This window comes from Homo sapiens, chromosome 2, assembly GCF_000001405.40.
Source record: "Homo sapiens chromosome 2, GRCh38.p14 Primary Assembly".
Lineage (NCBI taxonomy): Eukaryota > Metazoa > Chordata > Mammalia > Primates > Hominidae > Homo > Homo sapiens.
In genome coordinates this window covers 101,678,459-101,966,816 of record NC_000002.12, presented here as the reverse complement: position 1 = coordinate 101,966,816, position 288,358 = coordinate 101,678,459, and the positions used below count along the sequence as shown (strand labels likewise).

At 41.4% G+C, this 288,358-nt stretch overlaps 1 protein-coding gene across 55 annotated transcripts, besides 13 other annotated features; it reads right to left on the bottom strand.

Moving 5' to 3' along the window:
• Window positions 30,564–31,080: an enhancer, noted in NCBI's record as "NANOG-H3K27ac-H3K4me1 hESC enhancer chr2:102552199-102552715 (GRCh37/hg19 assembly coordinates)". NCBI's record gives its function as "activates a minimal SCP1, AML or CMV promoter by ChIP-STARR-seq in naive H9 embryonic stem cells {active_cell/tissue: H9 hESC(naive)}" and the evidence as "EXISTENCE:reporter gene assay evidence [ECO:0000049][PMID:30033119]".
• Window positions 66,143–66,232: an enhancer, noted in NCBI's record as "active region_16305". NCBI's record gives its function as "activates an Ori minimal core promoter by ATAC-STARR-seq in GM12878 lymphoblastoid cells {active_cell/tissue: GM12878}" and the evidence as "EXISTENCE:reporter gene assay evidence [ECO:0000049][PMID:35858748]".
• MAP4K4 (mitogen-activated protein kinase kinase kinase kinase 4) lies at window positions 72,127–269,110 on the bottom strand. Of its 55 annotated transcripts, none has more exons than NM_001395002.1 (33): window positions 268,680–269,110; window positions 268,279–268,344; window positions 176,041–176,097; window positions 142,764–142,889; window positions 141,388–141,498; window positions 137,223–137,313; window positions 134,966–135,096; window positions 132,354–132,408; window positions 130,839–130,917; window positions 126,823–126,998; window positions 124,136–124,208; window positions 122,506–122,716; window positions 110,679–110,840; window positions 107,735–107,821; window positions 106,953–107,174; window positions 105,831–105,992; window positions 102,766–102,996; window positions 101,781–101,887; window positions 100,238–100,389; window positions 99,508–99,605; window positions 98,780–98,788; window positions 97,020–97,195; window positions 96,402–96,522; window positions 95,132–95,323; window positions 93,053–93,170; window positions 92,565–92,735; window positions 89,671–89,814; window positions 84,132–84,266; window positions 81,530–81,630; window positions 79,580–79,729; window positions 78,880–79,039; window positions 77,882–78,021; window positions 72,127–75,651 (listed from the first exon to the last, which is right to left on the bottom strand). In NM_001395002.1, exons 1-33 carry the CDS (start codon window positions 268,734–268,736, stop codon window positions 75,568–75,570), a joined length of 4,155 nt encoding a protein of 1,384 aa, NP_001381931.1. In that variant the 5' UTR covers window positions 268,737–269,110; the 3' UTR covers window positions 72,127–75,567. The 55 variants fall into 55 exon arrangements, 51 of the variants coding, with proteins under 51 accessions (NP_001381931.1, NP_001371421.1, NP_001371435.1 ...); NM_001384492.1 differs by having other exon boundaries at window positions 100,238–100,386; window positions 106,953–107,081; NM_001384506.1 differs by lacking the exon at window positions 95,132–95,323.
• Window positions 72,593–73,363: an enhancer, noted in NCBI's record as "OCT4-NANOG hESC enhancer chr2:102509916-102510686 (GRCh37/hg19 assembly coordinates)". NCBI's record gives its function as "activates a minimal SCP1, AML or CMV promoter by ChIP-STARR-seq in naive and primed H9 embryonic stem cells {active_cell/tissue: H9 hESC(naive and primed)}" and the evidence as "EXISTENCE:reporter gene assay evidence [ECO:0000049][PMID:30033119]".
• Window positions 96,896–97,190: a silencer, noted in NCBI's record as "tiled region #3767; K562 Repressive non-DNase unmatched - State 17:Gen3'". NCBI's record gives its function as "represses a minimal TATA promoter and a strong SV40 promoter by Sharpr-MPRA in K562 cells {active_cell/tissue: K562}" and the evidence as "EXISTENCE:reporter gene assay evidence [ECO:0000049][PMID:27701403]".
• Window positions 158,158–158,766: an enhancer, noted in NCBI's record as "OCT4-NANOG-H3K27ac-H3K4me1 hESC enhancer chr2:102424513-102425121 (GRCh37/hg19 assembly coordinates)". NCBI's record gives its function as "activates a minimal SCP1, AML or CMV promoter by ChIP-STARR-seq in primed H9 embryonic stem cells {active_cell/tissue: H9 hESC(primed)}" and the evidence as "EXISTENCE:reporter gene assay evidence [ECO:0000049][PMID:30033119]".
• Window positions 159,411–160,346: an enhancer, noted in NCBI's record as "H3K27ac-H3K4me1 hESC enhancer chr2:102422933-102423868 (GRCh37/hg19 assembly coordinates)". NCBI's record gives its function as "activates a minimal SCP1, AML or CMV promoter by ChIP-STARR-seq in naive H9 embryonic stem cells {active_cell/tissue: H9 hESC(naive)}" and the evidence as "EXISTENCE:reporter gene assay evidence [ECO:0000049][PMID:30033119]".
• Window positions 199,516–199,810: a silencer, noted in NCBI's record as "tiled region #8953; HepG2 Repressive DNase unmatched - State 1:Tss". NCBI's record gives its function as "represses a minimal TATA promoter and a strong SV40 promoter by Sharpr-MPRA in HepG2 cells {active_cell/tissue: HepG2}" and the evidence as "EXISTENCE:reporter gene assay evidence [ECO:0000049][PMID:27701403]".
• Window positions 224,065–224,794: an enhancer, noted in NCBI's record as "NANOG-H3K27ac hESC enhancer chr2:102358485-102359214 (GRCh37/hg19 assembly coordinates)". NCBI's record gives its function as "activates a minimal SCP1, AML or CMV promoter by ChIP-STARR-seq in naive and primed H9 embryonic stem cells {active_cell/tissue: H9 hESC(naive and primed)}" and the evidence as "EXISTENCE:reporter gene assay evidence [ECO:0000049][PMID:30033119]".
• Window positions 262,636–262,705: an enhancer, noted in NCBI's record as "active region_16304". NCBI's record gives its function as "activates an Ori minimal core promoter by ATAC-STARR-seq in GM12878 lymphoblastoid cells {active_cell/tissue: GM12878}" and the evidence as "EXISTENCE:reporter gene assay evidence [ECO:0000049][PMID:35858748]".
• Window positions 263,016–263,075: an enhancer, noted in NCBI's record as "active region_16303". NCBI's record gives its function as "activates an Ori minimal core promoter by ATAC-STARR-seq in GM12878 lymphoblastoid cells {active_cell/tissue: GM12878}" and the evidence as "EXISTENCE:reporter gene assay evidence [ECO:0000049][PMID:35858748]".
• Window positions 268,927–269,076: a silencer, noted in NCBI's record as "silent region_11828". NCBI's record gives its function as "represses an Ori minimal core promoter by ATAC-STARR-seq in GM12878 lymphoblastoid cells {active_cell/tissue: GM12878}" and the evidence as "EXISTENCE:reporter gene assay evidence [ECO:0000049][PMID:35858748]".
• Window positions 269,477–269,636: a silencer, noted in NCBI's record as "silent region_11827". NCBI's record gives its function as "represses an Ori minimal core promoter by ATAC-STARR-seq in GM12878 lymphoblastoid cells {active_cell/tissue: GM12878}" and the evidence as "EXISTENCE:reporter gene assay evidence [ECO:0000049][PMID:35858748]".
• Window positions 278,228–278,430: a silencer, noted in NCBI's record as "fragment chr2:102304849-102305051 (GRCh37/hg19 assembly coordinates)". NCBI's record gives its function as "represses an EF-1alpha promoter that drives an FKBP-Casp9 reporter gene in an ReSE screen in K562 erythroleukemia cells {active_cell/tissue: K562}" and the evidence as "EXISTENCE:reporter gene assay evidence [ECO:0000049][PMID:32094911]".

Genomic DNA, 288,358 nt, shown 5'->3' with positions numbered 1-288,358 from the left:
AAGGAGTCAGTGGAAGGGATTTACTTGGATTGACCCAGAGCCACTATCTGCAGGTATATGATTTGGGTCACTTGAATTAGCTGCTATGAGCCACAGTTTCCTCATCGACAGATTAAGAGGTGATAGTTCCTAAATTATAAATCGTTGAGAGGATTAAAGGAGACAATTCATAGATAACACACTTAAGTTCAGTGTCTGACTATAGTACTCATAGTAAGTTCTTAATGATTTATGATAATGATTGAAAACCCATTTATTATATCCCCACAAGGCCAGATCTGAGAAGACCAGGGACCAAAATCTTTTCAATTCAACCAGAATTAATTGTGTCAATTCAGCACTGTGCCAAGCATTCTATAGACATAAAATAATCAATCCAGCCCACTGTCCTTCACACGTCTAGAATCCCACAGGAAAGACCAGCACATCCACGAAGACAGGATCCATGAGCTCTGGATATGTATTTTACTTCTATGTGTAGTGTAAGTTGGTCATTTGGACATTAAATGAGACCCCAGAGGAAACTGGGCACAGGAGGAGCCCAGGCACAGACACTCCTAAGACCACGATGGCACCTCTAGTGGATGCACGGCCACAAGGTCCCTCAGGCCCAGACAAAGGGTAGAGGATGTCACCAGGCAGCACAAGACTAGGGGACCTTATGCATTTCCTGGAGCAGGCAGATTTGGCTGTGGAATTCCCTTTGGTGTCTCCTCTAAACATATTTATTTATTTGTTTATTTATTTATTTATTTTGAGACTGAGTCTCCCTCTGTCATTCAGGCTGGAGTGCAGTGATGTGATCTCGGCTCACTGCAACCTCTGCCTCCTGGATTGAAGTGATTCCCCTGCTTCAGCCTCCTGAGTAGCTGGGATTACAGCCACGCACCACCATGCCCCGCTAATTTTTGTACTTTTAGTAGAGATGGGGTTTCACCATGTTGGCCAGGCTGATCTCGAGCTCCTGACCTCAGGTGATCGGCCCACCTCGCCCTCCCAAAGTGCTGGGATGACAGGCATGAGCCACCACACCCAGCCTTAAACATCAGTAAAAGGAAGACTTGGCAGTGGAATCAGACAAGGGAACAAGAGAGTTAGATGATTTGGAGGACTTGATATTTTCCGAACATAGTACGTTTAAAGGCTCAGAAGATTCCCAAAGAGTAAGAGTACCATGCTACTTGTATTGTTGGACCATTGCAGTTTAAGACCTTTTATACGTACATTTCCTCTTGTAATCCTCTCCAAACTGCTGTGACGAGTTCTCTCCCTTTGACACAGGGAGATCACCCATGTAAAAAGTGCAACCCCATTTTTCTAACTTGGAGGACAGTGACCTTTCCCTACACAGATCGTCTCTGGAGGAACCCCTTTCTCAAGCTCCCGCCAGTGTAGGAAGCATGGAGAGGCTAATTACAAATGCAGATTCCTGACCCACCCACCTCCAGAGTTTCCAGTTCTGGAAGTGCACAGGGCCCAAGAATCTGCATTTTAACAACCTACCCTGGTGAGGCAGATATAGTTCCTCAGATCCCACATGAGAAAAAATATGAGACTAATAAGACTATGTCCTGGATCCCAAGGAAAAACACTGAATGGGTCTCTCTCTCTCTCTCTCTCTCTCTCTCTCTCTCTCTCACTCTCTTTAAAGAAGAAGAAGTAGGAACAAAGAAAACCACATGAAATGGAATGGGAGCTGGAAAAGCAATGTTAATGAAAGGTGTGTCTTTTCTAGGAACCACAAAGAAGTGCTGCCTTGAGGTCATAGGAAGAGAAGGCAAGAAAGAAGGCTTTGAAACTGAAGGCAGGCTTCCCTCCTCTGCGGCTCCCAGGGTCCAGCGAGGCCCATGGTGCCTCTTCTGAATTCAGAGCCTGCATTCAGAAGTAGGAGGAAACCAAATGGTTGGAGAGGAGAGCATGAGGCCCTGACCGGGGGCAGAGACAGGCCCAGTGCATGGTGGTGTCCTTCCATGAAATACCTTGGCTGGTGGGGTCCAGGTTCCCCGGCCTCCTGTTGGGCTGTGGCCACTGTCTTCCCAGATGGATCACCGAGCGCCTAAGTGGAACTTCAGCTTTATCCAAACTCCTCCTGCTGATGGTTTCAATAAGCGGCATGACTGTGGGTTTAAAATGGAAAGCAGGGGTTGTCTGAGCTCCACCAAGTCTGTTCTCTGACTGTAGCAATGTGAACACTAGATTTACAGAAACCGGATTTGGCTATCCAGTTTACTGTAGCGTAGCCTACTTCTCCCAAGCCTTAATCACTTCATTAGCCCAAAGATCCCCACGAAAGAACTGAGTCCGCTCCCAGCACCCACCTGCACTGTCCTACCTGAAGTCTAAATCACACCCAGTGTGCAAAAGAAAAGACCAGTTAGCTGCACCCTGGTGCCCTCACTCCTTTCGAACTTGCTGAGGTCTCTCTGTTACCGCTACTCATTTCCCTGCTTAGAGGCTGGAAGGACAAATACAAAGTAAAAATAAGAGGTTGAATTCTCCTTGCTGAAAATAAGAGAAAAGACTTCTCTCCTCTTTTTTTTCTTACAGCATTTACTTTCGAAAACTTGTAAGTTCTTTTCTCTGTCTCTTCGAAATGGATGTAAATCTTTTTAGAACCTAAATAAGCCTCTTGCCAGCTTTATGACTGGGGCATGCCTTTCTCCAGGAGCTGGCAGTCAGCTCTTTGAAATGTGAGCATTAAGGGAGATGCACCCCTATCTCCGAGCTTAACTTGAGAGGGTACCTGGCTCCAAGTTGCAAAACTCCCTGTTGTCATAAAGATAGGACTTTATCTTCCCTTTAAAATCAGTTAACTAACACAGATGGTGGCCCCACTTACCAGGTAAATTTAGGATGAACTATGTGTAAGAAACAGTGCTGTCAAGCCCTCTTTCTTGAGGACTGATTATCGTATATCTTGAGAACATATATGTAATGGGTTCTATCTGATGGCTGTATAACAAGGGTAAGATTTGTTTCTGTCTTTGCGTCTCCTTGCAAATTGCCTGTAATGCATATCACATTGTGGTTTAATGCTTATTTAATGATAAAATTGTTTCCTTTCTGTTCTACCTTTGTGGAGAGCTTTTCTGAGTTGAGGGAAGATTTTATGTTTAATGATATCCTCCCCTCTACATAGGGCGAACAACTTCATGTCTCTCTTCTCCCAGAGGCATGAGGTACACTCAAACTCTGAGCCCATGCTGTGAGTCTAGCCAGTGCTCCCTCACAGCTTCATGCCTCTGGAAAGTTCTCAAAGTTGACAGCTGTAGGCCTATGGAAGCCCTTGCACCCCTCTAAGCTTGATTTGCAGCTACCCTGCCCTAGGTCTTGTTGTCCTGCTCACCGCTGTGGCCCAGTGCAGCATGCAGGTGGCTGAACAAGTGTTGAATTCCTGGTCTCCAACTAACGTGTAAAGTAACCCAAGGCCAACCAGAGTGGGAGGAGAGGCCCCCGGGAGCCAGGACTGGGGAGATGGATGAGAAGCCCTTGTAGGGTCAGTGCAGCATGGCCTCTGAGGCTGTCGGCTGTCTCCCTTCTGAAACTTTTCCTCCCCAGTATGGTTCACCCAGTCTTCTTTTTGCCATATTGATATCTCTTAGCTTCTAAGTGGGTTATAGGGGGCAGGACCCACAGCCCCCAGCTGCTCAGAGTCCCACAAAGGGGACTCCCAGCTCCCAGTTCACTCTAACAGATTTTGGGAATGTGGTTTCTCCCGGGTTGGCCTCCCACATCTAGAGACAGTCAAGGGTGAGGCAGGGACAGGGAGGAGGGTGACAGGAAGCCACAAGCTGAACATGCTCTCTCTTCCCAGGGTGCGAAATGTACTCAAATGATCAATTACAGTATGATTTGTAAAGAAAATAAATAGGGATTATATTATGCAGTTGGACTCGAGATGTCACACTAATTTCTAAGTGAATGCAGGAAAGGACAGATACAGTCATGTTCCACCCTTAGGGCTGTGTTTTCTACCCCTAGGCTCCCCACCCCATCCCTGGCAGAGACGCCTTAACTGGCAGGTTTGCAAAGCTCCACTCATGTGCAGACAGGACCACCCTGTGAGGAATGCAGGGCAAGGGGTGTCTTTTATTTTTTATAGGTGAGGCTCAGTGCAGCTTGGCAATGAGCTTGGTGCTTTCCATCACACACACACACACACACACACACACACACGTGCATGCATACACATATGCACGTCCATGTGCGCACACATACACACACACTCACATACTGCCCTGCTCCGGGCAAGCAGGCTGACCCCTCACTCTGCACCCCTCCATTCAGCTTTCAGGAGGCCCCTGCAGAAGACCGGGAGGTGAGAGGAGGCAAGGAGAGTGTTTCTGCACACGTAATGCTATCACCGCAGCCCTCTTCATTGCTCTGTTCTCGCAAGGCTGGGAAGCGCCCTGTGCCCTCCTCGCCCTCCGCAGGGGTGGAAGAGCTCCTGCAGTTGCTGTCTGTGGCTGCCCCAGCAGCCCTGTCATCCCCTAACCCACCCCCACCTTGGGAAAGAGGCCCTCCTTAGAAACTCCTGGGGTGACCCTGCTTTCTGCCACATCCCTGGTGGATATGAGGGCTCTGGCCAAGCCACACAACCAGAAGCAATGCTGCCTCTGACTCCCAGACCCAGCTTTTGGCAGCTCACCCCAAGGCCTCTCAACTGCCCAAGCAGACCCTGCCTTCTGGAATTGCTCCCAGCCGGGTGGCGAAGAGTGGTGTGGATGATTCTTCTCCTCCTCCTGTAGATTAATCTCAACTGCCTCACAAGGGACTTTGGTTTGTGTGATGCAATCCCCACCCCCATCCCAGTCCCTGACTCCCGTCTCCTCCCTCCCCAACCCCGCAGAGACCTTGGCTAATTCTGCTTGGCTATTGCTAAACTGCCAATGAGTTACTGTCCTCAACCCCACAGGGGGTCCCATGGGGTAGGAACCTGGGGACCCACTAGGGTGGGGAATTGGAAAGGAAGCAGGCACTGAGATAGGTGCTTCTCCGACATTATTTCATTCCATTTTCTAACATTCATCATGTCATATGCTTTGAGTCCCGTGTTAAAGGTTTGGAAACTGAGGCCCAGAGGGTGTGAGTGGATTTGACCAAGGCCCAGCACCAGCAAATGGCACAGCCCGTGTTTTCTCCACGCTGACTCCTTTCAGCCTTCAACACCAGGAGGGGCAGCACTGTCTGTGTGTGAAGGGCTGAGTCCAGGACAAAAGCCAGAACCCCAGGTTTGTTCTAGAAGCTGCTCCGTGTTTCAACACAGGGGTTGCCTAAGAGTCATTTGCTTGCAGAGAAGCAATGCCAGAACTTCTCTGCCTGGTTGAGAAACAGCATGCTGTTTACGCTATGCAAAACAGAAACACGTTATGAAACCCACTAACCAGAGTCCAGCTGGCTGCGCTCAATTCCCAGCTCCCAGGGAGAGGTTGTGGCAGGGGACCCTGGGAAATGTTGCTTTAGGCCAAGCCACTGCATGACTGTTGGCCCAGAGGCCCCTAAATTCCTTAGATTCTGAGGTAAGCTCACAGGTCCCACCAGGACATGGAGAGAAGGGTCCAGAGCCCGAGACTTCCAAAGAAAACACCGGCTGTCTTTCAGAAGACTCTAAGTGCAGAGGCTGAGCCAATAGGCACATGGCAGGAGAGGAGGCAGAAGTTCAGGGACTGTGAACTGCCCAGACCTGCTACTTCTGCTACTATGTGTCCTGGGGCACTCATTTAGCTTCTCCAGGTCCCCACCTACCGCAGCACAGCCAGCAATTCCTGCCCTCCCAGATATGAAGGTGCCAGGACCCTTGGGAGCACCCAGGTGGATATGCATAACCTCCAGATATACAAGGCCAGTGGTCATGTCACGGCGTCTGCTTTTACAAACTGACGTGTTTGTTTTTGTTTGTTTTGAGACAAAGTCTCACTCTGTCAGGCTGGAGGGCAGTGGCACAATCTCGGCTCACTTCAACCTCCACCTCCTGGGTTCAAACAATTCTCCTGCCTCAGCCTCAGGAGGAGAGTAGCTGGTATTACAGGTGTCCGCCACCATGCCCGGCTGATTTTTGTATTTTTAGTAGAGACAGGGGTTCACCATGTTTGCCAGGCTGGTCTCGAACTCCTGACCTCAGGTGATCCACCTGCCTCGGCCTCCCAAAGTGCTGGGATTATAGGCATGAGCCACCACGCCCAGCCTACAAACTGACTTTTTTAAAAGTCCCTCTCCCTTCCAACTTCATCAGCCAGAAGCAGGATGCTTTCAGTCCTTGCAATGACAGGGAGGGGAATATGATAAGTCAGAAGCCTTGGAGGACTTTAGACATAAGTCACAGTTACTATGCCTCAGTTTCTCTCTCTGTCAAGTGAGGGGCATGGGTGAGATCACCTTGGAGATTACCTCAGTGGGGGCTCTGGGAAGCCACAGCCATCCTGCTAATCTGCCTGCCTCTCTTGAGCTCTGCGCCTACCTCTGGCTCAGCTTAGATGGATGGTGGAAGGCTCAGGCTGAACGCCCCAGTTATCCATCAACTGGAGATCATCTCAGAACAGAATGTCCTCTCCATGGAAACCCACCTTGGCCCCTGAGAATATCATACTCTAGCCCTTCAAGGTAGGCAAGGAGGAAAAATCACCACGAAGCAAGCGGTGACTGGATCAAGCAAACCCCAGTCTGCTAGGTTTGCCAAGGCTCACACTCCCAGTGGATGCTTGGCCTTTCTTGGGAAGTTGAGCTTGAAAGAGTGAGGAGTCAGGGCAAAGGGGAGGAGCCGCTGTGCTAGGTAGAAAGAACAGGATGGCCTGCTGGAAGAAGCCCTGGCAAATGGTTGGTTCATTCTCCTGAACAAATGCCCCAAGGCTGGACCGGGTGCGTTACCAGCAGGTACTGCCCAACCCCCATGCCCAAAGTTGGCACCCAATGCAGTGGCCACAAATCCTAGAGGCACCATCTCCCTGCAAAACAAAACTTCCAGACAGGACTTTTTACCCTCTATAAACAAGACAATAATCAGTTGTTCCAAACCCTGTAATCCCAAAGGCAATTGAAGAGGCGGGATGGAAAGCCTTGGCACTCTGCTTAAAGATCAGCCCAGATCAATGAACTATCACTGTCTAGGTTATCATAATGAATATGCTGAAGTGGGTTTTGCAAGAAAAGCTGTTAATGGAATCCCTGAGGCCCAGTACCAATCGTGCTATTTTTAAGATATGTGGGTGATATGGTAGGATGGCACTTGGTGCCCAATTCAGCCTTCCTGTACGGCAGATCCAAAACCCTGGCTGCTAGGCTTTTAGATGCAAACGAGGTCTCATCAAGCAGATGCATTTCCTCATGGTTTGGGCCACCATTTTCCATAGCTTCTGCCGTTGCCACTGGCAAGCATGGCTATTGGGATTCTGAGGGCCACTCTTTGCCAGCTTTGTGGGTGTTCAGGGCTCACTGCAGTGGGGCAGTGGCAGCTTCCCAATGTCCAGATCAAGCTATGTGATGAGCCCATCACCTCAGCCATTCTAGGATTGGTCTCCTGATTTTTCTCATGACTGTTGGTGGTAGAGACAGCAGCTCCCCTGGTGGGCCAGTTCTGCATCATTGTTCTAGGAGTCATTCCAGAAGGCCTTTCCTAGAGCCTGCTCCATTCCTTCTAATATAACCATCCACCACATGCCAAGGCCTGATCTGTACACCATGGCCACAAAAATAGAGGCGTATAATTCAGGTGGGAAAACACACGGAAAAATGACTGATAGGCCTCTCTCCACTCATTTCCCTGCCCCATGCCCATCTCTGCCTAGTGAAACCCTGCTCGTCCTTCAAGATTCAGCCCTGCAGGAAGCCCTTGTTACTACCTCCATAGACATACACCTGGTATTGTAGCTATTTATATGTGAATTATTCTTTCTATTAAGATGGTAACCCCTTTGCAGAGCAGAGACCCTGTCTTCTCTTATTTTTTTGTCTTTCCCAATACTTGCCCTAATGTTTGATGCTTGGAAGCATCCCAATCCCAGTGAACACCATATTTGTTGGTTTAATGACTGAATGATTCTCAGTGAAGACAAAAGACATGGGCAAAAACCAACAGGGAGCAGCACATGGCAGTATATGTAAAAGCTGAGTTAGGTGCTACCAACAAAGAATGGCAGCCTCCTCCTCTACTTCAGCACCCCAGCAACTCCTGTCCCCATCCCAACCCAAGCCACAATGGTCAGAGGTAAAATCTCTGAGCAAATCAAACTATAGAGGTGCTGGGCTTCTGGTTACTAAAAGCAGTGAAAATCTAAGGCCAAAGACAGGGAGCAAAATGAATTTTTATCTGATTGAGACAAAGTTCTGTTTCCAGAATTCCCTTAGCTAGGTCTATGTCAAAGTTCTGTTTCCAGAATTCCCTTAGCTAGGTCTATGTCACCTTTACCAAAAGAATTCAGGATGTGGGAAAAATTTGGCATGTCTGCAATCCACAGGGAAAAAATTGCGTCCAGTTTTAGAGATCTCTCAATGGAAAAGCCCAGTCAACAAGCCCTGAGCTTCTAACTTGCCATCTCATGCCTCATTCTTAAACATGAATGGACGGTGATGAATCATCAGGCATTTCAAGAAAGTACCCAATGTGAAAGACAGGAACCAAAAGAGACAAACAATTACACAGAAAATTAAAGAGAGGAACCAAAAGAGACAAATACACAAAAAATTGAAGAGAGAAGAAATAGGGAACAAGAATGATAAAAACATTTAGAATGTTCTTCAAGAAATAAAAGAAGGTACTGCCCCTGTCTTACATGTATACATTATAAAAATAATGAAAGCAATAATCAGAGAATATGAAAGATTTATTCAGAAATTACAAGAATTTAGCCAATGGCCAAGTTAGCAGACACAGTTCACAAAAGACCCCTCTCTCACTTCTGAGATCAATTGCAAGATCATGAGGTTCCCACAACCACCCTCAGGTTTGATAATTTGTTAGAAGGATTCACAGAACTCACTGAAAGTTGTCATATACACAGATACAGTTTATTACAGGCAAAGGCTGTAGCCTTTGATGTGATGTAGATTCACATCAGCTAGGAGAAAAGCTCATAAGGCAGGGTCCAGGAAAAGTACAAAACACTGAGTTTCTGGTTTTTGTAAATGCACCGTGGAGTCAGGAGGCATTACTTTCCCAGCATCAATAGATCACAATATGTATGGAGCTAACCAAGGAAGCTCACTTGAGCCTCAGGGTCCAGAGTTTTTACTGGGGCACTGCTGTGTAGACATAATCAGTCCATGTGGCTGATCTCGGTCTCCAGTCCCTAACCCCTCCAGGCATGACCTGAAGCCTACCCTAAATTACATTGTTGGTCTTTCTGGTGTGGCCCATCCCCATGTTAAATACGAAAAGACTCAGACCATTTGCTTCCCATGTACCCTTTTGAAGAAAGTACAGGAATTTGTACTTTTGTAGAACTAGGAAATAAACCAAAGAAAAAACACATGTTTTAACATGCTGAAAAAAAAAAGACCACAAATTCTTTACAGCTCTTTCTATCTTTATCCCCACCCTTGAATCTGGGTGGGGAATTGCAAGTTTAACCTCATGAACTTGCAATTGATCTCAGAAGTGAGGGAGGAGTCTTTTGTGGACTGTGTCTGCTAACTTGGCCGTTGGCTAAATTCTTGTAATTTCTCGAGAAATCTTCCTTATTGTCTGATTATTGTTTTCACACAGTACATTATTCTTATAATGTATACATGTAGAACAGGTGCAATATCTTCTCTTACTTCTTAAAGACTTGCATCATGACTTACTGTCTCTCTAGGCCTTGATGTTTCTGAAGAATGCAGGCCAGCTATTCTACAGAATGGGCTGCAATTTGGATTTGTCTGACTTTTCCTCATGATTAGATCTAGTCATGAATCTTTGGCAGGAATATCACAAAAAGAATGTGAGCTTTTCTCAGTGTCATAGTATATCCTTTAAAGAAAAAGTCAGTGGTTTTCAGTATACTTAAAAAATTGTGCAACCATCACCACCATCTAATTTTGACCAATAGAATGTGGCAGAAGTGACAAGCAATCCAAACCTAGGTCTCAAGAGACCTTCGCAGCCTCTGCTCTCCTGCTGGGAATTTTCCTATCACCATGTGAACAAGCCCAAGCTGGCCTGCTGCAGGCTGAGAGGCCATGTAGAGAAAGTCCCCAGCCACCATGGCCATTGCAGCTCAACAGAAGCTCCAGACACGGGAGCCTCAGCTGAGCCAGCCCAGACCAGAAGAACCACTCAGCTGACCCATAAAACCATAAGAAAAAATCAAAATCTTTGTTGTTTGAGACACTTAGTTTTGAGGTGGTTTGTTACCCAGCAAAAGCTAGTGGATAAACATGTGATCCAGCAAATAGGGGGCTTATCTCAAGAAAGTTGCAAAGAAAGAACTCCCACAATGACAGCTGGGCCTACCCTTAACATTGCAGGGCCCAGGGCAAGATTACAAATGAAGACCTACATACTTTATATCTAAGTATTTATAAGACACAAATCAAGTAACACACAGTTCAATGAATATGCACACTCCTACTTGAGCAAATACACCAGGGTAACAACCTGAAAGCAGGAGGCATCTTGGACTCCCACTTGGAGTTCTAGGTGAGATTGTGGAGACTTGGGGAGAGCCAGCCCCTAGCCCATTGTGGTGGTTGCTTCTATCTGTCAACCTGATTGGGCTATGAGATGCCCAGAGAGCTGGTTAAACATTATTTCTGGATGTGTCTATGAGGGTGTTTCTGGAAGAGATTCACATTTGAATTGGTGGGCTGAGTAAAGCAGATGGCACCCATCATCCTGTCTGTTGAGGGCCCAAGTTGAACCAAAAGGTGGAGGAAATGTTGAATTAACTCTGCCTGACTGATGAGCTGAGACACTGATCTTCTCCTACCCTCCATGCTCCTGGTTCTCAGGCCTTCAGACTTGCTCTGGAATCTACCCCATCAGCCCTCTGGCTCTCAGGCCTTCTCACTACACCACCTGGGTTTCCTGGGTCTCCAGCTTGCAGATGGCAGATCATGGATTTCTCAGCCTCCATAATCACATGCGTCAACTCCTTATAATCAATCTCTTTATACATAGAAAGATAGATGATAGATAGATAGATAGATAGATAGATAGATAGATAGATAGATAGATATAGAGACAGAGACAGAGACAGACATAGAGGCAGAGACAGAGATAGAGATAGAGATAGAGATAGAGATAGAGATAGAGATAGAGATAGAGCTAGAGCTAGAGATAGAGATGGAGACAGATGTAGTATTGGTTCTGTTTCTCTGAAGAACCCTGACTAGTACCCCCATCCCCTTCTTCTTTCACCCTGGGCTCTGTCCAACACCACAGGGGAACTCACATGCAGGGGTAAACACCCTAGCTTACTAGTCAAAAACCTCTATCTACTCTCTAGCCTAGCCCAAATAGATGCCCCTGGCCATCCCTCAGGCTGGGGTGGCAGGTCTCTTACATGTACATGCATGCATGCATGAGCATGCACACACATACACACACACAGAGAGAGAGAGAGCAAGGTCCACATTCAGAGAAACAAACCCAGAGAAGAAACCCCACAGGCAGAAGCAGACTCAGACAATAGCACCCAGGAATTTCAGGATCCAAGGCACCCAGGTTGCAGTCTGGAAGGGGAAACCCAGACTCTGGTTGGCGTGACCACTTCACCTCACAGATTTCTCAGCCTATGAGGAAAGAAATGCCCAGAGGAGGGCTGTGAAAAGCACAGGACTTGGGGCAAGGGCCCCTCTTGCCTTGGTCGGATGCCCAGGCAGGAGACCTAGAAAGCAACTAGCTCAGAATCCTAGGAGGGAGGGCCTCTGAAAAGATAGATAGATTCGGAAAGTTATTTTGTATGTTTTACCATCTGGAATACAGATAGCCCTAAAATGTATTTTGTAACAAAAGAAAGAAATACTAGTGGTAAGCCCATAAAAATCTAAGCAAATGAAAATATGAGATAATAATTCACTTCAGGAAATCAAACATTATGCATGAAATAAACCAGAATATCATACTATTTGGTTTAGCCATTGTTTCAATGACATATTGCTGTGTGCTTGGAGAGACAAACTGGGTGAGGCCCTTTGCAGAGAGTACAACCATGCTGAAAAAGAGAGAAAGCAAATTGGAAGGAAGGGAGGCCTTGCAGAAGAAGAGGAAAATGAACATTTCCATCACCCCTATAAGAAATGCCATATTCTTTAACATCCAACACCAAATTATACCCCCGTCCCCAGTGTTAGGCAAGCACTAATCTACTAGCATTGTAAGGCATTCTGGTTACAGAAAGAAAATGTAAGGGACCAGATTGCAATTAAATGTAAATTATGAAAATTACATATTCATTGATGATGACCTTGGAGAAAGGAAAGGGAGTGAAGAAGAATAGCAGCCAGAGAGTGGAAGGAAGGAGAATAAGGGAGGAAGAAAGAAGATGACCCACAAACACTTCCTGCCATCAGGGCCAGCAGGGCCACCTGGCTTCCTGCAAACTCTTGACATCTGAATCCAAACTAGTCATGGCCAAAGAAGAAGCACGTGGACCAAGCGCTGTGCCGTGGTAAATGTAGAGCAGCCTGCTGTTAATATGGGTTTAGTGTCGGAATCCAGGACAGCCAAGACTGTGGCCCACTGAGGCTCCCCAGCACACCTGATTACATGGAGGCACAGTGAGGGGGATGCAACCTTGCACTGCACTTCCAGGGCAGCAGGGACTGCAAGACTCCTGACTGTCCTCCTGAAGCACGTTCTGTGTCCATGCCTGGGCCCCATCCCTACCTCTTTCCTCTGCCAAGCTGCCCTGAGTATTATAGGCAGCTCCTAGCTGGCTATTATGGGGACTTATCCGGGCTTTTATACCTGGGGTTAACCATAGAGTAGAAGTACCTCCAATTTCTATAATTAAATTGAGTCTTAATATCTTTGAGTTGGAACAGACTTTCAAAATCACCTAGTCAAAGACAGCTTCCCCCGCTACTTCTTATGTGAAATAATGGCATGAATTCCTAACTTCTAGCAAGCAAGAAGGAGCTGCGCTGTAAGTCACTTATTGCATTTGAGGCATCGGATACACATGGAACTTCAGCTGTGCTGGCAAGACAAGAAGACAAGGCATTGGACAATTGGGTCAATATAGGGGCACTGAGATGAAAACATCTAATAGGTGAGGGGCCTGAGACATGGCCTCAATGCCTCTTTACTTTTACAATAAAGAGTTTCATTAATTATTATAATTATGTAGACAATATACACTGACAAAAATTTAAAACTATATAAAACCAAAAGGGAGAAAGTAAAAATTCAACATTTGCATATAGACATTAACTTATTAATGATAGTCTCTTCATGTTTCTGTATATGAACGTGCACACTCACATACACAGATATCACCTTTTACATACATGGAATACATCCATGCTTTTTATTCTATAAATGTCTTTTATAAATAGTCCTCTTACTTTTTTCTTATTTGCACCCCTCTCTACTAACAAAAGCTAGTAAGCTGATATGCATCCCTGCACATCCTTCTTGGAGCTCATTTATCTACACATAAATATAAGTAGGGTTTTGGGGTCATTGTATGATAAAAGTAGATTTATATTCTATATCTTTCTCTACATCTTGCTTTTATCACTGAATAATACATCATTGCAATGTTTATTTTTTGTGTTTTGTTTTGTTGTTTTTTTTTTTGAGACGGAGTCTCACTCTGTCACTCAGGCTGGAGTACAGTGGCAGCAATGTTCAATTTTATGTGTCTACTTGACTGGGCCACAGGGTGCCCAGATAGTTGGTGAAACATCATTCTGGATGTTTCTGTGAGTGTGTTTTTGGATTAAAATAGTATTTAAAATCCATGGACTTGAGTAAAGCACTTCCATGATGTGGCGGGCCTCATCCAATTAGTTGAAGGCTTAGATAGAACAATAAGACAAGCCTCCCTAAGCAAGAGAGAATTCCCCAGCTGTTTACCTTCAGACTTCATCTGCACCATTGGCTCTCCTGCATGGCCCACACTGCAGGTTTGGACTTGCCAGTTCCCATAGCCATGCAAGCCAATTCTTTACAATAAATCCCTTTCTATACATATACATATCCTATTGATTCTGTCTCTCTACAGGATCCTTACTAACACAATCATGTTAAACACAGAATTACCTTATGACTCAGAAATTCCACTTCTATGTATATACCCAAGAGAAATGAAAACATATGTCCACACAAAAACCCATACACAAATGTTCACAGCAACATTATTCATAATAGCCAAAGAGTGGAAATAACCCAAATGTCCATCAATGGATGGATGGATAAATAAAACACGACATATCCATGCAACGCAATATTTTTCAGAAAAAACAGAAAGTATTGATACATGGTACAATGTGGATGAACCTTGAAAATATTATGCTAAGTGAAAGAAGCCAGACAAAGGACCACAATTTGTATGATTTAATTCATATGAAATGACCAGAATAGGCAAATCTATAGTAACAACAGCAAGTTGGTTAGTGATTGTCTAGAGCTTGAGGGGTGCAAATAAGAAAAAAGCAAAATTGGGGGCAGGATGTGTGGCTAGAGTATGGGGTAAGGGGTTTCTTATTGGGATGAAGAAAATGTTCTAAAATTAGGTGGTGGTGATGGTTGCACAATTTTGTAAATAAACTGAAAACAATTGAATTTTTTTTTAATGTATCATGCCACTGAGAAAGGCTAACACCCCTTTCGTGATATTCCTACCAAAAACACATGATCAGCACCTAACCATGAGGAAACATCAGATAAGCCAAAACTGAGAGGGATCCTACAGAATAGCTGGCCTGCACACTTCAAAAAAGTCAAGGTCTAGAGAGACAACAAAGGACTGAGGAAATGTCCCAGGTTGAAGAAGATCAAAGAGACATGACAAGTAAATCCAATGCAGATCCTGGATTCAATCCCAGAGACCTATCATTTTTTTCTATAAAGGACATCAGTGGGATAATTTGCTGTGGACTAAATAACAGTATTATACCAATGCTCATTTCCTGACTTTGCTACTTATACTATTATTATGTTTAAAAATGTCCTCATTTTGAAGAAATATATACTGAACTATTTAGGCAAAAAGAATAATAAAAAGTTATTTATACCCAGAGAGACAGAGCTAGCCTACAAATATGGTAAAATCTTAAGAACTGGAGCATCTGAGAGAAGAGGAATAAAGAAATTGTTTGCATCTCTTTTGTAACTTTCCAGAAGGTCTTCAATTATTTCAAAATAAAAAGGAACATATCGTGACAATCTTTCCTAGTCACTGGTATCAGTCTGACTCATGTTTCCAGTGGCTGCATGATATTCCACTATCTGGATGAATGAAGGTTTTTCAAACATTTTTCCACTGATGGACTTTGGTCTTGCATCCAGTTCTTGACACAAAATTTAGGTACATAAATCCTTACATGTTGGTGCTTCTATTTTCATAGGATATAGTGCCAGAAGTAAGATTGCTGGAAAGAAAGTTATGTCATATTTTTATTTATCTTTTAAATAAATTATTTGTTTTAAGTTGTATATATTTATAGTGCCCAATGTGATGTTTTGAAATATGTATACATTGTGGAATGGCTAAATTGATCTAATTAACATGTGCCTTGCCTCACATACTTGTCGTTTTCGCAGTGAGAACACAAAATCTAACCTCTTAGCAATTTTTTTTTTTTTTTTTTTTTTTTTTGGAGCCAGAGTCTCCCTCTATCGCCCAGGCTGGAGTGCAGTGGCGCGATCTCGGCTCACTGTAACCTCCACCTCCCGGGTTCCAGCAATTCTGCTGCCTCAGTCTCCTGAGTAGCTGGGATTACAGGCATGCGCCACCACGCCCGGCTAATTTTTTATTGGTAGTAGAGGCAGAGTTTCACCATGTTGGCCAGGCTGGTCTCAAACTCCTGCAATTTTTAAGAATATAATACATTGTTATTAACTGTAATCTCCATGTTATAAAAAATGGGTCACTTGAGACCGGGTGTGGTGGCTCACACCTGTAATCCCAGCAGTTTGGGAGGCCAAAGCAAGTGGATTGCCTAAGGTCAGGAGTTCGAGACCAGCCTGGCCAACATGGTGAAACCCTATCACTACTAAAAATACAAAAATTAGCAGGGCATGGCGGTGGGTGCCTGTATTCCCAGCTACTCGGGAGGCTGAGGCAGGAGAATCACTTGAACCTGCAAAGCAGAGGTTGCAGTGAGCCAAGATGGCACCACTGCACTCTAGCCTGGGGGACAGAGTAAGACTCTGTCCTAGGTCTCTTGAATTTACTCCTCCTGTCTATCTGAAATTTTGCATCCTTTGACAAACATGTCTTCATTTGTGCCCCCTAACTCAGCCTCTGGAACCATCCTTTGACACTCTTTCTGCTTCTATGAATTCAACTTTTTTAGATTCTAAAAATAAATGGGATCATGCCGTATTCGTCTGGCTTATTTCACTCACCACAATGTCCTTAAGGTTTATCTGTGTTGTCACAAATGATGGGATTTCCTTTTCTATGGCTAAGTAATATTCCATTGTGTATGTATACACCATATTTTCTTCAGCCATTTATCAACAGAGGGACACTTAAGTTGATTCCATATATTCATATTTTTAGTTTTAATAGTCACTGCTATATTGCTTTCCAAAAAGTCTACACAATTTATTTTTCCAGTGGTATATGAAAACTTAACCCAATTTTTATCAATGATGGGTGTCACTCTTCTAATTTTTATAAATTACATTATTCTAATTTGTATTTCCCTGCTACTTATGAAGTTCTATATCTTTTTATATCTTTAACAGCCTTTCAATTTGCTTTTGTGAATATGAACTGTCCATTCATGTATTTTGCCCATTTTTCTACTTGTTACTAATTTTTTCTCAAATTTTATGTTTCTCTTAGCAATCTTTCAATAAAAAATCTCCTCCCCTCATTTTATCATTATCCAGTTAAATTCTACTTATAGTATAATTTGACCTCCAGAAAATTTTGTGTAATCAAACACATCTGTCTTTTCTAATATACATTCTAGATGTGTTGTTTTGGCTTTTAAAAGTCTCTCCTATTGTAAGGGTAAAACATAACTGCATTGTTTTCTTCTATAATTTTTATTTAATTATTTTTATATTTGTGTTTAATTTAGCTAGACTTTGTTTTTGAATATGGAATAAGGAAGATGTTTATTTTCCTTTGATGAGTGCAAAGGATACCAGCAGCAAGCAATAAATGAGTCACAAACCAACCCAGAGACACAGTGTGAGTAGTGGTTAGAGCTAAGCAGCCTGATTGGTGATCCCAGCTCTGCCACTTGCTAGCTGTGTGACCTGATGCAAGCCACTTATCTTCTCTGTGCCTTACTTCTCTCATTTGTAAAATGGGGTCATAATAGAACCTACTTCAGGATTGTTAGGACAATTCAATGAGTTTATAAAAGTGCTTATAACAGTTCCTAGAGCACGGTTGGAGTGAGATTTAGTATTGCTATTTTTCAGCTGCTAAGCCTCTTACTTTACAAGTCTCGGGGTAGAGAGGTCTCAAATTCCTAGTCCACTCACGAGCGGCACTCAAGGGAGAAAGACCAGCAGGTCCTCCCCAGGACTCACTCAGCCATTGCTGACACCACTCTGAGAGGTCCAGGATCTCCATCAACAAACTCTCTCCCTCCCCCATGGCTCTAGGCTCTACTCCCCAGACTTTCATCCTGCCCAGTGGAGAGTCCCACAGGACCAAGACCTGTCCCATCCCCACCCACCTGCCAGCCAAGCCTGCTATTGCTGCTTGGCTCAAAAGAGGAAGTAGGTTGTTGGTGGGAGTGGGTGGGAAGGGCATTGGGGTCATCTCCCAAACTTCTCCTTCCCTCCAAACCCCCTCAGCTCTTCCTGGACCCAAAGCCAAGTGGCCAGGGGATGGGCAGGGTGGGTGAGTCATCCAAGAACTCAAAACCTGGCCCCTGTCTTTGTAGTGTGAGTTTATGAGACTGTTTGCACAATAAACCTCTGAACAGTTCTATGAGGCTCTTTGTATCTTATGAAAAGATTAGTTTAAGGGCTAAGGTCAGGAATGAACAAAATACAGTCCTTATAAATATTCATGTATTCACTGAAATAAAACAGTAATTCCCCAGAGTGGAGGTGAGTGCACAGTGACACAGGATGTCCTTTCCCTGACCTCAGATTCGCAGGTAAGGAACTTCTGCTCTAGAAACCACCCTGCCATCCACTCTCCACCTCCACAGAGGTGGGGAATAAGCAAAGGGGTGTGGTGGGACAGGGATCCATTGGTGCACAGGTCTCATTGAGTAGCTAGAACCTGAGAAATGGCTGCCATCACTGGAGAGCTCTCTATGTTTTTACCTTTTCACCCTAGTTTGGTGCCAGAAAGTTATCCTGGGTGATATGGTTTGGCTCTTTGTCCCCACCCAAATCTCATCTTGAATCGCAATCCCCATAATCCCCACATGTTGAGGGAGGAACCTGGTGGGAAGTGACTGGATCATGGGGGTGGTTTCCCCCACATGTTCTCGTGATAGTGAGTGAGTTCTCCTGAGATCTGACGGTTTTAAAAGGGGCTTATCTGACTTCTCTTCACTCTTCTCTCTTGCCTGCCACCATGTAAAACATGCCTGCTTCCCCTTCTGCCATGATTGCTAATTTCCTGAGGCCTCCCCATCCATGCAGAACCATGAGTCAATTAAACCTCCTTTCTTTATAAATTACCCAGTCTTGGATATTTCTTTATAGCAGTGTGAGAACAAACTAATACACTGGGTAATTATGTCTATTCTGCTGACCTTTTCCTCAGGTATCTAGAGCAGGAAGACAGAGATCAGGGTATGGTGCTACTATTCTTAAGTCTTCTTGGCTATAAAGTCATGTTGTCCATGCAGAGCTGGGGGATAAATGAGCATCAGAAAGGAAGGGGCCTGGCACATGGTCCCAGCTCCACCCAGATTTCCCACTCATGGTGCCCTGGTGCTGGGCACCTTTCTTCTGACAACTAAGGAGAAGGTTGAAAAGGTTTGGAAGTAATTTGTCTCTGACATTAAAGTCTTCTCCAGCCCAGGGACACAAGAGAAAGAAGGCATTGTAAGAAGGAAAATGGAAGGGCACCTGGGGACTGAGATTATGTCCCCCACCCCTGCTCCCAGCTCGTCTCTGACTGCACACTGGAATTACCTAATGACAGCGTCCAACTCAGGCAAGTGTATTTGTTTTAAAGGCAACCAGAGTTGAGAAAGCATGAGTTCAACTGGCTTTCAGTGCTCAAACAGCAGAGTGGCATTCCTCTCTTCTAACAAAGGTCCCAAGAAGGAAAAGGAGCTCCTTCCACTCCCCTCCTGACACCCTGCCTGGGCACATTGGAGTTAGGATGCTGGGAGCTGCCAGGAGATGCACGGCCCATGCATCCTCTCCACATATGCTTCCTGGTCACTTAGTTTGGGCTCAAGACTGAGAGATCCTGGCAAGAGTCCGGAGAGAATGAACACCTCTGTCTGCTACAGCCCATAGACACACACACCATTCTGCCTTCCGAACAGCCCAGGTAAGCAATTCCTTGGGAGGTGCAAACTGTCCCACTGGTAGCAACAACTAAAATGGGAGAGGGCCCCACCCATAACAGTGTCCCCACCTCTGCTCACCACCCTGGCTTCTCCCTATGCTCTGTTGATTTGAAGCGAGGGGCTTTGCTCCCTCCTGAGGGGTCATTCAGCAGCGCAGCTCCAAGGTCCAGTCACAGCCCAGTGAGTGAGTCCCGGGCTCCCTGGGACTACCCTTTGAAACCTGCCTTTCATAAGTTCCTAAAACTTTTTGCCCACAATGGTCTGGCTGTTCACTCCTCAGGCACGATTTCCCAGACACTGGAGCCTGTTAATCCACAGGGAATCCCCTTCCCAATGGGAGTGGTCTGCTGTGGAGAAATTCTGGGAAACAGCAAATAGTCCAAAGAAAAACATCCCATTGTAACATGCAATTGTCAATGAGCATGACCAGCAGTTCCCTGAAGTCAGATATGATGTTCCTTTCCTGGAAAGAAAATGGGAGAAATATTTTATCCCCAGACTATATTTCCTGGATTCACAAAGTACATTCCTCTCACTGGAGCATGTGTGTGCAGGAGCTAATTTATCTTGCGCTCCTAGTCCTTCATGGTAGGGCAGGGCATTTCACCACTTGTCAATTTTGATCCCCACACTGGTAATTTGAAACCTATTCCTGAAAACTATGCAAATGCAACCCAGAGACAGGCACTGCCATCAATCACCCTGAAGCATAGAGCAGATGCTCAGAAGTGATGTTGTCATGATGTTGTCAAGATGTTGTCTCACATAGAAATTTTCAAAACAAGTCTTCTTGTTCAAATTAAAACATCAAGCACATAGATGGGTTAAGCCCTTTGCTCATCTCAGGCCCTCTCAGTGTGGCTGCCTTGGCCCACTCGGGCTGCTACAACAAAAGGCTATAGACTGGTACTGCATAGGCAACAGAGAGGTATTTCTCACAGTTCTGGAGGGTGGAAGCCCAAGATCAAGGCACCGTCATATTGGGTGTCTGCTGAGGTCCCACTTCCTGCTTCAGAGATGGTTCTGCCCACATGACCTAATCACCTTCCAAAGACCCCACCTCCTAATACCATCATCTAACGTGTGAGGATTTCAACAGAGGAATTTGGGGGAGACATAAACATTCAGACTGTAGCAGTAGCAAAAACAAATTGTATCAGATGCTAGAGGAGCTCCAAAAGTGAACTCTGTTACAAACCAAGGGACTCAATTCACCCAGTTTCAACCAAAGTGGAAGCTTTTCCACTGTGAATGATTGGCCAGAAGTGGGAAGTGAAAATGGGGGTAGGGTGGGGAGCTGGGAGTGAAGGAAAATGTAGCACCAAGGCCAGGAGGCAGGAAGGGTCCACAGAAGCCTGTGGACAAAATTTGAAGAGACACCAATCAGCTCAGATATGGTTTCTTCTGCACCCATGGTCCAATGCACAGGTGCATGGGAGAAGGGTTTTGTATAACCAGAGTTGTAATTGTGTAAAGTAAAAAAGTGAGGCTGGGTGCTGTGGCTCACGTCTGTAATCCCAGCACTTTGGGAGGCTGAGGGGGATGGATCAGGAGTTCAGGAGATCAAGACTATCCTGGATAACACGGTGAAACTCCATCTCTACTAAAAATACAAAAAATTAGCCGGGCGTAGTGGTGGGCGCCTGTAGTCCCAGCTACTCAGGAGGCTGAGGCAGGAGAATGGCATGAACCCAGGAGGTGGAGCTTGCAGTTAGCCGAGATCGTGCCACTGCACTCCAACCTGGGCTACAGAGAGACTCCGTCTGAAAAAAAAAAAAAAGTGAGATGGGGCAGGGACTTGATGATGCATGCAAGGAGTGGGTAAAGTTACTTATTATATAGTTACTTACAGTAGTCTTGAAGCTTGGGTAGAATGACAGAAAGCCAAGTAGGGCCCAAGGATAATCAGAGTTGTGATAGTTGAAGAAGTCAGCTAGGAAGATGAAAATTGTGGTCACAGAGTAGGACACAGAAAATGGAGATTATGAAGAAGTTCTAGTTTTTCATATAACTACTCCACTCCTATTCTCCCCTATTTTACAGATAGGAAAATGGAAGTACAGAGAGATTAAGTAACTTGTCAATGATCTCATGGTGGGGAAGAGGCCCAGCTAGGATTTGAACCCAGGCACTTTAAGTCTGGCTCCAGAACCCACTCTGTGAACCACTACAGTATGCTACCTCTTGAACCAAAAAGACATAAGAACACTTGAAGATTTCCAAGTGCAAAAAAGGTACCCTAGAACTAAAAAATATTTTCAAGTCAAAAATTCGGTAGATGACTCCAAATAGTCTGTTAAAATTGCTGTTGAGGCCTGGAGCAAGCGAGCTGGTCACCACCAGCTGATCAACACCAAATGGAAGAAGAAACAGGTGCAACTATGGAGATGCAGCACAGAGTGATGGAAATCAGGAGGGAAGCAGAGAGACCTGGAGGACAGATCTAGGCAACTAACATGCAAATAATAGGAGTTCTTGAAGGAGTTTGAAAGCCGCAGATGGGAGAGAGACGATCAACAGACAACAGAGAGTCACTTCCCTGAGCCAAGAAAACACTGAGTGTGAGGAAGGAGAAGCTTACGTATTCTATTTTAATGTCTTAATGTAACCTTATGCTTATGACTTATTTTATTCTGTTGTTTATTATTTTTCCCTCTTCCTAGTGTTTGCTAGTGTGATCTCTTGGATATACATTTTCTTTCCCCACTTTGTTAATGTGGGCATTTGGTTGTATATTTCCATTCTATCAGTGTTCCCTTTATCTCTTCCGGCATTCAGAATCAACTCTATTTCTTTATTGTATACGAAAATAATTTACAACTATTCCCTCTCCAGGAACTCCATTCCCTTTCTACTGTCAGCCCCCAGCATGACCTGTGGAACACACCATGCCCCTACTCTCTCCCCGTCAGCCTAGGCTACATGTTTAAAGTGACTTACTTTCCCCTCTGCTTCTCCAATCCCTCACCGCTAGATTTTTCTGAAAGCATTTAGTAATTATCATTTCAGAATATGATTGTAATTTCCCAGGAATACATGTTTTCTATTTTAAGAATTCTTGTGTGTAGACCCTATATTATAAATTCCCGATCAGAAGCCGGGCGCGGTGGCTCACGCCTATAATCCCAGCACTTTGGGAGGCTGAGGCAGGCAGATCACTTGAGGTCAGGAGTTCAAGACCAGTCTCGCCAACATGATGAAACCCCGTCTCTACTAAAAATACAAAAACTAGTGTGGTTTGGTGGCGGGCAACTGTAATCCCAGCTACTCGGGGGGCTGGAGCAGGAGAATCGCTTGAACCCGGGAGGCAGAGGTTGCAGTGAGCTGAGATCATGCCACTGCCTTCCAGCCTGGATGACAGAGCAAGACTCTGTCTCAAAAAAAAAAAAAAAAAAAAATTGCCAGTCAGACACACATGCACACTCCCTCCCGAGGTTTATTGATCACCACTGTTTCCCCTATCTTTAGAGGTCATTATTAGTGTGATGTCTCCTCCTCAGATGGGGCATGCGGGCAATAACACATCTTCCTCCTTGGTTGTCTCCATAGACCACTCCGAAGAGTGGCTGGCATCTTGGCTGGATGTAGGATTCTCCTCCTCCTTACATATCTCTAAAACACTTCCCACGAGTTGTCTTACCTCATTCCTGGGAGAATTTGGTGCATCTAAATGCCTCCATTGGCAGAAGACACCTGGACGCTTGCACCTGGTTTCTCCTGGACTCCACGCCATGCTCCTTTTCCCTTTGTTGATTTTAATCTGTCTCCTTTCACCAGGCCACAGTCATGAGGAGGACGTATTTCCTCAGTCCTATGAGTCCTTCTGGCAAATCTTCAGGACTGAGGTGGGCTTGGAAACCCCTGAGCACAATAATAACACTAGAGATGGTTGGATTTAAGGTTACAAGTACTTAGAAGGAGAAAGAGGGCAAAGTGAACGTGATTGAATGATGAAGGCAAAACGTATTAAGTAGATTCTACTACTTTCCTACGCTGCTGTAACAAATTATCACAAACTTAGTGGCTGAAAGTAACACAAATATATTATCTTACAGTTTTGGAGGTCAGCAGTTTGATATTTGTTAAAAAATCAAAACAAGGTGTTGGCAGGGCTGTGCTCCCTCCAGAGAGTCTGGAGGGAATTGGTTTCCCTGCCCTTTTCGACCTTCCAGAGGCTGCCTGCATTCCCTGGCTCTGGGCTTTTCCTACATCTTCAAAGCCAGCAACAAATCATCTCCAGCTCTCTCATCTGCCTTCATCATCACATCACCCTTTTCCCTTCTGGTTCTCTTGCCTCTTTTTTGAAGATCCTTGTGATTGCATTGGGTTTACCCAGATAATTCAGGATAATCTCCCCGTCCCAAGATCCTTGACTTGGTAACATCCGCAAAGTCCTTTTCATTACATAAGGGAATATATTCACAGCTTCCAACGATCTGGACATAAACATCTTTAGAGAACGATGAGTCACTTTATCATGAAGATACAGTAGGATTTTATCAGTGTATTCTAAACATACGCGAGATAAACACGTGAGGCAAAAATATTTAAAATGTAGGAGAAAAACAACCTAGATGTCTATTAAAAGTAAAATGATGGCCGGGTGCAATGGCTCACTCCTGTAATCCCAGCACTTTGGGAGGCCGAGGGGAGCGGATCACGAGTTCAGGAGATCAAGACCATCCTGGCTAACACAGTGAAACTCCGTCTCAACTAAAAATACAAAAAATTAGCCGGGCGTGGTGGCGGGCGCCTGTAGTCCCAGCTACTCGGGAGGCTGAGGCAGGAGAATTGCGTGAACCCAGCAGGTGGAGCTTGCAGTGAGCTGAGATCGTGCCACTGCTCTCCAGCCTGGGCAACAAGAGCAAAACTCCATCTAAAAAAAATAAACAAAATAAAGTGATTAAACAAATTGTATTTTATTCATATGATGGAATATTATACAAAAATAAGGATGAACGGAACTCTGCTCTAAATGGAGGCATCTCACAAATAATGTTGAATAAAAGAAGGCAGGAGAAATTGTTACATATCAAATAATTCCATTTATATACAGTTGAAAAAAAGACAAAACTAATCTGTAGGGTTGGCAAGGGGGTAAGTAGTTACCTGTGAAGAACAGGAATAGTAATTGGTAGAGATAGAAGGGAACTTTTGAGGCACTAGCAAATTCTGATTTCTTGGTCTGAGTGCAGGTTACATGGCTGTGTTTAGTTTGGGAAAATTTACCAAGCTGTATCCACAAGATCTGGCCTTTTTCTGCATGTGTGTTATACTTCAAAAAGATGATTATATTAAGAAGTACAGGAGAACTTAATAAGATTACTATTATATTCTACTTCTGGGACAAGATAGTACAGTGCCACTTTTCCTGCTCCTCCCATGTAAGTACAACTAAGTACTCTGGAAATAATTCAACAAACAATCATACAAGGATTCTGAAATGTGGAAAGAGGGTGGACTGAACAGGGACCTAAGGTCTTAAAGAACATCACTGAGCACTCCCTGAGTTTTCTTTTTTTTTTAAATCTTCCCTGTACCCCTGAACTGGGCGCTGAAGAGGCCTATAACTCAGAACTACCAATAGGCATAGGCACAAAAATAATAAATACAAGAAAATCCTGTGCCGTCTGGCCAAAGGACCAGGAAAGGAAAAGCTCAGCAGAGACTTCGAGGAAGCACTCAATCATAATGGTGTGACACCTGACTGCCTGCAGCAGAGGGACTCGGGCCCTGCCCCACATGAGATGGCAGTAGGAGAGCCCCTCCAGCTCACCAGTGGGACCAGCAGGCCCAGTGTCTTCCAAACCTCCAACTAAGGCCAGAGAGCTTCCTAGACTCCGTGGCTCCTGCCCTCCACCCCGTGGCAGAAGGCAGTCCAAGAGACACTTCCCACCCTAGCAGTACCTGGAGAGGAGAGTGGGAAGCCCACCAGCACCAGGTGGCTTTAGGCCAAGGAAAATGTGCTCCATCCCGCAGGTCCAGCATCCCCCATCCCACACCTAATAACACCAGAAGGACCAGGGAAGCACCTTTTTTCCTCTTGAGCAGGACATTAGGAAGTTAACAGGAGCTCAAATGGAGCCAGAAAATGAAACAGACCAGAATAATATTGCAGGGTCTCCATAAACTAAGTTGTCATTGGAATTATAGCCCGCAAAAGTACACGACAATCTAAACGCTAAACCAAAATATGGCAATTGCCTGCTAAAATAGAAAATTTAAGTAAGATTAAGACTCTCAAAAAATCATTCATCACTCCAAAAACCAGGTAAGCCGTAACTCAAGTGAATAAAGAAAATCAACTGATAGCAATACTGAGATAAATCAGGCAGTGGACTTACCTGGCAAAGATGTAAAGCTGCCACCATAACTGGAATTGCTTCAAGTAACTACAAACTCATTTGAAACAAACTTAAAAATATAAAATATCAGCAAAATAAAATAGAAATAATTTTAAAAATGAAAATGTTTGATATGATTTCGTTGTGTCCCCACCAAAATCTCAACTTGAATTGTATCTCTCAGAATTTCCACATGTTGTGGGAGGGACCCAGAGGGAGGTAATTGAAGAATGGGGGCCAGTCTTTCCCATGATAGTGAAGGAATCCAGTGTCAGCTTTCTACATATGGTTAGCCAGTTTTCCCAACACCATTTATTAAATAGGGAATCCTTTCCCCATTGCTTGTTTTTGTCAGGTTTGTCAAAGATGGTTGTAGATGTGTGTTGTAGATGTGTGGCATCTCTGTTCTGTTCATTGGTCTATATATCTGTTTTGGTACCAGTACCATGTTGTTTGGTTACTGTAACCTTGTAGTGTAGTTTGAAATCAGGTAGTGTGATGCCTCCAGCTTTGTTCTTTTTGCTTAGGACTGTCTTGGCCATACAGGCTCTTTTTTGGTTCCATATGAAATTTAAAGTAGTTTTTTCTAATTCTGTCAAGAAAGTCAATGGTAGCTTGATGGGGATAGCATTGAATCTATAAACTACTGGGCAGTATGGCTATTTTCATAATGTTGATTCTTCCTATCCATAAGCATGGAACGTTTTTCCATTTGTTTCTGTCCTCTCTTATTTCCTTAAGCAGTAGTTTGTAGGTCTCCTTGAAGAGGTTCTTCATATCCCTTGTAAGTTGTATTCCTAGGTATTTTATTCTCTTAGTAGCAATTGTGAATGGGAGTTCACTCATGATTTGGCTCTCTGTTTGTCTATTATTGGTGTATAGGAATGCTTGTGATTTTTGCACATTGATTTTGTATCCTGAGACTTCGCTGAAGTTGCTTATCAGCTTAAGGAGATTTGGGGCTGAGACAATGGAGTTTTCTAAATATACAATTATGTCATCTCCAAACAGAGACAATTTGACTTCCTCTCTTCCTATTTGAATATGCTTTATTTCTTTCTCTTGCCTGATTGCCCTAGCCAGAACTTCTAATACTATGTTTAATAGGAGTGGTGAGAGAGGGCATCCTTATCTTGTGCCAGTTTTCAAAGGGAATGCTTCCAGTTTTTACCCATTCATTATGATATTGGCTGTGGGTTTGTCATAAATAGCTCTTATTATTTTGAGATACGTTCCATCAATACCTAGTTTATTGAGAGTTTTTAGCATGAAGGGGTGTTGAATTTTATTGAAGGTCTTTTCTGCATCTATTGAGATAATCATGTGGTTCTTGTCATTGGTTCTGTTTATGTGATGTACTACATTTATTGATTTGCATATGTTGAACTAGCCTTGCATCCCAGGGATGCAGCCAACTTGATCATGGTGGATAAGCTTTTTGATGTGCTGCTGGATTCAGTTTGCCAGTATTTTATTGAGGATTTTCGCATCTATGTTCATCAGGGATATTGGCCTGAAATTTTCTTTTTTTGTTGTGTCTGCCAGGTTTTGGTATCAGGATGATGCTGGCCTCATAAAATGAGTTAGGGAGGAGTCCATCTTTTTCTATTGTTTGGAATAGTTTCAGAAGAAACAGTACCAGCTCCTCTTTGTACCTCTGGTAGAATTCGGCTGTGAATCCATCTAGTCCTGGACTTATTTTGGTTAGTAAGCTATTAATTACTGCCTCAATTTCAGAACTTGTTATTGGTCTATTCAGGGATTCAACTTCTTCCTGGTTTAGTCTTGGGAGGGTGTATGTGTCCAGGAATTTATCCATTTCTTCTAGATTTTCTAGTTTATTTGCATAAAGGTGTTTATAGTATTCTCTGTTGGTAGTTTGTATTTCCATGGGATCAGTGGTGATATCTGCTTCATCATTTTTTATTGTGTCTATTTGATTCTTCTCTCTTTTCTTCTTTATTAGTCTAGCTAGTGATCTATCTATTTTGTTAATCTTTTCAAAAAACCAGCTTCCGCATTTATTGATTTTTTGAAGGGTTTTTCGTGTCCCTATCTCCTTCAGTTCTGCTCTGATCTTAGTTATTTCTTGTCTTCTGCTAGCTTTTGAATTTGTTTTCTCTGGCTTCTCTAGTTCTTTTAATTGTGATGTTAGGGTGTCAGTTTTAGATCTTTCCTGCTTTTCCTGTGGGCATTTAGTGCTATAAATTTTCCTCTAAACACTGCTTTAGCTGTGTCCCAGAGATTCTTGTACCTTGTGTCTTTGTTCTCATTGGTTTCAAAGAACATCTTTATTTCTGCCTTAGTTTCGGTATTTACCCAGCAGTCATTCAGGAGCAGGTTGTTCAGTTTCCATGTAGTTGTGCAGTTTTCAGTGAGTTTCTTAATTCCGAGTTCTAATTTGATTGTACTGTGGACTGAGAGACTGTTTGTTATGATTTCCATTATTTTGCATTTGCTGAGGAGTATTTTACTTCCAATTATGTGATCAATTTTAGAATAAGTGTGATGTGGTGCTGAGAAGAATGTATATTTTGTTGATTTGGGTTGGAGAGTTCTGTAAATGTCTATTAGGTCTGCTTGGTCCAGAGCTGAGTTCAAGTCCTGAATATCCTTGTTAATTTTCTATCTCGATGATTTGTCTAATATTGACAGTGGGGTGTTAAAAGTCTCCCACTATTATTGTGTGGGAGTCTAAGTCTCTTTGTAGGTCTCTAAGAACTTGATTTATGAATCTGGGTGCTCCTGTATTGGGTGCAAATTTAGGATAGTCAGCTCTTCTTGTTGCATTGATCCCTTTACCATTATGTAATGGCCTTCTTTGTCTTTTTTGATCTTTGTTGGTTTAAAGTGTGTTTTATGAGACACTAGGATTGCAACCCCTGCTTTTTTTTGCTTTCCATTTGCTTGGTAAATATTCCCCCATCCCTTTACTTTGAGCCGATGTGTGTCTTTGAGATGGGTCTCCTGAATACAGCACACTGATGGGTCTTGACTCTTTATCCAATTTGCCAGTCTGTGTCTTTTAATTGGGGCATTTAGTCCATTTACATTTAAGGTTAATATTGTTATGTGTGAATTCGGTCCTATCATTATGATGCTACTGGTTATTTTGCCCATTAGTTGCTGCAGTTTCTTCATAGTGTCTATGGTCTTTATAATTTGGTATGTTTCTGCAGTGGCTGGTAACCGGTTTTTCCTTTACATATTTAGTGCTTCCTTCAGGAGCTCTTGTAAGGCAGGCCTGGTGGTGACAAAATCTCTCAGCATTTGCTTGTCTGTAAAGGATTTTATTTCTCCTTTGCTTATGAAGCTTAGTTTGGCTGGATATGAAATTCTGGGTTGAAAATTCTTTTCCTTAAGAATGTTTAAGATTGGCCTCCACTCTCTTCTGGCTTATGGGGTTTCTGCAGAAATCCACTGTTAGTCTGATGGGCTTCCCTTTGTGGGTAACCCAACCTTTCTCTCTGGCTGCCCTTAACATTTTTTCCTTCATTTCAACCTTGGTGAATCTGACGATTATGTGTCTTGGGATTGCCCTTCTTGAGCAGTATCTTTGTGTTGTTCTCTGTATTTCCTGAATTTGAATGTTGGCCTGTCTTGCTAGGCTGGGGAAGTTCTCTTGGATACTATCCTGAAAAGTGCTTTCCAACTTGGTTCCATTCTCCCTGTCACTTTCAGGGTATACCAATCAAAGGTACGTTTGGTCTTTTCACATAGTCCCATATTTCTTGGAGGCTTTGTTAGTTCCTTTTTATTCTTTTTTCTCTAATCTTGTCTTCATGCTTTCTTTCATTAAGTTGATCTTCAATTTCTGATATCCTTTCTTCCACTTGATCAATTCAACTATTGATACTTGTATGTGCTTCACCAAGTACTTGTGCTGTGTTTTTCAGCTCCATTAGGTCATTTATGTTCTTGTCCAAATTGGTTATTCTAGTTAGCAATTCCTCTAACCTTTTTTCAAGGTTCTTAGCTTCCTTGCATTGGGTTAGAACATGCTTCTTTAGCTCAAAGGAGTTTGTTATTACCCACCTTCTGAAGCCTAATTCTATCAATTCGTCAAACTCATTCTCCATCCAGTTTTGTTCCCTGGCTGGCGAGCAGTTGTGATCCTTTGAAGGAGACGAGATTTTCTGGTTTTTGGAATGTTTAGCCTTTTTGTGCTGGTTTTTCCTCACCTTCGTGGATTTATATATCTTTGGTCTTTGATGATGGTGACATTTGGGTGGGGTTTTTGAGTGGATGTCGTTTTTGTTGATGCTGATGCTATTCGTTTCTGTTTGTTAGTTTTCTTTCTAACAGGTCCCTCTGCTGCAGGTCTGCTGGAGTTTGTTGGAGGTCCTCTCCAGACCCTGTTTGTCTGTGTATCACCAGCAGAGGCTACAGAACAGCAAAGATTGCTGCCTGTTCCTTCCTCTAAAAGTTTTGTCCCAGACGGGCACTCACCAGATGCCAGCCAGAGCTCTCCTTTATAAGGCGTCTTTTGACCCCTGCTGGGAGGTGTCTCCCAGTCAGGAGACATGGGGGTCAGGGACCCACTTGAGGAGACAGTCTGTCCCTTAGCAGAGTTCAAGTGCTGTGCTGGAAGATTAGCTGCTCTCTTCAGAGCTGGCAGGCAGGAACATTTAAGTCTGCTGAAGCTGTGCCCACAGTCACCCCTTCCCTCAGGTGCTCTGTCCCAGGGAGATGGGAGTTTTATCTCTAAACCCCTGACTGGGGCTGCTGCTTTTTCTTTCAGAGATGCCCTGCCCAGAGAGGAGAAATCTAGAGAGGCAGTCTGGCTACAGCTCTCTGTGGTGGGCTCCGCCCAGTTTGAACTTCCCTGCGGCATTGTTTACACTGTGAGGGGAAAACTGCCTACCCAAGCCTCAGTAATAATGGATGCCCCTCCCCCCACCAAGCTCCAGCATCCCAGGTCAACTTCAGACTGCTGTGCTGGCAGCAAGAATTTCAAGCCAGTGAATCTTAGCTTGCTGGGCTCCCTGGGGCTGGAATCTGCTGAGCTAGACTACCTGGCTCCCTGGCTTCAGCCTCCTTTCCAGGGGAGTGAACTGTTCTCGCTCACTGGCGTTCCAGGCACCACTGGGGTATGAAAAAGAACTCCTGCACCTAGCTCGGTGTCTGCCCAAATGACTGCTCAGTTTTGTGCTTGAAATCCAGGGCCCTGGTGGTGCAGGCACCCAAGGAATCTCCTGGTCTGTGGGTTGTGAAGACCATGGGAAAAGCTTAGTGTCTGGGCTGGAGTGCACCATTCCTCACAGCACAGTCCCTCACACCCTCCCTTGGCTAGGGGAGGGAGTTCCCTGACCCCTTGCACTTCCCAGGTGAGGTGACACCCCACCCTGCTTCAGCTCGCCCTCCATGGGTTGCACCCACTGTCTAACCAGTCCTAATGAGATGAGCCAGGTACCTCAGTTGGAAATGCCTCTGCATTGATCTCGCTGGGAGCTGCACACCGGAGCTGTTTCTATTTGGCCATCTTGCCATCCACCTTCCAGCCTATTTTTATTTATGTTTTTAAATGTTATTTTGTTTAATCGCTCTGGCTAGAACTTCCAGCAGGATGTTGAGTAGAAGTGGCAAAAGTGGGCATTCTTGTCATATTTATAATTTTAAGGGAAACTATTTCAATCTTTCACTATTGAGTAAAAGGTTACCTGTGGGTTTTTCATAAATGCCTTTTATGATGTTGAAATATTTCCCTTCTATTCCTAGTTTGTTGAGTGTATTTTAATCACAAAAAGGTATTGGAATTTGTCAAATTCTTTTTCTGCGTCAATTGAGATGATCATGTGTTTTTTTTTTCCTTTTCATTCTATTAATGTCATTTATTACATTGAGTAAATTTTGTATGTTGAACCACCTTAGCATTCCTGGGATAAATACCACTTGGTCATAATATATAATTTTCTTAATATGATGCTGGAATTAATTTGCTGGTATCTTGTTGAGGATTTTTGTGTCTGTATTTATGAGGAAGATAGAGCTATAGTTTTCTTTCTTGTCATATCTTTATATGGCCTTGGTATTAGAGTAATGGTGGCCACACAGAGTGTGTTAGGAAGTGCTTCTCAATCTTCTAGTTTTGGAAGATTTTGAGAAAGATTCACATTTCTTAAGGACAGATCAACTAGTGATGAACTACCTCAGTTTTTGCTATCTTGCAATATCTAATTTCTCCTCTACTTTTGAAGAATAGTTTTGCTGGATATAGAATATTTGTTTGACGGGCTTCCAGCACTTTAAATATGTTATCCTACTGCTTACTGTTTTCTGGCCTCCATGGTTTCTGAAGCGATACTGACTATTAATTTCATTGAGGCTCCCTTGTACATGATAAGTCATGTCTCTCTTGCTGCTTTCAAGGTTCTTTTGTTGTCTTAGTCTTAAGACAGTTTGATTATAATGTGACTCAATTTGTGTCGCTTTAATTTTATCCTATGGAGTTCATTGACCACGTTGGATGTGTAAATTCACATCTTTCATCAAATTTGGAGAGTTGTGGGCCGTTATTTTAAAAAATAAACTTTTTGTTCATTTCCCTCTCTCCTTTCCTTCTAAGAGTCTCATTATGCATATATTGGTATACTTTATAAATTCCCACAGGTCTCTTGGGCCATGCTTTTACATTTCTGCTCCTCAGACTTAATTATCTTAATTGACATATCTTTAAGTTTGCTTATCTTTTCTAATTTTTTAATTTTAATTTATTATTATTATTATTATTTTTAGAGACAGTGCCTTGCTATGTTGCCCAGGTTGGTCTTCAACTCTTGGGCTCAAGCAATCCTCTCCCCTTGGCCTCCCAAAGTGCTGGGATTACAGGCATGAGCCACCATGCAGGGCCTAAATTTGCTTGTCTTTTCTTCTGCTCAAATCTCCCCTTGAACCTCTATAGTTAATACTCATTTCAATTATTATATTTTTCAATACCAGAATTTTATGTGGTTCCTATTTATAGTTTCTATCTCTTATTTACATTCTCCATATGTTTATACTTTATGTTCCTGGTTTCCTTTCATTCTTATCTATGACTTCCTTTAGCTTTTTGCCACATTTGACAGACCTGATTTGGGATCGTTCTCTGGTAACTCCAATACCTGGGCTTCCTCAAGGACAGTTTGTATTAATTTCTATTACTCTTTTTAATGGACCATACCTTCTTTTTTTTTCTTTTTCTCTTTCTTTATTTCTTTTTCTCTTTCTTTCTTTTTCTTGGCATGTCTTGTAATTTTTTGTTGAAACTAGTGGGATTATTACTTGGCAACTCTGGAAATCAGATTCTCCCTACTCCCTAGGATTTGATGTTTCTTGTTTTGGCCATTGTTTTTTGTTAGTTTAGTGGCTTCTAAACAATTTTTGTACAGTCTATATTCCCCATGGTGTGTGGCCACTTATGTCTGGGTTCTGTTAGCTTACTGGTCAATTAGTGTTTTGACAGAGTTTCCTTAAATTCCTGAAGTCCCTAAAAAGAACAATTAAAAAGAAAAAAAAAACTCCCAGTCTTTACAGATTAATTCTGTGTTGAGGACATAGTTTAACACTTGGCCAGGCCTTTTACAACTCTTCCTTAGCCTTCCTTTCTTGCTTGCATGAAGCCTGAAGGTGAACCAGAGGTAAAAGCTTAGCGTCTGCTCAGGCTTTTTCTGAGCATGAGGTTAGCCCTGGCTTGCATGTGGCCTTCTTGGTTTCCCAGTGTATACAGCACATGTTAAAAGTTCTTTTTCTCCCACAAATCTTCATTCCCAAACTCTTTTTCCCAGGCTGTCTGTTCCAACTGCTATCCTTGCCCCAGGCTGCAGCAGTCAATACTTTTGAATTTAAGTGCTTTTGGCAAATGCTGCCCAAGATGGCACCCAACACTGGGAATGCTCAAAGCTGAGTGAAATAAAGACAAGCCTCTACACCAGCCCTTCAGGGAGCTGCCAAACAGGTCAAAGCACACAACCACAGCTCTTAAGAATAAGCTCTGAATTGCTCCCTCTAACACTAGCAACCTGTACTGGAAGTGCAGACTGCCATCTTCACGCACAGTGGCCTCTGATCTGGTACTGAGAGATGATAGGTGGGCAATTTAAAGAGAGCCACCATGCCTTCTAATAGCAATGAAGCAATGTCTTTCTTTATTAAGCTTTTCTCTGGTTAATGCAGGTTTTGAACTAGATTCCAGAGTTCTGCAAAAGTTGAATCTGACAGTTTTTGCCAGCTTATTAGTTGTTTTTGTGGTAGGATAGAGCCTGGAAGTCCCTATTCCACTGTTTCTGGTGATATCACGCTGCAATATTTTTTCTTACGACTGTGTGTGTATGCATAATTAAATCAAAATTAAAAGTTTAATTTAGAATTTTAAAAATTAATTAAAATACTGCCGTAGAGGGAAATCCTAAAATGCCACTTACAAAATTGAACCATGTTAACACCAGTAGCAATATAGAAAAATATAATAAACTGATCAATGATCAAGAAAATCAGTCAGTAGATGTACTGGAACATTACATTCCTCAAAAGAGAACATGCATTTTTCCATTTGCCCATATAACACTGAAAAAAAATTGATGATTTTTTAGGCACAAAGAAAAGCTTAAAAAATTTAAAACTTAGGAACTTGACAAGTCATGTATTCTAATAATAATTTAATAAAATAAATCAATAATAAAAGGATAAATTAATTTCTTTACATGGCAATTATGAAACAAAGAGCTAGATAAACTTTGGACCAAACAAAATCAAACTAAAATTATAATTCATATGGAAAGTGAAAAGATCAACAATTCTCCCTAAAAGCCAAGCATACTCAAAAGAAAATTTAAACACATTCATTATTGACATAAAAAACTGAAAAAATAAAGGAATTTAGTAATTTTATTAGCTTATTGGTTGCCACAACAAGTACCACAAACTGGGTGGCTTCAAACAACAGAATGTATTGCTTCACAGTTCTGGAGGCTGAGAGACTGAAATCAAGGTGGTAGCCAGGCCATGCTCCCTCAAAGCTTCCAGGGAAAGATCCTTGCCTCTCCCAGCTTCTGATAGACCAAGCATTCCTTGGCACATGGTAGCATGAATATTCTAAGTTCTGCCTCCATTCTGCAGCATTCTCCCTGTCTCTCTGTGTCTTCACAGAGCTGTGTTTGTCTAAGAACACCCATCACATTGGATTAAAGGCACCATCCTACACTAGTATGACCTCATCTTAACTAATTACATCTGCAATAGCCCTATTTCCAAATGAAGTCACATTCTGTGGCCCCGGTGGTTAGGGTTCCAACATATCCTTTTGGGAGGACACGATTCAACCCCTAACAGTTCTCATTTTGAAAAATGAGTAAAGACAAACTAAACCACAAAGAGTTGGGAGAGGAAGTCAATAAAGATCAAGGCTGAAACTAATAAAATGAAAACCAAAACATAGTAGAAAGGATAAACAAATCCAAAAGCATTTCATTGAAAAGACCAACGATATAAACTTCTTAAGAGACTGATAAAGGGAAAAAGAAACAGTAAAAGTCTGCATGAGTAGAATGAGAAAGTCGGATAATTCCAGACACAGAGAGAGGTAAGACTATTGCAAAAGATTAACGTTCATGGCTGGACACAGTGGCTCATGTCTGTAATCCCAGCACTTTGGCTGAGGCAGGTGGATAACCTGAGGTCAGGAGTTTGAGACCAGTCTGGCCAACATGGTGAAATCCTGCCTCTGCTAAAAAGACAAAAATTAGCTGAACATGGTAGCACATGCCTGTAATCCCAGCTACTCGGGAGGCTAAGTCAGGAGAGTTGTTTGAACCCGGGGGTGGAGGTTGCAGTGAGTCAATCATGCCATTGCACTCCGGCCTGGGTGACAGAGCAAGACTCCGTCTCAAAAAACAAACTAACAAACAAAAAAAACTAACACTCATAACTCTACTGCAACATACTCAGAAACAGATAGTTTCCTTGCAAATACCTATTACCAGAATTAAACCAAGAAGTAGAAACCTTGAATACACCAATTACCACAGATGAATCTGAAAAGATCATTTATACCATTGAAAAGGGCCCCTGGGATCAGATGGTTTCATAACCAAGTCCCAGCTCTCAGTTAATTCCAATGTCATTTGATTTATTCCAAATGATGGAAATGTGACAGTATCCTTAATTTATTTTACAAAGCTAATGTCACTTTAATGTAAAGTTTTATAACAATAAAATGATAAAAAGGATAAATCAATATATCTTATAAATATAGGTAGAAATATTTTAAAATACTAAAGATATGATTTAAACTATTGGTTACCCTCATGATATACAATTTGCCTATATAACAAACTGCACGTGTACCCCTGAACCTAAAGTAAAAGTTAAAAATAAATAAATGATAAACTATTAGTAATGGAAGGCGCTAGCACAATCACACATTAACTAAGGGGATAAAACATGGATCTCCTAACTACACCATATACAAAAATAGGCTCCTGATGAATTAAAACTGAAATATATATATATGTTTTAAATATCAGTCCAAAAAGAAAATCTAGGAAATTGTCTTTATATCCTGGGTGTTTAGGAGATCCCCTTAGGTAAGAACACCTTCCTTCTACACTGTCAGCTTGTGACAGCACATTGTGACAGATCATTGAGCTACTGGCACCCTTGCCTGGACTCTCGCCAATCTCCTCACTTTATGGCTGGGTTCCAGGACTGGCCAAGTGTGTCTTGTCCCCTCAGCCAGGTATTAGATAACATCTCTTACTTGCTACTTTTAGACAGGTTGGTTGATGTGGACTTGATGATCAGCCCATTGGCTGGATTTTTATCAACCAAACAGTAAGTAAGGGGCCTCTGCCGGTGTGTCACGGGGCTCTGTCCTTTATCCTCTCCTGTATCATGCAGTCTTGTTTTGGGGTCTACCTCAAAAACAAAAGAACATATTTATTTCTCAAACATGCAAAAAGTAATAACTGTTGGATGACTGGCTCAAAGGCAGGAACTTTTGTATAAATTAGGATTCCCAAGCTAACAAAATGGAATTCAACAAATCCTGCATTTAAGATTCAACAAGCAAACAAAATCCTCATAATTGTATCTATAGTGAGAGTTACAAAGCATTGACACTGTTAACCACATGGTCTCCTTGAACATTTATCTAGAACAAATCCAAAACAATAAAATATATACATAAACATAATTGATCATTTGTATAATTAGTAAATAATTCTACTATGAAATAGGTCTACATATATCTAAAGATTATAGGGGCAATTTTTTTTTTCTCCACTTGTTTGCAGAAAGGATCGGAGAGGCCAGCTTGAAGGGAGCTGGAGGGAAAAAGACTTGGGGATTTTGACTGACCCAACAAGAGATAAGTTCAGGTTGCATTATTAACACATCGTTCAGGTTGAAGGAAGGAAGGGACTGGTTAGCTGTGCCCTTCACTCTTTGGAACACGTCTAGGGTGGAGTGTCCCCATCAGAGCAGGCCAGGGCAACCCAGAGCAGCAGGCCGGGCACACACATTATGTGGAGCCCTGAGCTGCAATCAGGGAGGAGAGCTGCCTCCTGGAGATCGGGCACCCTTCCGGCATGCCACCGTCCCCACACATCCACATTGCTGATCCTCACCCCAGTGCTTTCCTGGCTGGCCTCTGGGGAAACAGGCATTTGTACTTCCTGATCCCCAGCACACATACCAACACTCAGCTTCCTCAGAATTTTATTTAGGGCCCCTGATGGATGAAATCAGACTACCTGGTTTTAGTAAAGAAAAAAAAATCTCAGAGAGTGCCATTTCACTTGAGGAAGGCGATTCTGGGCCTTCTTACTTCTTCCCCTCAGTGCATTAAAAGTAAATACCTTCTCCAGAAATGAAAACACTTGGAAAACCTTTAGCTCCAGGGTAATGAATACATTTTCCAGGAAGGAAAATTGGGAGCTGCCATCTGCTTACTGGCCTCAAATCAGTGAGCTTCAGTCACTCACTAGAGGTAACAGATTGGATTGAAAAAGGAAAGCTTTGTCCAGCAGCCAATAGCAGCAAGGATTTTGGAAGGAGCCAATATCTATTGAGATGCCTTTAGGAAAGAAGAAACAGATATCACAATTCAAGCTAACTTAAACCTGAAGTGCGTGTGGTGGGTCTTGGGCCTGAATGGCCAGCGCCATGTAATCCTGAGGCTCTGGACCAGCTTCCTGAGATCCTCTTGGGGACCACCCTATGTGCTGGATTTATCCCACAGCAGCAGCAGGGTCTAGACCTCTCCACCCTCCACAAAGACTTCAGAGGAACAGAAAGTGGCCATGTCTTCTGTATTAGTTCATTTTCACACTATTATAAAGACATGCCTGAGCCTGGGTCATTTATAAATAAAAGAAGTTTAATTGACTCACTGTTCCTCATGACTCAAGAAACTTACAATCATGGCAGAAGGTAAAGGAGATGCAAGCACTTTCTTCACAAGATGGCAGGAGGAAGAGAGTGAAGGGGGAGTGTCACTCTTAAACCATCAGTTCTCATGAGAACTCAGTCACTATCATGAGAACAGCATGGGGAAAACTGCCCCCATGATCCAATCTCCTCCCACCGGGTCCCTTTCTCGACACATGGGAATTACAATTCGAGATAAGATTTGAGTGGGGTCACAGAACCAAACCATTTCATTTCATCCCTGGTCCCTCCCAAATCTTATGTCCTTCTCACATTTCAAAACACAATCATGCCTTCCCAACAGTCCCCCAAAGTCTTAACTCATTCCAGCATTAACATAAAAGTCCAAGTCCAAAGTCTCATGTGAGACAAGACAAGTCCCTTCTGCCTATGAGCCTGTAAAATAGAAAACAAGTTAGTTACTTTTAAGATACAATGAGGGTACAGGCATTGGGTAAATGTTCCTGCTCCAAATGGGAGAAATTGACCAAAACAAAGAGGCCACAGGCTCTATGCAAGTTCAAAGCCTGGCTGTGCAGTCATTAGTTCTTAAAGCTCAAAAACATATCTATATCTCACATCCAGGACACACTGATGCAAGGGGTAGGCTCCCATGGCCTGAGGCAGCTCTGCCTCTGTGGCTCTGCAGGGTAAATCCCCTATGGCTGCTTTCATGGGCTGGTGTTGAATGCCTGTGACTTTTCCAAGCACAGAGTGCAAGCTGCCAGTGTACCTAACATTCTGTGGTCTGGAGGATGGTGGCCTTCTTCTCACAGCTATGCTAGGCAGTGCCCCAGTGGGGTCTCTGTGTGGGGGCTCCAAACCCACATTTCTGCCTCTGCATTGCCCTGGTAAAGGTTCTCCACGAGGGCTCTGTCCCTGCAGCAGACTTCTGCCTGGACATCCAGGTGTTTCCATACATCCTTTGAAATCTAGGCAGAGGCTCCCAAAGTTCAACTCTTGTCTTCTGCACACCCAAAGGCCCAACATGTGGAAGCCACCAAGGCTTGGGTCTTGCACCTTCTGAAACAATGGCCTGAGCTGTACATTGGCCCCTTTAAGCCACGACTGGAGCTACAGTGGCTGGGAGGCAGGGCATCATGTCACCAGGCTGCACAGAACAGTGGGGTCATGGGCCTGACCCATGAAACCATTTTTCACTCCTAGACCTCCAGGCCTGTGATTAGGGGAGCCGCTGTGAAGATCTCCAAAATGCCCTGGACACATATCCCCCATTGTCATTGTCTTGGAGATTAACATTTGTCTCCTCATTACTTATGCAAATTTCTGCAGCTGGCTTGAATTTCTTCCCAGAAATTTTCTACCGCATGCTTAAGCTGCAAATTTTCCAAACGTTTATGCTCTGCTTTTCTTTTTAAGTTTCAATTTCAGATCATCTCTTTGTGAATGCATATGACTATATGCTTTCAGAAAGAGCCAAGTTACATCGTGAACGCTTTGCAGCTTAGAAATTTCTTCCACCAGATACCCTAGGTCATCTCTCTCAAGTTCAAAGTTCCACAGATCTCTAGGGCAGGGGCACAACACCACCAGTCTCTTTGATAAAGCATAGCAAGAGTAACTTTTACTTCAGTTCCCAAGAAGTTCCTTATCTCCATCTGAGACCACCTCAGCCTGGACTTCATTGTCCATATCACTATCAGCATTTTGGTCAAAACCATTCAAGAAGTCTCTAGAAAGTTTCAAACTTTTCCTCATCTTCCTGTCTTATTCTGAGCCCTCCAAATGGTTCTAAGCTCTGCCAGTTACTGAGTTGCTTCTACATTCTCAGGTGTCTTATAGAAATGACCCACTACCTTGGTACCAATTTTCTGTATTAGTCTGTTTTCACACTGCTATAAAAACATACTTGAAACTGGATAATTTATAAATAAAAGAAGTTTAACTGACTCACAGTTCCGCATGGCTCAGGAAACTTACAATAATGGCAGAAGGTGAAGGAAAGCAAGCACTTTCTTCACAAGGTGGCAGGAGAGAGAAAGAGCTAAGGGGAAAGTGCCACTTTTAAACCATCAGATTTCATGAGAACTCATCATCACAAGAACAGCATGGGGGAAACTGCCCTCCATGATCCAATCACCTCCTACCAGGTCCCTTCCTTGACACATGGGTATTACAATTCAAGATGAGATTGGGGGGTGGGGGTCACAGAGACAAACCATATCATCTTTCTACAGCTGTTGCTCAAAAATTAGGACATTTTTCTCATAAGTTTCATAAACTTGTCTGAAGTTCCATTGCCCAGAGTTGTTCCTGTGCCCATTTCTGATCACCCACCTGCAGAAACGGGACAACCTCACCCATCCAAACCAAGCCAGAGGTGACTGGGAGCAGCTTCTTCTGTAGCCATGGGCTGCCTGGGGTCACATACCTGAATCAAATCAGTTCAGTTTGGAAGGAGAAAAGGCAGGCAACCAGAAATGTCCTACATTAGTCCATTCTCACACTGCTATAAAGAAGTGCCTGGAACTGGGTAATTAATAAAGAAAAGAGGTTTAATTGGCTCCAGTTCTGCAGGCTGTATGGGAAGCATGGCTGGGGAGGCCTCAGGAAACTTACAATTGTGGCAGAAGGTGAAGGGGAAGCAGGCATTTTCTTACATGGTCAGAGCAAGAGGAAGGGTGTTGGGGAGGTGTTACACTCTTTTAAACAACCATATCTTGCAATAACTCACTCACCATCAGGAGAACAGCACCAAAGGAGAAACCTGCCCCCATGTGCCAGTCACCTTCCACCAGGCTCCACCTCCAACACTGGGGATTACAATTTCACATGAGATTTGGATGGAGACACAGACCCAAACCATATCATTCCACCCTGGCCCTTCCCAAATATCATGTCCTTCTCACATTTCAAAATAGAATTATGCCTTCCCAACAGTCCCCCAAATTCATAACTCAAAAGTCATTTTAGCATTAAGTCAAAAGTTCAAAGTCCAAAGTCTCATCTGAGATAAGGCTAGCCCCTTTACCTATGAGCCTGTGAAATCAAAAACAAGTTAGTTACTTCTAAGATATAGGCATTGGGTAAATGCTTCCATTCCAAAAAGGAGAAATTGGCCAAAACAAAGGGGCTATAGGCCCCATGCAAGTCAAGTTGAAAACCCAGCAGAGCTGTCATTAAATCTTAAAGCTTCAAAATAAACTCCTTTGACTCCATGTCTCACATCCAGGCTGCACTGATGCAAGGGGTGGACTCTGAAGGCCTTGGGCAACTCCATCTCCATGGCCCTGTAGGGCTCAGCCCCCATGGCTGCTCTCAAGGGCTGGCACTGAGTGCCTGTGGCTTTTCCAGGAGTATGGTGCTGGCAGTGTATCTACTATTCTGGGGTTCTGGAGGACAGTGGCCCTCTCTTCTCACAGCTCCACTAGGCAGTGTCCCAGTGGAGACTGTGTGGAAGCTCCAACCCCACATTTACCCTCTGGACTGCCCTAGTAGAGGTTCTCCATGAAGGCTTCGCCCCATAGCAGGCTTCTGCCTGGATATCCAGGCATTTTCATACATCCTCTGAAATCAAGGAGGAGGCTCCCAAGCCTCAACTCTTGCACTCTGGGCACCTGCAGGCTTAACATCATGTGGAGCCACCAAAGCTTGCACCCTCTGAAGCTGCAGTCCAAGTACCTGGGCCCCTTTGAGCCACTGCTGGAGCTGAAGTGTCTGGGATGCAGGGAGCAGTGCCCCAAGGCTCTGCAGGGCAGCAGGGCCCTGGGCTTGGCTCAGGAAATCATTCTTCCCTCCTAGGCCTCTGGGCCTATGATGAAAGGGGCTACTGTGAAGGTCTCTGAAATGCCTTGGAGGCCTTTTTCCCATTGTCTTGGCTATCAGCATTTGGCTCCTCTTTACTTATTCAAATGTCTGCAGCCTGCTTGAATTCCTCCCCTAAAATGGCCTTTTTTTTCTACCACATGTCCAGGCTGCAAATTGTCCAAACATTTATGTTCTGCTTCCCTTTTAAATATAAGTTCCAGTTTCAGATCATTTCTTTGCTCATGCACATGAGTTAGCTTCTAAGAAGCAGTCAGGTCACTTCTTGAATGCTTTGCTGCTTAGAAATTTCTTCCACTGGATACCCTAAATCATCTCTCTCAAGTTCAAAGTTCCACAGATCCCTAGAGCAGGGGCACAATGCCACCAGTCTCTTTGCTAAAGCATAGCAAGAGTGACCTTTATTCCAGTTCCCAATAAATTTCTCATTTTCATCTGAGACCTCCTCAGTCTGAACTTCATTGTCCACATCACTACCAACATTTTGGTCACAACAATTTAACAAGTCTCTAGAAAGTTCCAAACTGTTCCTCATTTTCCTGTCTTTTGCTGAGTCCTTCACAGTCTTCCAACCTCTAGATGTTGCCCAGTTCCAAAGCTGCTTCCACACTGTCAGGTATCTATATAGCAATGCCCCACTCCTAGGTACCAATTTTATGTATTAGCCCATTCTCACACTGCTATAAAGAAATATCTGAAACTGGGTAATTTGTAAAGACAAGAGGTTTAGGCTGTCCAGGAAGCACAGCTGGGAAGGCCTCAGAAAACTTAAAATCACTTTGGAAGGTGAAGGGGAGGTAGGCATGCTTACATGGCTGGAGCAAGAGGAAGTAGGGCAGATGCTACTCACTTTTAAACCACCAGCTCTTGCCCTCATTATCCAATTACCTCCCACCAGACCCCACCTCCAACATTGGAAATTACAATTTGACATGAAATCTGGGTGGGGACACAGACAAAAACCATATCAGTTCCCCTAGATCTACTATCCTGAGGAAATGTGAATGGTTTTTCCTTCTGTATTATGAATTCCATGTGTATTGACTGTAGAAAATGTGGAAAACACAAAAAAGAAAAAAGAAAGAAAGCAACAATTCCACAACAAAAAAAACAGCTTTGTAAATCTGCTTGTTTATAATTCTACAGACTTTTTTCTATGAATATACGAACACATATACTACACTTTACAGAATCAGAAATGTCCTGTACAACTGTGAGTAACCCACCCTTCAATAAATAAGACAGAATGTCCCAAGAGTCCTAATGCTGCTTAAGGTTTTAATAATATGAGAAGTATCAATGTTATGAGTTTACAAAATGGGATCATTTGAAAGATAAATTATTCAGACTTATTTTGCCCTTATTCAGTTTTTTTAAATTCAGAATAATACATTTTAATTTCTTTTGTTTCAACACTTCCGACTGAAGATGGCAAATATTGGCCAAAAAATCAAAAGATTTAAAATGTATTATTCAAAATTCACAAGTGTTTAAACTGCATTGAAACAATCCTTGACTGAAACATTGTTATGAAACAAACTATTAATTTTTTTATACTTCAATTTTATCAGTTTTGTAGTATTCCATCATAATTTATTTAACCAGTGTCTTATTACCAAGTGTTTACGTTGTTTTTTTTCCCATATCACATATGATCTAAGTTGTCCTGTGGAAAGTGGTTTCTTTGTAACTCAGTCCATCTTCTAAGGGAAAGGACTGTGGCTGTTTGCCATGAAGGCCTCAGCTCCCAAGTTCTCCTCTTCATGCCTCGCTTCCCTTCCCCTATTAGCCAGGACAGTGCCACTGTCACTTAAAAAGACCAGCTACAGGTATTTCCTAAGAACAGCACAAAGTGCATACTGTGTGGTAACGTGTTTTAAAGGACGCCCTAGGAAATATTCATGCTTCCTGCTGACAAATTTGCATTTTGAAATACAACCTATCTAACCTATTCTCTTAGTTAAATGTAGTCTGCATTCTCCCATGAAATGGAAATATAAAATGAATTGTTTCCCTGAGGTTTTCCTTTTTGACATCAAATGCTTCATCGGGACACAAGGAATGCAGTAGTGATTATTTTTTAAAGCCAAATATATATATTTTTAATGGAAGCCCATATAACAATGTTTTGAGGTCTGGGGATCCTGTCCCAATGTGGGATTAGACTCTGTATTGTTGACACCAGGTGACATAGATATTACATCACCATAGGTCAACACTAACTGTCATAATGTCACAGGTTTTCTTAACCATATTTTCCCCTTGAAATACACTTAGACTATGATTATTTCTAAAACATCTTTTTTAAAAATTATTTTTGTAGAGATAGGGGTGTGGCTATGTTGCCCAGGCTGGTCTCAGAACTTCTGGCCTCAAGTGATCCTCCTGTCTCAGCCTCCCAAAGCACTAGGATTACAGGCTTGAACCATCCTGTCTGGCCTAAAACTTTTTGTTTAAGAGATGGGGTCTTGCTTTGTTTCCCAAGTTGGAGTGCAGTGGTACAGTCATAGCTCACTGCAGTCTCTGTCTACTGGACTCAAGCAATCCTCTCACCTCAGCCTTCTCAGTAGCTGAGACTATAGGTGTGGCCCACCAGGCCTGACTTATTTTTTTAATTTTTTGTAGAGATGGCGGCTCACTTTGTTGCCTAGGCTGGTCTTGAACTCCTGGCCTCAAGTGATCCTCCCGCCTTGGCCTCCCAAAGTGTTGGGTTTACAGGTGTGAGCTACCACACCCAATCCCTTAAAACATTTTCGAAGTGATTTACCAAAGGTCATAGTAAAGGAAGGTTAAATAAAATCAAAACAGTAAGAGTATGGAAAGGGGAAGGAAGCAAGTACACTAATTGCAGAGACAGAGAACTGTGCTGTGACTGAAGATCAGCTTTGACTCAGAGTTTCCTTGAGCAAAAAGGGGAACAAGTTACACGGCCGTCTTCATCAGAAGGGAAAAGGTGCAAGTTCCACCCAGTCCTTCGCACAATTCTGAGACACTTGCTAAGTGGAGTGTTTCAGACAGTCAGGATCATAAGGGATGATTTTTTTTCCCAACAGCATTGGGTAACAAATGGAGACTTGCATTTTATTTGTGTGTCTGGTAAAAGCCCCTCCATAAATATTCCTGTGTCAAATACTGTGGGGAAAGGCTGGTTTCATCCAGGTGAAACAGGCTGGTGCCTATGAGGCTTTGCTTTTCAGACATTTGGACATGCAACTCTGCATTTGGTTAATCATAAGACTTTTGCTGGTGAAAACCTATTAACATCCAGCAGAAATGGTGTTTCACAGAAGATGTTTGGGAAACACTGTATTAGAGGCTCTTCCTTTGGGCTGTTTCTTTTCATCCTGGATTTTGGTCCGGATTACACAGCTGGCAGGCTGAGATCACACTCTCTAAGGAGGCCAAGTGTCCTGCTCTTCCAGGGTAGAGGGGTGATAAGCAAATAGGTGAGCTGGCAATCATTTGTGGAAGTTCTGAAGCCGAACCAGTCTTCTTGCCCTAAAGAGAATGGAGTTGTCTGGGCGCGGTGGCTCATGCCTGCAATCCCAGCACTTTGAGAGGCTGAGGCAGGTGGATCACCTGAGTTCAGGAGTTTAAGACTGGCCTGGTCAACATGGCGAAACCCTGTGTCTACTAAAGATAAAAAAAATTAGCCGGTTGTGGTGGCAGGTGCCTGTATCCCAGCTACTTGGGAAGCTGAGGCAGGAGAATTGCTTGAACCCGGGAGGCAGAGGTTTCAGTGAGCTGATAATCCCGCCTAGGTGACACTCTAGCGTAGGTGACAGAGTGAGACTCTGTCTCAAAAAATAAAATAAAATAGATAAAAGAGAGTCAGATTGATCATCCTTCCCATAATCTCCTCAAATCTCTTTGTAATACTGTTTCTAAATATATTTCCACTTGGATGTTAACAGGACACTATAATTTTGACAAACATTAGATTCGGCTAGTGAAACAAAGATTTCAAGAGGATAGACTGAAAACATCTGTTTTTCTTCACTCATTACCATTACATATATATATGGAATGAATAGAGGGAGTGGTCTTCAGAGGACTTTACATGCTTCCGGGAGGAGAAAAGTGGTTAAGAGAATGATGTTGGAAGAAGTTGAGTGGAGGTAGCTGGAGACAAGGTTGTATGCAAAAGGGGCAATGGGGGGCCAGGGAGATCTTCCTGGAGAAACTCAGGAGCTCCGACCCAGAGGCGGTAGGTGCCAAGGGACTGGCCATCCAGTGTTTATCACCAGGCAAAGAAGTCGACGAGCTCACCTCTAGAGAAATGGACCCAGTTGGGTGGGAATGAGATGGTGGTATAGGAATCCTGCCATTTTAGAGATTCCCAGCCAAAGGGCTGTCATCTAGCCATGTACCCAGAGCTCCTCTTTGGCTGTCCCATTCAGATCTAATGAGGAAACAAACCTACTTGCACCACAGCAGAGGAAACTTACACCAACCACCTATAAGCAATCTAATCCTAGGAAAACCTACACTCATCAGATATATGTGGACACCAGAGTGAGAAAAAGTAAACAAAAAAGTGAACCTGGAAAATCAAGAAACATAAGTTAAAAAGTCTTAATTTATATCACCATGGAGAAGACATACATGCATAAAACAAGAACACGATGCTATGTAAAAAGAATACACATCTATAAAGAGCTCAAGAAAATAATACATAATGCTTTTCATATTGTGTTGAAGAAATCTTTACCTTCCCCAAACTCAAAGTATATTCATTTGTCTTGTATTTTAGGATTGTTATTGTCTTACCTTTCGCATATAGAACAACATTGACTTTGCATACCATGTGAGGTAAGGGTGGATATTTATTTTTTCACATGTGGATATAAAAGTGGCTCAGTTCCATTTACTGAAAAGAACACTCTTTCCCTGTTGCTTTGGAACTTTGTCATAAATTTCAGTGTCCGTATATGTGTGAGTTTATTTCTGGATTTGCTTTTACTTCTTTGGTCCAATTGTCTATTCTTGCATCAATACCACACTGTCACTTTAAAATAAGTTTTGATACGTGGAGTGGAAATACTCCAATTTTTCATCTTCATCATTATCTTGAATATTCCTATCTGCATCTCAATATACATTTTAAAGTCAGTTTGTCACTTCCAAAAAAATCATGCTTGGATTTTGATTGAGATTGCATTAAATCTGCATAGATCAATTTGGAGAAAATTGATGTCTTTTACATTTTTGGATAGCAAACATAGTGTATCCCTTTATTTGCTTAGTTCTTTAAAATTCTTTAAAAGTTTTCTGTGTACAGGTTGTGCACATTTTTCATTAGAATTACCCATAGGGTTTTTTTAAGCTGTCATAAATAGTATATTTAATTATTTTTAGTTTGGAATCTTTGCTGCTGAATAGAAATATAATTGATTTTTAACTACTTTTTATGTTAAAATAATTATAGATTCACAGAAAGTTGCGAAAATAGTAGAGGGATCCTCTGTACCCTTCAAGTCAGTTTTTCCCATTCATAAGACCTTATTTAATTATAACAATATCAAAACTGGGAGATTGACATTGGTACAATTTATTCAGATTTCTGTTTTACATGTACTTATTTGCATGTATGGGTGTGTGTATACTTCTATGAATTTTGTTAAATGTGTAGATTCATGTAATCACCCACCACAATCAAGAAACAAGAATGGTGTCAGCTCTGTAAAGGTGTCCCTCATGTTTCTTTATGGTCGCACCCACCTACGCCCACACCCCTCAGTCCTGGCATCCATTGTTGTGGTCTCCATTTCCAGAATTTTGTCACTTGGAAACTGTCAAATAAATGGAATCAGACAGTGTACGATCTTTTGAGATCGGCTTTGTTTTTCACTCAGTGTAATGCCCTTGAGACCCATACAAGTTGTTGTATGCAACCATAGGGTCTTCTTTGTCTTCCTTTTTATTACTGAATAGCATTTCGGGGTATGTACACATCACAGTTCAACAAGGACAGGCAGGTTGTTTCAATAAAGCTGCTATGAACATTGGTGTATGACTTTGTGTGTGTGTGTGTACATAAGGGTTTTTTTCTTTGGAAGAAATGCCCACAAGCTCAAGGGTTGGGTCATAATGGCAAATGTGTGCTTTGATTTTTGTGTTTAAGAAATGGCCAAACTATTTTCCAGAGTGGCTATAGCCATTTTACATTCCTACCAGTAATATATGAGAGATCAGTTTCTCCTTTTTCTCACTAGCATTTGGTATTGTTGCTATTTTGTATTTTAATTCTAACAGATGTGTAGTGCTATCTCATTGTGGGTTTTCATTTGTCTCCTAGTGGCTGATAATATTAAACCTTATTTCATGTGCTTATTTGCCATGTGTATATCTTCTTTGGTTAAATGATTCTTCATGTCTTTTGCCCATTTTCTAACTGGATGTTAGGTGTTTTTTACTGTTGAGAGTTCTTTATGTATTTTAGATATGCATTCTGTGCCTAATATATGGTTTACAAATATTATCTCCCATTCTGAAGTTTGTATTCTCTTTCTTAAGAAGGTCTCTCAAAGAGCAGTTTTTATATTGATGAAGTTCAGTTTATCAATTTTTTCTTTCATGGATCCTGCTTTGGTGTCATGTTTAAGAACACTTCATCTAGCCCCAGATCTCAAAGGTTTTCTCCTATATTTTCTTCTAAAAGTATTGTTATATTATGTTTTATGTACACATTCACAATACATTTTGAGTTAACTTTGTATAAGCAGTGTGGTTGTTTGAGAATTTTTTTTTCTTGGCCTATGGATGTCCAGTTTTTCTAGCACCATTTGTTGAAAAAGGGTATGTTTCCATTATTGCACAGTTTTTAGTACATTTGTCAAAAATAGGTTGGGCAGTTATAATTGTGTGACTTGATTTCTAGGTTGTCTATCCTGTCCCATTGATCTGTGTCAATTTCTATGTCAACAACACACTGTCTTGATGACTATAGCTATATGGAAAGTCTTAAAATCAGATAAATTGGTACTTTATACTTTTTTCTATAATTATTTTAGCAGTTCCAGCTCCTTTGCCTTTCCATGTTCATTTTATAATAAGCTTGTCTATATCTACAAAAACATCTTCCTGGCATTTTGATACAGTTGCATTAAACTTATGTGCAAATTCAGGGGAAATGGGCATCTTTACTATGTTGATGCCCTCTAGCTCATGAACATGGTACACCTCTCCAGTGACTTACATCATCTTTGATTTCTTTCCTTAGCACTTTATAGTTTTCAGCATAGGAGTTCTCTACATGAATTGCCAGATTTATACCTAAGTACTTGTCTTTTTTGAGATTGTAGATGGTATTGTGTTTTTATTTTGGTTTTCATGTGTTCTTTGCTAGCATAAAGAATCACATTTGACTTTTCTGTGTTGATCTTATATCCTGTGACCTTGATGATCTCATTTATTTTTAACAATTAATCCAATTTATTTATTAGTTATAAGCCTATTTAAATAATCTATTTCCTATTCCATGAGGTTTTAGTAATTTGTGCAATTCAAGTAATTGGTCTATTTTATTCCAAAATGCTGAATTACTAAGTGTAGAGTTTTTCTTAGTATTCTCTTATCATGTTACTCACTGCTGGATATGTACTAATATCCCATTTATTTCTGATATTGGCAATTTGTGCTATCTCTCTTTTTCTCTGTCAGTCTTGCCAAAAGTATGTCAATGTTATTGATCTTTTCAAAGAACTAGTTTGTTTCATTGACTTTTTTTGGTTGTTTTTCTGTTTTGAATGTAATTGATTTCTTGTCTTTGTTATTTTCATTCTTCCACTTGCTTTGGGTTTATTTTGCTCTCTATTTCTGGTTTCTCTATTTCTAAGTTTCTAGCAACTTAGATTGTTGATTTGAAATCTTACTTCCTTTTTTAATGCAAATATTTACTGCTATTAGTGTCTCTCCCAGCACTGCTTTAACCGTGTTCCACATAATTCAATATTTTGTATATTCATTTTTATTTTGTTCAACGTATTTTTTAAAAATTTCTGTGAGACTTTTTGACCACCAGATTATTTAGAAGCACGTTGTTTAATTCCCAAATGTTTGGAGATTTTTCTATTATCTTCTGTTATTGATTCTAGTTTGTTTTTACATGGTGAAAAAAACACACTCTCTATGATTTCAATTATTTTAAATCATTGAGTTGAAGTGAATTATTGAATTGAATTTTACAACCCGGGATATGATCTATCTTGGTGAGTGTTCCACAGGTTTTGATAAGATTGTGTATTCAGCTGTTATTGGCTGGAGTATTGTGTACAGACTGATTGGATCTTGTTGATTGATAATATTGTTTAGTTGTTCTATATGCTTGATTTTCTGTATATTAGTTATACCAGTTTCTGAGGGGGGTGGTGTTGAAATCCCCAACTATAATTTTGGCTTTGTCTATTTCTCTATTGTTCTCAGCTGTATCAATTTTTGCTTGAAGTATTTTGAGGCTATGGTTTTTTCGTGCATACACATTTAGGATCATTTTGTCTTCTAGGCAGATTGATCCATTTATCATTATGTAATGTGCCTAATCCTTGTCCTTAGTAACTTTCTTTGATCTAAAGCCTACTTTATCTGATACTAACATAACTAGTCTTTCTTTATTTTGATTAATGTTTGCATGTATATCTTTGTCTACCTTTTACTTTCCACCTACCATTTTCATTGCATTTGAAGTGAGTTTTTAAAAAACACATATACAGTTGACCCTTGAACAATGCGAGGGTTAGGGGCCGACGTAACTCTCACAGTTGAAAATCTGCATATGACTTTTCTCCCTCAAAACTTTACTAATAGCCTACTGTTGACTAAAGCCTTATCCATAACCTAAACAGTCAATTAACACATATTTTGTATGTTATATGTATTATCTACTATATTCTTACAGTAAAGTAAGCTAGAGAAAAGAAAATATTATTAAGAAAATCAGAAGAGAAAACATGTTTACCATTTATTAAGTGGATCACCATAAAGATTTTCATCTGTATTGTCTTCATGTTGAGTAGGCCAGGGAGGAAGAACAAGAGGAGTTGGTTTTGCTGTCTCAGGGGTGGCAGATGTGGAGGAGGTAGAAGAGGTTAGGAGGGAAAGCAGGAGAGGAAAGCACGTTTGGTGTAACTTGTATTGGAAAAACCCACTTATAAATGGACCCACACAGTTCAAACACATGTTGTTCAAGGGTAAACTGCAGTGGAGTCATGGTTTTTTATACAATCTACCAATCCATATATATACGTCACAAATGAATCCCCAGCTCTGTCACTCACCCAGGCTGAAGTGCAGTGGCGTGATCTTGGCTCACTGCCACCTCCATCTCCTGGGTTCAAGCGATTCTCCTGCCTCAGCCTCCCGAGTACCTGGGATTACAGGTGCCCACCAGCATGACCAGCAAGTTTTTGTATTTTTAGTAGAGACTGAGTTTCACTATGTTGGCCAAGCTGGTCTCAAACTCCTGACCTCAGGTGATTCTCCCACCTTGGCCTCTCAAAGTGCTGAGATTAGAGGTGTGAGCCCCGTACCTGGCCCCAGTCCCTATATTTTAATAGTAAAACTAGATTATTTATACTTAAGGTAGTAATTTATATTAGAGCTATTGTGTGCCATTTTATTACTTGTTTTTTGTTTGTATCCTCTGTTTCTCATTCCTGTTTCTCTTTTGTCTTCATGAGGGCGATTTACAGTTTTTATGTTTGTTTATTTTTAGAATTGTTTAGAATTGTAAATTGTTTAGAATTGTAGAATTATGTTTAGCATTGTTTTTATGTTTGTTTATTTTTAGAATTTGATCTTGACCTATTTATAATGTTTGGGTGTATAGTTTTGTACAGTTTTTTTCTTAGTCTTTGTTCTGGTTTGTGGAAAGATTTTTCAACAACAAGTTCAATTTCTTTAGTAGATATAGGACCATTCAGGTTGTTATATTTCTTCTTGAATGTTGGTAGCTTTTGTCTTTCAAAAAATTGGTTTTTTTGAATTTTGAATTCAAAAACCCAAATTTGAATAGGTTTTCAAATGTATGATCATATTTTGGTTATAAAATTCCTTGATTATGCTTCTAATATCTGTGAGGTTTCTAGTGATATCCACTATTTCTTAATATTGATCATTTGTGTGTTCTTTCTTTTTTTTTCTTGGTCAGTATTGCTAGAAGTCTATACATTATATTAATTTTTTTCAATAAACCAGCCTTTTGCTGTATTTATTTTTTTCTATTCTTTCTGTTTTTCATTTCATTGATTTCTGCTCCTACCCTTATTATTTCTTTCCTTTTGCTTGCTTTGGGTTTAATTTGCTCTAATATTTCTAGTTCAATAGGGTGGAAGAAACTTTCTTTTCTAATAGAAGCTTTAATACTACCTATTTTTTTCTCTAACCACTGCTTTAGCAATACCCATTTGTGATTAAAATTCTCAATAAGATAGAAATAGAGAGAAACTAATCCAACTTGATGAAGAATGCCTACAAATATCTACAAACTACATTGTATTTAATGGCGAAAGGCTGAATATTTTCCCCTGCAATTAAGGGCAAGGTAAGGATATCCACTCTCACTACTCTTGTTCAGCATTGTACTAAAACTCTAATCACTGCTGTTAGGCTATAAAAAGAAATAAAAGGCATACAGTTTTAAAAGGAAGAAATAAAACTGTTCCTATTTGCAGATAACAGAGTTGACTACATGGAAACCCCAATGAATCTACACTAAAATTTCCTGGGAGTAGTAAATTCAGAAATGTTGTGGGATACAAGATAAACACATAATTATCAATCACATTTTTATATACAAAACATAAATATGTGGAACTCAGAAACAGGATACCATTAACAATGAAAAACAACCTCACACCTGTTAGAATGGCTAAATCCAAAACTCCAAGAAGACCAATGCTGGTGAGGATGTGGAGCAAGAGGAACTCTCAGTCGTTGTTGGTGGGAAAGCAAAATAGTGCAGCCACTTCGGAAAATAGTTTGGTAGTGGTTTTTTTCTGTTTGTTTTTGATTTTACAAGTTAAACATACTTTACTATCCAGCAATCATATTTCTTGGTATTTACTTAAATGAGTTGAAAACTTAATGTCTACACAAAAATCTACACGGAAATATTTACAGGGCTTTATCCATAATTGCCAAAAATTGAAAACAACCCAAATGTTCTTCAAGAGATGAACAGATAAAGAAAATGTGGCCCATCCACACAATGGAACATTATTCCCCAATATGAAAATGAGCTATCAAGCCACAAAAAGCCATTGAGGAACCTGAAATTGCTGATAAACCAGTCTGAAAAGATTATGTATTGTGTGATTCCAACTCTGTGATATTCTGGGAAAGTCAAACCTATGTAGACAGTAAAAGGATCAGTGATTTTCAGCAAATTCTTAATGATGTTTTCATGTGTGTGTTTCTTTGTTTATTGTCCAACTTAAGGATTATAGAGCTTCCTGAATTTATCGCTTAATGTCTTTTATCAGTTTAGAAAAATCATTGTCTAAAGCCTCTTCAAATATACCTTTTGCCCCATTTTCATTTTCCTCTTCTTTTGAGACTTCAGTATCCACCAATGTTAGATTTTGGGACTGTGTCTCATATGTCTCTTATTCTCTTTTCTGTGTTTTCCACTCTTTATTTCTCTCTGTGATTCATTCTGTATATTTTCTATTGACCTTGCTTTCAGCTCACTACTCCTTTATCTTGCTATACCTAATCTGCTGTTAAGCCCATCTGTAGAGGTGAGTTTTAACTTTTTAATTTATTTTCTTTTTAAAACATACAACAAAACTTATCATCGTAACTATTTGTAAGTGTTCAATAATGTTAAGTACATTCACATTGTTGTGCAACCAAACCTCCAGGAACTGAAACTATAACCATTCATCTTGCAGAACTGAAACTATAACCATTGAACAACTCTCCATTTTCTCCTCCCCCAGCGCCTGGCAACCACCATTCTACTTTCTGCCTCTATGAATTTGACTACACCATATATAAGTGAAATCATACATTAATTGTCATTTTGTAACTGGCTTATTTTACTTAGCATAGTGTCCTTGAGGTTCATCCATGTTGTAACATGAGCCAGAATTTCATTCCTTTTTAAGGCTGAATGATATTCCATTGTTGGATAGACCACATTTTGTTTATACATTCATCTGTTGATGGACACTTAGGTTGCTTCTGCATTTTGGCTACTGTGAATAATGCTGCTATGAACATGGGTGTACAAATATTCCTTTGATAGCTTGCTTTTGGTTCTTTTGGGTATGTACCCAGAAGTGGAATTGCTGGATCATATGCTAATTATGTGCTTAAGTTTTTAAGAAACTGCCAAGCCGTTTTCTTTAGTGGCTGAACTATTTTACATTTCCACCAACAGTGCACGAGTATTCCAACTTCTCCAAATCCTTGCCCAAATTTGTTATTTTTTGCTTTAAGAATAGCCATACTAATGTGTGAGAAGTGGTATTTCATTGTGGTTTGGATTTGCATTTCTGTAAAGATTAGCAGTGTTAAACACTTTTTCACATGCTTCTTGGCCATTTGTGTATCAGTTTTGAAGAAATATCTATTAAATTTCTTTGCCTGTTTTTTAAACAATTTTTTGTTTGTGCCTTGTAGTTGAGTTATAAAAGTTCTTTGTATATTCTGGATATTAACCCCTTTACAAATATATGACTTGCAAATATTTTCTTCCATTCTACAGGTTGTCTTTTCACATTCACGAAACTTTGTTGGTTTTGTTTTGTTTTGTTTTGTTTTGTTTTGATTTGTTTTGTTTTGTTTTTGAGATGGAGTCTCCCTGTGTCGCACAGGCTGGAGTGCAATGGTGTGATCTCGGTTCACTGCAACCTCCACCTCTCGGGTTCAAGCAATTCTCTGCCTCAGCCTCCCGAGTGGCTGGGATTACAGGTGCACACCACCATGCCTGGCTAATTTTTTGTATCTTTAGTAGAGACGGGGTTTCACTCGAACTTCTGACCTCGTGATCTCCCCGTCTCAGCCTCCTAAAATGCTGGGATTACAGGCGTGAGCCATTGCACCTGGCCTGAAACTTTAACAGTAATTTCTGTTATCAAATTTCCATTTGATTCTATCTCATTGATTACATTTCTCTGCATAAATTTTCAATCTTTTCACTTATTTTAACATAATAATTAAATATTCCAATATAACTCCAGTATCTGTATCACCTGCAGGTTTCTTTCTAGAGTATTTTCTTACTTGTTAATTTTTGCCATTCCTTGGGATGTCTGATAATTTTTTATTGCATGCTGGATATTGTATATGAAAAATTATAGACAAAATTTGAGGTTCGCTAACATTATCATCCTCCACAGAGAATCGATTTTGGCCCCTGGCAGGCAGTTAAAGTAGAGGTGGGACACCTTATCCAGTCTGAGACTGAGTTGATTCAAAATTAGGTTTTAATTCTGAAGGAGAGCTGGCTTTTTTCTGCCTTGCCCTTTAATCCTAGGTTGCACCCTTTTCATGATATTAATAGAAAACCTGGGGTATATACCAGAGCCCCACCTTCTAAGTGGGCTCTTCACTAAAGTTTTGCCTCCCCAGACTTATGTGACTACCAAAACTCTTCATTATTTTCCAGGTTTTTAGCTCTTGAATTCATACTGTCCATGGTGGAAAAAAATGTTGGTTCGTCTCAATTTGGCTTCTCTTTCTCTGGGATCTTAGACTTCCAAGTCTTGGCCTCCTTGGGAGCTCTGACATCTATGTTTTGTTTCCTCACTTACTACAAGGCTACTGAAAGCTGAACTCACGTTCCCAGGCTTATTAGCTGCTATTTCCTGCTCTTTGGCCCACACCACTTTCAAATTAGCAAACCTCTCACAGGTAGACACACTACGGAATGTAGGGCTCACTCCTATGCCCTTCCTTCCCTCTGGTATCCCCTTAAGTCCAGTCCTCATGAGTGACTCTCCAATGCTTTCAAATAAATTTTTTTAGGGGTGGGGATTTTTTACAGCATTTCTAATTGTTTTTGGTGGTCTGGAACATGTATTTCTATCATTACCTGATGCCTTTTCTGGAGCTTAAAGAAATAAAATTATGATTACCAAATGAAAACATAAATGAGTAGACAGGCTGAAAGTCAAAGTCAAGATTTTTCAGTAAACAAGCAGAAAGACAGTGTCATAAACTTTAGTCAAAAAGATAAAGAGAAAAAGAGTCAATCTACCAGGTAGAACAACCAACTAATAGGAGATCCTGCAGTGTCAGAGTTAGTGAAAGTAGGGATAGATCAGAATACTTCAGGTTAAAAGAGACTACTAAATGTCAACTAGGATAATTGAAAAAAATCCAATAAATGAATCCAAATGTAATGAAAGCATTCAGAACACCAAAGATGTTTATTTTTAATGCTAGATGCTTCCAGAGGGCAAAATTTCCAAGTACAAAGTAATAAGTCTTTCTGGTAGGAATCCTCACGTCAGCACCAATCAAGTGATAGAAGACAATGGAACAATATCTTCACAATTCTATGGGAAGCTTATGTTAATATATAATTTTATTCCCAGGTAAACTATCAATTAATTATGTGAAATGGAATGAATATAGACATTTTCAGAAAGACAGGACTTAAAGTTTTCCTCCCATGTACCTTTTCTACGGAAGTTACTCAAGGATGTGCTTCAAGAAAATAAGGAAGGAAAACAAAAAAAGAGAAGGAAGTGAAATTCAGAACACACTTGAAATCTAACCCAGGTAGGGGGAGGAGAAGTGATCAGTGAAGGGAATTTCCAGAATGATATCTGGCCAGCAGTCCTAGATAGCAACCAATCCAGGCTGGAACAGGAAGTGGCAGTGGTCTAGAAGGGATGTTGCTAAGAAAAGTGGATTGCATTCAATGGGTAATATCAGTGAAAAATTGGATGATTTTGAAGATAAGATGAAGATATCTTTTTTAAAACTACTTCAGGATTCTAGGAAAAACATGCTACTTGGAAAAAACATGCTACTTAGAAAAACCATGCTTAAAATGTCAACCAAGATTTGAGCAATTAAAATAAAGGAAAAGATCATTCATTTGATCCAGATATCAGATATACCTTCCTCTCAGTGGTATAGAGATCATAACGTTTGGTTGTAGAGGGAAAGGTAATTCTAGCAACCCCTTGACTAGGTAGAGAATAATATGTAGAATTAGAATAATGTAAATACTATGTATCTACTTGCAACTTTCATATAAATATCTTTAAATAACTTTAAATATAGTAACAGAACAAAATTCAAAAGTTATCAAGTGTGAAATCATAAAGTTAGAATTTGAGAGGTGGAAAAGGGAAAGAAGTGGCAAAGGGAGGGGGTGTGGGGCTAATGCACACATCTCATTCCATGAGGAGTTAGCACAGGCTGACTAAATTGGATGCAACTGAAAACAATGTCTACATGTTGTTTATTTCTATAGTCTTGGTAGTTACATAGGTATATGTTGTCAAAACTCATCAAAACGTACATTTTAAATGGTTACATTTTATTGTATGTAAATTATGCCTCCATAAAGTTGATATCAAAATGTTATTTTAAGAATCAACCTTTAATTTAAAATGTAACCAATAAAATAATAAAAATATATAATTGTGAAAAGTTGGGAAGAGGAATAAGAAATGAGGGATAAATTAGCCAAAGCCTTCTTTTTCTTAATAGGGAGTTAATAAATATTTAAAGGTGATTAATCAAAGAAAACAGCAGTTTAAGATATAAAGTCCCTATCATTAAAATACTGTGACATTTGTGCATGATTGACTAACCAACGGAACAAAATAGAAGGTTCATAAATAGCCCCAATTACATAAACAAATGTAGTATAGGATAAAGATGTCACCTTAAATCAGTGGGACTAAAATGGGCTTTCTAATATATAAGCTATTAAGAAAGTCATATGGAAAATATAAAATCAAATTTGTTCCCCAAACTGTGTATCACAATCAATAAAAACAAATCATAAAATGAATGTTAAAAAAGATAGAAAGAAACCATACCAACACTAGAAGCAAATATGAGCCAATTCCTCTCTAACCAGAATTGAGGAAGCTTCTACTGACTTAAAATCCAGATGAAATAAGGGAAAAGATTATTGACTACATAAAAACAAAATCTTTTTATTTCACATAAAAAAATAATTTTAGAAAATAAAATGGATAAATAACAGACTGGGGTAACTACTTGCAATGTATAACACACAATAAAATTGTTACTGGAAGGAGGGCCTTGAGTGTGAGTTGTCCAGGTCCTTGGCATTTTTAACAAAGAATTGGACAAAACACACAAAGTAACAAACGAATGAAACACAGGAATGAAGCAACAAAAGCAAGGATTTATTAAAGCAAGAAAGCACACCACAGGGTGGGAGTAGGCCCGAGCAAGCAGCTCAAGGGCCTGGTTACAAAGTTTTCTGGGTTTTAAGTACTCCTTTTGAGGTCCCTGATACGGTTTGGCTGTGTCCCCACCCAAATCCCATCTTGAATTGTAGTACCCATAATCCCCAGTTGGAGGTAATTGAATCATGGGAGTGGTTACCCCCATGCTGCTGTTCTTGTGATAGTGAGTTCTCATGAGATCTGATGGTTTTATAAGGGGCTTTTCCCTCTTTTCTCAGCACTTATCCTTGCTGCCATCATGTGAAGAAGGATGTGTTTGCTTCCCCTTCTACCATAATTGTAAGTTTTCTAAGGCCTCCCCAGCCATGCAGAACTGTGAGTCAATTAAATCTCTTTTCTTTATAAATTACCCAGTCTTGGGTATTTCTTTATAGCAGTGTGAGAACAAACTAATACAGTAAATTGGTACCACAGAGAGTGGGCGCTGCTATAAAGATACCTGAAAATGTAAAAGTGACTTTGGAACTGGGTAACAGGCAAAGGTTGGAACAGTTTTAAACGGAGGGCTCAGAAGAAGACAGGAAAATGTGGGAAAGTTTGGAACTTCCTAGAGACTTGTTGAATGGCTTTGACCAAAATGCTGATAGTGATATGTACAATGAAGTCCAGGCTGAGGTGGTCTCAGATGGAGATGAGGAACTTGTTGGGAACTGGAGCAAAGATGACTCTTGCTATGCTTTAGCAAACAGACTGGCAGCTTTTTGCCCCTGCTTAAGAGATCTGTGGGACTTTGACCTCGAGAGAGATGATTTAAGGTCTCTGGCAGAAGAAATTTCTAAGCAGCAAAGCATTCAAGAAGTGGGGTATAAATGTTTTTGGAAAATTTGCAGCCTGATGATGTGATAGAAAAGAACAACCCTTTTTCTGGGGAGAAATTCAAGCCAGCTTCAAAAATTTGCATAAATAATGAAGAGCCAAATGTTAATCACCAAGACAATGGGGAAAATGTCTCCAGGGAATGTCAGAGACTTTCATGACAGCCCCTCCCATCACAGGTCCAGAGGCTTAGGAGGAAGAAATGATTTTGTGGGTTGGGCCCAGAGCCCCCCTGCTCTATGCAGCCTCAGAACATGGTACCCTGTGTCCCAGGTTTTTCAGCTCCAGATGTGACTAAAAAGGGCCAACCTATGGTTCAGGTCCTTGCTTCAGAGAGTGTAAGCTCCAAGCCTTGGTGGCTTACAGATGGTGTTGAGCCTGCAGGTACACAGAAGTCAAGAACTGAGGTTTGGGAACCTCCACCTAGATTTCAGAGGATATATGGACATGCCTGGGTATCTAGGCAAAAGTTTGCTGCAGGGGCAGAGCCTTTATGGAGAACCTCTGTTAGGGCAGTGCAGAAGGGAAATGTGGGGTGGAAGCCCCCACACAGAGTCCCCACTGGGGCACTGCCTAGTGGAGCTGTGAGAAGAGGGCCACCGTCCTCCAGATCCCAGAATGATAAATCCACCAACAGCTTGCACCATGTGCCTGGAAAAGCTGCAGACACTCAACACCAGCCAGTGAAAGCAGTCAGGAGGGGGCCTGTATCCTGTGAAGCCACAGGAGTGGAGCTGCCCAAGGCCATGGGAGCCCACCTCTTGCAACAGCATTCCATGGATGTGAGACATGGCCTCAAAGGAGATCATTATGGAACTTTAAGGCTTAATGATTGCCCTGTTGGATTTTGGACTTGCAAAGGGCCTCTAGCCCCTTTGTTTTGGCCAATTTCTCCCTTTGAAAGGGACATATTTTTCCCAATGCCTGTATCCCCATTGTATCTAGGAAGTAACTAACTTGCTTTTGATTTTACAGGGTCATAGGTGGAAGGGACTTGCCCTTATCTCAGATGAGTCTATGGACTTGGACTTTTGGGTTAGTACTGAAATGAGTTAATACCTTGGGGACCTGTTGGGAAGGCATGATTGTGTTTTAAAACATGAGAACATGAGATTTGGGAGGGACCGAGGGTGGAATGATACGGTTTGCCTGCGTCCCCACCCAAATCTCATCTTGAATTGTCGCTCCCATAATCCCCAGGTGTCGTGGGAGGGACCCAGTGGGAGGTAACTGAATCATGGGGGCAGTCATCCCCATGCTGCTGTGCTCATGATAGCGAGTGAATTTTCACAAGTTTTGATGGTTTTATAAGGGGCTTCCCCCTTTGCTCAACATTCATTCTTCTCCTTCCTGCCATCATGTGAAGAAGGACATGACTGCTTCTGCTTCTGCCATGATTGTAAGTTTCCTGAGGCTTCTCCAGCCATGTGGAACTGTGAGTCAATTAGACCTCTTTTCTTTATAAATTACCCAGTCTCAGGCAATTCTTTATAGCAGAGTGAGAACAGACTAATACAGTCCCTATGTGCTACCGCTTATCTAAAGGATTGGGTCCGTGGCTTATTAAAGGCTGAGGTGAATTGGTGCCCTAAGCAGATGAAGGGATGGCCCCTGCTTGGCTCACAGCCATCCCACGGCACTCTCCCTTTCCATTTGAGACGTGGTAGAAAGGGGAGGGTTGTAGGGAGAGTAGCCTTTCATCTTTTGCTACTTTGGTGTGGGGAGATGGGGGTTTTCCTTTTGGTTTAGCTTTTGGATCTTGGAGTTAATTGGCCTTAGGTTCCCTGCCCCCAGCCCCAGGTGTTTTCCCTTTTAGGGAGTCAGCAGGAATTGGCCTCAGATTCCCTGCCCCCAGACCTTGGTGTTTTCCCTTGATTCAGCTTTAGGAAGTTAGCACGAATTGGTCTTAAGTTCCCTGTCTCCAGACCTATTCTCCTGCCTGAAATCTATTCCTAATGTATAAACAGTTTCTAAAAATAATCAAGAAAAAGACTAGAGAAATGGGCAGGAGATAGGAGCTGACATCTCACAGAAAAAGCAAAACCTAGTCAGATTATTCAAGCTTCCCTGCCTCCTCCAGTGGGGATGCATTTTAATGATTTTTTTTTACAGCATCATGAATTTATACTGAAATTCAGGATGATAGAATTTTTCTTTAACTTCTTTCAGTCTCATTGTCTCTATCTCCTTTCTCCCATCCTGAGGGTCTCTGTTCCCAATAACACTACCAACATCATGCGTTGGCTCTTAGGCTCATGAAAAAAATGCTCAACTTCCTTGACAGTAAGATGAATGCAAATGGAAACTATATTGAGATACAATTTCTAAGTTTAACAACATATGCTGTTGGTGAGGCTGTGGTGAAACAGACATTCAAACATTTTTTGCTGGGAATAAAATACTTCAGAGGGGGATTTGGCACTATTTAGAAGAATTACATATTCATTTACAATTTGACTCAGAAACTCTTCTAGGAATCTGTTCCAAAGATATGATGGCAAAAATTTAAGCAAGACCTGTGCACCAGGGCATTCATTGAAGGATTATTTAATTAGTAAAAGACTAGAAACAGCCACATGCCCATCAATAAGCTGGCTGAAAAAACTATGATACATCCCTCCAGAGGGATACCGCGCAACTGTTCATAGCAGTGTGCAGAGAGAGCAGCTCACTGAGACCAGAGGGTTGGATGCAAAGAGGCAGGAGGGGCCTTCCTGGATTGTGGCAATGGCTGCATGACTCTAAAAATATACTACCGCTTGTCCAGCTGGACCTTTCAGATGAGTGAATTTCATGGTATGTAAATTTTACCTAAAAATTGTTTTAGAAAAGGAATGCAAAATATCTTTATAAAAGTGAGCAATGGAGTGGCCTCTAGGGTATATTATTCCATAAACAAAGCAAGGTGGGGAAAAGTAAGGTCATCAAAAGGTGAACACAAATAAACAAACACATTTGTTCATATATATTTTAAGAGGAAGGATAAACAAAGAACTAATAAGGATTGTTACTTACAAAGATAAGGTGGACACTGGTGCAGAAGGGAGGGAAGCTTGAATACTCTGACTAGATTTTGTTTGTAGGTTTAGCTTTAGAACCAGGTAATATTTTACATAATAATAAAACAAAGTTAAATTTATAAAAAGCAATCCCTAAAAAATGCAAACCAACATGAAATACTCAGTTGGTGGCATAACCACTCTAAGAACAAAAGAAAAAACAAAAACTGAACAAACTCGTCTCCTAAACAAGCCTCAAACTGTTTTCAGTCATCATATTGTTGGTGGTTGGTGATAGTGCTGATGTTACTCTGAGCCTGTGGTGTATGTATTGTGGCAAACCCATGATGTTGGTGGTCTTATTGGGAAGAGGGACCTTGGGAGAAAGGAGATATAGATGATGAGATTGAAAGAGGTTACAGAAAAATACTATCACCTCCAATTTCAGTATAAATTCATGATGCATTTTCTATCATTTAAAAAAAATGGCCAGGCGCTTTGGCTCATGGCCTATAATCCCAGCACTTTGGAAGGCTGAGGCGGGCAGACAACTTGAGCCCAGGAGTTTGAGACCAACCTCGGCAACATAGTGAAACCCTGTTTCTCAAAAAAAATTCAAAAATTAGCTGGATGTGGTGGCCGTGCTTGTAGTCCCAGCTGCTAGGGAGGCTGAGGTAGGGGGATTGCTTGAGCCTGGGAGGTGGAGGTTGCAGTGAGACAAGATGGTGCCACTGCATACCAGCCTGGGATGACAGAGGGAGACCCTGTCTCAAAAAAAAAGAAAAGAAAGAAAGAGAGAGAGAAAGAGGAAAGAAAAAGCAAAGAAAGAAAGAAAGAAAGAAAGAGAAAGAAAGAAAACTTTACATTGAAAAGATGAAGAAAAATGACCTTTGCAGCAGTAAGCAACACAAACACCAGCTTGTGATTGCAAAATACCATTTCCCATGAAAAGAATCCTAATTCCTGGAGAGATGGCTGACTCCAGGGCTAAGGTGGGAAATTAACAAAATGATCCTGGAACTTGTCATACCAGAAAGCAAGAAAGCTATCAAAGACTACTGTCATCATACCTAAAACACCCAAGAGCCAATGTGAAGAGATTTCTACTGGCCAAAGCTGGGACCATTTGAGCATCAATAATCCTAATTTTTTTTTTTCAAAGAAGCATATATCAACCAATTACAATGTGTTTTATTTATTTAGATCTTGATTCAAACATGTTGTTTCAAAAAAACATGAGACAATCAAGTACATTTGAATAATGAATATTTGATGAAATTAAGGAATTATTGTTAGTTTTTTAATGTATAATAATGGTTTAGTGGATTTAGAAATGGATACCGAAACGTTTACAGATAAATGCTATAACGTCTGGGTATTGTTTCAAACTAAGCCATGAGGATAGTGGGGTGGGAGAATAGATTCAAAAGATGGCTGTAAATTGATAATACTTGACCTAGGGGGATGGATACACAGAGGTCCATTCTTTCTATTATTTTTGTATATATTTAAATTTTTTCCATAATAATAAGTTTTAAAAAGTGCTATAAGCTTAGCCTACTATTTATATATACAATGTGTAGTAGATATGAGTTTGCTTCACAACTTCAGGGCAAAAAGTGGCACATTATTTTTAAGAATCAGGTCCAATCTGCTCCAAGCCCCCACTGGTTAGAATGTTGAGGAATCTAACCTACAGAGTGTTTAGGGGATGGCTCCTTCCCTGTAGGGTTGCACCAGAACCTCTGGGGCTTTAAAGTCATCTGGAAACAGGAGCTAGGTCTGGAGCGTCACTCCATGGAACACTCATTGTTCCAGCCTATAGGATCTGCCTCTGTGACTGCTCACTTCCCAAAACACTTCACCTCTCCGAGGTCCCATCACCTGATGAAGGACAAACTGGACAAGCCTCCACTTGCAGAACCCCCTTCTAAACTTGTCTTCACTGCCAGCTTCAGGAGGCTCACTCTTTCACCTTGGTTGGACCCTGTGTAATTCTGCTTGGGCTGCCAGAACAAAACGCCACAGTCCAGGTGGCTTAAACACACCAGGAATTCATTGCCTCACAGTTCTGGAGGCTGGAAGTCCAAGATCAAGGTGCCTGCAGGGATGGTTTCTCCCAAGACCTCTCTCCTTGGCTTGCAGAAGGCCACCTCCCTGCTGTGTCCTCACGTGGCCTCTCCATGTGCATGTGCATCCTAGTGTCTCTTACTGTTCTTATAAGGACACAAGTCCTATTGGATTAGGGCCCACCCTTATGACCTCATTTATCCTTAGTTACCTTAAAAAGGTCCCAACTCCAAGTGCAGTCACACTGGGGGTGAGGGCTTCAACATATGAATTGGGTCGGGGGAGAGGGGCCATTCAGTCCATAACAGATCCCTCTTTTGCCTCTCCAGGCCAAATTTCCTAAATGGGCCTGGCCTCTTAAACAGAGATGTTGGCAGCGAAATTGTCTTCCAGGGACCTGGCAGCTTGTTTTGGCCCTGACATGCAAAACCCATCACTATTCTGGGAGAGAAGTGGGCAGCAAAGGCTTGGCTGCCTCTGCTGAGAACCAGTACAAGCCTTCCACGTCTCACAGCTTCCAGAGCAAAACTCAGCATCCTATTGTATCAGTCAATGTGTATGTACAAAACAAGCAGGGACAGACAAGGGAGTCAGGCCTAAGTCTCTGATTCCTTCTCATTAATGAATTTTCTAATGAGGTTTAAGAAGTGTGGGTGACAGCCTGCACTCTCCCCTCTGGCAGTTGTTTCTGATCTTGAACTCGCCTCATATGGTTATGCTTATCTTAATCTACTTTCCAATGTCCTTAATTGTCCTGTTTTTACTAGCAATTTCTATGGAACAGTGCAATCCCCAAACCAGCAGCCTCAGCACCACATGGAAATTTTCTAGAAATGCAAATTCTCCAGCCCCACATCAGATCTTTACAACAGAAACTCTGGGGTGAGGCCCAGGCATCTGTTGTAATAAGCCCTCTATGGGATCTGATGCATGCTTAAGGTTTGAAACCATGAATCTAGAAAGCTTAAAGGTTCACTCCTGGAAAGGGTATGCAGCCTTGCCGTTAGTCTTTCTCGAGCCCCAGGCTGCACTGTTCTCAAGTGTTCCTCAGGGTTCTCTAAGCACTATATCTTTTAAATTCCTTATAGTGAAATTCCTTTTGGAATCTGTGCTCAAATCAGACCCTCTAACTTTTTACAATAACCTCAGCATGTAACACAGTGGCTTGTACATACTATGGTACTTTGTATTTGTTGAATAGATAAACAAGTTAGTGCACACTGTCATAAAACACTTATTTTGATGCAGATCCTTCATGTTCAGTTTTATGTAGGTTAAAAAAAAAAACAAAGATTCTGATAGCTAAACTTGATTATCTGAAATTAAGAGGAATGTTGTGTAAGATAAAGGTTCAGTCCTAGGTGATTAAGTTATTACTTCTGGTGGATTCCAAGATGGGCATCCTCCTGTGTTACTCTCAATTTACAATGAGGGCTTCCCCATAAACAACTTGGTGGAAACACCTGCATCTAGCTCTCTAGATTGGCATCAAAGCATTAAAGATATAAACTAAGACAATGGGGTTGCACTTAGCAGTAGAGAGCTTCGAGCCTGGACTCTTAGGAGACCTCCTGAGCTTTTCCTGCAGTACGGAGTGATGCAGGAAGAATGGACACTCAACATCCTCTTAGTCAGTGACTAGGTTATGTATGAACATGCTGCAAGGACACCAAGAGTTACTGTCACTTTTCTCAGTTTCTACCACATGAGTCTGTGTTCCTTTCCTTCTTTTACGTGTTATGCGACAGGCACCAGTAACTATACATAATGGTGGAGTGGGATTTTCCCCCACAACTATGAGAAGTCTCTGACAACTTCATTTCCAGGCAGGATGGGCTCCACCTCGCTCCTATCATGTGACTCAGAGGTTGCTACCACCTCCTTCCCTGAACAGGACACGGCATCCTGTCTACAACACCCACCACCTGCCACGGGAAGTGCAGCCAATCGGCTGCACGGATCCTACAGTATGTGGCATGCGACTTCTTGTGGGGACATGAAACACCTCGGCTGATACCCCTCTTCCTCACAGCATCAAGGAAATGAAGGAAACACGGTGCCACGTCTGTCTCCAGAGGAGGAATGAGGTCTTCCTAGGCTCCAGGCACCACCACATTCACCCCTTTGAGATTTGCAAATTGTGTCCTCCACCTATTTTTGGCTCTTCTGCATTTGTTTTATTACAGGCAGGGAACACAAGCTTTATAGATGAGGGGGTGTAAAATCTATTCTCTAAAATCCCGGTTTCTTGATGAAAAGTGAATGAATGAAATGAGTCAATGGGTTTATCAGGATCCCACCCCAGCCTGCATTACAGGTAACATTCCAATGAAACCACATCTTAGTCAGCAAGCCTTTGACTCAAAAAATTAGTGTGCCCAAAACTCCTTGAAAACACTAACCAAACTAATATGCACTGAAGTACAGAAAAATTAGCCTTTAAAGATTAGCAGACTAGGTTCTAATCCTGGCTCCTCCATTGATAAACTCTAAAACAACCTCCAGCAGGTTATGTAATTTTTAGGAGCTCAGTAAGATGTAGACAACAATATTTACCTCCAAAGACTCCAGAGGGGAGTAACCATAATAATGTACATAAAGCCTCTGGCAAAATGGTAGCCTCATGTGGCTATTCAGTGCTCAATGCAGCTAGTGGGACCTGGCAAATGTTGTGTAAAATACATAACAGGTTTCAAAGTTTAGTATGAAATGAAAAAAGTCAATTATCCCATTCTTTATAATACTGATTACATGTTGAAATAACATTCTGCAATATATTGTGAAATATATTACTTTTTTAAAATGTGCACAATTATATATTTTACACTAGAGATCAAGAAAAATGATAGCTTGTGTTGACAGGTTGACTTATTTTTGTGCCTATCTTAAAAGCTTCTGTTACACCTGAATCATTAAAAAGTATCCCAAAATTGCTGACTTCATATATTTTTTAGGTTCTTATCTTGCAAGGTTAACTATTTAAAAATTGTGATCATGTACCTGTGGGCATCAGAATTTTCTCCATATTAGACAACTAAAAATTAGATACAGACATTGACAAATATTATCTATAAACTCCAACAGCAAGGCAGTATCTATTCTCATTGCTTGACCTTTGAATTCAAACTTAAGATCCACACTATTTCTTTAATTGGCCTTATATGACGACACTCTTTTAAAATTAAAAAAAATATATGGGCACTCTATGCTTAACGTTGGAAATCTAACAGATTTGGGTCTGGGTACATGCAGCCATTTCTCTTTTGCCACCTAAAGGGTTGACTACCTGTGGAAAGCTCTCCAGGGCCAGACAGAACTCTGCCTGATCTCTGATCTAGCAGGATCCGCCCATTTCCTGCGGTGGGAAAGCCTGTAGATTTCCTAACCTGGTTGCTGTAGGGTTCACTGGGGAGCCAGCCACAGTACCGGGAATAATCAAGTGTAGCCAGCCTTCCAGAGAGAGGTCCCAGAGAGTGCGCTGAGCCAATGAGACATCCATGTGTCCTGAAGAAGTCCCCACCTCTACCATGGCAGAACCCATTTCTACTGCATCCAGAGTCCATTCACATTTACAAAGAATATTGAAGCCATTTGATGAGTTCAGAAGTGTTCTTGAGTGGCTCATGAATTGCTCACCACCTGATACAGTTTGGCTGTGTCCTCACCCAAATTTCATCTTGAGTTGTAGCTCTCATAATTCCCATGTGTTGTGGGAGGGACCTGGTGAGAGATAATTGAATCATGGGGGAGGTTTCCCTCATACTGTTCTCATGGTAATGAGTAAATCTCATGAGCTTTGATAGTTCCGTAAGTTTTTCTTTTCACTTGGCTCTCATTCTGTCTTGCCTTCCACCATGATTGTGAGGCCTCCCCAGCCACATGAACTATGAGTCCATTAAACCTTTTTCTTTATAAATTACCCAGTGTTGGGTATGTCTTTATCGGCAGCGTGAAAATGGACTAATACACCACCCTTACACATACCTAGTCCCAACTTACCTCAAGGTAGGTGATTCTACGGGGTGCTGAAGGGATTTCAGGTCCTCTACAGCCCAACAAAGCCTGCCTCAAGGGCCGTGAACCTGGCCAGCCATTGAAGTTGCCTGTTTCATCCCGTTAGACAGTTCTGATTGTCCTTTTCATACTGGAGGCCGATGCTGCTCCCAGGGCACTCAACCCACTTTTCCTAGCTCTATCTTCTGGCTCCTGCATTTGTGTCTCTCCAAATAAGTTTAAATTAACAAATGGGTAGCCTAGTCTCCTCTTCTATAGGCTGAGAAGGCAAGTGTAAAAGCCCTTAGTACACACGGCCTGGTGCGTAGCAAATATACATAAAATCCCATTGCTATCATTAATTACCCCAAAGCAGGATGGATTGATCAAGGTTGAATGATATTTTGATTTTTAAAGGAATATATGCTTACTTCTACCAATTATTTTCTTTTCTTTTGACCCATCTTCATTGGATCTAATTTGGAGCCTTGTCCTGCTGTGTCCCTCTCCTGCGATGAGGCTACAGGTGGTCCCTCTATAAGTGTATCTAAGTGTGACCTGACCACCAAAGGGGGTCATCTCTCACTTCGTAATCCATGCAGTTCAAACTCACGCCAGCTATTCTAGCAGCTGCATGCTGTTGTAGCTTAAAAGTGTTAAGTCTCTTTTACACACACACTTACTAAAGGCTCTGCTTTAACATCTGGAATATACTAAGCACTGTTCCAAGTAACCCCTTTAGTTAATTCTGCATTTCCCCAAAGGAGCACCATACCTTAAGACTGTGCTCAGCACACAGTGGTTGCTCAACTTGTTAGATTGACCAGAATGCCACCAAGTTCCCAGAAGTTTACTAGTGTCTACACTTACTCAATGACGTACCCTGCAAATGACAGTCTGGGGACAGTCAGGGCTTCCAGGAGGCAGCACTGAGGAAATGTGCTCTATGACAGTAAGATACATGAGGTGCCAACAGGACAAGGCCCTTGTGAAATGTGACAGCTCCATGTGTTTGCCAAGGATCAGAAAAGGATCCCAGCTCAGCAAAGCCAGCTCTTATGTCCCTTCCTAGGGGTGAGCCCACATAAGTTAGAGGGGACAACCTCAGAACCCTGATTTAGGATTTGGACACAAAGAACGCCCATAGATCCCAACTTTTCCGGGTTGGAGGTTTGCTCTCCACAGCAGGCAGGGCCTATGTTGGCAACTGTGCTTCCAGAACGGTCCCCCATTCCAAAACTTGACTCGCTGCATCTGACCTATGATAAGCCTACGTTTGGCATCAAGATCATCTGTGGAAAGAGATCCCTGGGTTTCTAAGAGCTTAAACTGAAAACACACCTAGGAGGAACCCATTTCTGGAGCTGCTTTTGGGGCTGTTTCCCCTGAGGGGTGAAAGGTTAACTCTGCAACTTTTGAGGCTGGGGACCTAGCTGTCAGTGAGTTAGTTGCAAGTATAACACCAGGAACATAGATTAAGAACCAAGGATGGCAATATAAAGAAATGAAGTGCTGACACGTGCTACAACATGGATGAGCTATAACACACTATGCTACATGACAGGAGCCAGTCACAAAAGGCCACATGGTGACTGGTTCCATTTCTATAAATGTCCACAACAGCCAATCCATAGGGACAGAAAGTAGATTAGGGACTGCCTAAAGCTTGAGGGGGCAGAGTGGAGGGAGGCAGAGATTGGAGGATAACAGCAAAGGGGTATGGAGTATCATCTTGGGGTAATAAAAACGTGGGAAAATTGTTAGTGATGGACACACAACTCTGAATAGACTACAGGCCACCCAATTGTCTACTTAAATGGGTGACTTATGCAGTATGTGAATTGTATCTCAATAAAGCTGTCAAAGAATCAAGAGGTACTCAATACCATTTATTGTGGAACAGTTACTTAATGTTAGTTTCTAAGGGCTGTTACATCAGGGTAAGAGCAGAATGGCCTTGGTCAGCTCTGTCCGCATCCCTCCACAGAACTCTGGTGAGTAACTTGCCTGAATTTTACACTTTTGGCCAAAATAGAAATGAGTATTTTTTAAAAGTCACTTTGTGCTGGAATATCTAATCCAAATTTCTTAGAAACAAGCAAACTAGATTGGTCTCAGAAATCAAGAGTCCTTGCAGTGTTATTCCAGCACCCAAGCTCCAGCTGGAGGGACTGGTAAGTACTAGGAACCTGTTATGGGACAGGATGGCCCATGCCCAGTGCAATGGAGCTCTGCAGCCCTCCTGGGACTACACTTCCCCAGCACTTCCTGGAAGGAAGACCTGGAAGAAGAGGAAGACCAGAGCACTTCCTTGCCCGTCCCACACTGCACAGGCAGGCTGGTTTTCCCTTGGATTAACATAGGAGTTATTTCATGCTACTTAAGCAAACAGCCAGGGACTCTGAGTGCTTGCTCTGTGCCAGCATGTTTGGTAGTTCAGGAGGAGCAGAGTTTAAATTTAATAAGTGGTTAAATTTGAGAAACAATCTCGGCTAATATGCAGGCTATGTATCCCTTAGGAAATAGTGAACAAGATAACAGCAAAGAAGCTGGGCAGGACAGAGGCAAAGATGAGACTGTTTCAGGAAGAATTTGACACAAGGACACAGGCTGATTAACCTAAGGGAGAGGTAGACCAGGTATGGGAACGCAGTATTTGAGTGCCTATCTTCTCACGTAAGAAAATATAGTAACTACTTTCCCCAAGTTTTGATTCCTTAGCCATTTTACTTTATAGAATACATTAGCTACTTCTGCTTAAATGAAGCACGGGTTTTGTTTTGTTTGTTTGTTTTTTTTTTTTTTTTTTGAAGGAGATGCCAGAGAATGCACCAATTTTACTGTATTTTTGAATGTGATGCTAAAACACAGAGCTGGTGTTGGCTGAAGGGTCTTGATTGGATCCCCCGTTGCTCCCATTAAGTGAAATCTCAACCAGTGGAGGAGAAAATTGGAACAGGAGGATTGCATGATGGTCCCAAGAAAACTCCACCAGATTTTTATTCATAATCATCCACCAACTGCAACACACCAAGTAGGAAAAAAAAAAACTTACTCATCTGACAGCCTAAGGAGTTATATTTTCCCTTTAGAGAGAATAGCATGTTTCTAGGATGAAACACGAAGTGGTTTATTAATATGCCTAATTGATGATGATGCAGCACGGGCAGCCCTGGAGACTAAGGCGAGGTGCCAACACTGAGAGCATGGCCCCAGATTTGCCCGACGGCGATCATGCCTACCAGGCCTATGGGGGGGTTGATGGGGAACCCCAGCGCTGAAGACACAATGACCTTACATTGAAGGGGCTCCAATTATTAAACCCAAGTTAGTATTTATGCACCAAACTGAGAAAGAGCTACTTTAATTGACCTATTACAGACATCATGCTGTTGTATTTTTTGATCCAAATTCAAAACTGCAAAAATGTGACATTTCTTTAAGGACCAGCTTTACTCCATACTGTCTTCAGGAACCTGGTGATGGAGGTTCATCTCCCACTTCATCTCTGAGGTCTTTAGACAAACATTTGCTACTTTTGTAATCTATACCTGGCCTTGGGCAAGCCCCTGTCATCTGAAATAGCAAAATACAGGAGCCTGCTCTGGTACGGGAAGCTCAGGGTAGGCAGGTATGCATAAAATATGGATCCTCACAGGAAGGAAACATTCTGAAGGGTCAGAACATATTCGAAACTCATGCCACATAAAATAGGTGTCATTTTTACTTTATTTAAGGAAAAAAGGGTGGGGGGACAACAGTAATTTTCATAATACACAGTAGACAAGTTAGCACTGCAAAAAAAAGGGCTGTGTACTTGCCACCAGTCTGCTTTGCAGCTTTTATAATTAGTAAATTTAATGCAGTTTGTCATTTGTATTACTATTTAGCAAATTAATAATTGGCAAAATTAGGGTAAGTGTGCTACAACTAAGACGAAAACCTAAATAACCCATAAAAAGTCACTTAAAATAAACCATAAATATGTGGTGCGCATTAGTGTAACAAAACCATTTTTGTAAACATTTTCTCCAACGTAACATGTGCATGAGAAAAGAGTAAAAAACACTGCACTCAATACAGAAAGGGTTACTCTGATTTTAATACAGAAAGGTTATTACTTGTGAAAGCTCTGACTAAACCTAGAGACATTTTTGTTTTGTTTGGAAGAGCACTCCTCTAACAGTTCAATGTTCCTTATGTAATGGTGTCATTGCAATACTGTTTTCTTGTGTAATTTTGCCATATTGGCACTTCTGTGGAGAAGTTACTACCCTGTAAAAGGGGGGAAAATAATTCCTTTCCTAAAAGAATCTAAACATTTCGACGACTCCCAATCTTTAACGGAGAAACTTCACTGGGTCCCTGCATCAAGCTATAGCAACTCAATCTGGTTGACAAGGGGGTGAGGCTAAGACGGGAAGGAAAAAAGCCAAGTAAAGCACAGACCAGGAAGCCCCCGCCGAGAAGGACAAAGGGTGTTCCAATTTCAGTAACTTAAGCCCAACAATGGATTCAATTCAGTTCACCACAAACACCACCAGAGTGCCCACCGGGTGCCTGGAGCTGCACAAGCAAGCCAAGCACAACTCGGTGTGAGCTCAGACCCCTTTACCACCTATGGGAAAGCCAGCAAGTTCTAAGCACTTGGTAATTCCAATGAAACACCATTTGCATTTTTTTTTGTGTAACATTTGACTTACAGACATGGAGCTTCAAGTCTTTGGATAATGTTAAGACCATTATGCCACATCCTTTGTTCTCTGCCTTCTCCCACTTAGCATCAGACATTGAGCATTTCTTCAAAGACATCTGCCCACCTTTTACTGTTCTCCACCTGTGCCTTTCCTTCTTCTCTTGATATGTACACGAGTGTGTTCACTGTGGCATGTTTCATCTTATGAAAAGCCTAAACATGGATATAAATTACAAGCAGGAATTTAATTCTAACTAAAGTCCTGTGGCGATGGAATCCAGCCTACCTCAAATCCCTTTAAAGGTAGGATTAATTTTTCAACCTTCTCTAGGTTAACTACAAACCAGTAGGCGGCTTTGGCCTTCAGCACTGCTCCAAACTCATACAAATGAAACATCCATTTCCATCTTCTTTTACTTCCCCAAAAAGTAAGCTTCTCAGCTTGTCTTTACAGGTATACACAAAACCACCAGCTGCTGTGTCTGCATTCATGAGTGGATGTACTTGTCTTACCAGATGTTTGTAGCTCAAAGGAGGGCCTTTTTCAAAAAGATGGAACCAGGAACAGGAAACTGACAAGAGGTCAGAGTGGGTGCCAAGTGGGATGGGAAGCAAACAGGTACAAATGGCTGCTGTGTTTAGGTGGGTGGGAGCAGAGGGAAAATCCCCCATTTTCACAATATACAGGAAAATTAACCACAAAGGAAAAAGATCAAGCCTAAAAAACAGCAAGTTTCTTTTGATGACTGAGGTTAAAGCAGCCATAATGCAGTTATTTCCACTCAGAACTCGACAAGAGGAAAGTAAGATGGCAGGACTGTGACATGGAGTCCTGATCCTTTCCTGAGACGGTAATATCCTTACGGGAGCTTGAGTGATGACCATGAAGCCATGAAACAAATTCTTTCTCAAGACATTTATTACAAATGTCATGAATATATTCATAAAGTAAAATTGGTTTAAAAAAACAGAGAACAAGAGAGCAAGTGAGAAAACGAGAAAAGCCAGGACTTCGATATTACACCTAAAACACAGAAGATGCCCACTTTATGAATAAGCAGAATTAACTACATTCTTAAAATAGTTTTAGTGCATTGCATTTTTAGAAAAGGGAAACTCCCCCACCCCCAAGAAAAGGTTCCTGCAACACTGAACAGTTTGTGTGACTATTCTAATGTAACCACCTGTCTGCTACCAACCCCTCTACATCGAGAACAATGAGATCTTGTGTCATGGGCTGCAGTTGCCCCATCAACCTCTAATGGTGAATCTGGTAAAAACAAAGCATTCTGGTTTCTAAACTTGTAAGTAAACTGCATCAGCCTTAAGGCTATTTCCCATCTTCATGGACAGTTCTTGTGCCTGCTGATTTGTGACAATAAAAGTCAAACTTCAATCTGGTCGTTTTGGTATTAAGATTAAATTAAACATTAATGGTTTCTTCCAAAAACATATAAACTAAATCACCTCTCAATGCATTAAGAACAATGAGGTAGGCAAAAAAAAAATAAACATGTGGTTTGAATTTTTTTCTTTCTTCTGCAAGTGCAGACTGTGGTAAAACTTTTGTTGCACGTCTAGGTTTAAACAAAAATTAAACCTTTAACTGAGGCAGTGCTAATACTGTCACACGACAAAGTTCTGGCCATTATACAAAATGCACACGTTTTCTTTTTCTTTTTTTTTTTCCTTTTTTTTTTTTTTTTTTTTTTTTTTTTAGAACCATCTGCACATGATTTAGGCAACCTGGTACACAGAAAAATGACTGAGTTCTTGGCCAGGACCCCCACCCCAAATCCAAAGAAACAAAATGGGACCCCTTAACCCACCCCACCCCATCTCCCAAGCCCCACCCACAAAAAAGTTATCCTAGTAACTGTGTCTTTCACATTTTATAAATATTAACTTCTTAAACCTGCATCTTCTTCTTTGTCCACATATCGTCACATTACAAAAAAGAAATGTCAATTAAATACACTGTTAATGTTACTATATTAAATCTGCTCTCTGCTTCAGCACTCCGCTCCTTTTACCACCACTTCTCACCTCCTTGTGCCCACTGCCAATAAAACCAACGGCATGTTCATCGTCGCCACTGTCAGACACCCACAAGACAGAGTCATTCAGAGACAAGGAATTCTGGAGCTGGAGGAAAGGTGTTTGCTTTCCAGTATGATGCTCAATCCCAAACACTTATAGCACCTGATGGTAGAATCTGAACAGCACCAGCTGCATTGCAGCCTTGATTTATTTTGGAGTAAGAAAAAAAAAAAGAATGGGGATAAACTGGTATATAAGAGGAACAGGAAGGAGGGGAGAGAACCCAACACATGAGGTCTGCACACACAGCTGTCCTGGTTGCCCTCGGTGCAGCTCCGAGCTCCAGTTACAAGGAATTCCAAGTTCTCAGGATCTTGAAGACTCTGGAGGCCAGTAATCCCTGGATCACACTGCTTCTACCAGCTCAGAAGAGAAGTCCTGCCTAAGGTCATGAAATAAACCTGACTGCTGCCACCAGACCGAACAGAGGCAAAGAACACCTGCAAAAGCAAGAAAAGAGAGGGAATGGTTACCATGGTCATGAAGCACTTCCAGCCAGGGAATCTAAGCCACCATCATCCTCAACACTGTCAAGTACGAGAAGCTTAGACTCCCAAAGAGCCTTTTCAAAAGAAACTCTGAGGCCAGGTGCAGTGGCTCACACCTGTAATCCCAGCACTTTGGGAGGCCAGGAGTTCCAGACCAGTCTGGCCAACATGACAAAACCCATCTCTACTAAAAATACCATGTGGTGGCACACACCTGTAATCCCAGCTACTCAGGAGGCTGAGGCATGAGAATCACTTGAACCCGGGAGGTGGAGGCTGCAGTGAGCCAAGGTCACACCACTGCATTCCAGCCTGGGCAACAGAGCAAGACTCTGTCTCAAAAAATAAATAAATAAATAAAAAGGCTGGGCATGGTGGCTCATGCCTGTAATCCCAGCACTTTGGGAGGCCGACGTAGGCGGACCATGAGGTCAGGAGTTCAAGACCAGCCTGGCCAAGATAGTGAAACCGCATCTCTACTAAAAACACAAAAAATTAGCTGGGCATGGTGGTGGGCTCCTGTAATCCCAGCTACTCAGGAGGCTGAGGAAGAGAATTGCTTGCACCCAGGAGGTTCAGGTTGCAGTGAGCCGAGATCACGCCACTGCACTCCATCCTGGGCGACAGAGCAAGACTCCGTCACCAAAACAAACAAACAAACAAAAACAACCCACAAAAACCTCTGGGGCAATTATCAATTTATAATTTGTAAGGAGTGACCATCTGCAGCCAATTTTTATTACAACTCAGGCTTGTTACTACTAACTCCTTACACGTTGGCATATTGTGAGACAACAAAGGAAAAAAATGGATGTTTCTGAAGTTATTTCTTTCCACTTCTACTGTTAACACCTTCTAATAAATAAATGTCTTTAAAAAACACAATGAGCATCACGGAAGACTCCTTAACAACCTAATTTCTTTTTAAAAATCAACAAAAAATGTATTAATTACTTCATATAACCCATAAATAGAATTTTTGTGCCATTTATTAATAAATCTTAAAGGACATGACATGCATGATAAAAATATTTAAATGCCTGAAATTCAAAGAATGCTATAGTTGCAGCTATGGTAAACATACTTAGGAAAGTATAAGCCAACAAGCTGACAAAATCCTGGATTAGGTCTGAGCTGTAGAGATTTTCAAGGTCACAGATTTGGGAGATAATCTGTAGGCAAAACTCCACTTGAAACTGAGTTGTAGGGTTGCAGAAGACAGTGGGTAGAGGTGAAGTGACTTTGTGTTTGGGATGTATCGGGCAAGCAGGACCAGCTGCCAAGGACATATGTGTAGCTTCTTCTTTCTTGCATTAAATGACTAAATGTTTAAATCTGAGAACTGGGCTGACTGCTAGTCTGTCAATGTGACGCAAAAGGTGGAAACGTTCTTCAGGGCCAAGTTTCAAAGGTCGTGGTGTCTTGCCTTAGGTAGTCAGACATGCCTTTGTCTGACTGGGCAGAAGAAAGAAAGGGTAGGCTTAGTAAAAATCAGTTCCACCCTCGATGCCTTCTCCCTTGGCAAACAGGGATGGGTCAACGCCCCTGGCCATCTATCTGCTCAACTCCAAAGCCAGTTTAAAAGGGACTTCCTGGGAGGAAGGTGCCACAGGAATCGTCCCTGGAGTGATATGGCCAGTTTTGAAAAGCAAAGGGGGTGTCATGCCATGGGGTCTCTGGTGCAGGAGGTATGTTATGTCTGCATAAGATGATTTTTACTGTGCAACATTTCTGTCATGCAAACCTAGGAAGCAATTTCACCACTCACAGACTAACAAGGGGCATCTTCTTGACACACATTAGGTCAGAGGAACCTTTTGATGTACCCAAATGGCACGGCGGTTCCTTCCACTCACAAAAGAATTCCAGCCAACTGAACTGGCAGCTTTTATCTTCCCTATCTCTAATTATAGCCTAGACTGGTCATCTAATAGAGTTAAAAATACATATACAAAGCAAAACCCAAATATGTTAATTTCTACAGAGAAAAATATCTCTATCCCCTCATAGCAAAAAGCAAAACATTCCCCAATCCTCACAAACATGACTAAAAAGCAACGTTTAAAAAGTTCCTTGATTATTTTTATCAAAACTCCAAGGAAATTAATCATCAAACTCCATGGAAAACAAGCCATTATTAAAAGATAGAGCAACTAAAAAGAATCCATAAGGGAACTATTACCTTGTCATTGCGTTCACACAAGAATTTTAGTCTTTGAGCCCTTTTGTGCATGAACACACCATCCAAGTGACCAGTTTCCACAGATCGGATCTCTATGGCCTTCTCTCCCCAGCCCATTGTCTGATTGGATCGAATATATGCTTTTGGGGAGGGAAAAATTGCAAACCGTTAAAGATGAGGAAACAGCCCTGAAAAGATGTTGCTTACTTAATAAAAATATATTTTTATACTTCTAAATCTTTTTAAAATTTAAAATTTAAATGCCTAGCATTTAAGGATTTGTTTTCAAGGAACTCTGCCTTTGTAACCACCTTGCCTATCCTGTGAAGTAGTTACTTGCATCAGTGGTTGATCTATTTCATTTTCCTTAGGCCTTTCACGCCTATCTAGAAAAATTACCCACTGAGTTTAGAGTTTAGTGCACAGATTTTTATCAATCCAGTCATGAGAGACGGCAGGGAAGAGAAATCATGAGTGATCAGAGACAGTGACCTAATTACAATAAAACCAAAATAGTTTTGGAATAGAAACCCATGAAAATGTCAAATATCGGTCTTTATTACTGAATGCAAACTAGAAAAGTATGCACAAGGCTGTTTGTAGTTATGGCTCTAGCATTCTGTGCAAATAACTTCCCTTTCTGTCTCCCTTTACCAATTCGTTACCAATTCTCTGTCTCTTTACCAATTCTCTGTCTCCCTTTACAAAGTGGTCAACAAAAACATGTCCGATATTCCTCTGGATGTTTTAAGGATTAAATGAGAGATTATGATAATAGAGTTTTTAAAGTAGAAAATAATTACTTGGATTTTGTTCTAAAATAGACCTATGACTATTTCCACGGCCTACAATCTAACTTTCCACCATCTACTGCCAACTACTCTGTTCAATGGTAGTCAAAAGGTCTGAAGGACATACAAAATCAGCATGATAAATAAATGGAGTCTCAGACACGGCTCCATTTTCACAAATGCTGCCTTTCCCCAAGTTCTCCATACCTACTGATGTAGGCATCTCTCCCCACTGTAGAACTACATCCTTGGTGATCCTTCCATATGTGTTTACATAAACCCCCTCATCTTCATAGCACACCAGAAGCTCCATTCCATCTGTATTGGGGAGGATGATGATTGCATGGGGTTTGATGCTACACTGGATCTAGAGAACAGGAACAAAGTACAGGGAAGAACGTCTGTGGTTATTTCCAGCCCTGTGCAAGTGCTCAGTAAGACTCTTAGTGAATGCACTGGTACCATATCTCTGAAGATAAATACAGCAATTAGATTAACATTTTAGAATAGTCATGCAATATATATCCCCAACTCTGCTTTTTCCCAGTAATATACTCTACTGACTCATATCTCCTGAGGCCCATGAAACATTGGATGCTGGGCTCCAATTGAGAACCACTCCCAACCCAGGGATATTCTGGCCTGGCAGCAACTGCCCCAAATCCATCCCATGTTAGTCAAAGCAAGAGCTAAGAGGTTTTCACAAGGGCTCCACAGAGCCAGGAAGGCGGATTTCCACTTGTCTAAGAGCATGGAGCTATTGAAAATTGCGTATCATTTAAATACTCACCCCCACACCAAGGGGAAATGAATCCCTGCTTGTGTTAGTTCACTAAGCAGAGTAAAGAAGAAAGTCAAAACAAAATGAAGCCAGTCAACCAACCATAGAGTGTGGGTTCTTTCTTACATGTGTTGGTAGATAAATGTCATAGACTGATCCTGAATCCACATCAACAGCATGGAATCCAGCACAGGATCCATAGATCACTTTCAACCTCTGGCCTTCCTCAACAGTGAGATCCACCAGTAATGGCTTATGTACCAATTCTCCAAATGACTGCAAAGAAGCCATAAGAGAAGTGAGAAGATGAAGGAGAACATTTTTTTTTTTTTTTTTTTTGAGACGGAGTCTCGCTCTGTCACCCAGGCTGGAGTGCAGTGGCGCCATCTCGGCTCACTGCAAGCTCCGCCTCCCAGGTTCGCACCATTCTCCTGCCTCAGCCTCCCGAGTAGCTGGGACTACAGGTGCCCGCCACCACACTCAGCTAATTTTTTGTATTTTTAGTAGAGACGGGGTTTCACCATGTTAGCCAGGATGGTCTTGATCTCCTGACCTCGACCTCCCAAAGTGCTGGAATTACAGGCGTGAGCCACCACGCCCGGCCGGAGAACTTACTTCTAATAGATCAAACTAGAGAAGACCCAACATACTCAGTTATGCAATTACTGAGCCACACTGGCAACAACCGTAAGGCAACAATACTCTACAAAATTAGTCTTTATTACGTTTTTGCCTGTTAATTAGCATCTAGAAGACACTTCTTCCAGAAGATATGTTCCAAATCTCCCTTTCCAGATCAAGATTTCTGCTCTGTCATTTACTGTGCTTTTGGCTGCCTTGATCAGAAAATCATGCAAAGTAAAATAGTGAGGACTTTCCTAAAAATGCTACTCAACTATTCAAATGCACAGTAGAGCGAGAGGAGTTGTAGGAGTCACACACTGAAAATTGTATCACTATTATCATACTAGTAGCATAAGGTCTCTAATTTTCTGACTAGACTAAAATGGTGAAAAGGCTGTATGTGCTACAACAGCCTGGATTGTGCTGGTGGTCTCCATTTTTCACTGACATCACTACCCACAGTTCACGAGACTACGATAATGAAACAGCAGCTTTAAATAAGGTAATATGTATAAAACCAACTAGTACGGTACCTGGTATATAAAGGATATTAAGGCCAGATCTCAGAAGATAATATAACTGTATAACCAATTCTCTTTATTCAGTAACACTTGGATTTATTTTTTAAGTGAATATTATTTTTTAAGCGAATATTGTGACTCCATCTATCCTGCTTCACTGGGAAATCAAGCAGTAAGCAATCCAAAAACACAAATTTTGCAAATAAATGAAACCTACCCCTTCAATAAAATATAAAAAAACTATTCTAAAAAGCCAATCACCAGGCAATGTGAGGTATATTTGTAAATTTCATGAGTATTTTTGTGAACTCACAAATGAAAACAGTCCTAATTTTAAGACTAAGTACTCCATCATTTACTTTCCTAAAACTGTATACATGCAAAATGGCAAAAACATCTTAATTTGTACATTAGTTCAGATGTTATAGCTGAGTTTTTTATTGAAACAAAAATGGAATCATATGAAATATTTTAACTTTTTTCACTTAGTATATAATGTTGTCATCAGAATTTCTGTAATTTAATTTTTAATTAGTATTTTATGAACAGATATATCTTAAAACTGCCCGATAGACACAGTTTTGTTATCAAAAACACATCTAAATCTTTACACGCTTCCATGACTCAGGTGAAGGTCACCTTTTTAACTGAAGGGTGGAAGTACTGTTCTCTTTTCCTCTGTGAACACATTGCCACATCGATTAAAGTGTCTACCCAACATTTATCTCTCTCTCCTTCTCACTGTGGGCTTAGAAAGCAGCTTAACTAAGCTTATTACATTAGAAATGGTTTATGATAAAGTTATATGCTATATTAGCACATAGCTTTTATATTAGCAATTTTAACATTCAGACTTTTTAAACATATTCCCTGACTCTTGGTTGCAGCTTGAATGGCCAATACTACTTTTAAATTCACTTGATGTTGTTACCTTAAAGGCCATAAATTTGTGATATGGCTTTGGTGCCCACGCATAGACTTCCACAGAACTCTTCAAAGCAATCACCAGAAATTTGATTCTTTCATATTTTACTGAAAAGCAGCAAATAAAAAAGCAAGAGAAGCACAGGTCAGTATCAACATAGCCCTCTAAACTGTTTTAGTTGTCTTCTGCAAACTTTATAAATATGCCTTCTATTCATTCATCCAAACAAGCAGGGGAAAAATTCAGAGAGAGAGATCACACCTCACAGTTTCCTTTTCCAGCTCTTTAATGTATTTTGACCATCAATGAGTACTTTCGCTAATGATCCTAATCTTCTTATAATAGATTCCAAGATATTTTAAAATCAAGGACAATGCCAGGTATACCACCCTGAAGTCTTCAAGGGCTTAGTATTACTCCAAATGAGTAACAACATGATTAATCAGCCAAGAGACTCCTGAAACACACAGAGACCGAGGTCCTCCTTACAACTTTCCCTAGTCCTGCATGGGGCTCACACAGACTGAGGAAGAAAAAAGGCTTATACTAAAATATTCATGAGTCCTGAATTCTACCAACAGAAGTATCTGTGAACAAGTCCAAGTATCACTAAGACCATTTCCTGATCTACAGAAGTAGTAAAACTGCCTCCTTCCCATAGCTATTTTGGTGCCCTTACTGCCAGGCAACTCTGCCAAAACAAGTACTCCCAGGGGTCCTTGAGTACCTGTGACTTACTAATGCAGATCCATGATTTCTTTACAAGCTAACATCACACCGCTACTTGATTTCTTCTTTGTGCATGAGCAGGAACTTGTTAACTGATAACTCCCCTTGTTAAACTCTATATATTACCACTGTTTAAATAAATCAATAAACGAACATTAAGACACAAAGGTTTATAACAGTCTGACAAAACCGGTACTGTTTCATAGACTTCTGCGATGATAGAAACTCTCCGTATCTGTATTGCTAATATAACCACCACACACATGGGGCTATTGCACACTTAGAATGTACTAGTGCCATTGAGGAGCTAAATTTTAAGGTTTCCTTAATTTTTATTAATTTAATATACATTTAAATAGCTCCCTATTCTTGGTGGCAACCATAATGACAACGAATGAATGATATTACCCACACTTATCTCCTGAAAATACTTGTGATTCATTCTGTATGAGTGACAGGCCTGAAGGCCTACTGTTTTGTTCTGGGGAAAAGCCCAACAGACTTTTAACCCGTCTGCCTCTTGCTCCCCCTGCAGGATAATCTATTCATGTACATTTCATCTGTTATGAGCTGTTTCATTACATTTAGCCTTAGATGATTTTAGTTATACCTCAACACATAAAAATACTTCACATAAACACAGAAAACCCTAATCCTAAAATCTATCCTAAGCAGATAGTTCTACTTTCCCGTATCATTAGAACTGTCAGAGATACTGAGGCAGCTCCCACAATCACCATTAACCCACGAGCTGAGGGGTGCAGACAAACTACACCAACAAGACAATGCCAAGCATGACAACATCCCTCGGAACAGAGGAACTGATGATGTATATATTTTCATAAACATAGAAAAAAGAAAACACACAAGCAGAAACAAACATTCAATAGGCCCGTAACATTAATCAGTTTTAGGTATATAGAAAAACTTCCTGTTTAAATTCTGTTAGACTATAACATCTTTCCTATAAAACTTTAATTTGGCTAAGGTCCATTATTTCTCCCGTATGTCTAACATTAGTGCCAGTATTTTGGTTTTTTCATGTTTAAAAAAAAATTGTTTTGATTAGCTGGGCGTGGTGGCAAGGTGCCTGTAATCCCAACTATTCAGGAGGCTGAGGCAGGAGAATTGCTTGAACCCGGGAGGTGGAGGTTGCAGTGAGCTGAGATCGCACCATTGCGCTCCAGCCTGGGTAACAAGAGCAAAACTCCATCTCAAAAAAAAAAAGAGTTTTGGTTTTGTTCCTGTGAGATTTTACTTCATGAGAATCACTGCTTCATGCCAAGGAGAAAAAACAATACAATTGCCATAAAACACTGACTGGCCAGCTGGGCTCACTTACTAGTAAGGAGCATAGTAGCTGTGCACAGGCACTTAATTCAAAATGGCAGGCCATAAGCCCTTGAGTCAAACTCTCAAACACTCTTATCAGTGCCTGCCAAGGACCTCCAGACCTCTAAGTGGAGAATAAGCCTGGCATGTAAAAAAGGACTCAAGTCAGCTGGCTTCCACTGACAAGATTTCCTTAAAGAGGTTACTGTGAACCACATCTTACAGAGGAGAAGAATGTGGACTGTCAAAGAGGAGGAGTGGAAAGACTCTCACAAGATGCACAGCGTGGGGGAGACTGAGGGCGGAGTGAGTTGCAGGGACGAACTCTGTTATGCATATAGGTGCACAGAGGGAGTAAGACAATGTCTAGATGAGACTTCAAGATTAGAATGTGCCTTGGAAACAGAAAGAACACCAGAAATGATCCACGTGTTTCAGAAACAAGTTTATTATTACAAACTTCAAAAAACCTGTGAAAATTTAAAGTTTAAAATTCAAACTCTAATCAAACTCTGGAAAAACAAAATATGACGCTTCTAGAACTTACCAACTTTATAATGTACACATCCTTCCAAATCCCCTACGGTTGTCCATCCCTGCTTCTTCTCAACTTCTGGATCATTGTGAAGTATTTTATTTCTTAACCAGGACAAATAGTAGACACGTAACTTATCCTTTTTGCCTAGCAAAATAAATATAAATATTTTACATGCATATCCAGAAGTAGGTCTCATCATTAATAACAATAGTAACCAAAAGAAATCAATCACTTAAGGCCAGCACTTAAACCTAGTGAAAGGCAAGTCACAAGTTGGAGATGTGTACCACAGAAACAGCTGACAAGGGAGTCATAATCCAGAATATGTAAAAAAACTCCTATAAATCAAATAGAACAGGAGATAACAATAGAAAAACTGGACGTGCCACTATAACTGGAACTTTGGAAAAGAAGTGATCTCACAGACACACAAAAAGATGCTCATTCTCACCAGTAATAACGTGTGTTAAAACAGTAATAAGATGATTTCATACACCTATCAGTATGTCTAGAATTCAAAAGACTGACAATATCAAAGGTAGGCAAGATGTGGAACAACTAGAAACTTCAGAAACTAGTGTTGTAAACTGTTAGAACTGTTTTTGTAAGTTTGGCACTATCTATTAAAGTAGGATATGTGCATATCTTACATATGGTCTGGTAATCTCTCTCCTAATATAAATGTATATGTATGCCCCCAAGTACAACAACAGGAATGTTCATAGCAGCATGGTTCCTAATAGCTCCAAACAGGAAACAATAATGTCTGAATGGATAGTAAAATGAGTAAATACATTGTGGTGTAGTCATCTAAAGGAACAAAGAGACTACAGCTACAAGCAACAACAACAAAAATGATGGGGGGCAACGTCAGCCACACACATCAACAAGCTAAGAAGAAAAATCATATGATCATATCAACAGATGCAGAAAAACATTTGACAAAACCCAATACCTACTTATAATAAAAACTTTCAGGGAAATAGGAATAGAGGGGGAACTGCCTCAATTTGACAAGAAACATCTACCATAAAACCTTACAGCTAACGTCATACATAATGGCAAGAAACTAGATGCTTTCCTCATAAGATAGAGAACAAGTGAAGGATTTCCCTTCTCATAACTCCTAGTAAATGTTATATTGGGTGTCCTAGCTAATGCAATTAGACAAAAAAGGGAAATAAAAGGTACAAGGACTGGGGAGGAAGAAATAAAACTGTCTTTCTTCACAGAAGACATGACTGTCTAGGTAGAAAATCCTGAAGAATCAACCAAAAAAAATCCAAAACCAACCAACCAACCAAAAACCCTGCTGGAACTAATAAGCAATTATAGCAAGAATTATAGCAAGGTTGCAGGATACAAGCCTAATAAAATAAAAGTGAGTCACTTTCCTGTATTTCCTGTATACCAGCAACAAATCATTAGAATTTGAAATTAAGACTACAACACCATTTATACTAGTACTTAAAAAAACAAAATGGGTATAATAAATCTAATAAAATTAGCCCTTTGCTAGTTTTACTTAAGGAAAACTACAAATTCTGATGAAATCAAAGAAGAACTAAATAAATGGAGAGAGATTTCCATGTTAATGGACAGAACAGTCAATACTGTCAAGACATCAGTACTTTCCAACTTGATCCACAGAGTCAATGCAATTCTAATCAAAATCCCAAGTTATTTTGTACATATCAATAAGCTGACTCTAGAGGCAAAAGACCCAACACAGTCCACATAACATTAAAAAAGAACAAAGTTGAAAGACTGACAGTACCTGACTTCAAGATTTACTATAAATCTACAGTAATCAAAACAGTGTGGTTATTAGCACAAAAAGAGACAAATAGATAAATGGGAAAAAATAGAGCCCAGAAATAGAACTATACACCAGGCGCGGTGGCTCACGCCTGTAATCCCAGTACTTTATGGGGCAGAGATGGGCGGATCATGAGGTCAGGAGCTTGAGATCAGCCTGACCAACATGGTGAAACCCTGTCTCCACTAAAAATAGAAAAATCAGCCAGGCATGGTGGCACATGCCTATAATCCCAGCTACTCGGGAGGCTGAGGCAGGAGAATTGCTTGAACCCGGAAGGCAGAGGTTGTAGTGAGCTGAGATCTCACCACTGCACTCCAGCCTGGATGACAGATTGAGACTCCGTGTCAAAAAAAAAAAAAAATAGAACTATACAAATATAGCAGTAATCTACAAAGGAGCACAAGCAATTCAATGGAGAAAGGTTAGTCTTTTTAATGAATGCTGCTGCAACAACTAGATATCCATAGGCAAAAGAAAATAAATCTACACAAACTTTGAAACTTTCACAAATATCAATTCAAAATGGATTGTGGACCTAAATGTGAAACACAAAGCTGTAAAGCAGATTCTAGAAGGTAACAGAAGAAAATCCAAGTGACTCTGGATTTGGCAATGACTTTTTAGATACAATACCAGAAGCACAATTCATGAAAGAAAAAACTAGTAAGTTGGACTTCACTAAAATAAAAACTTCTCTTCTGCAAAAGACATCATTCCACAGCATGAACAAACAAGCCACAAACTGGCAGAAAATATCCGCAAAACACATATCTCATCAGAAACTTAGATCCAAAATACACGAAGAACTCTTAAAACTCAACAATAAGCAAGCAACAATCCAATTACAAAATGGATTAAAGATAGAAGAAATACTTCACCAGAAGATATACAAACATAAGAAAAGATGTACCATACATCATTAGGAAATTGCAAATTAAAATGAGATACACCTATTAATTCCTACACCCCTTCAGAATGGCTAAACTGCAAAATACTGAAAAAACGTTTAGAAAAAGTCTACTTAAAAAAAAAAAAAAAAAAGCAGCAGCTGACACTAGAACACATACTGTTTTACCATTATATAAAATCAGTTCAATGAAGGCAAAATCAACCTAACATGTTCAAAGTCTGGACAGTGCTTGCCTCTGGGGGCAGTCCCAGGGTGGCTTCACAGGGCAGTTTTGGGGTGCTGGCAATGTTCCATGTCTTCACCAGGGTGGGGCTATCTGGATGGATTCTGCATGTGACAGCTCATTGAGCTGTATGCTTATCTGTACTTTCTCTGTATATCATACTTCAGTATAATCCTTTTAACTTTTGGGGAATTGTTTGCAGGAAAATATTCAATATATGTTAAGAGAAGAAAAAGACCACACAGTTTTATATATAATGTTTTGTTTCCATCTTGTGAGATATACTTACAGAGAAAAGGAGAGGGAAATATAAAATGTTAACAAGAGTTATCTCTGAGATGGGGGTGACATTTTGTTTTATTCTTCCTAAGTTTCTTCTATTTTTGAAGCTTCCTACAATTGACATGTACTACATTTATGATTGTGAAAACCACTGAAAGTTAATAAGGAAGGAAAAAAAAAAAAAACAGAAAAGTAGACCAAAAAATGATTACTGGTATCAGCTGATTATAATTATTAATTTTTTTTTTTTTTTTTTTTTTTTGGAGACAGGCTCTCACTCTGTCACCCAGGCTGGAGTGCAGTGGTGCTATCACAGCTCACTGCAGCCTCGATATCCCAGGCAAAAGCAATCCTCCTGCCTTGGCCTCTCAGATTGCTGGGATTACAGGCATACGCCACCGCACCTGGTCTCAGCTGAGTATTGATCCCCATGAACTGTCTTGTTTCACTGGATCACTAAATGCAGATTTGTTTTCTCCAACTTAAAAAACTACCATCCATCAGCACTCTAGTTTTAAATGGCTGTTTCCTCATTTAAGTATAAATAGTGAAATTTTTGCATTTCAAGAAACTCCTTTACTTAACAACCAAAGCATATATTAGAAGTAAAATAACTTCAAGCAAATATGTTACATAACAAGCTTGTACTAACAAGCAGATAATTAAATAAAAATCACTGGTGGTATCATAAGTGATTATAATATCATAAGTGACTGTAAGTAGTGGTATATAAGACTCATTTAAAGTCTTATAATTTTGCATGCCATCTGACCAAGGAATAACACTAATTATTAGGAAATTATGATCTATGCAACATGGTATGTGCCTGAAGGTTAAGTAAGCTACAAGGATATCTGTGAAAAATGTTCACATGAGAGAAAAAAGGGAATACACCTAAAGGGCAGCAAGAGAAGATAACTAAATACATTTTAATACATCTATGCAAGGAAACATCCTCTAGCCATATAAAATGGAGGCCATGGAAGGATGTTCAATGGCATGGAGAAAGCAGACTACGTGTTTTGGACAATCAGGCCTGGATGGCATACACCCTAACTTCAGGAAAGAGGTTGCCATGGACAGGTAGATATGGGAGGAACAGGGATGCTGACTGTATGTACAACAGTGTACTGCAACAACTGTTCAAACTGGCTAGTTATAGTTAGTACTTGGGTGCCATTATCCTATGTTTGAAATATTGTATAACCATTTTTATGCAGATTTTTTCCCTTAAGTATACAGTGAGTGTGGTGTATGCTTAAAAAACTGGAATTTAAAAACTTATAAAAGTTAAAAGATATGATCTCTGGATGATTCTACTTTTTATTTCTTGTAGTTGTTTTCCTGTACTAGTTTATATTACACAATTTATACTAAGAAAAATGCTCTTCTTAAAAAGAGACATAATTGGCCGGGCGCAGTGGCTCATGCCTATAATCCCAGCACTCTGGGAGGCCAAGGTGGGTGGATCATGAGGTCAGGAGATCAAGACCATCCTGGCTAACATGGTGAAACCCTGTCTCTACTAAAAATACAAAAAATCAGCCGGGCATGGTGGGAAGTGCCTGTAGTCCCAGCTACTCGGGAGGCTGAGGCAGGAGAATGGTGTGAACCTGGGAGACGGAGCTTGCAGTGAGCGGAGATTGTGCCATTGCACTCCAGCCTGGGTGACAGAGTGAGACTCCGTCTCAAAAAATAAATAAATAAATAAATAAGTAAAAAAGAGACATAATTGTGTTAATTCACATAATAAAAACCATAATACAATACTTTTACAATAATGGCAAAGAATACTTCCTTTTGCAAGTACAAAAATTAGCTGGGCTTGGTGGCACTTGCCTGTAGTCCCAGCTACTCGGGAGGCTGAGGCAGGAGAATTGCTTGAACCTGGGAGGCGGAGCTCGCAGTGAGCCAAGATCGCGCCACTGCACTCCAGCCTGGCGACACAGCAAGACTCCGTCTCAAAAAAAAAAAAAAAAAAGTCTGGTGGAAAGGAGTGGACACAGACCTACATATTGGACAAGGCAAATGAAATCTAACAAGCAACTGGGCAGAGAGGGCAGTGAGAGATGCCAGTGAGAAAGAGCACATTCATACGCTTCTCAAGACTGCTTTCGGAGGAGCCAGAGATCAAATGGGCGTGTGTGTCACCTCTGAATACGTCTTCAGCTCACATTATTGTCAAGTCTCAATGTGGTTGTACCTTATTTAGCCAGTACATCAGTGAATGAGCTAACTGAAGTTTAGTGTGTAAAGCTACAATATTGTTAAGATGGTGTCACATATTCTGGTTTACAAAACAAACACTCACCAGATATTGTCACCAAGACATTCAAGCCCTCAAGTACGTCCATTTGTTGAAATCGTCTTCGGTTGATAAGAGGATAGACCTTCCCTTGGCCACTTCTGTCCAGCAGCATCAGGCCACTCTCTGTACCCACTAGCAAATTCACTCCTGTTTCAGGGACACAGAAAGGCCTCAATTTTATGCTGTGCTTGGCAAATCCCCAGGTTGTATAGAAAGGATAACATCATCTATTTGGAAAAAAGTGTAGCTTCCTTAATTCACCCAGAAGCAGAAATCCTTAAAATAGTCAAAGGTTAAACAGTTAAAGTAACCAATCCTGCAATACATCACCATGTAGCAATGATGCTGACATATTTAAACATAAGAAAGGATAAGGGAAAGAACAAGAAACCCTCATCCCATCAATTTCCTTAATAATCCATTAGTTTCTAGTTCTTCCTCAGTTCCTCGAGAATGTTATATGCTGATTATTTCCTATCTTTACAGATTCTATGTCTAATTAGCCACATCACACATTTGAACAAACCTTCATCTGATACCATGATCTCTTTGTGCTTCCTCATCTTTCATTGGCAAATCTCTGGAATGGGCCATATAAATGCAGCCCTCAAATCCTTAACAGCTTATGATTCGGCTTCCATCACTCACATTTAAGCTTTTCTTAAAGATCACTTTCCACCATCATCAAGAAACAACTGTAGTCAGTTCTCTTGTCCTTCCATTTCTTAGGACTATCAAAATATTGTGATTTGATATTTGACTCACCCTACTTCTCTAACCTTGTACCGTCACAGTCTCCACACTCTTCTGCTGCCTCCTTCCTTATTTCCACACCTGCCCTCTGCTTCCTCAGTGGAGACATTTCCACTGCTGTCCATCTGGTGACACCCACCCACCTGTGCATGAGTGTGCCTCAGAACCAGTAACTCCTAATTCCACGCTGCTACTTTGCCTCCTGCTTTCCACCCACTGCAGATCTCTACTGAAACTAGCCTCGCGACTTGGCTGCTTCTATCAACAGCTCCCAAGCTGCTCTGCCAAACTAGCTAAAACTGGCCACTAGAGCCAGAGAAAACCCCTTCTCTGTCCCTCCTTTCCCTTTCCTCTGCTCTCACAATTGTTCAGCCTTTGGCAACCTTTTAAGTGACGGATAGAGACCTTAATTAAGGTTGTTAAAGGAGCTTCTCTCCACTTTCTCATGATGTACATCCAATCAATCCTAATCTTGCTAAAATACTCACGTCATGACTATCTTCAAAAACTACACATTCCATGTAGAAATTGTTCCAAAAGCCTTGGACTGGCATCTAAGACTGCCTGCCCCTTGGCCAAAGCACTTCTCCCTCTTGATCATTCATGTATTTCCCCAAATGCTCTTGTTCCTTGACCTAGAACCTTCACTGTCAGAATCACCTTTGTAACATGTAGCACAGATGACCCTACATTCCTAGGGAATTGGGCACATATCTGTGTGTACTGATTTCCTCAGTCATAAACTCACCAAGACAAGGAATAAAGTATTTGTGTAGAGGGAGTGAGGCGGAAGAATATCATGGCACATACATGTATGCCCACACCCACCCACACCCTATTTCCAGATAATCTGAAATAAATAATTGTGACGGCATTGAGAGAACAACGCTCCTACAGCCCTCTCTCTGTTCATGCCTGGTCCTTATAGAGTTGATTGAGTTGGGATTATCCCAACATTTGGAGGACAGTATCTACCCAAGCAATGCTTGTGGGCATAGTGACTTAACCCTTAGAGATTAAAAAAAAAAAAATGCTGTACAACTAAAAAGATTATCAGTATAAGAAAAATATTTAAATATGTAATATGTGATTCATTTTCATATAATTTTATTCTTGAGGTTGGCCATTCTGCCCTGACTATATCCTTGTCAAGGTGGAACTTATTTGAATATTATGCTTAGGTTTCCCTGCATATATCTAGGCAAGTTGATCTAAAACAGCTTAGAAATTATTGGTAGAAAAGACAGATATTTATTGATAGAACTGCTGCCAGACAGATACCATTTCAAAGGTTCTATTTTACACAATATTTTGATATTTTCCTGGTCAATCTTCAGTATCAAGTAGATTTTTTTAAACTCCTATGTCAAGAATCTGGTAATAACTACACAAAATATGGGCCTTGTGAAGAAATCCTATTATGTGTGTTTCTAAAAACTAACATATAAACATCAACCTCAAGATTTTACAGTGAGAAAGAATGAGGGAGTAACAAGATAAAGCTGAAGACTCTTTTCAAAACACAAAAGCTGCAGGTATTGTGGCACTTACACTCTATCTTCTACTTCTCCATGATATATTTCCAAGTTGTATAATTGTACAGTTGTATAATTTTATAAAGTACTGAATGCTAATAGTCAAAAGAATAGTCACTGTAAAGTACTTGGAAATTACAAGCATGAAAAATGAAAAACACTGGGTTGCATGTTGCAGTAAGTTTTTATAAATATACTTCTCCAACATTTCCACTGCTAGATATGATTGAATTTTATAGTGAGAACAGTCAACCTCAGGGTTCAGGGGTACAATGTACACTATTGAGTATAATGGGCTGATGGTTACACTAAAAACCCAGACTTCACCACTATACAATATATCCACGTAACAAAACTACTACAAAAATTTGTTTAATAAAAATAAAATGGAGATTAATCATGCCAATATTTGACAGTTAAAATGAGTGCAATCATATACATGTGCCACACCAGTCTGCTAATATACCACTCTGCATATAACAGGAGATGGACATCATAGAAGTCTTCCATCCTGTCTATCCACAAACTATTCAATGCAGTACTTCTCTAGAAGACCAGCCACCACTCAGAACAAAAATGAAAGTGTTGGAGTAGTGGCTAGACACCTACCCCATAAGGCAGCACACAGAATCTCAGAGTTAAACCTCTTCTTGTATTTACGAATCTCCGGGGTGTCACTCTGTGGCCTAGTGTTGGTAGGATTCACATTGACCACTGAGCCTTTCCGGGTAGGATCTTGCCTTATGGCTTCTGGTCTCATCCCATCACAGGAAAATCCCACTGAAACACAATATATTTGAAATTATTTTCTGTACACACACACACTATGCCTGCCTCCCTTCCCCAGTATACTTCAAGTAAATATTCATGTGGTATAACCAACACTTTGTCAAAGAGAAGAAATCTGTAAGCAATGTATATGGAAAAAGGAAATGGACTCTGCATCTCATTGCAAATAAGGCATACAACTGGGATGGGAAGTTTCTGTACCCGAGGTCTGTGCCTGTGAACAACCAGCTACACCTAAGCCACCCAAAAGAGCAACTCAAAGATAAAGTCCCATTTGTCAGCTGCTTTCTTGTTGCTACTGTACTTACCCACAGATGTCACTGTTGTTCCGCTAGATGGAGAAATCTGTAGTAATCTGGGGTCTATAAAAGGTGTAAAGGAGGAGGAAGATTTGTGTTTCTGGAGTGTGCTACTAGCGGACTGAGTCTGCAATGTAAATTTCAATGTTATTAATACAACTGGCATTTTAAAAATGAACATTAAAAATACACATTTCAATTCACTTCTATATTGCACTATTTCCCAATACTTTGCTCTATTTGCCTTGCATCATTCCCCCAAAAAATGCTCTGCGGGGAGCTTCCACGTGGCATAGCACCCCTCAGGGCAGCTTTACCTGGAACCACTGCAGGAGCCGTATCTCTACCAGAGACATTGCTCACTTACAAAGCAGTGCTGCAAGCTACCAATGAAATCTAGACTTCATGTGCCTAGCTTTAAAAAAAAATTAAGTAAATACTTATAATGAAACTCCTAAAGGAGGTCTGAAATGTCTTGATCTCAATTCACCAACTTCTGAATTTATTCTCCTACCCAAGAGTCCAAATAATCTATGCTGGAATATTGGCAATTGTTAATAATTGTAGTTATTTTAAATTGAGCCTCTTGCCAGAAAGCTACAGAAGCTTTGGCTACTGTTGTTTTAGGTGCATCACCATTAAACCCATACCAAATGAGGACTCATTAGTGAAAGGTGCAAATGACAAAAGAAGGCGTATCTTTTTGATCTTTTAGGAGCACTAGTGTTTTGGTTAATAATGTAACTTAAGACAAAAAAACACAAAGGAAGTGAAACAAATTGTTAAGTGGAAATGTAATGACAATTAAAAACAAAACAAACAGAAAAATAAATTTGCCGGTTTAGTGAGTTAAGGGTTATAGTAAAATACTGCACATTAGAGCGAAATGGAGCAAAGTTTAAAATATAAATATAAGGAAGAATGTGAGTGTAGGTGGGATATATACCTCAGGAGAAAAAAGGAACATGTCTGATCAAGTGCTTTTGTCCTGTACCATTGGACCCCCTCCATGGACACCTGAGGGTCACCATGTCCTAGAGCCCATGCCCTCCCCTAAGCTTCCCACCTGAACATCTGTCCCCTGGCAGCTTCCCTCCCTGTCCCATGAGTCAGGAGCCAGTCTAGCCGATGCCAAGCCTGTCTAGGAAGCAGTTGACTTGCCACTGCTCCTCCGGAGGAGAGGATTTTTCTGATTCTTTCTAACCTCCCTCAACTGGTAGATAAAGACACTTAAACCAAATCTTCTGTGGAATCAAATCACTTGTTTAATTCAATACGGGTGCTCAAGTGGGCTATGTCACTACACCTGGAGTATAACCCTGTTCAAAGAGCAAAGAATCACCCAGACTGAGCTAACACCCAGACCGAGCACCACAACCAAGCCTTCAAAGGAGCACACAGATTTCCCACACAAAATTTTAAATTAAAAACAAGCTCAAACCTTTGTCCTTCTTGCTTAACATCCTAATTTTTTCTAGGTTTCCCAAAAATAATTTGGCTTCTAAACCTCTGAGTGATTGTAAATGTCAAAGAACAAACTCCTTAACAGGGTTGGTGAAAACAAGTAAGAGTAATCAGCCAACAACCCACCCCCCAAACAAGAAAAAAAAAAAAAATCAGTTCTGTTTGAAAGAGATTCCTGTACAGGATAATAAGTTTGTCCAGATAAGGCCAAGCCTGCTGAACCGAATCTTCCTATATTTTATTTATTGGATAAAAAGAATGAAAAAGGCAGATTCCACAAATGACTATAAGAATTTCATGCCAAATACATAATACCGGTCTGAGGACAGAGCAATCATTTTATTTAGATTTTTAAAAAATAAACTAGATAAAGCCATGCAACTATACTTATCTACAGAACAGTAAACAGTGAACTGGCAAGTTTGGGGGAGCTGATCTAGGGTTAAGGGGTTTATATGCAGATCTGAAACATGTTACTTGGGGTTGGGGAGAAGGGTAGGTGACAGAGAAAGCAGGGTGGGAAGGGAAGGGGTGAGGGTGTTGGAAAGGTCTCCTTTGCAAACTAACTCCTAGGCAGTGCTGGTCTAACCCCAGGAAAGCAGCCAGCTGTGGTGCGAGACATACCTCATTAGCAGTGAGCTTGTCCTGGGGTGTCTGTGGGGACATGGTGGGTGTCGGCTGGCTGGAGGATGGGGAGGAGGAGGTGGAGGAAGTGGAGGAGGAATGGCTTTGCTGTAAGAGATCTGGCAAGAGGTGAATGCGACCGGCAAAGCCATTGCTCTCATGATGGCTGGCACGCTTTTGGTCAACTGTACTCTGTAGAAAAAACAGGCACACTTGTCTCGCTCAAGCGCTGCTAAAATTGCCTATGGCCCTATTGATAACTGCTTTAAGGTGCTGTGTGACTTATAAACTCTGCTAAATTACCAAGGAAAAACCAAAGAAATTAGCCTGAACTGCTCACACTTCCTCACCAAATGCCTAACTTGTGCCAACAGAATTCAAAGTACCTAATCTGGTGGCTGCACGGCTCGAGCAGTGAGTGTTTAATCTGGTTTATCTGTTGCGCTAGCTTCTGTTACCAAAACCAGTATCCTTTTTTTTTTCTTTTTAAATCTTTCTTTGCAAAGCTCCAGAAAGTACCTGTGGATTCTCTGAATCCTGGTCTTTTCCACATTCTTCCTACTTTCCATCCGAATGCATTGCCATAGCATGAAACACACTTAGGGCAAAGTCCAAAATACTAAATAGGTGCCCTGTTCTATTTAAATGAGAAGCGTATCACTTTAATTAAGTCTAAGCTAAGAAATGAACAGACAGTTATAAAGCTTAGTGATCCAAACTGAGCATATCTGGGTGGCACACATTTAATTATTCAACAAGTGAGAAAACTAACATTTTGGAACATAGAAGAGAAACCTCCCGAACCCTTCTGCTCTCCGAGTCTCTGGGCCTGTGATGAGGCTCGTCCTGCCTGCCTCACCCGCTCCCACTGTGGCACTGCAGACACTCAGAGCCCAGCGTGCTCTGCAGAGCCATGGTGGCTGCTCTGCCAGACTCCAGACCTGCTTCCTCACTCTGTGAGCCTGTTTAAGGACTCCCTGTGGCTTCTCTCCCGCTCAGACATAGACTGTGAGACTCAGCGCGGTGCTTGAATGAGGGCTGCCGCAGACATGCAGAGGAGCAGCGATGTGGGGTGGAGACTACTCGCTACCTTCTGGGCATGCAGTACACACCTGCCTCCCTAGCCCCCGACACTCGACACTTGACCCTCTGGGACTTGTTAACATGAAAACAGATGATGATGGAGAAACAGCATGAGTGAGTGAATGAGCAAGTGGGTTAATGACCACAGGAGAAGCTCAGCCTCTGACAACAGAGAAGACACGGGTACCTGGCGGACGATTAGAGTGCCCTCCTTGGATGGGGTCATGGCCGGCTCACTTTCTACATCATCATGGACAATCATGGTTTTCACAGATTCCGTTTCACCATTGCTCAAATTCAGAGATGACCTATGGAGAAAAAATCCAGACGTGAAAGGCCTTAATCTCTGGAGTCAAGGAGATCCTGTTTAGGCTTTTCGCCTTCTCAAAATCAAAACATGAGATGAGGCTACCGATATAAAGCCTCCTCCAAAAAAGCAACTGCTTAGCTTTCTCCCTTTAACAAAGAATTTCTTTCCAGTGCCATTTGTTTCTGAGCAAAAACTTAGAATGAATAATTATGGCTAATTAAAGTAGTTATACCAAACTGAAATTTCCCCTGGATCATATATCCTCAAATCAAAAGGAAAAAATAAAGTACACGCTGGGGTGCTGGGGGAAGCACTGACATATGCACACACCAACGAAGAGAAGGGGAAACACAAGGCGACCTGCTGCTGAATCCACGAGAACTACATAGTAAGTGCTCATGGGGTCACGGAATAGTCTAGGAACAACTAGGTCCCAGTGGAAAGCAGGCTCTGAGAGAATACTCTCATCCGCTCTAAAAGAGACCGGGGACTGACGCTGCTCTGGTGTCCTCTGGTCCTGAGGTGGACTCGTCAGCCCCTTCCTGCTCCACATCGTCGTCCTCCTCATCCGTCGTCCCCGACTCCTCACTGGATGAGGAGTAGTCCGTTACTTTGTGAGGTGGCCGTACATCTTCCACTGCTCGAAGCTCTTTGGCCAGTGCGGTCAGATCCTAAAGCAAAGGACAGAAAAGAGAGAGTAAGGCAAGCAGGAGCAGGGACAGGAGAAGATGAGAAGTTCTTTAACCATAAATTGCCACAATGTCAGTTTTGTAAGACTTTTATAGTTACCCAGTTTCATGAGAAAGTGAGCTCCTATGGCTTTTGATAGAAAAGACCAAATAAAGTCAAGAGAGAGATTAAAAAAAAAAAATAGAAGACACCAAAAAAAAGTCAAAGATGTCATATACAGTTCAAATCCCATGACAATAAAAAAAAGATCTGCTTATGTTAAGCTGATAGTATTACTGTTGTTTTTTAATATGAGGTAAAATTCTAGATCAACAAATGTATATACACAGACTCTTGGACTTTGTTGTAAGGAGATCTCCCTACATGACAAAGTCTTCTTTAGACTCATAAAAAAGGTTTTGAGAGACACATTTTTATTTTACTTCAACTTTTATTATTAAAAACTTCAAAGCGCTAAGGTTTAATATTTAATGTTTTTATTTACTAGTTATAGGATATTTATGAAATTTTAGTAATAAATATTAATATTTTACTAAAATCAACATTTTAGGTTTAATATTTTATTAATAAAAGTTGTAGAAACATAACTTCCCTCCCAAAACTCTTTAAATCAGGCTTATTTAACTAGAGGCTTGCTTTCTGGACTGACCCCTTTAAAGAAGACTTTGTCATATAGACATGTGTCTTTACACCAAAGCTCAAGGATCTGTGTATATACATTTGTTGATCTAGAATTTTACCTCATACTGAAAAAAAAAAAACTTCAAACCTACATTAAAATGAAAGGAGTGAAGTGAGCACTAGGATGCCACTGACATCTCACTTCACCGACTGTTCACAACCTGCCACATTCATGGACAAGTCTGTGACACATGAAGAGACACTGCGACCCTGAGTGCTGGGGGCAGGAGGCTGTGGGCGTCCCTAACGCCCTCCTTCAAGCCTTACCCACATCACCCTGTGACACCACGTATAAAAGGGAACATCAGAAAGAAATCAATAGTGGAATTTGTTCAAAAGGCTTAGTTTCCCTTTACTCTTCCACACTGAGATACTCTAAGACTCAATCAATCCACCAAATATAATTTTCAAGAGTGATTACTATTTATACTCCACATTTTCATATAAAACTCCAAATTCATCTTTTTTGGGGAATTTTATGTAAAAGTAATCACTTTTTAAAAACGCAGTCTATGTAGCTCTTTCTGTCTTTAATTTCTAGCAGTTCCAACTTGGTTTTCTATTTTCTTCATAGTTGAGAATGTTTCTTTTCTTTGAGCTTGAGCCACTGAAATAACAGTGATGGGCTCTGAGTCTTGCTATTAGTATTTCGTGGTTATAGCTGAAGCTTTTTAAACAGTTACTCAAAAAAGCTACATTTAATAACAATAAATACAGCAAATGTTATGTTAAGAAAACTGGAGTAAAGTTTGAGGTTTTTAAATTCTAGAAAAGAACAAGAAGTCAAGTTGAGGAAGGAGCAGGACCGCAGCTCGAATACAAGCTGAGCTGACAGGCGGTCGGAGTGCTGCTCTGAAGTGGAACTTTTCAGAGATGGCGCTTACCACTTCGCCCTTCAGTACAGCGCAGTTTCGTGGAGTCCGAGAAGCCATCGTTGATGAGGAATGCACAGTACAAGGAAGCGCGGGAGAAAGAAGGGGAGAGGGAGAAGTACAGAAATCAGTTCAAGCAGGAAATGAAAACTCTGACAGGCTTAAAATTCCACAAAGCGTGCACAATTACATGGTCAGGTAACATCAGAGGGATTAAAAGAGAAGGGTGAGAAGCAGTCACAACTATCACCCCAGGTACCAAAAAGCAGAAGGTAGGCAACCAGTGAGTTTAAGAAGGTGATTTTTAAAAACTTAGTCTAAAAGCCAGTATTGTAAATGCTGAACTCACGAAGAATAAGTAAAGGTTAATGCCAAGAAAGAGATAAAAAGGCTTTTCTTTCTTTTGTATTTTTTTTAAAGCATCAGTTTCCTTAGAAGGAAATTTCATTAAATAAGAACTATACTTTGTTCTGCATAATTTTGTAAGGCTGACTGTACACCAAGTGTATGGCTGGAACAACAGAAAAAAGGTTTTACTCACTTGAGACTTTATACAGGGAAAGCAGACGATACCAATGGAAGGGAACAAGTATGTCTGGGGTTTAGGTCATTCCTTATAATTCCTCAAATCTGTGAGGGGCCCTCGCAGAAAAGACTGCAGGCCTCTCAACCACATATTTTTAATAGAAAGATCTCATTCAAGTCTGAAATAAGTAAAACTGATCCTGCACAATCCTTACAGCAGGCTTGAGGGGTCTGAAAACTTCCTTTTTATCTTCAGGTTTTTTCACTGCATTTTCCAGGCGCTGAGATGGAGAGCCTTCAGACTTGGATGATGCTGTTGGGTTCAAAAGGGACAAGATGGACAGACACATATCAACATATGGATGTGTATTATGAAGCTGCCCTGCCCACCCCGCCCACTCCTGTCTGCCCACTCATGGTAGGCTCTCCACCTGCAGGTCTGAATTACAGAGCAGAGGGGGCCCAAGGAGGGCTCCAGCAGCCTTCCTGACTCTTTACTTAAACCCTCCATCATCACACTCACTTTGACACGTGTTCACAATATATACCTTGTCATGGTATGTCAATAATACAGTAGAGGGAATATTCACTCATCTATTATGAGTACATTAAAATAACCAATATTGATGACAGTATAGGCTCTGGAGCCCAGACCGAAAGAAATGGGTTCAAATCCTAGCTCACACATTAGCCAATTACCTTGGGAAAGTTAGTTAATCCCACTAAATTGTAAAGCGCTCACAGTGCTAGGTATATATAAAGCTCTCAAAATTTAGCTCCTTTATGATTAAAATCAGGATGACTATTATTGTCACTAGCAACCTATGCTAAAACATTGTTTTGTGACGTGTGGCTACACGCAAACTACAGATTAAGACAAACTTCCAAGATATGGATCACAGCTCAAAACATTAGCAGGGAAAAAGGAAAGGAAAGGCAGCTTACATCTCACTCTGAAGCGTTCCCCGGAGCCACTCTGAGACCCAGGGTGAGACCCGGGCTGGGATCCTGAGTTGCTGGACCCTGAGGAGCTGCCACTGCCAGGTCTGGGCACCAGCTTCTCCACTCTCTCCCACAGAAGCCTGGGCTCAATACTGCTGTTAGAAAAGAAGAAGAGAGAACAGCTAATGTGTCATCTCTAGATGCAGCACCAAATTACCAACATGTGCATGGTGTGCCCATCCAATGTCTTTAAAGTGTAGGGAGACAAAAAACAGTCTATAAACAGCACTCAACATTAAATTCACCAAAAGATATAATGACATTGTTCATGGATTTTTATCGATTTTTAGTTTGTATGCTAAATGATATCCTACCATTAGTAGATCTAAAATCATCAGGTGTGAGATACAATGCTACTGTTCAGTGTAGAAGCAGCACCATTTCTGTCACAGCTACAAGTCAGTTCTTAATATTAGGAAAACACTCCGTATTTGTATAATTATACACAAAACTATATTCTGTTTCTAGGCTGCTGCTCTCACCTGCCTGTTACTGTTCTCAAAAACTGACACTTACAAAGAATAGTCCTTTGTATGGGCTGTTGGAAACGGTACAGAAAGCATGAGCTGGGATGGATTTCCTGCCATGGATGGACCCAAAGCACACATGTGCTAGGTAAGAATTAATGACACAGACTTGGTCAGGGAAGAACACCACAGTCCCCCTGCCATTAGCAGTGCTGAGGATTCTGTGCAGCTTTTGGGCTATCATCCATCTGACACCTCAAGTCAGACCAAGGTTCCATGCGCAGAAGGCTAACTTTAGAGGTTCAGTGATGATCAAGATATAAAACATTCAACATAATCATCTTTTCTTCCCTATGATAGTGCTGGTCAATGAAGCGTTCTGTTATGATGAAAATGTTCTATATTTGAGCTGGATAATATCATAGCCACTAGCTATATGTGGCTATAGAGCTCATGAATATACCCAGTGCACTAAGGAATGAAGTTTCCACTGTATTTCATTTTAACTAAACTTAAACTTTAATTTAAATATAAGGAAGCTTCTGTAGCTAATCGTACTGGACAGAGCAGCTCTAGAACCTAAAAAGGATAGTATTTGGTGAATTCACTTGTTTACTGCAGACTGTGAAGTCAACCAGTGACTTCTTTAGTAACCTGTTTGTGATTTCTGTTTTATGCCACAGGCCTTACAACATCCCTTAGATGAAAAGCTCCCCCCGATCACAATTCTCTTAGAACTTCTCCCCCTTCCTTGCTGCTCCCTCCATTTACTCTTACAGAGAAAAGTAGTTTAAATTTCAGAGTTGCTATAATACACATCCGGATTCAAACCCACTTTTTACTACACATCAACTTGATGCCATCCACGTTGATGGATTTTATGGCAGCTTTTCCTTTTATAACTGATAATCTCTTAGCCCCAGAACGTCTGTGTTTAAGAGCATTTTTATGAAACAGACAATGTAAGGCTGTGGTAGACTGCACAGAAGGCCTGTTCTCAGTGCTCACTTGTCTTTTACCTGGTGGAGTTTCTCTGTCCTGCCTGGCTATTCTGCTGCCCACTGCCCTGCAGTGGGGAATCTCGACGGGACAGAACAGGGGAGCGAGATGTTGTTCTCACAGGAACCTTTAAGTAGAAAATATAGCAATTAAATTATTGAAAACATGAAAAGGAAAAAAAATACTTCCCTACCAAAATATATTTTTAAAGCAGTCCTAATATTTAAAAGCAGTCCTTCCTATCACCTCCACTCCCCACCCCAACTCCTTCCCTGGTCCTACACTGATACAATCGGAGAGAAAATTTAGTCACAAGCATCCAAGAAGCCAGTACAAACAGGCTTTCTATGCTCCTGTAACATTTAAATGATGTTTGGACTGAAGCTTGGTAGCAGGGACATACAAAGCATTTGCTGAGATAATGTGAGAATCAGGAAAATAAGCTCAAAGAAACCAAACAATGGTCTATAAATGGATCAGCAGGAAGCAAAGACTAGCAGGAAGCAAGAAAATATTCAGAGGAAGCAAATTCCAAATGAGGAAAAATAAATTGACATGGGCTCCTTTGTTTAATTTCACTATTATGTAAACACAAAAACAAAACAAAATCCCCTACATTTAAAAAGAAAATAAAATTTTTCTTATAGGACTTTTTCTAAAAATTTTGACATTAATATTGCAAAACTGCATAGCTTCTGTATAAACATATAAAAAACTGCTAAAATAGATTATGAATTTGTTTAAGAAGCCTATTCTTTGTAGACTTACTCTTACATCATTTTGCTACCTTATTTAGGGTTAACAAAAATAAAACGCTAACTGACCACTGGCTAAACAGAATTGCCTAACTATGGAACTTTATCCTCACCAGTAAAAAGTCCCTTTGAAATTTCAATGCCCCTTTAAATTTGGTCAAGTTGCATACCCATAATTAAAATAAATAATCTTTAAAAAAAAATAACAAAAAGGAAAAAAGCAGCACACATCTGTCTTTCTGCTCCTTACCCTTGGAGGCACCTCGTCACTGTCTGATCTAGACCAAGCCTTTTGGGTAGGGTCAGGCGCCTCTGACTTAGAGTCAGAGCTCTGACTGAGCACCTCACTGCGGGAAGGTGGACATGGGTCCTGAGAACGAAGATGGTGGTGTGCAAATTTGGGAGAAGGGTCACTGAAGGAATGGGATCGCGAGACAGGGGAAACATTGTTCTTGAGAGATGCCAGGTGGGACCACTGTACCTTACAAGAAAACAAAACACAAAACATTCAATGCGTTCTGCATAAAACTGGCTTTTCTGGTCAATACCAAATCCAAAGCAGGAACTGGCAGAGGCGGAATACACACCGGGGTGGTACAGTGTTAGGTCAGCCACGCAGTGAAACAGTTACACTTCAAAGTGAAGAAGTGGTCTGGGAACACAGTATGTAGAAAAGAACAAATGTACATTTACAAGGAAAACTCTTTTTAATATCCAGACAAACATTACAGATAGCAGTTAATGTGAAGATTTTTATTTTTTTTTTCCCCACAAAGAGGCTCTCAGAGCCCAAAGGGGTTATGATGTGTTGCATGCACATCCATGTCAAAGCAGAGACTGGAAAGGCAGAGAGAGGCAGAAAAATTGTAAGATAAAGCGCACTGCCAAATGTGCAAACCTACCTAGCCATCCTCACATTACCTGCAGTGTCACATTTTACACCAGAGCGAGTAACAAAATGGCACGTTCAACGAGCAAAGACAAACCCCACGTTTTGAGACTATAATATCTCAAGAACAGCTAATTTTTCAAATATACCAACAATTTTTCTTATTTTTCCCAAGTCTACAAACACCCATAACCCAGGTATCTCCATATACTTTCATATTAGTGATGAAAATAAAGAATTGTGATTTCTTTAAAAATATTCAGTACCATGGATTCCCTGAATTGACTATTGTTGGGGTATTCCTTCCACTTGGGAAATTACAAAAATATGACAATTACTTGTCAACTGAGTTTATCTGGTTGCTTCTAAATTGGGAAAATGATCTCTGAAAAAATCCATAAAATATTTTCATTAAATTATGTTTTACTGTTCTAAAATGATTGTTCAATATGGCAACTGAAAAAATGATAGCTACATATCTATTACATCAATGTACTTGACATAAACTGAAAATACTGAATCAATTTGTTCAACCTTTCCAAATACAAGATGTGAAATTAGTTCTATTGTATGATTTCTACAATATACAGGTGAGATTTGTATAATACCAGATATTGGTATAATCCTAGACTTCTAAAATGTTTAAGATTTTCAGAGATAAAGCATGTAATTCAAAGTATTACCTGAAATTATAATCAAAAATGAGTTTTAAAATAGAGTCCTACACGAGAAAAGTCTCCCCCAAAGAATGAACAGGAGGAGGAAATGGGAGACTCTTTCTAGTTACTACACAAATTCATAACAAATGCAAAAATTAGATAATTCAGAAACTCCTATTTTCTAAACTATTAGTGGCCAAAGATTGTCCATTTATGCGAAGTTTAACTTGCAGTGTGAAAACTTTTAATCTTCAAGCAGTGCAAAGTTGCTAAAGAACACGAGTCCTCAGACCTATTCTAGTAGTCTCTCTTCTCATCCTCTTTTAATTGTGTCCAGTTACCCTCTCCTGCTTTCCTCTTTCCTTTCTATCCTCTCCTCTCTGGAGCTACCCATCTGCTAGCTCTCCTGGGACTCAAAAAACTGCTGGTCCCATGGAAATACCCACTCACCCTCACACAGCCCTGGCCTCAGTCCTAGCTGTTCCTTTTTTTTTTTTTTTTTTTTTTTTTTTTAAGATGGAGTCTCACTCTGTCACTCAGGCTGGCATGCAGTAGCACTATCTCAGCTCACTGCAAGCTGCAAACTCCACTCCTGGGTTCAAGTTATTCTCCTGCCTCAGCCTCCTGAGTAGCTGGGATTACAGGTGCCTGCCACCACACCCGGCTGATTTTTATATTTTTAGCAGAAATGGGGTTTTGCCAGGTTGGCCAGGCTGGTCTCGAACTCCTGACCTCAGGTGATCTGCCTGCCTCGGCCTCCCAAAGTGCTGGGATTTCAGGCACGTGCCACTGTGCCCCAGCCCTTTTTTTTTTTTTTTTAACTCCTCCATGCTGCAGATCCCACAGTTTCCTGCCACAAGAACATAAACTTTTGTCCCCCACACATGCAAACACCAGTGAAAAGTAAACTCGAGTTTAAGAACTTGTTCCTAATATTCTGGATTACAGAGTGGCAAGCGGGAAAATATCTAAAAGTCAGTAGTTTTCAGCAAGAGATTAGGAATCGGCATTTTAAGGATCTCTAAGATCTTTAGCCATGATCTTCGTTGCTTGTTCTCCTCTATGGACAGCACTGTGGGTTCTGCTCCAGCCACACAGCATCGGCCCAACAGTTCCCCTCACCTAGCCAAGGCTAGAACGCTGCAGCAGACCCAAGGAGAGGTCACAGCCTTTTCCCTGGCCTATTTCAGAGAAATCCACACCTAACCCACTAGATCTAAACTTTTTTGGATCTTGAACCCTGTGAGAATCTGATAAAAGGTCATTCCCCCCACCCCCACAAAAAATACACATTTGAGCAAATAAAGACATTTTGCATGCAATTTCAGGGGCATCATCTAAGGCCCATTCATAGGACTGGCCAAGAGCCAGGGCTCACACAGTAAAGCGCTTACTTTTAAAATACTTCAAAGAAAATTCCTGGCTCTCCCTCTATGTATTTATAATCCCAGTTCTCTAAAAACTAAACTAAAAGATCTTTGTATCAGAAAAAGGAGGCACTTAACACCTGAGTTAGGGAAGGCAAAAAGTTAGAAGAAATCACTCACTCTAGATACTCTTAATGAGTACATAGAAATCTCAAAAAGAAAGAAAAAGATATTTCCCTATCAACTGAGTCTATGCCTTCTTTTAGTCTAAACTCACTCCTGCTAATCTCTCCTCTTTTTCAGTGTGGTGACAAACTAAACTGTGATATTACAGCAGGCCTGCGGCTCAGCGAGCCGTTGCATGAGTCTCCTCAACCACAGCAAAGCTGGCTGTCGCTACCTGTGGCTCCGCTGGTCTCTGCAGGGCGGGATGCACAGACTCGGAGTTGCCATTGGAAAAAGACTCTGATCGGGAAGGCACTGGTGGCTCCAATACTCTGCCTGTCTGCTTAGACTGGGCTTCAGGGGAGCTGTGGTTAGTTTTCCTAAATCTATCTTCCACCTGCATCAGAGAATTAGAAGACATAACTCAGTGTTAGTAGGGGAAAAGCAGAAATATCAAAGAAAGTCTAAAAGTGGAAGAAATCTAAAGGTAAGTTTTCTGTTTTCTTCTGCTACCAGAAAAGAGAGGGGTAGCTGGAAAAAAGAAGGTACATAAAGCAGTGCTAGGATTAGATTCAGGAAAAAGAAAATATTTATGAAGATAAAAATTAGCAAGGCAGTCTCTAAGCTCTCCTCCTTGCTCAGAATTCTAAGACTGTATATGATGATGAAGTAGAAAAAAATTAATCTGTCACAAGCAACTAAACCAACAGACTAAAAAACTATCATCAGAAATCCGGAATGCATTTCACTCCACCAAATATAAAAGCACTCCAGAACAAACAGAACACTTGTTTCTAGAATCTACTGCCTGTGAGGGCAGACACAATAGAAGGCTGCTGCCACCTGTGGGCCGGGATTCAACACCTCTGGAGGCACACCTGTCGCCCATCTTGCACCCCCGAGCAGTCCCTGCCGCAGCCTACTCTGAGGCTCTGGGTAACCCTAATGCACCAATCTAGCAGGGCATCTTGACATCTGCAAAGTCAGAAAGTTGAGCCACAGGCACACTTTAGCTTTATACTAGCTTGGCAGAATAGTTCATCAGACCACTCTTTCCCTCATCCACATTTTTAAGAGTGACTGTGTCATGTAATCTTTTAGTTTAGTTCAGTTTCAAGTTCTTCTGGGATATGTTAACTGAGGCACTCTGGTCCTTTATGGAAAAAGCACTGACTGAATATGAAACCTTGGGCAAGGCCCTCCACTCCTCTGAAATTCAATTTCCTAGTTAGAAAATGAAGAAACCAGATAATTAGCTAAACTCTATGGCCCGTTCTAGAACTCATATGACACAGTTCTGAAGAGTCGTTATACGACTTTCCAGGGCAATGTCTAAGTGACAAAGGAAAGAGGATACCTCTCGCGCTCGGTCAGCAGGCTCGTAGTGGGCTTTGGGCTCGGGAGCATGGAAGCTTGGCTTGCTCCTTTCCTGCTGCGGTGGTGGCGGCTGCTGCGAGTGCTGCGGGTGCGGCCTCCTATGGTCATGCTGTAGAGACAGGAGATATGCTTGTTCTTGTTGCAACTGCCTCTGGAGCCTCTCTGCCTGCCGGTGCTCCTCCATCTCCCGCCATCGGCACTCCTTGGAGAGGGAGAGGATAACACTAAATCTATGGGACACTGGAGAGCTCGCCTCTTCTCTGGATTTGTTCGGCTTTTAAAAAAAGTGACCATATATTTTCCCTCTGTGTTTTGTAAGAAAGCAAAATGGCTGGGATTTTAAATAGCACATTACCTGTGGAAAAATCTCACAGCTGTTGCTAACCATAATTATCATTGGACAGAGTAAGAGATAATTCAATTAAATGTGAGTTTTAGTGGTATAGATACTAGGTAAAAATCCTGTGACATGTGCTTTCAACCTACTGCCCTCAGCATTCTAGTGTGTTCACTGAGTGCCAAGTTCTGTTCAAAACCTTGTTGGTCTACCAAACAAGAACAATTAACTTATTAAAGAGATATAAATAAATAAAGACCATGTTGCAATGTGCTAGCAATAGGACCACAAAATGGGCATCACTATTTCAGCCTGGCTGCCCACAGCAAAACCAAAATGGTCTGGTGACCACCACAGCTTGCTCAACTTTGGGGACGGATGAAGGAGCCCTGATGCTACAGAATGAAACAGAGGCGGGGCTTTACCAGTAACATGGCCTGCTCCTGGAGCAGCTGCTGCTGAAGGACTTCCAAGTGCCGCTGCTCCTCTTCTAGCTGTCGCCTGATATACTCCTGTCACACAGAAATCACCCAGCAATCAAATTATCCCAAAGAAAAGCATCAGAACCACCTGAATGGAGCACCAAGAACCATTTGCTCCAATCACCTTTAGTGACAATTCACTTAGTGGTAAATACCTGAAGAAAATCTATTGCTAAAGATTTCTCCAAGAACTTCAAATTGGCCAGTAAGACCTAAGGAGTCTAACAAATGATGATATGCATTCCCATAATATACACGAAGGGATCTAAGAGTACTTCTGTTAGAACACAGCTGTTGTAAACAAATACAGAATTTTAAAACAGTATGCCATTCCTCTTAAGGTTGGTAAACCCCAGAGAAATCAAGATTTTAATTAAAAAGTATCAGAGGGTTCTGATTAGTAAACATCTGCTTATTAGTCATTATTTGTAACAAGCACAGATCACCAATTTTTGAAACCTAAAACCAAAACCTGCTTAATAATAAAATACAACAAACATGATTCATGCTTTCACTAACAATTCCAAAGGCACCTGGAATGACTACATTCCAGACTTGGGCAACTCTCCTCAAATGAACAGACCCAGGCTCCATGATGAGCTTGTGTGTGTGTGACAGACAGAGACAGACAAGGACAAGGGGAGAGAAAGACAGCAGGAAGTGAGGATGGGGTGGTTTTTCTTTTCAATGAGAAGAGAATGATTAGTCATTATAACAATGAAAACAAGTAAACACATCCCAAATATGTTATAGAGAGGGGTAAAACCCTACTTCAAAGCTGCATGCGTATTATAAAGGACAGGGATACCAGGAGGCCTCAGTCCCTGTTCCACTGAGGACTGGCTCTATGATCCCTAGCATGCTCTAAAGCTCCCCTTTTCTCAGTCTCCTCATTTGAGAAATGAGCATCCAAAATCTCCTCTCCCAACCCTCAGGAATTTTTGTAAGGTTCAGACATGAGATTGATATGAAATAACCTTGAAAAGCATAAAACATTTTACAAGCCAAAGAGGCTTCCTTTTTTTGGACAGGGAAAAAAGCTCTAGAAGAGGAATAGACTAAGAAGGACTACGAGGAGACATTTTATCCTGAAATTCAGATTCCCTTTTAAGAGTGTCTACTGCTGACCATCCCCTTGTGTCATGGTGCACACCTTGAAACAAAAATAGCCATCAATATGGGCTGAACAGAAGTTTTAGTTAACCAATATCTCTGGGAGAATATTGAAATTACAGCATATAAAAATCCTTAGAAAACCTTACTTTACAAAGAAAACTGAGCCAAAAAAGCCAACTGGGGGGGTGTGGGCAGAGGGGTGGGGCGGACTTAGTCAGAAGGCTACTGACAAACATATCTGGTTCTGACCTGGGATCTACGTCTCTTGTGTCTATGTCTGACCCTCCATGGTACATGCTACAGCAATACCTACCCTAGCAAGGCTTGTGGCCTTAACCCAACTGTGACGGAGCAAAGGAACCTGACTTTCAACTCATTTTCTTTTTTGAACAAAACAGAATTAAATCTTAACTCGAAAGATCAAGTCAGTACACTCATTTGTTTTCTGCCCTCAACACAGGGACAGCTGGAAAAATCATGTCCTCTCCAAACCACAAAGGTCCTAACACATAGTCAATGAACAAACAATACACAACACGCATCTACACAAACATACACACTTATGCTGAAATGAAATGCGTCCTACAGCACTGTTAACATGGGAATTACTATTTCACAATAGAACAGGGAAAAACAGAATAAAACCGATTTTAGAATTTTTTTTTTTAAAAGTGGTGCCAAATACTTGCTATTCACAAAATTTAATGACTGCCACTAGAGCATTAAAGATGAATTGCTACCATCACACCCTCCTCTCATGATCGAACTGTAATCATTATTTCTAGGTGATTTAATTCTTAAAAGCTTGAATGTTTTCCTCTTTGCAGACCCCAGGTATAAACATAAGTGGAATGTTAAAGCACACGCGCTACACAGTTAAATGGTTGACAACGTCAATTAGGTAACATAAAAAGCGTCACTGAAATTCCTGGGAAAACACCGAGGAGCATGCAGACCCAAGCTTAGAAAGCCCAAGACACATGATAAGCATAAAGGACGGCAGCTGAACAGTCACATTTGAAAGTTAACACCATGGTTTATAAGTTTAAAATACAGATACCAAGTGCTATTTAAATTGGTCCTCACATATCATTTTTTTCTTTATTCCAAGCTCATAACAAAGAGATCAATTCAAAGACAAGAAAGGCAAAGGGGCTAAGGGCAAATTGTATTTGTACAGGTGGTTCAGGAAACAAAAAAATAATTCTAAATAAAATCATACCTGACATTAATAAAATGCTGCAAATATTATTAAAACCTGATCTTTTTTGGTTGAACTCATCAATGTTAGTTTTTTTAATGTGCTGTGTATATACAGAATTACATGCTGATATATATTACAGTATTCACTTAGCCACTGGATATTCAAATATTTCTCCTAAGAAATTTCTTACTGTTGGTTTTTAATTTCATTTTTTTTTTAAAAGTTAATTATCACCCATATATTTGGGGTCTACAGCATTTAAGCCAAGCCTGAGAAGATACATGCAGACATCTTTCAGGTATTATACTATTTAGAGACCACTTAACTGGTTTCAACAGGTTCCTAAAGTGTAATGATTTATAAACCCTTTTTAAGACAAGAGACTGAATTTATTGGTGTCATTCCAACTGTGTTTCACCACGTTCATACATCTGAAGTTCTAAGTATATGTGTATGTGTGTACATGTGTGTATGCATCACATGTGTGTATACTTTCTAAAAATCCCCCAGCTCTGCAAAGTAACAAACTTCACAAGTGTATGCCTGCTATGTTATCTGTGAACTAACCTGTTCTCTTTCAACTCTCCTCTTTTCTTCTTCTGCCCGTCTCCTCTCCTCTTCTTCTTTGCGCCTTCTCTCCAACTCCTCTAGACGCCTCTTTTCTTCTTGTTCTCTCCTTCGCTGTTCACGTTCCTGCTGCCTTCTAGCTTCCCGCTCTCTCCTTTGTTGCTACGTAAGTAAAAATGTATAATTACCAGGGATCTTCCCGCCATCTTTCTCATGATGTTATAGTGTGCTGATCAGTCAGTGCCAGGTGGACACTAATGAGGTGAGGTTCATGGGCCCCATATCTACTGGCCAATTATTTCCACACTGCCCCTCGGACCCATAAGTAAGGGCTTCTTCATGAATGCTGGTCAAAAGTATTGTGACTCTGTGAATCCTTATAGGGTTTAGTTTCATTTTGATAACAATTATTCCCCACTGCTCACTGCACCACAGCAATTAGGGGACAGAAAATTCTTTATTCGTGGATATCATTAACAGGGTTATGCAGGACCCTTAAGTCAGAAGAAAAATACATTAAGAGAAAGAAATAAAGGGAAATAGAAATACAGCAAAGACAGACAAAGAATTTAAAAAAGGAAAAAAAGAAGCACACATCAGGAAAAGAGGAACTGACGTCAACAAGAATAACCAGGACCATTATTATTAATATAAGTATTTCAGAAACTGCTACTGAGCAAATGCTTACTACTATGTGCCTGGCACTATGCTAAGTATTTGATATTTCTATTCCACTTACTTTACCTAATATAATTCTCCTAACAACCCAAGGAAGTCATTATTTCATCCCTGCTTTACAGATGCGAAAGCAGGTTCAGAAAAGGTAAGTGACTTGCCCAAAGTCACACAGCCAGCAAGCCCCCAGCTGGAAGAGCTGCTCTGCCTCTACGGCCCATACATACTCTTAACCACCCTCTACCCTGCATCCCATCAACAGGTGTAAAAGGTGCTACTGAATCACCAGACTCACTCAGCCTTTCTAAATCCAGACTGTTCTATGTAACCCTACAGAACAGAGCAAGATGACATGCCAGGCACGTGATGACAACTCACTCTTCTAGCTCAAGGCTGTCTGCCAGTAAAGCACAAGCTAGACTCTGGACTCTCTGGGATAATAAAAATGTTCTGTCTCTGCACTGCTCCGTAGTCACTAGTCACGTGTTGCTAATGAGCACCTGAAATATAGCTAGCATGAATGAAAAACTGAGTTTTTAATTTTGTTGCACTGAAGTTAATTTTAATTTAAATGGCCAAATGTGGCTAGTGGCTACTGGGTAGCAGCAACTCTAGGGGATGCACAGCCATCAAATTTCCCAGACACAGAGAGCCAATAATATTAACACAAACTTTATTTGTGACACTAAAATTAACCATTAAACAAGAAAGCTTAGGGTAAAGCTATCAGGGATGTTAGACATATTTATAATGGATACACAAAGTACATATTTATTATAGTTTAAGTATTCCTTCTGGGTCTTCCCACCACTCTCAACTAGTATTTAATCTGAAAGCCAACACTTAAAAATGATGCCCTAAGAAATGTAAAGTAGTATCTTTCATCTGGAATAACTGGATAGCAACGATGATTTGGTAGTCCAGTCTCTCTCACCTGACTACTACACCCCCATTATTCTCAGTGAAGTTCTGAGTCTGCTTTTGGTTCCGCCTCTCTCATTATCTAGGTTTTCAATGGGGGAATCTCCTTTTCCCCCATTCTCTGCTCTTCGAATTCAATACACAAAACTCATCAGCTTCCCATGGGTGGAGATGGGGTCATAAAATGAATGATGCTCCTGCTCTAGTATCTAAAAACTACAACTTTAATGGCTATGCCATCTTTATTTATCAAGGTGTTATTACTCATCTCACTTTTTGTTTGTTCCACCGGGTTTCTATGGACCTATCACAAATAATCTATAAAGTCTCTTGCACTACCATAACACTCCTTTCAACACAGTTGAAGAAATCAGGTATTCTTTCTTTATTTTTGGAGACTGACTGTTTTCCAGTCATCCTATATTTCTGTCCACAAACTTCCCGGGAATCCTTGTCATCTTCTTTCTTACTTTGCTGGAACACATCCTCCAGCAGCTTCTTGAGGAAGAGAGAAGAAGAGGCAAAACGAAACAAAATCAAACAAAAAAATCTCTGGGAACTTTGCAAAATTGTTATTTACCCTAACATGTTACACACAATTTCCGCTGAAGAAAATTAACATTCCCTCCAAGTTTTGAAGGCAGTGCTATGTCATCTTCTAGTTTCTGATGTTGCTCCTAGAGATTCTGAGACCATTCAGATTCTTGATACTTAGTACAGGACCCATTCCACACTCTTCTACCTGCTCCCAACTTCAGCTTCTAGGATCCTCTTTTCATCCTCAATATTCTAAAGATGATGATGTATGTATATATGTATGTATGTGCACATACACGATAATGTATGTGCCTTTGTGTGAGCCCTTTCTCATTCATGTGCTGGGTATTCAGCGAGGCTTTCAATCCAGAAACTCGTACTTCTTAGTTCCAGAAATTTTGCTTAAATTATTCCTGTATGTTCTTTCTGTAGTATTCACTTCCTAGAGCATCTATTAAATAGAAGTTGGACATCCTGGATTGATTCTGTAAGTTTTCCTTGTGTCCTATTATCCACCAACTTGTCTTTTCTTCCCCACTGTCTAGGAGTGTTCATTAAAAGAAAAAAACTCAAAAATTCCTTCTTAATTTCTGAGTATTCTTGTTCCATAAATACAGTATCTTCTCTTTCCAAGGATAAGGTCTTGTGTCTGTTCGTGTGTATATGTATATATGTAGGAGATGCTTTGCTCTGTTCCCCCACTGTCTCTATATCCTTCGAGTTCTTTTTCCTATTTGTTTCCAAAATCTTTCATGGTAGAGATTTTTCTCAGTGTCTGGTAATCTTGGCTGTCCATTTACATTTAAGATTCTAAAATGCAAACTATAAGGACTGTATAGACAAACAGCACCTGGCAACTACTTAGCAACAGAGTAAGGTGATTATGATTCACCCTGATCATTTCACTTGGGGCCTTATTTCCTTTGGGCTGATCAGTTATCTCCAGAGAGAAATCGTCACAATATTCTGGGAATCCTTCCAATATCCTACGGGGTTGAGGAAAGGGTGCATGAAAAAGATACAGCATTTGTAATAAGTGTGTCTGCCACCATTTTGGGAGCTGAGTGAAGTGAGCATGCTTGCAGTCACACTGATTAGTATTTACATTTTCACTTAATGCCCTTGTTTTAGTTCATCTTTCACCACATACTCAGTTTTTTCCCCTGTCTCTGTTGTTCACTTTTCCCAGGTAGCATATATCTGCACCTGCTGGGGGCAGGGGATGCTCAGTACACAAGCTGCACAAGACAGGGTAGTCTAACTGTGCATGTTCACACGTGTGCATACTCTCTCTGTATATATGTACATATAATGTCAACATAATTACATTTTATTCAACTAATAAAAATGTATAAATTTAATTCAAAATACACTATCAAAGAAAAAATAGCAAGCAAACAACATCTTACAAACAGGATACGCTATATAAAAAGTTCAACTTCAACCGAAACCTTCTGAGAGGGTTTTTCTTTTTTAATTTCAGGTGATACTACTATACCTTTGGTTACTAGATCAACACAAAAGAGACTCCAAACGTCTTGAAAGCAGGAACCATGTCTTATCTCCTTTTTTCCCCCTATAGTAAATATCACACATTACCTTCAGAAGAGAAATTCAATACTTTTTTATTTGAATCTAACCTTTATACCTAGCATATGACATCTTAACAGAAACTGCTGTGAATTTACCCAACGCTTAGCATTTAGAGTGATGACAGACTCAGGAATCCATTTAGGTCTCTAGGTCCTACGAAATCCAATCAAATCCTAAGGCAATCTTTTCAAGATCACCAAGTAAGAGCACGAAGTCTTGAGATTTAATTATTACTCTGGGTAGTGCCTCATACTAATAAAAACAAAAAAAAAAAACACCTCCTTTATGCCTCCAGATATTGTATAAGGTCCTCTAAAGTACTCACTCTAAGGTACCTCTGGTACTCAAATTAGAGCTCTCAAGCCCAAGGGTTCATTTTCACATAGGCTTAAATTTGAATGAGCCCTTCCTTTCCAGAGATACACACAAGACTACAAACAACTAATCCATCTATTTGAGAAATACTTATTAAGCACCACAGATATACAAAGATGAATTAGAAACAGCTCCTTTCCTCCAAATCTTGCAGGTTAGGTGAGTCACATACCTTTAAAAAAACGTAGAAGACAATGTGGAAAGTGGTAAATCTCCCAAGACTATCCCACTAAGCAAGTCCTGGTTAGTGGGACCAAATAGTTAAGAACAATAGCTAAGGCAAAAAAAAAAAAAAAAAAAAAAAAAAAAAAAAGAGGACAGTTACCAACTTCTCTTCCACATTATATTCTAATAGTTGAAGTGGTAAACTAGATCGAGAGCAAGAATTTAAACTACCAACCATAAAAACCACTACATTCAGAATAGGCCCTCAATTTGGAGGTAGCTGGGGGCACTAAGAGGAATCATTAAAAAATTAAGAAAGTCCTTAATATCTTAATAGGTAATGTGAAAAGCTGGCCTCTTGCATTAGAACTTCAAAAGAAAATATCAAAAACTGAAACATACACACCATCAACAAAATAACATCAGTCTGTACTGTTAACCTTATGCCTATGATTGCAAATAACAAAGCCCAGGGAATTTTAATGAACATGCTTCTTCAGGCTTACCCAACTAAGAATGATAAACATGATACAATCTTTTGAAGCTTTTACAAACTGATGTAATTTATTTTCTTAAATTATCCTTTCTTTAAAAATAAAATCAAACAGACAGAAAAACTGTGTGATGTCCTAACGTGATCATCAAATCTCTCAAACTACAGAGATTTTATTACTTAAATTTTCCCAAGCGTGCCTAAGTAAATATGTACTTGTCCAACTAAGCTTTAATTATCTAAGTTCCTATTCTAGTTTGGTATTTAAAAGCAAAGCTTTCATCTCACAATTCTAAAAACTTTTCTAAATAAAATTACACTAGTAATAGTGAGATCTAGTTAAATATACTCCACTGGATTTACTGGCTTCAGTGGAAACTAACATATTTTGATAAACTAGTTAATTCTTTGGACTGCTATTTCCAAGAACTTCTGCGGTCATGTTACTACACAGATATACCATCAACCCCTGAGTTTTTTTATTTGTAAGTTCTGATGAAGCTACAGTGGAGAACTATTCATTTCTTCCCCATCTTTAGGTAATAAATCACGTATGAGGAATTAAACTCGCTACAAAATTTAACTGCAAATATAACCAAATGCCAGACTGGGATGCCAAGAGAATATTTAAGAACTTATGAGGAGTTCTTAAATGCAAGCCAGCCACCTTCTGCATACCAACTGAGCTGCTAGCTTGACAGGAAGCAAGGCCTTAGCTGTAGGGGCACTGGCATGCCAGGACACTATGATTACTGTGTGTATTAAAGCTGGAACTATTTTTTTAAGAAAGGTAGCATGTGCTAACATGTACTCCTAATGTTAGATACTAATGGCTTGCAAAACAAAGACCTTTTCTGTAGGAAAGGAGGAGTGAGAAAATGGTTGTTATTTCTTTAAAATACACAGCAACTGCTGGAAAGTGCTTCAGAATAAAGGAGTTCACTGCCTTCCTTCTAAATTTCGGAACCAAGAAACACATAATGCATGCATGGCACAGTTTATTAATTTTTTACTGAGAAACTTTTATGTTTTCCTAGTGTTACAATTTAATATCAATACTAATCCCATTTCACACAGAGTTTTTTTTCCTCTTGCTTCCCTTTGTTTTCAATGTCTTCTACTTCCACCGCCCCTCTAAAATTTAACTTTGAGATTTGTAGAAATCCCTTTGGGATTTTGTAGGAATGACAGAAATAAATGTTACTCTGTGTCCTCTTGGTGGAAGAAAGGCAAAAAGAAACTGCTGATGCTCACACTAACATTTACCCTTAGTTGAGGAAGCAGACTTTCCAAAATCACAAAGTGACAACTGAGAGTCCAGGGGTAAAGGCTTTGAAAGGAAAGATGTAAGAAATTTTTTTAAATACCAGCTAAAAGACTCTGAGACAGGAAAGACCTGAATATCCTATCAGTACTGTTCAAATTACAAGTAGCAGAAAACTAATCAGGTTTTCTCCAGGACACCATCTTGTTTAATATTTTTATTTTCTTTTACTCTTTATTTTTTTATTAAATAGAGATGGGGTATTGCTATATTCCCAAGCTGATCTCAAACTCCTGGGCTTAAGTGAGCATCCCATCTCGACCTCCCAAAGTGGCTGGGATTACAGATGTAAGCCATCATGCCCAGACTATTTTTATTAAACTTAGACAAAGAACAAAGAAAACATGCTAACCAAATGTGTGAGTGTCATGAAAGTACAGAGGAACAGATAAACGATGCCAAACCATGATTCAATTTAAAAAAAAAAAAAGAGCACAAAACTATTGAGATAAAATGACACCACAATTAAGTAAGCTTCATTTTTCCTAAAAAGCAAATAAATACTAGATGGAAGAAAAGGTTGGCTTGTGAACAAAATGCAAAAAAAAATTTAACTAGACCCAAAGTCTTGTATGAGCCAAAGATGTGATGATGCTCTAAATAGGAAAAGTAGTATTAAAACTTTTTGGCTGGGCACAGTGGCTCATGCCTGTAATTCCAGCACTTTGGGAGGCTGAGGCGGGTGGATTGCTTGAGCCCAGGAGTTAGAAACAAGCCTGGCCAACAATGGTGAAACCCCATCTCTACAAAACAAAAAATACAAAAATTAGCCTAGTATGCTGGTGCATGCCTGTAGACCCAGCTACTAGAGAGGTAGAGCCAGGAGGATCACTTGAGCCCAGGTGGCAGAGGGTGCAGTGAGCTGAGATTGCACCACTGCACTCCAGCCTGGGTGACACAGCAAAACCCTGTCTCCAAAACAAAACACCTTTTTGAGGGAGGAAGAAAATTATCCTTTTCTGAATCTGGGTAATTCACTTAGAGTAAACTGACAAAATATGAGTGTACCCAGAAGAGAAGGACCCAGGGAGCACAGTCACACACATGAAGAGCAGCGGGGAGGGGCAGGGAAGAAATGCTGAGACTCTCAGTACGAACTCGGCTGCATGAGCTCAGCATTCTCCCCTTTTCCTCCTGGAACCATCCAAACAAAACAAGAAGAGAAAACAAAAACCTCATTTTCAGCAAAACCGGGAGACAAACTCCAAAAGAGTTGCAAGGACTTCCAAAGAAGATCCAGTTCACACAAGAGACAAGGAGGAGGCAGAGAAGCAAAGGAGGGCGATACCAGCAGCAGCAGTTATCAGAGAGCACCAAGGGAGATGGAGGGTGGGAGTGTACATATTTCTTAAAGATGAAGGACCTATGAAGGGCAAAAGCACCCTCCCTCACCTGCAAAAAGGGTGCAGAGACAGGAGTGTGTGGATGGCAGGAGAAATCCCCAACCCCAGTGGGCCTGGTTTTGTGGCATCTGCACTGTGTTTGCCCACAGCCTTTACTTTCTGGATCATGTTTTGCCAGTCTGCTGATAGATAACAGTTATCTCCTTTCAGTTTTAATATCTTATGAGTGAGGCTGACCATCTTTACTTACTTTATTCATAAAATAATCTCTGTTCCTCAAACAGTTCTGACTAAATCCTTAATGCCAATAAAGGGCTACGAACCAATTATGGCTCAAATAGTCAGCCTCTGTACCCACAGGTTCCACATCCACATGGATTCGACCAACCTTGGGTCAAAAAATATTTGAAAGCACTGCATCTGTACAGACTTTTTTGGTCATTATTCCCTAAATAATATAGTGTAACAGGTATTTGCATGGCATTTACACTGTACTTGGTATTAAGTAATCCAGAGATGATATAAAGTACAGTCATGTGTTGCTTAACAACAGGGATATGTTCCTAGAAATGCGTCGTTAGGTGATTTCTTCATTGTATGAACATCATATAGTGTGCACACACAAACCTAGATGGTACAGCCTATTACACACCTAGGCCATATGGTGTAGCCTATTGCTCCTAGGCTACAAACCTGCACAGGATGGTACTATACTGAATATGCTAAGTAACTGCAATACAATGGTAAGTAGTTGTGAATCTAAACACAAAAAAAGTACAGTAAAAACATGCTATAAAAGATTACAAATGCTATCTCACCATGAATAGAGCTTGAGGGGCTGGAGGTTGCTCTGGGTGAGTCAGTGAGTGAGTGGTGAGTGAATATGAAGACCTTGAACATTAGCGTACACTACTGTAGACTTCATAAACACTGTGCATTCAGGCCATACTAAATTTATTTTAAAATGTTTTTCTTTCTTCAATATTAAATTAATCTTAATGTAATTTTTTCTTACTTTAACTTTTAAATTTTATTCTTTTGTGTTTAATACACAAACACTTCATATAAATCTGTAGAAAATATTTTCTTTCTTTAAATTTCTGTCCTATAAACTTTTTCCTAATTAAAATGTTTTAGCTTTAAAAATGTTTTTGTTAAAAAGTGACACACAAACATACACATTAGCCTAGGCCTACACAAGGTCAGGTTCCTCAATATCACTATCTTCTCCCTCTACATCTTGTCCCATTGGAGAGTCTTCAAGGGCAAATAACACACATGGAGCTGTCAGCTGTCATCTCCTATGATCACAATGCCTTCTTCTGGAATCCTCCTGAAGGACCTGCCTAAGGCTCTTTTGCAGTTAACTTGGTTTTTAATATGTAGAAGGAGTACACTCTAAAATAATGATTAAAAAGTATAATATAGTAAATACATAAACCCAGTAACATATACTGTATATAATTGTATGTGCTATACTTTTATACAACCAGCAGGGCAATACATGAGTTTACACCAGCATCACCACAATCATGAGTAACAGGTTGCGCTACAACCCATTACACGTTACAATGGCTATGATGTCACTAGGCAACAGGAATTTTTCAGCTCCATGATAATCTTATGGGACCACCATCATACATGTACTCAGTTGTTGACCAAAACGTTGTTATGCAACATATGACTATATATGGAAGGGAGTGCACAGGTTATATGCAAATAGTAGGCCACTTTATATCAGGGGCTTGGGCATCTGCAGTTCTGGTATCCATGGGAAGTCCTAGAACCAAACCCCCAAATACGGGATCACTCTATTCCCAAATTATCTTCCTCAGACCTGGAGTGTAAATAAAGCTTAATTACCCAGGCTAGTAACAAGCAGCTAGCTGACCAAAAATCCAAACCAGTGGAATTCTACTCATGTGACTTTTCCCATTCCAATATTTTCTTAATCTTTCCTAATTAAGAAGCTCAAAGAGATGACCCTGAGTTTGAACTTACACTGAAAATCCATAATGGGCTAATTAAAACATGACAAGCACAAAATTGTTGTTTTCACAGACATTCACCAGCATCTACTTAGCTTATAAAACAAAATGACTTTAAAATTTCAGCTCTTCCCTGTGAGCCATCGCTCACCTTCACCTTCTACCATCGCTCACCTTCACCACCTACCACATGCAGAGGCTGGATAATGGATACTCGTCTCACTAGTGACAGCCTGAAAGACATTTCCAGTGCCTGTGTTACAAATGAGTGCTAACTTGATCTGGTCCTTGGCACTTCAAGTTATAAACCACCAAAGTAGTCTATGCCACCTGCTTAAGGAAAGTACAGGCCGGGATCAAAAAAAGATAGTGGAAAACACCACTTCAAGAAACAACTAGAAACAGCCAGAGTCTCAAAACTCAAGCATTCTAATATAGTAAGTACAGTCAATATGCAACTTGAACAGATCTCTGAACTCATTCAAGATTTATTACGTTCAAAGAACACTGAAAAGAGTCTTAACAAAAATACCACAAGGAATTTGCAAATTAGCTACAAAAAGCATTATAAAAGCAGCGAAGTTGTCCCTACTACAGGGGAACGTACGTCCTGTTTTCTTCTAAAAGTCCTAGCTGAATATTTGCAGGCTCCTTAGTTCAGCAGGCACTGATTTTTCTAAACAAGCGGCAAATTATAAAGAGTTTTCAGAATCCAGACTACAAATACACAAAGTGAATGAAAGATTCCATGCCAAAGTGTGCTGTTAAATTAGTAGGATAATATTTAATAGCATGTGTTGCTACTTAATAGGTTAAATTCCACTGGATAATATCAATACAGGGCTTTACTGTTGTTGGCCCATTTTTCTGGGGGAAAAAAGGTAAAACAATAATGTCTGTGAATTAAATAAAAACAGAAATGATAATGAATGAGAAATTTGGACCTGTGAGGTATGCAGCAGAAGCCAGTCAAAAAAAGAAAATCAAAAGACTCTTCTGATCCCCAAGTGAAATAGCCATGTTTTGGTCAATGATGAACTGCATATACAATGGTGGTCCCATAAAATTATAATATCATATTTTTACCATACTTTTTCTATGTTTACATATACAAATACTTACCATTGTGTTACAACTGCCTACAGTATAAGGCACAGTAACATGCTGTACAGGTTTGTAGCCTAGAAGCAAGAGGCCACACCACATAGTCTAGGTGCGCAGTAGGCTGTACCATCTAGGTCTGTGTAGGTACACTCTATGATGTTCCCACAATGACGGATCACCTAATGATGCATTTCTCAGAATGTATCCCCGTCATTAAGCGACCCATGACTGTATAGGGAAATAATATATTTCTGTGCATTAAAAACGTGAAAGCTGTAAGGTAACCACATTACCAATGTTAGCAATATTAATGAGTTAAATGAGCAGGTGGTGTAAAATGTACTTCTCCACCAGAGGACACTACAACTTCCAGGTTCAAATTGTTTTCTGCATCCCTTACCGTGTGTGCGTGTGTGTTCGGTTTTTTTTTTTATTTTTATTTTTTTTTTGGCTTAAACCAGTAAAAATTTATTTTCTGACAGTTCTGGATGCTGGAACTCTGATATCAAGGTGTGAAGGCTCTAGGGAAGGGTCCTTCTTTGCCTCTTCCTAGCTTAGGTGGTTGCAGGCAATATTGGTCCTTCCTTGACTTGTAGACCATCATTCCCATCTTGCCTCCCTTGCCACGCGGCACTCTTCCCGTGTTTCCGCCTCTATGTCCAAATCTTATCTTTTTTATTTTATTTTATTTTACTTTAAGTTCTGGGATACACTGCAGAACGTGGTTTGTTACATAGGTAAACGTGTGCCATGGTGGTTTGCTGCACCTGTCAACCCGTCACCTAGGTATTAAGCCCTGCATTAGCCATTTGTCCTCATCTGCATCCCCTACTCTTGAGTATACCCAAGGTTAAGGCATTTAGAAAAAAAAAAACTTTCATGTGAAAAAGTCTGAAGTTTCAGAAAAATATGCACATACAAACTGGGACCCAGAGGCTGAGAGTAGAAAAGCAATCAGGTCAATCCTGAGCAAGCCAACTTAAACCATAATGCAAAAAGACTTCACAAAACTGGTCTGATGCCATCTTTGGGACACTTGCTCTGCATCTAACACAGTATGTTGATGAGTAACTGTGGGGCAGATCCTTAAAGTTTTCACAAGGAAGGAAAACATTTCTAAGGCCTCAAGGAATGTGAAGGCCTGCCAGTCCAAAGCGTAAGCTTTCTTTCACAAGTTATGTAAACAGCTGTGCCAGGGGATAAGTATTACCCCAGGAAGCTACAGAGGATATTCCTCTGAGTGGCTAACTACCAGTGTAAATGCAGAAAGAGAAAAGACCAACCAACTTGGACATTTTCCTTTTGCTACCTCTTCTAGCCGTCGCCTCTGTTCTTTCTGCTGCTCAATCCGCTTCTGTCTCTCTGCCAGCAGTTGCCTTTTATATTCTTCCTGCTCCCGGAGCTGTTGCTCCTGTAGTAACTGTTGTCTCCGAAGAGCCTCGGAACGTTCCTTGTTCTCCTGCTGCAGTCTCAGGAAATCTCGGCGAAGAGTAGACTCACCAGGCACGTTCACAATGGAACTGTTGGAAAAAGCAGGGCTTTCAGGGGTGTGCACCGATCACACTGTCCTATAAGTGAGTCAATAGCACCAGCATATTATCCCATTTCTACATTCATTCTCTGAGTTCCTCTGACTCCAGGGAGACAACTAATACATCCACAGAAATGACTATATCTACAATTCAATAGTCCCATATCTTCTTTTACTTATTTAGTAAATATCTTAAAATGCTGTCCTAGATGTTTGCTTGACAAGACATTTCTATTTAGGATTCGCGTAACAATTCAAACTCAGTAAAAGGAAAGGTTGAAATCACCTTCTTTGATTTCACTAGTCCTTTAACCACTTTTTTTTTCTTCAGCAAACAGAACCATCAGACCACTCTTCAGTGTTTACACCATTCCTTTGTCTTTGTCTGGTCAACCACCAAGCCCTGTCATAATTCCCTCCCACTTTCTTATTTCCAGGTCAGCAGCTGAGCCCAAGCGGGTCCTACGAATTAGCCACTACACAGATCAATTAAACACACCCTTCCTAGCTGACCTCCCCACCGAGTTACTTCTCCACTGCCACAGCATCCAGAGCAGCATGGCAAACATATCTCCTTAAATTGCCTTTTTCGTCATACAGTGCTCCTCCTATTCAAAAACAATTACATTGCTTATGAAATCAGTTCAAATTCCTCTGAAATTCTTAGTCTAAAATGGATTAAAATCTCTCCTACATAAGAAGAAAGAGAGATTATGCAGTAGCTTCAATAAATTCTCTTCTCTCTGTTCCAAGTCCCATTCTCTGGCACACGGCTCCCCACAGGTCACTTGAGATGCCCTTCCACCCTCCCTTTGTTCACTTCATCAGCCACATACTGCAGCATGGACAACTGCCAGGCACACCCAACATCACAATCCAAAAATCCTCTATTCTCTGATTCATCAGTTATTATGAGGTTCATGTAACCCATCTGACTCCTTAACCTTCTGCTTTACTGAACTTTGGGGAGCCAGAGATAAACTAAAACACAGACTGTAAAATAAATCAGGACACAACACAGTCCTGCTGGTCCATGGGCGGGACAATTCTTTTTGTGTAGCCATGTTCTATATACCACAAGAAATGGTGTTCAATGGCACCTTCACCATCCGTGGCTTCTGGAACAATAAATGCTGGGGCACTCTCCCCTGCCCAGGCCCACACATTTTTCAGTGACTGGAGAAGGGGACACAATACAACCCTTGGTAAAGAATCACTGGGTAAGAGGATCCAGGGAAGAAAAATGTTTACAGGAATCTGTCAAGAATAGAGAAGAATGGAGATAGTAAGATGCTGTCTAAGTAATTTAAGATTCTTTGTACCACACAGGAGTCTTCTGCAGTCCTGGCACAACATAAAACTTAATCCCTTCATAAAGCAGGATACTGAACAGTGGCTTTGTGGTTACCTTGGCTCTCCTTCCTGTTCAGGCACTTCCTCCTCTTCTTCCTCACTCCCACTGTACTCATACTCAGTTTCATCTATGAAGAAAAGGACAAGATAAATGGGACAGTTCACAAGTCCTGACACACGCCTGTTCAGACAAGCATCTGCAGGAGCACCTTGGCAGAAAATAAACAAGTTCCCTGTGAAAACAGCAACTTGTATAGAGGATTTGGGGAGGAGGGGCAAGACACCACATTCTCATAGTGACAGCATCTATTCCCTGGTCAGCCTTACTCCCCACAGAAAAGCTGATTCCACGGCATTCGAGCCAACCTTGTATGGGGATGTACTGCTGAGGACGTGCAGGACCACGAGAGGGGATCCAGAGCCCCTGATACATGAGAAAAGAACCCGAGGGCACTAGCAAATTCACCAAAATCCACTTTGATGGCAAAATTCAAAAAGATATGTAACTGCTGAAACTAAGGCAACCAAGAGAATTTACTTGGTGATTTTTTGCAATTAGGGATCCACGGAGAGTGCAGCAGAGAGAAAAGCCTGGGAGATGGACACAAAGTGAAACATTAACTAGGTACAGGAAAAATAAGCCAAATGTACCCACAAACAAACCTGGCAAAACCAGGGAAAACTAATTAAACCATATAGCAAAAGAATGAGACTAAAATTTGCTCTACTTAGGCCAGACTTCAAACAAACAAAAGTTTCAACATCAATAACTCATTTTCAGTTCTACAGGTTTTAGACAGTTTTCCCAAAAGGCCATTTATTGGTCCCTTCACTTAATGTCAATATCCAACTTTCAGTGAGCAGTTTCACTCCAGAAATCAATCAAAAAACCAGACAGGTTGAAGAGATTTAAAAGCAGTCTAGACACACACACCTCTATTTTTTTCAAAGATATACAAGATGAAAATCAGGCTGGGTGTGGTGGCTCCCGCCTGTAATCCCAGCACTTTGGGAGACTGAGGCGGGCAGATCACGAGATCAGGGGTTCAAGACCAGCCTGACCAACATGGTGAAAGCCTGTCTCTATTAAAAATACAAAAACCAGCCGGGTGTGGTGGTACATGCCTATAATCCCAGCTACTCAACAGGCTGAGGCAGGACAATCACTTGAACCTGGGAGGCGGAGGCTGCAGTGAGCCAAGAACGCACCACTGTACTCCAGCCTGGGTGACAGAGCAGCAAGACTCTGTCTCCAAAAAAAAAAAAAGATGAAAATCAGTTTCCTGGTTTTTAAGTGCCTGGGCAATTAAAATATGGTTCCGTACAAATTTGTCAGTCTACACATATAAGCTCTTCTGTATGCTAGACCATCAAAGCTATTTTAATAGATTATGCTAGCTTCAAAGGGAAATTCCAGCTTAAATAATCTTCAGAATCCTTAAAATAGGTACTCTGCTATGTTTGTAATTTTACACTACAAATTACTAATTATTGACAAGAGGCTAATGGTATCTGGAAGGTAAACCCAAAAAGAAAATGAAGAGGTCACTGTGACTTGAAGAGAAAGGAAGGGAAGGTGCTCTGCTGTTTCCATCTGCAAAATGTGGGTGATGAGGAAAACATGAGATGATCCAAGGTATCTGGCAAATGTTCCATGAACATTAGCTATTATTACTAAGTCAAGTCATGGGAAAATGATCCAATATGCAAATAATTTTTTTCCTGAACAGCGCTTCCATGTCAATTGAGTTAAGGAAAAAAAGTCTTGTTTTCAAACTTTAATTAACTGTGTTACAAGTGCATAGCTTAATGTACAAAGCCTAATTACTTTTATAACTAAGTATATCAGAAGGAAAAAGGTTATTCTGAACATCAATGATGACTTAACTATGAATACCAGTACAGGCAGAAAGGCCTCCAGACTTTGACCAATTCTTTTACTGCCTTGAACCTGCTCTTCTTGGTTTCTTCTCTGACCTTGAAATTTGAACCAAAAAGTAATAGGATGCCACTTAACCAAGTGTTGTTCTATAAAGTTATTATAAGGACCCACAAAAGAGAAGGATCAATGTGAGCTAGCAGCCTCAGAGAAGATGGTTTAGTAAAGACGGTGACGATGTTTGAACTGCACCTCGCTGGACAGAAGGAAAACGGAGAACATTCCAGGAAGGTGGGCAAAGTATGTGCAAAGACATAAAACAAAGTTACTGGGAACAGAAAAGAACCTTCATTATTTAGCACAACAGCATGCTTGTGTTATGCATGCTACTTAAAGCAAAGTCATCTGACTATGCATGTGGCCCATGCTACCACACCGCTTGTAATAGAGTAGAGCAGTAAAAATCCCCTGAGCGGGGGTTCTTGGGCAGGAGAATTATACAGAAACACACTGATGGTGATGCTCACAGCAGATGCTCAATACACCCCAGTGAAATATACCATGAACACATCCGTAAGGAAGTAAAATGGGCAGCAACAACGTGACCCTCGGGAACAAGAAAAGCATCCCATCGCAATGCCGATCTATTTGCTGTAAGCTTGGTGACACAACACAAAGCTCCAGCCAACTCCACCTGGAGCCAGACTGGACCCCAGGCCTAAGCACTGAACCGCAAGCAGAGAAACCATGCAAGCACTGGCCAAGTGAGCACTCTCACAGCTGGGAAGGGAGGGACCTACTCTAGTTGGCAAGAAACTAAACATAAAAATTTTAAAGGATGAAAACAAAAACAGGCTTAGTACCTTTCTCGCCTCTCTTCTTCCTGGTACGATCTATATGATCCTTAAGCTGGATTCTAACTTGCCTTTCATTTGGCTGATCCCTTATAAAAGGATGTTTCAAAAGCTGCTCTGTAGAGGGCCGCTGCATGTAATTCTTCACCAGGCACCCTTCTATAAAACTAAAAAACTTCTTCGACCTGTAAGAAGTGAAAAAGATCATCAAATTTCCACCACAAAGAGTAAAGATCGAAAATATCAGTAACTTACAAGCCTCAACATAAAGAAGAGCTTCAGAATTCACTGTGAACATTCTGCAAATGCATAGGAATAATGTATGAAACATAAATAGGAACTCAGGACTGTTGAGGATCAGGAGCATTAATTTAGCACAGTTTAAGTGGTGCATCCTATCACTAACAACACACCACAAACAGGGAGCTAACAAGGAGGTCAGATTTAAATGAACTGGGTTTAAATCTAATATTGCACATTAATCACTTAATTAACAGGAGTGGTGGCAGCAAGGGGGTAAAGGGAGGTCTTTGATAAAATGAAGGCAGACAGGACAGATGTCTGGTACCTAGAAGACAAGGACAGACAATGAGATAAGAAAAGGAGCAGAATCCATGACGAAATGCTGGGTCTCTTGAACCTGTTAATTTGACATTTCAACCGGAGTTCCAAACTGGTTGATTTGTCAGTTCCCTCTGTTTAACCTACAAAGGTGGAAATTACAGTTGTTGGTTCTTTTGGAGGGATGGAGGGAAGAGATTAATCTGTCACCTACATTTGCCATACTAGCCACTTTTACTTCTTCCTGTTTCTCCATGCCCAGCTCATGAGGACCATGGCCCTAGCCTTGGTCAAGACACTCTTACCTATCACCTATCCTATTTTTTGAGACTCATCTCAAGAATCACCACTTCTGGTAAATCTTCCTGGCAACACTCTGTCCTATGTGTCCCCAATTTAGGAGCCTTTCTTCTGGGGTTATCTGCTTTTAACAGACTGCATGCTTTTTGTTTCTGTCCCACTGAAAGGTTGAAATGGTACACGTCAAAAACTGGTTCCTACATCTCAACCTGCAGGCAATGCTCAACACTAGGCATGCATGCCACAATAGGTATGGAATAAATTTTTGTTGAATGAATGAGGTATTCTTCGGTCTTTAAAAATGTGAGTTAGAAAATTAGTTCACTCTTTCCACTTCACTGCTTTTAAGAATCACTTCTATTGTCTGGTATTTCCATTAAAACTTACTTTTTTTCAATTCAACAAATATTTACGTATCAACTATTTGCATTTGTTTATGTCAGGTTCTATAACACATACACATGGGAAATAAAGTGGAGAAATTTAGGTATACACAACAGCGGACATATATCAAACTTACAGAGGAAGAAAAAACCTGTTACAGTAGACTGGACAAGAAGAAAAAGTGGGATACTTGATATTCATAAGGTAGGACAGAGAAGACAACATTCCAGAGTGAAGGAATGATATGAACAAAAGTAGGGAAGTGTTAGAGAATAATGAGTTATTTTCTGAGGCTAGTATTAAAAGTGAAAAAGAATGGAAAAATAGGTTAGGGTCAGCTCAGAGAAAAGTCCTTGAAGTCATTCAAAGTAGCTGTTACTTTATTCTACGTTTAATGAGGAACATGGAAGATTCTACACAGTACAGTGAAATGCTTTAACACAGAGATAGTTCTAAGACCCAATGTCCACAAAGATCATTTTGGGGAGTTTATTGAAGATACAAATACCTGAGTCACTCCCCAGACCAGAAACTTTGAGGTTGGAGCCATCAGTTAAAAGATTCCAAAAGGATTCCTAAGCATTGTGTCCACAGACTAACATCTCGGAATCAATGATCTACAACGTATTTCCTAAAGTCAAGAATCAAGTTCTGCTGGCAGAAGGACACTGATCATCTTTTGAAAGCTATTTCTCAAAAAAACAGTAGAATTTACATCGGGTAGACGGTGGACAGCAATCACAAAGGAAGAAGGACTTTACGTCCATAATTTTCTCATCCTTTTAGAACACTTGGGTAACATTAGAACAGGGATATAAAATGGATGAAATATGCCGTCTAACCCAGTTTAAAGAAAGTTTGGTGTAAGAAAAGAATACAGGAAGCATTCATTGCTGTCTACCACTGTATCTTTGTATCACTATATGTTGGACACAGTGGTTAATACAGAACTGTAGCTAATGGGCAGAAAAATCAGAGTATGAGGTACCCTGAAGACAGCATTAACTTAGCAATCCTTCCAGTATAGACTTCTGTCAACAAAATCTGAGAGAGATAAAGAAAAGGGGAAAATGAGTACTACTTAATTAAAGCATGAACTGGGTAGAGTTACTCCAGCTCCACAGCTGATTCCTTGGTGACATCAGCTATATACACTGATGGTTTCCCTAGGCGTGGCCACCCGTGGATGTCCAGAGTTATTATGTCTTAATACAGAAGACTGACTGGGGTTAAAATCCTTACAACTCTGTGGCAATAAAAACCATTCTAAACACGGGGTAAATGGAATTAGCCACATGGAGACAAATGTGGTTAAAGACTGTATAAAAAATGAGAAAAATCCTGCCAGCAGAAGACAGAGGGCAAAGAACAGTGAAATGTGTTGGGGGCAAGGACAGTGAGCTACAGGGAGAAGCATGAAGAAAACTGGTATGAAGATGGGTGTCAGCGTGCAACAATATAGGGGAAAGAGAACTGCAAATCACCAGAAGGTGAGTAAACAAGAAAAAAAAGCATAAACAGGAACAGCTGAAGGCCAAACTCAGAATGGAAGCTTAACTCTGAGATGTCCTGCATATTTCAGAAGGAGAGTCAAGAACCTAAGAGGAGGCAGCATCAATTGGAAAACTAGTAAGAACTGTTTCAAAAAAAAAAAAAAAAGCCATATAGTAGGTGGGAATCAATGAGCCCAGAAAAACAGAAAGAAGAACACAAAAAGGAGGGGAGACCATGCATGAAGAGCCAGAGTACAGACCAGAACAAACAAGAAAGGACCCAGAAAGAAATTCAGGAGGGAAAGAGGGGGCAAAATTCTCAGGAGAACCAGAAACACTGCTCTCTTTCTTCAAGATTTTACAACTAACCCAACACCATGTTCCCACAATGCTGCAATCCTAACAGCTTTTCTCAGGGAAAGTCATCCTCCTCTCTCTCTGCGGGTATCAGTACTCTGTTTGACAAATGTATGAGAGTTACAAGGAGAAGGAAAAGTGACAGCCTAAGAATATAAAACCATTCTGTTTAATATGCTATTCTGCGATTAAAGCTGGTATGTCTAACTTCAATTTTTAAAATAATAATAATTACAGTAAAAGCCTCCATTAATTTTAAAATCCTACTACATGTGAGGAAATGCAAGTCAACACAGCTTTCTTTCGTTCTTTTTTTTTTTGAGACAGAGTTTCGCTCTTGTTACCCAGGCTGGAGTGCAATGGCGTGATCTCGGCTCACCACAACCTCTGCCTTCTGGGTTCCAGCGATTCTCCTGCCTCAGCCTCCCGAGTAGCTGGGATTAGAGGCATGTGCCACCACGCCCGGCTAATTTTGTGTTGTTTTATAGTAGAGACGGGGTTTCTCCATGTTGGTCAGGCTGGTCTTGAACTCCTGACCTCAGGTGATCCTCCCCGCCTTGGCCTCCCAAAACGCTGGGATTACAGGTGCGAGCCACCGCGCCCGGTCGCTTTCTTTCTTTAATGGGAAGATGTTTAGAAGTATATTACACTTAAAAGAATGCCTAAATACTAAAATGGAACATTTGTCTTTAGACATGTTATAGTGTTTCATGTGGTCATTTGTCACCGTTTTGTAATTCAGAGAGAATTTAACAAGAAAAATCTCATTTAAAAAAAATCAACGCATCTTTTAATTGGTGTTTTGGAGAACTGGCTCTTGGGTTCCCCAGAATTAGAAGGGCCAGAATTTTATCTCAGAGGAAAGTATAACTAAAAAGAAGCAATTTAAAAAAAAGGGAAAAGAACAACAAAAAACCATATATAGCTTACCATTTTTTTGACTTCAGCCGGGGAGGAGGGTTTCTGGGAATGAGAAACAGTGCTCTCATTGGATGCATGTCACAGAGAGCTGGGGAGAGGAGACGGTCGTGTCAGTATGGCACTTATTTCACTCATTCTTGATTTCTAGGGTTCAGTCATAAATAACATGAAATGCTCTGGCCCATCGTCTGACTGACAGGCTTCATACCAAGCAGTCTAGACATCTAGTTATGAACTCCAGGGCATATCTTGAATTTCCCATTTAAAAATAGCAAAGTGGGAGGACAAGAGCAACAAGAAGAATATACATTTTCAAAAAGACATTGGAAAGTTTTCATAAATCTAAGTCTTATAGGAACTAACACCTAAGTTGTTAAACTATCTGTTAGATTACAATGAAAATGATTGTATTTTCATAGGGTTGTTGTCAAGATTAAATAAGATATGGCTTGCAAAGGCCTTCATACAATGCCTGGAACAGAATGAGCACAGTTAGGCCCTCCAGAAATGCTGTTTGTTGTTATAGCTAAAAATACTAGAAAGAGCAAAAATTGAGCATGAAATGGATTTAATTCTGTGCAATTACTCTTTGTACTCCTATGACTCACCCAATAAAGGTGTGTTAGGCACACATGTAGGCATTACTACATCACCATATGCAATGTGCATTTTCATGTGTTTCTTTACCTTCAGAAGACCCTTACAAGGCATCTGGGCAATGAGGAGAGGCAGACAATACTATTCCCCTTGTGAACAAAAACTGAGAGAAAGGATGAGGTGGTACTTCCCTGCCTTACTTTCTTAGAGGGAAGCACAGGGGAATGTATGGTGTTTGAGGCAGATCTCTATTTCTATACTGAAAACTAATTTTTAGCTGTCGATAATTATTTTCATTCATTCAACAAATATTTATTCAGCAGCAACTATGTGCCGTGCCAGACAGTTATACATTCTTTGTGTATACCTTTTTTAATGGGGACCAGCAGAAAATGCAGTGTTTTTTTTCCTTTGTTCTCTGCAATTCTACCTCATCCGTGATCAACAATGAATTATATGAAGTTCTCATTAATCCAATGGAGAAGCAAACACTCACAAAATTTCAGTTAACACGCACAAAAAATTATTCTATCAATAAAGTTTTGCCTCCATTTGTAAAGTCAAAACTTAATACTAAAATTTCATGTGTTAGGACTAGTTTCACTGAATTACTCAATTTAAAATGTAAAAAGAAAACTTACTACTTATTATCTGATCTCAGCACTACTTCAGGTCACACATGTGAGTACAACTTAAATAAAAGAAAATGTAGCCTATAGGCCTCCTAGAGATATTCAAAAGGAATAGTAATAGTGGTTGCCAAGAATTCCTTCTACATCTAAAACTTGACTATATTTATGTTGCCTTCATCTAAACAGTCCACCAGAAATGCCTTTATCCATGGAGCTGAGCTGTTCTTTTTGAAGTCTTGGGAGGGGTTTAAGTCACATGTAACAAGTGAGCTAAAAAGAAAAGAAAGTTACTTACGGGGAGCACCTTCTGCCATCTCAATGGCTGTAATGCCACAAGACCAAAGATCACTCTGCAAAAATAAAACAGTACGTTACAGATACTGGAGTAGATACAAAGCCACTAACTTACATGTCTGGGTATTCACACAACTTTGCTATATAAACCAAAAGGAAATTTGCCAGAAAATTAAAAGTACAAGCACATTTGTAGAACTTACGGAGCGGAGGGGAGGGGAGGGGAGGAAGGGAGGGATGGAGGGATGGAGGGATGGAGGGATGGAGGGAGGGGAGGGAGGGAAGGGAGGGAAGGAAAGGAAGGAAAGGAAGGAAGGAGAAAATTGATTTAATTAAAACCACTCACATCTATGAATGAACCAGAGCTGGTCCACTTAAAAGCATCTCTCTGAATTGTCTACTGTGAACTACTGTATGTTTCTTCATTTCTTCATAAGCATTTAATACTTAAGACTTCTGGCCCAGATTTATGTTTATTGTTAGTAACTCAAATTTAATTAAGATTTTAAAGTTTAAAGGCCAGAAACCATTTTTTACAAAGTGTTCACCACTGAATTCATAAAACCTAATGTGGTTCACTAATTGAAATCATGCCACTAAGCATCCCCACCCTACCTGCAAACCAAACAAGTCAGCTGGTTTTCTGTACATGGAATCTTTTTTCTGATTCCCCTGAAATACTAAATTTAAAATTTGAATTAAACTTTACTTTCTACTCAAATATAAGTTCCATGAAAGCAGTCATTTTTGCCAGTTTTATTTACTTTTGTAATGGCGGGTACTCACTAAACATTGCCTGATATACTAAAGTCTTATCAGATGATATTTCTTTTTTTTTTTTTTTTGAGATGGAGTCTCATTCTGTCACCCAGGCTGGAATGCAGTGGCGCGATCTCAGCTCACCGCAAGCTCCACCTCCCGGGTTCACGCCATTCTCCTGCCTCAGCCTCCTGAGTAGCTGGGACTACAGGCGCCCGCCACCATGCCCGGCTAATTTTTTGTATTTTTAGTAAAGATGGGGTTTCACCGGGTTAGCCAGGATGGTCTCGATCTCTTGACCTCGTGATCCACCCGCCTCGGCCTCCCAAAGTGCTGGGATTACAGGCGTGAGCCACCATGCCCGGCCATCAGATGGTATTTCTTAAAATCCAAAAAAAAGGATTTTTGAAAAGTAGATGAGGATAGTTATTATCATTACTATGTATTTGTTTATATGCTATCTTAACCAAGGAATTAAAGTTGCTCAATTTAAAGGTTTTCTAAATAATCTACACTTACATTACAAAGTTCAGACACATATATCCGAATACAACAAAAAGGAGAGACCTATCATTCCTCCCTTATTTTCATTAAGCTTTCTATACTATCAGGGTACACAAAGGGGCTCATTACCCTAACCCAGTGGCCACTCCTGGCAACATGAGTTGGGGATGAACAGTTCTGCATGTCCCCTGCTGTGAGGCAACATGAAGCACCTCTACCTCCACCTCCCCAGCAGTGATTTTGCTAAGAAGGTTTTCCTTGATACAAATTACACCTTTCCAGTTTACAGGAAACAAACTAAATGACATAAAGAAGTAATGAGACAAATCTAGAGGGTAGAACATTAGACAACAGGCCCAGGCTCTTCAGAAAGTCAGTTTTATGGAAAAACAAAAACAAAAACATCGGGTGGGGGTGGGGGGATCCAGATTAAAAGAGACTAAATAACCAAATACATTGCCTTGTTCTGCATACCAGTCAGGTCTAATTACCAACTTTGTATTAATTATTTGTATTTACTTAGGTATAATAATTATTTGGGGAATGCCGGAAAACATTTTCAAATTTTAGAGACAAGTAATGACACAGTAAAGAGTGGAAAGTCACAAAGTCGGTTATCTATTTTAAGATACTTCAGTATATAAAAAATAAAACATTCTGCACTACAGTCTTAAATTAAGTCTCATTAATTGGATATTTGTAATAAATACTAAAATACATGGGAAACTGTTAAGACATGAATTCCATTTTGCATATCATTAACGGGTATATTAACTAGTCTGGCTCATCTAATTAAGGCATGGATTTTTAAAAATAGTTTTTGTAAACATAGTAACCTGAGTTTGATATCAAATATGGGTTTACATCTAGATTTTTTTAAAGTGTGTTACTGACTCAAGTCCCTAGAGGTCACTCTAATAATTTAAATAAATTTGTGTACCAAATAAAAGCTGTAAAGTGGTTTAACAAGAATATAAAATTTCACTCAAATGAAGCTATTACTTTATATTGGCAATATTTTTAAAAGAATAAATATTTGATTCTAATATATTCTTCAAGTTAAAAAATGGATAGCAAATAGGAACAAAAAGTTCTAGGCACAACAAAGTGCTCCAGACTGCTTTGAAACCAGTGTATTCCTTAGTGAGAACACAGTCATGTGATGCAAATGGACAAAAAAGACAGCATCTGAATACTGTCCTGGAAAATTTGCACCTGCAATTTTCCTCACTGAAGGTCTTCCTCCCTGAAAAGGCAGGCAGACAAGGGGTGTGCAATTTATAAGCAAAGCCCCCATCCCTCGGGTATGCCAGTGGCCCTGCAAAGGCCTACGGAGCAGGTGCCTCTTACTCTGTAATCATAGGTGGCATCTGGGTTCTCATCACAGGCGATGACCTCAGGAGCCATCCAGTAGGGAGTGCCTATGAACGTATTTCTCCGCCCCACAGTCCTGTCCAGCTGAGCACTCACACCAAAGTCAACTGTGGGAGGAAGAAAAAGGCAGATAAAGAAAGATAAACACAACTACAAACCAGATATACTTGGGAAAAAACACAAGGAGGAAATGTCTTCATAGTAAACTGAAACAGCAGTGCTTCATGAATATGCGATCCTGCTCAAGGCAGGCACCACTGGTCAGGAGTGCCCCTCCACAGTAAAGCCACCGAGACTGTGAGATCCTCTACCAGTCTGGAAGCTTCTGTGAGGCCTGGATCTGGCTGCCTCCCCAGCTTCTCCAACAGTGACCAGCAGAGGGCCTTTTGAATGAACCACAACCTTCAGTGCTTTCAGAGAACTGCCACAAACAAGATCAAGTCACAGAGAGCCCCAGGTTCAGGAGAACTGACTGAGATGCACTTGACTTACCTTCTTAAACAGCACTAATAACCATAAAGATAAGAATTTCACGAAAGTTTTCTTGAAAAAAAACACAGTACTGAATCAAATAAAGAAAATCAAGCTAAATCACATATTCACAAACAACACACCCTAAAGCACTTGGAACTTCTGCTGATTTTTCAGTGACTTCTGCATCCCACCCAATTGGATGGTGGTGGTGGTCTAGAGGAAAGTTCAAGGACGGGAGGCAGAGCTGGCAGGAAGACCATGACCTCTAACAGAATGCCTCCCATCACTCCCTGCCAACACTATCACTACGCACACTGCCATTAACCCAGCAGGAACCTGCAAAGGTGGAGGAGCCCATGCAAAAAGGCCTACGAAATGCTGAGATGACTTAAAGGGATCATAGATTCATGCACAGAACACGCTCAGAAAATGGCTCGTCCAGGGTGTGGACTCACTCACTGAGTACTCCTTTAGAGACAGAGACACACGGGCCAGGCAGTGCAGGAACCAGGGACACACAGGCCAGCCAGTGCAGGAAGCCTAAGCGAGCATCACAGCAACTTGGAAGGCAATGGTAACCAATCACTAAGTGATCGCTCAGGGACTATCACAGGCTGGTACCAGGAGACCAGAGCAGGGAACACACAACTCACTGAGTCATTTGGTATGAGAACTGCTCAAGTGCTTCCTATGTTAGCTCTGAGGGGAGTTTCCAATTGGGCAGATTCCTCCATAGAAAACCAACAAACACAACCACAGGCAAGAAAGTAACTATGAAGATCTTACTTTTACAGTACAACAGCTGTGCCTATGATTTCTAAAAGAAAGGTTGACCAGACCCATATAAACATAAAGAATTTTGTTGTGATGTGTTAGTGGAAGAAAAATTAATACAAACTCTATTTAAAATTTTGATACAACACTTAGATGAAAGTGGAATGAGTTCAGACCCAGCTAAAGGAAACAAGAAATATAAAAGAACCCTTGTGAGTAACTCCAGGAAAACACCATGGGCTGTAATTATCTAACCACGCAGAAATTTATCAAGCACCTACTACAATGAAGTCACAATGCTAGATGCTGGGTAATACACTATTTGCTGCATTCCCAGAATTTACATTCTGGCAAAGGAGACAGTAACAGAAGTAAAAAACAATCACATAACTATACATTGTGAACAATACTATGAAAGAAACAAGCAGCAAGGCCCAAGACAGATTAGAGGTTGGAAAAGGCCCGTAACATGAGAAAAAAAACTGTGACTTCAAAACTGAAGTCAAGTGTTCCCAATGGGAAATAGTCATGCAAAGGCCCAAAGGCAAGACCCAAAAAGTTTAAGAAAAGAAAAAAAAGACAGTGACTGATGAAGAGAGAAGTAAAGAGGGACATAAAATGAGGAGGGAAAAGTAGCACGGGTCAGATCCTACATGGCTTTTTATGGGCAAGGGTGAGAAATGTAGGTTTTATCCAAAGTAAAATAGGAAGCCATTAAGGTTCTTTAAGCAGGAAAGTGGCATGGTCTGATTTGAAGATCAGTCTGGCTGCTGTATAGAGAACCAGGGGGCAGGGGGGCACAAACATGGAAGTGGGGAGGCTGGAGCCAAGCTAAGTAATATGCTCAGTTCCCACATTCTTAAGAAGAACAGAAATAGAAAACATGGGTAAGACTGAACTTTTAGCTAGATGGAAGCAGAACTGGGAGTGCAGCTGGCTTGTGCCAGGTGCAATTATGAGATCACGCCGCACATCCATTACATACCAAGTTTCACCTCTGCATTCTCAGTCAGCAACACATTCTGGCCCTTGATATCCCGGTGAATCACATGATGAATGTGAAGATGTGCCAGTCCCTGAATAGGAAAGACAGACCTGAATTTTAGTTTTCTGTGACTATAAGTAAACAGCCAGGAACACACCTTTTATAAGAAAGTGCACATGTGGACCAAAGGTGTTTGTGAGCTCATGAACATTAACTTCGTCTTAGTGCATTCCCAGGAAGACAGCACCAATACTACCACACACACAGAAAGAAGTCCTCCCCACCCTCCACATTCCCAGTGGGTTAGGTTCCCCGTGTGAGCAACGTGATCACTTCTAGCTGTGCCTTTAAGATACACTGCAGATTACCATCTGCAGTTTCTGTGCTATAATTTGTGCTATTTGTGTACAGGGTGGTTCCTTTCCCACGCTAAATGTCTAGAGGGTGACCCCGTGGGCATATTTGAACTAGACACATCTCAGGGGAAAAGCAAAGGGCAAGAGAGGGCTTTGAAATCTGGCTCTTTAACACTGGCTAGCCTTCCCACTGCACAGTGACAAACTGCTAAGTGCTGATCAATCCCACCTCCATCCCAAGCATAAAACGATTGTGCTGTCAAAAGAGCCTTGTGTTCAAATAAAGTATCTTTCTTTCCCAAGGAAACAAACCTACTGGGCATATAACACTTTTTGATGACCTTGTATCTGGAATGAGGCCCAAAAGCTTGTCTCTTACGAGAGGTGGTGGAAGAACAAAAACACATGTTGCCTCCAAATATGGTCCAAGAGACAGCAATGCATCATTCTCACAACTCATTTACTTATTCTGTCCTTAGCTAGAGAAGCCAAATATACAGCTCGCCTCCTTAAGATACAAGCAACCTATTTACTCTAAAATGTCTCAATCCAAAAGGGCAGATTATAAGTAAGGGTTATTTGATTTTTCCTGTTTATTCTTTTTTCATGGGGTTTTATTGTTATCATTACTTTGTAAGATATGAATTAAATACAACAGCTCCTCTAGAATACTAATTTTTCTAACATAGGGGGTTTCAAAACATTCATTTACTGGTCTGTCTATGAAACAGAGCAGAGCTTATTCGACAGCTCTGTTTATTTTTCACAACACAGGATGTGCGGTATTATACCGCAAAGCACTGACTAGAGAAAAAAGCACTAAAAATATATGGTACCTTATTGCTATAGTTAGGAACAAAGCACCTCCTCTCAGCTTGGTATAACTTCAAACAGCGAAAGGAGAGACACAAAAGCTAACTTCCCAATTCTTCGTAATTCCTATTTCTATTATTTCAGTTCATTTTTGCTCTCTAACTTGCACAACCTCTTCTTAAACTTTTACAGGACTATCTTAACAACAAACATAAGCACCCACATCTTGTCCAACAAATGTGGCTTGCATGCACTCTTGTTCATTACTAGCAGTAAATGTATGGAACAATGCCTGTTTTCCTGTCTATACTGCTACAGGATCACTGCTTCTACAGGGAATTAAGGTGTGTCTAGCAGCTCTGAAACAATGTTATATGATTATTCTGAAAAATAAGTACATTTTTCTTCCATGAAGTACCTGGGAGTGTATGTGTGTTCAGCTAATCCCACACCAGAAATTAGGCCACAATTATCCTTCCTTAGCAGAGATGCCAAGTCCAAATACTCAGTGAAGGACCTATCCTCGAGCAAATGCATCAGTGTTTCTGAACTAGGAAACATTTTTCCCTTAACTCTGTATCATGCATGGTCACAGAATAAAAGAGCAGGCAAAGGTTGTCATACAGTATTGGTTATAGAAAGCTCTCAGTTCCCATGTTCAATATGAAGATACTGCCATGTGGAATGTGAACATGGAAGTGGGCTGAAAAGAACACGCTGGCCTGCTGCTAAGCCTTGTGGTCCACAGGGTAACAGTGTGCAGGCTCCAAAAAGCACTTCTCTATTGGCTGAGGCCTACCTGCTCAGGACCCTCCCCATTCGAAGGGTCTGATCATAATGATCAAGATGTCTAAATCCAACATCTAGTGAGAAATGAGGAAAGGTTTTGCCACCACAGAAATTGTTTAACCCCAACTGTCTTTGAGAACACAGCTTATCTGTCTGGGGGTGGCTGCATTCCTTTCTCATGAGACCTTACCTCCAGTTTATCATGCTGCTTTCTCTTTACCAAAGCCGACTCTTAGTAACCCCTATAATGAACACACACTACTTACTGCATGACACAGGAACTCTCCCTGAGGCATTTGCTTGTTTTTAGTTAATTTAAACTTTTGTCACAAGGAAAAACTCCCATTCTAGATGACATGTAGGCAAAGGAAGCTTGTGTTTCAGATGCCCAGTGAGGTGAAAAAGATTTGCTACGTCTCAAAAAGATGTTCATTCACGTACCACACTCAAGTTGGCTTAGAGACGTCAAACAACTTGGGCTTCTTTTAAATGTTACTGGAGATTACTGATGGTAAAATGGCTAAAGGTACATATTACATATGATAGGTAAACAATGCTTGCCTGGGTATAGAAACACATGTAAGTTGTCTTTGATGTCTTTGAAGGCTGAAATACATTTGATGCCTAGGACATTATGCTAAAAGCTAGTTCTCTGCTTGAGATATCACATACTGGAATTACATACAAGCAAAGTAGGGGTGTGGGTGCGTGGGTGGGGATGTGTATGGCCAGGGAGTGGGTGTTTAAAACAAAGAACAATGACAACAATTCATATTTACTGATAGGTAGCTATGTATCCACGTTACATTAGATGATTAATATACACTAACTCATTGAATTCTCCTAACAAAAGTAATTTCAAAGGGTTGGTATGTATAGATGAGGAGAAAGTAAGTCCTGAAAGTTGAATAACATAGGGTGTGCTATATAGGTAAGCAGCAGAGGTAGGACTCAAACCCAGGTCTGACTTATGCTAGTCTCCAACCACTCAACCAATGTTCTATCCTGCCTACCATGCTAAACAGTTTTAGTTATTAATAGAATAAATGCATCTGGCCCAGTACCTGACTTCCTTTACAGTAGTATAGGGCAGGAAGCTTAGTTTCCCACATTTAGGCTCTGCTTTCTATAATAGTCATAAAAGATCCTGACATTTTAATGACATTTGCAAGTGTTTATAAAAAGATGGTTCTCCTGTCACCCTACCCCACCCTTCACAACTAGTCTTCTTAGGGGAATTGCCTATTTTCAAAGACTACATAAATATCTAAATAAAAAAAAATTAAACATTTCTCTAGGAAGTCTAGATGGCAGTTTTTAAACCTGCAATCCTCTATGAATCTTAAATATAAAAAGTGGGATAACTTTACTTATTAAAAAAATTAAAATAACTTATTAGTTACTTTAAGTTTTTTTATTAGTGGGGGAAGCCTAAGAATTGGGCTTCAATTTAACTTCATAATCTTTTTTTTTAAATGTGGTAGGTAAATGAAATGCAACCAAGTAATGTCTGTGTGTAATTCAGGGATGAAGTAGAGAGAAAAACTGTGATAGCCAAATGAAGAGACTCACTGGTAATATCCTACATGCACTGCTCAAATACGAAATCCTAGAAACCCTCTGCCTGTGCTGTCAATATGGCTTTACTACTCAAAAGAACCATTTAAAAGCTGCTAAAATAGCAGTTCAGAAACTTACTCTAAGATCATTAGCCAGCTTTTCAAATGGCTGTAAATAATATTAAACATTCGAACTTTTCTTCATAAATATTGTAACAGACTCTAGTAGCTAATGCCAAAGACTTCAAGGTGATTTTGAAAACCAGCATTCAGCACCATTAGTATTGATTTATAAGCTTAAACACAGAATTCCTTTAAAAACAATAGTTGGAGATTATTTCTCTTCCCTTCCACTCTGATTTCCTTTTAACTCAAAGGAAAGCTGCCAATAGGTATGTCATGATGCCATGGAAAGTAAATTCAGAAATGCTTTTTTTATTTAAGTCTACCTTCTTTACATACTTGCCAGAGTCAAATCATGATGTAGCTTAAAATTATCAAAGCTAGCTAGATATACAGAACCCTTGGCTGTCAAAGAGAATAATCTATATAGATATAAGTAATGCAAAGAAGTACTTGGGGCTGGGAAAATGAAAACGGAAGCACAGGATCATGAGTTGGAGCACTGTAGCCACCCACTTTCCTTACCCTCAGGATTTCTCTGGAGATGTAAGCGATCCAGTCTTCTTTGAGTGTGTTCCCTTTGGTGTTCTTCACAAGGTCTGTAATGGACCCAGCCCCACAGAACTCCATAACAAGCTATAGGGCAGACAAGACACAAGGTGAGCAACATATCTTGGAGAAATTGGGAAAACCAGTTTAACCGCCATGCCCTCTCTTTTCTAAAGACCTAGAAACGTGATGCTCCTCAATAATTCATAATAATTTGGAGGCACCTAAATAACTGAAAGCTCATTTCATAGTCCAGTGTATTCGCTCCATATATTTGGTCCAGAAGACTGACAGTGTCTGGTATTCTACGGCACACCCAAGTGCAGCAATTCTGAAGTGCTCATTCTCTCTCAGAAGCACATGGGCACAGGAGGACCACTTTGCTCTTCATCACTACCCAATTATCAAATATCTGACTCAAATATTCCCTAACATTCTTTTTCATTTTACCTCAAAAACATTCTACTTTTCACATTATGATCCTCAAACTATTATATTTTATATTAACTGGGTCTAATGTGAATAAAAAATGGTATTTTTAAGCAGTTATACAATTTTTAATGCAATATTTACAGTATCTAAAAGTTTGAACAATATGATCACAATGGTATGTTTAAAGTACCCAGAAAATAAACTGAATTGAACTATTCTAAAATTTTAACTATGATCTGACTTGGGCAATAGTAACAGTAAATTTTTTGCCTTCTACTTAATTTTGCAAATGTTTTCTGTAATAGCCTTTTAAAAATACTGATACAAAAAGTATTAACCTATCTTCCTGCTTTATAAGTTTAAATAATGTGATAGCCACAGATCTGATGGTATCTCCAAGTCATTATCTTGAATATAAATGTGTTCAAAAAGAGGTAAGGTTGAATGTGTCAATTCCAGAAATTTCCCTGGAATTTGTTTTAACTATTATCATTAATATTATTAATAAGCTACTGACAGAAGTTTGTTTCTTGAGATCTGTCTCTCATTTCCAAGTGGTAAGCTCAATTTACTGAGCTTTCAAATTAATTTTGTTCCCATAAATAAAGTTTTTATTGTATTGCTTTCAAGCTCCTAATTTCCTTGCTATTTGGTTACATTCCTTCTAGATGCTGCCATTTTATTCCCGAAACACAAAGTTAACTTTTTTCCACGCAATGTGAAATCGACATCAAAATAAACAACCAGCATATAGTCAACCCACAGATACAAGCCAAGGAAGCCTTTAGAACCTGCCAGCTACTTACTGCCCCTCTTTATTGTTTTTCTTCCCCCCCTCTTTCCCCCGCCCCCACCCCCGCCATGCCCTTACAATTCAAGCAAATGGAATGCCCACAAATGCTCAGGAAACATCCACCTACCCAGAGTTGGTCATCATGTCCTGGAGGGCTCTTTTTGATGAAAGCACCATAATATGTTGCAATGTTTCTGTGATGAGAGTATTTCTTTAGCATATTTATCTCCAGTTTGATTTCTTCCTCTTCATCCTTATGAAAAAATAAAAATAAAATGTGTGGCTACTGAACGATGTGAATGACTTTACTTCCCCCACACTACATACAATAATGAAAGGAACACAAGTTCTCCATCCTCCAGGAGCAGAGGCACATATACATTCACTTTATCCTTGTGCCAAGAACAGGAACCTTAGAGGACTCATCCTTTGAAGTGTGATTATAGGACGTGATGCATAGGAGGTAAAGGCAGACACGGAGAGCCGCAGGGATAGTGCGAGGGGACTGCCCGGCCAGCTCTCCCACTAACTGTGACCTCGGGCAATGCACTCCACTTCTCTGAGCCTCGGTTTGTTCAGCTGTAAAAATGGGACCACAAAAGGAAAATGACTGATACTATTTGAACTTATCACTTGGAAAATCTGTTTCCTTTGCAAATACAGATCATCTGGTCCATTTAAGTCCAGAAAACGTTTACCTCTAACAACCCTGCACGACAGCACCCTCTAGTGAAGCCAAGGCAAAGTACTGAATACATGAACGCAGGCTGGAGGTGTAGTCTGTGACGGTGTGCTCAGCGAGAATCCACTAACCCGAAAAGAGGTTCAGCTACGTCCAGTGGGCCCCAGTAACAAAACATCACTGAGAATGTGGTTTCAGACTTGGCTCCTCTCCTAGCATCTTGGTTTATTGAAATAAGATGAGCAGAGGAAGAAACCCAGAGTTTGTGTGAGAAGATCAGGGTGGGGAATGAAGGAAACAGATAGTGACACAAGTCTGGAAAATAAAAATAAGTTGCCCTTGTGAATGACAAAGTCTGAGAAGTCTGTTATCTCCACCTCTCTCTCTCATATAAACCTGGAGAAGACGCTGTGCACACCAGCCAGGTAGGCATTCTGTTCCTTGTTATATATACATGACATACTACCTGCAAAGAGTCAGGTTAAGGAAGATTTGTAGTTAGTACAGAATGAGGGGAAAGCAGAGTTAAAGTGAGAAAGAAGAGAAACTGTGCAGGAAAGGGAAAATCATCCTTGATCAGAAAAGCACAGTGTAAGATCAAGAGAAATCTGATGACCAGATCTCTAGAATCCCCTATACTGCATACATTTTCAAAAGGAAAAGATGACTAGTCCCCTAAAATGTCCTTACTTTTCTACACTGACACAATCATTCCACTCACAACTGATGTCCTTCTCTATCCAGGGAAGAGTAGGGGCTCTGAGTAGCCTAGACGTGTGTGTACGCACATACTCACACACACAACTTGGAAGAAACCTACTTACTGCTTCAGTCTAGCACCTCTAGAACCACTCTTAAGGCCTTACAAGCCTAAAGGAAGTTTGATTTGCAAATATTATACTTTAAAATAAAAGCTGCAACATCATTAATTAGATATAAATGATAAGATCAGATGGGAAAAATAATTTTTAAAATACGAACTTCAGTTATACATTACTGCTTTAGAAAACAAATGTATAACAAGACATGTAGTCATCTTAGAATAGTAATTCTCAAGATGGCGGCTTTACAGCTTGGTTCCGAAATATAAACATTGGAGTATTATACTACAGTCATGCACTACATAACGTTTTAGTCAACAAAGGACTGCAAATACAACAGTGAACCCATAAAATTATAAATGAAGCTGAAAAATTCCCATCACCTAGTGACATTGTTTGTGGTTAAGGCTACTGTAAACTAACCTGCCGCACAGCCAGCTGTATAAAATTATTGCACATATAGTTATGTATAGTACATAATAATAAATGACTATGTTAGTGGTTTGTTTACAATACTTTTATTGTTTATTAAAGTGTACTCCTATTTATTTAAACAAAAAAAAGTCAACTTACAATAGCCTCAGGCAGATCCTTCAAGAGGTATCCCTAAGAAGGCATTGTTATTATAGGAGATGACAGCTCTGTGCATGACTGCCCTTGAAGACCTTCTACTGGGACAAGATGTGGAAGTGGAAGACAGGGATACTGATGAGCCTGACCATGTGTAGGCCTAAGATAACGTGTGTGTTTCTGTCTTCGTTTTTTACCAAAATGTTTAAAAAGTTAAAAAAGAAAAAAGCTTACAAAGATATTTAAAAAGAAAATATTTTAGTACAGCTATGCAGTTTTTTAAGCTGTTATTACAAAAGAACCTAAAAGTTTTATAAAGTAAGAGTTACAGTAACCTAGTTAATTATTGAAGAAAGCATATTTTTTACAAATTTAGTGTATCCTAAGTGTACCATGTTTATGAAGTATACCAGTAATGTCAGTACAGAATACAGAAGTGTACAGTAATGTCCTAGGCCTTCACATTCACTCACCACTCACTCACTGATTCACCCAGAGCAACCTCCAGCCCTGTAAGCTCCATTAATGGTCAGAGCTCTATGCGGAAATACCACTTTTTATCTTTTATAACATATTTTGACAATCTCTTTTCTATGTTTAGATACACAACTACTTGCTATTATTTTACAATTGCCTACACTATTCAGTACAGTAGCATATTGTACATGTCTGCAGCCTAGGAGCACTAGGCCATACCAGATAGCCCATGTGTACCATCTAGGTTTACATAAACACACTCTGATGATGGACAACAGCAAAACTGCCTAATGAATGATGCATTTCTGAGAACGTATCCTCATGGTTAAGTGATGCACAACTATATATTCTACAAGAACACTTGTCATGTGACTTTGACAGATGACTACAAATACGGCAACAGTCACATGACCCAATACAGTTGATACAATAATTCTCATTCAAACCCTGCATATAGGAAAGTCCTACCAAATAGGTATAATTTCTATCTGAGATTTAAATGTGGCCATGTTGAAAGCAGCAATGAAAAATTAGGTACTCAATACTAGATAACCATCTTAATTCTAAACAAAACCAGTGTTTAGACTAGCCAGTAAAACAAAACACTTCTATTTGAGACCTTGCTTCAAAGGAACTTTATTCTAAAACAGAAAAGGGTAACAATTTTTACTACATAAAACATGAGGAAGCATGCCCCCAAATAAAAGTAGGAAACCTAATGCCTCAAAAGTTTTATCTTGTGCTCTCTGCACACACACATCAACATGCACAGTGTAACGAGCAGTAGCGACCAGGGCTTGCTGTCATGGGGCACATCGAGCCTGCTCCCTCCTGACTCACCACAACTCACTCCCAGTGGTATCTGAGGGTTTCTGAGAGGCCTCCTGACCAAGCAGTGAGTGGCCTGGGACAGCCCTAGTGAGGCTTGTCAAGACAGGCAGGCTCCTGAAAAGACTTAGCACACGGTAGTGGCCATAAACAGGCCCCATTGAAAAGGCATGTGGTGTCACTCCCAAAATAAGGTCCATGGTTAATTAAACATGTGCTCTAAAAAGCCAAACATCCCACTTTCCTTATACTGAACTGCAGCTGGGTGACCAGAAAGTGAACTAATGGTTTTTCTCCTTTTATCCAAAAGTCAGTAAATCTGTAAGGATTTGGGGTATAAAAACTACACAAAAACAAAACAACAATGAATAGGGGAAAATCAAAATATTTATTTTAATTTTGTTCCTGTAGTAAGAACTTCATACACTAGTGAACTTTACTGGACTGTCCAGACTTGTTTCATCAATCCCACCCTTACCTTTGCCTACCTCCACTCCCTGCAGTGGCTAAACTATTTCCAGGGTCATTGTTCCCTATCACACTCTGCCAGTAGCTTTCACTTCTTGAAAGAAAGAAATGCTACCTATGATTCTCCCATGAAAGGCTTCCTGAGCAATAATTAAGAATTATAAAATAATTCGACTAGGTTCCATTTATATTTTTTTCTTTTAGTGACACAAACCAATGTCTTCTAGGATCTAACCTGTTCACCACTGTACAAGAAAGAGTCAAGAGCACTCGATATTTTCACAGTTCACTGAGTTAAAAATCAAGCACACATTTTAGTTCTTATACTCTTAAATTCCATATTGTCCACCGGTGTGAAAACTCCCGAATTGGCACATTGGTAAATACTGTTGGCAGATCACCATGGCACCATGTATTTCACTGAATCTGAAGTGCCCCTGAATGGAGCCCAACACTATTTTATGTCATGAAACCATGAAGCACTGTCGACCATAAAGTACACACTCTTAACATCTTCAAAACTGAGTTGCATCTCAGAATCAATGATTTAGAAGAACAACTAAAATATAATCAAGTCTGGCAATAGCTTTTCTAATATGACGGAAACACCGAAATATCATCCAGAAATACAGTGATCACATCAATGTCACCTGCCAGAATATTTCCCAGGTCTGAAATAGTCAAATCCTGGAAGCATACAAAAATAACTACAAAATATATTGCAAGGAAATTATATTCTCCCCTCAAATTACTGTTTTAGGATAAAGTTTATATATACTTTGAACATTTCCTCTCTTGATTTTATGATTTTAAAATAGACGACTATTACACATCTTATAAAATAAAAAGGCAGTTAGCACCACTAATTGTCATTTACTGTCCAATTATGAGTGCCCACTTGAAGGAAAAAACACTAGAAATACAGAATCTGCCATGGCTTTGAGCCAGCTACAACTGGAAATCTAATTATGACTAATGCTTATTATACAGTATTTTATGTTGTCTTTAGAGTAGGGTAATAATGAATCAACTTCTGAGTTTCAGTCTCCCTTTGGTTATTAAACATATGTTTGGTGGTTGCATCCCAGCACTTAAGTACATACACACATACCACCACCACCACTAGCACCACCAAAAACAAACACTTCATGTGGCCTGGGAAGATACAGCAGAAAACAGACTAGGGGCCAGCTAAAACTGAAGTTTAGTAACAACAACAAATCCCATATACAAAAAGAAAGTTGAGTTGGCAAAACTACATAGAGGAAGTTTATATATTCCATGTGTCCAGGCAGAGTCCAAACTACTGTGTCCTCCATGCCCTTCTTTAGCAGGTCACAAGTATAAACAAATGAAAAACAAAATCAAGAGTAACTTGAAGAGGAGAGAGAGGCCTTTTTAGTAAGGAAAAAAAGGTCCCCCTCCTGGTTACTCAAATGGTGTGGCAGCTGCTAGCCCCCACTTAGTGATTTAATGCAGCTGATGCCAATTAGCATTTTGGACTTTAACCAGTGGAAGCAAATCCTCACAGAAAAGGCCTTTGTCTCAGGCCAGGACCTGACTAGGAGATGAGTTTTTAGTTGCCTTGCAGGCTGTCAGAGGGTGGGGGTGGAGAACATCTGCATAGTAGTAATTTTCACAGGTAGCGATGGGTTTGTCATATGACAAGCCCTGCCCACTCCACCATCTGAGCACACAGGAGTGCATGGTATGAGTGTTTTGTTGTTTGTTTTTTAATGACCCCTTAAAATGCTGTTCAAACTTGTTACCTAAATTTTTTCCCATTCCATCAATGGTAGTAACTATGTGGTGAGGAGAGATGGGCAGACTTCAGATAAGCTAACTGGAATCCAAGAGGACTGGAAAATGTTCTGAGCATTTGCCAGGTGAAATGAAGCCTTTCACCTGGCATACCCTCTTTACAGAATTAAATGGAGACTCGGCGACAGCTGGATAAAAGAAAAAGGCGACTGACTGTTAACTCTATCTTTGTTAGTTGGAGAGAGGACGGATAAAATGAGATATACAAATATCTCTGGAAGACTTCGGCACCAAAATGTACAAATGAATATACATTTAGAATGAAAATATCTGTTTTTAAAAAACAGTTTACAAGTTTTTGTCAACTACTACTGAACCTTTTCTTTATGTGACTGTGAACGGGTAGAAAAATGAGAACTGACTACTTTTTACCTGGTAAATCCCACTACATCTAAGAGTATCATTCAGTACCACACCAATGAAACCAGCACAGAATTAATCAAATTTATTTTTTATTTTTTGGCCTCAAATAGGCACATCACATTACAACTTAAATTCACTAACTAGTCAACTAAACACAGATGAATATAACTACACAGGAAAGATTCCAGAACAAAATTAAGGCTATAGGATCTGATCAAAAGGAAGAAATTACATGTTCCTTAAAATTAATCCGCACCCCCCAAGATCAATCAGTCTCAATAAAAACTGACGGAAAAATTACAAATTTAACAACAGCCTGCTCAATAAAAAAACACTGTCTTCAGCACATTTCAAACAAAAACGCAACGCATCCTCTTTCTAGTTCTGCTACTGAACCAATGAGCTAGTTCTGGGATTCCAAACCCAGCATGCAATGGCCTGAAGCCCTGGACCCGCCCTCTTCTCCATGGAAAGCACAACATAGAACTTTTACTACACACAGCAAAGCCCCCAGCGCGCCCTCTGGATCCCCTCCATCTTCTACAAAGTGCCACCTGCTGAATCTTTCAATGAGACTGCACTACTCAGCTGGTATCTAAAAATAATGTGATATAGAAGACAACTACACAATGACACCATTCACCTGGATGGATGGGGGTGGGGAGGACTTCAGATGGTGAATATAGTTCATTCTATTTTCTTCTACATCAGTTGCCCATCAACAACTTTGGGAGACTGATGCTTGCCTGAATGACCCACAAGGAGGACAAAATACATGTCTGACAAACCCCCACCAAAAAGCACCACATGACAAATAACGAACATGGTGATCTTACTCAAACAATAAATGCAAATAAGATCACTATTTCCTCCAGGATCTAAAAGAAACTATTAGATCTTTCCAAAGCTTCATGTCATCAACACCCAGGAATCCTGACAGTTGACCTCGTCGAGCCCCAATCTATAGACAAAATACCATGGGTACAAGTGTCTTCAATAATATACTTGAAATAGTTCATATTAGTACTTAGTTTAAATGAATGCATTGAGGAGGAGGGGAGAAATGCTACCAAATATTACCTCTAGATTATAGCCCAATTTTCTACAATTGTCATATACTATTTTCCTAATTTGGAAAAAAAAAAAAATAAGAGTTTAGGATAGAAAAGTTTGGCCCCCAAAGAATTCAAAATGAGCTTTCCGGCAACTCACACAGTCCATCTCCTCTGTCCTTGGACTGAGGGTCCTCTCCCCTCCTTGCTGCTCGAGGGTCACTGCCAGTTTCCCTGCTTGGGCCACTGAAACCAATGGTCAGTTGTGCAGGGAGGCCTAGGAGAGCCTGAAGAACTAGAGGCTGGCTGTTTAAACTGCCTTCAACTGGGTCAGTGGCACCACTCTGACCTTAGCCTCATGGTCATTTCTTCCTGTTTACTATGATGTACCAATCCAGACCCTCAACTTCTTAGTATCGGCTCTTTCCAGACTTAAGTCATTCCCGGAGCAAAAGGAGAAGGTAGGTGGAGCACTCATCATCCACTGTCTTCACTTTCCTGACCTGCCAAAGGTCCCTTGAGGAGAATCTTGCCTCAGTCTATTCATACCTCTCCCTAACCCAGTGGCAAACTCCATGAAGCTTCCCATAACACAAGGGGAGAAAGAATACAATACACATTGAATAGAGTGTTGTCTAAAACCTTAAAAACAGGTCCAAGAAAGGAATGGCAACAAGGAGTACAGCTCTAAAGGAGGGTGTGATAAGCAACAGTGTTTCTGTACTTCATGCTGGATTCATCCATGCACTCACAGGCACCAGAGCTCGTGCTTACATATTTGACAAAATGTGTCTTCAATAAAAAAGAATGAAGGGAACTTTGGCTCCTGGCCAAAATAAAGTATCAAGGACAGATGATTTATCCTCCCACCTGAACAACTAAAATTAGCCAAAATATACGAAAGCGCTTAGAAGAGACTTCAGGCCATAAGGGCAGTGACCCTGAGAGTTGGGAAACACATGCAGACTCCAGCTTACTGCCCTGAGAAAGACTCCAAGCTGCAGCAAAGGGAAAGGAAACCCAAACGGCGCCCAGAGGAGTCTCTGAGTTGAGGAGACAGAACTGAGTCTGGGGAGGCCACAGCCGCTGCAGCTGCAGTCGCAGGACAGAATACCAGAAAGGAGACAGCTGCACAGAGAGCAAGCAATTCCCCCTAGAAGACTCAGTAGCACACTATCAACACGTCCCCGTGCGGAAACCACCTGAGGTAAGGGAAAGAGCCTGATCCCAAAGGATTCCTCGGAATACTACCCAGTGCTCAAAGGGTTGGGAAGCAGTGCCTCCTGCCGTTGGCTAGATTGGAAAAACTCGTCATTCACAGGACTCAGAAGACTCTGGCCTCGATAGTGGGGCCAAATAAGCCTAGACTACATGATGTGACAATCCCAAAATCAAATCTTCGAAGGATCTAATTGTTCCCAAGAACTACCTTCATCCCAGAACAAAGGTCAAGTATGTTATAAAAAATATAAAATATCCAGTACCCAATAAGGTAAAATTAACAATGTGTGGAATCTAACTAAAAATTACCAGGCATGCAAAGAAGCTGGACCATACACATATGAGAGAGGGGGGGAAAGAAAATTATCTGAAACTAACCCAGGAATAACACTGATCACAGAATTCACAGATTTAAAAAAAACTTAACAAAAGCTACAACCTACACCTCTATTGGTATAAACTATTACGTCTGTTGGGCATCTACCCATGAAGGAACCTGACACCCAATTTGCTTTTTATGGTCCATTAAATTAGAACCCAGTGCATTTAAAAAGCAACAACTTGGAATTACAGATGTTTCCATCCTTCAACCAGAGTGGCAGAGTAAAAGACCCACATTATCATACAGGTCATCTGTTCCTACTTTCCCACCAATAGAAGAATATAATCATAATTTAAAAAAAAAATTAAGTCACGCATACGAAAAACTGTCTACAAAAATGATGTTTGAAATCAACTTACTTTTGATCCAATCATTTAAGTAATTTTTGTTTGATCTCAATTGCTATAAACAACTTATTGGTTTATGTGTTAATCAAAGTATTGGCTGTCAAAATGAGGCTAGTAACTATTCCACAGACCCTACTTGGAGAAGCACTGACTTCAGAGGGCAAGGCCAATGGCTAGTATTTACACAGCTCAGTGACTTTCTAACTTTGACCTTGAGGACATTAGAAGCAAAGCCCCAATTTCTGATATGTTTCATGGTTTACCTTACCTTTTCCCTCATTCTTCCTGTCTCCTCCACTTTCGCTTCTTAAGCTACCCCAACTCCTGCTTATGTATTATTTTCATATGTTTCATGAATCACCACAGTACACGAGTAGAAAAAAGGAAGATAAAATAAAAACAATGATCACCTGGAGAAAAGCAGTGAACTCTTTCCTTGGAAAGCTATCTTTCAAATGTCATGATATTAAACCAAAATCACCTTGGCTCTTGATGCTCCCTGGAAAATGGAAATTTGCTATAGTCTGCCAATATGGTAACAAGGAAAAAAGCCTTAGTTTCCATGTGTGTACACTACCATTTTGTTACTTTCAAATAATTCTCTTCATTGTGGATCATTTGCAAATCTGGAAAGGGATCCTGTCTTTATTATGAAATGGCATTTTCCACTTCAAATACAACTAAGTGACCTCTGTATCACAGCTCACATGCCTGGAGAAGTCTCTGGAAGAGCCTCATGGGAACCACATATGAAGAATCATTCCCTTAGCTCTAAGAATTCAAAGATGCTTTCCACAGAAGTTACTCAAAAAGACCATGAATAAGTGTCACAGACTTGGGTAAAATAGAAAATAGAATCAAGGTATTTTAATTCCTAACAGACACCTTTCATTTAAAAAAATTTAGGTGACAAAATTCAGGGATAAGCATACATTTGGCTATGTCGTACTGCATCTACTCACATTCTCTGCAGAAAATGTGATAGCATGTATCTGGAGGTCACTCAACACTTCTCACAGCTTCTCACCTAAGTGAATCATTTCCTAATACTGGGGTGTGGAAGAAAACTATAGGATGGCACCAGTCATCATGCCTTCAATAATTAAATATCACCTCCCTACTTTTCAATCCTAACTAGGAAAATAATTTGATGTCTCTCCCTCTCAATTTTCTCTACTTCTTAGAAAGATATCAAACCATCTAATGGGAGCCAGTGAGAGAAACACAAAATCAAAAGCTTCAAAGTCCCAATGGAAAAACTACTACACTTGACCAAGATCTGAGGAAATCTGACTCTACAGGGCTACCATCTGCATTATACTAGTTACTCAAACCGACCTTAACTAAACCCAAGGAGAAGTTCTGCTCTGAACCAAACCAGTATATTCATTTCTAGCCCACGATGTAAGTGGTCCTTATGGGGAAAATCTTGTTGGATGCTTTATACTCCACCACCACAGAAACTCATAAAAATGTGTCCCATATCCTCTCTTCCAAACAACAATCAGCAATGTATGTCCTAACTATGTACGTCATTACCTGTGTTCATACAAGATAATGATAAACTGCAAGTGCCTCTCTTGGAAAAATGTGAAAAGATGCCAAAAATTCACAGATACCAAAAAGACTGAGGGAGAAGACAACCAATGATCTTCAATATGTGATTAAATTGGAAATAATACGAACAGCTGCTAAGACTGGCACTGCTCAACTGTGTCCCAGAGCACTGAGGAGAGTGACCACCAAGGGCACTCACACTGCTGCAGGTCCCGGCTACAGCTCCTTTTTTAGTGTTTTCGCTCTGAGACATGCTCTGAACACAATACATATTACTACTGACATTGAGTACTATTTGTATTTTATCAGAAAATAATTTTTCTCTTGAATGTAATTTTAAAAGATTATTGTTGAAAATACAAATTTTATTATATACAGGAAAAAAAGTGTTTCCATTACATAAACCTCTAACTTCATAGTGGAAGTCAATAATATAGGATTAATGTAATCCAATTTATTTATTTATTTATTTTGAGACGAAATCTTGCTCTTTCACCCAGGCCGGCACTATCTTGGCTCACTGCAAGCTCCGCCTCCTGGGTTCACGCCATTCTCCTGCCTCAGCCTCCCGAGTAGCTGGGACTACAGGCACCCGCCACCGTGCCCAGCTAATTTTTTGTATTTTTAGTAGAGACGGGGTTTCACCATGTGTTAGCCAGGATGGTCTCGATCTCCTGACTTCGTGATCCGCCCACCTCGGCCTCCCAAAGTGCTGGGATTACAGGCGTGAGCCACCACGCCTGGCCAACGTAATCCAATTTAAATAGGCAAACACAGTTTCCTCAAATTTAGAAGACAAGTTGGTGCTATTTTATCTCGCACTTAACCTCTTTTACTTAAGTAGCGTCCCCTAGCATCCCACCACCCCATCCAGCACCATAAGCACACTGTATGGCAATTATCTACAGCAAAGATGCACATTTTTAAAAACAATCACCAGAAAGATACTCTAAGTCATTAGCAATTTTTTTTTTTGCTATTAATCATTTTATATAGAACTTTAAGGCAGTCTACTACCTACACATTTCATAAAGCTGTAGTAAGTCATTTTGGTCTTAAAACAGTTCATTAACTTGCCATTGTGTTCCTTAATCTTTACTCCATCTATCTGCAAGTACCCAGGGACACGCACGCGTGCTGTGAGGAGGTGGACTGGAGGCTGCAGGAGTGGCTGAACGAAAGACATGAAAAGAAGGCCTCGAGACACTGCTGATGTCCTCCGTCTGCGAAGAGTCAAACAACATCACTCCCTAAAGAACAACACAGTCCTCCCTGTCTTGTGATCATCATCTCCCTGTACTCTGAATGGCTATGAAGCAAAACACATGCAAAGTCTGCATGGAGTCCCCTGAGTCAGTCTGGCTAACTTGAAGCAATTGTTTTAAAACTAGAACTCTCATGGGGTGGCAGGAAAAAGAACGGAGTTGTCAGAATAAAGGAGGACCATAAACTACCACACACCTATCTTGAATATAATGAGGGAACTAAATTTCTGCACAAAAGAAAAAGTAAACGTATTGTTGTCATGAAAACACATACAAAGTCTCTCAAGTGGTAGGTACCTCCTCCTCCAAGAGTGTGTATTGACTTACAGAGATAAAGACAAAAACTTAAATCAGTAAAAATTACACAAATAAATGTCTCCAGTGAAGACCCTGAAAGGCCATTCACCAACCCAAATTCACAAGCACAAAGGATATTACCATGTTGGAACCTGCCCAACTTATCCAGCTCCAACCAACAATACCAACTGCCAAATTTACCATCTGCTGTTACCCAAAAAAATGAAGGTCAGTAAGTTGCCATGCCACTTTCCTTGGCAGATTTTAACAAGTGCCCCAACCACATGCCCATCCATTGGTATAAATGCATTCAGTAAGCACGAACTGTGGGCCCACTTCATAGCAAACACCATGTGGGGCACCGGCAAGAGCAAGCAGGGGCAGGACAGGGAGAGAGATGGCTCGTCAAAGAGACACATGGACCAATGCAGATACAGAGGCAGGCAGAGCACAGGGACAAGGAAATGCAGAGAGAAGGGGCGTCAACACCTGGGAGGGTGAGCTTGGGCAGCTGTCAAGGAGCAGCCAACAAACCTGGGTAGAGCCGTAGAGCCAGCATAAAAGAAACCAGACAAGGAATGACACTATACAGAATGAAGCCAGGGAAGCCACAGGCCAGCAAAACTACTTCCACATTCTTTTTTTTTTTTTTTTTTTTTGAGACGCAGTCTCACTCTGTCGCCATGCTGGAATGCAGTGGCGCAAATCTCGGCTCACTGCAACCTCTGCCTCCTGGGCTCAAGTGATTCTCCTGCCTCAGCTTCCCGAGTAGCTGGGACTACAGGCACCCGCCACCAAGCCCAGCTAATTTTTGTATTTTTGTAGAGACCGGGTTTCACCATGTTGGGCAGGATGGCCTCGATCTCTTGACCTCGTGATCCACCCGCCTCGGCCTCCCAAAGTGCTGGGATTACAGGTGTGAGCCACCTCGCCCGACCCTACTTTCACATTCTTGAGCCTAGACTAACTAAACTTAGTAAAATAAAATAAGTCTGTTAAAAGAAATCAAGAAAATGCCCTCGTTTCCTGCCAGGCTCAGTATAAATTGGCAGCCTCACATCAGAATCTATCAGCAGTGTGCATAAGGCACCGTCTTGTCCATGGATGCTTATAGACTTGTGCACATTCAACAGCTAGTGTTTCTACTCAATAGTAAGCCTTGGACAAAAAACTGGCACAGAAGAATACTGTAACCTATGCTTGTAGAATTAATTGGGTTTATCAGTTTTTCTAACTAAAAATAGACACAGAATGGGGAAAATAATGAATTTAAAACTTAAAGTTCTGTAAGTCTTAGAACTTTTAAAAAGAAAACCTCAAAACTAAAAGGAAAAAAAGATATGCCTCTTGAGAGCCCAGAGTAAATAGTGGGTTAATTTGGGGCTTGCTATTCAGAGCTAAGATCCTTCAGTGGTAAATTTCACTGAAGACATCTCTAATTACTTGGGGGGGAAAATCATAAAACCTGAGGGATACAGTAAGTAACAAATCCTGGAGACCTTTGTGCTTTTAAATGGTATTGTGAATTTTTTCAGATATTATAAAAATAAGAGCCAATCTAGGAAGACTCTCACCAAGTCCAATGCAAGAGGCTAATGATGTTACTTATATATTAATTATGGGTACAAATTAATTATAACATAAATTCATAATATATAATGCAAATATAATACATAAATTCATATAAATTATCATTAAAACAGGCACAGTGATTACCTGTATTTAAAAAAAACCCACAGGGGTACTATGGAATCTTCTCTATAAACATCCCTTAAAAAATATACAGGAGATGCTGAGGAATGTATCTTAGACACAGCAATCTTTGAAAGATTTGATTCAAACCAAATTCACCCCAATGGTTTAGCCAAAGGGTTCCCTCCTGTTTTTGCTACCTATTATACCAAACCAGCCATTTCCTTCACTTAAAATGAAGAAAATTAGCATATCCATGGCATGTGATGTACTAGCACCAGACTAAGTGATACAAGTACACACCCAATTAGACAATGAATCTTCCAATACACTGAACTCTGGGTCAGCATAGAAAATCATGTTGGGCTTTTAAATCACTTATGTGTTCATGTCAAGTAAGTATATTTGGCATTATCCCATTATGCACTAAATGATTTACATACAGTTGCAGGAGAGAGAACTACATCTTTAGACCAGATGTTTTTGAAGATGGTGCTGCCAAGCACACACAAAAATTGCACAGCTGTGTCCATCAACCACAGACACAATGTCACAGTCCAGCTTTGAGAGAGGCTAAGCAGCCAGCCATCTTCCTCCCAAACAAACAAAGCAACAGATGCTGAAGATGATATAATAAAGAAGTACTGGGGCTGAACCACTTTAACTAAGCAACTGATGGAATATTTGAGTCAAGTTATCAAAAACAAGCAGTTTATTGAGAGGTTTCAAATAGTACTTAAGTTTTAAAAAGTCATCAGGCCTTTTCTAAAGTCATCAGGCCTTTTCTAAGTAATATGCTGCTTCCTTTCCCTAACTTCAGTTTTATTTATATTCAGATGAGTTAAAATAATAAAGACAATGACAAATACTTTATCAGTTAAGAAGCATCTATCAGGGAAAATATATCGATTAAACCACCATATGTATGGTGGTGATTAGCATCCACTTTTCAAGATCTTGTAAGCTAACAACAACAAAAAAAAAAACTAAGAATAAAAAGTGCTTGTTCAGACAGACAATATTATGAAGTTATTTACAGTGGCCTGTTCTTCAGTAATTTACAATCTAAAAGCCACATTGTCCAAAGTGTATGGACAGGAAAAAAAATCACTACATGAAAATAACATATATACGCGCTATATACAAGCTCAAAGTTGTAGAGGTGTACCATGAAGTGGTGACTAGAAAAAAGTTACATGAAGTATGTAGTTGAGACTAAACAAGATTAAGGAATTCACCACCTGAATTATTCAGGAGAAATCTTTCTAAAATAAATAAATAAATACAAACTCATTTTTAAACTAAACGCAGCCACACATATAAACACATTTGACTGGGGGCTTTCCTTGAGTGACTGGCAGCCATAAGAAATAGCTTTACTCCGCAAAGACTGGAAATACACCAGAACGTCGGGGGGGTGAGACTGTAAGAAAATATTTTTCCACTTTCCAGTTTTCTAGATGAGTACATTATTTTACTGTTAGAGAAAAAAGCCTTTCCATCATTTAAAAAATAACTTTACACACACACACACACACAATGAAACTAAAAAAATATACATTAATGCTTTAACAGGAGTTAAGCCAAGGTGATGGAATTATGAGTGTAATTTTTTTCATCTTTTTACTTCTCTATATTTTATCCCTGGAATAATTATATTTCATAGAAAGTAAAAATTAAGAAATATAATTTTAAACGTCACTTAAATTTTTTGTTCCAGCAGCTTCACTGAGCTGTAATTTATAAATCATAAAATTCACCACCGTAGGTATACTAAACGGGGTGGGGGGGGGTGAGGGTGGTGTAACAGGGGGAATACATTTTAATTTTCTTATCATCCTGATAAGCAGAAGTAACCAGTAAAGTCAAAGGGCCAAAAAGCCTTGAACTTTTAAACTAGCATAAAGAGAACAGTTAAGAAAACATTCACCACCCAGCACGACCTCACTTGAAGCAGCAAGAATCCATGAATTCTTCGGTGTTAAGAGCCAGGAGCTGCCCACAGCCATGGGCTCTGTAGCTATAAGGAAGACGCAGGGTCCCTCACTTGCACAAACCAGCAATTCCTCTGTGTAGGGCCCTGGGCACAAGCTGCACACAGGCAGCACCACACCACAGAGCCCTCATCTTCGGTTACCCTGCTCTGCCAGCAAGGTAAGGAGCCATGGGCATTCTTCTCCCCATCCTCCTAATGGATAAAATAAAAACAAGGGAAACAACCAGAACTGATGGTCATTTGTAAGGCAATGAAAAATGGGCTTATCCTGAAGAAAACTTCCGTTGTTGGGCTTTACTGTGAAGAAGCATCTTTGGTGGTACAGTTTGGGTATGCTTCCCAGCCCAAATCTCAGGTCAAACTGTAATCCCCAATGCTGGAGGTAGGGCCTGGAGGTAACTAGATCATGAGGTGGGTTTCTCACGGATGGTTTAGCACCACCTCTCTTGATACCGCCCTTGCGACAGTGAGGAAGTTCTCATGAGATCTGGTCATTTAAAGAGATCTGGTTGTTTAGAAGTGTGCAGAGCGCTCCTTCCCTGGTTCCCTCATTCCTTCCCTCCCCCTCCCCCACTCTTTCTTTCTCTATCTTGCTCCTGCTTCTACCATGTAAGATGCTTGCTCCCCTTTGCCTCCAACATGACTGGAAGCTTCCTGAGGCCTCTCCAAAAGCAGAAGCCACTATGTTTCCTGCACATCCTGTAGAACCATGAGTCAATTAAACCTCTTTATAAATTACCCAGTCTCAGGTATTTCTTTATAGCAATGTGAGAAAGGACTAATACAGAAAAGCATCTTTGGTCATGTAGGTTACCATCAGTCTAGGAACTAATGAGACAGAAATGGCACTTACCCTAACATCCCCCACCCCACCCTATGAACTATGATGTCATTATAAAGCACCTTCTGTGAAGGTAGTCAGTTCCTCAAATCATCATACAGGAGTGCCATGTTGGGCTAAAATACAGGTGACATGTCCAGGAGCAGTGGCTCATACCTATAATCTTAGCACTCTGGGAGGCCGAGGCAGGAGGACTGCGTGAGCCCTTGAGCCCAGGAGTTTTGAGACTAGCCTGGGCAATATAGTGAGACCCTGTCTCTAAAAAAAATTAAAAAATAAAAAATTAGCCAGGTGTGGTGGCACACACCTATAACCCCAGCTAATCAAGAGGCCGAAGTGGGAGAACTGTGATTCCAGGAGTTCCAGGCTGCAGTGAGCTGTTATCAAACCACTGCACTCTAGCCTGGGTGACAAGAGTGAGACAGACACTGGTCTCAGAAAAAAGAAAAAAAAAAAAAAGAAGGGTAAAAGAAAGAACTGAAAAAGGCTGCAGAAGCTATGAACCAACACTACTCCACACGTGCCCAACCACACAGAATCGCCAGGGCCAGCCAGGCCCAGGGAGATGTGCTGCTTTAACCGTAGTTCCAAATTTTAATCTCTTCTATCTCAATGGCCTTCTTCCTCCTTTCCCTTTTGAACAAAAACATCTGTACAGTCACTTTCCAAATCAACAGTTTTCTTCTGCTTTCTAAACAACTTAAGGAGGAAAAAATAACCAGGGAGTCTTCTTCAGTTCTAGCTTCAGGGGGAGAAAAATCCAGCATCTTCAGTGAGTGAACAAAAGTGAGTTCACCGGGCACATTAAAAGTGAAACAGCTGAGGCCGGACACAGTGGCTCACGCCTGCAATCCCAGCACTTTGGGAGGCCAAGGCGGGCGGATCACGAGGTCAGGAGTTCGACACCAGCCTGGCCAATATGATAAAACCCTGTCTCTACTAAAAATATATATAAAAATAAGCCGGGCACGGTGGCACGTGCCTGTAGTCCCAGCTCCTAGGGAGGCTGAGGCAGAAGAAATGCTTGAACCTGGGAGGTGGAGGTTGCAGTGAGCCGTGATCGTGCCACTGCACTCCAGCCTGGGTGACAGAGCGAGATTCCGTCTCAAAAAAAAAAAAAAAAAAAGTGAAACAGCTGAAATGAAGGCATTCACTCTTTTCTTGTATAAATGCCTTCCCCCTCACTCATTCACGAAAGAAAGATCCCCAAGGGGCCTGGGGGGAAGATGACTCATCACCAGGAAATACCACCTAACTACAGATTCCCTCAACCTAGCAGTTACTGCTGTTATTGTTGCTTTCCTAGGTATGACAAAATGTCATATCAAAGACCTTGTTTTTAAAACATCCTTCTCATTAAAAATAAGAATGAGTAGAACTTAAGAGATTTCTTTCTTCATGATCTGTAAGAGACAAAGTAGGGACAGGAGCAGGGTATGGTGGGTGGGGTGGGGCAAGAACGCAGGCTTGCTTGGAATTTTATTTATTTGGCTGTGTCTCCCTATCTTTATTCCACCCCAAACCTACACCATCTTAAGGGAGCAGGGGGAGGACATGCTGCAAGTGTAGCAAAGTCGGTAGGAAAGTAGACAACCTTGGAAACAGGGTGAGAAGGAAGCGGCAGTGAGACACAGGCCAAACAAGAATCCCAAAGAGTGCTGCACAAATTCTTTGCAGAAGACCTGTAGCAGCTGGGAAAGCTGTGTAAGCCAACAAAGATAGCAGAGAGTAAAGTTCCCAAGTCATCACACGCCAGCAACGTCATCTGCTCTTTCTCAGGACTCCTGCAGTTAAGATAATACAATTAAGTCAGAAAATAAGTGGATATTTAACCATGCCCAAACTATGAGAAATACAGACGTGAATATTTTCCCTATAACCTGCACCTCAGCATCTCTTATCCATCACAGAATTTCCTAAACTAGGTAAATTCCCTTCTATCTCTGCAGCAATTCAATTCAGCACCTGCCACATAACCAGTATTATATCAACGGCAGGAATATATTCACTTGGATGTTAGTGGGACACCACAGAATACTAAAAGCAATGAGAATAAATGAGCTCTCCCTATAAGCAGCCATATGGGTGGACCTCACAAACATAATGCTAACTGAAAGAAGCCAGACACAGAGTACCGTATGGTTCCATTTATATCAAGAACAGACACAGGCAAAAGTAATATGTGGTGAGAGAAGTCAGGACAGTGTCACCCTTGCATGGAACAGTTAGTGACTGCAAGAGGCATATCAGGGCACTCCTGGGGTACCGGCAAAGTTCTGTTTCTTGATCTAGGTGCTGGTCCATTGAAGAGTTATGTACAGTTTTTGGAAATTTACTGAGTTTATAATTTGTGTACTTTTCTGTATGCATGCTTCACTTCAATAAAAAGGTCAAAATATTATTACTTTTTTTTTTTTTTTTTTTTTTTGATCTGGAGTCTCGCCCTGTCACCCAGGCTGGAGTGCATGGTGCGATCTCAGCTCACTGCAACCTCCGCCTCCTGGGTTCGAGCGATTCTCCTGCCTCAGCCTCCCGAGTAGCTGGGATTACAGTCACGTGCCACCACGCTCGGCCAATTTTTGTATCTTTAGTAGAGACAGGTTTTCAACACATTGGCCAGGCTGGCCTCCTGACTTCATGATCCAACCACCTTGGCTTCCCAAGGTGCTGGGATTACAGGCGTAAGCCACCGCACCCGGCCCAAAATATAAAAATATAAGAGCTACTGAGGGTTGCATATATGAAGACACTTCTCCTGAATTCAGTGCTCATATAGACAAAGGCAAGTAAACGCAGCTACCCTCGAGAACTGGTTTCCCAAGACCTGTCAGCCACACTGCTACAGCACAGGTATGTTAAGGAGAGAAAAAAAGTGTCTGGGAATGTCTAGACATAAAAGAAACACGGGTAAAGGAAAACTGGCACAAGGTTCCTGTGCTCAGAGAAAAGACCCCTGGACATGCTGGGGACTTCAGAGCCCCAAGGACATCATGATAACCATCAGATAACTGACAAAGACAGTGGCAGTCCTGTTTCAGAGGCGGGTTTCCATCTAGGCAGAATTTGCACTCAGACTTGGAGACCAATCAGCACCTTAGAATACCAGGGAGAGGAGTGAGAAATAAAATTCTTTCACCCCACCATGAAATCATTTTCATAGTTCTAAACATCACCTAAAACCTCTAGCACATACTGAACTACATATAATGCCCAAGGTTCAACGGGACAATTGTTTTGCAATTAAAACAAATTGCAAAACGATCTGCAAGCTTGGGAGCAGGATTACAGCCAAAATATAATCTGGGTTCCCTGTTAGTGCACAGAGTTAAAAATCAAGGGAGAGAGTCTGACCTGTGGCACAGATGTTGCAGGCTAACGTGGAACAATAGAACAGACGGGCTGTTCATTCACCAGAAGGCAGCTTTCTAAGGGGATTTTCTGCCCTTGGAGCAGAGAGAGCCTGGCTTCCCGCAACGCTGAGGCCATTTATGGATTAACAGTGCACTACAATGTGGCAAGTTTGGATGCTAAAAACCCAGCCCATCAACTAGCTGGCTCCCTAATCCCATTTTAGATCAAACCCACAGAAGTCAACTCTCTTTTCTGTAAGGTTAGCAAAAAAGTCAGAATAACTAGGAGATAAAAATGTCTCACCAAAAATGTCTTTCCTTCTGTCAGGGTATTATGCTAATGGTAGTGAAGGGGGGGTCCGTTTCTCTAATTAAACAATCAGAGCTTTTATTCTAAAAATGATTCCACTGTCATATAAATGTTTAAGATCCTGTGTATGTTGCTACTATAGATTTTCACAAGACGTTGACAGACTAATAAAACAAGCAATTCCAGAAAGCTTTATCATATGGACAGGTTAGGCTAGAATTAGGCTTTATCATATGGACAAATTAGGCTAGAATTTATACCCCAGTCCTATGAAGAGAATGTAAACTGGAAAGCAGTTATTGGAACTAAATTCAGGAGGCAAAAAAAAGGGCAGGGGTGCTAAAGTGATCCTTTTAAAAGACTTCACCATTTTAAGTGTTTCAAAGGAATGGACACAGGTTATCTAAAACCTTCTTTCCAACTGTATTGCTTCATTTTACCACATCTCAAAGGGCATGTCACTATACAATTAAAAGACAATCCAAACTGTTTAATCATCAAATAGTTTCATGGCCTGTGCACACAGACAGACACAGACACAGACAGACACACACACAAACACACACACACATACATACACACACACACACACACATCATCATCATCATCAACCAAGCATATGTAACTTAACTTGAGTTTTGGGTTTTTTACATAAAAAGAAGGGGAGGCACTGTTCATTCGACAGTGTTTACTAAATGCCTACTATATGCTAGGCATTGAATTTGCACATTGGATGAAACATCACTAAAAAAACTGGCCATGCTCAGTGGCTGACGCCTGTAACCCCAGCACTTTGGGAGGCTGAGGTGGGCGGATCACCTGAGGTCAGTAGTTCGAGACCAGCCTGGCCAACATGGTGAAACCCCATCTCTACTAAAAATACAAAAATTAGCTGGGCATGGTGGCAGACGCCTGTAATCCCAGCTACTTGGGAGGCTGAGGCTGAAGAATCACTTGAACCCAGGAGGCAGAGGTTGCAGTGAGCAGAGATCACGCCATTGCACGCCAGCCTGGGTGACAAGAGCAAAACTCCATCTCAAAAAAAAAACAGACAAAGATCATTGTCACTATGTATGGAGGTTATATTCTTGGGAGACAGGCAGTTAGTGGCATGGTGGAGGCACTGGTATACATTAAGTAGAATAAATATGCCAGTTATATACGGTGACATAGAACAGGGCAAGAGCTTTAGGAGTAGGAAGAGGCCATTTGCTGTGTCAAGGCATGAAGAAAGTGTGGGAGTGAGCTGGGCAGCCGTGAGGGAGTGGCATTCCAGGCACAATGAACAAACAGCAAGTGACAGGTCTCTGGGCGGGATCAGGCGAGCAGGGTGGAGAAACAGTGAACAGGCCTGTGTGCTTGGAGTGACTGTGTAGAAGGAGGAGAGGAGGGCTGGGAGGCCAATCAAGTAGGGCCCTGTCATGTCAGCCACTGTAAGAACCCGTACTTTTACTCTGAGCTAAGAAAGCAGCCTATGAAAGACTCTATTCTGACTTTGTTTCCCAAGCTTCAGTCAGCTGCTACAGTGAGAAGTGACTGGAGAACAAGCATGGAGGCAGGAGGCTCGTGATAGAGGCTATGGTAGAAATCTAAGCAACAGAGGGTGGCAGCCAAAACCAGAGGGGTAGCCAAGGGTGGCAGCACAGAGGCTGTGGTGAGAAGGGTCAGATTTGTATCTGTTTGTTCTTACAGACTCTCATAGACTATGAGGAGACCATCAGACTCATTAAAACATATTATGATTTCAAAAATACTAACCAGCAGTTACTAACTTGAAGTCAATCTATCCACACCCACTATCTACCAAGATTATTCTGACACAAATGACATAGTTTGAAGGCAGAACCAATAGGATTTCCTGACAGATGAGCCAAGTGGTACAGGACAGAAAGCAAGTAGTCCACCCAGGATACAAAATCTTTTTGGGCCTGAGCAATGAGGAGGGTGGAGTTGCCACCAACTGAGAAAAGACAAGGCTCCAAGTGCAACAAGCTTATGGGGGAAGAACAGGAACTCACATGAGACATGTTGAGTTTAGGCTATCGGACTTCCAAGTAGAGATGCTGATGAGGCAGGTGATACATCAATGCAGCACTCAGGAGAGGTGTCTGTTTAGTCCTGAGGCCTGACACCATCCCTAAAAAGGGCAGCTTACAAGGTTGGCCTTTGGCTGGCATCTGGGATTTTGATCTGGGTAGGGTTTCCACCGCTCCCAGAACTGGTAAGAGTGGCTCACTGTACCTAGAATGCAGTTTACGCCAAACACCTGTTTTCCTTTTGGAAGTCTGAAATTTTGGGTGCATGCTAGGCAGAGGCTGCTTGTACTGCCATCTCCAAATAAAAATTCAATGCACTGAGTCTCTAGCAAGCTTCTTTGGTAGACAATATTTCATACGTGCCATTACGGCTCTGCTGGAGGAAGTAAACAGGGCCTATGTGACTGCACTAGGATAGGACTCTGGGAAGTCTGTGCCTGAATCCCTTCAGACTTCCTTCTACATGCCTGTTCTCTTGCTGAATTTGCTCTGGATCCTGTCATTGTGCTATAAATCACAGCGGAGAGTACATCTATGTGCTGGAATCGAAATTGAGGATGGTCTTGGGGACCTCCAACACAACATTCTTTTCTATACATTTACAGGGAATGGAAGCAAGAATGGGAAGTGTCAAGATAAAAAACAAAACTTTGCATGTACAGCCGCCCAAAGCTGAAAGGAATAAAGAAAGAGGAGGAAAGCAGAAAGCAGCAGCAGCAGCTGGGGAAAGGAGATGGGATGGTGAAAGGACAGTATCCATTTTTTTAAAAAAAACAGCAATTTAGATTATACAAAATTTGTTGGGCGATTTTTTTTACTCAACCATTTATTTTACTTAGAAAAAATGCCTTTGGTTCACAAAATGATGAAATTAAACTAAGAAACTGTGGATATTCAATCTGCTTGAAGAATGCTCATTAACAATTACAAAGATGATCCTTTCACAGCAAGTTTTAATTTACCAAGAGATCAAGAATAGTTATTCCTAAAGCATAATTAATCTTTCTATTCCACCCCAGAGCTGAGAATAGTGTTTTTAAGACTAAGTGTTCAGTACTTGTTTAAATAAATGAATTAGTGCAACTCCATGAACAGCATTAAAAACAAAAACAAAAAACCTACAAACCATGGTATACATTTGCCATTTCCAGTCCCAACGAACCAAAATTATATCTGAACAAAGCAATTAGTAGTCATATTTTCAATAAGAATGAATATGATACTTTTCTCTATTCCTTTTTTATATTTAAAACTAGCCAACAAATTAGTAAATGTATGATTATTAAAATATAGTAGCACATAAATATTAATATAAAGGCTGTCTGTAATCTTTTAAAAGGGACACTATATATATTTTTTGCTACTGCTCAAAGCACTTTCGGAAATTCTCCTTTAAAACTGCCTTTTGGCCAGGTGTGGTCCCTCACGCCTATAATCCCACCACTTTGGGAAGCCAAGGCAGGAGGACTGCTTGAGCCCAGGACTTTGAGACCAACCTGGGAAACACAGGGAGACCTGGTCTCTACAAAAAATTTTAGTCCCAGTTACTCGGGAAGCTGAGGTGGGAAGATCTCTTGAGCCTGGGAAGTTGAAGCTGCAGTAAGCCATGATCACACCACTGCACTCCAACCTGGGGGATGAAGCAAGATCCTGTCTCAAAAAATTATTATTTTTTTTTTTTTTAAGGAGAAGAACAACAAGAACTGCCTTTTGTCTTGGGGCATTCTTTAGAAAGAGCAAATATATGCTAAGCACCACCCACGTGAATGAAGGGTGCTGTCATGAACCTAGAAGGGCTGAGATAATCCTACAAGAGGGTATGATCTAGAATAGAAAAACATACACATAAATGAACATGTGGCCACTGTTCTCTAGCTAACGATTAAAATAGCAGAAGAATCGGCAGGGCTCAGTGGCTCACATCAGCAGTCCTAGCACTTTGGGATGGCCAAGGCAGGAAGACATCTTGTGCCTAGGAGTTTGAGACCAGCCTGGGTAACACAGTAAGACTTCGTCTCTACGAAAAATTTTAAAAATTAGCTGGGCATGGTATCACACATCTGTAGTCCCACCTACTCAGGAGGCTGAGGTAGGAGGATCACTTGAGCCCAGGAAGTCCAGGCTGCAGTGAACCCGGATGATGCCACTGCCCTCCAGCCTGGGCAACAGAGTGAAGCCTATCTGAAAAAACAAAAATCAAAAATGAAACAAAAAAAAAAAACCCACACACATATACAGCAGAAGAAGACAGTTCACAGGGCAAAGGTAGTTATCAAAGGACCAAACAGTGATGGCTGTAACCACAGAGGGGCTGAAGAAGGAGCCTGCAAGGAAGAAAGACAAGGAGAAAAGGATTGCCACAGGTGGAGGGAGGCAGGTGGAGAGTGGATCATTTGAGTAAGTGGCTGAGGAGGGTATTGGGAGTGTTTAAAAGCCTTCAGCAAAAGTGATACTTTAATGTCTTTAATAAGGAGAAGGTAACAAGGAAACTCACATTTACTATGTAAAAACTAATAGACTACATACTTTACATTAATTTTAATTCTGACAAAAGCCTCTGAAGTAGGCATTATTCCATTTTACAGATGAGGAAACTGAGCTTTATCATGCTTAAAAGTATGTATTGCTGTCTTGGGGAAAAAGGCAGGATATGACTACTAAATAATGAGGTTAACTGCCTAGGAGGCTCATACACTATAAATTCACCTTGAAAATTATTTATGGGCCTCAAATTTATGTTCCTGGGAAAGAGGAGCAAAAGATTAAATCATTTTTATTAGTTCAGTGACAATTCTAAAAATGAAACCCAGAAATGTACTCACTCCTAACCACTCCAATAATTTTCTTTCCTAGAGGGATGAAATTTAAGTGTGAAAGTAAGTAAGAGGTCTTGCTGTTATTTATGATTAATGTTAGCATCTAAAATGTAAATATTTGTGATTACAAAAGATGAGAATGACATGGAAAATTATAAATATTGCAATAGAAGACTGTTTTCTTGGACAATGAAACCAGTAGTGTGTATCTACTATGTTTTCTCCAAGTGCACGGAACTCATGCAACCACCAAAAATGGAACACCCTATTTAATTCATCAAATATTTGAGTGTCTACTACTTATATAGCATTGCATCTTGTTAGGTACCACTACTTTAAAACCCAAATACAGAATACCACTGCTATACTCCTGTAGTGAACTGGGAGATGTGGTGTAATAAAAGCAAGTCCAGGACTCTATTGTGACTTTAGACAGGTCAAGCACCTCTCTGAATTCCAACTGTCGTCATCCATAAATAAAGTGAAGACTTTTCAACATGAAAAATGTAAAACATCACAGGCATAAAGCTAACCTAGTCTTAACCTTCCTCTGCTTACTGACTTATTAAATGGGTTAAAACAGCAAGAGAGAATTTTCGTATTTTGTATTTTTATATTACTCTACACCAAGTGTTCTCAATGGGGCTGATATTGTCCTCAAGAAAATTTACTACTTTTAAGTGTAAAGACATATATACAGTACATAAACATATATAGTTATATACAGATATACAGTATATCTGTACTATTAAAATTTCACAGGGAATGATTAGAAGGGCGGGTGCTGTGGCTCATACCTGTAAATCCCAGCACTTTGGGAGGCTGAGACATGAGGATTGCTTGGGCCCAGGAGTTTGAGACCAGCCTGGGCAACACAATAAGACCCCATCTCTCAAAAAAAAAAAATTATTGTAGGTGGCACACTCCTGTAGTCCCAGCTACTCAGGAGGCTGAGATGGGGGGGATCATTTGAGTCTAGGAATTTGAGGTACGATGAGCTAGACTCGTGCACTCTAGACTTGTGCACAGCTAGACTTGTGCACTCTAGCTTGGGCAACAGAGTAAGACCTTGGTCTCCAAAAAAAAAAAAAAAAAAAAACTAAAAGAATGTTTTAAAAAGCTTCATAGGGAGGAGACAGTCAAAAAAACGGAAGGTTGAAAAAAACTGCTGTAATATATGAGGATACAGTGGAACTATTAGTTCTCAAAATCACTATACTTGTTAAAATAAATCAATAATTAAATAAAATGTAGTTGATTTTAACTGATTTTAAGAGCTTTTCTTCAAGGTCTTGTCTTATACCAGTATTTAAAAAATAAATAAATAAATAAACTTGTGGCCTTTTATCTATCTACACAAGGCTGAGTAAGGAAACCAACCCAAATTGGGAAGTTAAAATTTAAGATCAAAGATCATTCAAATCAGGTTAAAAGTTGTCTAAGGTAAGAAAATACAAGACGAGGAAATTTAGCATCCCACAAACATGGCACATTAGTTTTTCTCTCAGTAGCTAAGGGAAAAGCAGAAGATAAGAAGATAAGGAGGGAGGGGGCGGTGCAGGAGGGGGATACAGACTGTCAAAAACTGATACATTTCTGGCTCACCCTGACAACGTTGAATGATCCTGTGGTAAGTCTGCCAGAGTCATGCAAAGCACAGGGAGAAAGTGCCACCAACACCCTAAAACAGAAGAAGCCAGTACGAAGCTGTAAGGCCTGTAGCATTTAGCTGGCCTCTGAGGAATAACAGAATAGAACAATAGGTCCCACAGGCCACAGAGATCTCTCCTTCCCTTCCTTTTGTTCTTATTTTCAGTCTAGACAAGAACAACACATTCATTACATTGTGCTCCCCTCCAAATGAAAAGGGTAAAATTGTTCAGTGTTATATGGCCTTGTGTTATCACTGGAATATGCTTGTTTTACTCCCTCGTACCAGAGCATGAACTCCCTGAAAGCAAGGTGTCCTGCCCATGCGTGGTCAGAGCTCAGAAGGCATTCAAAAATCTGTCCATCAGAAGTGACATATATTGCTTAGCTTCTTGTATGGCTCTTGCCTTTCCACATATGATGACAGGCAGAGGCCAGATTCTTACTTGGCTGCTCTAGGAAGGGCTTTTACACAGCTTTTACTTCCACATATCCATGGAACATGGCGCTAGGAATACTGGAAGATGCTCAATCTTCCAGTATACTGGCTCTTCCAGTATACTGGCTCCCAAAAGACATCATGCCCAATATCTTCCCAACCCCTAAGTAATATGACAGAATTACCATTCACAGACACTGTAGTCTTAAAACTAAAAGAAAGTCTGCTCTGACAAATCTGCTAAAAACAAATTTTAAAAAGGAGAAGTGTGGTCAAGATCCATCTATCCTTTAAAGTTCAGATCCAACCAGCTCACTCAACGAGCTTACTTAAAAACCTGATGTTTGAAATGGTTATACTTTCACAAGTACAGTAAGTAGGGAATCAAAGATCCAGGTTCTAATTCCTGCAGTGTCTAATTAGCAATGTACTCCTGAGCAAGAAGTTATTAGCGTCTCTGAGCTGCAGTTCTTCACCGACAGACAGAAGGGAGTGGGCTCTTTCTTTCCCAAGGCTCCATTAAAGCAGGGGGTTTCAAACTTAAAGGTGCATTAGAATTTTTTGGAGGGCTCCAGTCCTGAGTTTCTGATGCAGTAATCTGGGATGGAACCAGAGGCTACATTTCTAACAAGTTTCCAAGTACTCGCAGCAGCTGCTGGTCCAATAGCTACATTTTGAGAATCCCCTGCTTTAACAGCATCCTATGCCCGAGTGGCTGAGAAAAAGGACCACATGTTGGAAAGGCCACTGGACAGGCCAGAAGACTAGATTGGATACAGCTCTGCTACTCAGTGCTGATGAAATGCAGTCAAACATCATTCACTCCAAAGAGCACCGTTTCATCCCCATCTGACATAAAACACCACATAATAAGTTTGCCTCTGTTCTCTGTGCATTAACCTAAGAAATGTTTGTCCTTGATTTATCCAAAGCAAAGGGCCAAAATAACTTCAGAAAAATCTTAAACTTCTCCCCTCCATGTCTATTTTAAGTAGTAATATTATTATAATACTGTGAACTTTATATTCACTGAACATAAAAATGTGTTGTTTTATCAGGAACCAATATTTTCAGTATAAGAGAAAAGACAAAGAAACATAAGATATACAAGACACAAGAAATTAAGAAATTCTGGTTTTTGAAAAAATGTACTTCTTAGCTCTGTCTACTCAAAGGGCCTAGAAGCAGTAATACCTCAGTAGCAATGAGCATACTTAGCATCCAGATATTAGTCTCCAAATATATTTCCCACTCAACAGAACTAAGGCTCCTCAGAGGAGAGTATTCCATGTCTTGGTAGGTGAGTTTCAAATATCTACTTGTTCCAGAAAACAAGGAAGTACTCAAAAACTAATAGTGGCACGTCAAAAGGCCACAGACTCCATGGGGACCCATTGGGTTCATGTCAAAGGCTCTCACTGGCAAATATGGTACAACTTGATTATGTAATAATAACAGCTGTAATTGATGGAAACCACTCATGTCCACAGGAATATCCAGACAAAGAGAGAAGGGAAGGGGTAGGTAGGAAACTCTTCTACAGATTGTTGTTGACTAATAAATACAAAAGGAAGAACGTAAAATCATCATTTTGCAATAATAACTAACCTAAGCAAGAATCATTAAATGAATGCCAAAGCCATTAGTTGAAAGGTTGCTCATGAACAGAATATTCACACAGTGCCAAAGTATCACCCTGGAGATAGATTACTTAGGAAATGTAAAACTAATAATGCACCCTTATGGTGGAGAACGCTGGCAGTCACCTCCAAGAGACCCAACTTGGCTTCACTAATAATGGGAAGGCTATGAGTGAAGTGGGCTTCACCTAGAACTGACGTACTCCCTGACGTGAGGCAATATGAAGTACCCAATACCACCACTGAGGTGTTCTTGCCAAAAAATATTTAATCTGCATCTAATCAAACCTCTCAACATATTTCCAGTCTACAGGAAATATAGGAGAGAAAGGAACAAGTTAAAGCATAACATGAGGAAACCATCAAATCCAGAATACAGGATACTTTACAAAACAATCTGGCTAAATTCTTACAAAAGTCAATTTTCTTTAAAAATAAAAATAAAAATAAAAATGGAGGCAGGAAAGTAAAGAGAAACTTACTGCTTAAAAATAAGCGATATAAGATAACTACGTATAGTGCATAAACCTGGACTATGATTCAAAAAGAGTTATAAAAACATTCTTGGCACAAGCAAAGATATATGAATGTAGGCTGAACATTAGGTAAAATTTTATGATACGTAGAAGACTGTCTTTAAGACAAGCATGCTCAAATATTTTCAGGTGAAGTGTCATGGTGATAGCTGTAATTATTTTCAATAACAGTACACACACACAAACAAAATGTTAACAAATGTTGAATATAAGTGAACAGCCGAGAGTGTTCATTCTTTCAACAGCTGTGGATGTATGAACTTTTTCATAATAAAAAGTTAGGGGACACTATTAAAATGCAAAATAAAATTCTGTTCTCAGAGACAAACCTCACTCAAAGAGTTTATGAACTCCAAGTTGAGCAATCACTGGTAAAAGCAATCATTTGCCTTGCTTTGTTTTGTGCATGTACTTAAGTTATAATATTGTACTATAGTTATGCAAGATTTTATCAGGAAAACTGAATGAACGGTACATGAGACCTCCCTATACATTTTTCTGCAAATCCTCTGTCATTATTTAAAACAAAAACAAAAACAAACCACATTATAGATCTGCTATCCTAATACCATCCACTTTGAGCACATCCTTAATCTGTTCCTTAAACCCTTCCCAAAACCAATCAGATAAAAGACATGCTTTCCCTAAAAAGAGCCTTTCAAAATCCTAAGGATAGTCAATTCTTAATACAGCTGAAGTACTCACACACAAAATTTGAAGAGAACTTGACATCTCTTGCAAATAAATGCCTCCCCACTTCCAGACCCCTTGGTTTCCTCCATAGTCCCTTGTCACCTCACCCGAGGATGAAATCTGTAATTCTCAGCTGGTTTTGTTTTCCAGATTCACATAATCAAGTAAAGCAAGTGAAGTGGGCCCACATCTTTGCATTGTCTGCAGCCAGCTCTAGAGCTAGATTCATTCAGCCTGCCAACAGCTGACAGCTCGGGAGAAGAGCAGCCACACCATTCAATTTCCCACACCTGCTGCAATTCTTGCCTTCTGGGCCTGAGGAATAACTAGTGACCTGGTAACTGCCTCTCACTTTCACCTAAAGAGTCAGAACCAATCTGTGATTTTTCCCAAAAACAAGTATTTGCACCTTTTTGCTCCTGAGATGAAACTAAGTGGAGGTAAAAAAAAAAAAAAAAAAAACCATGAAGAGTCCTGTTCTCATCAAGAGAACCCGCTCCAATAGCCCCTCCTGCTGGAGTTGGAACCAGAAGCACATGCTGCAAAATCTCTCTCATTCAGCCTGCTCCCCACTTGCTCCCAGGTCCCAGCCAGGCCAATGCCTACAACTGCACAAGAGGAGCTAAGAGGAGCTTTGACATGCAGGCTTGGCAAGGGCTTGTTTTCCAGGCTGCCTGCTGTGCATGGCCCTCTATCCATAAGCAACACTTACTATGGGCAATGACTGTGCCCCATGCTATAGCAAAGGTCACTGTATGAAAACAGCACACAAGAAACATGGACAATATGGTAAATAGTTAATTGTGTTTGTATAATACTTATTTGAGGACTCACCATCTGGTTTTCATTTTACCTGAATACATGGGTTTTGCAATAATTGCTTTTAAAGGAGTCCCAAAACTACTTATATCATGCATGTGTCCAACATTGCCTGATTTTTCAGGCAAGAAAATACCTTTTGTACACAACTCAACAAAAGTGGGATACAAAAGCATCCATTACACATATCGGTATGTATTTTATAGCTATGTTCACAGAAACATGATTGAAAGGAAATACACTGAAGCACTAACAACAGCTATCATAAGGTAGCAGAGGGCCAGACGCGGTGGCTCACACCTGTAATCCCAGCACTTTGGGAGGCTGAGGCGGGTGAATTGCTTGAAGTCAGGAGTTCAAGACCAGCCTGGCCAATATGGTGAAACCCTGTCTTACTAAAATACAAAAATTAGCTAGGGGTGGCAGTGGGAGCCTGTAATCCCAGCTACTACAGACGCTGAGGCAGGAAAATTGCTTGAACCCAGGAGGTGGAGGTTGCAATGAGCAGAGATTGCACCACAGCACTCCAGCCTGGGTGACAGAGTGAGACTCCATCTCAAAAAATAAGAAGAAGAAAGAAGAAGGAGGAGGAGGAGGAGGAGGAGGAGGAGGAGAAGGAGGAGAAGGTGGCAGTAAGTATAAGGATTTAACTTTTTCTTTATATTTTCCTATATTTTACACTTCTTTTTTTACAGTGATCACATATTGCACACTTATAATCAGAGCCAGGCTTCGGTGAAGAAGAGCTCTACAGAGAAGGCAAACCACATTTAGATTCCATTAGAGATGTGAAAGAGGACGTATCCTGACCGGCCACAACAGCTGTGTCAGGGGAGGCAGCACAGGTTGAATGACACTACAAGAGTGAACTCTCAGTTCATAAAATTCCAAAAGATTACATTTAAAATTGTACCTACAAGTCTGCCAGTAAACAAGTCAAAAAGTGTGTTAATAAATATGCAAAGACCGTATTTTCCAGCAACACCACTCCCAACACAGCACCGGCAAGATGCACAGCATTCGGAATGGAGACTTTGGTAGGAAGGTGGTATTGATCATTCCATTCACAAAGAGGGTACTTCATAAATAGCTCAACTACTGTATTTAAATTATAATAAGCAAGAAGTTACTGTTCCTTCAGTAAAATTTAAAATCACCTTAAAATAATATTTTATTGGAAAGCATCCAATTTCCCACTGAGCTGTACACCAAGATAGGATCACTATAATACAACAGAATAGTCTACATCAGAGTATGTCAAGGAGAATCTTTTGGCCATTCAACTAAGCAACGGTACATTTTCATTTTAAAGTACCCATTATTCTCTTTAACAGAGAAAAGAGAGTGGTCACCTCATAAAATGTCACATCTTCAAATACTTATGGAAGGCTCTATCAGTTGTCCTGTGGTCCAGAGACAACAGTGTTTTCCAATTCTTACTGACAAATACCCATGCTGAAGATGACCATGTTGTCAGAGACCCAGCAAAGAGCAAGGCAAAGGAGGAGATTTTGCTCTCTGGATAGCACACTAGAGATCAGGTTAGCCATTATCTCCCTTGACAGACCCCAGACTTGGGGAAGTTATGGCTGGATTTAAAGTTATCCTAAATCTCCAATGCTGCTAGTGAACTCTTTCTAGAATCTGTGAAATATGATATTGAATCCTATTCATAACTAGGCAAGTTAGGGGCAAACATGAGCATAAAGTAAAATTTCAGATAAAAATAATTTAAAATGAAATGGATTTAGTTCATTATAATATATTACTATTTTTAAAGAATTTAAATATGGGCTCGTGCATATATTACATGCACACACACAGGCACACATACATTTACTTTCTGTCTCGGTCACGTTCTCCTCTTTCCCATCTAAAGCTGCACAGTAAATCCTCATGCGACCATTTCAAGAACTATTTTTTGCTACTAAATTTTGCCAACAATCTGCTCAGCATTCTAGCAGATGTTTCTGTTTTCCAACCTCTGGGAACTTGGCTGGGTCTGTTTTCCTCCCCCATGTTAAAAATAAAAGAAATGGCACAAATGTGGCCTAATACCCTAGAGAAGCTTTTCTCCACTCGAAACCCTCAATCTCCCTATTCATGTGACCTCCATGATCCCTTTTCAAACTTTTTCTTTTCCATTAGAGAAGATGTTTCCAATTATGTCCCATTACGTTGCCAAGGATGACATCACTCAGATGTGTGTGTGCACTGCGTGTGTTTTGAGAAAATGCTACTGCCTTTTAGTTACTTGGAGACCGTGTACTACAATTTAGGCCAACTAGTCCACTGGACCTATGAACCCACAATGTCACAGGAGGGCAATTTGTTCAAGTAATCAGATTTTCCAAACAGAGTAATACTCTGTGTTGTTGGGGGAATCTTTGTCTTCCATCTAACATTATTTAAAAATGTGTGTGACTCAATCTTACCTCAGTGACATCCATAACTTTGATGGCTGCCAACTGACCCGTTTTAACATGTCGACCCTGAAAAACAGAAAAAATAGATCAAAAATCAGCACCAATTTTTTTGCACAATCATTAGAACAAAATGGCTGAAGTTTCCAACAAATCGTATCTCAACTATACTTATCTCTGACTAACCAAAAGTGATGACGAAATAGTCCTGTGCTCTCCAATACAACAATATGGTTTATAATGAACCACACTTAATAAGCAAGACAATTCGATGAACAAATGAGTTTTTGATAAAGCATCAATTACTTCTTTCCTTCACAGGTTTAATTTACATAACACTATCTCAAAGAAACTTTTTTTTTCTCTAAGGATTTAACTTTTTCTTTATATTTTCCTATATTTTACACTTCTTTCCTTCACAGGTTTAATTTACATAACACTATCTCAAAGAAACTTTTTTTTTCTACAAATCATGTTGGCCATCCTTTCCTTCTTAACTTGCTACAGGAAAAAAAAATGATCCCCAAAAAACCCTCTAGAGACTTTTTATTGTCAAAAATGGATAACTGTAATTTTTCCCTGTGTATTCCCAATACCCATTACTTTACTTCGCAAGAATTACACTGAAAGTCTTCTTTGAAGCTCTCCTGCAGTCCCAATGTAGGGACTGCAAGAAAGAAACAAGCTAAAGCATAACATGACGAAACTATCAAACAAATTCTTTTTTTAAAATTATTTCCCTCCTCCCACCAACTTCTTTATACACTTCTTTAAAATTCTGGGATTTTTTTTAAGTGTATAAAGAAGTCGGGGGGATGAGGGAGACAGGTTTCTTACAGTTGTATTATAATGCCTCACCTGGAATCTAAAATCCTATAACCCATTTATATCACTAGATACCAGACATACTTGATATCATTCTCCTTTCACCCAGATGAGGAGTACTGGGTTTAATTACTGTCAGTCTTGTTACTCTCTACCCACTCTTTGCAATGCCCTGCTGGTCATTTCTCAGGCCAGTAGCAAAGAGCATCCAGATATGCTGAGCATGATCTACTTAACAACTTTGTGAGAAACGGTCCTTCTGCAACAGATGTAAAACAGAAAGAACATCCCCATATTTTCCAAAAGCCTGTCCCTCTTGTGTCTCATGACTTAAAGAGTTGTGAACTTTGAAACTTTAAATCTGAGGAGAGTCTGTGTAGGAACTCAAGTTACAACTTGGACAAAGCAACTCTATGAAAATGACACTGTATTACAACTATGACACTGAGTAACTGTACCTGGGTAAGACACCGCTTGGTATGCCTCAGGCTCCTATCTATATAAGTGAGATCATAGTAGTGCCCACTTCATAGGGCTTCTGTGTACAATAAATGGGGCACAAGGAACATTGTGTGGCACATGGTCAGTGGTCAAGCACAACCCTGGAACCCTGTTTCCTAAATTAATGATAGCTCCTATAGTTGTGACTGCCAACACAACCTAAAACCAAATGATGATTTTGTTGAACCCAAGGAGAAAGAGTAGAATTTCAGAGGATATAGTATTAAGTGATCCTCTCATACTTTCCACATAAGCGTACAAAGTTCATCTCCTTGGCAACTAACCAACCTTCAAACCTGTTATTCACCCCCTGCAGTGAGTTTATTTCCAAATTACTAAAGCATATTTCTCGCTGACAGAAACCAAATGATGAGGGAAAATGTCACATGCACTGTCCTGGCTTTCCTTCTTTTCAAGAGGGTAATTTAGTATGCTGCATTGGGAATGTGTTAGTAAAATGTTGGGGATGGAAGGGTCTTCTGAGTATCTGATAGGGTAACACCTAAGATCCCTACAAATCAAGAAAATCCACGGGTCTATGAAAAAGCCTCCTCAGACATTTATAGAGTAGGATCTTTTTTTTTCTTTTTTCAAACAAATCTTAACATAAATAAAGCCATAAGGAGCAACAGAAAATGGTCTATGCTTCCCTCTATGCCTGAACTCAAGACCACAAGTGTGTATCCTCAAGACTTAGTCAGAAAGTGGCATAAAAGCTGAGAACTGTGAATTCACTCAGCATCTGCTTTATAAAAAACATGAGTTTCCCTTACTAAGGGAACAGAGTATAAGGAACTAAAAACTAATCAATTATTTTTGTGATGAGGCCAGACCATGTGACAGCATCAGTCTTCATTATCACTTACTAGGTCTCCAAATTAGATCCATTTTAAATTTAAACCAGAAAATCATCTAAGAATTCTGCCTTCCTCCTTCCAAACAAGACACTGTACCGGGAAAAATTAATCTGGGACCCAGGCAGCTTTGAGCTCTCTTTCCTTGTCCATCACCCCATCACTCTATTTCCTCAGGAAAGTTGCTTAAGTTCTAGGAGTTTCCGACCCCATGTTCAGGTGCTTCGCCCCCGTTCTAGAGTCCGGCAGGTGGTAGATAAAGTGCAGAGAGTCTATAAGGCCCTAGCCCTGACCCTGACACCCAGTGGGCTCTTGGCAGGGATTCATCCTCATTCCACTCCAACAAAGGCCCATGCTGATTTCCTTGCTCCTTTCTCCTTGTAGACTGCAATTGTCTCAAATGTAGTCAATGTAGGCCCATTTCTAATTTTTGAAAGGAATGGCCAATATAAGGGGAGGGAATGGGGTGCTAAAATAATGTACTTCTCTATTTAAAAAAAAAAAAGGCCAGGTGAAGTGGCTCATGCCTATAATCCCAGAACTTTGGGAGGCCAAGGCAGGTGGATCACCTGTGGTCAGGAGTTCAAGACCAGCCTGACCAACATGGTGAAACCCCGAATCCACTAAAAATACAAAAATTAGCCCAGTGTGGTGGCGTGCACCTGTAATCCCAGCTACTCAGGAGGCTGAGGCAGGAGAATTGCTTGAACCCAGGAGGTGGAGGTTGCAGTGAGCTGAGATCGTGCCACTGCACTCCAGCCTGGGTGACAGAGCGAGACTCTGTCTCAAAAAAAAAAAAAAAAAGCAAACTTCTAAATTTGAAACTAATAGTAATCATCTACCTGCTGAGATGGGTCACCTTTGTGCAAAGGAACCAAAATGGCCAGCAAAATAGTCTTGGGAGAAAAACTAAAGCCGGGACTCAATGTACTTGTACTGAATGTTAATATTCATATAATTGTGTGCTAAGGAAGCTACACCAAGAGTTTTTTAAAGGACAAAAGTTTGCCTGTGATTTATTCAATACCACCCAAGAGGGAATATACTGACTCTCCGCTCAGGGTGGGCTACAAGCTTAAGCCTGCGCTAGCTGGGTGGCCCAACTCACAAGGGAGACCCTTAGCACACCTCTCCTGGCATCTCTTTAGCTACGACACACGACCCTCCTTCATACCACCTGAAGGGTATTTAAAGAGAAAATGAAAATGCACGTAACTATAAATGGACTGCATTATGCTGGGAACTTAAGGACACAGGAAAAGGCATTACTCACTGATGTTTGGGGGTAGACATCTATTATATCATCCCATTTTGGCCTCTATAATGTTTCTTAAGGGCTGCTTCATCCAGCCTACTCACTGAAGATGAGCAATACATCATGTTCCTTCACCTAACTCTGGATTACTGGATCACTCTGGACCCACCTGATGGTGGGTCACTCAAACACCTAACTTGTGCATGGAGAGATTCTGAACTTAATATTTAACAGGGTCTTTTTTTTCCCTTGTATCATCCATTCTTTAAATATGCCAGTAAATTACTTGGTCAGTATTAAATATACATACCTAGCATCCATTTATGAATGTTACTCTCTTGTCCTATTATCTACATTTCTTGGGCACAGTATCTCATCCAGGGATAAAATAAATATAAAATGCCAGATGGCAGAGATTAAAGATTCATGGTTTGCTTTATTTACACAGTACCACGTAAACATTAATGTGTTTATAAGACAATTAGTGATTTAAAAGCCCCCAAATACTATTCACATCTATTTTCTCAACCGATCCTAAAAAATCCTATGAGGGCAACAAAGCAGGTCACTAGCCTGTTCTACAGATGAGAAACTTTGAATTTTCTTCAGTTATCTGCCCACGATACAATGGCAGCAGGATCCCCCTTCCACAGTGATTTTATATACATACTTCAAGAGAGGGACTCCTACTGTTTCTACTAACTCGTCAAATTTCTATCAAAATATTTTGTTTTCAAAGAAACAGCTTAAGTTACTTCCCCTCTATGCTTTTAAGGGTTAGCAGACATAGCATGATTTAGAATTAAAATTTTTCTTCCAATCAACATCATTTCACGTAGCTTGAATGGCTCAAATAACCAGAACCGTTATCCCCTTTGATAGAGCAACCTTCTTAGTTTCTGGTTCATTTTTAGTCTTTAAATTTCAGGAAAATGTATGTTTTTTTTTTAAGAAGAAAACTCAAACTATTCTTAATAGAGGTCCAAGCTGAAGAAAATGGCCTGATTTTCAACTTTCTTTATGTTTCTAACCAAGTCAAAATTGCCACCTCACACTCGAAAAACCATCACACTAGAAAACCCATCCCACATGGTTTTAAATGCGGGGCACTATGGCAGCCTATTTGTCTGCCTCTAATGAAATCTGCCCCTGGCCCATAGAGAGGAGCCTAGAGGTAGAAGAAACAGCATTCAAAAGGAGGCTTTTAAATCCCAAAAGAAAAAGATGCCGGCCGGGTGCAATGGCTCACACCTGTAATCTCAGCACTTTGGGAGGCCAAGGCAGGCGATCACTTCAGGTCAGGAGTTCGAAACCAGCCTGGCCAACATGGTGAAACCCCATCTCTACTAAAAATACAAAAATCAGCCAGGCATGGTGGCGGGCGCCTATAATCCCAGCTACTCGGGGAGGCTGAGACACGAGAATCACTTGAATCTGGGAGACAGAGGTTGCAGTGAGCCAAGATCGTGCCACTGCACTCCAGCCTGGGCGACAGAGCAAGACTCCAACTCAAAAAAGGGAAAGAAAGAAAGAAAGAAAGAAAGAAGAGAAAGAAAGAAGAGAGAGAGAGAGAGAGAGAGAGAGAGAGAGAGAGAGAGAGAGAGAGAGAGAGAGAGAGAGAGAGAGAGAGAGAGAGAGAGAGAGAGAGAGAGAGAGAGAGAGAGAGAGAGAGAGAGGGAGAAAGAAAGAAAGAAGAAGATGGCAATGTTCCTATCTTCTCAAATGTTCTACTATCACTAAAGGCTAGGTAACTTCATGCTGCATAATCTTTACCTAAACTCCAATTATCCCTTTAAAACACATTTGATGATTAAATATATTCGTTGAGAGGCAAATTCCATTGTCTCATCCATATTAAGAGGAACTGTGAGGAGTGAATAAATTCAAGAAATGAAAAATAGAGCCTTCACCTCAAGACTCCAATCTGAAGAGATGGTCTAATACCAACCACTCTATCAAAAAGTTTCACCACTCATCCTCCAACCTTCCGTCACAGAGCCTTGCTATTAAATGGTGCCACCACCTCACATCTTAGCAAGAAAGTGCACGTGACTCAACAGCACTTTTTCCATTCATAGTGCTTTCTCCCTAAATTTCACCTTTTTCCAGAATCATAAAACTTTTGTACTCATACAGCCTAAGAATAGGAGAGAAGGAAAATTTATGATGTTTATGATACTATGTAAGGTAAATAAACACAGAAGTTAGGAATAACAAATGCCTTCGTCCCTAAATAGCCCAGAGGGGTGCACACACACAGCATCAACTCCAGCAAGCATATCCTGTGACACCGGAGAGCATTACAGTCCTGAGGTTGGACTGTAAGAACAGGACACAGGAACCATGTTGGCCCTACTCTTGGGGCAGTTAGTGAACAAGCATTTTATATGCATTGTTGTTTACTCCCCACACAATGCAAGTATCATTATCCTCAACTCACAGATGGAGAAACTAAAGCTCAGAGGGGGCTAGGTTAACAAGCTCAAGAGTCACACCTAGACTGGCTCTCTATACCAGGCTGTGGACCTGGAACAAAAATGACCACAAATGTCCTATTAACCAACTTACATAGGAACTGCCAAGTATACTATTCTATAACATTTTAATAGATATAATCAAACATGGCAATACAGTAACCAATAATAAAAACTTATTTTCAACCCCTGGCCTTTTTCTTCTTGAATAAAGAAAGAACATCCCACAGGAATTGTTTAGGGAACATGAAGGCATGTGTACACACATTCACAAGCCACTGTGGTCCATGGCTTTCTGAAACTGTAAGAGGCTTTTATTTGTTCCCATCTTTATCTCATCATAAATTAATGCTTCCTTTTATCTGCTGAGTTTAATCTGAAACAAAAATTTCAGAGATTAATTACCTGAAATTGGCTTTATATTTGCTTAATAGTGAAGCCTATTAATGCACATCTCAGTAACCTGAAGACTACCTTTAACCAGTGCTCAGGACATGCCCCACACTGCTGAGGAGATAAAACACAGCAATCTGCCTGCAGGGAGCTTATAATTTAAAGAGGTGTTTAAAAACACACACACACACACACACATACACACACACACACACACACACACGAAGAGCATCACAGAGAAATACCATGCCCTAGAGTAGAAACACTTAGGAAAGAAGACAGTGTGAAACCAATTGCTCTGCTTTCATAGGATGTGCAAAAGCAGCTGTTCAGGAAGGACACATCACTATGGGGCTAGTGAGGTGGACCCACCATGGTGGCTGCGGCTGAGCCTTCAAGGATGCCTGGATGGCACTGAAGATCATCAAAGGACAGAACATGGATCTCTCAAGATGTGAGCTGCAAACAATCCTTTCCAAATCCCAGAAGGGGACAGGTTTGAGTTAGCAACTGGCCAGGAAAAAAAGGGTGAGCACAATGAATCCCCCCAAGACTAGAAGCTGTGTCACAAAACCATGTCACACCTCTGCAGACATGCAAGGATGAGAGAAGCTTGTCATACACTGCACATCTAGAAGACGCCAGTCTCCCTCACTAAATCAAAAGAGAAGATTCCATGGTGGTGTGACGTGTACCTGCAACAGAAGAGAGAAGACCTGGCTGCTTCTCATTCCCAACCAACTGGGAAGCTTTGTTTCTTGATATTTGTTCGTTGACTTTTTAGTGGTGTGCTGTTGGCTTGGGAGTGTTAATATTTTGGATTTAAGAGATTTACTGGGGGTAAAGTATGTTGCGTTTTTCTATTAGGCATGTCAATTTCAGTAACAAAAATCACTGCCTTTCACCTGTGACATGCAGACTTCCAGGCTCTATCCCAGGCCATAAGAACTGTGTAACTGGGGTATAGGAATCCATGCCTTTTTAAACTAGCATTCTAGTGATTTCTTACACACTCTGAAGTCTGGGAATTACTTCTTCAAGATTATAAGAAAAGTCGCAAACTCAAGTTCTCTTTCCCCTTTCAGACTTACATAGTATTTATTACAATTATATATGCAACTTACTGTCTTAGCTGGGGGTTTGGTGTGTGAAGGTTAGATTCATAACAAGTAAATTCTAATTCTAACAAATATCCTTTTTTTTTTCCAGAAAAACACATAGCTTATGTTCTGAAATGTCCAAGAATTGAAAGGACAGGCAAGCCTACTTCAACAAAATGGTGATTTTACAGATTAGAAAGAAATCCCAGAGAGCTAGAAGGACACTCAACTAGTAGCTAAGCCAAACCTGGTCTGTCCATTCTCTCCCCAGAATATCTCATCCACACCATTCACAGTTCAACTTGACAATTCCAACCTACTCCCCTTTCCGAATTTTCTTATTTTTACTAGCAAATATGGAAACCTATGTGACTATGAGCTGAATGGCATGAGTACAGCACTGGGAAATCTACTGACCACTCTTTCCATATCCAACCACAAAAAAGGCAAAGACCAGCTTGACTGGTTGGGCACTGCAAACCCCAAAACCATAGGCCTCACTCATAGGTGTTCTTTTACAAAAAGCATCTGCAAAAAATCCAAAATTACCAAAGTGGGAGAGCATATTACCCAGACAGCTCTCCAGGAGCCATCTAAGATAAGAAAGCACGTAATCAACCTGAGACAGCTCAGAATACTTCAGGAAACATCTCGGTCTTCTAAACATCTCCTGGTTGGTACTAGATCATCCCTTCAGACTGGAGTCCTAATAGAGCAGGAGTAAGGAAACATGAGCCCACAGATCCACTGCTGTTCTCATCACGTGCCTCCAGACACCAAACCAAGCCTAACGTGAGAGGGCTCCTATATGTGCACGTTTCATCCTCATAACTACTATTTCTTATCTACTTCTCCCTTCCTTCTGTGATCAGGGCTGCAGATGAGCAGGCAGGCAAAGAAAGCACATGAATATGTCAGTGCTATCAGTTGGGACTTTCCAATTAATAAGACAGTGCTTCCATTCCCTAAAGACCTTAAAATCAATATAGAATTATTCCTTTCTTAGGTCGCAGCTACCTTATCTGAAACAACACTCCCTTTAAAGAAAATTATACCTCAATTGCAGGCAATGTGTAGACTTCTATTAAGAATGAAACAGTCAAAATAGACAATATGGTAAGACTTTACCTAATGCCACCACCCACTCCCCAATAAATGAGTCATTTTGCATAGCTGCGTTAGCAGATAACTGAAAGTAAAATAAATTATGCACCGCATCTTTTTTCTTTAAGGAGCCAATCTGGATGGAAATCTTTCTAAACCCTGAATTCTTGAGCACATTAAAAGGTACTTTTCTTAATGGCCCAGGGAAATCATTATGATCACTAATTACTATCCAGTCTTTGCAATTAAGGGATAGCCTCCGGGAATATTACGTCAGGCAGTAATATTCTGACTCCAACAAAGAAAGGGCCCAGTCATCTGGGCTCTGCATGCTTGTTCAGTCATTTACAGCTGTGTGCTGTGTTCTAGGACAGATGGCAGGTGGGGGGACCAGACAGCAAGCTCAGTTCCAGTTCGAGGAGCTATCACTGTAGTAAAAATCACCTCTATGTTAGAGAAGTGGAGACAATTTAAATGAGCAGATAATGAAGGGTGCAAGAGAAGAAATCCGGTCATGAGAGTTTACGAGTAATTCTTTCAAAAAGGGTGCTATGGTTTGAATGTCCCCAAAGTTCACGTGTTGAAAACTTGATTACCAATGCAACAGTGTTGGGAGCTGGGGCCTCATGAGAGGTGTAAGGCCAGGAGGGAGGAGTAAAAAGGTTAGTCTAAGAGAGTGGGTTAGTTATGTCCAAAGCAAGTTTATTATAAAAGGGGAAGTTCAGTCCCCTTCCCCCTCCCTCTCACCATGCGATGCCTTCCACGTTATGATGCAGCAAAAAGGCCTTCACCAGACATCAGATGCCAGCCCCTCGACCTTTGGCTTCTCAGCCTCCAGAGTCATGAGCCAATAAATTCCTGTTCATTTAAAGTACTCAGTCTGTGGTGGTCTACTACAGCAGCACAAAATGGACTAAGACAAAGGGGGAGGGAAGATCTGGCTGGGCAGTGGGTCAGGTGGGGAAAACGGGCAGAAGAGTTTTAGAGACATCTGGTGAAGATGCATTACAAAGGATAGCGCCCCTTCCAAGGGTGGTAACAGCCTTGCAGTCGCTACTACAACATCAAGTGTGAGGAACTAAGTTTGAAGAGGGAGACTGGCAAATAAAAAATCATCAACTAAAGGGTCCGAAAAAAGGATTAGCACATGCTTTCTTTCATCAACAGTCAAAGGGCACTGGCAAGTCTTCATGTCAGAGCATCTAAAACAATGGAGATTTCAGATTCTGCAAGCAGCTATCACTAGTATTTACTACACATACGCAGCTGCTCTTTGCTCACTTGAAAAACCCAACTGGCTAAAGACCCAGTAATTTTTGTTTAATAGCAAGAAAAATTTCCCATTTTTTACTATAGGCAAACTTACATATAAAGTTATTCATTTATTTTAGCCACTAAAAAAATACAGTATTCAACAGCCAAGTAATTAGTCAATATGGTAATACAAACCACGAAATTCAATCATATGACTCTGTCAAGATACGTTAAAAATACTCTACTGTTGAAGATAATTTAATTCAGCACTAAATAAAAGATTACTAACTGACCAATGAGAAAGGGAGCTCCTCCCAGGTGGCAATCCAATGGACTGTGCCTCTTAGTGACCAAGTGGGGAACCCAGGTTACACAAGAAAAACACACCTTGTAAAGCTAGGGCAGATGTAGCACTGGAACCCAAGAGTCTATGATTTCATACGACATCAGAAGACATCATACACAAAATAACTGAGTGGATTTTAATAAAAAGCTTGTTTATTATAATGGCTAAGCATTTATCCAGAACAAAAGACAAAACACAGAATTATGTGGGGTCCCCTTCCTCAATCCCAATAAGTTTCTCCACATTTCTCCCATGTGACTTCACAGTACACTTGATTCCTCATAATTATATCCACAGTATAACTTCAATATTGAAATATCACTTCAAGCATCACTAAAGCACTCAAACTGAACTCTTCTCATTGGCTTAGAGAAAAAAATTGAAAGTTTCATACACAAATCAAAAGGCAAGAGATTAAGGGATGAAAGGGATTCAGATTCCATTCTGGGCTCCTCATCCACCCATGGTCCCTTCCACTCACTACCAACTCAACCTTCAATTAAGGTTTCAAACTGATTCTTAACTTCTTTCTCAGCACTTCAAGAAGCTAACTCTAAAATACACTGCCCGTGAACCTACGTATATGTACACTATTCATATAAAGTCAACTGTAAGCAGCTTTGTGTGTCCCTGAACTATTGTAAAAACAAGTATAATCTGGTTTGTGAACCTAAACTACTTCTGTTGTTGTGTTGCAGCCAGTAGCACGGTTTAGAAGACATATTCCTTTCCTGCACGTGGTCTCTGACAACAGCATTTGTTTTCCTTCTGGTATTCAAAGTCTGTACACAGCTCTTAATTTGCCTATGCTGTATATTCATATTTTACTCACTACGCATAACTGTATTGTCCCTCCTTTAAAAAAAAAAAAAAGAGAGGTGAAAGAGAAACCCCACCTTTCAAGTTTTCTTTTGAGGTTACATGTGATAGTATCCCTTACCAGAAATAATGCACCCATGCCATCAACTCAGGTTTCCAAAGCCAGAGCACTCTCATGCAAACTCATACCATGTCCATCTAAAATTTATCTTGACAAAATTAAAAGAAAAAAAAATGGAGATAGAAAGAGCTCTTGTCTCGGCATGTGAAACAGAAAATTCTCTCCTCAAAGCATCATCTTTTGTTAAAAATCATCAGTTACAAGTAACCATATTATTAAAACAGATGAGTTTTCCTCAGTGTTATATAACCATTTCTTTTTGAGTTGTACACTCAACCCATCATCGCTTTCTCAGTATAAGATTCACAATGAAAGACCATGAATAAGTAAACAAAAGGGCAGTTTTATAGCTTTACTAAGGCTTAAATAGATCTAGTGGAGTTGATAAAGTCAGTGCTCTAACCACCTTCCCTGACTACTCTGCATAATGAGGCCATGCAATAATCACATTACATAACTAAAAGAACAGGCAAAGGGAAAATTTTGATGAGCTTTATGCTTCCCTCTATTTTTCAGCATCCTCCTCTCCTCCTCCTCCTCCCTATCAATAAACAAACCTCCTCTCTCACTCCACAAAGGAAGGGCCGATAAAGAAGCACTCACTGTGTGTTCATTCTCTCAACAAATATATTTAATAAATATCCATTTATTTATTGTGCCTGGCACACAGAAGTGTACAAATACTTTAATACATAATACAGCAAGTCATTGCAACCAAGTTACAATGAAGAAAAACATCCCTATTTTACAGAAAGAAAGTAGAGGCTCCATGAAATTAGAAAAACGAGCCGAAGGTCACACAGCTAGAAAGAGGGGTGAGGTGGAATTCCGACTCAGGTGTGTCTGGCTTCAAAGCTCCAGGTACCAGATCACTGATTTGGATCAGCACTTTTCCTTACCGGCCACAGAGATTTAAAATCAAAGGTCTGTGTTCCAGAACCTGCTTCCACCCCACTAAGGCACCAACAGCAGCCTGTAGGTGAAGGTCAGGATGTAAACCCTGAGGAGTAAAAAGCACCCGGGCAGTCAGGGATTGGTATGTCCCTTCATACGACTCCCTGCCCTTCCCTGGGTGCCCTTCAGGCAGCCAGAATCTTCGGTGGCTGTTTTCTGAAGATCCTCTCCGACTCCTCTTAACCCTGCCCCTGCTTTTCACTCAACCCCTGACTTGGTCCACAGCCTCGACCAATCAAGGCACCTTGAGAAGCCTGCCAGCTGCCAAGGTATCCCCCCAAAGCGCCACCCCCTCCCCCACAAGATACCTTCTGCATGCTGTCCACCCTGTGTGTGGTGTGGGCAAAGCCTGGGCTATCAATGTAAAGCCTGGGCTATCAGTGTAAAGGAAATGACTACAAAAAAGATACAAAAGCGATTTCACAACTGCCTGGAGATTAGGTGGGGACCCCGCACACTGTGCTGGACACACGAATCAGAGACACGCAGAGGTGAGCACTCACAGCCCAGCACTCACAGCCCTACGGAACTGCCTAAGGTGGTTTCAGCATATTTAACTTGCAATGGAGGGAGAAATGCCAGTACAGCTTCTTCCCCGGGATTCAGAGCTCTGCCTTGTGGGTCCCCCCAGACCCACAGGTCCCCTTCATCAACCTTTGATGAGAGGACATCTGTCTGACTTGCTGCTCCAGGGAAGTCATTCCACTGAACCTACAGCCCACAAGCATCCAAAATTACCCCTACGGAATTACTGGTAGAAATAGAACACTGAATTGAAACTCTTCCAGCAACAAGTACACCAAAATCTGTCTTCCTAAGATAAATCCGTAATATTAAAAGTAAAAAGAAATTCTGATCATCTGAGTCAACTGCTCTGCCACTAAACTGAAGAACCTGAACAAGTCTCTTCACTTCTTGCAAGTGTGGCCATCTTACTATAAAACGGTCATGATTCTGAGGCCAACATTCTGATATACAAGACACTGGTCTAGATGCTAGGGATACAACAGTGAACAAAAGTGTGCAAAATCTGTGCTCTAGTTCTTGAAGGGGTATATAAGCAAAATCAAGCAATACACCTTCTGCTCTTCTGAATACGTTCTCATAGTTAAAAGAAAAAGGATGGAAATAAGCTACAGGGAAAACCCTGGCAGAGCACTGAGGAAACGGAATGCGAGAGATGGGGAGGTTGCATTTACACTGCGTGGTCAGGGAGGTTTCTCTGATACCTTGTCATTTGGGTAGAGAGCAGATGGAGGCGATGAATGACTTTGTCTTGCCACTCGCCCTGCGGGACCTTGTGAGCCGGAATTAATCTACACAGAAAACCATGAGCCGGCACCGAAGGTGGGATACGCTAGCTCCACTACCCATACTGTTTGAAGGTAATGTGGTGGCTCTGCTCAAGCTTCAGGTTCTCCACTCCTTCTTGTCAATAGCAGACACAGTGCCCAAAGCACACCCACTGCTGTGTGCCGCTATGAAAACAGGCACTGCACAGAGCAGGACTCTCTGTGGGCATGTCCAGCCATTCCCAATAGCCAGCTACTTCCTCACACAAAGCTCATGCTTGGATTATAGAGAAAGGGCCATGAGAGGCTTTCGCTTAAAAATGCTACAAGATTTCTCCATTCACCACCTGACCACACACCTTCTTCAGTCACTTTTCAAGCGGAACTCACACTCAGGGTTAAGGTCTGAGGCCTATATTGGCAGAGCCTGGCTATGACTTTCTACTCATTGTTAAAGTCTAAGGCCTATATTGGCAAAGCCTGGCTATGACTTTCTAATTAAGCACTGAAAGCAAAGTCTCCCGCCTTTCTATAAGGACAATAGTCAGAAAAAGAAAAATATATATTTTTAATTTAAAAACAAAATCCTAAATTTAGGTCCGTAACATTGCTTATTATTATTTGGTATGTGGTTATTTGGGTTATGAGATTGCGAAATTCAATTGTGGAATAAATTAACAAAAGCCAATTAACATAGCCATATTAAAAATAGCCTCTGTGTGTCCTCTTACGGTTGCACTTCTTCCACTTCAAATTACCCTGGCATCTGATTAAGGCAATTGGCTCTGAGTTTACAGCCAGAAACTACTCTCTAGGTGCTAATAGCAGGGTTCTTCTCCCTGGCAATAAATCCTCCCTAGTAATTCATTGACTAAATTGTACCTAACATTTTCCATAGTGTTTTTTTTTGGGGGGGTGGGGGGGTGGGGGTGCATTTTTTGTCTTTTTAATTGAACATTCCAAAAATTAGAAAGCTGTATATTTTTTTTTAAACCCAGATTTCTAGCTTCTCTTGAAAAACAGATTTGTTAAAGCTGAGCCTCTAGACTAGGCCCAAGAAAACAATGTCTGGAGTCCAGTGGGAACTGCCCCGTTAGACCAGCAGGAGCTCTCCAGCGTCCCTACAGGCCTTATCGCTCAGAATGCTCACACGTGAACCTGAAAAGCCCGGGCCCGATATTCTTGAGTGCAGAACAGCAATGGCTCTTCCACCTTAGCTGACCATCAGTCCCTGGGAGGGCTTTTTGTTGTTGTTGCTGGGAGTTTTTTGTTTTACTTTTAATTAAATATGCCTGGGCCTCACCCAGATCTACTGGATCAAAATCCCTAGGTGAGGGGCCTGAGAATCTGTAATCAACTTCTAAATAATTCAGAGTAACTGCCACTACGGCTTGATGGGGAATAATGTCAGAAAGGCTCCAGTCTATATGGACCACCAAAACTCACATTCCCAATAAGAAATTGAAAGCCCTCCAAAACACCACCACGTTAAGCATAAGGCAGCTCATTAATTGCATGTCTATCTCCCCGACATGTGAAAACAAACAGGTTTGGCCCTGACAGCATGGGAGAAGCCCAAGTAGCAGACACCACATAACACTCCAACAAAAACACTGACCCACAGTGAGTGACCACACAAGCACCCTGACTCTGTTCCCCCTTCACTGGCCTGACCACATTAAGCTATCATCCCAACAGGGCACGTGAGCGTGAACGGGGCACTGAGAGTAAGTACTCCAGGAAACCAGGTGTGAACCAGGGCTGCCTCGGGGCACACAGAAGGTTATGGTCACCCACCTTTTCCTGGGCTTCGAGAATTTGAAGAATTTTTTTCCGAGGAAAAATAAAACAGATGGCAAATCACTAATTACTGGATTCTAAGTTCTCACCCCCAGCACTAGCCCAGGGCCTGCACACAGCAGGCCCTCAGTAAATGGTTTTTCAAAGAATAATCAAGAGGCTAACAGGTGTTATATGACAAACATATTCAGTAATTTGTAAACACAGACCTTTACAAACAATCTCAAATAGGAGGTACAACCTTCAAACCTCTCAGATGATCTCTCCTTTAAGAAGGGTTCCTGGCAAGTCCACCACAGCAGTTACCCCACTTGAATAGGCCATTCAGAAATAAACTTGGTAAGATACAAATTTTTCACAGGAAATACAAGCAGAGGAGGCTAAATATGACCTAAGAGCTGACTCAACAGCCTCTGTGATGGATAAGGCTTCTCTCTCTAGGGCCAAACACCCCATGTTGTTCTTTGTGGATATAGGCCAGCTGTCCCCAGAAACTCATCCTCCTAAACTGTACCAATAATGGCCCCACAAAGCCACTCAGCAACAACATGCAGGAAGCGTGAAGGTTAAGATTGATCCGGGGTTGTCCTGAAATACTGCTACAAAATCCACGAATGCCTACAACCATCACTCAGCCCCTTTAAAAAAAAAAAAAAAAAAAAGAGGGGATAGGAAACCCTAGGTTTTTGTGAGATTGATAAACAAAATGGGGGGAAGTGATAAAATAAGCAAGACGACCTAGGTGGAGAGGCCTCCACCCTACCTGAGAGTGAACTCCAGGCCTCTGGAGAAGTCCTTCGGGGGCTGCCCAAATTCCACCACACCCAAGAGCCTACCTAGGAGCGCAAGTCTCTTCAGCACTAAGACATGCCTTTAAAATCAGAACCAAAAGGAACTGCATGAGAGGGGCTTTTGGGGTGATGAGACTGTTCTGCATTCTGATTGTGGTTACATAAATCTATACATGTTAAAACTATACAGACTTGTATATCAAAAGAAAACTAAGTCAATTTAACTTTATGATAGTTTTTAATCAAATAAAAAACTGAAGAGAGGCAGCAGTGATTCAAAATTCAGGTTACCTCACAAGCACAGGCACCCAAAGGAAAAATGGACAAAACAGGATAACATAAAGTTAATAAGCTTCTTGCACTGCTAATGTAACAATCAACAAAGTGAAGAGACAACCCACAGAATGAGAGACAATATTTGCAAACTAACCATCTGACAAGGGATTGATAACCAAAATATGTACAGAGCTCAAACAACGCTATAGGAAAAAAATCTAATAATCTGATTTTAAAATGGGCAAAAGACTTCAACAGACGTTTCTCAAAAGAAGACATACAAATGGCACACAAGTATATGAAAAGGTGCTCAACATCACTGATCATCAGAGAAATGCAAATCAAAACTACAATGAGATATCATCTCACCCCAGTTAAAATGGCTCATATCCAAAAGACAGGCAATCAAAAATGCTGGCGAGGATGAGGAGAAAAGGGAACCATACACTGTTGGTGGTAACGTAAACTAGTACAACTACTATGGAGAACCATTTGGAGGTTCCTTAAAAATCTATAAATAGAGCTACCATATGATCCAGTAATCCCACTGCTAGGTATATACACACAAGAAAGGAAATCAGTATATCAAAGAGATATCTGCACTCCCACGTTTGTTGCTGCACTGTTCACAATAGCTAAGATTTGGAAGCAACCTAAGTGTCCATTAATAGACGAATGGATAAAGAAAATGTACTTATACACAATGGAGTATAAGATCCTGTCATTTGCAACAATACGGATGGAACTGGAGATCACTATGTTAAGCGAAAGAAGCCAAGCACGGAAAGACAGACATTGCACGTTCATTTACTTCTAGGAGCTAAAAATCAAACCAATTGAACTCATGGAGATATAGTAGAAGGATGGTTACCAGAGGCTGGGAAGGTAAGTGTGGTTGGGGAGGGGGGTTAGTGGGTACAAAAAAGATAGTTAGAAAGAATAAATAAGACCTAGTATTTAACAGCACAACAGGGTGCCTATAGTCAATAATAATTTAATTGTACATTTTAAATAACTAAAACAGTATAACTGGATTGTTTCTAACACAAAGGATAAATGCATGAGGGGATGGATACCCTATTTTCCATGATGTGACTATTACGCATTGCATGCCTGTATCAGAACATCATCTCATGTAACACATAAATATATACACCTACTATGTATCCATAAAATCTTTTCTACTGTGTACTCACAAGAAAAAAATTGAAGGCAATTGCGGGGTGGGGAACCCAGGTCGCCTCTGGGCCTTCGGCCTATTTTCCTGTCTGCTCAGTGAGAGGCCCCTCAACAGACAGACACATCCGCTTAGGGATTTTGCTTTGTTGGCATTGTCTTTGTTCCCTCCCCCTTGCTGCCCTCCCTTTTCCTATTCTTACCACATTGTCAAGCAAAAAGGTTGATTCAGAGTCTCTACTGATTTAGGGTCTTGAGTTGGGAAAACATCAAAACCAGAACAGGTATAATTCCTGCCTCTAGTGCTACAATCAAGGAAGAAGTGCTGGGGTCCATTAGGTCCAAGGAGAAGTGCCGAGGGTCAACTAGGGCACAGAGAAGCCCAAGGAAGGGGGTCTTGCAGTCAGCAGCATTTACAAGGCACTACCCTACACCAATGTGAAGATGGTGTACTCCACTTTCTGAAAACCCAATGCAAAGAAACCGACTTTGTCAACCCAGATAAATCAAGGAAGGGTTACACCTAAAAGCAAGTGAGCAGCATGGGTTCAGACAGGGAGGCAGTGAATAACATTACCAACTTCCAGAGCCCAGTCCCCTCATCTGTACCCATATCAAGGAGTGAAGATGAAGACTGACATCCTCATGTGTGTGAGGTTTAGCACAGTGCCCAGGCGCGGGGCAAGATAAAGAAATGTTAATTACCATAACACCTAAGCAATTCTTTATATTACATGAAACTGATGAAACACTTTGCAATGTGAATGCCAAAAAAGACTTCATTTAGTTTTGTGTTATGCACACTTTTCCAGTCTGGCACAGAAAGTGAAGCACACTACTATTCAAAACTAAGTGGATAACAGAAAATCAGCGATAACTTTTCTTTCTCATCCTTTCTTGGGTGAAGATACATAAAATAATTTCATTTAGGTCTTTGGAAAGGGAGTCATAATAGTCCACAATTTAAAAAGAACAAAATTCACATGGAAACAAATATTTCTATAGATATGCCTCTTTTCAATCAGCAGGTGTGTGCCTAAGCTGTTACTTAGATCAAAGAATTGTTTGCAACATTCACTAAAGTTAACCAAGTTTAAAGAAATTTTGTTGGATATCCTTTTTCAGCTGTGTCAACTGCAACTTCAGACATAGGTAGGGTTTAAAATGGGGGACACCTGGGGAGACAATTGGCCCTTCCAGGAAATAAGAACCAAGGAATTTATTTCTGAATGATTTTCAGGTGGCTGAGACGTTGAGTACAAATCTGGGCCTCCAGTATTCTCCATCAGGGGCCATGCCCAAGTTGAGTCCAAGGACAAAAATGTTTATTTGGGCAATGTCCTTTCAACACACACTGAGCCAACAGACTTTTGAACCCTGGCAGAACAATCACACAGCACAGGGACAATAGGGCTTACTAGAGGCCTGGCCTTGCCAGGCTGAGGGAGACTTCAGAGGCCCACAGAGAAACCCTGCTGACCCACCATAGACCACAGCACAGGACCGCCAGCAATCAGATTTCCAAATCATCAATCACCAGTCATCAAGCTATTGTGTTTCACTCTTGGTACTCTAGCAAATTATGTAGGGATTTTGCTTCCATTTAAAGAAGGACAGGGAGTAGGGTCAATTGGGAGTCTTCTCATTATAGTTTTCAATTCTTCAAATGATGTGTCCATCCTGGAGCACTAGGCAGCTCAACTCCTCATGTAAATGAGGGAACAGCAAAGATCAATCTGGCCTCATTAATTGCTGGAGTCATTGTACAACTAAACTGCATGTCTGCACATTGCGCGGCCTCCGTGCACTTAAGAATAGAGTGGATTTAACAAAATTCAACTAGGGAAGTTGAGGGTTAGGAAGATGTTAAGTGAAAAAATCCTCCCCCTTCTCTCCAAAAGGAACCTGAAAAATCTCAGTGAAGACTGAGCAGCTGGTTCAGAGGAAAACACATGAAAGAAGAATATGCTTACATAACTGGGTGGAACAAAAGGGGAGGTGCTGGTATGCTTAAAGACAAAAGCATAAGCACAGAAAAGGGGAATGCAACTAACTAAAATGGCACCGTTCCACTGCCATCTTCTCATCTCACTTTAGATCCTGGCGGTCTAAGCAAATTTCTCCCTGGAATGTTAATCAGGACACCAAAAGGTACAAGAAGGTTTGCTCTTGTTCCTTCCTTTTCCCATTATGCTCACCCAATTCAGCATCAGCATTTCCTCCCTACCAAAGATCCAGGCTTTCTGGGTTTTATAAATAGCTCCCCTCCACCATCCCCCAACCTTAGGACAGGCTGAGAGCAGGAAAACAACATGGAGAGCTCAGTATGATAAAATCAAGGTGTGCTATTTATGTGAACATGGTGATATATCCAACTATTTTATTACTTTTTAAAAGCAGATACTGTTTTAGTTGTGTAAATTCCTGCCATGAGGCTGTTAAGTGGGATCCAAAATATTCAACTTGGATGGTTACTGAATGAATCAATCAGGTAGAGCCTACACAGCTGGTAGACAGGACACTCGAGAAGCATGTAACTGTGGGGCTATTTGTGTGAACCACATTCATCTAGATTCTGGTCACAATTTAGCGCCATCTGGTGACAGTTGTCTACTCCAGTTTAAATGTCCACTGGGACAATTATGGGTCTTGTGGCTGGCTGCCACACAAGACAGCCAACAGCAATTCCAAGAATCCCAGGTAAGGCTTCTCAGTTCAATCCATGGGCAGTAGGCAAGAATACTGGGGACATGAAGACCTACTCTCTATTTAAGAAATGAGGCTATGTGGAAGACAAGCCATTGCCAGTCATATTATTTGCATTACTGAGCTTCATACTGTAATATTTTTATTCTATAAAAATTAGAATGAACAGGCCAGGGGGCGCAGTGGTTCACACCTGTAATCCCAACACTTTGGGAGGCCGATGTGGGTGGATCACCTGAGGTCAGGAGTTCAAGACCAGCCTGCCCAACATGGCAAAATGCCGTCTCTACTAACATACAAAAAATTAGCTGGGTCTACTAACATACAAAAAATTAGCCGGGTGTGGTGGCAGGCACCTGTAATCCCACCTACTCGGGAGGCTGAGGCAGGAGAATCACTTGAACTCGGGAGGCAGAGACTGCAGTGAGCCAAGATCGTGCCCCTGCACTCCAGCCCGGGCGACAAGAGCGAAACTCCGTCTCAAAAAAAAAAAAAAAAAAAAAAAAATCAGAATGAACAAAAGTGTAACTTTTTTGAAATTCAGACCTAAGACTGTTTTTAAATGTTCATCTTTGAAGGTGAAAACTACATGTTAATGATATCTACAAAACTTATTTGTTGAAAAAGAACAAGGGATATGATAAACTCAGAGTAACTGAAGAGATATGAATGAAGTGAGCTCATCCTCCTAGTAAATGTTTATGAAATATAATTTTGCTGATTAATTAGTAAAAGCCAGAATGTTTTACCTCACTGATATATCTCAGCTGTTAGGGTTGGTGGTTGTCTCCGATTTCCCTCCAGACTTTCCTTTAAATACATAATCCCCAACAAATGGCTCAAAACCATGACTCAAGACATTTCTGGGCCGGGCACAGTGGCTCATGCCTGTAATCCCAGCACTCTAGGAGGCCAAGGTGGGTGGATCACCTGAGGTCAGGAGTTTGAGACCAGCCTGGCCAACATGGTGAAACCTCGTCTCTACTAAAAACAAAAATTAGCTGGGTGTGGTGGTGGGCACCTGTAATCCCAGCTACTCAGGAGGCTGAGGCAGGAGAATTACTTGAACCCAGGAGGCAGAGGTTGCAGTGAGCCAAGATCGCACCACTGCACTCCAGCCTGGGCAACAGAGCAAGACTCCACCTCAAAAAAAAAAAAGAAAAAGACATTTCTGGATGAGCATCATAAGAACACAATCTCATTATGGCTTAGCATCCAAACATGAGAATTGAATTCACTTCAAATAAACTGTAGAGGTACATACTGCAAAAATCTTGAGTAATTTTCCCATTCTCCCCCACTCCCGTTAACTTATCCTTACCTTATTTCTTCTCAAAATTCTATCTGTTATGACCACTTCCATCCCTCCACTTAAGAACAAACTTTCATGTCTGTAAGCACCAGGAGGCCAGGGACCTTACCTTGCTGAATATTCACTATTACAGATCTAGAACCGGCTAATGGTAAATATTCATGAAAACGAGCTGAAACTCATTCTACCTTTTTATTTAAATAATAATGACACAAGAACAAATGAGACCACAATAATGAATCAGTTAATTTTCACATTTTAAAAAAGCCAAGTCACTTAACGAAACTTTAATAGTGAACTGCAGTTATTTCCAGGAAGTGATATAACAAACAAACAAACATATAACAAACATCTTGCACAAGATTTTGGCAAAAGCAAAGGTTTTCTTTCTCATCTAAAAGTCACAAAATTCACACACAAATACAATTCCAGACCCTCACAGATTCTTCTTTTAGCTTTATAAACTAAACACCACTACAGTTTCAAATTAGAAGACTCTGAACAGGCTTACACCAACTGTGGCCACTGACATCCTGTGCCTATTGAGAACTGGAAGCTTTTCACCACGGAGCAAATAAAAGGCATTTGTGCCTTCTGCTAAAAGATGAAGAGGCAGCACTGAAAGAAACACCAGACGAGGGTATCTTCTTATCACTTAATCAAACAGGCTCCTAAAACCCTTAGATTTAGACTGTTGGAGAAGTACCAACATCACTGATACTGGCTGGAAACACCCTTTTCTGTGGAACAAATCTAGATGCTCACCTAACCTCACTAACATACTGCTCACTCCACTAAGGGGAAAAAACACACTGTGTACACTGTTATTTGGGGGATGGGTAAAAGACGTATTACTACATTGTCTTAAGGTCTGCAACAGAAAAAAAAGTAGACTGTGGGGTTAATATTAAGAAAAAGCATACAAAACTAAAATGTCAGGACTATAATCAAAAGCATACAATACCTAAGCAAAACCTTAATCAACGCTGACGACAGCAATGTGGTGTTTTAGAACAGCATGCAGGACTCATTTGCTCCTTGAGAGCTTTGTCTTCTCTAATCCAACAATGTATTCTTTGTTAAAAGCAGTTAATAGTATCAAAAGAAAAGCAATATATATTAAATATCACGATGCTCAGTTACTTCCCAAGCCCACTGGGGTTAATTAAAGAGGAAACAGATCAAAATTTTACCGAAAGGGGCATGGTATACCCCTTAATTGGATGCAGAAATGCAAATTTTTAAGTCACTTTAGTGCCCCCAATTCATTATATATTAAAATATTACTAACGTTATGATACAAGATAATCATATTCTTAGAGAGGCAGCTTAAGTAACTGCAGCTAATAAGCCATGTGTAAAAAGGAAGTATACAAATAAGTACAATGAAGAAAAAATAAAGAAAATCTGTGTTTCAATTACCTACTCCAAAACACTCCTGAATACCAATCTTTTATTGGAACAACAACAAGTTTTGATTTATAGTAAGTCCACCAAATCCAAAAGGCCATTTCATTTGTGGAAAAGTAAGGGGGGGTGAGGGGAGAAACAGATCTGAACACAAGCAATAGAATATTACAGCTCATTCTAGCCCAGTTATTAGCAGGCCCAGCTGTCATAGCAATTATTAAAGTGAATTTTCTGCCTAATTAAAGGCTATGACAACCTGTCATATACTCCACTTGGGTGTCAGTTAGAAGGAGCATCTCTCTCTGCGAGGAGATCAGTCTGGAGCCAGCAGTGCATGAACTCTGCCTGCTGAGGACCCTGAGCTAGATAAAAACAGAGGCAGACCCATCTCTAAAGGTGAGACATTGGTTCACACCAAATGATTAGCACTGGTGTACTTTCTGAGGTCTCAGAGTTAAAAGGCAAGGCCACTCTGGAGATAAATAGATCACAGTGCAAACAAAAGCCAAAGACACGCCAAAGCAAGCTGTCATACAGAAGGAAGAGTCTTTGTGTTCAAAAGCTCCCTCTGAAATTCCTAACTGAAGAGCTTTCAAAAGACCACACATTTAGGGGAGAAGAGACAAACTCTTCACAATTGTGAGCTAATAAAAAAAAATTCTAATAAAAGCCAGGTTAAATCATAGGGCCTCTCCACCCAACTCCCAGTGAGATAACATATTTGCAAGTATGTGTGGCTCTCGGTTTGCTCTTCCTAAAGGAGGATACCAAACATGCCACTGTGGCTTTTTCTCACCAGATTGAGTCACTTGCCCATTGTTTCACTTAGCTATCCCCTTTTCATAGTCAACAAATCCCTCCAGTGGGAAGTGAGGCAGGAGAATTGGTTGCCTTCCACAACCAATTAGATGTCTGCATAGGGTATAACTTTGTAACTTCACTTCAAACTCTGATTAGTTACGGAAAGGGACCAATAAGACTGACTGCAGGCCACTACTTCATTTACATAGGGTGTACACCAAGTAGCCAATGGAAAACCTCTAGAGGGTATTTAAACCCCAGAAAATTCTGTAACCAGGCCTTTGAGCTGCTTGCTAGAGCCCGCTCCCACCCTGTGGAGTGTGCTTTCATTTTCAGTAAGTCTCTGCTTTTGTTGTTTCATTCTTTCCTTGCTTTGTTTGTGCATTTTGTCCAAATCTTTGTTCAAAGTGCCAAGAACCTGGACACCGTCCACCAGTAACATAAAGAAGGTACCTCAACCTATGCAAAAGACAAAGTTTGAAATAATTATTTCCTAGAACAGGAAACATAAAGGGAAATGAGCTTAGAGATGCCAAAGCCGGAAACAAGTTAGGAAAAAACATCCAGTGTTTAACTTTTGTTAAAGAAAACTTTGAAATGAAAAAAAAAAAAATCAAGACAAAAGGCTCTAAATCTGAATAAAGCTGGAAATTGGTGGCTTAGGGTTTACTTCCTCCAAAATTACCCAACCAATACAAATCACATGAACTGTATTTATATTGCATGAAGTCACTTTTAAAAGATCCAAGACACACCCCCAAAGACTGGGAGCCAGGGACTGCTCCAGGTCTCCAGAGTCCTCCCACAGACCACCTATAAGACATTTATGATAACGCTTATCATAAAGCAGAAATCCAATCAACTTATTTGATTGACATAACTTCTAAAGCAGTGACATCCTTCCCACTAAGCCCAGGTGACCACCACCAGCTTACCTCCTGTCCAGCCCCCAGCACTCATAAAGAAGAGGAAAAATCAGACCAGTTCATTTTTCTGTAATTTCAGAAATTCATAAGATCTACAAATTCTTATATGTGCGTGCATACATAGTGGGTACCCACATTAGTTCAATTCATCAGGCAAGGGATAAAGTTTTCTCAGAAGCAGTCAAAGATAAAAAGGGTCCCTTAACTTTGGTGAAGGTAAAACTGGGTCTGTGAGACAGCCAGGGCCAATGAAAGTGTCCACACTTTCCATCCACCCATGTCTCCGAATAGGGTATGTAACCTTTTTAAATTTCCATTTAATTTTTTTAATTTTTTTTAAAGATGAAACAAGCAAGCTGAAAAGAGGCAAAAGTTCACTAAGGCAAAGAAACACCTTTAGAGAAATTCAACCGGGTCTACACTTTAAAATACGCCTCACAGAGTAATTGTCTCAGAAATTGAAATACTATTTTGTCTACTTTTAATTGTGAAATTTCTAAACATACAGAAAAGTAAAAGGAATGTTCCCAAATATAATGAATATCTGATTACTTAATACCTAGATTCAACACTTGTTAATATTTTGACAAATTTATCTTTCTCCTAGTAAGATAGATTTCCTCATTGAATCATTTCAAAAATAAAATACAGAGATCAAGATACTTCATTTCTAAGTACAGGCAGTGTGATTTACACCTGTAATCCCAGCACTTTGGGAGGCTGAGACGGGTGGACTGCTTGAGCTCAGGAGTTTGACACCAGCCTGGGCAACATCATGAAACCCCATCTCTACAAAAAATACAAAAATTAGCTGCACATGGTGGCGCGCACCTCCCAGCTACTTGGGAGGCTGAGGCAAGGGGGTCACCTGAGCCCGGGAGATGGTGGCTGCAGAGAGCCGTGATTGCGCCCCTGCACTCCAGGCTCAAAACAAACACACAAACAAAAAATACTTCATCTCTAAAAACAGTTACGAGTATCTTGCCATTATCACATGCCATTAGCACAGCTAAGAAAAACAACAATCCTTGTATTACCCAATATCCACAATATCCAGTCTACATTCAAATATTCCCAATACCCCTTCCTCCCTACATACTTTTTTTTTTTTAGCTTGTTTCTTCAAATCCCCCTTTGATTCCATGGGATTGACTTTTTAAAGAAACTGGCCAGTTGCCTTATGGAAGGTCTCACATTTTGAAATTATCTGATTATTCCCTTGCATTATTTGTGTTGTTAATTTGTTCCTTTATCCTCAAGTTTACCTTGCTTACTTAAATTCTGATTAACATTTTTTGGACCATCTGATAATGGTATATTACCTACAGTATTGCAAGGGAATTACATAATGTTAGTTTGTCCAACTAATAATGCTCATAAATTTCATCACTTAAATAGTGAAATAAATATTTTAATCTGAGATTATTTCACTTAAAAGCATCTAGGATTTCAAGGGATATGTTTATAAACAAGAGAGAATGCAGGAGAAAAGGGAAATATTCACAAAAAGAAGGAGATGAGCCAAAATATCAAAGAGGTCAGGGTCTTGGTTATATTACTCTAGGTTATGAGTGGCAAGAAGGTGCAGGGCTTATATTAATTCAAGTATAATCTGCTTTACAGAAATCTAAGAGCTTTAAAAGCAGACACAATTATTAGATGATTAATAACAATGCAAAACTATCCCTACAACTAATTCCTTAGGTATCATTAAAATAAAGGTTTAAAATGCAATACATATGGCATACCATCTCCTAAGTCATTACATACTTTTCAAACATGTCCTTGCACATATTAATATATTCACACACTGGATCATCATAAATCAACCTCAAAGAGGTAGGCAGAATGAGAATGTTCTCAACTTAATTTTACCAATGGGAATTTGAGCTCAAGGCAAAGATTCAGCCAGGAACACAGTGTCAAAACTAAGGTTAAATTCCAAGTCATTTTTCACTCAGTATAATGGCCTTTCTAACAAAATGAACTATGAATTTAACAGCAAGGTTCAATTTGGGTATAATTTTTCAGAAAGAACTTTACGTATGACATTACAGTGCAATGCTACATATGTTTGACACTCATATTTTATAAAAGGAAGCTAGACCCTTACGCATATCACATACATACATGCACAATCATTTTTTTAGCATCTCGGTGTTTCCTTATCTGAGTAAACAATGTTGTAAGTATGTTAAATAAACCCTCCTTAGGGAACACCAAACCCACAGACTTCCCTGTAAATACAGTTGTGTCACTATAGCCCCACGTGACAAAGATGAAAAAATGTGACACAATGCCATCATACATTCCTATTTCTCAGGCAAAATCATACAGCCACACTGCATGCACCCTGACCTCTCAGGGTCCTCTCCAGCCCCCTCTCCAGCCACAGCCTTGTGATGAAACACTGATTTTTTTTTAAGTCAGATTATGTTGTAAATGCACCTGGAGAGAGCTTTTTAAGTTAAAGGCATTTCCGAAATTACAAAATAACTGTATTTCACAGCAACATTCAGATCAGAATTCTATGAATTCCTCACCTTTGTTTCTCATAGAGATTGTGGTAAGACACTCTTCAAGTTAGTTCATCTCCCTGAGCTTCTATTAAGTCTAGAGTCCATGAATGCCAGGGCCTTCTGTGCCAGCACTCCTGGCATATTTAAAACCTTCTGGAAATTGTTGCTTCACTCACACTTCCTTTTGCTAGAAGATGCAAGGAGGACTTGTGCACATTTGTGGACATTTGCATAACAACTCTGGTTAATTCTTTAATCAATAAAAAATTAATTTAAAACTTATAAGCCCAATAACTTGGCCACCAAAACCCTAGAAAAATCACAATCATCAAGATAAAGCTCAAAAGAAAATGATATGTATATACTGTATCCAAAGTCATCTGACCTGGTCACGACTTGTAAAGTGGGTATATATTAATAACTTAACTGTGTTTTCTTTCTCTTTGCAATGTGATTCTGTCATGAACTAACTCCTGTCTAGCTCTACAGCAACCCTGAGAACAGCGCCTTTATCCACTGGCTGGTGTGGTAGGTAAGTATAAGTGCTACACAACTTCTCCTTCTTGTGTCTCTCAGTCTCACCGGATTCTTCTGTCTCACAGGATTCTTTCCTGGAAGACTGTGCTAATGACAGAGTGGACTTACACATCCTACCCCACCCAGGTGCATTGCCCGAGGTCACAGCAGGGGCTAGGAGCAGTAGAGCAGAGGTCTGACCCTGCATCTGGGGCTGCAGAGCTGGGGCCCTTTGCAGCTAGAATCTTCTGGCCTCACATTCCTCAGGTCTAGCTACCTATCAGTTGATGACATGTTGTCACATTTCCACAAATGGCGGCCACTCAAATTCACCACCACACACATAACACCCCAGCCCCCACCAGCCCAAAACAGCTGCTGGAAACTAGCAGAAAGCAGACTATTGCTTTCCATAATCCTTTCCTCTCCCAGTTCCAATTACACCCACACAGGGAGAGCCAAGCACTGAAAAGCCTAGGAGGAGGGATTTTATCAAGTCAGAGAGAGCTTCACAGCCCTCTGCTAGCCCCAGTGAGACAACAGTACAGCTTTGTGCAACACATGCTTGGGGGGTTTCTTCACAGCAATTTAGAATGAGGAAATTCCATTTACTGCCAGACTTTTGTTAAAGAGCTCCCATTTAGATGGCCATGCCCTTAATAATCTTCCCCTGTGCCACTTAGCCGTTTTACCTCTACAAGAGCTGACAACTCAGCAGATGGTATCAAAAGTACTTCTGTACTCAGGGTTGAATGGGAGTATGAGGGCCTGGACCGGACAGAGCTTCTATTCAGAATGGCCTCCTTTGAAAACTCCTCTGGTGTTCCAAATCCCAGGAATTCAAGTCACTGCAAGGAAAAATCTTCACTGCCCAGGGGGACAAGGATGCAGGGGACAAGACCAACTGGGCTACCTATGCCAGGCATGGATTTGTCACCACAGCGAAGATTAAGGGTCGATTAAGCATCTTACCTAGGTGTGGCAATTTGCCAGACTCCATATTCTCTTACTGAGGATTTCTTCCAGACATTTTAAATGAGGTGCCTTTAAATGTGGGATACACAATTTCTGATGCCAGAGGTCATCACCAAGATCACAGAAACACCACCTACTGAATGCTTAACTAAAAGTCAATTCACTTTCCACCCATATACCTTCTAATCCTGAAAACAACCCTACTTGGAATAGACTCCCGGTTCTATTTTTTCAGACAGGGAAATGGACTGAGAGGGGTTACGTGAGTTGCCCAAGCTTACAGACCTATCTCAGTCCACCCAGGTCTACACAATCACACAGCCTAACCCACTGTTCTCCAATTATGTCTGCCCTGACTCAGCACCAGCGCTGAATGTAGCTCGGTGAGGGTGGCAGATGGGGCAGGATAGGGATTAAAATGCTCCCATACTCAGCGGGGTGTGGTGGCTGATGCCTGTAATCCCAACACTTTGGGAGACCGAGGCAGGTGGATCACTTGCAGTCAGGAGTTCGAGACCAGCCTGGCCAACATGGTGAAACCCTGTCTCTATTAAAAATACAAAAAATTAGCCAGGTGTGGTGGCGTGCACCTGTAATCCCAGCTACTCAGGAGGCTAAGACAGAATTGCTTGAACCTGGGAGGCGGAAGTTGCAGTGATCCGAGATCATGCCATTGCACTCCAGCCCGGCAACAAGAGTGAGAGAGACTTCGTCTCAAAAGAAAAAAAAAAAAAAAAAGAATGCTCCCATACTCCCCATAACTGAATTACCTGCCTGTAAAGTGAGAGAATCCTGAAGGCAAGGACTCTCCTCTCTATATATCCCCAGGACCTAGTGTGATGCCAGACACACAAAACACACCAAACTGATGTATGCTAGATGACTGGGCCCAAGCAAAACCTCACACAATTCACTGGAAAAGATCAAGCAACATTAGCTAAACAATCTACACTATCATAAAAAAAAATTTTTTTAAGAAAAAATACATCTAATAACAGCAAACCTCAAAACTTTAATTTACATAATTTTAAATATGAAATACTTCATTTATACCAAAACCAAAAGAAAAGAAAATCACATTACAATGATAGTATCTTTAACTTCTATAGCAACTTCACAAAACACAAATGTTTCACTTTAAAACTGCGATTATTATAGCCTTGACATTCTGTTCTAGGAAGAAGTATAATTCCACATTTTTTTAAGTTGGTTCTTTGGATTCAATCTAGTCTTTTTTATCTAAATTGCCAACATGTTAAACATTCCACTTTAAACAATTTTTTTTGAGACAGAGTTTTGCTCTTGTTGCCCACACTGGAGTGCAATGGCGCGATCTCAGTTCACGGCAACCTCCGCCTCCCAGATTCAAGCGATTCTGCTGCCTCAGCCTCCCCAGTAGCTGGGATTACAGGCATGCGCCACCACGCCCAGCTAATTTAGTATTTTTAGTAGAGATGGGGCTTCTCCATGTTGGTCAGCCTGGTCGCCAACTCCCAACCTCAGGTGATCCGCCCACCTCGGCCTCCCAAAGTGGTGGGATTACAGGCGTGAGCCACTGCGCCGGGCCAACAATTTTCTTATATTATTCTAACAGAGAGTATTTTACCTCTGCCTCTCCAAACTTTATTTTTTAAATAGAAGAACATCTTATCTACTTCAAATACAAAAGTCTCAATGTGTATGGGAGCCACTTTAAGAACCAAAATAGTGTGAGAATATAAATACATATACACACACACACACACACACACACACACATATATACATATATATATATATATATATTTTGTTTTTTTTTTTTGAGATGGAGTCTTGCTGTGTTGCCAGGCTGGAGTGCAGTGGCACAATCTCAGCTCACTACAACCTCTGCCTCCCAGGTTCAAGCAATTCTCCTGCCTCAGCCTCCCAAGTAGCTGGGACTACAGGCTCACACCACCACATCTGGCTAATTTTTGTATTTTTAGTAGAGACAGGGTTTTACCATGTTGGCCAAGACGGTCTCAATCTCTTGACCTCGTGATCCTCCTGCCTTGGCCTCCTAAAGTGCTGGGATTACAGGGGTGAGCCCCCACACCCGGCCTATAAAAATATTTTGGAAACTTAAAATATTGTCTAAATCTAAAAAAAAAGAAAAAGAAAAAGCTGGCTGACACAGTGGCTCATGCCTGTGATCCCAACACTTTGGGAGGCCAAGGCCAGAAAATCACCTGAGGTCAGGAGTTCAGGACCAGCCTGGCCAACATAGTGAAACCCCATCTCTACAAAAAAATACAAAAAATTAGCCAGGTGTGGTGGCGTGCACCTGTATTCCCAGCAACTCAGGAGGCCGAGGTAGGAGAATCACTTGGGCCCAGGAGTCACAAGCTGCAGTGAGGTGAGACTGTGCCATTGCACTCCAGCCTGGCTGACAAAGTGAGACCCTGTCAAGACAGAGGAGACGGATGGAAAGGGAAAAGGGAAGGGAAGGGGGATGGGAAGGGGAGGGAAGGGAAGGGAGAAGGGAGGGGGAGAGGATGGGGGAAGGGGAGGTGGGGGAGAGAAAAGGGGGAGGGGGGAAGGGGATGGTAAAGGGGAGGGGAGAGGAATGGGGAGGGGAGGGGGAGGGGAATGGGGAGGGGGAGGGGAGGGGGGATGGGAGGGGAATGGGGAGGGGAGGGAAGGGGAATGGGGAAGGGAGGGAAGGGGAATGGGGAGGTGAATGGGGAGGGGAGAGAGGAGGGGAATGGGGAGGGGAGAGGGGAGGGGAGTGGAATGGGGAGGGGAGGGGAATGGGGAGGGGAGGGGAGAGGGGAGGAGAGGGGAGGGGAGGGGAGAGGGAAAGGGAAAGGGAAATGGCAAAGGGAAAAGAAAAGGGAAAGAAAAAGCTCATTTCACTGATGTTACAGCTCCCCTTCACAAACAAACCCTTCCTCATGGCTGGGAAATTCAGGACCGCCAACTCAGAGGAAATGCCAAGGAGATGGTGTCATGAAAGACTCCTTAAAAGAAAACAGATAAGAGCTCTTTCTAGGAGAAAAATGACCAAGGAAAGCAAAGGAAGCAAACTTTGTTCACAGAGAGAAAAGCCTAACCTAACTGAATGACCCCTTATAGTCTACTGAAACAAGAACCCCAAAACGAAATGGCAACCCTTCTTTTTTTTTTTTCTTTTTTTTTGAGATGGAGTCTTGCTCTGTCACCCAGGCTGGAGTGCAGTGACGCGATCTCGGCTCACTGCAAGCTCCGCCTCCCGGGTTTACGCCATTCTCCTGCCTCAGCCTCCCGAGTAGCTGGGACTACAGGCGCCTGCCACCACGCCCGGCTAATTTTTTGTATTTTTAGTAGAGACGCGGTTTCACCATGTTAGCCAGGATGGTCTCGATCTCCTGATCTCGTGATCCGCCTGCCTCAGCCTCCCAAAGTGCTGGGATTACAGGCGTGAGCCACCGCGCCCGGCCAGCAACCCTTCTTTATAGTGGCGAACATCCATAAGAGATCACTTTCATTTTAACTCCAAGAAAGTGTGCCACCTGGGATGTGAGTGTGATTATTTCTAATGCCTATATTCCTGACCTTTGCCAAATTTCTCATATTTTCTTTCCTTTCTTTAGACCACGTAGTTCCTCCTAAAAGGAAAGCTACGGGATCAGTCAGGGTTATGGTTATCAAAGGACACAGCTGGGAAGCCTAAATTTCATACACAGTCCTCCCTCGGTAGACTCTGGGGAATGGTTCCAAGACCCCCAAGTATAACCAAATCCGCACTTAGTCAATTCCCACAGATGCTCTGTGGAACTTGCCTATAGGAAAAACTGCTCCTCCTTATACACAGGTTTCACATCCTGCATATATTTTCAATATGCATTTGGCTGAAAAACATCCGAGTATATCTAAGTGGACCCACACAGTTCAAATCCATGTTGTTCAAAGGTGAACTATACTATACTGCCAAACAGAGAGTAACACAACGCTCACGATGTGTCCTTAAATCCTTCTGTAGCATCTCTTCTCACATAAAAAATGTAAAACAGCTACTGTAACCACAAATTTCAGATACTTTTGCTCTGTCATCTTCCAAGAATAGAGGGTTCTGTGACTATGTTCATTACTATAAGACAGACAACAGTAGTACCCCCATTACCCGAGGTTTCATTTTCCATGGTTTCAGTTATGCACAGTCAACCACAGTCTAAAAGTATTATATACAGTAAGATATTTTGAGAGAGCCCATATTCACATAACTTTTCTTACAATGTATTGTTATTGCTTTTGTTTGTTTGTTTTTTGAGATGGAGTCTCTCTTGTCACTCAGGCTGGAGTGCAGTGGTGCAATCTCGCCTCACTGCAACCTCCATCTCCCAGGTTCAAGCTATTCTTGTGCCTCAGCCTCTCAAGTAGCTGGGATTACAGGCGTGTACCACCACGCCTGTAAAAATAATTTTTTCTATTTTTAGTAGAGACGGGATTTCACCATGTTGGTCAGGTTGGTCTTGAACTCCTGGCCCCAAGCGATCCACTCGCCTCGGCCTCCCAAAGTGCTGGCATTACAGGCGTGAGCCACCACATCCAGCCTATTTTTGTATTTTATTATTAGCTTTTGTTGTTAATCTCTTACTGTGCCTAACTTACAAATTAAATTTTAGCTATGTATGTATAGGAAAACCATGGGGTTCAGTACTATCCTCAGTTTCAGGCATCCACTGGGGGTCTTGGAATGTATCCCCCGTGGATAAGGGGGGACTGTGTTATTTTTAAAATTTTATGTATCTATTGAGTCTGTATTAAGTAATCTGTCATTATTACTGTATATCTGATTTATTTTTTAAAATGTGATCTGGGTTCAGGTCTTGACTTCTACCATTTGTGAGCTACAGATTTGACTGGTTTTCTGTAGATCTAGTCTATTCACTTATAGTATTTACCAATGATTTGCTAGGAAGGTGTTCTCAAATTTTGTAGAAAAAGAGATAAATGCAGAAATACAGATTATATATGCTATTTCTAAAACCTGTAACAAGTAATCTGGAATTACTAACAGAGAATTACATAAAAGTATTAACATATCATTATTCCAAAAAGCATCTGTCAAACTATAATTATTTCAATGAGTTTCTGATGACATTGTAATTGTATAAAACAAAGTCCCAAGGCTCTTTATGCCCCAAGCCTCCCACATGAAAGACATCCCCCTCCTTCTTATCCCTTACTCCAAAGGTACACACAGATAGTTGTGAAGCCATCTCAAGAGGTGAATGAGACCTTAGAAGTCCAACAAACCCTGTACCACTGTGCTCTGCATGAAGTTAAATGAAGAATCAATAACGGTGTTAAAGATCTTTCCCAAACACAACTCCCAATAAATACTCAGGTGAAACCTTTTCATAGCAGAGTAATTTATTTATAAGTGATGGAGGTCATTTTGCTAATAAAATACCCCTGTAATGGCTTGGTGCAGCAGCTCACGCCTATAATCCTAGCACTTTGGGAGGCTGAGCCAGGCAGATCACTTGAGCCCAGGAGTTCATGACCACCCTGGACAACATGTTGAGACCCTGTTTCTACAAAAAAAAAAAAAAAAAATACAAAAATTAGCTGGGCATGGTGATGCGCGCCTGCAGTCCCAGCTACTCAGGAAGCTGAGGTGGGAGGATCACCTGAACCCAGGAGGTCCAAGCTGTAGCGAGCTGTGATCAAGCCACAGCACTCCAGCATAAGCAACAAAGTGAAGCTGTCTCAAAAATAAGAAACAACAACAGAAAAGACATACCTGTAGTAAAGATGAACCAGACCCCAGAGGACACAGGTCAGATTCCAGTCCTGTCACTAATGACCTGTATGCACCTCTGACCTTCCATAATATGTCAACAGTATTTTTCAACTACTACCGAGCAGGCACTGATAGTCCTAGCTGCAAAATAGGAAACGGGCTGGAGTAGATGGCATCTACTCAGCTTCCAGATTCCCTCTTGGCTTAATTCAATTTGTATTAGCACCCACAGTAAAATTTTGCAGGAGGGTCTGACAGCAGCACTTGGATCCTATGACTTCATTAAGATCAAGGTGTCAGCCGGGCACAGTGGCTCACGCCTGTTAATCCCAGCACTTTGGGAGGCCGAGGCAGGCGGATCACGAGGTCAGGAGATCCAGACCATCCTGGCTAGCACAGTAAAACCCCATCTCTACTAAAAATACAAAAACTAAATTAGCCAGACGTGGTGGCGGTTGCCTGCAGTCCCATCTACTCAGGAGGCTGAGGCGGGAGAATGGTGTAAACCTGGGAGGCGGAGCTTGCAGTGAGCCGACATCGCACCACTGCACTCCAGCCTGGGCGACAGGGCAAGACGCTGTCTCAAAAAAAAAAAAAAAAAAAAAAAAAAAAAGAAAAAGAACTCATACTATAAATAAAGTTTCCCCGCATGCATCAAAACACAGTAACAGCTACTATAGACAGATGTGCACCTACTAACGTCACCTAGTGAAAGAAAAGACAGGCAGTAAATACAAGTACCTGTTTGCACAAAGTACTCTGTCCAAGACAAGTCCATGTAACAAGGCAAGGGGTAGGCCTAAATCAGCTATTGATTTCGAGTTCACAACAATCTACTCTGTTAAATGGAGAAACTTAAGAGGCAGATGAGGAACAGAGGGAGAGCGGATTAATGCAAAAATAAAGAAAGAAGAAGAAAAGAGTGTGCAGCTAGCAGGGAGGAGAGAGGGACAGACAGACAGACATAAAGAGACCAAAAACTTTTCATCTGTCAGACATAAAGATGTAAGATGATACTCAGAGTATCACTTTCTGGAGTTTCTGTTCCTTCAACAGTTGTCTCAGGCCGCCCACCAATTTCAGTAAAGCTTTTTTCTTCCACAAGAGTTTCTCTTGGGGTCAGGAACTCGGGGTGGGAAATAAACAAGTATGAAAGGAGCAAGAAGACCAGCCAGCCTTTTCCTTTGCTGTATTTAAGCAGTTATTTATTCCCCAGCAGTGGTCATGTGAATTCGGACTCTGCATAACAGACAAAGGGCCTTTACTAGGAAGTCCACAAGAAAACCTTTAAGAATTTTAGCCCAGAATACAAAAATTTTTCACTCTGCTTTCAAGGGAAGAAAGAAAAAAAAAAAAGCGAGGAGGGGGCATCAAAACAACAAACTAATTTTTTTTTTAAGTATTTGACAAACACTGTCATTCTCAGTCATTAGTGATTACCAAATCTAGCAAACAAAGTGAATTCCTATAACTTTTCCTAGCTAATATAAATGAAGCAGCTGCCCATATAGACCTTAAATTATTTCTGGAGCAAGGCATAAATAAATAAAAACAAATATTTACATTTCATCATATCATGTTACTTCACCATTGTGAGACCTCATACAACTCACTGGGTTTTTGTGGCCATGACTAACAATATTCTGGACTCCTTCCTTCCCCTCATCTTCACACTTGCCTGCCTTCCATTCCAGGGCTTTCTCTCCTAACAACTCATAAAGCAAAAAAAGCCTTTCTCGCTCCAACATGGAGCTGCTGAGGACTGAGGAGTTGGCATTTCTTTTATTGACAGCCAGTAAGCCACCTTACATTCTCTGGGCATATTCCCAAGGCTGTGTTTGAATTAACTCTGCTTGATGAAAACTTACATCAACAATGCCTTCCAACTAGGCTGGACGTGGTGGCTCATGCCTGTAATCCCAGCACTTTGGGAGGCCAAGGCAGGCAGATCACCTAAGGTCATGAGTTCAAGACCAGCCTGGCCAACATATAGTGATATCCTGTCTCTACTAAAAATACAAAAATCAGCTGGGCACGGTGGTACACACCTGTAGTCCCAGCTACCTGGGAAACTGAGGCAGGAGATTTGCTTGAACTCAGGAGGTGGAGATTGCAGTGAGCTGAGATCACGCCACTGCACTCCAGCCTGGGTGACAGAGCAAGATTCCATCTCTCAAAAAAAAAAAAAAAAAAAAAAAAAACAGCAAAAAAGCTTCCCAACTCAAAGCCTCTAATATACCGTGAATAGAATGATGTCATAATCCATACCTTGAAAGTGATTTCCCAGAGTTGGCAGAATCGGGTGGCACTATGAAGACATGAAAACATACTGACTAGTAAGAGATGACCTGCAGATTATCTCTCCCCTTGAAGGCATTTCACATTCACATATAATATAAGATGCAGACAGGGCTAGATTAATATTAACTAGTGTCTAACACTGAAAAACAAAAGCAATGTCATTATTTGATTGAGCCTTTGCAGTTAACAGAAAGAAAGAAAACCAAATGCCATATTCGGCTTGTCAATCATCCCCTTCTCTTCCTTTAACTGGAAATAGCCACTACTAATAATAAAGACCCCAGGCGCTAGCTGTCCACCCTTCTGGACAAGGGCCATGGTGGGTGTTGAACTTTAGTGGTTCCTGCAAACCCCACAGAGACAGTCAACCTGAAAGAGCCATTTACACCAAGGTAGTTTAACTCTTCAAGCCACCAAAGACTGAGGTACTTTCCTAAAAGTGCATTACTGGTTAAATCCAAAACAGTCACCAAAATCCCTTGGTAGTTTCTATAATGAACACTCCTTGAGACAAACAGACTGTCTTCCAGACTAAAGCCTGGAAAGGTTTTTGCTGGGCTAAGGAAAAAAAAAAAAAACTGTATACTTGCGGACAAAAATGTCTGAAAGGTAATTCATAAAATGCTAAAAGTGGTTCCCATACTTGCTGAAATCCATATCTCACTGTGTTTCATAAATCATAGCTAGATGAGATCTTAGAATGCCACTGACTTGATTTTTCAGAGTCCAGAACCTCAACAAAAAAAGATGGATATCTACCCTATTTTGCTAAATCCTCCAGGGAATGCATTTCCACAGCCTCTTGCCTGCAAGCAGCACAATGAGAATGTTTATGTTCAAAATGCCAAAGGCACATTTCAAAAACTATTTCAAACAAAGATTTTCTTTGAAAATGCATGTTATGGGGTAGGCAAGGGAAAAGGGCAGGTGGGGAGGGTGAGCTGTAGAAACTGATTAACTCTTTAAATCAAAGGCAAATCTGGGGAGGCATTTAAGCTTGGCAAGGAAGTCAAATCACAGCTCTGCTACTTAGTAGCTCTGTACCTATACATCAGGCAAACTGCACAAATACCTCTAAGCTTCAGTTTCATCATCTAAAAAATGGAAATAAAAACAGTGCCTGCTTTATAGCATTAATTTGAGAGATTAAATGAGATATTGCATGTACAAGTATGCTCCACAACTCCTGGAGTGAATAAAACACACAATAAATGCTGGCTATTGTTACTGTCATCATTTACTGTGCAATAAACACAGAACTGGCATTGTCCTGCAGTCTGCTTTTGCCTTGAATGCCATGACTATCTGCGTGAACTGCCAATGCTCCCTACAGTCGGAGCCTGGCACCAGTAGAAACAGAAACAGGTCTCCTGAGCCTGACACGGTTTCATACACAGACGTGGACAGTGGCCAGTAGCAATAATGATGTGGAATGTGGACACGGCCAGTAAAACTCCTGGTGCAGTTTTATGGAATAAGCTTGGATTCTAACTCAGTACCTCCAATTTATGACCACAGACAGGTAAATTAACCTTGCTAAGCCTTCGGTTTTTTCTTCAGCTAAATGGGAATAGCATTACCTCAAATTCATCCTCATAGGTGAAAGCACTAGCACAGTGCCCAGCTGAGTGCACCATCAATGTCATCCTCTTTCTTTCCCTCCTTTACCCTGGAACTTCCCAGTACTATGTGACTTCTGGTACACAGGGTGAGCTTAGCTATGATTGGCAGAAAATAGGCTAGGCACTATATGAATAAGGATATGAGAAAATGCAGATGGATATAAGCAGTGGCATTTTCTCCTGAGCTAAGAATGAACCAATTCTATTGAGATAATGCCACCCTTCATACAAGAATATGAACTGCTGAGAAACTAAGCACTCCGTAAGAGACAAGCTGGTGCACTGTGAATACAACCTGAGGAATTTAAAACTGTATGACCAAGTGTGATTCCCATGCTACTTTATTTTCATCAACTTTCAAGAAATCTTTCATTCACTACCTTGTTGTGACTTCATTTACCCTTGGGCATGTTATAAAAGTTTCCATTTCAATATAAAATTAGTTTTAATCCACTTTACAACCCTGGAAAAACAGGGAGGTTCAGAAGAAAAAGATAACAAAAAACAAATAGGGAACTGAAACACCGTTAAGCTTTGGAAAGCACTGCTCTCCCCCACCAGCCCCAGAGGACGTTCACATGGCTCACCCTACAAACACAGAGGTCACCTGCTCTATGAGGATCAGAATGCTCAAAACCAAAATGTAAAACATTGATAAGGAAACAGTAGAATGACAGCTGACACCTCCCCATGAATGATGAACACTGTGCTGGCTCCTTTGGGACCAAACTGAAACAAAACAGTATAAAAGAAAGCAATGCCAGTGTATACGTAAATGGGACACACTGTCCAGACCACAGCGAAGATTCATACCTTGAAGGCAGATAGAATGCCCAGTCTACCCTACCTACAGGTGTCTGTAGTCGAGCCCCTACCAACTCACCTGGTTTTAAATGAAAGCCAGTTTAGTTTCAGCACCTCCTAACAGTTCCTTAACTTACATGTCATGTAACCACTGATTTAGGAGTTGTCTGCTTAATGCCTGTCTTCTCTCTCTGCTCCATGAGGTCAGGCAGAGGCCATGCATTTCTTTCCATTTTAAATACATGGAAACAGCAGTGCCTAGTATTCAGTATGTACCCAATAATGTGCTGAATGAAGAAAGGCACCTTAAAGTTTCACCCCCTCTGGCCTTTTGTCTGAGTCCCATTTTACAGATGAGACATTGAGACTCCAGGGGTTAAGCTATTGTGTTCCCAACCACAAGCTGGGACTTGAAAGCAGCACTGGGAAGCAGGAGAGGATCAGTCTCATGGCAGAGTATTCTGCCTCTCTGTTGTATAAAAGTAAAAGGGGAGGAGAAAGATCATTTCTACAAAGGCGGTATCCTAGTGAATATGTTCCACCGAACGTTTACCAGTTTCTTCAGTGTGTTTTCTCCTTTCCTTTTAGTTAACTTCATGCTTCTTCACCTGATAAGAATGTGTGTATGTACAACTGTTGAACACTGAATTCTTTACAAAAATGCCAATGCATAGCTGAAAAGCTGTTATTAAAACCCCATCATACTTTCCAACACACCAACAGAGGGATGGAAGCGGCACATACACCCCCCAACGAAACAAGAAAGGTTACGTCCCTTCCCAGTGGCAGGTATCAGTGTTGTGCCCAGGCTGTGGAGCCTGGACTGGTCCCCAAATTCAAAACAGAAGGAAGTGAAAAGATAAAAAGGTAGAGGACTTACAGCAGAAGCAAACATTATCTGAATACACAATCTTGATGACCCCCCATTCCTCTGTGAGATCATCCTGCTGATCCTAGGTATGTCTCTTTGTTCCTTCTTTTTTTTTTTTTTAGACAGGGTCTTACTCTGTCACCCAGGCTGGAGTGCAAGTGGTGCAATCTTGGCTCATTACAACCTCCACCTCCCAGGCTCAGGCAATTCTCCCATCTCAGCCTCCTGAGTAGCTAGGATTACAGGCCTGCACCACCACGCCTGGCTAACTTTTTTTTTTTATATATATACTTTAAGTTTTAGGGTACATGTGCACATTGTGCAGGTTAGTTACATATGTATACATGTTCCATGTTGGTGCGCTGCACCCACTAACTCGTCATCTAGCATTAGGTATATCTCCCAATGCTATCCCTCCCCCCTCCCCCAACCCCACCACAGTCCCCAGAGTGTGATAGTCCCCTTCCTGTGTCCATGTGATCTCATTGTTCTATTCCCACCTATGAGTGAGAATATGCGGTGTTTGGTTTTTTGTTCTTGCGATAGTTTACTGAGAATGATGATTTCCAATTTCATCCATGTCCCTACAAAGGACATGAACTCATCATTTTTTATGGCTGCATAGTATTCCATGGTGTATATGTGCCACATTTTCTTAATCCAGTCTATCATTGTTGGACATTTGGGTTGGTTCCAAGTCTTTGCTATTGTGAATAATGCCGCAATAAACATATGTGTGCATGTGTCTTTATAGCAGCATGATTTATAGTCCATTGGGTATATACCCAGTAATGGGATGGCTGGGTCAAATGGTATTTCTAGTTCTAGATCCCTGAGGAATCGCCACACTGACTTCCACAATGGTTGAACTAATTTACAGTCCCACCAACAGTGTAAAAGTGTTCCTATTTCTCCACATCCTCTCCAGCACCTGTTGTTTCCAGACTTTTTAATGATTGCCATTCTAACTGGTGTGAGATGGTATCTCATTGTGGTTTTGATTTGCATTTCTCTGATGGCCAGTGATGATGAGCATTTTTCATTTGTTTTTTGGCTGCATAAATGTCCTCTTTTGAGAAGTGTCTGTTCATGTCCTTCGCCCACTTTTTGATGGGGTTGTTTGTTTTTTTCTTGTAAATTTGTTTGAGTTCATTGTAGATTCTGGATATTAGCCCTTTGTCAGATGAGTAGGTTGCGAAAATTTTCTCCCATTTTGTAGGTTGCCTGTTCACTCTGATAGTAGTTTCTTTTGCTGTGCAGAAGCTCTTTAGTTTAATTAGATCCCATTTGTCAATTTTGGCTTTTGTTGCCATTGCTTTTGGTGTTTTAGACATGAAGTCCTTGCCCATGCCTATGTCCTGAATGGTAATGCCTAGGTTTTCTTCTAGGGTTTTTATGGTTTTAGGTCTAACGTTTAAGTCTTTAATCCATCTTGAATTGATTTTTGTGTAAGGTGTAAGGAAGGGATCCAGTTTCAGCTTTCTACATATGGCTAGCCAGTTTTCCCAGCACCATTTATTAAATAGGGAATCCTTTCCCCATTGCTTGTTTTTCTCAGGTTTGTCAAAGATCAGATGGTTGTAGATATGCAGCGTTATTTCTGAGGGCTCTGTTCTGTTCCATTGATCTATATCTCTGTTTTGGTACCAGTACCATGCTGTTTTGGTTACTGTAGCCTTGTAGTACAGTTTGAAGTCAGGTAGCGTGATGCCTCCAGCTTTGTTCTTTTGGCTTAGGATTGACTTGGCAATGCAGGCTCTTTTTTGGTTCCATATGAACTTTAAAGTAGTTTTTTCCAATTCTGTGAAGAAAGGCATTGGTAGCTTGATGGGGATGGCATTGAATCTGTAAATTACCTTGGGCAGTATGGCCATTTTCATGATATTGATTCTTCCTACCCATGAGCATGGAATGTTCTTCCATTTGTTTGTATCCTCTTTTATTTCCTTGAGCAGTGGTTTGTAGTTCTCCTTGAAGAGGTCCTTCACATCCCTTGTAAGTTGGATTCCTAGGTATTTTATTCTCTTTGAAGCAATTGTGAATGGGAGTTCACTCATGATTTGGCTCTCTGTTTGTCTGTTGTTGGTGTATAAGAATGCTTGTGATTTTTGTACATTGATTTTGTATCCTGAGACTTTGCTGAAGTTGCTTATCAGCTTAAGGAGATTTTGGGCTGAGACAACGGGGTTTTCTAGATATACAATCATGTCATCTGCAAACAGGGACAATTTGACTTCCTCTTTTCCTAACTGAATACCCTTTATTTCCTTCTCTTGTCCTAGCTAACTTTTGTATTTTTGTAGAGATGGGGTTTTGCCATGTCACTCACGCTAGTCTCGAACTCCTGGGCTCAAGAGATCCATCCACCTCAGCCTCCCAAAGTGCTGGGATTACAGATGACAGACAACGCACCTGGCCTCATTCCTTATTTCTGAAAGCAGTCTTGTTGTATTCCAAATTCAGAGTCAAGAAATGGGAAATAGAAATTACATGGACGCATGAAAGTTCTTCAATAAATTTGTCATCTGACAGAAAATCCTGCTTTCCCAAAGCAGAACAGTAGAAGCTGTTGTTTTGTTTTGTTTTCTTGCTTTTAAAAGGCAAATACCAGAAGCATTTGTTACTTCCATATACACAGAGGCACATACCCACACACACTTTTTTGAAGATGTGCAAATGGAAATCTATTTAGGGTGCTTCCTTGCTTAATCAGCTTCACTCGGTAAACTTTAGACTATTCTTCAGAAGCCAAAAAGCAAGGTACAGTATTTACAAACAGAGCCAGCCAACATTCTCTCAAAAATTCTATGAAATACTAACATGCTGTTTTACACCAGAGACTGGAGTTGTGGCTACTCCTCTGAATAAGAGGATATAGAAAACAGACTACAATGTATACAACTGATATAGCACATCAATGTGCTACAGACATTAAAAGTCATTTTGCTTATCAGAAAAAAAGAGCTCGACCCTTCACTTTTGATGGTGACATTCATCACGACACCAGTTCCTCAAGCACCTACAGAGCATTTCTTCACTGGAAGCAGAAGAGGTGCCAAAAAGTATAAGCAGTTTACCTCCTTAGTATTTCCATTCATTTTCAAAGGCTGCTGTAAAGATTAACCAAGCCTATTTCTTGGACCAAACTAGACATAGTATTAAAATGATATTTGGGATCTGTTTTGTTTGTTTGCTGGTTAATTTTTTCCTCAGAGAGCTTTTCTAATCTCTATCCAAAGCTAAGAAGGGGGGGCAGGGAAAAAAACCTTGGAAGGAAAAAGAGATAAATAAGGCTGTTGGGACATGACATCCAATCTTCTGTCCCCACTGAGCTGTTTTAATTTGTGGTCACTTGCAGTGCAGATCTTCTCTAATTAGAAGGTGGGAATATCTGTTCCTTTAAAGCAGTCTTTAATTACTCCACCCTTGAAAATTCCTACCCCTGCTATGGGGACCAGATACATCACTCTCCCCTTCCCAAACCTAAAAGAAATATACACCATTCTTGACTAAGAATACGGACACAAGGCCGGGCATGGTGACTCACGCATGTAATCCCAGCACTTTGGAGGCCTAGGCGGGCCTACCACCTGAGGTCAGGAGTTCAACACCAGCCTGGCCAACATGGTGAAACCCCGTCTCTATTAAAAATACAAAAATTAGCCGGGCCTGGTATCAGGTGCCTATAATCCCAGCCACTCAAGAGGCTGAGGCAGGAGGATCGCATGAACCCAGGAGGCGGAGGTTGCGCTGAGCCAAAATCGCACCACTGCACTCCAGCCTGGGCAACAGAGTGAGACTCCATCTCAAAAAACAAAACAAACAAAAAAAAAGAATATGGACACAAAAGCAGTCACAGGAGAAGCCCTTAGATGTCTCTCCTGGTCTTGTCCTAAACTCTCATAGTCCACTCTACCCTCAGGATGTCAGGATGCCAACCTCAACCTGCATCTGAGCGAAAGAGTAGGGGGACACAAGGGCAAAATGTTTTGTCTACCTAAGGCAGTTATTAAGAACCCTACCAGTAAAACTTGGGTTCCTCAATATTCTATATGTTTAAGCAACAATATACACTGGGCTAGAAATCACAGGTTTCTATAAAGAACTTGTTGAGGGAAGGGGCGGCGAAGACAAAACCTACCTACCTAAGTCAAGGGAGGAAAAAAAAACAAACTTAAGGAAACAGCTCCACATTTGGCCTAAAAATCTTTTTTCCCAAAGGGCTTTTCTCAGAAGCGAAATGTAATTTAGTTTTAACGTGAGCTTAAAATCTCCTTAAATCAATATTTACAGTTAAACACACAGTCCAAAAATGTGCAAGATCCCAAAGACAACATTTTTATAGCAAGGTCTCATTCTACAATAAGAAAAGTAATCCCACAAAATTAAAATGCTAGAGGACAACATGGAGAGTCAGCTTCCTGTCTGTGACTCAGCTGTGAGAGGTAGTCAGTTCTCCTGAATATAATATGTATTACCATGGCAGAACAACAAATCCAAATCCAGCACAAAAAAAGCCATTTATTAAACTTACAAAACATGAAAAAATTAAGTTTCTCAGTAACAGGTGCCCTAAGCCAATAAAAACCATGTTTATTCACCATACCAAAATTTAAAAATCAGTATATACTTACATTAAAAAAAAAAAAAAAAATCAGGGCCAGGCACAGTGGCTCACACTTGCAATCACAGTGCTTTGGGAGGCTAAGACTGAGGATCACTTGAGCCCAGGAGTTGAAGACCAGCTTGGGCAACACAACAAGAGCGTGTCTCTACTAAAAGTAAAAATTAGCTGGGTGTGGTGGTATGCACCTGCGGTCCCAACTACCCAGGAGGGTGAAGTGGGAGATCACTTGAGCCCTGGAGTTCAAGGCTGCAGTGAGTTATGATCACATCACTGTATTCCAGCTTGTGTGACAAAGTGAAACTTATTTAAAACACACACACACACACACACACACACACACACACAAAGGAAACAGGATTTCAAATAATTTGATCTGAGTGTAGACTGACAGATATCAACCACGGCAGAGAACCAAATGGGGGCCAATACAAGTAAGAAGCTCAGTAGCAGACTCACTCAAAGGAAAAAAAAAAAAAAGTAGGCAACAAACTTTGTAAGGGGTTTATTTACATTCTAGGGCAGTGTTTTACAAGCTAGTGGATCCAGAAATAATTTAGTAATGCACAACCAGACAAGCAGTTTTAACCACATCTTTAAACCCTGATATTCAGCTAGGCACTTAACGGCTTATGGATGGCTGTTTGCATACATTCTATGCTAATAAATAGAAGGCGCTTCAGACTCAATGCTCTAAATGGGCCCCCAAAAGTGTGCAGGTAAGTATGACCGTGGCATTTCAAATTTGGACATATCAGAGTTACACATACAATAAGAAAAAGCTTAGAACTCATGGCCCAAAGGTAGCTATATAAAATATAGAAATTTAGGACTTATAATCAGAAGATGTAGATTCTAATACTTTTTTTTTTTTTTTTTTTTACCTGGGGGCAAATCTTGAATTGTATGTAGGAAATCACCAGAGACCAGACACTATGCTTAAACAGTATTATTTGGGAGGAGGGAGGACAGCAGTATTGGGGGGGGGGGGGTGATATTTTCACTTTTTTCCATATTTCTGATTCAATTTATTTTATAATATGAAATTTTACAGAAGAAAGCTTGTGAAAATTAATCTAGAACCACACACCTTTATGGCTACATATGCTCTATTTCACCTTTGAAAAAGATGCAAATAAACCAAAGAAACACACCATCAAATACACCAAAGAAACACACCATCAAATACTTGTCAAAAAATCAAGTCCCAACGTCATCATTCTATCTATATTCAGCTTTTGATCTCACACTTTTAAATCTGCTACACTAGCTACTCATCCAGTAAGTGAAGCAGCATACTAAAAAGGTGATGCTGCACCATCAACAAAGTGAAATTAAAATTTCCACCCCATATAGATGACAAAAGTACCTTCAACACTTAGAACTCTTCCCACCATGAAAGTTACTAAACTCCTGGTGCTTAAAGAGTTGCTCTCTGAGAAACTCTGGCTATTCAGAATAACTCATTTCCAGCCTTTATTAAATAACAGAGGCTTTAAAGGTTTGGAACTATAGGCTAGCTACATTTTGTTTTAAGCCACTCAATTTTGTTCTTAGGATGAACAGATCAGCAAAGAACAGTTGGCCAGAAAATGCCTTCTGCACCCCTGGTGTCTTCAAGCGAGGGAAGAGGCTGGCAGGTCTCTTGGAGAGAAGGTAAAGCCCAACTCGCCTAGGACCTGCCAGTGAGGTACGCTGGCCCCATCCACTCCTCACACACCCCCCAACCCAAGGAGAAGACCACAGACTGGCTCAGGCCTCTCTTGTGCTGGTCAAAAGGTAGGCTCTACAAATCTAACATCTAGAATTCAGTAACCAGAAAAAAAGAAAACTAAAGTTCATTAAGTAGTAAAAAGAGCAAGCAATGTCTCTTAATCTGCTCTGTCGGACTTCGAGAGCCATTAAGCCACATGTGGCTAGTGGGCACTTGGACAATGATGGGTCTCAACTGAGATGTGCTGTAAACGTATACTACACACTGCATTTCAACAAAGAATGTAAATTGCCTAATTAATGTATTTGTTAAATGATGTGTTGAAGTGATAGCAGTATGGCTAAAATAGGTTAAATAAAATCTACTCTTAAAATTAATTTCGCCTCTCTTTTTAGGTTTTTATGCATACACTGGAAAAGTCTCTCTGTGGCTCACGTCAGTTCTAGTGGGCAGTGCTGCTCTGGAGGCTTGAAGACTTCCCTGACATTTTGTTTTACAAGCCTAAGACAAGTTTCACGCTAATCTTCCACTCAGTCTTTAACAGCCAGATTCCTCATCGCCATAGAGAGTAAAGAGAGGTGCTAGAAACAACTTAAGAAAACAGGCAGTCCTACCTTTATCACATTTTTCTTCTTGAAAGTATTATCTGGGCTGGGCATGGTGGCTCACACCTGTAATCACAGCACTTTGGGAGACCAAGGAGGGCGGATCACCTGAGGTCAGGAGTTTGAGACCAGCCTGGCCAACAAGGTGAAACTCTGTCTCTACTACAAATACAAAAATTAGCCAGGTGTGGTGGTGCGTGGCTGTAGTCCCAGCTATTCAGGAGGCTGAGGCAGGAGAATTGCTTGAACCTGGAAGGAAGAGGTTGCAGTGACCTAAGATCATGCCACTGCACTCCAGCCTGGGTGACAGAGCAAGACTCCATCTCAAAAAAGAAAAAAAGAAAGTGTTATCTGCTCCTGGGAGTGGTTTAAAATGTAGAGGTATTTTCCCCCTAGTAAACATGTTATCATGTCTGAAGTGGGGAGGGCAGAATGGAAATAAAGGACAACAGCATCCTGTCAGTGAAAGGCAAGTGCCCATGAAAAGCTCAACAAGGCCCTGTCACATGAATAGGGAACAGACAACACACTAACTGAAAAGGATGGCTGTTACTGACAGTCAGGGCCTTAACAAACACTGGATCCAAAAATGAACGGTCAAATCAACGCTCTTCCTTATTATTGAGTCTAGGGTCACAGTTCTGTTACAGAGAACTCTGTCGTTTTGTTACTTTCACTGTGTTAGAAATATTGCTTACCAAATGTAAACCCCCCAAAAAAGCCAAAAAACAAGGCAAAAGAGCATTAATCAACATCTATCTGCTCATGCTCAGGTCAGATAGACGGAAGCATCTGAGTTGCCCTGAAAATTAAGGCAGCCACCTTGCCACACTCCCCAAGGTATGTTAACATGTGGTTAACCTACCTTCTGCTCACACATCCCTAACAATCTTTCATGGGGAAAACTGAGTTCATCTTGCTCCAGTCTCACCAGTCTTCCCAAGCAGAAAACTTGAAGACAAGTTAGAACTGAATATAAACAGATTTATAATTTTAGTAATTTATTTAAAGTAAATAAAACCTCTTTCAAAAAGAGCAGGACGTGGGCCTGATAAAAAGCCTCTCCCTTTAGAATTTAAAATCTGAAAAGCCATGGGTTTGCTCTTTCAGACTTCTAAACTATAACTGACATGCTTAGGCAGAAAGGTAGAGCTAGTTATTGCTACTCTATTTATGGAGATATTAATAACTCATTACTCTTCTTTCTCCCATTCCAGGAAATACAGTTAGGAGTAATATGTCATCCTAAGTAGTCAATATTCTCTCTCCTTTACCTGCTTGACCCTGCAATGAAACTACTGCAGAAAGAAGGCTTGTGAGCAAGACCTCCAGCTGAAAAACAATCAGGGAGAGGACTTTTTCCATAAAAAGAAAGTGGGGCCAGAGGAAGTGGGAAAGCAGTGCTAGCTTTAGTCCTCACTCATTTTACTCAAGCCGAAGTTAACACTGTGTTACAGGGGCTTCACTCTCTGGCACACATTTATTGTAAACATCCTAGAGGGAGAAGTCAGGCAGGCAAAAAGAGGCTGAGAGAGAAGCAAGCTAAGGGCGGGCACACAGGCAGCGTGGCTCAGGAAGCCAAGGAGCAGGAAAGAGGCAATTTATTCTAAAGGCTTAAGGAAAACAGCGCCAGTCCTAAGAGGCCACTGAAGACAAAAGACACACCGTAGGTTACCAATGAGCTTTCAGTACAGCTTTGCTGCCTCCTCAGTCTGCCTAAAGAAATCAAGGTCAGAACCTGCCTGTACCTGCCTGGGAAGCCTCCAAAGGAAATTTCAGCGCTCAGATTCTCTCCTGGACAGCACTCTGCCTCCTGAGTCAGGCTGAGCCCAACCCAAGAGTGCGGGACTCTGAAGGGTCCTCTGCAATTCTTCCTCCAGCCCAGATGACCCACTAGAGCCCAGGGACCCTGGAACCAGGTCACACAGCCCTCCTGTGCTCTTGACAACAGCTTCTTCACAACCAAAGAGATACAAAGGGTGTGCTCTTCACTTAGACCCCTCACTAAACCATCTACAAACACACACTCACCTTTCAGCCGCACTATCTAGCACAGCAGCGTGGCATTCCTAAGAGCACCCAGCCTGAAGTGAAACACTTGGCATGTACTATTTAGTTCTCACAACCCCGTGTAACCAATTTTTCAATTTTTTTTATTTTTCAAATAAGTACACTGAGAATCAGAAAAATAACTTTCACAAAGGCCCATAGCTGGTAAATGCTAGAAAAGGGACTCAAACCCAGGGCCTGCTGGCCCAAAGCCTATGTTTTAAAAACTAAACCAGTCGTCCTCAAAGTTTTTAGCCTCAGGACTTTTTTGCACTCATGAAAATTGAAAACTTCAAATAACTTTATGTTTAGCTGGATTATATCAATATTTACCACATTAGAAATTAAAACTGAAAGATTAAGGTTGGGGGCTGGAGCGGGGGTGGGTAGAGTAAAATGTCCTTGATCTAATTTAGCAAGTGGGCAGGGAACTCCTCTTCATTAACATGGAGTCTGCGATATCCTTAAGAAAAACACCTACTACTGGCCGGGTGCGGTGGTTCACGCCTGTAATCCCAGCACTTTGGGAGGCTGAGGCAGGCAGATCACGAGGTCAGGAGATTGAGACCATCCTGGCTAACACGGTGAAACCCCGTCTCTACTAAAAATACAAAAAAATTAGCCAGGCATGGTGGCGGGCGCCTGTAGTCCCAGCTACTCGGGAGGCTGAGGCAGGAGAATGGCGTGAACCCAGGAGGCGGAGCTTGCAGTGAGCCAAGATCACGCCACTGCACTCCAGCCTGGGCAACAGAGCGAGACTCTGTCTCAAAAAAAAAAAAAAAAAAAAATACCTACTACCCTCCACACTTCCCCATGTACAGCAAAAGAGGGTCAAAATTTCAAAGTTTATAATACAGTAGTGCTCCAAGAGTCCTCAAGCATCAAAGTTGAATTTGATTCTCAGATCCACTTTTTAACTCTTTATGGCTTTAAGTGATAAATAACCTCTCTAAACCTCAGTCTCATCATTTGTAGCAATGAGAGTAACAACTAATGGAGGTATTTTAAGGGTAAACAGTTCAGGGTCTGGCTCATACACATTCAAATGCTGACTGTAATCACTGTTACTATTGTTAGCTACAGAAAAGGAGAGGACTAAGGAGAGAATTTTGCACTTCCACAAAATTTAGCAAGGTTTTCTCAACAGACATGTTTCCTTCCCTTACTCTAAAAATAAGGTTTTTTTTTCAAAGCGAATAAGGGAAGGTCTTTGCTTATGCTGACAGTGCAAACTGAGACAACTAAACCCTATCTTCAAATATTTATTTTCCCCCTTGAAAGTCAACATTGCTTTCTGTCTTCTCAGCAAGCTTGAAAAGAACAGTTACTGCAGACATCAAGGTCAAAAAGCATGGCTTCAAGTTTTTATTCTACTGGAAACAGCAAATGACCTTATTAGTGTAGGATTCCAGATTTATATAATAAATTAGAGGCACAATACAGCAATGCAGGCTTTAAATTATGATGATTGAGGGGAAAATATCAAGATGATATAAAGCGGCCGGGCGCGGTGGCTCACGCCTGTAATCCCAGCACTTTGGGAGGCCGAGGCGGGCGGATCACGAGGTCAGGAGATCGAGACCATCCCGGCTAAAAACGGTGAAACCCCGTCTCTACTAAAAATACAAAAAATTAGCCGGGCGTAGTGGCGGGCGCCTGTAGTCCCAGCTACTTGGGAGGCTGAGGCAGGAGAATAGCGTGAACCCGGGAGGCGGAGCTTGCAGTGAGCCGAGATCCCGCCACTGCACTCCAGCCTGGGCGACAGAGCGAGACTCCGTCTCAAAAAAAAAAAAAAAAAAAAGATGATATAAAGCAACTTTGAAGCCAAGAAAGCGACAGATGTTGTGTTGAAGGTTCAGTAGTACTTTCCATCCTCCCAGGATACTCAACATCTGCATCCCTGGGGCCTATGACCTGTGGTCAACATGTCCAAAAGCAAACGTGTCAACAATTCTCCATCACCCTTCCTCCCTTTAGTGTAAAATAATGGACCTCCCCAAAGCATAGGAAGGGCCAGAATCTCAGACATAAGGTGAGATGAGAGAGTGACTGCCCTACTAACAAAAGATTTATAAAGTCCGTCTCATTTATAGGTTAACAGACAGAAGCCATTCTGATGGTCCCAAGGTTGGTTCTCTTAATACCTCTATAGCTGACTACTCAAATAATGTTGGCTGAACAAAGAGGTAATTAACAACTCTAATCCAAGTGAATTCTAAATTCATTTCTGGAGTTGAATTTAAAGATTCACTGGAAATTCTTCTATCTACCAGTTGTAAAGGAAACAAGTTTTCAGAGTTAAGGATAGGGGTTTTTTAATTCTTTATTTAGTCAATAGAATTCAAAAAGTAAATATATCCAATAAGCCCTAGTTCAATAAGGCACTAAGCACTCAGATTTTTCTGAGAAGGTAGCTGACAACCTCCAGAGAACTTAAATTACAACCACTAAAAACCCATAGCACAGCACACCAAGTATTACAGAGGTAATGCTCTGCCTGTATTTCTTAAATTGTAAGAAAAGTAAATAGAAGCTTTAGAATTAAATGATATTTTAGGGAAAAAAAAGACTTTAGGACTCCTATCCATGAAGAAAATAAATGTTTCCATTTATACACTAAGATGACTTCATAAATGTTTTTACTTTTGGGTCATCCATGCTGTAACCTGAAGGCAACAGAAGTAACACCTTTGGGAACTACTGTCCACATTTAAAGATTTGTTTTCTGAACATCAGATGTGTGCAAGAAAGAAAAGCACTGTGTTGACTGCCAGATTTATTTGAGTCAACTGCAAAGACGCTTGTGGACTAAGCAGGTTCGCCTCCTATCCTGCCTACCATGCCCTGTACTATTCGTAAGTCACAGATTCTACCTTCTAGATATTATGTGTAACAGTAGACAACCATGCTAAAAAGAATAAAACGAATGCCTTACCAGAGGTACCAAGGAATAATGACGGCCAGCAGTAACTGTATTCACTGCACCATTATATATGTGTCACTTTATGAATGCTGTTTCATTTAATCCTCACAACCACCTCATGAAATAGGACTATTACAATCAACCCTAATTTGAAACTACAAAAATGGGTTCTTGGGTTCAGTCTCTTTCCCAAGGTCACCAACAATATGGTGGCAGCCAGGCAGACAGTGATCTTTCCACCACTGTACTTCCCTTAAACTGCATAAGCACAAGGACAGGAACCCAGAAAGCAAGCAGAGGGCAAGAAAAGAAAAGAGTGGTCATCAGATCTTCAAGGAAGCAACACCTGAGTCAAGGTCCTTACAGCAATCCAAAGCATAGGAGAATAGTGAGAGAATAAGACAGGTGCAAGATGTCTTTAAAAAATCACTGGGCCAAAAAAAACCTTCTGCAGATCACTATTCTATTTCTTTCACTCTACAAGTCGATTTCTTTCACTCTACAAATCGACTCCCAAAGGCAGTAACTATCAATTCTGTTCAACCCAAACTGACTTCAACTGCCCCATATTAAAAAAATTTAAAAAGGCATCCTACTGCTTTTTTTAAAAATCTGCATGTAAGTTACTTCTAGTATTGACTGAAGGCCTTTCTTTCTCAACATATCCTGCCTAAAACTGTTTTACCCCTCAGGTTGGCCCTAATGTTCATTAAGAATCCAAGTCAGTTTCTGATCAGAAGCTGTTTACCTAACTTCTTTTGTTCAATGGACTAAGACAGAAATCATATATGGTACTCTTTGGTGTTGGAAATATCCCAGTCTTTACCTAGGAATGTATTTTTGTGACTTCAGAGAAGAAAAAAAAGTACAAGGGGCTTTCTCTTCTTGGGGATGTAGCGGGTGACTTTTAAGACAGTTTCTCCCTGTCCAACCAGGATGAGAAAGCACTGGAGGCAACATGGTCCAGAAATAGGTCCTGAGTCAATCTTGGATTCAAGCACAGCCCTGCCACCTACAAGCCATATGATGCTAGCATGTTAGGTAACCTCTCCGAATCTCAAAATACTTCCAGAGCCTGCCACAGAACAGAGGATCAATAAATATTAATTCATGGCATTCCTCACCATTTCCATTCATTCCTGGCCAACTTTTAAAAAGTGTGGTGAGAAAGTTAAAGGTGACAGGAGCCTAAGTGAGGGAGAAAGAGGGGGGAGAGAGTAGAGAGAAAAGGCAGAATCTGGACCCTGAATGATAATGAGTAACCAGAAATTGACAGGGTTTTTTTCCTTTTCAAACTTTATTTCATCTGAGTCACCTGTTCCAGACATAGAATCCCAGCCTTGAGCAATTCAAAAGGAGTGGCAGAGAATGGAAAGGGAACAGATTATCTTGAATGTGTGCATTCATCAGCATGGTTAATAAAACACTAAGCAGCCCTACCTCCAGACCTACTCCAGGCCTGTCTCTTTTCCTGATATTAATACGTAACATTTCCCAATCTCACACTCTGATCCATCAAATGAGACAACAATGACTAACAGCAAAAAAAAAAAAAAAAAAAAAAAAAATATATATATATATATATATATATATATATATATATCTCACAATAGGTAAATCCTAACTGACAAGTAATCTGGAGCAATACTGTGCATTCCCTAAGTTCTTTGGAACCATGTAATCAGCACAATTTAATCAAAAAATTAAAAAGTGGGCACAAGCCTCATCACCAAAATAAGGGTGGCAGCTTGTTAGAGCTGCAGAAAACCCACAGCTCTGGCCCCATTTTCAGGTCTCCCAGAAACCACACACCCACTCACCATCTCTGACCAACAGAAGTACATACACACCTGACTGATTTTAAAAAGCACTAAGTGTCAGAATGGCAGCTCTCCCAGGTGACAAATAATTTCAAAAGATTAAATTTTACTAGAAGGTTTATCATCTGTGTTTCATGGTTTTGTCATAATGACTAACTTTTCATAATCAAAACTCCGATTGCCCAATAGCCCCTTTTTCCTGTACATGGACAGCTCATAACAGAGCAAGTATGTAATACTGTGATAGTACAAATGAGTTGTCAAAGAGAGAAAGGAAGGAATGAGGGAGGAAGGAGATTGATGAACACTTGTGCTGCCAGGGCTTTAACTGCTTTAAATTTAATAGACAACTGTCTAAACTGTTCTTTCAGTCAACAAACCGTTATTAAGTATCCACCAGGTACCAAGTGTCAGGAGCACTAACTCTGCAACCCAGAACTTACATTCTGGCAGGAAGAATCAACAATTACTCACAAGCAGTGAGGGGTGTTACAAAGTTAGAACAGGGTCCTAAAGGGCACACTGCAAAGGGGCTTACTTGTACAGGACAATCAGAAAAAAATATACTGAATATAACATTTTTGAATGACAGAGGGTCAGCAATAGAACGAGTTATTATACTCAAAACACATAAGGATCAGCTACATGCCAGGCACTGCTGCAATAAGCAAGTGATCCCTCTCCATTACTAACCAAAGATGGCACAAACAAATGTAAAAACACAACTGTGCCAAGTGCTATGACAGCAAGAGACACAGTGCTAAAAATGCCTGTATTCATGACCAGGACCCAGCTGGGTAAGGCAGAGAGAGGCATACAGAAGTGCCTGGCAGGCAGGAGATGGGCAAGAAGCAGGGGATGGCAGAGGCCAGTGTGGCAGCAACAAGGAAATAAGGAGGGCCACGCATTAGGTGGGCCTAGAGTCGCATTAAAGAGCTTGGTCTTTATACTGTCAGCAATGGGCAACCACTGAAGGAAGGGAACTGTTGGACAGATCGAACTGATTTGGACAGCTGAAAGTTAGGGAGCAGATCAGATGTAGGGGCCAGTTAGGATGGAGGTTATCACAGGGGACTGTGTAAAAACAAGTGGGAAGCAATTCTGACTGCAGCAGCAGCTCCAGCAGCTCTGCAATTTTTAACATTCAAAATATTTGATGTGAATTTGCTTCTGGTGGAATAAAACACCTGTAACTAGTAGGCATCTGGAAAGTTTAACAGGGAAAACACCATCAGTAAATAGAAGGCTGTAGGAAACAGACTTCTTCCCTGTGGAAAAGTATCACTCACATCATTCATCCTGAGAGTATCTGTCAGCAACCATTCAAAGCCATTCTGAGACTTCTGCGTCCCCATCACAATTTGACCTGTCAGCCAGAACTCATTTATACCCTTCTATCTACTTCCATTTCTATTTTCTTTTCTAGCTCCTAATCCAACAACATCCAAACTGGTCTCCTTGACTCAATCATATTCTGTTCCATGGGACCCACCCTACTATTACTGGAGTGGTCTCCCTCTTCTGCTTCAAATTCTTCATCCTGAGGCTTCAGATTGAAGCCTGAATTCCTTGGTTTGACAAAGACGGCCTCCCATGGGCAGGCCCCAGCCCACCTTTTTGCCTTGACCTTGGCCACCCAACAAATGACTAAGAAGAGTGACTTAGAGTATTCTGGGAGGTGTTTACTCCAAAACCTACAGATTTTTTCATATGATCTTACCAGGAAACCCTAATAAAAAAATAAAGCAGGTGGCCCCTACTTGGTACCCTGATTGGGCATTGAACAGAAGAAAACTTCTGCTCAAACACTGTCCAAGAAATAAAGACCTTTGGCCCTCTGACAACTTCCAGCTGTCTAGTACAGAGATGAAGATAAATAGGGCTAGCATTGGTGAAAATGATTAGTCAGAAGTTTACTGTAGGTGACCATTTGCCCCTGTAAGAAAGCCCCCACATACTTTCTACACCCCCTTTCTGCCCTAGCACCAGAACCTTCCTGCTTTTCTGGCCTAAATCCTCCTTGCCATGGTATGGTAACAGTGGTCTCATTCATACCACCACTGAAACTCAGTCACTACACTGTACATTTGCATATTAAGCCTCTTAATCAAGGGAAAATAAAGGGCTTTCGTGCTGGACAAATAAATGTTAAGTTCTAACCAGTGAGAGGCGAGGTAGTACAATTTCAGTCTGGTGCATTTTCATTGTCTTCTGAACAACACCCTGCTCATGAACAAGTCAAAACGTTAGTTAACTGGGCCTAGCCCCTTTGACTCCTAGCCTCTGCAATATTCTGTTCTAAGAGTCTTAGATGCTGAGGACTTCTGAGTCCATTTTCCCAAGAGCCTTCTCTCCTCCACAATCACCCCAGGCTAAGGCTCCAGCCAAATGCCAGCATGGAGATCATGCTATTCCCTGAACAGCAGGCCAAGAGCACAGACCCAGGATTTCTACTGCCGCAATCTCTCTCTCAAGAAGAAGCAACAGAAGGCAGGCAAAAAGGATTGGCTCACAGAGACAAAGCAACCAGCCCACTGGCCACCAAGCGGTGCACAGGCTAGAGTGTGGAGAGGACAGGCCAGTTCTCACAGAGCAATATGCAGGAATTGGCTCTGATTGTGTGCGCGGGTAAATGGGTAACGACCAAGCACTAGCTTTTGACAAACTAATGATGGCTGAACTGGTATGTATCTGCTGATACGAAAGAATGTAAATTTTAAAATCTTTGACTTGCAGTGTAATAAGGATAATTACAATCTTTTAAGTAAACTACCTGATATCCATACTAAATTACCACTCAGCACAACAGTCATAACATAATTATGTGCCTTGGATTTATCTGTGAGACTTTTCAGTTTTGTTTTAAATATAATAGTAAGTTCTGTACACATAATCAGCTTCTACACAGTAAAAGACAAAATGAGGGGAGGTGCACATTTTATCAAGTTATTATATTATTTTACATTTTCCTTAATATTTTAACTCTGTACAGATTTTCAAGTAAGAGTAATTCCAAAACTTTAACCTTTTCTATTATTAAAGAAATTGTAGTATGATACCCTGTATAATGGATAAGCAATCAACTCACTCATGGGATTTATTTTCTATCAATAGTGTCAGTAATAATGGGAAAAAAGATGAAGAATTATTACCAGACACTTGGGGGGTGTGGGGAGCACCAAGCTCGGTCGAATTTATGAAACATACACAGGTGCCACATAGTGTGATAGGTCCCTAGTTTCATCCCCTAACCTCTGAGGTCAGGACTGCTGTGGCCAGGCTGTGGTTCAGGGAACAAAGGCTCCAGCAGGCTGACTTTTTCAAGGTCACACAGCTAGTATGTGAAAGAACTGGCTCAGAAACATCAGACTCCTGATCTGTGCTCTTCCTGTAACGGGACCTGACACTCCTCTCACAGAACAGCTGCCCTGGAGCCAGAGAGCCCTGGAGAAGGGAACCACTGGCTGGCACTACACGAGGCTACCTGCACACAGAGCAGTTCCTCTGAGAGTAAGGCTTGATGGGTTTGTCTGGCCCTGAATCCTCCATTCTTTCTACTGTCCCATGCACGCTCCATACATTTTGCCCTTTGGTGTGACAAGGTGAGAGCCTCAGGGAGCTGACAAGCCAACCAGCTACACTTCCCCTGCCTCTTCTCTTCTCCTTCAATTTCAGAGTGCCTGTGGCTGCTCCTACAACCACCATCACACCTAATGGCCACTGCTCATCTCCCGCTGTCAGGGTCAAAGACACCCAAGTTCTAATTCTAGACTTGACACTAACTTGCTGCATGATCTCATGAAAGAACTTCACCCTCTCTGGGCCCCATGCAGCTAATGGATTGGCTGACCTCTCAAGGTCAGCTGTAACAGCCTTTTGCTCAGTGCCTTCCTGACATCCTTTCCCTTTCATCACACACTCAAAGAGTGAGGCCTTTCCTCATCATCCCTGCATCCCCCCATCGCCATTTCCTTCCTCGGAGTCAAAGGCTCAGGTGTACCCTGCAGGGTTGGGGCCGGCTGCTTTCATGCTCTACTTCAGACAGAGACCCCAGGCCAGGGCAGAGCAATCTGGAAGCCTGTGAGTGACAGAGGCTGGCTCCTGGGATATCTCACAACACAGGTAGGTCATTGCTTCCAATACAGACCTGGAAGCCACCTGAAAAGCTTCTTGGGACGTAGTAACATTGGCAGAGATGCCGAGTGACACAGGGCTCGGGCTGACAGGACAGCTGCTAAGCTCTAAATACATCAAAGACAATGATCCCAGAGACTACATATCCATCTTTCCAAATCCACCGGCACTTAAAATGGGAGCAAGGAGGGCTGGATGCGGTGGCTCACGCCTGTAATCCCAACACTTCGGGAGGCCGAGGCAGGCGGATCACGAGGTCAAGAGATCGAGACCATCCTGTCCAACATGGTGAAACCCTGTCTCTACTAAAAATACAAAAATTAGCTGGGCATGGTGGTGTGAGCCTGTAGTCCCAGCTACTCAGGAGGCTGAGGCAGGAGATAGCTTGAATTCAGGAGGCGGAGATTGCAGTGAGCCGAGATGGTGCCACTGCACTGCACTCCAGCCTGGCAACAGAGCAAGACTCTGTCTCAAAAAAAATAAAAAAGGAGCAAGGAGATGACTAACAGGTACTGGAAGCCATGCTACAAAACCAAGAAAGGAGAGGCAGCTTTTCTTTCCCTCAGCACAGAAGAGGGGAAATGCAGTTGCATGGGGCTAGGGGAGCGGGGAATGAAACCGGGTAGAAGGAAAACTCCCCCGAATTTTATAGCATCCCACTTCACAGCAGCTAAAACTTTAAACATTACTCACCTCGAGATGGTAAAACCACTTTCTCTGAATGGTTGCCTGCCATTCTCCCTTTGGCCCCACCCCACACAAGCCCATCTTGATTACACTCCTGAGGGGTAATCAGTTCTCAAAGGAATAAAATCAACATAACCTAAATAAATTCTGGAAAGTTTATGAGGGAAGGTTGTATGGGTTACTTCAGCCCCAGGGCCATGGTAAATTACACACCAGCTACTTCTGTGGGTTTTCTAAGCCCATTTCATCTCCCACAGAGTTTATAAATAATACTAAATTATATTAAAATCCGTCCCTACTCCTTCAGTGTTGTTTTACATACATGTTACCATAAAAACTTGCAGAACCAGCTTCACCTCCCCAATTCTGAAGAATAATTCAAAATTAAGGGAAGGGTTCACAATATTGGTAAATCCACACAAAATTATGGGACTTTTAACAATTTTCCTAGTTATTTCTGAAAAGAGAAAAGAAACGTATCCACTAACCAAAAGGTATCCAGGAACCAAAACTTTTTCATTTAAAAGGAATCCTGAGTGAATGAAAAACAGGAACAGGGTGCATTATTCTGGTTTATTTTCAAAATTCCCTTTATTTTCCCCTACCCCTCCCCTCCATCTTTTTTTTTTTTTCCTTTTCAGACAGGGTCTCCCTTTGTCACCCAGTCTGGAATGCAGTGGCACCAACACGACTCACTGTAGCCTTGACCTCCTGAGCTCAAGCTATCCTCCCACCTCAGTCCCTCCAGTAGCTGGTGTACACCATGACGCCTGGGTAATTTTTGTATTTATTTTTAGAGATGGGGTTTCATCATGTTGCCCAGGTTGGTCTCAAACTTCTAAGCTCTGGCAATCTGCCCACCTTGGCCTCCCAAAGTGCTTGGATTACAGGCGTGAGCCACCACCCCCAGCCCATTTCATTTTTTAAGATCATTCTCTGCTCTTTGCTTAATAATTTTTAAAAAATTACTGTCGGCCAGGGGCAGTGGCTCACACCTGTAATCCCAGCACTTTGGATGGCCAAGGCAGGCGGATCACCTAGGTCAGGAGTTCGAGGCCAGCCTGGCCAACATGGTGAAACCCCATCTCTACTAAAAATACAAAAATGAGCCAGGCATGGTGGCACACACCCGTAATCCCAGCTACTCGGAAGGTTGAGGCAATAGAATCACTTGAATCTGGGGGGCGGAGGTTGCAGTGAGCCGAGATCGCGCCACTGCACTCCAGCCTGGGCAGCAGAATGAAACTGTGTCTCAAAAAATAGTAATAATAAAAATAAAAATTAAATTACTGTCACATTCAAATCAATATAAATATATACTATTCAACTGTTTGGTTTTTTTTTTGAGACAGTCTCCCTCTGTCGCCCAGGCTAGAGTGCAGTGGCGCAATCTCAGCTCACTGCAAGCTCCGCCTCCCGGGTTCACACTATTCTCCTGCGCAGGCTCCCGAGTAGTTGGGACTACAGGTGCCCGCCATCGTGCCCGGCTAATTTTCTGCGTTTTTTGTAGAGATGGGGTTTCACTGTGTTAGCCAGGATGGTCTTGATCTCCTGATCTCATGATCCGCCTGCCTCGGCCTCCCAAAGTGCTGGGATTACAGGCATGAGCCACCACACCCGGCCACTATTCAACATATTTCTAAGTCAAAGTGATTCACAGGAATTAAGTTTTAAGGATTTGTAATAGTCTTAAGGGGAAAAATTCAAAAACGTATGCTTAACCCTACTGAAGCCATGTGAATGTGCTCTGGAGGTGACAGAAATACCCCCGTACTGAACACCTGTCCAGTGCTGCTGGGCATTCATCCCACCAGAGCTCTGGAGTTAGTGACCTGGTGTCTGTAATAGAGACCCACGGGACAATAGGGCACCAGCTCCTTCCCCCACCCAACCTTCTTAAACACGGGTGTCTCTGCCACTAGCTAGCCATGAGTTTAACCTCTGCCTTCTTTTGCTATAACCAACATATGATCTGAAAAACTGTCCCTACCACAACCCCAAAAAGGAGAGCGGGGCAAGACAGAAGGTGTGCCCTTCAGTTTCCAGTCGTGGGGAGCTGGCCCCCATTTACAAACTTCTCCACCCCAGACTCATGATCATATCACAAAGCAGGAAAGGAGTTTTAAATCATGAATATAATCCCAAAGACCATCTACCAACTATTCCAGAATCCTGACAGAAAGCCATATAGCCATTTCAAAGAAGGAAGACTAAGAATATGAAAAAAGGTTTCACATACAAAGTACATGAACGAAGCAGAATCGAAACCTTATAATAAGCCTTTACTTTCCCCCGTCCTAGGTCCACTGACGCATCTTAAGGAGAGGGCCCCTGGACTAACTCTAGCTGCCACGGAAGATGTTCCGTCTCATGCTGGAGCACTCATGAAGGCCCCACGGAGCTGCGGGAGGAGACACAAAGACAGGTTCCTGGCATCTTTACACACCATCTGATGTTGTGCTGAGGGTTGCAGGAAACACAAACCTGCCCTCAAAGCTAGTCAAGATAACCCTCAAGAGAGGAAAACACCCAGAGAACCAACAGAGTATGTCAGATGGAGAAGACAGGAGCTGTAACAAGATTTCACCAGAGAAGGACCTTTGGCTTGGAGACAAGGAATGCCAAATCAAGGAGCGGGTGGTGTGGGTCCTCAGTTAGACACATGTGGGCAAGAGGAGCTACCTGGAGGGGTGTAGACATAGTGAGGCCCTGAGCCAAACCAGAACAAAACAAAAAGAGGATCACACTGCAGGTAACAGTCGGCAATGTAGCTGGATCTCATTTCAAAATAAATGTTTATTCAGTTGTTTCAAAGTGTATTTTTTAAAACCATTCTTCACTTTTGCTAAAAGGAACCTAGCATCTCCCAGTACAGTAGCTTTCAAACTATCTTGACTGCAGCCTATAATAAAAAATACAGTTAAAACCACCACCCAAGACACCTATAACATGTATTTTTAACCAAAATAAAGGTTTCACAAAACACTCTTAGCATATGTGATGCACTCTATTTTCTATTCAATTAAAAGATGCTAGTCTTGACCAAATAAACTGGCTGTACTGCACACAAATAGATTGTACTACGGAGCACTGTCCACTCTGTCACTTTGTGAAAAGCTGGCAAAAATAAAAGAGACTGTAAGCATAATATTAAATAAAAACTATATTTTCTGAGTATAATGTCTTCTACAACATCGAGCAGATTTCCAGGGAAGGCCTTACAGGAAAAAAGGATAGGGAGGGAGAGTGGGAACAGGACACACACACACACACACACACACACACACTCTCTCTCTCTCTCTCTCTCTCTCCTCTCTCTAATCATTTTCTGAGCCATAACTCTTAAGTTGCTTCTGCTTTCATCTGTTTCATTCATTACATCTTCACAATTTCCTGAAACTGAACATTTGTGCAACACTCACCAATTTTTCTTCATGTCAACAGATTGATTTTATTCTTAATTTTGCCAGGTTTCTGAATATAAATCAGTTTCTCTCACATACTACAAGATATAGGAGCAGCTAGAGCTAGTCTCCAAACATGTTGCACATTAAAATCAACTAGGGGATCTGTCGGGCACGGTGGCTCACGCCTGTAATCCCAGCACTTTGGGAAGCAGCGGTGGGTGGATCACTTGAGGTCAGGAGTTTGAGACTAGCCTGGACAACCTGGTGAAACCCCGTCTGCACTAAAAATACAAAAATTAACCAGGCATGGTGGTGCACGCCTGTAGTCCCAGCTACTCGGGAGGCTGAGGCAGAAGAACTGCTCGAACCTGTGAGGCAGAGTTGCACTGAGCTGTGGTCACACCACTGCACCACTGCACCCCAGCCTGGGTGACAGAGCGAGACTCCATCTCAAAAGAAAAAAAAAGTGTTACTATAAAATCTAGGAGGTGGGTATTCATTTTACACCTCTCAACTTTACTATAGGTTTGAAATTTTTCATAATAAAATGTTGAGAGGAAAGCTTCCCAGGTGATTAAAATTATCTCAAATAATTTTATCTCAAAGTGTGGTCTCCAGACCAGTAAGTAGCCTCAGCAGTGCTTCATAATTTGTTAGAAATGCAGATTCTCAGTCTTACCTCAGAACTACTGGACCAAAAACTGTGGGATGGGGCCCAGTAATCTATGTCTAACAAGCCCCCCAGGGGAGAGGAACCACTGATAAAAATCTTGCTAGCATGCTGCAGAGAAATATGCTATGACAATCTGTACTTTGGGATCCACGCTTCAAGAGCATTCTAGACTGGGAAATAGGGAGATTACTTACTTAGCCTGTACTTAAAGAGGTAACCTGGGTGTTTCCTCAGTTATTTAATGAGAGCAAGCCATGACAACCTTCTAACTTTCTGATGCTACACGTTTTCTCCCTGGAGCCCTTAGTGTGCTCCTTATTTGGTCTTGCCACCTTCTTTCAAGACGGAGTCTCGCTCTGTCACCCAGGCTGGAGTGCGGTGGCGTGATCTCGGCTCACTGCAACCTCCGCCTCCTGGGTTCAAGTGATCCTCCTGCCTCAACCTCCCGAGTAGCTGGAACTATAAGCTCATGCCACCATGCCCGGCTGATTTTTGTATTTTTAGTAGAGACAGGGTTTCACCATGTTGGCCAGGCTGGTCTTGAACACCTGACCTCAGGTGATCCGCCTGCCTCAGCCTCCCAGTGTGCTGGGATTACAGGCATGAGCCACTGTGCCCGACCATTACCACCTTCTTTCTGTTTCACAGTTTTTAACATGAGAGCTAAATGCCAAATAAAGAGGCAATTGCCTATTTCTCTTTCATTTTATATTAACCTGTATATACTTCCCCCCAAAATTTTAAGAGTCTAAAACACAGACTCACAGGCCATTTACTTGGTAATCTATGTTGGACAAAAACCATTTTATTTCAGATATTATTGGCTTTATCTTTAGGGAGTTCTGCAATTACAATCAAAAGACAACCTCACTGACTATACAAGGTTCTTTATACTTCTGGGTATTTTGAGATTATATTAATAGTATTTGTGGAAATAACATTTTTTGTAAACTCTCATAGCGGCTTTAAAATACAGTCCACTGAGTTTTGCAGAAGCAAATCCTTTTCTTTTTGAAGATGGTACTACATGAGTAAATGCTAAGTGTTTTCACTGTTTGCATTTCTACAGACCATCTACACCATCCAAACATGTTAGAAAACTCATCAGAAAGCTATGAGAGGGTGTAATGGCTTCAATATTTGTCTCCTTCAAAATTCATATTGAAATTTAATCCCCAATGTGGCAATATTGAGGTGGGGCCTTTAAGAGATGACTGGGCCATGAGGACTCTGTCTTCATAAATGGGTTCATCCATTCATGGACTAATAGGTTATCATGGGAGTGGGACTGGTGGTCAAGAGGAAAAGAGACATGAGTTAGCATGCTCACCCCCCTCGCCAGGTGATACCCTGCACCAGGACTCTGCAGAGAGCCTCCATCAACAAGAAAGTCCCCCACCAGATTTGGTCCCTTATTCTTGAACTTCTCAGTTTCCACAAGTGTAAGATACAAATCCCTTTTCTTCATAAATTACCCAGTTTCAGGTATTCTATTATGAGCAACAGAAAAAGGACTGAGAGGGTCAAAATGAATTCCTCTTCTACCTCATGTCAAACAATCCAGCCAAACAAACCACAAAACATTTTGCTCTTTCCCATGTAGTTTAAGGAATATATTCTATACTCCTGTCCATTAAGGCTCTTTAAGTCCAAAATAAAGTTAGTTCTAAGTAAAATTTGAGGTCTTGATAATGAAATACAAAGCATCGGCTAAACTAGGCCAACTTCAGGAGAGAAAAGTAAACTGAGGGCCACTTACTAACCATCAGAGGCCTGCAACTAACTCAGATAATTCATGAATATTAGCTGATACTTAACTAGTAATAATGGACCTTTAGTCAACAATAAAATCAAAACTAAAATACTAAGGAAGAAAGAAGGCTCATAAATTAATTGCTGGCAGTTCTCTGTGGCACAGTGTCCACATTTACCTGTCTAACCACCCATGACAGACCACTTAGCCTGTGAGGACAGTGATGCTTACATCAGTTTTTAAATCCACCTTAATTCAGAAGCAGTCATCAAAATTCTGCAAAAGTCCTTGAATCACTAGAAATAAGTGCAAAGACCCTTTTTAATTCTGAACTCTCAAAGTGAATAGCTGCAAGCAGCTTCAAAACTCTTAAATTTGCAACTAACACAGACATCAATTTGATTGGTTTATCTTCACAGTAAAGAGTAAGAGATGAAATGGCTAAATGAGTTATCCCAAGCCAAAGTCCACATTCATTCTAGCAGCAATACCCAACCTGAGGAAGCGGTGAAGCTAAAAGACACTCCAAATAAAGGATCCCCGACAGGGGGCACTAGATATGCAGGAGACTCATAAGAACACTCAGCTTTTATCCAGATTTCTGCCAAAATAAACGTGAAGTGGCCACAAAAAAATAGGTTGTAAGGGGAAGACAAGGTAGGTTTATGTGGAAGAGACGGAACCCACCACATCAACTACAGAGCCTGCCCTGAAGAGGACAGAATGCCATGTGAGACCATGATGTGCCCATGGACCTCCTGGCTCCTCCTCAAGTCACCAGCCACACATGCACCAACCAGAGCATTCCTGTCACACCTCAAAAGTGTTGATGAGATGCTGACTGTGGCACAGGGCACTGTGTGAGAGAATGTCTAGCTTCATGTCATCTTACAGACTTGAAGCCAAAATGGTGATGGCCATCATGACATTCCACTCACCCCACAGTTCAAGTGTACCACACAGAGCCAAGGCAGAGGCCAAGGGAAAAGGCTTGATTATGCAAGGGATGTAATTCACGTCAGTCTTAAATGAGATGAGTATGGTACATACCTTACCATTTACCTTTTGTGATTATAGAATAAACAAAACAGACAAGAGTAAATGATTTCAGAAAACAAAACATATGTTTTGTTTTTTGGTTTTTTTTTGTTTTTGTTTTTTTTTTTTTGCTTATCTTTTAGTCTGGAAAAGTTCAAGCATACAACAAAAGTAGACATTAGAAGAATGAACCCTGTGCACCTATCGCTATAGCTTGACTAATTATGAAAGCATGGCTACATCTATTTCATCTTTATTCCTACCCACACCTCTTCCTTGTACTGAGCTATTCTGAAGCAAATTCTAGGTATAAACCATGCTATCTGCAAACACTTCACTATTTGTAAGAAGCAAATACTTTTAAAATTAGTACAGTCACGTGTTGCTTGATGATGAGGACACGTTCTGTGAAAGGCAATGTCATCCATGTGAGAAACATCACATCACAGAGTGCATTTCCACAATCCTCAATGGTATGGCCTACTCTACACCAAGGCTACATGGTCTAGCTATTGCTCCTAGGCTACAAACCTGCACAGTATGTCAATATACTGAGTACTATTTATAATTTGTGTATCTACACATATCTAAACACAGAAAACATAGAGTAAAAAACAATATTATAATCTTATAGGACCACCATCATTTAGGTACATCATGGATTAAAACATCCTTATGTGCACATAACTATACTTCCCAAACCTGGCTATGCAGTCACTTGCCAGCTTTAAAAAAATACAGATTTCTGGGCCTCATCCATAGAGCTATGTAGGAGTAGTACTAGAATGTTTTGTTTTGTAATCTCTCAAGGCGAATCACCCACAGGTGGAAGAGAACTACATATTCCTTAAGTTCTAAAGGCAAAGCTGATCCTGTTTTCATTCCCTCCTAAGAGAGAAATCAGAATGTGCAAAGTGTGGCAGAAATACCAAACCAAGTGACAAATGAAGACCTAAAACACTGGCATTAGCCTTTGAGTGGAACCAGGAGCCCAATAAATCCCAATCACCTTCTGTTAAATCCCTGTATTAGAGGTTTCAGAAACGGCTGCCTTTTGAAAGCACTCAACATTTTAAAGAGGAATGACAGCCCATACTGACCCATCCCTCCTTTTGTATAAAAGGAACCTGAGGCCCAAATAGATGACACGATCTGGCTCAAGATAACTAATCCTGCCAGTGTACTACTACTGAGGGAAATTCCTCCTGGCCCCTTGAGAAACTGCCACTCACTAACCTCACAGCTTTGCCTGTTTGCCTGTCATCTTAGGTTGTTCCAGTGTCCAGAACCTGGCAAGCAAGTGCACAGGACATTGCACACTGATTGGTTGGCTGGAATGCTGGGTCCATCCCCAAGCACCACCGTTTTTAAATAAGTCATCATCAAACTAAAGCACATCCATAAGTATCATGTAAGACAGAAAAAAAGACATGTCAAACATAGAACTAAAGATGCTCAGTCTACAGCTAAGAAGCCTTAGGGAAACATGATTGAGGTTTTCACTATCTGGCTAGTCATCATTTACTAGAGCAGAAGTTACAGGGAAGAAAATGTCAGCCGACCTTCCTAATTGTGAGTGATATAGTAAACAATGGTGGCCAGGAGCCCCTGTCCCTAGGAGTCTGCAAGAGAAAAGGGCAAAGGACTGACATGAAATGCTGTGAGAGGGTTTCCCGAACCGAAACAAGAAGTTTCACTAGTTAACCTAAAATCTCCTCCTCCAATTCTAGGGTCAAGAGCTTACTCAACTCCATCAAACCAGTTTATGGTTTCTTCTCAATCTCTCTCAAAGTGTAGAAAACAAAGCAAGGCTAGCAACAAAAAGTACTTAAAAACAAGCAGTTAATACTTCAAACCTTCAAAAGATCATTTCTAAGCTTCTTAATGTGAAAACTCTAGACTTACCCTTACTGAGAACTCACCTGGATTCTGGCCCAGGAGCTCAGCCACTCAAGGCACACAAGCTACACAAGGAGAGAGGCTTTCTCAAGCCAAACCCAACAGAAGACAAACAGTGACTCTCACAGTTCTCCAGAGGTTGGGCAAAAAGCAAATTAGAACCTACTTTATCTACCGTCTCTGCTTATCCAAAGCCTATTTTTCTTACCCTTACCATGTAAGATATGCATCTAAACATCTTCAGCAACTCTCTCCTACACTTAGTACAAATATTTACAATATGTTACTAGCGTATTAGTTTATACAGTGAGATGTCTGCATTATATGCAAAAAGGAGGGGAACATCCTCAATAAGATGCTGATATGGTTTGGCTGTGTCCCCATCCAAAACCTCATCTTGAATTGTAATCCCCATAAATTTCAAGGAAGAGACCAGGTAGAGGTAACTGAATCATGAGGGTGTTTCCCACATGCTGTTCTCGTGATAGTGAGTGAGTTCTCACAAGATCTGGCGGTTTTGTAAGTGTTTGGCAGTTCCTCCTGCATTCATTTTCCCTCCTGACGCCTTGTGAAGGAGATGTCTGGCTTCCCCTTTGCCTTCCGCCATGATTTTAAGTTTCCTGAGGCCTCCCCAGCCATGTGGAACTGTGAGTCAATTCAACCTCTTTCCTTTCTAAACTGCCCAGTCTCAGGGAGTTCTCTATAGCAGTGTGAGAATGGACTAATACAGATGCTGTATACTGCTACTACAGTGCCAATGTTTGATGTATGCAAGTTCAACTCAACTATGAGTGATTATGTACAACGTAGAGAACATGGATAGGAAATAAATTCTGAAACCAAAATTTTAGTCCTTAGCCTTCTGAAGCCTCTTCCTCCAAAAACAACACAGGTATCCTTTAGAAAGTGACCTCTAGTAAAGTTACATATAAAGTTGTATTTATGAGATAAGGGCTTTACAAACTGTGAAAACAATACACTCTCAAAGGAAGGACTTCCAACATAATCCTAGTTGAAAACTTTAAGCTAATCAGAAAATCAACTGTAACTCATGATCTTTCCATCGCAGGGATGGGAGAACGAGGGAAAGAAAATAAAAATGCAGACCTTTATTTACCTCTTTCTCTCAAATATAAAACTAGCTAAGAAGCAAATTTCTACAGTGAACTGAATCTGCTTCCCAAAATTGGGCTATCATAAATGAAGGTAAAAGAAACAAAACGAGAGAAAAATTCACAAAAACTTTCAAATTCACCCTTCATCAGAGTTGCAGGGCCAAAATTGGCCAATTCCAGTAGACAGATAATGTCCAAATTCAATGGTTTAAAAGCTCAAAGGCACATCAGAATAATCCATGAGGTTACGAAAACCCCAATACCCAATCCTGGGGTTGCAGCAAAGGCATCAATCTTTTTCTTGCCTCCTCAAGTGACTGCAAATTACAGACATGGTTAGGACTCTCTGCTTTATAGTGAGACTTTAAAGCTCCCCAAGATATACCAAGATGTACCAGAGCTGAGAGCCTCTACCATACTTTTCCTTCAGATTTCTCTCTCCTACTATCTTCCTCTATTGTAAACCAAGGTGAGGTTCAAGGCCCACAGGAAGGTCTCAGCAGGCACTCTGTTCATCAGCTGCAGCAGGAGTTAGGGAATACAACTAGCCAAAGAAGTTGCTATCAGCTGAAGATGGGCTTATTGTCTTGCTGGCTTTTATTGGGTTTAGGGGATTTGCAGGGGCTGGCTCTGCTCTAAATATTATATTTGCTAGGGAAAGCTGAAGAAAACACACCCTTGCTTTTTAACAATTCTTGAATTCTCAACCAATTACCACCTCCTTCTGAGCAGGTGGGTCGAAAGGCTTTAGTAAAAACAAAAAGCAAGGGCTGGGCACCAGTGACTCATGCCTGTAATCCCAGCACTTTGGGTGGCCGAGGTGGGCGGATCACGAGGTCAGGAGTTCAAGACCAGCCTAACCAATAATGGTGAAACCCTGTCTCTACTAAAAATACAAAAATTAGCCAGGCATGGTGGCGTGAGCCTGTAAACTCAGCTACTCAGGAAGCCGAGGCAGGAGAATCGCTTGAACCCGGGAGGCGGAGGCTGCAGTGAGCCGAGATCGCGCCACCGCACTCCAGCCTGGGCAACAGAGCAACACTCCATCTCAAAAAAAAAAAAAAAAAAGCAATATACTACCCAACCCCTTAACACGCTACTCAAAGATATTTCAGACAGGCTCTTTCTTGTCCTGCCCAATCAGCTATCCCTCCTTTACAAAACGGGCAATCTCCTCTTTGGAAATGGTTTTTCACACTGCCCTAGAGAAAAAAAAAATGCACCTCTCCAAAGCCATTCAGAAGTGGATTTTGAATTCTCAAGTCTGCCTTAAGGGATTATCTCTGTATCAATGTATTGTATGATGTATTGACAATTTCTAGTATCAGTTTTTATTCTCTTTTTTAAACCTCATAGTCTACTGACATGTTCTATAGTGGAAACTCAATTGTAAAAGCTTATTTGCAAAATGGGAATGTTTTTTCTCTACTTTCAAATAACTGGAAGATCTGAATTAATGCTAGTAAAAATCCTATGAGTAGCGCTAAATGCAATTCAGCCACAGTACAGTGCTTTGAAAGGACAAAATTTTAAATGTGGTTTTTATTAATGTGACTCATAGGAAAAATGAAGTATTAAAAATGTTATTCTCTAAAGACTGACCTGATGCAACAAAATGCAAAATATGTGATCAACTATGCCTAAACCAAAAATTCAGCAATAATTCAACTTGTTTTTCCAAATTAAGACCTACAAGAGCTAGATCTAGTAATTATTCCCCATCAAGAAAACAGTAACAAAAGATTACTTAACTTGAATATCTGAATTTTCAGAAAGCACAATCTAAAAATCAAAGAAAAATGATAAAAAGATCAGTGCCCGCTCATAAAGGGCACTCAGTAAAAGTGTTGTATTTTGTTTTAACGAGTAAGATGAGAGAAACCCAGAGTGTCCTCTAATCATCTGAGGCAAAAATATGAAGGTCCATCTGGCAGTCTACTATATGCTGACAGATCTTTTAGCCAGTCAGTCCCTCCACCTCACTGGGTCCTTGGAGGTTTCTCCAGGAAAAACGAGGGAGATGCATAGAGGCTCTCTGAAGCTCCTTCCAGAACTATCATTCTATAGTCCAGGACTTCAATGTAAAAACCACTGACCTTAGGGAGTTCAAATCCAGCCTGGCCAACATGGTGAAACCCTGTCTCTACTAAAAATACAAAAAAATTAGCCAGGTGTGGCGGCGGGCGCCTGTAATCCTGGCGACTCAGGAAGCTGAGGGAGGAGAATGGCTTGAACCTGGGAGGTGGAAGTTGCAGCAAGCCGAGGTCATGCCACTGCACTCTAGCCTGGGCGACAGGGGTCTCAAAAAAAAAAAAAAACACCACTGACCTTACCCACCACTGCCCCAAAAAACACAAACACTTAAGTACAACTGTGCTGTACAAATCTCTGTCCAGACATTTTTTTTCCTTGTTTCTTTCTCAACAGCATTTTAAAGCTTCAAACTCTTTCTACCTTCCATCCACTGTTCTCCCCTTTTTGAACTCTTTTTGAGACCTAGTCTCACTCTTGTCGCCCAGGCTGGAGTGCAGTGGCATGATCTCAGCTCACTGCAACCTCCGCCTCCCAGGTACAAGCAATTCTCCTGCCTCAGCCTCCCAAGTAGCTGGGACTACAGGCGCCCGCCACCACGCCCGGCTAATTTTTGTATTTTTAGTAGAGACGGGGTTTCACCATATTGGCCAGACTGGTCTTGAACTCCTGACCTTGTGATCCACCCACCTCAGCCTCCCCAAGTGCACTGGGATTACAGGCGTGAGCCACCACGCCTGGCCCCCTTTTTGAACTCTTATTCTCACAATCAGGCGCTTGAATTTTCTATTCCAACACGACGCATTTTACTGTCTGCTTTCCTAGGTGCAAGAGAGACCACATAATCAAGAACCAAAAAGCTTGCCTAAAAGTCTTTCCCCAGTTTCTCCCTGATTGTACTTACACCTGCCCACTTTCCCCCTCTTTCCTGGGGCCTCAAAACACAGCTGTTGCCTAAAAGCCTGCCACTGTCTGGGTCTGCTGCCTTCTCCAAAACACCAAAATGGTTGTCATCTATTTTCACTAGAAACTTACTGCCATGGCTTAGGGGCAGTCCCGGCCTCTGACCAACTCTGTGAGCCACCTCACCCAGAAACCAGCCCTTTTATTCATTCACTGTCTCAAACACTTACTTTTGTTCAGGAAATGTACTACAAACTGAAATGGAATTTGAGAATCATAATCCATTTATGACCTTGTCATGTCACCAAATCATCAAATAGTAGGGGGGAAGACAGTAGCACTTCACTGCACTGCCTTCCAACCCAACCCAGACAGATGAAGAGCATAAAAGAGGCCAGATCTGCAACCCTAGCTCTGACTAGGCCACAAAGTCCCTCACTCTCTGTAAGCTAAGGGGTTGAGCTACACATTCTCTAACACCTCTTCCTACATCAACATCCTGTGAGCCTCAGAAAGACTACAGTCCCAACTGAAAGTTGTAATCTGTTCACAAAATCATTGATTTGAATGTACAGATACCCAATACACTTTACACCACATGGATAAGACATAACCCTAGTCCAAAGAACCCACCCTAGCAGCTGTGTTCCAGTGAACTACCAACATTTCCCATGCTAACTTCTTTGCCCTACTACTCCTTACTATTGAAAGTATGGAATTACAGTAGCATCACTGGGGAAGCATATTAGAAATGCAGATTCCCAGATGCACTGAAATCAGAATCTGCATTTTCACAAGCTCCCAAGATGACTGAGTGCACATTAGAGTATGAGAGGCTCTGAGGAAGACACAGGAAAGTAGAGAAAAAGGAAAGCTTCAGGACTGGCAACTTCTGCTCCTCTCAGCACCTCCTTTGCCTCTCAATCCCACCCTTAACCCATCCACCCCACCACCACCCCACCCCCCATCCCCCACCCTTCCACTCCCCCCCACCCCCCCACCCCCACCTTCCCACTGTCAGCCCTGGCCCTAAACCCTCACAGGTTCTCTCTGCCAAACCACATCTTACCTACCAACCAAACCTGTCGAAACCCTGGGAAACAAATCTGGCAAAAAGGTTAAGAGCTAAACTTAGAAGTCAGGACTGAAATGCCTTAACACTTGGTTTCTCCAATTGCTTCCTAGCTATGTGTCTTTAGGCAAGTTACTTAACCTCTCCATGCACATGCAAAATAAAAATTAAGGTGAGGAAATGTACATAAAGGAGATGGTGGACCATGTCAGTACTCAAGATAGCTTTTTTTTTTTTTTTTGAGACGGAGTCTAGCTCATGTTGCCCAGGCTGGAGTGCAATGGCGCGATCTTGGCTCACCGCAACCTCTGCCTCCCAGGTTCAAGTGATTCTCCTGCCTCAGCCTCCCTAGTAGCTGGGATTACAGGCATGTGCCATCATGCCCGGCTAATTTTGTATTTTTAGTAGAGATGGGGTTTCTCCATGTTGGTCAGGCTGGTCTCGAACTCCTGACCTCAGGTGATCTGCCCACCTTGGCCTCCCAAAGTGCTGGGATTACAGGCATAAGCCACCATGCCTGGCCAAGATAGCTTTTTTTTTTTTAATAACACACAGTCAAGGGGCAAGTCTCCCACTCTTTACTAATTCAACTATATGCTTAATCAACTAATAGTTGAAGCACATTGATTCCAAAACTCCCACCAATCAGCCTAGCTTCCAGTGTCATCCTATTTTCTCTATACTCCTGAGTCTTCACCGTCTCCATTCTGTTCATTTATAGAATCACATTATCCAAGGCTAATGAGTCCTCATTGAGCTTAGCACATCCTGATTCATTTCTAAACTCACCAGAATCATTGCTTGTGAGACTGTTTCCAGAAACAAATGGCTTGCGCACTGCAGATGGCACACCACAGACAGTCCCATGTGCCACCCACTAAAGCTAAAAAGTCACCTGGTAATGGAGTTCAGGCCGTTTCCTCTAATGACAGAAGTCTATGATTTTTTAAAATAACTGGTTAATTCAAGGCAAGAGTTTGTTCTTTTCCCGACACAAAAAGAAATTAAGAGTTATTATATGAGAGCCTTAAACTTAGGCACTTAAACCTCAAATCCCATCATTTGTTGTATTGGTGCTAAGAACTAAAACTCATCTTCAAACGTCATCTTCCAACACATAAACAGCAGATTCAATCTAGTTTACCTGTAGCTATATCTCTTTTCGCCTTCATTATCAACAATTTGGGGAAGGAGATAAGCTTCGTTTGCTCTCCTAAACAACCAATGAGAAGGCCGCACGCTGACAGCTGGGTATGCATGACTTCCTCCTGCCCAAGCCCTACTCTCATTTCCTGTTGAGCTAAGAAAAGCAGGTAGAGTGTTGGTGTTGCCATCCATGAATTAAGGTATTTGAGCACCAAAAGCCCAGGCTAAATTCATGACTTATTTATCATTTTGCTATTGTCACCCTACCCAAATTAGTGGATGCAAAACCCTAACTCTCAGCTGTAACAGGGCATACTGTAACACTGTAATTAATGGTGATTAGATTCTTTTGTAAAATGAAGATATTAAATGTACATATTTATCTCCATTTATTATATCTCCATCTCATTCCCCAAAAGTTGAATGTTTTATAATACTCGAAACTTTTTAAATATTCCTTAGTGAACAACAAAAGGAAGAAAGGAGACAAAAAGAAAACTGAGATATGGGAAACAAAAGGCCAGGGTGCTTAAAAAGTCGGCCAACCCAAGTCACACCATGCAGCCCCCAGTTAACTGCCAGCTGACTTCAGCTTCCGGAGAGATCCTAGAAGAGATGGATAGAAGAGCCACCACACTACCACACTGAGTATGCCCCAGTCCAAATTACTGACCTACAAAAGTATGAACAAAGATGATGATGCTTATACAACACGAAGCCAGCAAGTTTCAGGCATGGTTTGCTACCCAGCAAAGGCTAACTGATATAGTACCACCATCTGATGGGTTTACTGCCTTCTTTAAACCCCATGAAAACACGAACTGTATCTTTTTTTTTTTTTGCCATCCTTTATCTCCATCATCTAAAATAGCATCTGTAGTTTTTTTTGTTTGTTTCTGTTTTTGTTTTGAGACAGAGTCTCGCTCTGTCGCCCAGGCTGGAGTGCAATGACACAATCTTGGCTCACCGCAAGCTCTGCCTCCCAGGTTCACGCCATTCTTCTGCCTCAGCCTCCCAAGTAGCTGGGACTACAGGCACCTGCCACCACGCCCGGCTAATTTTTTGTATTTTTAGTAGAGACGGCGTTTCACCGTGTTAGCCAGGATGGTCTCAATCTCCTGACCTCGTGATCCGCCCACCTCGGCCTCCCAAAGTGTTGGGATTACAGGCGTGAGCCACGGCCATCTGTAGTATTTTTGTGTTGAATGAATATACTAATGAATATGCTATTTATCTGATTAGAACAGCAGTCCCAATCTTTTTGGCACAGGGACCAGTTTCATGAAGAAACTTTTTCCATGAAGGTAGGCAGGGGGTGGCAGTGGTGGGAGACAGTGACAGATCATCAGGCATTAGATCCTCAGAAAGAGTGTACAACCTAGATCCTTCATATGCACAGTTCACAATGGGGTTCATGCTCCTTTGAGAATCTAATGCCACCACTGATCTGACAGGAGGTGGAGCTCAGGCAGTAATGCAACCAATGGGGAGCGGCTATAAATACAGATAAAGCTTCAATTGCTTTCCCACTGCTTACCTCCTGCTGTGGGGACTGGCTCCTATTAGGTCAAGGACCAGTACTTGTCTGAAACTCAGAAGTCGGGGACCCCTGGATTAGAAGACCCTATGTATTTTTTAGTTTAAAAAAACAAGGTTCAAAATTTTCAGGTTGAGTATCCCTAATCCAAAATTTTAAACCATTTGAGCATCAACATGACTCTCAAACTAAATGTTCACTGGAGCATTTTGGATTTCAGACTTTTGGATTAGAGATATTATACCATGAAATATAATATGAACATTCCAAAATCCAAAAAAATCTGAACTACTTCTGGTCCCAAGCATTTCAGATAAGGGATATTCTACCTGTGTTAGTTAATAAATCATTAGCACTTTAGAGTAAAGTTATTTTCTGTGTCTTCAGTACAAGAAAAACTTTACAGTATTGTTATGGGCTGAAACCGTGATCCCCCAAAAATTACTGACATGTTGAAACTCTCATCTCCAGTACCTCAGAAAGTGATTGAGACTTAGAAACAAGGCCTTTTGAAGAAGTGACTGAATTAAAATAAGGCTGTTAGAGTGAACCTTAATCCAATCTGACTGCTGTCCTTGTAAGAAGAAATCTGGACACAGACACCAGGGAGGGGTGCACAAAAGGCAAGGCTAAGAAGGTGGCCATTTGCAAATTAGAAAAAGGAGCCTCAGGAAAAACCAACTCTGCCAACACCTCAATCTTGGACTTCTGTCCTCTAGAACTATGAGAAAATGACTTATATTACTGAAGCCCCCAGCCTGTGACCTTTTGTTATGGCAGCCCTAACAGACTAATGCAGGTATGGAGTTCCCATACATTTGTTCTTTTGGGTCTTGAAGCCTCTTATTTTTACCACATTCTCTGAATAGTGAAAAATTATTGAGAGATTCATAGAAGAAAAGTTGGGTGGCAAGAATTTCTTAAGCTGGTTTTTTTAACTATGAGAAGGTATCTTAGTTCCATTTATGTGACTGATGAGTTCCATGATTCCCGAAGTGGACTGCAGCCTATGGAACAAATCTTAGATACATTCTTTTACCAGAGAGTTTGAACAAGATAATCTTCAAGCCTCCTCCTAGCCCCAACATTTACGTATCAGAGTTTATAGGGAAATTATCAGAATGTTCAAATGAATTCTGCACATGATTTAGAAAGGAATGTTAATTTCCATTTTGATTTAGAGTTGGCTGGTATCAGTGTCAAACTTCTTAGGAAGGCTCATTTTCTCACGGTTTTTTGATAACGGGGAAGATAAGGTGCTTATAGTTATTTGGAGAAAGTAAAATTATTATGATTAGTTATATAACATAATTGTAGAATGTTATTTCTCACTGTGTAGGGAGGGGTCTTCTAGCCGTTTTTGTCAAACAGCCTCTTTTGAAATGTAAGAAAATTATGTTTCTTAACTATATAAATATGTTGCATAAAGATGGCATAACTTTCTCAAAGTTAATTTCTCAACAAGTTTCTTCACAAGTACAGGAAATGCATTTTAGCGAAAACTTCCTTCCCTATAATTTATTCTAAACAGGTTGCTTGGACAAAATCTGTGTTCAGGTAGTTCCTCTTTTACTAACATTTAATAAATAGTTGAAAAAAATTACATGAAAATGGTTTTGAAAGTATAAGAATAACAACTATTAAACTAAACCTGAAAAGGCTTGATTGTTTAGCATTCCGCAGCACCATTAGACTTCCAACCTATCTTAAGTCACCACTGTTCCTTGAAGCAATGCTCTCTGGATTGGATTTGAGGTTTGTCTCTATTGTATGAGTGAGGTTCTAAGACAAAGATATTAAAATATTGGCTCTTGTCATAAGGCCATATGAGGTTCCAGATTGTAAATGAAATGAAAAACCCCCTAGGTATTTGTTATTTTTGGTAGGATCAGATGATGGGAAATTAGAAAATTTTTTTTTTGAGATGGAGTCTCGCTCTGTCACCCAGGCTGGAGTGCAGTGGCGCGACCTCAGCTCACTGCTACCTCCGTCTCCCGGGTTCCAGCAATTCTCCTGCCTCAGCCTCCCAAGTAGCTGGGATTACAGGCACACCCACCATGCCCATCTAATTTTTGTATTTTTAGTAGAGACGGGGTTTCGCCATGCTGGTGAGGCTAGTCTTGAATTCCTGACCTCAAGCAATCCACCTGCCCCAGCCTCCCAAAGTGCTGGGATTACAGGCCTGAGCCATCGCACCCAGCATTTTTTTTTTTTTTTTTAGACAAGGTCTCACTCTGTCACCCCAGGCTGGAGTGCAGTGGCGTGATCTCAGCTCACTGCAACCTCTGCCTCCTGAGTTCAAGCAATTCTCATGCCTCAGCCTCCCAAGTAGCTGGGATTACAGGCATGCGCCACCGTGCCCAGCTCATTTTTTTTGTACTTTTAGTAGAGATGAGTTTCACCATTTGGCCAGCCTGGTCTTGAACTCCTGACCTCAAAAGATCCGCCCACCTAAGCCTCCCAAAGTGCTGGGACTACAGGAATGAGCCACTGCACTCAGCAGAGGGATTAAAAATTTTTTAATTGATCACTGTCAAACTGGAACACTGGCATAGCAAAGTACCTTTTTACTTAAATATTTTAAGCACAATCAAGATTTTGGTTTAAGGCCAGGCGCAGTGGTTCACACCTGTAATCCCAGCACTTTGGGAGGCCGAGGAGGTGGGTGGATCACCTGAGGTCAGGAGTTTGAGATCAGTCTGGCCAACATGATGAAACCCCGTCTCTACTAAAAATACAAAAATTAGCCAAGGTGTGGTGGCAGGTACCTGTAATTCCAGCTACTCAGGAGGCTGAGGCACGAGAACTGCCTGAATCTGGGAGGTGGAGGTTGCAGTGAGCCAAGATGGTGCCCACTGCACTCCAACTTGGGTGACAGAGTGAGACTCTGTCTCAAAAAAAAAAAAAAAAAGATTTTGGTTTAACAGAAACTTTTAATTAATCAACCCTTGAAGTTCAAAGTGAACTATCAATGTTCCAAGGCCAGGATCTTTGATATTCCTCAACAAACAAATTTCTCGGCCTGGCGCAGTGGCTCACACCTGTAATCCCTGCACGTGGAGAGGCCGAGATGGGTGTATCACCTGAGATCAGGAGTTTGAGACCAGCCTGGCCAACATGGTGAAAATCCATCTCTACTAAAAATAAATTAGCCAGGCATGGTGGTACACACCTGTAATCCCAGCTACTCAGGAGGTTGAGGCACAAGAATCACTTGAACCTGGGAGATGGAGGTTGCAGTGAGCCAAGATCATGCTACTGCACTCCAGCCTGGGTGACAGAGGGAGATACTGTCTCAAAAAAAAATAAAATAAAAAATAGGGCCAGGCACAGTGGCTCACGCCTATAATCCCAGCACTTTGGGAGGCCAAGGCAGGCAGATCACGAGGTCAGGAGATCAAGACCATCCTGGCTAACACGGTGAAACCCCGTCTCTACTAAAAATACAAAAAATTCGCCGGGCATGGTGGCCTGCGCCTGTAGTCCCAGCTACTCGGGAGGCTGAGGCAGGAGAATCACTTGAACCCGGGAGGCAGAGGTTGCAGTGAGCCGAGATCGCACCACTGTACTCCAGCCTGAGTGACAGAGCGACACTCCATCTCAAAAAAATAAAAATAAATAAATAATAAATAAAAGTGAAATGTATACTAAAAAACTATAAGGCCAAGTGGGTAGAAATGGAGGTATACCATAGTAAGGTATAATATCATTTGAAGGTAGACTGTGGTAAGTTAAAAACATGTGCTACAAACCTAAAGCAACCTATAAAACAACCTAAGTAGAAGTTATAGGTAATAAGTCAGCAAAAGGAATCATTAAAAAGCAAAAAAAAAAAAAAAAAGGGCAAGACAGACTACCAATGAGATCAAGTCCTTAGCTGATAGAGCCAGCAAGAAAATAAACAGTATAAAGACAAGAAAAAAATAAATAAGCATCCTATTTAAAATTCAACATTTAAGTTGCTTTTTTCATATAACAATAAGAATATATTTTCAGCTAATTAACTAGAAAACTAATGAAACGTCTAATACAATCTTGGAGTTGATGACTGACAAAGCCCTTGCTTATACAAAATAATGCAAAAAGAATTTCACACTTTGAAAGCCAGCATACTAATGGGACTACAAAGTCCCATTTTCCAGTATGATTAGAGAATGGTTAGAAATATCTCACTCAACATCAAAAAAAAACCACAACATCATTTTACCTAATCGGATTAGAAAAATAAAATTCTCTTTTGTCCATATTATCAAAGAGCAAGGCCAGGCCCAATGGCTCACGCCTGTAATCCCAGCACTTTGGGAGGCCAAGGCAGGTAGATCACTTGAGGTCAGGATTTGGAGACCAGCCTCATCAACACGGTGAAAACCCATCTCTACTAAAAATACAAAAATTAGCCAGGCATGGTGCTGCATGCCTGTAATCCCAGCTACATGACAGGCTGAGGCAGGAGAATTGCTTGAACCCTGGAGGCAGAGGTTGCAGCTCTGTCTTAAAAAAAAAAGCAAAAAAACTTTATCTTTTAATTATTTTGTTATATAACCGGAACTACAGAAACTTATTAAAAACTATGTGAATATCACAAACCTGTACACCATTGTTCCCATTTTACAGAGGTCCCTTTCAGCCCTAACGTCGTGGGGACCAGCAGCTGAACAAAGCAGTCTCCCCATGTGTAATGTAGGGCAGAATGTGGCCTACTTCAGGCCAGCTGTTTACCAAATATTATTCCAGATATTGCTCATAAGACAATCTGAAGCCTGACGAAGGCCCCTCCTTCACCCATATGAGAATGTTCAGGATGCTAACTTCTAACTGATACAGGAGATTCAAATGCAAGGAGCACCAAACAGTGCAGATGTAGGAGGCAAGGCTTCCTGAGAGACAGCTGGCTCAAGGCAAACTGAATGAAGACAGTCAATTACCATAATCAATGGAACACACCCCTCCTATCTTTATTCAAAGTAGTATTAACCAAGATGATGAATCATCAGCTCAGTGGGTTTTAACTCCTAGCAGACTGTTCACTGCTCCACATATATCTATGCCTCATCTAGAGCATCTGAATTGAAATCATAAAGCTTCACTGTGCATACCACCGTATCTGTTTTATCAGCTCTAACTTAGCTGTCATGTCACACACTCCCATAGGCCCCTGCTATTCCCCATCTGCAATATCATCCTCTTTAACTGTGTGTTCATTTTCTGCCTTACACATTAGGCTATACGCTACACAAGGGCATAAGCTGACTGCCTTTCTTGTCCATTGTCACCAGTGAGCAAGCCTCGCATGGTGCCTGGCACATATTATAAACACATTAAGTACTAGATAAATAAATAAAGGAAATCTTGACTAGCAGAGTAGGCTCAAAATATCTGTAGACAGTGAAACAAGAAACAGAAACCAAGCCTTGAAATCACTGAAGAGTAAAGAGCTGAACACCTGTCAGATTTTTCTGGGAATCAAGGAAGGCAACAAGAATAAATGAGAAAATGTGTACATATAGAGAACTAAGATGCTCTAATATGCCAAGTTCAAACTGGAATGGCCCTAGAATCTGAGTCATGCCCTAGCAGGTGAATGAATACACCCAGTGAATTGTGTCACTTAAATGTACACACTCAACCTCAGGCAATATTCAACCGGGATCTCCAACAAATTATTAAGTACCTTGATGCACAGCCCTAACTCAGATAATATTCAGTCTTTGACATACCTCTCAAAATTGAAGTCATAAAACTACACACCAATTACACATAAAGAGTCTCAGAAAAACTCAGGGGGAGAAGGGCTCTGGTAGTCAACAGTATTCTGTCACTGTCACAGCAAGTAAGAACGAAAGCTCTGCAGTATAAGAATTTTCAAAAAATAAACTATTACTTAACTTAATTTTATGTAATCTGAATGCAGTAAGGCCCTAACAAAAGGTATCACAAAAAAACTTAAGAATAAAATATAAGAAAAATACTCTGAAAAATACACTTGAAACAAATGAGCAAACTTATTCGCCCAAAACACATAGCAAATCATTTATTTAACTTGGGATACATCCTTCTGACCAAAGATAACATATTTTGCTTTGTTTTTTCAAAATCCAGGCAAGACAATAGCTTCTGCTTGAGATAAAGGAAAACTGCAGTCTAGCATCACATGGTAAATAGCTGGCTATTATACAAGGGAATTCCTCCCAAAAATAGAAGGAAAAACTAGTTTGGCCTAGTTCCTACTACCAGTGACCTCGCTGATAGTGAATAGTTTGTCTTCATAGCGATAAGAAAGAAACTGTATTCTTGTTTTTAAAAATGACTTAAAGCCAGGCACAGTGGCTCACGCCTGTAATCCCAGCACTTTGGGAGGCCGAGGCGGGCAGATCACCTGAGGTGAGGAGTTCGAGACTAGCCTTGCCAACAGGGCGAAACCCCATCTCTACTAAAAATGCAAAAATTAGCTGGGCGTGGTAGCTCACACTTGTAATCTCAGCTACTTGGGAGTCTGAAGCAGGAGAATCACTTGAACCCAGGAGGTGGAGGCTGCAGTGAGCCAAGATTGTGCCACTGCACTCCAGCCTGGGCGACAGAGTGAGGCTCCATCTCAAAATATAAATAAATAAACTCACAGTAATGACTAATAATAAGACTGGGGAAGATAAAGGATTCAGGGACACAAAACTTCAACTGCTTTTCCCTCATCCAGACAGTCACTCAGGGTCATCAGAACCAAGTGTTTGGTTACACTAAAGGGAAACAAGAAGACCCAAACAGATAAATTCCCCCTCCTTTCTCCCTTCTGTGGATGACTTAAGGTGCAGTTCCATCAACATCATGCCTATCAATTGGTGAACAGGTAACAAATGTGGTACAACCATAGCCTAAAATTCAGCAATAAAAAGGAACAAAGAACCACACTGCTACATGGTCGAACCTCAAAAACATTAAACACAGGCGACCATACGTTGTAGGATTCCATTTAAATGAAATGTTCAAAAAAGGCAAATTAATACTGGCAGATTATTGGTTGCCTGGGGCTCTGGGTTGGAACAGGGATTAACTGTAAATCACTACGAGGAATCTAACTGGCATGATCAAAGTGTTCCAATATTGATTTGTGGTGATGGTTGTGCCACTCAGTAAATTTACTAAATATCACTGAAATGTAAGCTTGAATTGGGTTAATTTCATAATACAGAAAACATACTTCAATAAAGCTGCTTTAAAAAAAAAATACTGCTGAACAAACTCCTCTATCTCTCAAAGGTTTGTTCAAAGCAGCAGCCAGCATGGTAATTAATACGTACCATGGCACTGCTTGGCATCCTGCCTCACTTTCCTTATTCCTCATCCTCATCTCCCTCGGCTTGCACCTCCCAAATTAAGTATCTCTGACAGAGGTCACACAGTAAGGTCACAGAGGTTACGCACTGCTTACCCTTGTTTTCATTTTTTATTTGTTGTTATTGTTATTGTTTCATTGGTATTGTTATTGTTCTGTTGGTATTGTTATTGTTCTGGATGAAAAGAAACAAACACCTGAGCAAAACCCTAAGTCCAAAATCAAAGACACAACTTTTGGTTAAACATGGTGGACTGATCACATGAGTTATTAAGAATTAATTCCCATAAAAATGATTTTAAAGTAAACAAAAGAATAAAGATATAAAGGGGAAAAGAGGTAGTAGAGATCATTTCTATCAGGTTTTGACAGCTAAAAAGTGGATGGTCAGAGGCCGAGGTAGGCAGACCACTTTAGTCCAGTAACCTGGGCAAGATGGTCAAATACCATCTCTACTAAAAATTTTAAAAATTAGCTGGACGTGGGCTGGGCGCGATGGCTCACACCTGTAATCCCAGCACTTAGAGAGGCCGAGGTGGGCGGATCACCAGGTCAGGAGATAAGAGACTATCCTGGCTAACACGGTGAAACCCCATCTCTACTAAAAATACAAAAAAAAAAAAAAAATTAGCCAGGCGTGGTGGCAGACACCTATAGTCCCATCTAACCGGGAAGCTGAGGCAGGAGAATGGCGTGAACCCGGGAGGCAGAACTTGCAGTGAGCCGAGATTGCACCACTGCACTCCAGCCTGGGCGACAAAGCGAGACTCCGTCTCAAAAAAAAAAAAAAACAAAAAAAAAAAACTTAGCTGGACATGGTGGTGCACACCTGTAGTCCCAGCTATTCAAGAGGCTGATGTGGGAAGTTTGCTTGAGCCCAGGAGGTTGAGGCTGCAGTGAGCTGTGATCACACCACTGTACTGCAGCCTGGGGGACAGAGCAAAACTCTGTCTCAAAAGACACAGACAGACAGGCAGACCAGGGGCAGTGGTTCATGCCTGTAATCCCAGCACTTTGAGAGGCCCAGGCAGGGGGATCACCTGAGGTCAGGAGTTCGATAACAGCCTGGCCAACATAGTCAAACCCCATTTCTACTAAACGTACAAATATTAGCCGAGCATGGTGGTCCGCACCTGCAGTCCCAGCTACTTGGGAGGCTGAGGCAAGAGAATTGCTTGTACCCACAAGGCGGAGGCTACAGTAAGCCAAGATGGCGCCACTGCACTCCAGCCTAAGCAACAGTGAGACTGTCTCAAAAAAAAAAAAAAAAAAGATAAAATAAAAAGTGGATGGAGTAGTAACTAAGAGGTAAAAATTACAACCTAAGTGCCTACTAAAGGATACCAAAAAGAAGTGAGACAGTTGGACCTACAAAACCCTGACAAGGTCATCATTTGGAATAAACCAATACCAAGTGAGGTGCAAGGCCAAAATCAGAACTGATGAAAGTTTGCATATTTAGTGGTTGAAAGCCCCAGGTCCCCTTTCTCTGCCTTACACAGTCTGGTAACTGCCTCACATCACTCCATACCCACAGGAAACCAGAGATTTAGTCCCTAAAGAAATCGAAAGCAGTTATGTTCCAGACAAGAGAAGATGAGGCAGTGATAAGAAAAAGGGATTTTCAGCCATACAAGGACTTAAAACCTTAATACCCATATACCCTTTCTTTTAAAACTACTAGAGGATGTGCTTCAGGAAAGTAAGATAGTAAACCAAAAAGGAAGACTGCAGTATCCAGGAAACAGACATTCCAGGACAATAATAGCTACATGCCAGGTCCAGGGGCAACCATACCTGCATAGCTATGAGGAAACTCCAGGGAGAAAAAATTGAAATCAACAGGTTATCTTGCAACAATAAATTATCTGACGTGTGGTGTTAAATTAAGCATTTGGAAAATGTGATAAAGACTAAACTTTGTTAGGCATTTGTTATACCTTTTAGGGTATCTGAGGAGGAAGGTGATGATAGGTACAAAGAAAACTAAGCAAATGAAAAACTAAAAGCGATGTGGGGGCAGGGGTGTTGTTTAAAAAAGGAAATGTAATCGTATGAGACTGTTTAGCTCACATATAAATGGTATTTACATAGTCATGATAAAAGAAACAACTATCACTTTAACCCAAAATTATGGTATGCCCACTTAAGGGAGGCAGCAAGTATAGGAGTTAAATATTCAACTACTATTGAACTAACTAGTTCAATAACTACAACTACTGCTAGAGGACGTCAATAAATGTATAAAACTGATAAATGAACTAGCCACATAAGTACATAATTTACAAATATAGCAATAAATTTCAGATGTAGCAGCTAAAAGCACTGAAAACATGCTTCTGGAGAACAGGATGACTCTGACTTTTGGTATGAGCGCTTTAGTATCATTTGATTATAACTATCGATTCATAACTGGTAAGTTAAGGCCCTATTTATCATATGAAGGATTTTTTAAAGTTATAATGTAAAAGTGGGGTTTTTCTTTCATTTATTTAAATTTAATAGGATAACTTGTTCATATTTAGCCATATCTGAGACAGTTCCAAAGCACAGGGGTCAAAGACGTTTTGGCACTAAAGCATAAAGCTGTAAGCAGCACCTGCTGTAGCTCCCCAATGTTCAAAGGGTGGGAGAACCAAATACTAGGCACAAACAACAGTCCTCAATTCTCCAGCTCACTAACACACCAACCACCCACAGTTTACTAAGAGCCCTGCTACAAATTCAATCCTGCCAGTTCAGTGTTCCTCAAAGTGTGGTCTGCTGACCACAGCAAGATCATTTCTGAAATTAAAAGTATATAAAAACTTTTATATCACCTGAGTTTCTTATACTTTTTTAAAAAGAAAACAAAAACAAAAACTTTTACAGCAATTTGACATGGGAAAATGTCTTTTGATTCTACGAGTAAAAAAAGTAGACTGATATTCTATATGTCTACCTTTTCATTTCACTTTTCATTTGTTTTTACTGTAATTTAAAGCACAGAGAAGCCCTGCTGATGAGGTTGAGCCACTTAAAATGAACACATTGCAGTATGTGCTGTTTCCATGTGTCAGTGCATTCATTGTGTCTGAACACAAGTGTGCTGGGCAGGGAACCCAGGGAGATGCAGACAACACAGAATGTATGACTGACATCCCACAGCTGGCATTTTGTGTCCATCCCCCTGTTTTTCTTGAGTTCCATAAGGGTAGATATATCATCGGCTTCATTTACCACTGTGTATCTAACTCTCAGAACAGGGCCCAGCACACATCCACAGTACCTGCATGAAACCACCCTTATATGGTTAATCGTTTTTCACTTTTGTCTCCCCAATTTAGTTATACCTAATGCTATCTAGATAACAAAGTTTGTAAGAGTCCAGTTTTTAAAACGGGATGTCCTAAAACTTATCATTGTGATCATTCCTTAGAGATTCTTACAGACAAAAACTACCTCCCAATGAATCACTTTATTAATTACTCAACCCAAGAGGCAGCTTCTCTTCTGAATAATACTCACCAACTCTTATTACTGAACCTGCTCCATAACAAAAGAACAAATTCTGTTTGGTGAGCAGTGATATAACATTATAAAACCTAACAACCATTGCTGCCACAATGGTCACTGGTAATAAATATAAGATTACCTTGGCCTTCTCCATTTTCTTCCTAGTCATCTTTCCCTGTATGTCTAAAAACTTTACCCTGACTCGAGTTCGAGACCAGCCTGGCCAATATGGTGAAACCCCATCTCTACTAAAAATACAAAAATTAGCCAGGCTTGGTGGCATGCACCTGTAGTCCCAGCTACTCAGGAGAGTCGCTTGAACCTGGGAGGCAGAGCTTGCAGTGGGCCGAGATCACACCACTGCACTCCAGCCTGGGCGACAGAGCGAGACACCATCTCAAAAAAAAAAAAAAAAAAAAAAATATATATATATATATATATATATATACACACACACACACACACACATAAAATATTGGTTAAGAAAAAAGGCAAAATACGAGTTGAGTTTGCAGCTAGGCAAATAAATGTACATTTATCACAAAGTTTCAAGCAGTAAGGAGTTAAAAACCCATCATCAGCAGGGTTTTGTTTGGTGGTTGGCTTTTCTGTAGAGCTTTTGATGTTTGAGTTAGTAAAACAGTTTTTGAAAGTAAGGGTTGAAACTCTTTGAGAGCAGGGCTTGCTCAACAGGGCTGGCTTCCTCCCACCTTGTCCAAGTCCAGAATCTTCCACATGAAGGAAATCTATGTCTCAGAACAAGCCTGAACATGCCTCTCAGTGGCAGATCAGCTGACACAATCTCCTCCTAATGAAAACATCTGGTTCTACAAAATTCATTTTGCCCCAGTGGATGTCTTTACCTCCAATTAAGAACGAGAGATGCTACACTTAAAAGATAACACTTAGAGAATCCCTCACAAAAGTTTAAGTACTTGCTCCAAAATGCAAATTTTTTTATTTTATTTTTTCTTTTTGGAGGAGTCTGGCTCTGTCACCCAGGCTAGAGTGCAGTGGTGCTATCTCGGCTCACTTCAACCTCCACCTCCTGGGGAAGTTCAAGCAATTCTTCTGCCTCAGCCTCCTGGGTAGCTGGGACTAGAGGCACGCGCCACCACGCCCGGCTAATTTTTCTATTTTTAGTAGAGATGGGGTTTCACCATGTTGACAGGCTGGTCTTGAACTCCTGACTTTGTTATCCACCCGCCTCGGCCTCCCAAAATGCTGGGATTACAGGTGTGAGCCACCGTGCCCGGCCCCTAATGATTTTTAAAAGCCAGACAATCTATATGGCACTTTACCACTGAGCAATCGAAAGCAATTTTAGCACTTTAACCACCCCACCCCCGCCTTTTTTTTTTTTTTTTTTTTTGAGACAGAGTCTCATTCTGTTGCCCAGGCTGGAGTGCAGTGCCATGATCTCAGTTCTCTGCAACCTCCACCTCCTAGGTTCAAGCGATTCTCCCACCTCAGCCTCCCAAGTGGCTGGGATTACAGGCGTACACCACCACGCCTGGCTACTTTTTATATTTTTAGTAGAGATGGGGTTTTGCCATGTTGGCTAGGCTGGTCTCCAACTCCTGACCTCAGGTGATCCGCCCGTCTCAGCCTCCCAAAGTGCTGGGAATCCCAAAGCTCCTCCTAATACTGTGGGCAAACCGTGTACCCACTTAAAGGGACATACCAAAGCCTGCAGAGAACGAGTGAATTCAACATGTTAAACCTAGCAAAGAGTAATGCCCAAGTATCCACCCCAACCTCTCCTCCTCTCTACCACCACTGCCACTATCCCGCCTCGGCCTTCACCTCCTGTCACTGGACCACTGCCCAAGGCCAACCATTTTACCAGCTCCTTCCCAACACACATCTGGATCAAGTCCCCTACTCTAAGGGATCCCCAATTCCAACAAAATCTTTCAGTGACTCCTCAATGCTTAAAGAAGATGTCTCTCCTCAAGTCCAAATAATACCTCCTTGAAATTCCCACTACTCCCTAACCTTTCTACCATTCCCAAAGGTCACTCTTAGCCCTACTGCCACACACAAACACCTCACCTCTCCCCTCCCTTTCTTCAATAAATGAGGGGTCTAACATGAGCACAGTGTCAAATGGGCATCGAATGAGCAAACTCTTAGCGTTAGCTCCCCTTACCATCAAGGTCTTTGGGCCTAGGGTACCCTTGTCCTCAATCTCCAAGGTCCACATTGTACCCTTCCTCCAATGACAAGATCAGAATGGGTCAGTCTTCCACAAAATCTATGGTCCCTCCTTTGAGTGAACCTTGATTTCAGACATTTTACCTGCTGGATTCTAAACTCCCTGACTTCCACGTTACTGTTACCGGATTTCCCCTCTGTCAGTCCTTCCAAGACTCAGAATTGTCCTCAGGCTGGCAATCTTCTTTTCTTTTCTTTTTTTTGAGACAGAGTTTCACTCTTGTTGCCCAGGCTGGAGTGCAATGGCACAATCTCGGCTCACTGCAACTTTCACTTCCCAGGTTCAAGTGACTCTCCTGTCTCAGCCTCCTGAGTAGCCGGGATTACAGGCACCCCCCACTACACCCGGCTAATTTTTCGGTATTTTTAGTAGAAACGGGGTTTCACCATGTTGGCCAGGCTGGTCTCGAACTCCTGACCTCAAGTGATCCGCCCACCTGCGCCTCTCAAAGTGCTGGGATTTACAAGCGTAAGCCACCGCGTCCGGTTGACAATCTTTTATTCAAGACATTTGGAACACCAGCCATCACATGCTCACAAAATGCAAAATAACAGTAGTTACCCCAAGAACACAAAAATGGTCAAATAAATATTTAAAATAACAATAAGGCCGGGTGCAGTGGCTCATGCCTGTATACAATCCCAGCATTTTGGGAGGCCAAGGCGTGCAGATCACTTGAGGCCAGGAGTTCAAGACCAGCCTAGCCAACATGGTGAAAACCCATCTCTATATACAAAAATTAGCTGGACGTGATGGCACGCACTTGTAATCCCAACTACTCAGGAGGCTGAGGCAGGAGAATCACTTGAACCCGGGAGACGGAGGTTACAGTGAGTAGAGATGGTGCCACTGCACTCCAGCCTGGGCAACAGAGCAAACCTCCGTCTCAAAACAAAATAACAATAAAATCCAAAATAACATGGAAACAAACTTGATTTATTTCTGGTTTTAATTTTTCACACTATCATTCTCCTCACTGATCATACCAGACACTTCTCTTATAAATATATGGTACTCTGAATGTAACCTTGTGAAGAGAAATTTACAATTTTAAGTTTATGAGTATCCGTCTCTCAAAAACCTAAGGGTGAAAATAAATTTCTCTAAACAGAATACACCCCGTTTTTCACCTCCTTCTTTTAAGATGAAGTTACATACTGTTCAACTATACCAGACCATTTACCACTGTTGTCAGAGACACAGAAAATTAGAAGTTATCCCCAAAAAACTGGATCAAGTCCCCTACTCTCAGGGATCCCCAATTCCAACAAAACCTTTCAGTGGCTCCTCAATGCTTAAAGAAGATGTCTCTCCTCAAGTCCAAATAACATCTCCTTGAAATTCCCACTACTCCCTAACCTTTCTACCATTCCCAAAGGTCACTCTTAGCCCTACTGCCACACACACCCCTCCCCCTCCCTTTCTTCCATAAATGAGGGGTCTACCATTAGCACAGTTTTGCAGGAGAGTCGTTCGCCCCAAAAGAAGCTATTTCATACGACATATCAAATCTCAGAAAACTCCCTCTTTTCAACTCACTCACTTCATGTAAATATAGTTGCCTCAAAATAAGCAACATCTGCGCTAATGAAAAATAGAAAATATGACACTAAAATAAATTAGGACAAGTTGTTCAGCTTACAGATTTTTTTTACCTGAAATTATGTTTAAAAATAAAGACCTTTTTATAAATAACAATTCAGCAACAAGTATTTCTCAAACTTTAATGCTATTCATCCTAAAGGATGTTTAGCAGCAATAAACAAACTCTAAAGTGTTAATAATGTAATCCCAAATCTACCACAAGCAAATCATACCAACAAAAATCCTAAATTAACTCCTACACATAATTGTAAATGGTTCTAGAAATTAAATAGTTAAAAAGAGGAAAAAAAGAGATGTTCTGCTATTTTCACCACTTCTAAGATTGAAGTTCCCAGTACCCGCTTGTAAACATTAAAGAACTTGTTATAGTAAAAAAAAAAAAAAACACATTTTACTGATGTATGAGACAATCAAGAAAACGTTAATAGTGAATATATGACATTTTTCTAAGTGTGATAACAACAATGTGATTGTGTAAAAAAGAAACATTCTAAAGTATTTACAGCTGAAATAGCATTTGGGGTTTACATTAAAATAAAGGAGGAAAAGAAGAATACAGATGAGAAAAGATTAGTCATCTGCTGATAAACTGAGCTCTCTAGTCTTTATGTTTGAAATTTTCCATAATAATATAAAAATGTAACTGCTTATGAGCAAAATCTCAGGCACTATTTTGTTCTGGACTGTAGGCAACTTTTGCACAGATTTAATTCCCTAGGTTTGCATAATTAGAGAAATTCTCAACTGTACCGACTTTGTAGTCAGAGAGCTGTGTCATGCCAGTATCCCAAATACCTACCAAACGTAGCTAGCGCTCAGCAAACCTAGTTCAAAAGCTCGGGAAGGTTGCGGGGAATGGAACCAAAATGGCAATGAGGGGAAATAACAATGAACCTGACTAAACTCTTACCATAAACAGCTCCCACCTCTTAAAACCAATAAAGACAAACTGGGGTTTCATTCTTTCCTTTCTCTTAAGGTTTAAAGACTATATCGCCTTCTAGCTTACTTCTCTGCCCTTAACATCCATGCTGACCAAGTAAGACACAAACAATCCAACTACTGTGTAGCCAGGTCAAAAACAAGCTCTGGCTAATTCACTTGGAAGACTACAATCACCATTTAATTTGGCGAGAAAAAACTGGGTTAGAAAAAAAATGACTGGTGCTTAAACAAACAACAGACCGGGGAGAATGTCTTTTAGCCAGTTACCAACCACTCAGTGAGTTGCAACACAATCTTTTCCAAAATTTTCCAAAGCCTTCCAAATTCAGTTGAGCCGGGCAAGCTGAGTTAACGGGGCTCTCTTTCAAATTCAAAAATCTGGCCCCGGCCCGAACAGTTAACCAACAAAACACAAGCTAATACACTTGAGATCACCTAAGAATACTGACCCAAGTTCGGACCACAGTCCAGTACAGTACACTACCCAGGCTAGAAGTCTAGGCTAAGGAGAGGCGTTCAAGTGATAGATAAACTCTACTCACAACGCAGAAAAGAGACAATAAGATCCACACTTAATCTAGCCTAAGAAAAGGTCTACAGTCGGCTTCCAACCCCCCCAACTCCACCCATTTTTAATGAGACAATGACAATTCTTCATGGTGAACCACAGAGCCCTGCTTCCCTAACCTTGTACCGACTCTAACAGAACACTCCCCCAGTGCAGATTAAACTTTTAGAAAACGTTCAGTATTGAGAAACAAATTAAGACAGGAAAAATTTAACATTCCGTTCTGAATTTTCAAGGCCTGCGCCTCCATTCCCTACACATCTTTCATAATCTCTAGACTGTACAATGTATAAAATGAACACTGTTAGTCACATCAGGTGTCAGCTACTCAGCGCAGACTCAGTCTCCAGATTTGCTAGTTTCATTTATCGCTGGGGTGGAGGGTGGGTGTTAAAATTTTGAAAAAAGAGAAAGACCTGGGTGGGTGTAAACCAGGGCATCCTCTATATTCTCTTCGCTCTCTGTCATTTCTGTTTCAATTACACAGCTGTCAAACAGGTTATTCCTGGAATTCAGATTTTATAATCCCCACACTGTAATTCTTCCTGCTGCTGTTGCCCAAACACACACTCCTCCCTGCTTCCCCAAAATACGTATCCATCAATAGAAAGGATGACAACCACAGTTATAAAGTATTCCCAGGTAACGCCAAACTCCCCACCTTGAGCAACTGGCAAGCACTGAGTGGAGGCTGAAACATGATGACAATTTTCACGATGGCCAAAGCAGTGGTTTAGGATCGTCAGAGGCAAGGCCCGCCTCCACTGTATTTCAATTTACACACAAACTCAGAAGGCCGGATTTGGGGAAAAAAAGAAAAAATTCAGGTTGTCTTATTTTTAAAAAATGCTTTTCCATTTTATCGAAGTAAAGTGCATGCCTAAGAGTGTAGCTTATTTCCTTATCTCAAAGCCAGGAAATGAGGTCTTTTAAGGCCAGTCTGAATATAAACTCGGTGTGCAAAAACAGAGGGACTGCAAGGCGAAAGAAACCCCTCTCCCAACTTTGGCCAAGCGGCGTGGCCTCCAGTCAGCAGCATGTTTATCACCCTCTCCTCGTCCCCCAATAAGAAGTTTCCACATGCCACGGGAAACAAAGAAGGCGCCCACACCGACCTTATAGACTTGTCCATAGGTGCCATTTCCAACCACTTCCACCAGCTCAAAAATCCCAGCAGGATCCTGGAGAGGAAGGAGGGGAGGGGTTATCATTTAAAAGAAGCCAAAAAAATGAATAAATCAAGCAAGGCAGTTGGAGAGAAAAGGCGGTGACAAAAGAGGTGGGCTTCGCCCCGCGCGGTCCCCCAGCGCCCGGGGGTCGCGCGGCGGGCTCGGGGCGTGGGGGCGGTAGAGGGTAGCGCCCGCCCCGCACCAGCCCGCACAGGAAGACAAAGGGGCCGCCGCGCCCCGCGGCTCTGCCCACGGCGGCGCCCGAGCGCCCGGCCGACCTGGGCGCGGCCCCGGCTGCCGGCTGCCGGCTGCCCGCTCCCCGCGCGCCCGCTCGCGGGCCCACTCACCCGCAGGGAGGAGAGGTCGATGTCCACCAGACTTTTTGCAGGGGAGTCGTTCGCCATTTTCCCTTTTTGCCACCAAAAAACAAATAACAATAAATGTCTCTGTCGCTCTGTGTATCTCAGCCGCAGACCAGGCCGCCGACCGCGCTCCTCGCGCGGCAGCCGAGCCGGCCCGGTACTCTCCTCGCGGGGCCGCGGGCGGCGGCGGCGGGCTCGGCTGCGCTCTCGGGCCGCTCGGGGCTCTCTGCCGGCCGGGCCGCGCGGAGGGCGGACGGAGCGTGCACGGGCGGCGGCGCTCACACCATGGCGCGGGGCCGGCCGTCAGGCCCCCGGGCGTCGCCCGCCGCCTCAGGCCCCGGCGCCCGCGCCCCGCGCCGCGCGCCTCGAGGACGGGCCCGGAGCGTGGGGCCGCGGCGGCGCCGAGTTGAGCGAGTGAGCGCGAGGCAGCGAGACAAAGATAACCCGGGAGGCGGAGGCGGAGGCGGGGAGCGAGGTGGGGAGGGAGGGGGCGGCGGCGGCGCTGGAGGAGGAGAAACGGGACACCAAAAATATATTCTGAGGAGAGAGAAAACAGCTCCCCCTTTCCTCCTCAGGCAGGAAAAACCGGCGGAAACGCACTCACACCCCGAGCCCTGCCGGGTAGGGCGCGGGCCGAGGCGCCCGCGCGGCGTGAATATTCATCAGGGGTGGGGCTCGAACAATGGCCGCGCCGGCGGGCAGCGCGGGCAGCGGTCCCGACACGACGCCCGGCGCCCAGGGTGCGGCCTCCGCGCTCGACCCCGCACGGCGCTCCCGAAAACTGCAGGAGCGGGGAGGAAGCGGGCTGGGATTTCCCCGGGGAGGAGCTGGGGTGGGGAAACGCCCCTACCTCGCGCTAACAACAAATGACACGAAACTGAGCTGGACCGACACTAAGAGGCCATGGACCCTCGCGTCTCCCAGGGCAAGGGTGTGTCCCGCCGGCCGCGTCCCGGCTCTAGAGGGACCCGAACCCGGTGTTGCCGAGCGGAGGAGGGGCCTCCCTCGATCCTCGCCCCCTCCTCGCCCCATTCGCCCCATCCCCCACTCTCCCACACCCTAGAGAGGAGACCCTTAAGTCCCTCGTTTCCGGCTTCCCTGCACGGTTTTCTTTTCCTTTCTCTGCTTTTGCAGGCTAAATGTGTGGTACGGTTGTGGTTGTAGTTGTGGGATTCGCTGAGCATCGCTGGGCTGCCCGGCCATATCCAAAACAGCTCCTGTAATTGTCTGGCGCTGCGCTCCTGGCTGCGCTCGGTAGGTGAGCACTGTGTTTGGGGCCCTTAGTACCAACCCGCATTTTGTAACCTGGAGATCACTAAGGATCAACCAACAGGTTTCTTCCGGCAACCTCGGAAGCCAGTCGGTAGTTAGGCACTTTAATGCCAGTGAATCAACAGTCATTTATATCGCATTCCTCCACCGTCCAAAAACTTTCAGTGGTTCCCTGTTACCTGACAGGTGTTCTCAAAACGTGAGTGCTTCAGGCAAAGTGCCAATTGCCTGGCCCTGCCTCCCGAGTTCTCGTTTCAGGAGGTCTGCAATGGGCCTGAGAATGTGCATGTGTAAGTTCTCAGTGTAGCTAACGTCGCTGTTACAGGGATCACTCGTTGACAACAGTGGCCTCCGGCTATTCATGATTGGATTTTCATAAACATCACCATCATCATCTACCAATTCTTATGCACATACTGTGTCTCCCCCACACAAACGCGTTGTGCCGAGTGCTTTACACACAGCACTCTATTTACAGCCTTGAAGGAATGTTATCCTCCTTTTAGGTAAGGAAAGCAAAGTACTGAAAGATAAGGAGTATGTCCAAATTCCTTAAAAGCACAGCCTGGAAGTGGAGCAGGGATTTTCACCAGGTTAGCCTGTTCCCAAAATCCAGATCTCTGATTCAGCCAAGTTAGCTCTACCCAGAATATGTATAGCACTATCCTGCTTCCCAACAGTTTGGTTTCTGAAATTTTTGACTATGAGAATCCCTGGTAAGGGTAAAATATATAGAGGGGCTCCTGGTATCCATTTGTAAGGAAAATTATAGTAACCAAGTATTCCTATGAATGTATTGGTGCTTTTAGATAATTTTGGTTTTTGTCAGCAGCAATGTCATTATCTATGAGTGTAAATAAAATAATTTACTCAGAGAACTAGACAGAAACACATCTGAACTTTCAGGCTATCTTACTATTGATAACATTGTTTTTTGTTTGTTTGTTTGTTTTGAGACAGAATCTTGCTCTGTCACCCAAGCTGGAGTGCAGTGGAGTGCTCTCAGCTCACTGCAACCTCTGCCTCCTGGGTTCCAGCAATTCTCCTGCCTCAGCCTCCCCAGTAGCTGGGACTACAGGTGCCTGCCACCATGCCCAGCTAATTTTTTATTTTTAGTAGAGACAGGGTTTCACCATGTTGGCCAGGCTGGTCTCGAACTCCTGACCTCAGGTGATCTGCCCACCTCGGCTTCCCAAAGTGCTGGATTACAGGCATGAGCCACCATACCTGGCCTATTGCTAACATTTTAAGTGTTTATTATTAATAATAGATGATACAACGTGCTAAGTCCTTCACATGTATTATCTCATTATTCTGCTCTTAATTCCAAATGACACTCCATTATTCCCACTTTATATGTTAGAAAACCAGCCCTTAAAAAAGTTAAGTAACTTGCTCACTATGCACAACTAGACCTGATGCAGAAACGCCAGGGCCCCTTCCAAAGCAGCCTCCTTCCACAGATTCAACTCCAAACCCATGACATTGAAGCCCACCTCACACCAACCCTTCCTCTCAATCTATCCAAATTCCTTCATCACCTCAAGCCCAACTCAAAATCATCTCTTCCTTCTCCTACAGGCTTTCTTTAAATCTGTCTCTCTCCTAAGCTGCTATGTCTATATCACCATTGTGACCATTATCTCCCACTTTAGAGTCATTACCTATTCTGGAAGTGCCTACACAGTGCAAGGCGCTGGCTTAGCCATTGCCTGGGATATCAGGAAGATCAAGACAGCCTACCCTCAAAGAGCTTACACACTGATAATAGGCATAAGACAGCTTCACAAATAACCATAGTACAAAGCAGAACAGTGTAGATTTTAGCAAGATGGAAAGAGTACTAAACAGGTCTAGTGGAAAGTATGCTGGATTTGGGCAAAATTGAACTGGGTTTGAACCCTAGTTATTGGTCAGTTGTGCAACCTGGCATGTGTTTCTTCTGAGCCTCCCTTTCCTCCTCTGCATACCAGATGAAGACTGGAAATGAGAAGAACAAGCAAGAGGCAAGAGCCTATGCCAGGGTAATAAAGGGTGACAGGAGATATTAATATAAGAGGTCTTGAGACAGCAGATTCTCTAAGGCTTGGCATCTGATACGATGCCAGAAGGCAGTGTAGAAAAGAAGGTAAGAGATTTGTTTGTGGTTCAGAGCTTGGGAGGATGTCCACACTTGGGAGGATGCTGTCACAACAGAGTAAAGGATGGGAATTACTAAATGGTAGCAATAAAGGAAGATTTAGTTTTGAACCCAAAACCAAAGTTAATTACCTTTTCATGCAGGAGCAGTGTACACATGCCCAGCTTGAAACTCCACTCTAGCGCCCAGCATAGGGGCCATGTTTTCAATCAACACCCATGTATTAGCTTGGGCTGCCATTGCAAAATACTATATAGCCTGGGTGGCTCAAATAACAGAAAATTGTTTTCTTGCAGTTCTGGAGGCTAGAAGTCCAAGATCAGAGTTCTCACCAAATCGATTTCTGGTGAGGGTTCTCTTTCTGGCTAGCAGGCAGCCTCCTTCTTACTATGTTTACACATGGCCTTTCCTCAGCACGCTTGAGGAGAGAGAATGAGTTCTCTGGTGTCTCTTATGAGGCACTAATCCTATCCATCAGGGCCCCACCCTTAAGACCTTGCTTAACCTTAATTACTTCCTTAGAGGCCCTGTCTCCAAACACAGCCACACTAGGGATTCAAGCTTCAACAAATGAATGGAGGGATTGGGGGAGGGGACACAAGTGCTCAGTTCATAAAAAGCTGTGGGTAGTACATGATGCCAGGAGGTAGTCTTGTCACTGCCTTTGTCCTTAATAATCTGTTGAGGACACAAAATAAATCCACCCAAAAGGACAATCAAGGTGATACAGTGGAAAATAAATACCAATTTGACATTTTACATAGGGAGGAAAACAATGTAGCTTGCTTGGACAAAGAATGAGAAGTTAAAAGAATGAGGAGACTGGCCCCACTGGGCAGCGGACTCAGTTCAGAGAACCCTGAGAAATAGAGCAAGATGGCTGGGCACAGTGGCTCACGCCTGTAATCCCAGCACTTTGGGATGCCGAAGCAGGCAGATCACTTGAGCCCAGGAGTTCGAGACCAACCTGGCCAACATGACAAAACCCTATCTCTACTAAAAATACAAAAAATTAGCCAGGCCTGGTGGTGGTTCGCACCTGTAGTCCCAGCTACTTGGGAGGCTGAGGCAAGAAAATCGCTTGAACCCAGAAGGTAGAGGTTGCAGTGAGCCAAGATTGCACCACTACACTGCACTCCAGCCTGGGCGATGGAGCAAGACTCCGTCAAAAAAAAAAAAAAAAAAAAAGGAAGGAAGGAAGGCTGGCCATGCGGGATGGCTCATGCCTATAATCCCAGCACTTTGGGAGGCTGAGGCGGGTGGATCATAAGGTCAGGAGTTCGAGACCAGCCTAGTCAATATGGTGAAACTCTGTCTCGACTAAAAATACAAAAATTAGCCAGGAGTGGTGGTGCGTGCCTGTAGTCCCAGCTACTCAGGAGGCTGAGGCAGAAGAATTGCTTGAACCCGGGAGGCAGAGGTTGCAGTGAGCCGAGATCGTGCCACTGCACTCCAGCCTCGGCAACAGAGCGAGACTCCATTGACAGAGGGAGGGAGGGAGAGAGAGAGAGAGAGAAAGAAGGAAAGCAAGAAAGCGAGACATGTTAGGTGGAACCAGAAAGCAAAGCTGAGGCAGGGACCCAGTGTCACAATTGAAAACAGAACCCAGATTATCAATTAGATCAATTGAGAAACAGCCTAGCCTTGGCTCCCCAGAGTTTGGATGGCAGATGAGCTTCTCCTGAGCTCGGCAGGCCACGAGCTATGAATGCTTATCTTCCTGGGATACAATGGACCAAACTGGCAGTCCTCTCGCACCCACACACAAATTCCAGGGAGAGCTTAATCATGCAAGAGCCTTAAGTGAACAGCAACAACCTCCTGTCCATCACTTAGTGCCTAGGTTTTACTTTGTTGAAAAATGTGGTGGGAAATAGATTTTCAACCTCAAAATGGGGCAGGGTAAGGAGGGCAGAGGAGTGCCTACATATAACTCATTGACTTGGGTCAACTGGAAATAAATAATGAAAGTATTGATGAGCAAGCGTAATGAGGCAAACAAGCAAGGAAATGTGGTGGGTTCAGAAAAAGCTTAAATGGGAGGAGTGCAGACCTGATTTTTTATTCACTGGTTGACAACGTGTTGAGCAAATGCTTATCCTCTCTGCCCCTCCGTTTTCTAACATGTGAGATTAGGGGATTAGATGAGATGATCGAAAGGTCCTCTGAGAGCCTTTGAGACACTGATCTGTCCGAACCTGGCCTCAACCGTATGATGGTTCATATCTCTTAGCCAGGGTGGAAGAGAGTGGCATGAGTGATGAAAGTTGTTACTGGTACATGGATAGTACTGTAGATTTGGCAGCCAGGTTCAGCCCTTGAAAGACCATCTATGACCATTGGTAGAGTCAAAGTCTTTTTAACTAGTGCCTCAGTTGAATTAAAAGGAAGCAACTACTCTAGTGCACAACAGGATGGAAGGCGTGGGATGCAGAAACAGATCAAAAGGCAGGAAAAGAAGAAGCAGACAGGGCAGCTCCAACACCCTACCCTAACCACCAGAGCCATGGACGTTGCCACGTCTGCCAAGAGGAAGTTAGCTTAGTTTGGGTCTCTCAAAGACAGATCCTGAGACAAGGATTTTGGTACAGTTTATTTGGGAGATGATCCCAGAAGCACAAGTCAAAGAGAAGGGAAAGTGAAAAATGGAATGGGGATGAGCTAGTGAGGGTTAATGAGCAGGTTACCACTGCAGGCAGCTGGGCTAGATGAACTTAGCTTGTCAGAAAACTTTTTTAAAAACAGGTTTACCAAGTATCTGTGTTCATGGAAAAGGTTTTTGTGAACATTTTATAAAAAACAGAATAAGCTGGGCATGGTGGCTCACGCCTGTAATCCTAACACTTTGGGAGGCTGAGGCAGGAAGATCGCTTGAGCCCAGGAGTTCCAGACAACCTGGGCAAGGTGGTGACACCCGCCACATACAATTTTTTTTTTTAATTAGCTGGGCATGGTGGTGCACACCTGTAGTCCCAGCTACTCAGGAGGATGAGGCAGGAGGATCCTTTGAGCCCAGAAATTCAGGACAGCAATGAGCTATGTCTGCACCACTGCATTCCAGCCTGGGCAACAAAGCAAGACCGCATCTTAAGAAAAAAAAAAAGAATAGTATTTTAGCGTGTTTTTCTTGTTGTTGTTGTTGTTTGGGTTTTTTGTTGTTTTGTTTGTTGAGACAGGGTCTCTGTCGCCCAGGCTGGAGTGCAGTGGCACAATCGTGGTTAACTGTAGCCTCAACCTCCTGGGGTCAGGCAGTCCTCCCACCTCAGCCTCCCGAGTAGTTGGAACTACAGGTGCGCGGCTCCACACCCGACTAATTTTTGTATTTTTTGGTAAAGACAGGATTTTACTATGTTGCCCAGGCTGGTCATGAACTCCTGGGCTCAAGTGAGCTACCCACATGAGCCTTCCCAAGTGCTGGGATTACAGGCGTGAGCCACCGCGCCTGGCCCAGAATAGTATTTTAAATGCAGAGGAACTTGCTATTTATAGAAGACCTATTTGAAACATTTTATAAGGAGCATTACTGTTTCTTAATTTATTCTTTTTATAAATTTATATAAATTTTTATATATCAGGATTACTTAAGTTAAATAGTGTAAAGTCCTTTACCTGTGAAATCCTCAAAGGGCCTCAAAAATTGGGTCAGAGATAGCCCCAGCTTTGGAAATCTAGATGGGATTGTAGGAAGTAGTTGGGCAAAGCTGGATGAGAATGTTAATGATTGTCAGGTTTGTCTGGTTTTGTTAGGTGCTTGGGTGAAGGGAATCAGGGACTCTGCCAAGGAAAGGCTGAGCTAGACCTGCTAGCTAAGGAGATAATGGACTTTTATTCACACTTGATCAAATATTTGTGTCCTCACCCTGTGCGGCTAAATCTCAAAATTGACCAGACCAGTGGTCCTCTCTTATGCTCAGACATTTAATATATCACAACTGAAATAGAATCATGAGTTGGAACATCATGTGTCAGATCCTGGCCAGCATGCATAAGAGCCCTCATTGAAGAGGAGGTTCAATCATAATCAGGTTGATCCCTTTAAAAATGAATGAACCACAAGGCTCCATTAGTGATACTGTAAGCTCGCCTATCCTATTGATTTACAGTTTTCAGTTAATTATAGTGATTCCAATCTCAAAACCTTCTAAAATATGTCCTATAACAAAAGATTAAGTGGTGACATACCAACGATAAACTATGAACTGAAAATGCCATATTTATAAATTACAGACTTTGAGGTCTTTCTTGCTGTTTTAAATAAGCATAATTATCTTCATCTTCTTTTCCATATCTTCATTCTATATTCTGTGGGCAACTAGTTAGAAAAGGCAGTAAACACTGGGGGAAGAGACCAGCAGGACTGACATGGGTCACCTGGATTTGTCCTAATTCTTGGCTACAGACAACTCCAGGAGGTTATTTGGGAGTTGAGGAGTAGGGAGGTGTTGGAGAAGGGGAAGAATTGGATGAGAAAGTGTGTCTGGGCCAGGCGCAGTGGCTTATGCCTGTAACTTTGGGAGGCTGAGGGGGCGGATCTCCTGAGGTCAGGAGTTTGAGACCAGCCTGGCCAACATGGTAAAACCCCATCTCTACTAAAAAGACAAAAATTAGCCGGGCATGGTGGCGGGCGCCCGTAATCCCAGCTACTCGGGAGGCTGAGGCAGGAGAATTGCTTGAACCCAGTAAGTCGAGGTTGCAATGAGCTGAGATCGCGCCATTGCACTCCAGCCTGGGTGACAAAAGCGAAACTCTGTCTCAAAAAAAAAAAAAAGAAAAGAAAACAAAGTGTGTCTGGATGGGTACAAAGTCTACAACTCCTGGAAATGCAACTCAGGGTCACAAAAAAGAAGGGTTACTTATTCTCACAGCATTGCATCTTTTATTGCATTGGAACTTATCACTATTTGCTGCCTGGGTTGTAAGAATATATATATTCAGATTTGAAATAGTACTTGTGGAGAGTTGTCACACAAGCATCATCTTTAGAATCATAGCTTAGCTCTTTAGTTACACAGATAAGTGAAAATGCAGAGGAAGCCGGATGTCAGTAGACAGCAAGAGGAATTAAAGATGGAATGATCTGGACATGGCCTCAACATATGCCACTGATAAATGTCACCACTCATTTTGAAATTTCCAGGAACTGAGAACAAGTCAGGCACTCAGAAGAGAGAACCAGTTATCTAGAAAAAATTTCAAAGCTATTTTTCAGAACTATTAATTGTTTAGAAAGAATCAGACCTCTAAGAATGTCCCTTTCTGCCCTGCCATTCTATGTAGAGTGGATGAAAAATAGAATATGTGTTCTGTTGTACAAACTGTGTTCCTCAGTGCCCCAAGGTTCCCTAGAGATGGATCAGGTCCTCCTGAATATTCCAGGGGAGGTCTGAGGAGCTAGTAATAGGACTGCTGAGCTCACTGTCTGGCCCTCCCTTCTTCCACCACACAAGTTCTGCTTTTTTAGATTTTATAAATTAGAAATGTTCATAATATTTTTTAAGATGAGATTTCCACTGCTAAGAGAAATTTTAAAACCCTGAGTTAAGTGTACTTGAAACCAAGACTTACATAATCACATGGCAGAGATATCTATTAAATATATGTTTGATGAGCTCAGAACTAAGCAACACTTTTGTATTAGGCTGTTCTTGTTTGCTGCAAAGAAATACCCAAGACTGGGTAATTTCTAAGGAGATTTAATTGGCTGACAGTTCTGCAGGCTGTACAAGCATGATGCTGACATCACTGGGCTTCTGGGGAGGCCTCAGGGAGCTTTTATTCATGGCAGAAAGCGAAGTAGAAGCAGGCACATCACATGGCAAAAGCAGGAGCAAGAGAGAGTGGGGGAGAGGTGCAACACATGTTTATCTTATTATTATTGTTATTTATTATTACTATTTTGGAGACAGAATCTCACTCTCACCCAGGCTGGAGTGCAGTGGCACGATCTCAGCTCACTGCAGTCTCTGCTTCCTGGGTTCAAGCGATTCTCTTGCCTCAGCCTCCCAAGTAGCTGGGACCACAGGTGTGCATGCCATCACACCCGGCTAATTTTTTTTTTTTTTTTTTTTCAAATTAGAGACAGGGTTTCACCATGTTCACCATGTTGCCCAGGCTGGTCTCAGACTTCTGAGCTCAGCAATCCACCCGCCTCAGCCTCCCAACGGACTAGGATTACAGGCATGAGCCACCATGCCTAGCCCTGCAACACACTTTACAAGGAGATCTCACAATGACTCACTCACTGTCTCGAAGACAGCACCAAGCCATGAGGGATCCACCCCCATGATCCAAACAACTCCCACCAGGCCCCACTTCCTGCATTGGGGGTTACAATTCAACATGAGGTTTGGGCCGGGACAAATATCCAAACTATGTCAACTTTAAACATTTTTTGTAATCATTGTCATGACCTGAGTAAAGAAATAGAAATGATGCAGGGGAGGGGCCGAGTGTGGTGGCTCACGCCTGTAATCCCAGCACTTTGGGAGGCCGAGGCAGGCGGATCACGAGGTCAGGATCGAGACCATCCTGACTAACACGGTGAAACCCTGTCTCTACTAAAAATACAAAAAAAAAAAAAAAAATTAGCTGAGCATGGTGGCGGGCACCTGTAGTCCCAGCTACTCAGGAGGCTGAGGCAGGAGAACGTCGTGAACCCGGGAGACGGAGCTTGCAGTGAGCTGAGATCCCGCCACTGCACTCCAGCCTGGGCGACAGAGCGAGATTCCATCTCAAAAAAAGAAAAAGAAAAAAGAAATGATGCAAGGGAGGGAATCCAGGAACTTGGGCTTTGGATTTGGTTCTACCAGAATCTACCGTTATAGTGGTTACATCACCCAACCTGGTATCTTGGGACTAAGTATGCATTAATTATCTGACACTTCCTTCTCATACTAACACATAGACCTGAGAGTGAGTTGTGACCCCATTCCAGTTTATTTAAGTGTGAGCTCAGTCTATTAGGGTCTATTTGGTAGCCTGCTTTTTAATTAAATAGCCTACCTCCTATTTCACTCAGAGCACATTTTAGGGAACTGATAAGATAATCTAAAGCATTTTTAACTCCTTCAAGAGTCAGATACAAGAGACTGTCTATAATAATAAAAATAGAAATCTAAAAGAAAGCTGCCAAACAATAATCTAGGCAACATTGACTACATTGAAAAATTTAAAGGATGTTTACAAAAGTTTGTAATAACATAGAGAATGAATGTTACAATATAAATTGAAAATATCACTACAAAATTTGTATGAGATTATGGTCATAGCCATGTAAAATTTTAAAACTATTCAGAGGAAAGATAATGGAAGAAATACATGAAATTTTAGTAGTTTTTCACTGACAAAACTGTTTTTTTTCCTTTCAAAATGTGTATTTTTTTTTTTCTTCAAGATGGAGTCTCACTCTGTTGCCCAGGCTGGAGTGCAGAGGTGCAATCTCAGCCCACTGCAACCTCCGCCTCCCTGGTTCAAGTGATCCTCTTGCCTCAGCCTTCCCGAGTAGCTGGGATTACAGGCACGCACCACCAGGCCTGGCTAATTTTTTTTTTTTTTTTTTTTTTTTTTTTTTTTTTCAGTAGAGATGGGGGTTTCACCATTTTGGCCAGGCTGGTCTTGAACTCCTTACCTCAGGTGATCCGCCCACCTCAGCCTCCCAAAGTGCTGGGATTATAGGCATAAGCCCCTGCACCCGGCCTTAAATAGCTTTTAAAATAAAATGAAATAAAGTAATTGTATTAATTTCCTAGGGCTACTCAAAGTACCACAGACTGCATGGCTTAAAACAGCAGAACTGTGTTGCCTTGCAGTCCTGGAGGCTGGGAGTCTGAGATTAAGAGGTCAGCAGGACCTGCTCCCTCTAAAGCCTGGAAGGGGGTCCTTCCTTGCCTCTTCCTGGCTTCTGGGGGTTGCCAGCATGTGCTGTTCCTCAGCTTGCAGCTGCATCACTCCCATCTCTGCCTCTGTCATCCCATGCTGCTCACCCTGTGTGTCTGTGTCTTCATATGGCTGTCTTCTTACAAGAACTCCAGTCATATTGGATTAAGGGCCCACCCTACTCCAGTATGACCCGTTGTTACAGTAGGTAGCCAGACAGGTATGAGCAAGGCAGAAAAGGGCTCCCCCAACTCCCACCCCACCCCACTTCCCCACCTTGACCCCCACCCCTGCGCACACGCACGTACACACACCAGGAGTGTCAGGGGACCATCAAGTGATGGTCAGACGGTTTTGTTAACTGTCTCTCTAAAATAATAATTGTTCACAGCAGGCACCAGGGAAGGTCCACCTCCCAAAACAGAAAACACCTAAAACTGGTGATCAGCAGCTTCCCATAAAATCTCAGGAGTTGGGCGAGTGGGCTTAATCATGCACATTAAGAGACAAAATGGTAGAGTTTAACTGGTACATGACCTTCCTCTAGGAATGCTAGACTGGTAAGGGCAGGACACCTCAGGCAAGCATGGGTACAACTCCAGTAAACACACTGCATGCTCCCCTACCAAGTGCTAGCGGGCCACTGCACATGCGGGCAGCCCACCCCAAGGGAAGAATTAGGAAAGAAGGGAGGCAACCCCACCTCCACCCCAGACCCCCAAGGCATGCCAACATATAAAACCCCAGGTCAAGTCGGGCGCAGTGGCTCACGCCTGTAATCCCAGCGCTTTGGGAGGCCGAGACTGGCAGATCACCAGGTCAGAGATCGGGACCATCCTGGCCAACATGATGAAATCCTGTCTCTACTAAAATACAAAAAAATTAGCCGGGCGTTGTGGCGCGTGCCTGTAGTCCCAGCTACTCGGGAGGCTGAGGCAGGGAAATTGCTTGAATCCGGGCGGCGGAGGTTGCAGTGAGCCTAGATTACACCACTGCACTCCAGCCTGGCAACAGAGCGAGACTCCGTCTGAAAAAGAAAACAAACAAAAAAACTCCAAGTCAACGGTCAGACTACAAACTTGATCTCTCAAGTCGCCCGCTTGGCCCTCTTCGGAGTGTACTTTACTTCCTTTCATTCCTGCGCTAAAGCTTTTTAATAAACTCACTCCTGCTCTAAAACTTGCCTCGGTCTCTCCTTCTGCCTTATGCCGCTCAGTCAAATTCTTTCTTCTGAGGAGGCAATAATTGGGGTTGCTGCAGACCTGTAGGGATTCGCCGCAGGTACCGCCATAATTATATCTGCAATTACCCTGTTTCCAAATGAGGTCACATTATGAGGTTCTGGGGGTTAGGACTTAAACATATCTTTTTGGGGATATGGGGGAGACAAAATTCAAACCATAGCAGTGATTTTAACAATTTTGATGTTTCTTTTTTTTCTTTTTTTTTTTTTGAGGCGGAGTCTCACTCTGTTGCCCAGGCTGGCATGCAGTGGCGCGATCTCAGCTCACTACAACCTCCACCTCCTGGGTTCAAGCGATTCTCCTGCCTCAGCCTCCAGAGTAGTTGGGACTACAGGCGCATGCCACCATGCCCAGCTAATTTTTGTATTTTTAGTAGAGACAGGGTTTCACCATGTTGGCCAGGCTGGTCTCAAACTCCTGACCTCGTGATCCACCCACCTCAGCCTCCTAAGGTGCTGGGATTATAGGGGTGAGCCACCGCACCTGGCAGATTTTGATGTTTCATGCGGCAATTGAAGACCCTTATTCTTTCTCACCCTAATGTGATGATTTCCATACTTTAGCACATGGGTGGTTTAGGAAAGTGGTGCTTTGGGTAGTTTTTGCTGTGACCCCTCACTTTCTCTCTAGCCACCCCTCTCATTGTCTAACATGTATTTATAGTAGTCTCCCGCTTTGTTTCCAGGGGATATGTTCTAAGACACATGGGGACTCCTGAAACCAAAGATAGTAGCGAATCCTAAATATACTATGTTTTTTCCTATACATACATACCTGTGATAAAGTTTAGTGTATAAATTAGGCACAGTAAGAGATTAGCAGCAATAACTAAAAATAGAACTATTATAATAATATGCTGTGTTTGGGTCATGGGGGCAGATTCCTCATGGCTTGGTGCTGTCTTCACGATAGTGAGTGAGTTCTTGCAAGATCTGGTCCTTTAAAAGTGTGTGGCACCTCTCCCCTATTCTCACTCTCTCTTGCTCCGGAATGTGGGAGAGACCATGTTCATTAAGTTATGTGAATATGGCTCTCCCTTTCTCTCAGAATTGTTATTGTGCAGTAGTCACTTATTTTCAGACCATAGTTGACCACAGGTACCTGAAACCACTGAAAGCGAAAGCGTGAATAAGGGGGGACTATTGTAATTAGGCACATACCAAGTTCATAGCACTGTTTTAATCTATCAAGATAAATCTGACAAAACTCTCTTCTAACAATCAAGTTACTTTCATCTGTACCATAGTTTTCAAATAGATTGACTTTTAAACAAGTAACTACAAGGCTAGGTGCGGTGGCTCATGCCTGTAATCCTAGCACTTTGGGAGGCCACTGAGGCAGGCTGATCACCTGAGGTCAGGAGTTCGAGACCAACCTGGCCAACATGGCAAAACCCCATCTCTACTAAAGTACAAAAATTAGTTGGGCGTGGTGATGGGTACCTATAATCCCAGTTACTCGGGAGGCTGAGGCAGGAGAATTGTGTGAACCTGGGAGGTGGAGGTTGTAGTAAGCCAAGATCACGCCACTGCACTCCAGCCTGGGCAACAGAGTGAGACTCCCTCTCAAAAAACAAACAAACAAAACAAGTAACTACAATTTGTGAATCACTATAAGGAATATCTTTGGCCCAGTCAGGGTGGCTCATGCTTGTAATCCCAGTACTTTGGGAGTCTGAGGCAGGAGGATCACTTGAGGCCAGGAGTTCAAGACCAGCCTGAGCACCATAGCGAGACCCTGTTGCTACAAAAAGTAAAAAAAAAAAAATAGCTGGGCATGGTGGCCTGCACCTGTAGTCCCAACTACCCAGGAGGCTAAACCCAGGAGTTGGAAGCAGCAGTGAGCTATGATTTTGCCACTGTACTCCAGCCTGGGTGACAGAGTGAGACCCTGTCTCTAAATAATAATAATAATATTTAAATATTAGGTTGTAAAAAAATTTCTTAGACCTTTTTACATACATATAACAGATGACAGGGCAGAGACTAATAGGGAAAAAAGAAGGAAGAAAACTAAGGTAGAAATAGAAGTTGATTTTGCCAAAAGGAATATTTTTTCAGCATCGAGTAATATCCAGTTTGGTGGGGATATTTTTGAATTAGCTAATGTTTTAAAATAGTGTCTTACTGGCTTTGAACTTTTTTTTGGTGACTTTTTCTACTGCCGTGCTAGAAATAATTTTCTTTTTTATATTGAGATCTAAGGATGTTTATTTAATTTTTTGTAATAATCATGTCTTTTGCTAAATTTGACAGAATTGCTTGACATAAAAATATAAATAAGGAACTATGGCATGACTTGGATAAAGCAAGCATGAGTTTATATTCCCTAAATATGGTTATATTGCTGCTGCTTGCCTTTGAAAGTAAAAATATTTATTTCTCTTGTTATATGCATTTATTTATTATTTCTTTATTTATTTATTTACTTATTTTTTAGACAGAGTCTCCCTCTGTCACCCAGGCTGCAGTGAAGCGGTGCAATCTTGGCTCACTGCAACCTCCACCTCCCGGATTCAAGCGATCCTCCTGCCTCAACCTCCTGAGTAGTTGGGACTACAGGCGCATGCCACCATGCCCAGCCAATTTTTGTATTTCTAATAGAAACAGGGTTTCACCATCTTGGCCAGGCCGGTCTCGAACTCCTGACCTCAGGTGGTCCCCCGCCTCAGCCTTCCAAAGTGCTGGGATTAGAGGTGTGAGCTACCGTGCCCGGCCTGCATGCTTTTATTTTAATGAGTAATTATGAGAATGTCAATGACATCTTCAAATTGGTATGTGTATTCCATTGTGCAGTTATACCCTTTTATTTCCATTTTTCTTGTTCGGAGTGCTTTGTGTTTAAAAAGCTAAGGAAATTAAATTCCTTAAACTGGCAAAGCTATGCCAATACAATGAAACCTTACTACATATAAGCCAGGAAATTAGAATTTGTTGTTCTCCCAGCAGCTGGTATTTAGCTATTCTGAACATTACACGACAGAAAAGTTAAAGTGGGGCAGTTTTTCCTTGTGTGAATTTTGCTAGGAGATAAGAATATCACTTCTCCCCACTCGGTGCACAGGACATGGGCAGGGCTGACCCAACCAGCTGGGGAGTGTGTGCCCACCAGCTCTGAGTCTCCTGGGACCTCAGCCTCTTGGACTCCCAACTCCTCTTGTCTGTCCTACAAGAAGGCGGCCAGAAATTAACTCACATAAATTAAACTACTCGTGCTGATGTGGCATGGATAGTTGGCAGCAGAGTGTGGTAGCTCTCCCAGCACTACTATTACTATTACTAGCAGTCCCCATTTATCAGGTGCCAGCCACTCTACACAGCACTTTTCCTGCACTATTCATTTAATCCTCCCACTGCTCTGTGTAACAAACACTTCCATCATCCCTATTTCATGGAGGAGAAAACCAAGACTTAAGGACATTGAGTAACTTGCCCATGATTGCACTTTTGGAAAATAGCAAATCTAGGATTAAAAACCAGACTAATCTGGACAACTCATGGTTTTGACCTCTAAGTTTCAGGTAACTTACGTTTTGTTGTTTTTTTTTTTTAGACAGTCTCACTCTGTTGTCCAGGCTGGAGTGCAGTGGCACCATCTTGGCTCACTGCAACCTCCATCTCCCGGGTTCAAGTGATTCTCATGTCTCAGCCTCCCAAGTAGCTGGGATTATGGGCATGTACCACCATACCTGGCTAATTTTTGTATTTTAAGTAGAGGCGGGGTTTCACCATTCAGCCAGGCTGGTCTCAAACTCCTGGCCTCAAGTGATCTGCCTGCCTTGGCCTCCCAAAGTGCTGGGATTACAGGCATGAACCACCACACCTGGCCAACTTATGCATCTTAACCAAGCCTTGGAAGATCCAGTTCCTTGACACAAAGAATGCAAAAGGGGAACTTTATGAAGTTTTTTCTCATTATAAAAATAACACATATTTGCTGGGCATGAGGGCTCACGCCTGTAATCCCAGCTATTCAGAAGGCTGAGGCAGGCATATTTTTCAGCCCAGGAGTTTGAGGCCAGCCTGGACAATGTAGCAAGACCCATTATTTAAAATATATATATATTCAAAAATAACATATTCATTGAAGAAAATACAGAAAAGTATAAAGTAAAAAATAAAATTCACCAACAATCATTAACATCTAACACATTTTCTTTGTTCTTTTTCCTAAGCATGTTAGGTTTAATTATTTATAAATGTAATCGGAATTGTACTGTTTGGTAACCCGCTTCTTTTGACTTCATATATTGCTAACATTCTCACATCATTAAATACCATGTTACAACCTAATTTTTAATGGCCGTATTGACTGTAATGTAATTTATTTCACCATTTCTGTGGTTTTGGGTAGTTAGGTTGTTTCTCATCAGTCACTATTTTAAATACCACACATGCTAGTAATTTCCCTAAGCAAATTATTGACAAGGAATGGCAGATTCAGAGACTAGGAGGCTGGGCGTGGTGGCTCACTCCTGTAATCTCAGAACTTTGGGAGGCCAAGGCAGATGGATCACCTGAGGTCAGGAGTTCAAGACCAGCCTGGTCAACATGGTGAAATCCCGTCTCCATTAAAAATACAAAAAGTAGCTGGGCATGGTGGTGCATGCCTGTAGTCCCAGCTACTTGGGAGGCTGAGGCAGGAGGATCACTTGAACCTGGGAGGCAGAGGTTGCAGTGAGCCGAGATTGGCCACTATACTCCAGCCTGGGTGACAGAGCAAGACTCTGTCTCAAAACACAATGAAGCAAAACAAAACAAAAAACCAAAAACAAACAAAAAGGCTATGAATATTTGTTAGGTTCTTGGAACATTTTGTCAAACTCCCTCCAAAAAGGCTCTGCCAAGTTATAAGAGGAGGAGTTTTGTTTTTTCAGTTTTTGGTGTTTTTTTGTTTTTTTGTTTTTTTTTTTTTTTGAGACAGAGTCTCACTCTGTCACCCAGGCTGGAATGCAGTGGCTGATCTCAGCTCACTGTAACCTCCACCTCCCTGGTTCAAGCGATTCTCCTGCCTCAGTCTCCTAAGTAGCTGGGACTACAGGCACGCACCAACATGCCCGGCTAATTTTTTTTTGTATTTTTAGTAGAGAGCGGGTGTTGCCATGTTGGCCAGGCTGGTCTTGAACTCCTGACCTCAAGTGATCTGCCTGACATGGCCTCCCAAAGTGCTAGGATTACAGGCATGAGCCACCACGCCCGACCTGAAGAGCAGTTTAAAGGTGAGGGGACTTCAGGTTCTAATACAGGCTCTCGAGGGAGATACCATGGGGAATGTAGAACATGGTCACTTCTCAAGACATACCTCATGGGCAGCCACCTGCTGTCTTTCTGTGGGATCCAAGAAAGACCCTAGGTCTGTCAGAGAAGACCTGGAACAGAGGATGTAACATCAGGGCTCTGCACTGCCTGCCCACTCAAGGCTGTAAGTTCAGTGGTCCCTGAGAAGCATGGAGAACCACAGCAGTAGGAAAGCCAGAAGATGAAAAGGCAGTTCCTAGGAAAACAAAGGGTTTTCCTGCCCACTGTTTCCTCTGATCACAGCGCTGGAATGATGCAGCTTTACAACCACTGGTATTTTGCTGAGAGAGATTTCAGATTTAAGTGAGGTCACACCAGCCTATGCAGAGAAGCCCAGACCCTGTTCCACTCTCCTGCATAAGGCTGTCTGTCTTTCCTCAAGGAAAAAAGTCCCTGTGTCAAAGATTCTCCCCCTCAACAAGTGGAAATAAATACTGGGCATTATATCAAGGAACGCTTGAACTTGCTTTATGAGTAATTATCTCTATTTTTCAACATTTGCTGAATTCCAACCACACAATAGATGCTGTCTAAGATATAGAGGGTCTCAAGCCTTTGGGCTTGCAATCTTGAGAAACCGACAAGCCTGGCAAATATGAGAAATGAGGGGAATGCACTTAGTTGAAATGGGGTCTGAAAAAGGGCACTCTTGGTAATTATATGTCTGGTTACACATTCTTGACAACTATTTACAGCTCTGACTGGCTGTGCAAAGACAATGCCCAGTTTGTTGGCTCCAACAAAGGCAAACAAGGCTCAACCCCTAGCACGATTCTGTGTGCCATTTTGTAATGTTGAAACAAGGCAGGGATCTTGGTGTGTGGTGTGCACTTATGTTCGTTAAATGTAGAGAAAACAAAAACCTTAGATTTCCAGATGTACCTATTCACTTCAGATGTGGTCAATATATTATGCACACACATGATTTAAACTACCAAATACCTGCTTTTCTTACATAGTATTAAAGCAGGTCAGAAATAAGAAGCATGAGACAATCTGTAAAAAAAGTGATTTGTAGCCATAGTCTCTCATGGACTTGGCTGCTTTTTGGGATTGGTTGCTTCTGCATCCAAAGTAACTGTGGTCAGGCTGGGTGCCAGTGACTCATGCCTATAATCTCAGCACTCTGGGAGGCCGAGGTGGGAGAATCACTTGAGGTCAAGAGTTCGAGACCAGTCTGGCCAACATGGCGAAACCCTGTCTCCACTAAAAATACAAAAATGACACAGGCGTGGTGGTGCACGCCTGTAATCCCAGCTGCTCAGGGGGCTGAGGCAGGAGAATCGCTTGAACCCGGGAGGCAGAGGTTGCAGTGAGCCAAGATGGCGCCATTGCCCTCCAGCCTGGGTGACAGAGTGAGACTCCATCTTAGAGCAAATAGACAAACAAAAAGCCCAAAGTGACTGTGGTCAGCACCCAAGAGAGGAGGACAACATATCGAACCCTGACACTGATTCTGATGGGGGGCGGGGAGGTGAGTAATAAAGTATGCTAACACAGGGGACTTAATATTTTTTTAATTTGCATATAATAAAGCATGTTTAATTAACATTAAAATCTATTTTGTCATGGTGTTTCTATATACATGGCTCCAGAAAGCACATGAAAAGATAGTATAGCAAATCTATTATTCTGACTTCTAACTCAAAACTGTGGTAGAACTCTGCATCTTTCTCGCATTTTATGTATCAGGTCATACTACAGTGGGCTGCTTACTCATTCTAAACTTGGTAGTAGTAAAACCACTAGGTTAGTCTGTCACTGCTAATGTATTCTATAACTTAATCTGCCTGGTGGGTTACATGCTGATATACGAATGCAAAAATTTATCATGGT

What these genes read in the sequence shown, in the direction of transcription:
- MAP4K4 (NM_001395002.1), bottom strand. Translation starts at nt 268,736, where the DNA reads ATGGCGAACGACTCCCCTGCAAAAAGTCTGGTGGACATCGACCTCTCC. An exon ending in TCGACCTCTCCTCCCTGCGG is followed by an intron (nt 268,345 to 268,679) that starts GTGAGTGGGCCC and finishes CTTCCTCTCCAG; the next exon opens with GATCCTGCTGGGATTTTTGA. An exon ending in TCTCCAGAGAAATCCTGAGG is followed by an intron (nt 137,314 to 141,387) that starts GTAAGGAAAGTG and finishes TTTCCTATTCAG; the next exon opens with GGACTGGCACATCTTCACAT.